The sequence below is a fragment of the Carcharodon carcharias genome, chromosome 4, assembly GCF_017639515.1.
Source record: "Carcharodon carcharias isolate sCarCar2 chromosome 4, sCarCar2.pri, whole genome shotgun sequence".
Classification (NCBI taxonomy): Eukaryota; Metazoa; Chordata; class Chondrichthyes; order Lamniformes; family Lamnidae; genus Carcharodon; species Carcharodon carcharias.
In genome coordinates, this window is record NC_054470.1 from 154,420,953 (window position 1) to 154,709,310 (window position 288,358).

The 288,358-nt window shown below is 42.3% G+C and overlaps 3 protein-coding genes across 4 annotated transcripts; 2 read left to right on the forward strand and 1 right to left on the reverse strand.

The window, feature by feature from the left end:
- Nucleotides 1–15,040: 15,040 nt before the first annotated feature.
- mrps27 (mitochondrial ribosomal protein S27) lies at nt 15,041–121,461 on the reverse strand. 2 transcript variants are annotated; one of them, XM_041186341.1, is made up of 11 exons: nt 121,341–121,461; nt 112,945–113,025; nt 104,798–104,868; nt 102,978–103,036; nt 64,988–65,102; nt 56,368–56,446; nt 53,793–53,908; nt 47,497–47,599; nt 47,222–47,364; nt 21,013–21,174; nt 15,041–15,356 (listed from the first exon to the last, which is right to left on the reverse strand). In XM_041186341.1, exons 1-11 carry the CDS (start codon nt 121,399–121,401, stop codon nt 15,117–15,119), a joined length of 1,230 nt encoding a protein of 409 aa, XP_041042275.1. In that variant the 5' UTR covers nt 121,402–121,461; the 3' UTR covers nt 15,041–15,116. The 2 variants fall into 2 exon arrangements, with proteins under 2 accessions (XP_041042275.1, XP_041042278.1); XM_041186344.1 differs by having other exon boundaries at nt 121,304–121,399.
- Nucleotides 121,462–121,611: 150 nt separating this feature from the next.
- ptcd2 (pentatricopeptide repeat domain 2) lies at nt 121,612–154,569 on the forward strand. The gene is made up of 10 exons (XM_041187049.1): nt 121,612–121,740; nt 128,778–128,870; nt 131,288–131,417; nt 136,095–136,212; nt 142,071–142,149; nt 143,499–143,590; nt 145,465–145,578; nt 147,443–147,517; nt 151,005–151,118; nt 152,405–154,569. Exons 1-10 carry the CDS (start codon nt 121,641–121,643, stop codon nt 152,627–152,629), a joined length of 1,140 nt encoding a protein of 379 aa, XP_041042983.1. The 5' UTR covers nt 121,612–121,640; the 3' UTR covers nt 152,630–154,569.
- A 17,132-nt stretch (nt 154,570–171,701) lies between these two features.
- LOC121276708 (isocitrate dehydrogenase [NADP], mitochondrial-like) lies at nt 171,702–247,918 on the forward strand. The gene is made up of 11 exons (XM_041185255.1): nt 171,702–171,825; nt 191,010–191,101; nt 193,576–193,741; nt 203,183–203,343; nt 206,453–206,596; nt 208,522–208,658; nt 224,800–224,951; nt 242,058–242,170; nt 243,925–244,022; nt 244,927–245,019; nt 247,422–247,918. Exons 1-11 carry the CDS (start codon nt 171,738–171,740, stop codon nt 247,504–247,506), a joined length of 1,329 nt encoding a protein of 442 aa, XP_041041189.1. The 5' UTR covers nt 171,702–171,737; the 3' UTR covers nt 247,507–247,918.
- Nucleotides 247,919–288,358: the final 40,440 nt, after the last annotated feature.

The following is a 288,358-nucleotide window of genomic DNA, read 5'->3' on the forward strand; positions in this document are numbered from 1 at the left end:
GAGAAGAAAACAATGCACAAAACTGTGTCTATTCAGCACATTCAAGCACCTGACGGCAGAACTCAAAAATATCAGTCCCCAGATATCATTTTTTATTATATTTCACCCCAGACATTTCATGCAGCCCTTGGATGAGGTTTTGTAAAAAATGGGCTGCCCGCCTGACTGTTTAGGCTGTGCAACAAGTGCGAAATCACACGGGCAATGTAAAATCTTGGACAATATGGTTTTTAGTGGCCTCAATTGGCTCCCGCGCGTGCCCACTGACCTCAATATTGCTCGTGTGCGCACGCCTCATGTCATTTCACGCAATTTCATGTGTTTGGGTGGGAGTGCAACGTAAAATTTGGCCATAGTGACCAAAAGTTGGAACAAATTATTCTAACCCTATTCACACTACTAGTGAGTTCATACCTGGAATTGTATGTATAATTTGAAGGTTGGGACAGTCACTTATTGTGTGCAACAGTTCTGTATTAATGGCCAGCAGTGCTCACTGTTGACCTCAAAGAAATCTACCCACAAAGATCCAGTGATCTGTCACTTTCCGATTGCCTAACGGCAGTTTAAATCTGGGACCAAGTTAAGGGGATCTCTTGGCATACAGCAGCAGTAATGTCACCAAGCAGATAAGCCGCCAATAACAGTGCAGTGTATAACAATACAGCAAACCAAAAACTTAAAAGCACTTAATATCCTTCACTTTTAAATTAAAATTTCAGATACTGAAATTATGGTTGGATTAAGATAGAAATTAAAATAAAGATCACACTTTTTAAAAATAAATTCTTAAAAATATGCAGTTTTTTTATTGTATGGAGAAATTAGCTTTTCCGGACTAATGAGGGTGCTGAGTGGAACTTCTTGTCCATTCATAAGGTTGCCCATTGCATGGAGCTCAACAGCACACCATCTGGTGAAGCATAGAGTCACTGTCAGCAACTTCTGGATTTCTACATTATTTTGCATGGTTACGGACTCCAGAAGGAGCTGTCAGTTTCAGCAGAGTAATGACAGTGAACACTGGCAGTTTTGCCATCATTGCCACTGCAAAATCAGGTATGTTTTAGCTCATTTGATAGCACTCTTGCTTCTAAGTCAGAATGTTGTAGCATCAAACTTCACTCCTAGATTTGAAGACATAATCCAGACTGACACTTCAGTGCAGGACTGAAGGGGTAGTGATTAGATGCGCCATCTTTCAGATGAAATGTTAACTCGAGGCCCAGCCTGCCTGTCCGGTGAATGTAAACAATTCCACGGAAGAAGAATGTGAAGTTGTCTTGGCTAACATCGATCAAAAATAGTTAATATTAATGTCTTGTTTGAGCGACCTTGCACACTTGTTTACACAATAGTAACTGCACTTCAAAAATAATACAAAAGCAAAATACTGGGGATGCTGGAAATCTTAAATAAAAACAAAGCATGCTGGAAATACTCAGTGGGTCAGGAAGCATCTGTGGAGTGAAACAGAATTCTGATGAAAGGTAATTTTGACCTGAAATGTTTACTCTGTTTCTCTCCACAAATGCTTGCTGATTATTTTCAGCACTTTTTGTCTTTATTTCAGAAACAATCATCGGCAATCGAGTGCTTTAGCATGTCCTTAAGATACAAGGTTTAATATTAATGTCTTTTTAAAGACACGAGGATTCAGAGATAAAAGAAAGGCCAATACATTTCAAGCATGGTCTCTGTTATAATGTAGAGGATGCAGGAGCTAATTTGTGCACAAGCTCCCACAAACAACGCTGTGATAATGACCAGATCATCTGCTTTCTTGATGTTGATTGAGGCATAAATATTGGCCAGTGAACCTGTGATAATTCCCCTGCTCTTCTCCAAACTAGTGCCATGGGACCTTTTACATCCACCTTAGATCGGGTCCCAGTTTAACATCTCATCTGAAAGATGGCACCTCCAACAGTGCAGCATTCTCTCAGTACAGCAGTGCAGATTCAACCTAATTTTTTTTGCGCTGAAGTTTCTAGAGTGGGATTCTGAACCCACAACCTTCTGAGTCAGAAGCAAGAGTGCTGCCCACTGAGCCACAGTGGAAGGAGGTTTAATGACTTTGACTTAAGAGTCTCTCCTCATAACTTACAATCGCCTTTCCTCAATGAAAGAAAACTCTGGGTTGTTAGAAATATGACCTAATTATTGAATTGCCAAGAGACCTAATGTGATGTGGAGGCAATAAGGTTATTTAACTTTGATTGCAAAGTTACAACTACAAGCCACTGGTTTAAAATTATCAAGTCTGAGCAAGATTACAAATGATTTTCCCCACACAGTAGGCGATATTATGTACAACAAATGCAGGATGAGTGGATTAAATTCTTTAAAAGGTGGAGAAATATCATTGGTATAGAACGAAATAAAGGTGTTATTTAGCGACATTAGTCGTCTCAATTTCTCTGCTCCTCTCACCCATTCTAATCTGTCTCTCTCTGAACTTACTGCACTCTGTTCTCTCAGGTCCAACCCCAACATTGTCATCAAACCTGCTGACAAGGGTGGTGCTGTTGTTGTCTGGCGCACTGACCTCTACCTCGCGGAGGCTGAGCGTCAACTCGCAGACACTTCCTCCTACTTCTCCCTAGACCATGACCCCACCACTGAACATCAAGCCATTGTTTCCAGGACTGTCACTGATCTCATCTCCTCTGGAGATCTTGCTCCCACAGCCTCCAACCTGATAGTCATCCAACCTGGGACGGCCCGCTTCTACCTCCTACTCAAAATCCACAAACAGAACTGTCCCGGGAGACCGATCGTGTCAGCTTGCTCCTGCCCCACGGAACTAATTTCTCGTTATCTTGACTCCCTTCTCTCTCCCCTTGTCCAGTCCCTTCCCACCTACATCCGTGATTCCTCTGACACCTTACATCACATCAACAATTTCCAGTTCCCTGGCCCCAACTGCTTCCTCTTCACCATGGACGTCCAATCCCTCTACACCTCCATCCCCCACCAGGATGGTCTGAGGGCCCTTAGCTTCTTCCTCGAACAGAGGCCCAAACAATCCCCATCCACCACTACTCTCCATCTGGCTGAACTTGTTCTCACACTGAACAATTTCTCCTTTAACTCCTTTCACTTCCTCCAAATAAAAGGTGTGGCTATGGGTACCTGCATGGGCCCCAGCTATGCCTGTCTCTTTATGGGGTATGTGGAACATTCCTTGTTCCAGTCCTACTCCGGCCCCCTTCCACAACTCTTTCTCAGGTACATCGATGATTACTTCGGTGCTGCTTCATGCTCTCGTCGGGACTTGGAAAAATTTATTAATTTTGCTTCCAATCTCCACCCCTCCATCATTTTCACATGGTCCATCTCTGACACTTCCTTTCCCTTCCTTGACCTCCGTCTCAATCTCTGGTGATAGACTGTCCACCAATATCCATTACAAGCCTACCAACTCCCACAGCTACCTTGACTACAGCTCCTCACACCCTGCTTCCTGTGAGGACTCCATTCCATTCTCTCAGTTCCTTCGCCTCCGTCGCATCTGTTCTGATGATGCTACCTTCAAAAACAGTTCCTCTGACATGTCCTCCTTCTTCCTTAACCGAGGTTTTCCACCCACGGTCGTTGACAAGGCCCTCAACCATGTCCGGCCCATCTCCCGCGCATCCGCCCTCATGCCTTCTCCTCCCTCCCAGAAACATGATAGGGTCCCCCTTGTCCTCACTTATCACCCCACCAGCCTCCGCATTCAAAGGATCATCCTCCACCATTTCCGCCAACTCCAGCATGATGCCACCACCAAACACATCTTCCCTTCACCCCCCTGGTGGCATGCCATAGGGATCGTTCCCTCTGGGACACCCTGGTCCACTCCTCCATCAACCCCTACTCCTCAACCCCCATCTATGGCACCTCCCCATGCCCGTGCAAAAGATGCAACACCTGCCCCTTCACTTCCTCTCTTCTCACCGTCCAAGGGCCCAAACACTCCTTTCAAGTGAAGCAGCATTTCACTTGCATTTCTCCCAACTTAGTCTACTGTATTCGTTGCTCCCAATGTGGTCTCCTCTACATTGGAGAGACCAAACGTAAACTGGGCGACCGGTCTGTCCGCAAGAATGACCCAAACCTCCCTGTCGCTTGCCATTTTAACACTCCACCCTGCTTTCTTGCCCACATCTGTCCTTGGCTTGCTGCATTGTTCCACTGAAGCCCAATGCAAACTGGAGGAACAGCACCTCATCTTCCGACTAGGCACTTTACAACCTTCCGGACTGAATATTGAATTCAACAACTTTAGATCTTGAACTCCCTCCTCCATCCCTACCCTTTCTGTTTCTTCCCCCTTCCTTTTGTTTTTTCCAATAATTTATATAGATTTTTCTTTTCCCACCTATTTCCATTATTTTTAAAACTTTTATGCCCTGCTAGGCTTTCCACCCCACCCCCACTAGAGCTATACCTTGAGTGCCCTACCATCCATTCTTAATTAGCACATTTGTTTAGATAATATCACCACCTTCAACACCTCTGTGTTCTTTTGTTCTTTTGTCTGTGACCTCTTTTGATGATCTGCTCCTATCACTGCTTGCTTGTCCCTACAACCACACCAGCCCCCCACTTCTCCAACCTCCCCCCCCAACCCCCCCCTTAAACCAGCTTATATTTCACCCCTTTCCTAAGATTCACTCTGTTCTGTTGAAGGGTCATGAGGACTCAAAATGTCAACTCTTTTCTTCTCCGCCGATGCTACCAGACCTGCTGAGTTTTTCCAGGTAATTCTGTTTTTGTTTTGGATTTCCAGCATCCGCAGTTTTTTGTTTTTATCTCTTTGTTTATCACCAGTTCGCTTCAATGTCTATACAGAAGCAATGATTAAAGGAGCATCTGAAGACACAGAATCTGGTGTTAAGACTGGGGGTTGAATGATATCAGTTAGATTTGCAGATGACAAATCACTTGTAGCAAGCACAGAAGAAGGATTACAACAACCTGTAGATAGATTAGTATTAGCAGGCATGAACTTTGGAATGAAAGTGAACATTGGCAAAACCAAAGTGATGCATATCTCAAAATCGCCATGAAATATTCATATGTTCATAGACAGAAAAGAACTAGAACAGGTTCAAGATTTCAAGTATTTAGGAAGCATAATATCTAAAGATGGAAGGTGCAATAAAGAATCAAGGATAGTGATGCGAAAGGCTGTATTTAGCAAGAGACAATTGCTAACCAGAAAGCTGAATAAACAACTCAAGAAGCACCTTGTAAGGAGCTTGATTTGTGGTGACGTTTTATATGGCTTTGAGACTTCAACCTTTTGGAAAGAGGAGACTAATTTGCTAAATAGCTTTGAAATGTGAGTTTGGAGGAGAATGGAAACGATCAGCAGGATGGAAAAAGTAATAAATGACAAAAGTGCTGGGAATGTAATCGTGAGAAAGCAGAGAGACTGAGAGTCTTAAAAGGAAATGGACTAGTAAGAGAACTTATGGAGGGAAGATTTCAAGTAAGTAGAGGAATAGGAAGAAAGAGACTATCAATGCTGGACGGCTTGAAAATTGGAGGAAGTTATTGGAAAATGAAAAGACTGACTCAGGACAGAGACATGAGCCATAGACCTGCCTTTGGGCAGAGCACACATGATGATGAGAATGAGATAAAGAAATGTGAATCAAGAGAATTTTGGAGGACAGGTTAATCAATGGAGATATGAATATGAACAATCTTGACTTTGCATGATATGGTTGGTTGTAGATTGTCTTGACGGAGTAGGTTGGATGGGCCAATTGAGGGAACTTGACAGGGTGGATGCTGAGAGGATGTTTCCCCCAGGGGGAGAGACCATTACTAGGGGACACAGCTTAAAAATAAGGGGTCTCCCATTTGAGACGAGATGAGAATTTTTTTTTTCTAGGAGATTTGTGAGTCTGTGGAACTCTCTTCTCCAGAGAGCAATAGAAGGAGGGCCATTGAATATTTTTAAGCCAAAGGTAGATAAATTCTTGGCTAACAATGGAGTCAAAGAGTATAGGGGGTAGGCAGGAAAATGGCATTGAGTCCACAATAAGATCAGCCAAGATCTTATTGAATGGTAGAGCAGGTTCGAGGAGCCGAGTGGTCTACTTCTGATCCTAACTTGTACGTGCGTATGCTATTTCTTGCTCCATAATTTGGGAATGGCCAACACAGTAGAGATATGATATTGCAAAGATTGATGACTAACTCAATGCCATCCTCAATAAGGATAGGAAGGACCCACAACAGAAACACTTAATTCAACATCAAATGATCAAATCAATTCTAACCTGGCATTTAAAAAGAAAAAAGTGGTGCTTTTACGGAAGATACGTCATTCAAGAACCTTCACTGCAACATGTAATTTCACATTAGCCCAGTGTTTATAGGCTAACCTTAACTAAATGTTTGAGGTAGCACCCTTGGTGGAATTAAATGATTTATAGTTAGAACGTTTGATTAACTATTCTATTTTAGAGGTATATCCTGTCATAATCATAGTCCTAACCATTATAACAAATTGAAGGTAAACGCTCAAGTCAAATTGAGCAATGGTGACACTTTTGCTATTTCAATTGCAATGCAATTTTGCAGCAATCACTAAGTTTCACTTACACTTCTATGCCTTGTCCATTGTGGAACCCTATAATTCTAAATCATTTACAGTAGGAAATTATTGTAATGCATTACTCTTAAAAGTAATCACAACTGCATATTTAAAAGATCAGCAATCATTTTTGTTTTGAACTTAGATCGCACTCCTTACATTAAACTAATTTTGACGACTTTAATTATGAGAGACTAATTGTGAGAGGGATAGAATTTTGTGGTTTATTTCATTTTTGACAAAAAGCACTATACAAATTGTACTGTTAATTTATATTAAAGCAATTAGAGTTTATACATGAATTTATTTGGAGAATAAGTGTTGAACTAAATTATTGAATAAATATAATTCAATAGATTCTTCTCAAATTCAAAACATTAATTGAGAAAGACAGAGGAAGTGCGTGTTTATCAATATTTCTTAGTTACCTTGTTCTGTCCCTTAACACTGTTGTGTAAAAGAAGGTTGGGAAGACAACATTTTGGAGTGGCTTTTAACTTCCACAAGGTGGGAGGCAATTCAAATATAATGTGGAGCTTACTTCATTCCAGTCCCGATCTAGCTCATTGCAATTTAAAAGAAAATTAATTGACATCATCAGGGCCCAAACTGCCATTTTAACCTGAGACTTGAGTGGGAGAGAAGTGGCTGTTTCTCCAGCAGCCCAAACCAGCCAGGGACAGAGCTAGTACCAGGCAGGGACCCGGAAGGTAAGTTTGAAACATTTTTTTTTGAGTTTCCTTGCTGGCCAAAAGAAGCAGAAGTCCTTTTCTCACAAGGAAACCTTAAGCCACGTCCTCCTCTCCTCCCCGATTGACTTCCCTCTGGAGCACTAACCTTGTGCTGAGGGCTGTTCCCCTGGGGTTCCAATGGCAGCTTCCTGTCATCTTAGTTTCCTAGTCAGATAGTCGCTTCTCGCTGACTTTCTGGCCTTTTTGGTCGGGAAGTCAGCAAGTGGTAAGTTAATGAGGCTGGCCACTAATACCAGCCAAACCTGCTCACTAAAGCCCTCTCATGCTGCTCGCTTCACTGTGTTCCTGCTGAGGAGTTAAAATCACCTCTTTGCGTAGAATTCCTCTCAGATGGCAACATGCATGTGATGCTCACAACCAAGTGTTCATATTACTATCATTAGATTAGAACCTGTTGATGTCATTTGAGAGGGAGTTTTAATGCAAAATGTCTGTCTGAAACCTGTAGCTGTAAAGAACATAACTTCATTTTACAATTATATAAAAAAATCACAATGGTTTTCATTAAAATGCCTCAGAAAAATAGAAAGGCATTGATTTAAAGCACTGCTTGATCAAGCGTGATGCAGACAATATTTTCCTTTAACAGCGCACTGTTTGCTTTATCTGCTTTAAAAATCTATTCACTATTGAAAGTCTATGAACAACTTCAAATTTAAATACACCTAGGAAATGTACTGTAATTCACTTATCTGCACTTTCAATTTTCAATCTGAATATGGTAACAGACGCACTCATTGATTTATGAAGAATTCGCATAAAATTAGCATAAAAGCACTCATGAACATATTGAGATGCCCTGAGGACGTTATAAATCACTTGTTAACGCAAGTTCTTTCCACTGCATCTTAGAATATCTCTTGCTAAATTTCAAAAAATTATTTTTTTGGATGCATGCAAGCAATCACTAGATTTTAAAAACTGCACATAATTCATTAACCTGAGTTTCACAACTCCACCAAAGTTCTCCAAGATTTGTGAACTATAGTAAAGAGAATTGGTAGGCACCAATCTGACCTGCTACTGTCGATCGGCTGCAATGTCACCCTTCATTTTCACAAGCATGATGTTTTTAAAAAAGGCAGCAGTTGGCCTCCAGAGACAACACAATGGAAACACGTCCCTACAACATCTTACTTTTTTCAGCAACATCTTCATATGCAGTTTTTTTTGCTGCCAACACTAGCACTAATGATTATAGAAGCAGCCGTGATTTAATTTAAAAACTCTAAATATTATTTTAAATTCTGCTGAGAAATTATGAGAGGATGAGGAGCAAGGTTGACACAGGTCTCTTTCTTGCTGACGTATGGTTCTTTCCTCTCAGTGTCACCCAGAGACAGGTAGAGGCTCGTTTTCACATCAAATCACTTCTGTTCCATGTTTTAAAAGTATTCTATGTGGGGAACCTAGATGGTAAACAATTGGTTTCCTTGCTGAGCACTTGTCCATCAAAGTGACAGGAGAACCCATCCTGGGGGGAATAACCTAGGGAGACATTTTCTATACTTCAATTTGAACAATGTCATTAACTACAGGGGCTGGAATTATTGTTTTACCAATCCTGCAACAAGCACTTTCTTATCTTGCTCTAAACCCCAACATTATAATTTATTCATTTGACATACATCTCATTTCATTTTCCACTTCCCCAAGGTGACCATTCTGAAAATTTTAAGAACCAAGGACTGCCCTGATGACCTAGGGAATAAATGCACCATGTGACATGGTACTGAGCAAGAATGAGCCAGTTTTGAATCCTTGGTCTGTGCTGAATTAGATAATCTGAACTAAAGTGATGGTGGAGCATAATATTTTGCCTCTATGTTAGAGTTGGAAAGAGAATAGAACAAAATTCTCACCTCTGCTCTATATTAACTTCTGCTACAAAGTTTCAAAAATGGACAGACATCATGCCAGAGTCAGACAGGGTTGTGATGCCATTTTTTGGGAAATGATTGACATCAAGATGGATATTAAATGCTTCACCTATCTCACACATATACCAATTAAAAGAAAAAAGCAACGTAAAAACTCAATTAAAGACCTATAACCTCATTTTGAATAAAGCTCCATAGTGGAAGGAAAGAAATATAATATGAAAAATATCACTAGTCATGGGGCTGTCTATAACTCAGTCCTAAGATTATGTTGTTCACCGGTATAAGACTAAATTATTTATTTTGCTATGCATACTCATATGATTTCCATGTCTTTAAGCTACAATTGTTAACACAGGAGTGAGTTGCAGGAACGTTCTAAATTCACACCATGGCTTCAATCCTAAAGCATTGCATAATGCATTAAATCTGTTACTGTAAAGTTCTCCTTTCTGAAAGAACATATCAGCAACAGCTTGCATTTTTATAGCACCTTTACCTTCGTAAAACATCCCAAGTTGCTTCATGTGAGTGTCATCAGGGTAAATTTGACACTGAGTCACATAAAGAGACATTAGGACAGGTGACCAAAAGTTTGATTAAAGAGGTAGGCTTTAAGGAGCATCTTAAAGGAAGAGAGTGAGAGATAGAGAGGCAGAGAAGTTTAGGGGGCGGTTCAAGGCCTTAGCATCTGAACAACAAGTAGAAAGAAGGGTGACAAAATGCTGTAGCTCAATTGGCAACAATTTTTGTGTACAAAACACTATACATCAAAAATAATATACTGGCTATGCAAAATACTTCAGAATGTCCTGATAACATCAAAGGTGTAATATAAACACAAATTCAAAGAAAAAACTTGCATGGAAATAGTGCCTCATCCTAAAATCACTCCATAATCAACTGCTTTTTTTTAAGAAGGTGCAATTGTTGCCATTTTGTAAGTTTCATAAATAGGAAGTAAGAAGAACATAGGAACATAGAAATTAGGAGTAGGCCATTTGGCACATGGAGCCCACTGTGCCATTCAAACAGATCATGGCAGATCATTTACCTGTACATCATTTTTCCCCACTTTTCCCATAGCCTTTGTTGTCATTAGTATCCATAAATCTATCAATTTCTGTCTTGAACATGCTCAATGATTGAGTTCCCACAACCTTCTGGGGTAGAGAATTCCAAAGATTCACCACCCTCTAAATGAAGAAATTCCTCCTCATCTCAGTCTTAAATGGCTTGCACCTTATTCTGAGACTGTATCCCCTGGTTCCAGAATCATCAGCCAGGGGAACATCCTATCAACATCTACCTTGTCACGCCCTGTAAGAATTTTGTAAGTTTCAAGGAGATCACCTCTCATTCTTTGAAACTCTTGAGAATATAGGCCCAGTTTCCTCAATCTGCCTTCATAAGACAATCTTGCCATCCCAGGGATTAGTCTGGTGAAGCTCTGTTGCACTCCCTCAATGGCAAGTACATCCTTCCTTAGAAGAATAACTAGTTAATCTGTTGTTTGAAGATATTAGTTTAAGGATAAATGTCAGTCAGGCCACTAGGCATGCTCTTTGCTCTTCTTAAGTGCCATGGGATCTTTAATTTCCAGCCAAACAAGCAAATAGGGCAGCAGTTTAGTACCCCATCTGAAAGATGACACCTTTGACAATGGAGTACTGCGTTGAAAACCAGCCTAAATTACATGCTAAAGTCCTAAAATAGAGTTTGAACTGTTGACTGGGAGGCAAATGATAGAAATATATTACAAAATAGTAAAGAAAACTTTAAGATAAAAACAAAAAAACTGCGGATGCTGGAAATCCAAAACAAAAACAGAATTACCTGGAAAAACTCAGCAGGTCTGGCAGCATCGGCGGAGAAGAAAAGAGTTGACGTTTCGAGTCCTCATGACCCTTCGACAGAAAGAGCATTAAAGCCATAGTGTACAGTGAAGGTTCACCAGGATGATATATCATAGCTTTAAATCTTGAGATGTTGGTACTACTACTTGTAACGGAGCAGAAAAGATGAAGAGGAAATTTAATATGTTTTTTTTAAATTGTGAAGAGGTTTTGATAGAATAAATAGGGAAAGACTGTTTCTTTTGGTTGGGGGTTAAGTAACAAGGGGTCATCAATTTAAAGTTATGGCCAAGAGAGTGAAAAGAGAGATTGGGAAAAATGTCTTTATCCAGTCATTAGAGAAAGGAATGCCTTGCCGCAGGGAATAATTGAGGCATTAGGGGAAGGGTATAGAAACATTATACATCCTCATGATTTTCCATTCCAGTGACTTCAGCAGAAAGGGAGATGTGTTAAGGTTTATAATGGGCAGCTGATCAATAACATCCATTTCAGAGCACCCCCCACTCCCTCAATAACTTAAATAAACTCCTGTGTTATAAACCTCTTTTTTATTGACCTATTGCCTCTGCGCTACCCAAAATTCTGTACATAATCTCAGTTAGTCTATTTTGAACTGACACCCAGTATTCAACAGGAAAGCTTTCAATAATTTGTTTTTCATTACTTTACCAGCCTGCACTCCATCTGACACATTTGCTAAGTGCTATTTCAATGCAAAGTTGTACAACCAGAAAATTCTGTTCCTACCCTCTGGGCCTTGCACCTTTAGTATGTCTCTGAGATTCTCTTGCTAAAGACAAAAGTAACTTCCATTTATATAGTTCCTCATCATGGTCACAGGATGCTCATAAACACTTCAAGTGTAGTTGCTGCTGTTGTGAGAATAAATGTAGGAGTCAATAAGTACATTGCAAGGTCCTAGAAACAGCTATGAGATAAAGGATCGAATAACTTGTCTTTGGCAGTGCTGATTGAAAGAAGAAAATTTACCAGGACAGCAGGAAATGTGTGTGATCTTTTACATCTGCCTAATAGGCAAATGGTACTTTAGCTTAACATCTTACCTGTAAAATACATTTGATAATGCAGAACTCCCTCCGTACTCGAGTTAAACATTGGCCTAGCTCATGTCCCTCAACTGAGGGGCCTTAAACCTACAATCTTCTGACTCAAGAAGAGATAATGTGAACAAACAAGCTGACTTGGCACAGATAAATTGCAATTAGATGTTTCCAACATGTATAGTACATCTATAAACTAGTTTCCCATAGACACACAGATAAGATTATTTGCACACTGAAATAAACTTGATATAACCTGCTATATTCAGTCTCCTTAATTCATTAAAATGATTAAATTAATTACATAGCAGAATAATGCCAGATTAGACCATCAATAAATGCAGCTTATGTTTTTGATTACATAGTTACTGTACTATAAAACTACTCTTCAATCTTCAGCTTTCTTGTGCTTCAGGCTTTCTGGTGCTTTCAGTTTTGTATTTCACTACACTGGCCTTTCTGTGTTCCTTGTAGCCTTGACCTTCTAAATTCGATCACGTCTTCCGGTTACTTACTTTGCTACCTCTGTATTCAAAGGTGGACAAATCACTTTTTCTTTGGTGAGAATGAGGTAATCATCAGTAGCTCAGGTGTCAGTGTGGCTGAACACAGAGACCACAGACTGTATGTCAGAAGGAAATAGTACCGTGCCAGTTACCAGAAAAGGCTCTTAAAAATCAAGGAAAACCAAACCAGTAATGCAGGAGTTGATTTTCCTTTTCCCTGTATGGGAAAACAAGTGGGTTTCTGTTTAGCATGCATGGACAGTCAAATGTTGAAATATGCATCCTGCTTTAGCACTGCAAATTGCTTTGTGTTTCATGCAGTTATAAGCTAGACTAGAGCAAATACGACCTCCCATATTTTTTTCCAATTAATTCTATTATTATGGGTATCACTAGCAAGGCCATCTGATCATCAGTCTAGTATTTCATAACAGGAGTCCACGCTACCACATCGTTCTTGGAAAAAATACAAAACTTTTTCCAAGTCATAATTAGTACCAACTTTCCTTTTTATATCCTGCAATCGATTTTGCACACTTTAAAATAGTAATTGGACAGACACCAGCAAAATTTGGATACTGAAGAACTTATGGATAAATAGTGCCATCTTATATGCCATTGACCCAAAACCAGGAAAGCATAAGATTCAATCCCAACTGTGTGATCAGTTAGTTGCTGCTACCAAGACAATAAGAATGCTATAATTGGCCTTTGTGGCCCTGGACGAGGGAAGAGAGAAATTGTCAAACCTTCACCAATTTGTCAATAAATATGGAAGCATAATCTAGTGACCCCCTCCAAAAACTGTGCATGGGTGAATTCTGGGTGCGAGTCCAACCAGGCTTAGTTGTGATATCTCCTCTTGTAATAATCCCTCATTACTTATTACTGAAATTTACTCATGAAGCATGCAACTTTTAGGAGATAGGAGAGGCGTGTTAGAGCCTGTGTATCCATGGGGACAGGAGAAAACTGGGGAGAGAAAAAAGTATACACAGCTGCAGGTATACTTCTGGTACATACACTTGAATGGGAAAAAAATGCACAAAACCAGCCAAAGCCTCAATAACATTCTGGAAGGTGGAAAAAGTCACAAAGATCAGATTCATATTCATCCAATGCTTATGTATTTGACAGTTGGAAATTTGATGATTAATGAGGTGGCTTCTTAAGTTTAGCACTCCCAAGTACTCTTCCTTCTCCATGTTAGCTCTCACACTGCAATGAAGTCAAGACTTACATTACATTCTCTCCTTGAAATCCAAAATCATGGAATTTCTTACCCCTCCAGATTTTTTTTCAGATTTTTAAAAACCCAAGTTTGGCATCAATACTTTTTGTTTTATCTCATTTTCAGTTTTATTCTTCTCAATCTAAGTGTCCTGTACTTGGGGCCCTGGCCCTTCCACCTTGGTTTCCCATTTGGAGATGGGGAGGAAACACTCTCCTCAAAAAAAAACACACACATTTCGGCTTCAATTTCTCTGAAGAAAACACTCAATGACCTTTGAAGGGGATAAGATGGTCTTGCAATGATTAGCAGAAGTGGCTTAGCTGGTTTGTTTTAAATTGATAGAGGTGATATATCAAGGTTATTGGACACACAGCTAAGTGCAAGAACATAAAATGGAGCAAGACAGAATTTTATATTGTGTGCATTATCCATGACTTCTAAAAATTGTCACATAAAAGCCATGATTTATCAGTGTTCAGTAATAAACAACTGAACACTAGCATTTTCATTTTATGACTACTGTTTGCTCGTTCTTATGTTTGATATAAACCATGTGTCAACTGATCTAAGAAATTATCTGAATCAGGCTTGAATTAGGCACAGCATTGTTTAACAGGGAATAAAATTGAAAATGCAATCCAATAAAAGGGTATTATCCAATTTTTAAGCTCATGGTATCCCCATAAAAGACAATCAATAACTAATAACTAATCATTTTCCGATAACTTATTACACTTATTACTAATAACATTTTGTTATAATAATCTGAAACTCACATTATATTGCAAGAACTTTGTAGCCCTGCAAATAACTTGAGAGAATATCACAACTGTTAAATTTCTATGAAGGTTGTACTCTCCACATGGCTTTAAAGTTAGTTCTAATCACTTTAGAAAATATCTATCCTCTTTAATATAACAGCTGATCAAATAGGGTTTTCTGCAAATGATTGGCTTTTTATTTTCAATTCATAGATGTTAATTTACGTTCACTGTGAGATTAAAGTGTTATGATCTATATACAGATGTTCAGATTGAATTAGTTTATGGAAAATGCATATTTCCACTTTGCAGATATCAATCAGCAAGACTTAACAAATTATTACTATTGCTTTATAACTTTGGAAAAGGAATGAAAAAAATGCACATAATGCAATTCATGATACAATTTAATCAACTTAGCAGGTCAACATGGTCACTTTTACAAAAGGTGGAGCATAACTAAGTTTAAGTTGCGGCTTTTGCTGTTAATCTGGCTTCTCTCTCTTGGCGAGCCTTCTCTCTCAACTCTTTTTCTCTCTGAATCAGTGCAGCACGTTCTTCTTCCCACTTTTCTAACTTCCTCTCGTAATTAAGGATCTCACCAGCTTCAGATGATGGGAGATTTTCTTTGACAAGCTTGTCTGTCAGAGTCAATAGACTTTCTGCTTCAATCTTTCCAAGAGACTCCAGCTCTGCATAAAGTTTCTATCAGAAGGAACCAAACACATATGTTACCACCTGTAGAATATAAATCTAGAAAGGAGTTTCCATTAGTCTACAATGAGGTGCACAGAAACAGAATTGGGAACCGACAAAGCATAAGAAAATTTGTGAATGCGATGAGCAAGCAATTTGTTCTTGACATCAGCACGAACCATGCACCTTCCTTTTGCCTGGTCCCTGTCAAATTAACCAAAGCAATAGTACTGAACTAAGCAGGAGAGTTTGTCTACAAGGGTAAGATAAACGGGTGCATCCATCTTGGAGGAAAGAAAGGATAGCAGAAAGAAATAGACAGACGCACACATACAGAAGGAAGTTACAAAGAATATACAGCACAAAAACAGGCCATCAGCCCAACTGGTCCATTCCAATGGAAATATACATCCAAGCTGCTCCTACTCCTCTTCAGATGGTATCAGAACAAAGGGAAGGAGAAAGGAGGAAGGAGGAAGGAGAAACACGCAGGAGAAACAGAACAGAGAGACACACAGATTGGGATAGGAACATGGCAGCTGGTTCACAATGTGGCAAAATGTGAAGTTATCGACTTTGGTAGGAAAAATAAAAAAGAATCTTTTTTGAATGGTGAGAGACTAGGAAATGTTTACATTCATAGGGACTGGGAATTCTTCGACATAAATTAGTTGGTGAGGCCACACCTAGAGCATGGTGTATAGATTTGGTCTCCTTATCTAAGGATGGACTTACTTGTGTGGGTGTAATGAAGGTTCACTAGATTGGTTCATAGAATGAGGGGATTATTGTATGGACAGAGATTGAGTAGATTAGGCCTTTATTCCCTGGAGTTCAGAAGAATGAGAGGTGATCTAATTGAAACATGTAAAATTCTTAAGGGACTTGACAAGGTAGATGCTGAGAAAATTGCCCTGGCTGGGGAATTAAGAACACGGGAGTACAGTCTCAGAATAAGGGGTTGACTGATTGGATTGAGATAAGGAGAAATTTCTTCACTCAGAGGATTATGGATCTTTGGAATCCTCTATACCAGAGATGAGTGGATCCCCAGTCATTGAGTATATTCAAGCCAGAGATAGATAGATTCATGGGTACAATAACGCTTCTATGACCAACTTTCTAAATCAGTATGGTTGTAACCCAGCAAGGAAGGAAGCAGTGCTAGGCCAAATCCTGAGGAATGACGTGGAGGCTGCTTCACTATGGCAGCATTTAGGAAACAGTAATCATAGTATTAGGATCTGAATGGTCATGGAAAAGGACAGGGAAAAATCAAATGTAATACTATTCAGTTAGAGGATGGCTAGTGAGTTGAAAAGGGATCTGGGCTCTGACGGGTTATAATCAGAGATTGGCAGGGTAAAACAGAAAATAAGCAATGGGAGGCCTTTAAAAAGAGATTGCTTGAAAACCAAACCTACACATTCTTGCAAGGGAAAAGGAAGGCATCCAAAAATAGAGCACAGTGGACGATTATAGATGTAGAGATTAAAAAGAAACAGAAAAAAGTTATGGCAAAAGCCATGATCATAACTCAGCAAGGAACTAGCTGAATACAAAAAATACAGAGGGAGAAGTGGAAAAAGGAAATAAGAGAGGCAAAGAGAAAATGTCACAATAGATTTGTAGGTAACATAAAAGGGAACCCAACATATAAATACTAAAACGGTAGTCAAAGGAAGGGTGGGGTTGATTTGGGACCAAAAAGGGGGACTTATGAAGGTAGAGAGGGAGTTACTAAATGACTACTTTGTATCTGTCTTCACTATAGTAAAGCATGCTGACAATGTTTTAGTAAAGGAGGAGATAGTAGAGAAATTGGACGGGATAAAAATGGATAAAGTGGAGACTCTTTAGAGATTGGTAGCACTCAAAATAGTAAGTCATTTGGCCTGGATGGGATGCACCCAAGGTTGCTGAGGAAAGTGGGGGTGAAAATTGCAGAGGCCTTGGCCACAATCTTCCAATCCTCTTTTGATATGGGTGTGTTGCCAGAGAACTGGAGGATTGTAAATGTTACACCCTTGTCCAAATAAAGAAGGAAATCTGGCAACTATAGGTCAGTCAGTCGAATGTTGCCGGTGGGGATATGTTTAGAGGCAATAATCCAGGGCAAAATTCCATAGCATTTGGAAAAATATGGGTGAATAAATGAAAACGAGCATGGATTTGTTAAAGGCAAATCATCTTTAACTAAACTGATTGAGTTCTTTGATGAAGTTACAGAGAGATTTAATGTGAGTAATGCAATGGAGGGGCCCCGATCCGGTTGTTGGGATGAAATGCGGATTGGGAACCTAGAAATATCGGCAGCGGGATCCCAAGGGAGATTTTTGATGAACTGTCCTTTCTGGAGCCCCAGCCAATTAAGAGCCAATCGGTGTGCCCAAGGCTCTGCACAGCAGCAGCCCACTGGGAGAAGTGGGTGCTGCTAATGTAAGTAGGAAAACAAGACCTCTGAGGACTTTAGAAAGAGTAACAATAAAATGTGGTCATAGGTGCCAGACCACCATTGTGGCGGAGGGAACAAAGTATGCAAAGGAACTTTACCAGAATCTACTAGAACTTTAGTTGTGTAGAGGAACAAGAGAAATTGGAATTGGTTCTCATCAGAGCAGAGAAAGTGCATGGGAAATTCGACAGAGGTGTTCAAAATTTTGAGTTTTGAAGGAGTACATGGGGAGAAACTGTTTCCAGTGCCAGAAGAATCAGTAGCCAGAGAAGATTTACTGGAATGGTGCCAGACATAAAGACTTTAGTTGTGTAGAGAGACGAGTGAAACTGGGCCTGTTTTCCAACAGGTAACAGGCTAAGATCCAGAGGCGAGATGAGTAGTTTTTTTTTGATTCAGTAGTTATTATGAGCTGGAATGCACTGCTTGAGAGAGTTTTGGAAGCAAATTCAGTAACGACTTTTAAGAGTGAATTGGATAGATATTGGAACTGGGAAAATCTGTAGAACTGTAGAAGAACAGGCATGTGGGGCTAATTATACAGCTCTTTTGAAGAGGCGCCACAGATATGATTGGCCAAGTGGTCTCCTTCCATGCTGTCTAATTCTATGGTTCTTACCAGCAGGAATCATTGCACATATGTAAAACTAACATTGCACAATTAGGAGCTGCTCTGCACTAAACAGGGGCACTAATTAAAAAACAAAATAAAATCCCCAGAGATTCGCACACTTTCACCACCTACTTTCCCCCTGCACCTCCACACAAACTGCATCTAATTTGGACAAACTGCCTCGCCCTCCCATTGAATGAGATAGTGCTGCTCACTTCGGTCACTGTCATGGTCACACTTTAAAATCTTCACATGCTTTAAACTTACTAACAGCCGGTCTGATCAGGAGTAAAACACTCAGCTGACAGCAGCTGAAAAAATGTTAAGCATGTTCTTTTATTAAATTATCAGAAATCAATTATTTTCCTGAATTTTTAACTAATCTTTAGAGTAACGAAACACAAACATCCACCAGTACTCTCTCGTGACATGCTGGCTCACACCTACTCTTCAACAAACAGTGGAAAATATTGTCCCTAGTGTTTAGAGGCAGCTCAGGTTTTAACTTAAGTTGGAGGCTGCTCATCACAGGAACTCCACAGGGGGGGTTCTTCAGTTCAACAGGCGGAAAGATTAAACATTTTTTTTTGTCTTGGAAAAATGGAAGTTTGTTTACCTCAGATAGTCACAGTCACAGAAAAACAAATGAAACACAGATATATTCGAACAGTCTACAGCACCATATTTAAAACCATGAACTATTCCCCCCATATGTGTGCAGCAAATAAAGTGACAGAAATTATAATGAGCCGCCTTTATGAAAAACATGAATTTCTCAGTTTAACATTATGAATGTCATCATCTTCTGAGTATTAAAGTAAATTGCTAAAATATCACATAGAAACAGGCTCAAATATAGGCAAGCCTGAGCAATGACAAAACATTGATGCAATCTCCTTTCTCGGCTACCAGCCCAAACCAACTAATCCGTCAAATACATTTCTCTGAAATACAGTATGTTGCATACCTTCTCATTCTTACACACCTTGTGATAAAATGTTATAAAATGAATGTATTTTTGTTCCCTTCATTGACTAAATCCCATTTCTCAGTCAATAATGTGTAATTACATCTTGCTTTGCAATAAAGTTTCAACACAACAGCAAATGAATAATTAACTGCAGGGTACCTTTGTGCACTACTCTGAGGTGCAGAGGGGTCTAGGTGTCCTAGTGAATGAATCACAAAAGGCTAGTATGTAGGTACGGCAAATAATTAGGATATAATAAAAATGTTATAATTTATTGCATGGGGAGTTGAACACAAAAGAGAGGTTATGATTCAGTTGTACAGGGCACTAGTGAGACCACATCTGGAGTACTGTGTACAGTATTATTTAAGGAAGGATAGAATGTATTGGAAGCAGTTCAGAGAAGGTTTACCAGTCTAATACCTGGGATGGGCAGGTTGTTTTATGAGGAAAGGTTGGACAGACTAGGTTTGTATCTGCTGGAATTTAGGAGAAGAGGCGGCTTGATTGAAACATATAAGGTCCTGAGGAGTCTTGACAGGATAGGTGTCGAGGGGATGTTTCCTCTTGTGGGGGAATCTAGAACTAGGGGTCACCATTTAAAAATAAGGGGTCACCCATTTAAAACAGAGGTGAGGTGAGATTTTTTCACTCAGAGTCGTGAGTCTTTGGAACTCTCTTCCTGAAAACGTGGTGGAAGCAGAGACTTTGAATATTTTTAAGACAGAGAAGGAAAGATTCTTGGTAGCAAGGGAGTGATAGGTTATCGGGGTAGGCAGGATGCAGCTTTCAGGTTATCAGGTCAGCCATGATCTTATTAAATGGCGGAGCAGGCTCGAGGAGCTGAATGGTCTACTCCTGCTCCTCGTTCGCATGATCGTATGAAGTTTGATCAGTTAGAAATAGTTCAATACAGCACAACATAATGGGCCTTTAAGGAGAGTTGTCATTTTTGGTGGTACAACTATGATTGACCCAAAAAATCTATAACGGCATTTGGCAGATCCCTGCAGAGTAAAAATGCATTGCCTTGGATCTTGCTTTGCTTTCAACATACTATTTCCCATTTGAATCAAAGGCTGGGCACTTTGTAATGAATACTGATGTTATTGATTTGGAAAAAAAAATATTTCCTGATCAGAGTGTCTCTCTAGACTATTTTTTAAATAAAAGCTGAGCTAATGTTATGTTTCTCTGTTAGATATAGTAGAAATCTAAGTGCTTTCATTTGTTGTCAAAGAAGATTTTAAATCAAGCATTTGAGCACAAAATACCTGAGAAAAACAGCCTTCAGTGTCAGAGACACATTTAACACTGGCAAATATTAAGGATATTGGAAGAGTTGTTTGAAAAAAAACATTAAAAGTAAAGCTACATTTTCTTCAGTTGTTACTACATAAAGACATACCTACGAAGGCCTGAGATTAAGTTCTTAAACAAAATAACACATTAAGGATACTGGAATGGAGTATTTAGTGTAACAGTGATCTCCGACTCTCCTGGGACAGTTTCCCAATGTCATTTTGTACAAATTTATCCTGATGCGGTATGATATTTTGTACTAGGAATTCACTTAACTATTTCATTGTATTCAAAATGGAAAGAACATTGTCACTTTTCGAACTACCTTAAATCTGCTCAAGTAGTCTGTAAGCTTTAATTTTTCATTATCATCGTCATCATTGTCATCAAATGCAGCATCTTGTTTTGTTTCCTGTGATTCATCTGTCACCATGGATTCGCCAGTCTCAGATGCTGCTTTCTCCAAAATGGTTGCCATGGCATCCACCTGTAGAAAATGAAGCAAAATTCTCCAGTGACTTCACCAGCTAATAAATCAGCATTTACAGCTGGTGTTTTGGCAAGTAAGCTCCAGTGCACTGATTTACTTTGATTCCTTAGTTGACTAAGACTCCTCGGACTCGTTCAACTTCACCCTAACTATATCAACAATTTTCATGGAATATGTGTGCTGTCTATTTTTCTTTTCATGTGCAACATTTAATATTTATCTGCTTTAAATTTTATCTGTTAGCATTCTGCCAATTAGATATCTTGTTCAATTCATTCTCTGACCTCCTAGTTTAGTTTCATTTGTAAACTAATTTCCTGAATCCAGACCATTTATATATATATTAGAAACAGTTGTCCTCCCAGTATTGAGGTTTGGAAACAGAAAATTTACGACACAGGAGGAGACCATTTAGCCCTTCATGTCGATCCAGCCCAATCCCACATTCCAGGTCTTGGTCTGTTGCCTTGTAGGTTACAGCATTTCAAGTGCATATTAAAACATTTTAAAAAAGCAACCAGCATATTTGCCTCAAACACTTTTAAGAAGTGAATTCCAGACCCCCACCATCCTCTTGGTGGAAAGCTTTTCCTCAACAACATTCCCAATCTTTCTACCACAAACTTTAAATCTATGCTCCTGTTTATTGGCCTCTCTATTAACAGAAATTGGTCCTTCCTATCAACTCTGTGTAGGCCCCTCATAATTAATTCCATTTCAATTAAATCTACCTTCAACTTCCTCTGTTCCAAAGAAGACAACCCCAGTCCAAAAAAACAGCATTGCTGAAATCCAAGTAGACTACATCAAATGTATTGCCCTCATCTACATACCTGGTCACCTCTTTGAAAAATTCAATCAAATTGGTCAGACATGACCTCCCCTTAACAAAACCCTGCTAACTGTCTTTGATTAATCCCTGCCTCTCCAAGTGTAGATTAATTCTCTCCCTCAGAATCACTTCCAATAGTTTCTCCACCACTGAGGTTAGACTGACTGGCCTATAGTTCCCTGGTTTATCCCTTCCTCCCTTCTTGCATAACGGTACTACATTGGCCTCCAGTCCTCTGACACGTCTCCTGTGGCCAGGGAGGTATTGAAAATTATTGCCAGCACCCCTGCTATCTCTTCCCTTGCCTCACTCAACAGCCTGGGATACATTTCATCCGGGCCTGGAGATTTATCTACTTTTAAGCCTACCAGACTACTTAGAACCTCCTCCCTTTCTATGCTAATTTCTTTAATTATATCATAGTCTTTCTGCCTGATTTCCATACCCATGTCGTCCCTCTCAGTTGTGAACACCATAACAAAGTATTCATTTAGAACCCTATCTACGTCTTCCAGCTCCACACACAATTTACCACAATGGCCCTTAATGGGCCCTACTCTTTCCCTAGTTATCCTCTTACTCTTAATGTACTTGTAAAATAACTTTGGATTTTCCTTTATTTTACCTGCCAATGTTTCTTCATGCCCCTTTTTTCCTCTCCTAATTTCCTTTTTAAGCTCCCCTCTACACATTCTATACTCCTCTAGGGCTTCCGCTGTTTTGAGCCCTCAATATCTGCCGCAAGCCTCCCTTTTTCTCTTTATTCAAACCTGTATATCCCTTGACATCCAGGGATCCCTGGATTTGCTGGTCCCACCCTTTGTCTTTACTGGAATATGTTGGCCCTGTACTCCTTCTTGAATGAGTCCCACTACTCTGACGCAGATTTACCTAAAAGTAGCTGCTCCCAGTCCACTCTGGCCAAATCATATTTGATCTTATTAAAATCAGCCTCCCCCCAATTTAGAAGTCAGATTTCTGGCCCATCCTTGTCCTTTTCCATAACAATCTTGAAACTAACAGAGTTATGATCACTATTTGCAAAATGGTCCCCCACTGATACCTCTACCACTTGCCCGGCTTCATTCCCTAAAATTAAGTCCAGGACCTCCTGTGTACTGGCTTAAAACGCTCTCCTGGATGCATTTTAAGAACTCAGCTCCCTCTAAACCTATCACACTATGACTAACCCAGTTAATGTTGGGGAAGTTGAAATCCCCTACTATTACTACCCTATTATTTTTACACTTGTCTGAAATTTGCCTACATATCTGCTCTTCTATTTCTCTCTGACTGTTTGGGGGCCTATAGTACACTCCCAGCAATGTGATTGCTCTTTTTTTGTTTTTAAGTTCTACCCATTTAGCTTCATTTGAGGAGGTTTCTAGGATGACATCCCTCTTTACTACTGTAATTGATCCCTTGATCAATATTGCGATACCCCCTCCTCTTTTAACTCCTTCCCTGTTTCGCCTGAAGACCCTATATCCTAGAATATTGAGCTGCCAATCCTGCCCCTCTCTCAACCATGTCTCTGTGACAGCAATGACATCATACTTCCATGTGTTAATTTGTGCCCTCAACTCATCTGCCTTATTCGTCAGATTCCTTGCATTAAAACAAATACCATCCAACCTTGCCGAACTCCCTTGTGCCTTATTTGGCCTATAATTTCTATGCCTTCGAGATTCAGTTGCTCTCTGTTCTAATTTTGGCTGTGCATCTGCCCCTGCTGAACCTCCTCTCAGGATCCCAACCCCCTGCCAAATTAGTTTAAACCCTCCCCAAAAACACGAGTAAGCCTCTCTGCAAGGATGTTGGACCTATTCCAGTTCAGATACAATCCGTTCGTCTTGTACAGGTCTCACCACACCCAGAAACCAATGTCCCAGAAATCTAAAGCCCTCCTTCCTGCACCATCTCTCCAGCCACATGTTCATCTGGACTAACCTCCTATTTCTATACTCACTAGTATGTGGCACTGGAGGTAATCCAGAGATTACTACCTTTGAGGCCCTGTTTTTTAATCTGCTTCCTAGCTCCCTAAATTCTGCTTGCAGGACCTCATCCCTCTTTATACCTAGGTCGTTGGTACCATTTGTACCACGATCTCTGTCTGTTTGCCCTCCCCCTTTCGAATGCCCTGAAGCCATTCAGTGACATCCTTGACCCTGGCACCAGGGAGGCAACATACCATCCTGGAGTCACGTCTACAGCCACAGAAATGCCCGTCTGTTCCCCATACTATTGAGTCTACTATCACTATTGCTCTTCCTCTCTTTTTCCTCCCCCATCTGTGCAGCTGAGCCACTCAGAGTGCCATGAGCATGGCTGTACTCTCCAGAGGAACCGTCACTCTCACCGTTTTCCAACACAGAAAAATGGTTCTCAAGCGAGATGCACCCTGGGGATTTCCTGACTACCTGTCTGATACCTTTCTTCTGACTAATGGTCACCCATTCCCTCTCTGTCTACACCCCTTGTGGGGTGACCCCATCTAAAAATGTGTTATCCGTGAAACTCTCAGCCTCGCAGACGCACCTCAGAGCCTCCAGCTGCCGCTCAAGCTCCGAAACTCGGAGCTCAAGCAGCTGCATCTGGTGGCACTTCCTGCACACGTGGTCGGTCAGAGCGCAAGGAGTGTCTAGGACTTCCCACATGTTGCAGGCGGTACATAACACGGGACTGAGCTGCCCTGCCATGCCTCTAGTTGAAAAAAAGCCCTTACTTTAAATCAAATACAGCAAAAAGAAAGTTAAATTATTTATGTACTTTAAATAAAAACTAGAATCCTTAGCTTAATTTATTTTAAACTGGAGAAAAAAACTTACCCACTACTCACCAATCAGCTCTCACCTTTGTGCTGATGTCACTTTTTGAAGCTTCCCTGCATTTGCACTGGTTCTGATCTCTCTGCCGCTCTCTCGCGCTGTCTTGTGATGTCACTAAATGCAGGGCCCACAAGCCATATTTAAATAAATATTCAAGGATCAATTTGGCTTGTTACAATGCCAATTGACCCCGATAAAATGTTTGGCATGGGCAGCCAGGCAGGAGTGGGTGGCCTGATTTTTTAAACAAATTCCTCACAGGGCGGGAAGGAAGGGGAGTTTCTAACTTTGGGGGCTGTCCTTTGCAGATTGAGGGGCAGACCCCCTAAGATAGAATCCATCCCCTTTCTTCCTACCTGCCGGCTGCCTTAAACCCACCGCCCCTCACCCTGCCCAGACCTGCCCAAACCCTCCCTGCCCATTACGCTGTACATACCTGTTTCTAGGGATCCATGGGTCGCCTTCTACTTTCCCGTTGCAGTCCCGGTAGCGCCCACTAATGTGCTCCTGGGGCCCTCAGGAGTTGCCAGCTAATCAGATTGGCTCTGAGGGCAGGACTTCCTCCTCGGTGAGGGGAGGAAGAGCCACAGGTTGCCTATTTAGCCTGTCCTACAGTGCATTATGGCTGCGGGGCAGGTTGGCATGGAGTGTGTCAGCTCCACACCAACTCTGCTCCTGGGGGTGGGGGTAGGGGAGGGGGAGGTGGCAAGCCATCTGCGCCCCCGTAATATTCCACCCAACGTTTCCAGAACAATGAGCTTCTGTCAGAAGTCATCTGGAAGCTGAGATACATCACATAGTAAGGCTCACCAGAGTGCGTTTTCAGAACAGCTGAAAAGCATAGAATGAAATACAGTAAGTTCCTATTTAACACTGCCCCATTTAACATCGCTTCCTTTTAACCATCAGTTAATGGTGCCTGTTTTCTCGTTTAGTGTCGTTAGATTTGTTTTAGTGTCACTTCCTGCAAGTCTGACATAAGGCCGTGTGACCAGGTCCGTGCCATTTGGAATGGTCTCTCCACTCACTGATTCACCATCTCGCTGCTGACCCTTCAAGCTTATGGCCTCACCTACTCCCTGACCCACCCTCTTGCCAATCCTTACTCTTGCCAACCCTGCTGCTCGACTCTCCTTCTCACCACTTCCCTCTCCTGAACTCTCGCTGTGAACCAAGGCTCTGGAACAAGCGATGAGAGGCAGAAAGAGCAGTTTCAACTTGCAGGAGATAAGTTCTCTTCGAGTGGGATTGTGATCAGCTTAACCCCACTTTGACCAGAAATCTCCCTCTCCACCCCGCCCACATTTTAAAGCCACTGGGAGCAGCTCCCATATCCATAGCATGGGAAGGAGGAATTAGCGAGACCACTGCCCAGCTGGTTTTACCACAGTGGAGAGGAGTCGAGTCCCTGCCCAATGTCCCAAAACATATTCAATCCATTGTTCAGTAAATTGTCTCACTGTCAGGATCAGGGATTTGTTACCAGAGGTGAAGCTGACCATAGACCCACTTGAAGAGAACTTGCCTCCAGCAGGTTGAAGCTGCTCCACCTGCCTCTCGTTGTTCATCTCCAGAGCCCACGCTCACAGCGAGGGTGCAGGAGAGCAAAGCAGTGAGAGCGAGATTCAGGGAGCAGGGATTTCAGCGAGAGAAAGGATCAGTGAAAGGGTGTGTCCGCGAGTGGGAGAGGGTTGGCAGTGAAAGGACGGGTTAGAGAGCCAGAGAGATTGCAATTGTGAGGATCGGCAAGAGGGTGTGCCAGGGAGTGAGGGAGAGCACAATGTGTGGCGAACAGGATCTGCAGTGAGTAGGAGATACTGTAAGTAGAAAGTAACTACGGGCAAAATTTTTACCTTGGCGGGTGGGCACATGTTCGACCCGCTCGAGTTTAAAATGACGTGAGTTGACGTTGGGCAAGCGTCCCAACATCAACACTCAGTCGCGCGATATTTCAGCTGGCTGGGGAATCGACCTGTTAAGGTCATTAAGGTCTTAATTAATTTACATTTTTTGCTGCCTGTCCAACCTTATGGTACAGGATGAGGTTTGCAAAAGCAAATTTTAAAAATATTAAAATTAAAAAATTTAATTAATAACGTCCCTGCTGATGTGACAGAGTCACACGAGGGGACATGTTTCATAACATTTTATTAGCCTTTATTTATTTTTCTGAAAGCTCATCATCTCCTTGAGGCAGCTCCGTGCCCCAGGGAGATTTGCAAGTGCGCACATGTGAAATTCGTGCTCGGACTCCTCCCCGCACAGGCAGTGCTGAGCGCTGCCGTTCGTATTTCACGCTGGGCAGGCCTTAATTGTCCTGCCAGCATGAAATCGCTGTCCGGGCCCGATTGTGGGCAGCGATCAGTTCCTGACTGCCCCCACCGAGCCTGTTCAACAGGGGCTAAATTCTGCCCTATACTTCTATTATATTTTTAAGTTTATTTTATTTTAAAGTTATTTCAATGAAATCGCGGTCTGGGCCCGATTGTGGGCAGCGATCAGTTCCTGACTGCCCCCACCGAGCCTGTTCAACAGGGGCTAAATTCTGCCCTATACTTCTATTATATTTTTAAGTTTATTTTATTTTAAAGTTATTTCATTTACCAATATAGGTATTTAGCAATGTAAGATATTTCAACTTAAAAGGTATAATTTTTTTTCTGATGAGGAAGGTCCTACAGAACCTAACTACAGCTTTTACTTTGGTTTTAATAGGAAAATGTGATTCACTTGAAGTCATTTCACTTAAAACCACAATTTTCAGCAACGCAGTTACAACTTTAAGTGAGGATTTAATGTAAAGAAGTTATCTCTGTCAGGCATTAGCAAACCAGAATACATAAGAACATGAGAAATAGGAGCAAGCAAGTACCATATGGCCCTTGAAGTCTGCTCCACCCACTCAATATGATCATGGCTGATATCCAGTTTCAACCCATTTTCCTAGCCACTCCCCATATCCCTTTGATTCCTTGACAGACCAAAAATCTGTCTACCTCAGCCTTAAATGTATTCAATAATGGACCATCACAACCCACTGGGGTAGAAATTCCAAAGATTCACAACCTTTTGAGTGAAGACGTTTCTCATCTCAGTCCTAAATGATCGTCCCCTTATCCTGAGACTGTGCCCCCATTTTTTAGATTCTACAGCTAGATGGGAAACAACCTCTCAGTGTCTACCCTGTCAAGCCTCTTCAGAATCTTGCATGATTTAATGAGATCACCTCTCATTCTTCTAAACTCAAGACAGTATAGGCCCAATTTACTCAGCTTTTCATCATAAGGCAACCCTCTCATTCCCGGGTCTAGGCCAGTGTACCGCCTCCATTGCAAGTGTATCCTTTCTTAAATATAGAAACCAAAACTGCACATGGTACTCTAGTGTGGTCTCACCAAAGTCCTGTAAAACTATATCAAGATTTCTTTTTTCTTGTATACCAATCCTTTGGTACTAAAGGCGAACATGCCTTATCCTTTCCTAATTAATTGCTGTACCTGCATGCTAAATTTGTGTTCCTTGTGGGAGTACGCCCAAGTTTCTCTGAACATCAACATTTGCAAGTTTCATGCCCTTTTAAAAATTATTTTCTATTCTAACTACCAAGTGAATAATCTCACACTTCCCCACATTACACTCCATCTGCCACCTTGCTGTTCACTCATTTACCCTGTCATATCTCTTTGCAGCCTCTTTGTGTCCTCCTCACAGCTTGCATTCCCACGTAGCTTTGTACTGTTAGCAAACTTAAGATATATTATTCTCCGTCTCTTTGGCCATGATTTTTTGTGCCCGATCGGGGCGAGTGTGTTTGGCGGCATGATCAGGAAATCTCGCAAGAATACCCTAGTCATGTTTCCTGGTGACGTAAATCCAGGGTGCGATTGTCCCCTCCCCCAAAAAATGGCAGGGTGGGAAGAAATTGGCCAGCCTCAAGATTGAGCATTCTTCCGCGGCTGAGACCATTCAGCATCAGCTCCATTGACATACTTGGAGTCTGGCTTCTGAAACAATTATGCCCACTCAAGCAACATAAATTCCTGATAGTGCCACTGATTGCTCCTGACCTTTTAATCCCTCGAGCGCAGACTGCAAAATAAAAAAAAGTTTTATGGGGCTGCAGAACAATTGGGTGACTGGGCAGGTTAAGAGGATCCCCTTGGAACATTCACTAGGGGAGGTGCTCAGAATCCATTGCTTTGTAGTTATTCTGCCTTTGAGCAGTAATCCTCATGGTCCAAGCTAACCACTCAGCCTTAGGATAATAGGTTAGGATAATACCTGTGCCTGACCTGAGAGCACAGGATGCAGTCCAGTGGCCGAAGCTGTCGCCACTCGGTCATGTGATGTGGGGCGGAGGTGGGTGGGGTTTTGGTCAGCCATCAAGCAAACTAAGCACCGGCCATTCAAGTGGTGGCCAGGACTCTCCGGCATGCGTGAAAGGGCCTTGAGACGCAGCTGGAACCAGAGGCTTAGGACACATACGCTGACCCTCACGTCTCTCTCTTTGAAACTGCAGAGAGGAGGCCATCAGGAACATGGAGCCTTGTGATCTCGCTGTCAGCCTCATGGCTTATAAGCAGGATAGAAGGAGGAGAAGAATACAAGGGAGGGCGCCTGGCTCGGCAAAGGAAGGAGCACGACCCTCAATATCAAGAGGCAGCAGGGCCTCCTCTGCAAGTAGAGGAAGGTCCACAGAGAACTGTTGTTTGTAGGTGCCTCACTACACCCAGGGTATAGACAGTGCCGGTCCTACCTGCAGATGAGCAAGAACCAGTGACGCCAAAGACTGCGATTGCCAAGGGACAATCACATATGCCACCTTCTGCAGGGTTTTTCATCTCAGGGAATCAGAGGGCATCCATTGCAGTGGCTCCTTCCAGGTGACCTGTGCAAGATCTCTCAAGCCTCCATCCACAAACGTATCCAGGAGGTCACAGACATCATCTTTGCCAAGGCACACACCTTTGTCAATTCGGACCAAGATCAGGTGAGTCAGGAAGCAAGAGCGCTGGGTTTTGCTGAGATTTGCAGTTTCCCCACAGGTGCAGGATACCATCGACTGCACTCACGTGGCTTAGATTTCCGTTGCAACAAGCAGTCCAGTATATGAACTACAAGGGCTTCCACTCGCTCAATGTTCAGCTGGTCTGCGACCATAAAAACGGATCATGCATGGTATTCAGGGTGTGTCCACGACTCATGCAGCCTCAGCAGGTCTCAGATCCCTGACATCTTCCAGGTTCCACAGAGGCTGGAGGGCTGGCTCCTCGGAGATAAGGGCTACCTACAGAGGACATGGCTGAACTGGACACAATATACCAGTCGAGGCTGAACCAACGTTTTATACAGGTTCATCAAGCAATCCTGGTGACTTATCAACTTTAAGTACAGCCAGTCGATCTAATGGCTCCTCTTTATCTATTTTAGTCCAACCAGTATCTCAACTACTTCCTCTTTCACTATGATTTGGGCAGCATCTGCTTCCTTGGTAAAGACAGATGCATTCAGTTAGTTTCTCAGCCATGCTCCTTCCTCTATGTGTAAATCCCCTGTAAGATCCCTAATCGGCCTACTCCTCATTTTACCCCCTCTTTTACCATTTGTGCGTTTATAGAAGACTATTGGATTCCATTTATATTCCTGACAGTCTCTTCTCGTCTGTCTTTGCTTCTCTTATGTGTTTTTTTTTCTTCTCCTTTGTATCTTCCACATTCAGCCTTGAATTAAGTATCAAAGTATTTTTTCTTAATCTTTTAAATTTTTGACTGCACACTTCAGACATCGACATCAAGACTTAAGCATCAAGAATAGCACACTTTACAATGTTACAGTTCATCCTGTTGGTGATGTTACAAGTTGACTGGCAAATAAATTTACATCTGACTGATGTTGACCACTAACAACTCAAACACCACCTGCCAGGACTGATCTGCCAAAATCAATGTTGAGGTCTGACAGGATCATAGGAATAGGAGTAGGTCATACAGCCCCTCAAGCCTGTTGCCCCATTCAATAAGGCCATGACTGGCCTGTATCTTAACTTTATCTACCCACCTTGGTTCCTTAACACTTGCTGTCCTTGCCTAACAAATATCTACCAATCTCCATTTTTAATTTTTTTCCACTAACCTAACCTCAAAAGCTTTTTGGAGGACAGTTCCAGATTTCCCCAACTCTGTGTGAAGAAGAATCTGCTTAGCAGAAGTGTAAGGTTTGCTCCTTGTGGTAACCATGCCAATACTACCGTTTTGAGCTTAATTGAAAGATGCCCAGAAGGAAATGGAAGAAAGAGTGAAATGACCCTTAATCTGCTCCTTGACATTATTCCCTGCAAGATGTGAGTGGTACAGAACAATCCATTTAGCTAACTTTATACAATAGGAAATAATTATCTATAGACACTTCCAAATTTGCTTAATATGAGACAGTAACTTAGAGTTTTATAAATGGCTATAAAGTAAAAACAAACTCCACTTCAAAATGGGGTGACAGCAGATAAAACAAGGGGACATTTTGTTGGCCCAAAATTAAACTGGGAAGCAATGCCTGGCAGGCACTCAGAGTGAGTCCACAAGAATGCCTCGCCAGTGCCAATCAAGGATGATAAGGGCTTTTCTTCAACAAGAGGCCACAGACTACACTGTGCAACAAAAATGTCATCATGACATTTTTGTTATGTGCTAAGCACAAGGTTCCCTACAACTAATCTAGTTGGGCTTCACTTTCAAGATATAGTAAGGGGGTGTTTAAATGAAGAGCTTTTTATCCACCTCCTTTATTAATTTAAAAGCTCAAATCATTTCTAAAAAAGGAATAGCTTCAAGCTTTGAGTCAGCTTGCCACAGGAACTGGAATTAAGATTTCAAAACTAAAACTTACAAGGTCACAATGCTTTAATTTCTGCAGTACCACGAACAGTTTTTCCAGAGATACATAAAGAATTATCCATTTGCAAAATCTATCAGCATCTTCGTTTGTTAGAAAGGGATATGGTAACATAATATTTAATTTCAACAACAATCGGCTAGATGTTGGGGCCAGCAGCAAAGGAAGGCGCTCACTGTTCACCTCAAAGAAAGCTGCCCACAAAGATCCAGCGGCGTGGCATGGTTTTACCCTTTCCTGATCCCAGCTTAAATCTGGTGTCAGGTCAGGGGGATCTCTTGACAATCACGATGTCAGCAAGCCAATCACACTGAATCATTTACACACAGCAAGCAGCAAGTTAAAAGCATTTAATATCCTTCACTTTTAATTTAAATTTTCGGGCTCCATGATCACAGAATCACAGTACAGAAGAGGCCCTTCGGCCCATTGAGTCTACACCGACATGTGAGAAGCACCTGATCTACCTACCCACCTAATCCCATTTACCAGCGCTTGACCCATAGCCTTGAATGTTATGACGTGCCAAGTGCTCATCCAGATACTTTTTAAAGGATGTGAGGCAACCCGCCTCCACCACCCTCCCAGGCAGTGCATTCCAGACCATCACCACCCTCTGGGTAAAAAAGTTTTTCCTCACCTCCCCCCTAAACGTCCTGCCCCTCACTTTGAAGTTATGTCTCCTCGTGACTGACCCTTCAACTAAGGGGAACAACTGCTCCCTATCCGCCCTGTCCATGCCCCTCATAATCTTGTACACCTCGATCAGGTTGCTCCTCAGTCTTCTCTGCTCCAACAAAAACAACCCAAGTCTATCCAACCTTTCTTCATAACTTAAAGGTTTCATCCCAGGCAACATCCTGGTGAATATCCTCTGCACCCTTTCCAGTGCAATCACATCCTTCCTACAATGTGGCGACCAGAACTACACACAGTACTCCAGCTGCGGCCTCACTAAGGTTCTATACAACTCCAACATGACCTCCCTACTTTTGTAATCTATGCCTCGATTGATAAAGGCAAGTGTCCCATTTGCCTTTTTCACCACCCCACTAACATGTTCCTCTGCCTTCAGACATCTATGGACACACATCCCTTTGTTCCTCAGAACTTCCTAGTGTCATGCTGTTCATTGAATACTTCCTTGTCAAATAACTCCTTCCAAAATGTATCACCTCACACTTTTCAGGGTTAAATTCCATCTGCCACTTATCTGCCCATTTGACCATCACGGCTATATCTTTCTGTTACCCAAGACACTCAACCTCACTATTAACCATCTGGCCAATCTTTGATCATGCTTGAATTTAGAAGCCAAAATATCAATATAAACAAGCAATTTTTTTAAAAAAACATCAAAAATGCAGTACTTTTAAATTCATAATGGAGAAATTTGACAGTGCAAATATAAAATTAGCTTTTCATGGCCAGCCAGGGTGTTTAGCAGTAAATTATGACATTAGTGCACCGGTGAATCTGCTGAGAGTGGGAATTTCATGCAGAGGAGGGGGGTGGTTCTGTTTTCTGCCCCCAGTAGATGTAATGGGTTATGTATTTTGTTCAGTGTTTTAGTGCTTAGTGTAAGTTATTGTGTAGAAACAGAAAAAAAAATCTTACAATAAACTTAAAAAGCAAATATAAATAATCTACACTAAGATACAGTACATTAGGTTGTGCATCTGGACTGTGGTACGTTGGGAGTTTGTGGACAGCAAGACTGTCCCGAACAAACACATCTGCAGGAAATGTCTCTGTCTTGACTCTCTGTAGCTCAGAGTCGTTGAGCTGGAGTGTGAGTTGGAGACACTCTGACACATAACGGAGAGGCATAAGTACCTGGACAGTTTGCTCCAGACATCAGTCACACCTCATAGAGAGGTGCAGATTCCGATCGGGATTGATGTCACTGAATGTGCTGAATAAGGGGAACACAGGTGAGATAGAGAACAAGAATCTGCAGAAACAGGTCCTATTTAACAAGTACAATGTACTTGCTGCCTGAGAGGGTAAGGATAAAGACTGCTGGAAAGAAAGCCAGAATGCAGGCCATGGCACCTCAGATCAGGAGGCTGTCCAAAGGAGGGAGAGGCAGGGGAAGTATACTGCGGCCTGTAGGGCATTCAATAATCAGGGGGACAGATAGCATCATTTGTAAGCATGATCAAGATCCCGCATGGTTTGTTATTTACATAGTGCCAGGGTAAGGGACATCTCAAACCAGCTTGACAGGGAGGAGAATATAGGGATGTGTTAAGTTATTCACTCTGGTCTTAAGAAAAGCAGAATATTTTTTCAAAGATGTGAAACGTGTAAGTGTTGATGTTCAAAGAGGCACGGATGTGCTCGAACAAAGAACACAGAAAGTTAGCAGGCAGGTGCAGCAAGCAATTAGGAAGGGAAATGGCACGTTGGCCTTTAATGCAAGGGGTTTGGTGTACAAGAATAAATAAGTCTTGTTACAGTTTTGCAGAGTTTTGGTAAGACCACATCTGGAATACTGTGGGCAGTTTGGGTCTCCACATTTAAGGAAGGATATGCTCACATTGGAGGCGGGACAGAGAAGTCTCACTAAATTGGCCCCTGGGATGAGGGGACTGTCCTATGATAACAGGCTAGGTAAACTGGACTTATACTCTCTGTAGTTTAGGGAAATGAGAGGTGATCTCAGTGAAATGTACAAGGTTCTGAAAGGGCTTGATAGGGGTAGAATAAATAGAAATAGAAAATGCTGGAAAAATTCAGCAGGCCTGACAGCATCTGTAGAGAGAGAAACAGAGTTAACATTTCAAGTCTGTATGATCCTTCTTCAGAGCTGGTCAACAGTTCTCAACCTATAGATAAAAACAAAAAAACTGCGGATGCTGGAAATCCAAAACAAAGACAGAATTACCTGGAAAAACTCAGCAGGTCTGGCAGCATCGGCGGAGAAGAGAAGGCTTGACGTTTCGAGTCCTCATGACCCTTCGACAGAACTCGAGTTCGAGTTCGAGTCCAAGAAAGAGTTGAAATATAAGCTGGTTTAAGGTGTGTGTGGGGGTGGGGGGGGAGAGATAGAGAGAGAGAGAGAGGTGGAGGGGGGGGCTGTGGTTGTATGGACAAACAAGCAGTGATAGAAGCAGATCATCAAAAGATGTCAACGACAATAGTACAATAGAACACATAGGTGTTAAAGTTAAAGTTGGTGATATTATCTAAACGAATGTGCTAATTAAGAATGGATGGTAGGGCACTCAAGGTATAGCTCTAGTGGGGGTGTTTTTTTTTATAATGGAAATAGGTGGGAAAAGGAAAATCTTTATAATTTATTGGAAAAAAAAGGAAGGGGGAAACAGAAAGGGGGTGGGGATGGGGGAGGAAGCTCACGACCTAAAGTTGTTGAATTCAATATTCAGTCCGGAAGGCTGTAAAGTGCCTAGTCGGAAGATGAGGTGTTGTTATCTCCTACCCAAAATCCACAAACAGAACTGCCCCGGTAGACCGATCGTCTCAGCTTGCTCCTGCCCCACAGAATTCATTTCTCGTTATCTTGACTCTCTTCTCTCTCCCCTTGTCCAGTCCCTTCCCACCTACATCCGTGATTCCTCTGACACCTTACGTCACATCAACAATTTCCAGTTCCCTGGCCCCAACCGCTTCCTCTTCACCATGGACGTCCAATCCCTCTACACATCCATCCCCCACCAGGATGGTCTGAGGGCCCTTAGCTTCTTCCTCGAACAGAGGCCCGAACAATCCCCATCCACCACTACTCTCCTCCGTCTGGCTGAACTTGTTCTCACGCTGAACAATTTCTCCTTCAACTCCTCTCACTTCCTCCAAATAAAAGGTGTGGCTATGGGTACCCGCATGGGCCCCAGCTATGCCTGTCTCTTTATGGGGTATGTGGAACATTCCTTGTTGCAGTCCTACTCCGGCCCCCTTCCACAACTCTATCTCAGGTACATCGATGATTACTTCGGTGCCGCTTCATGCTCTCGTCGGGACTTGGAAAAATTTATTAATTTTGCTTCCAATCTCCACCCCTCCATCATTTTCACATGGTCCATCTCTGACACTTCCCTTCCCTTCCTTGACCTCTCTGTCTCAATCTCTGGTGATAGACTGTCCACCAATATCCATTACAAACCCACCGACTCCCACAGCTATCTCGACTACAGCTCCTCACACCCCGCTTCCTGTAGGGACTCCATCCCATTCTCTCAGTTCCTTCGCCTCCGTCGCATCTGTTCCGATGATGCTACCTTCAAAAACAGTTCCTCTGACATGTCCTCCTTCTTCCTTAACCGAGGTTTTCCACCCACGGTCGTTGACAGGGCCCTCAACCGTGTCCGGCCCATCTCCCGCACATCCGCCCTCACGCCTTCTCCTCCCTCCCAGAAACATGATAGGGTCCCCCTTGTCCTCACTTATCACCCCACCAGCCTCCGCATTCAAAGGATCATCCTCCGCCATTTCCGCCAACTCCAGCATGATGCCACCACCAAACACATCTTCCCTTCACCCCCCCTTATCGGCATTCCATTGGGATCGCTCCCTCCGGGATACCCTGGTCCAATCCTCCATCACCCCCTACTCCTCAACCCCCTCCTATGGCACCACCCCATGCCCACGCAAAAGATGCAACACCTGCCCCTTCACTTCCTCTCTCCTCACCGTCCAAGGACCCAAACACTCCTTTCAAGTGAAGCAGCATTTCACTTGCATTTCTCCCAACTTAGTCTACTGCATTCTTTGCTCCCAATGTGGTCTCCTCTACATTGGAGAGACCAAACGTAAACTGGGCGACCGCTTTGCAGAACACCTGCGGTCTGTCCGCAAGAATGACCCAAACCTCCCTGTCGCTTGCCATTTTAACACTCCACCCTGCTCTCTTGCCCACATGTCTGTCCTTGGCTTGCTGCATTGTTCCAGTGAAGCCCAACGCAAACTGGAGGAACAACACCTCATCTTCCGACTAGGCACTTTACAGCCTTCCGGACGGAATATTGAATTCAACAACTTTAGGTCGTGAGCTCCCTCCCCCATCCCCACCCCCTTTCTGTTTCCCCCTTCCTTTTTTTTCCAATAAATTATAAAGATTTTCCTTTTCCCACCTATTTCCATTATATAAAAAAAAACACCCCCACTAGAGCTATACCTTAAGTGCCCTACCATCCATTCTTAATTAGCACATTCGTTTAGATAATATCACCAACTTTAACACCTATGTGTTCTATTGTACTATTGTCGTTGACATCTTTTGATGATCTGCTTCTATCACTGCTTGTTTGTCCATACAACCACACCCCCCGCCCTCCACCTCTCTGTCTCTCTATCTCTCCGCCCCCCCCCACACACACCTTAAACCAGCTTATATTTCAACTCTTTCTTGGACTCGAACTCAAGTTCTGTCGAAGGGTCATGAGGACTCGAAACGTCAACTCTTTTCTTCTCCGCCGATGCTGCCAGACCTGCTGAGTTTTTCCAGGTAATTCAGTTCTCAACCTATCACCATCCAAATAATACTCTGCCATTCTGTTTTTCCTACTGAAGTGGATAACTTCACACTTATCCATGTTATACTGTTCCTGCCATTTATATGCCTTGAAGCCTCTTAACATCCTCCTCACCACTCACACTTCAACCTAGTTTTGTGTCATCAGCAAACTTGGAAATATTACATTTGGTTCCCTCACCCAAATCATTGATATATATTGTAAATAGCTGGGACCCAAGCATTGATCCCTACAGTGCCCCACTAGTCACTGCCTGCCAGTCCGAAAAAGACCCATTTATTCCTACTCTGTTTCCTGTCTGCTAACCAATTCTCTTATCCATGCTGTTAAAGGTTCTAATGAGAACTTAGAACTTAAGAAGTTAAAAAACACAAGAGTAGAATTGGGCTGTTCCCTAGCAACAGGGGTCCAGAGAGGCAGGTCCCTCCCATAGACTAAAAGAAAAACTAAAGAAACAGCAGTTTTAAGCAGTTTGAAGCCAGGACCCCAGAGAGACTGAGCACTGGGAGAGGGAGCTTCAGGTTTCCCAAAAGAGCCAAATGGTCCCAAGGCCAAAGGAGTGAAATAGAAACAAGGGAAAGTCCAAAGAAGGCCTTCTAGTCAAAGGAAGGACAGGGACCTGGAAAAGGTCTTGTTAAGTGAAGTTAAAAATGACAGAGAGAAAGGCTTCAAGCTTTTGATTTAAAGAGACAAAAGCTGCAGAAAGCAGATTTAAAGTGGAACAGCTTGCAAAAGGCAAGAAGGTCCAAAGAGACAACTGAAGGTCTGTAGTAACTCTTTTCTATGGGCATGTGAAGCAGTGGTACTGTTGACAACTGAAAACGTGAGAGAGAGAGCGCGGAAGACAGCTTGAATGCATGTGGTGACCCAGGGAACAGAAACATTGGAAAGAGAGTTCGAAACCCTGGAGGTGAACCCTTGTGGAAGGCATCTGAGAGAAAGTGCCGGTTTGGGAGAAGATTCCAAGGCGAGGTCTTGGAGAGTGGAGATTGGAAACCCTCATGCGAAAGACGGAGTGCAGTCGGGCCGGTTGGCTCACAGTGTGACAGGGGTCTGGGAGGAGTTGAGGAGAGATCCATTGCATCTGGTGAGGTGGCATCTGTCACTTGATTTCAGAATGTGGTGTGTCTTATTGTGAACATTAATGTATAAGATGGCTTTTGTAACTTGTGTTATCCTTACAAATCTGTATATATCTGTAAAGGTATAGTTTTAGGTGAAGGAGTATTGTAATATAATTAATATTTTCTTGTTAAATAAATGTTTTACTCTTTTGTTAAAAGTTCATTAGCTGACTCCGGTGACTCTGTTCAGTGACCCCTCTTCATGTATCTAAACAAACAAATACAAGTTAGGATCTATCAAGCTGGGTTCTACTCTGGGATCAGGCTTGTCCAGGGGTAAGCTTAGATGGGACTAGCCATATAAATACAGTGGCTACAAGAGTAGGTCAGAAGCTAGGAATCCTGCGGTGAGTAACTCACCTCCTAACTCCCCAAAGCCTGTCCACCATCCACAAAGCACAAATCAGGAGTCTGATGGAATACTTCTCACTTGCCTGCATGAGTGCAGCTCCAAAAATTCAGGAAGCTTGATGCCACCCAGGACAAAGTAACCCGCTTGATTGGCATCACATCCACAAACATTCACTCCCTCCACCACCAACGTACATTAGCAGCAGTGTGTAGCATCTACAAGATGCACTGCAGGCATTCACCAAGGCTCCTTCGACAGCACCACAACCATCTAGAAGAACAAGGGCAACAGATAGATGGGAATACCACCAACAGGAAGTTCCCCTCCAACTCGCTCACCATCCTGACTTGAAAATATATCACCATTCCTTCAATGTCGCTGGGTCAAAATCATGGAACTCTCTTCCTAACAGCACTGTGAGTGTTCCTACACCACATGGATTGCAGCAGTTCAAGAAGGCAGCTCAAGACCACCTTCTCAAGGACAACTAGGAATGGGCAATAAATGCTGGCCCAGCCAGTGAAGCTCACATCCCATGAATGAATAAAGAAAACAACGATGCCAATATATTACCCCCAATCCCATGTGCTTTAATTTTACACACTAACCTCTTATGTGGGACTTTATCAAAAGATTTCTGAAAATCCAAATACGCTACATCCACTGGTTCTCCCTTATCTACTCTACTAGTTATGTCCTCAAAAAATTCCAGTAGGTTTGTCAAACATGATTTCCCTTTCATAATTTCACGTTGACTTTGTCTAATCCCGTTGATATTTCCTAACTGTCCTGTCATCGCATCCTTTATAATACTCTAGCATTTTCCCTATTACTGATGTTAGGTTAGCTGGTCCTTTTTCTCCTTTCCTCCTTTTTTAAATAGTGGCATTAAATTTGCCACTAACCAACCTGTCGAGACTGTTCCAGCATCTACAGAATTTTGGAAGATGACAAACAGCACCTCAGCTATTTCCATGGCCACTTCCTTTAGTACCCTGTGATGTAGATTATCAGGCCCTGGGGATTATCAGCTTTCAGTCCCATTTATTTCTCCAGCACTATTTTTTTTAGTAATACTAATTTCCTTCAATTCTCCCTTCTCAGTAGACCCTAGCATTTCTGGTAAGTTACTTATTGTCTTCTTCCTTGAAGACAGTACTAAAGTAGTTTCCTTGTTCTCTATTATAAATTCTCCCATTGAGGACTGTAAAGGACCTACATTTGTCTCCACAAATCTTTTTTCTTTTTACATACTTATAGAACCTTTTACAGTCTGCTTTTATGTTCCTTACAAGTTTATTCTTATACTATATATTTCCCCTCTTGATAAATTTCTTTGCCTCCTTTGTTGAATTCTAAACTGCTCCCAATACTCAGGCTTGCTACTGTTTCTATCAACTTTATATGACTCCTCTTTGGATTTAATATTATCTTAGTTTCTTTTGTTAGCCATGGTTGGGCTGCTTTTCTTGTTGTATCTTTGCGCCAGAAAGGAATGTATAACTGCTACAATGCCTGCATTTGTTCCTTAAATATTAGTTATTGCCTATCCACCATCATGCCTTTTAATGAAGTTACCTAATCTATCATAGCCAGCTCACCCCTCATACCTTCATAGTTTCCTTTGTTTAGATTTAGGACCCTATTTTTGGATTGGGCTACTTCATTTCCCATCTTAATGAAGAATTCTATCATGTTCTGGTCACTCTTCCCCAAAGGGCCCCGCAGAACAAAGATTATTACTTAATCCCTTCTCATTGCATAATACCAAATCTAGGATAGCCTGTTCCCTAATTGATTCCTCGACATACTGGTCTAAAAACCATCTCGTACACACTCCAGAAATTCATCCACCACAGTATTGTAGCACCCCTGTGACATGCATCTCTAATTTCCTGTTTAATGCCAACCCTCACCTTACCACCACTGTTTGGAGGCTTATAATCAACTCCCACCAATGTTTTCTGCCCCTTTATGCTTCTTAGCTTTACGAAGACCGATTCAACATCTAGATTTTCTGAGCCAGTATCCTTTCTCACTACTGCACTGATGTCACCCATTACCAACAATACCACCCCACTTCCTTTTCCTTTTTGCCTGTCCTTCCTAAATATCAAATATCTTTGGATACTCAGTTCCCACTCTTGGTCACCTTGCAGCCATGTCTCTGTAATCACAATCATATCATACCCGTTTACATATACTTGCGCTGTTAACTCCTCTACCTTATTGCGAATGCTCCATGCGTTCAGATACAGTGCCTTTAGGCTTGTCTTTTTAACATTTTTACACATCTTTTGTTGTACTATGGCCCTTTTTGCTGCTAGTCCTCGTTTCCTCAGCCTTTCACTTTTGCTTTTTACATTTCTATCTTTCATTTCTATCTTTTCTATCTTTGTTTCCCTCTCTTGCGTCTCCCCACTCAGGTTCCCATTCCCTTGCCACTCTAGTTTAAACCCTCCATCACATTACTAACAGTTACTCCTGCGAGGATATCGGTCCCGGTCCTGCTGGGGTCCAACACGTCCAGCTTGTACAGGTTCCATCTTCCCCAGAATTGTCCCAATGCCTCAGGAACATTGTTTACAATCTCTAGATTACTATCTGAGCCACATGCAAATTGGTGTTTGGACAAGCAGGATAGGGAGGTGAACACGTGGCTGAAGGATTGGTTGTGGGAAAGAGGGATTCCATTTCATGGCACCAGTATTGGGGCAGGAAGGAACTGCACCGTTGGGACAGACGCCATCTGAACCAGGTTGAGAAGAGGATCCTAAAGGAAAGGATAAATAGGGCAGTCATGAGGACTTTAAATCGGGCGAGGACTCATGTGGAAAAAATATTAATAGTTGTTTATTAGCAAACAAAAGGGAAAAAAAGTAGACAAACATGAAACCTTTAGGCACTACAGGTAAAAGGAAAAACTAAAAGATGTAAAATGATTAAACCAGGAGCGAGAAATAAGAAACAGGAGCAAAATTAGAAAATATTTCTACGCACTAAGGGCGGTAGGAAGTTGGAACTCCCTTGTGAAAAGCTAATTGATGCTAGATCAATTGTTAATTTTAAACCTGCGATTGATAGAATTTTGTTAACCAAATGTGTTAAGGGATATGGGACAGAGGTGGCCATTTGATGCTAGGCCAAAATCAGTCATGACCTAATTGAATGGAAGAATAGGCTGAAGTGGCAAAATGGTTTCCTCCTCCTTCTATGTTTCTAACGTGGGTAAAACATTAGAGCTGAACCAAGGTTAGGATGGCTGAAATTAAGTGTTCTTTATACAATTACACAGCACTTAAGGAACAAATTGAGTGAGCTGCAGGTGTAAATTCAGTTTGGAGGATACAGTATGTTATGGCAACCATAATTGAGACGTGGCTGCAAGATGGTGAGGTTTGGAAACTAATATGCAGGTACAGTATCCCAAATCCAGCACCCACGGCACCGAGATCATGCCAGATTTTGGATTTTCCCAGAGTTTGGAACTAACTCCTTCACACAGGCTGTCTCTGTACCATGCTTTTATCATTAATGTCAAAAAAATAACTAGATGGTAAATCACAGACGGGGAGTGATCCTCTGGGTTCAGCCCAAGGATGACCTCTTCATTCCCACACTTTCTCTATTCCTGGAGTGGTGCCCAAGAAAAAAATGCCTGGATTTTGGACAATTCCAGTCTTTGACTAGCTGGATTTGAGACACTGTACCTGTACCAGGCTATAAAGTCTACAGGAAATATAGAGAAAAATAGTAGAGGGGGAGGAGTAGCCTTAGTGAAATCATTTTGATGATGACAGGATATAATAAGAGGTAAGCAGGCAGTGGAGGCTTCATGGGTAAAATTATGAAATAGAAGAGGACTGCAGATTGAAATCGGGGTTGTGTTTAGATACCCTTTTGAAGCTGTGATGTGGTAGATTGTATAAATGCAGAGATTAGACGAACATGTAGCAAAGGCAGTGTGGTTTGAATGTTGGATTTTAACATTCATGTAGATTAAGATAGGCAGATTAGCATGTCAGAACGGTAGTGAATTTCTGGAGTATGTCCTGTTCTCTGCAACAGTATATCCTAGAGCCAACAAGGGCGTACGCCATATTAGGTTATATAATGAGTAATGAGCCCGATTTAGTTAACAATCTGGTGCATGGCCATCTAATAGCGATCATAATATGATCAAATTCAATGTAGTCTTTGAAATGGAGAAATGCAAAATAGCTACTAAGATTCTAGATTTAGGTAAGGCTAACTTCAATGTGATGAGATAGAGACTGTCTAGAGTAAACTGGGCAGATCTGTTACTGGTACATTCCCTGTGGAGACCAATAGCTTTAAAAGAAAATTTGAATTTTCAGTGACCAATTTAAAGGATCACATGGCAAGATTTCAAGCTTTAAGACTTTCACTGTAACAAACAAATTACAATCAACATTGATTAAACCTTACTTAGTAGGCAACTAATACTCTAAACTACAGAAAAGACATCCCTTATTAGCATTTTTACCCACTCGAAAACATTGCGCCGCATTGATACATTACAGCACGCTCTCTGCAGATTTGCTGTATTTACAGGAAACAACGTTAGCCCCAGCTTCCAATGAGCTCACTTCTCCCTGTTTCACCAAGTCGTAACATCCAGTGACCATTAAAAACCAATTCTCTCAGTCTGAGAAATCCTGAACCAGCTTCCAGCATTAAGGGTCACTCTGGAGATTCCTTCCACCGGCCATGCCAGAGCGAGTCTTTCAGTGTCCTTAAATTTCTATGGGTTCTGTCTCCTATTCGCATTCTGTCCGGAAACTAACAGGTAAAAACAGCCTTTTCCCACTGCTGACCAGAGCAGCTGCTGTTCCTGTTTATCTTCAGCACTGTCTCTCCCTCTCTCTGTATCTAGGGTTTTTTTTTAAATCAGACTGCCTGGCCTCTCCCTTTGTGTTCAAGTGTGAAATATGCTACTTGGGTTTCAGTAATTCTTGACCTGGGGGCCCCCCGTCTCCCTATGGTAATCACCATGGTCTACGCCTGAACTATGCCGGGACCAGTGTTCTAGCGAGCCCCATAACTAGGGAAGTAGAAAAGATTTAAACTAAATAGTGGGGGCAAGGGATCAAATTTAGGAAGATGTGGTAAACCAAAGAGTAGAGACAAGGCAAGAGAGAAAGGTATTAATATGGGAAATGATAAATAGACCGTGACAGGAAGGGACAGAGAGTACAAATCTAAGACTAAATCAGCAGATAAGACTAGATGTCACAAAAATAATAAAAGGGCAAAACTGAAGGCTCTGTATCTGAATGCACGTAGCATTTGAAACAAAACAGATGAACTGATGGTGCAAATAGAAATAAATAAGTGTGATCTGATAGCCATTACAGAGACATGGCTGCAGGATGATATATAGATTTGGACCTGAAATTAAAGGGTACATGACATTTAGGAAGGACAGGAAGCTAGGAAAAGGGGAGGGGAGGCTCTGTTAATTAATGATGGGATTCGCACAAGAGAGGGAATGACTTAAGTTCAAGAAACCAGGGTGTAGAAGTGGTTTGGGTAGAGATAAGAAATGATAAAGGTAAGAAGTCACTTGTGGGAGTGGTATACAAGCCCCCTAACAGTATCCACACAGTAGGACGGAGTATAAAGGAAGAAATAATGGGAGCTTGTCAGAAAGGTACGCCGATAATCATGAGGATTTTAATCTACATATTGACTGGAAAAATCAGATGGGCAAAGGTAGCCTATATAAGGAGTTCACAGAATATTTTCAGGATAGTTTCTTAGAACTGCATATTCTGGTAGCAACCAGAGAGGAGGCTATACTAGACCCGGTATTGTGCAACAAGATAGGATTAATTAATGACCTCATAGTGAAGGTGCCCCAGGTAGCAGCAATCATATTATGATTGAATTATACATTCAGTTTGAGGGAGAGAAGAGTGGGTCCAAGGCTAATATCTTAAAGTAAATAAGGGTAATTATGAGGGCATGAAAGCTGAGCTAGCTAAAGTAAACTGGCAAATTAGGTTAAGGAATAGGTCAATAGAGATGCAGTGGCAAACATTTAAGGGGATAATTCAGAATACACAGAACAGATACATTCAAAATAGAAAGAAAAATCCCAAGGGGAGGACCCAACATCAATGGTTAACTAAAAAAGTTAAAAATAGTATCAAACGTAAAGAAAGTAACATGCATGCCACACAAATATCAGGCAATGACCAACTCCAACAAGAAAATCAAACCATCTCCCCTTGACATTCAATGGCGTTACCATCTCTGAATCCCCCACTATCAACATCCTGGGGGATTATCATCGATCAGAAACTGAATTGGACTAGCCATATAAATACTGTGGCTACAAGAGTAGGTCAAAGGTTGGGAATTCTGCAGCAAGTAACTCATCATCTGACTCCCCAAAGCTTGTCCACCATCTATAAGGCACAAGTCAGGAGTGTGATGGAATACTCTCCGTTTGCCTGGATGAGTGTAGCTCCAACAACAATCAAGAAGCTCAACACAATCCGGGGCAAAGAAGCCTGTTTGAATGGCACCCCATGCACCACCTTCACCATTCAGTCCCTCCATCATCGACACAGTGGCAGCAGTGTGTAGCATCTACAAGATGCACTGCAGAAACTCACCAAGGCTCCTTTGACAGCACCTTCCAAATCCGTGACCTCTACCATCTAGAAGGACAAGGTTAGCAGATGCATGGGGACACCACCACCTGCAAGTCCCCCTCCAAGCCACACACCAACCTGTCTTGGAACTGTATCACTGTCATTGAGTCAAAATCCTGAAACTCCCTTCCTCACACCACTGTGGATGTGCTTACACCACATGGACTACAGAGTTTCAAGAAGGCAGCTCACCACCGCCTTCTCAAGGACAATTAGAGATGGGCAATAAGTGCTGGCCTAGCCAACGACGCCCACAACCCATGAAAGAATAAAAATAATTTCAAATCCCAGTCGCACCTCATTCAACAAGGTGTAACGTTTTCAAGGGTTCTTACAGTGACATTAACAGCACAAGAGTGAAAGTTATTGTCAATTCATACAGTTTCCTGTTGATTACTGTCACGTTGGGGGCCGCAGGGATGACTCAACAGTGTAATAAAAACGTCTTCATTCTGAGAATGTGTGCATGTGCCGACTTCAGTTTCAGCAGAGCAATGATGCTGAACGCAGGCAGCTTTGCTGTCATTGCCACCGCAAAATCCGGGCCATTCACCACAATACTATAAATTGCAGGATATTGTAGGAGTACACTGCGCCCAGCATTTGTAAATAAATAATAAAACATTTTAGCTAATGTTGACTTATCACTTGTTTAGCAAGTCATTCCATAAATCAAACACCAAATCCTAAAATAGTTAAATCTAATATTTTAGGGCACTGTATCCTATTGCCATAAACAGCAACACAATGAACACTTCTCTGAATCTGTTAAAGTATCTGAAGATGTTAACAGCAACAGACAGTTGCTGGCAATTAAATTAGATGGTCAATTGCCAGCATCATGTGGGCTACTGCTCAGCAATTACCCTAAGGCATATTGCAATTTTAGCAGTGCAGATGTGGTGTCAAAGAGGAAGAAATTCTATCCTTCACTGAAGATGCGTTTCTTGTCAAAATAGCTTTTTAAAAATGTTCAATTAATTCACCGAGTTCCTGTTTGTAGAAGCTACACAGATTAAAAATCATTAAATTCCATTAAATTATATGGCACTGCAAGTGGTCCAGCAAGAGTGGTTCCTGATTAGAGGACAAAGTTCCTGGAATGACTGCATCTCAATGAATGGGTTTTGTCAGTATTGTGACTGCTGCTGTCCAAGTTATTGCATAGGAGGAGGGCAATCCAGGTCAGGCAGGAAGAACAGCCATTGTCCACCGCTTACAGAGAATGTGTATGCTTAAGACCTTCGTACCATTCTCAAGTTGAAGGAGGAATATGGTTTGTGCGAATGAAAATGTTTGAAATGCAATTAGTTGACATTTTGATGCCCTAGACAGGACAGGCTGCAGATCAATGAATACTAAAAAGAACTTCACATATGCCACATTATTCCATTTGTACATGTGGATCAGCTCCAAGAGTCTACTTAAAACTTTTAAAAGAGAAACCAAACCAGAGTTTAAAAATTTCATATTTCACCTTTAAACTAGGTGTCTTGATATTCTGAACAGAGTCAATTGCATCATTTTCCTTTTACAGTACTGCAGTGTCTCAAAGCGCCAGGGATCAGTGGGACACCAGTTCCATTTCCTACTCCATGCTGAACACACTTATCAAGGGCTCGGCTAAATAGAAAAGGAAAGGGTCCAAATTTTCACAATCCACTCTCACTTGTCCACATTAAGGCCAATCATGAGTACCACTGACAGTGACTGTAGGATGCCTCTGCTCAGTAGAAGCGAAGCTGAGAAGCAGAGTGAATTTTAATACAACGTAGTACGCCCTTACAGCATAAGAGCTCAAATGAAAAAGAAACACCATGTATTTTATTTTTTTCTTACCGCTTCTTTACAAAGCCTTTTTCCATTTGATGCTTTCACCGTGTTCTCCATTACATTCAGAGCTCGGCCCAAGTACCCTGGGGTCCAGATCAGGGGCATTTTGGTGTAAACAGCACGGATCCCCTTAGCTAGTTCAACTTTTCCTGTTAAAGATTATCCACATTTTCAGAAAATTAAAGCTTACGTTGAATCAAAAGCAATCCAAGCATACTGTACTGTTATATACTTCTTATGTAAGATGGCACATTAGATATAAATAGCTGCAGGAAACATACCAAGCAATGCAAGGCCCAGAAGCTGAGAGCTAAAGCCAACCGTATTGTTCTGCTTCAGTCCTACCAAGAATAAAGCTGCACCCAGATTCCGCTCATCTTCCAACTGGAAAACAGCAGGTTATACAGAAAATAAGTCAAACTGATGAGAATCTTTACATTTGAGCTAGAAAATTTATACTAAGCTAACAGATAGAAATCTATCAGGTAAGGACTAACCACGGTTTTAAAATAATTCAGGTTTCACTTTTGTGATTTTCTCCTTCTTTCAACACCCTAATTTCTGCTCAGCAAAAAGTTGGTTTTCACAAGCTGAGTTTCGCTACAAACTGAGACATATGCCCTTACATTTGCTGGGAGTGGAACAGGTGACTATGCGAATACTCGTCAGTCGACTCTGATTGAAATTCCGATGAGCACTATGCTTATTTATTCTTTCACGGGATGTACGTGTCGCTGGCTGGGCCACCATTTGTTGCCCAGCCCTAATTGCCCAGAAGAGGTGATGGTGAGCTGCCTTCTTGAACTGCTGCAGTCCCTGTGGTGTAGGTGCACACACAGTGGTGTTAGGAAGGGAGTTCCAGGATTTTGACCCAGCGACAGTGATGAACCCAGGTCAGGACAGTGTGTGGCTTGGAGGGGAACTTGCACGTGGTAGTGTTCCCATGTGTCTGCTGCCCTTGAACTTCCAGGTGGTAGATGTCATGGGCTTGGGAGGCACTATCGAAGGAGTCTTGATGAGTTGCTGCAGTGCATCTTGTAGATGGTGCACATTGCTGCCACTGTACTTAGGTGATGGAGGGGGTGAATATTGCTAAGGTGGTGGATAGGGTGCCAATGAAGTGGGCTGCTTTGTCCTGGATGGTGTTGAGCTTCTTGATTGTAGTCAGAGCTGCACTCATCCAGGCAAATGGACAGTATTCCATCACACTCCTGACTTGTGTTTTGTAGATGGTGGACAGGCTTTGGAGAATCAGGAGGTGAGTTACTCACCGCAGGATTCCCATCCTCTGACATGCTCTTGTAGCCACAGTATTTATATGGCTGGTCCAGTTTAGTTTCTGGTCAATGGTAACACTCAGGATGTTGATAGCGGGGGGGGGCTTAAATGATGGTAATGCCATTGAATGTCAAGGGAAGATGATCTGATTCTCTTTTGTTGGAGATGGTCATTGCCTGGTGCTTGTGTGGTGCGAATGTCGCTTGCCAAGCCTGAATGCTATCCAGACCTTGCTGCATATGGGCACAGACTGCTTCAGTATCTCAGAAGTCACGAATGGCACAGGGCATTGTGCAATCATCAGCAAACATCCCCATTTCTGACCTTATGATGGAAGGAAGATCATTGATGAAGCAGCTGAAGATAATTGGACTTAGAACACTACCCTGAGGAGCTCCTGTGGCAATATCTTGGGACTGAGATGATTGACCAACAACCAACCATTTTCCTTTGTGCTAGGTATGACTTCAACCAGTGCAGATTTTTCTGCCTGATTCCCATTGGCTCCAGTTTTGCTAGGGCTCCTTGATGCCACACTCAGTCAAATGCTGCCTTAGCGTCTAGGGTTGTCACCCTCACCTCACCTCTTGAGCTCAGCTGTTATGTCCATGTTTGAACCAAGCCTGTAATGAAGTCAGCAGCTGAACAGCCTTTGTGGAAACCAAACTTAGTTTCAGTGAACAGGTTAATGCTATGTAATTGTTGTTTGATAGCACTGTTGATGACACTTTCCATCATTTTGGTCATGATCGAGAGTACAACAACAACAACTTTTGTGCGAGGTATGACTCCAAACAGTGCATTTTCCCTTGATTCTCATTGACTGCATTTTTGCAAGGGCTGGCAATCTGAAATAAAAACAGAAAATGCTGGAAATGCTCATCAGGTCTGGCAGCACCTTTGCAATATTCACTCCCTCCATCACTAACACACAGTAGCAGCAGTGTATACCAGCTACAAGATGTACTGCAGCAACTCGTTAAGGCTCCTTCGACAGCACATCCCAAACCCATGACCTCTACCATCTAGAAGTTCAAGGGCAGCAAATGCATGGGAATACCATCACCTGCAAGTTCCCCTCCAAGCCACACACTACCCTGACTTGGAACTATATTGCTGTTCCTTCACTGTCGCTGGGTCAAAATCCTGGAGCTCCCTTCCTGACACCACTTTGAGTGTATCTACGCCACATGGACTGCAGTGGTGGAGAAAGAAGCAGAGTTAACGCTTCAGATCTGTGGCCTTTCATCAGAACAGATGTTGTCTGACCTGCTGAGTGTGTTCAATATTTTCTATTCTTGTTTGAGGTTGCCTTCATTTTGATTAATCCTTTCAAATTTTATTTTGAAGTAGTTTTTGTACTAAAGATGATGACAAACAGAGCCACTGACACTGACCCTATTCCATCAGCCTCAATTTTGTTAACCAGCCTTTTACATAGTGCTTTGTCAAACACTTTCATAAAATCCATACAGACAACGTTGACCACATTTTCCTCATCAAGCTTCTCTGTCACTTCATCAAAAATGCAATTAGATTACAAATCCGTGCTGTGGATAAGGGATGTGCAGATGCTGTAAATTACTTTTTACAATGTTCTACCAAAATTCCTAATTAGAATGAGCTTATAAAAATTTTAAGTTTACATAAGCTGACTTTGGAATAGACAGTTCATTTCAATGGTAAGCCTCACTGAAGCTTGTTGTGGTACAGTTAAATCAATGTTCTAGTGTGGTATAACATGCTACTCCAGGGATATCTGGGCCTTTGACAGATCTGTGATCTTGGACAGAATGCAATTTCAAATGTCAACATGTGACAACAGCAAACTGTCAAGTAGCTTGTCTTTACATTAAATTATATCCAATATAATTCAGTAGTCATGATTTTCAGCTTCCCAGTGTGTGGTGGCTAAGAGGAGCTTTGTAGAGTCATTTCCCACAAAGTGGGAGAAGGGAGGTGCTGATGTAGTGGTAATGTCACTGAACCTAAGACCTCTGGGGACAAAGGTTCTAATCCCACCACGACAGCTGGTGGAATTTAAATTCAATTAATAAATCTGGAATTAAAAGCTCAGTGACCATGAAACCATAGCTGATTATCGTAAAACACATCTGGTTCACTAATACCCTTTAGGGGAGGAAGTCACAAAGGCCAGGCCCACAGCAATGTGATTAACTCTTCTTAAATACCCTCAGTCACTCAGTTGTATCAAACAGGAATGACCTACCCAGCATTAAATGTCAATGACAAACTCAAATAGCTCTCAGTTGTGTATCCCAACCCTTGCTTCGTCCCTGTTGACCCCACGGAGTCCTTCTTACTAACATCTGTGGGAGAGTTGTCCCACAGAATAGTCGAGCAACAGCCTGACATAGTCATGCTCACGGAATCATACCTTACAGACAATGTCCCAGACACCACCACCATCATCCTGTCCCACTGGCAGGACAGACCTATCAGAGGTGGTGACTCAGTGGTAAACAGCTGGTATACAGTTGGGAGGGAGTTGCACTGGGGGTCCTCAACATTGCATCAGATCAAAAGTGTACCTTTTGCCGATTACTACCTACCGCCCCCACTGCTCTGCTGATGCATCAGTACTACTCCATGTTGAACTTCACTTTAAAGAAACACTGAGGTGGCAGGAACACAGAATAACCCTGGGTAGGGGGCTATCATCACCAGGTGTGGCTCAGTAGCATCATTACTGACCAAGCTGGCTGAGTCTTAAAGGACATAGCTGCTAGACTGTCTCTTTGGCAGGCGGTGAGGGAAGCAACAAGAGAGAAAAACCTACTTGACCTCATCCTCACCAAATTACCTGTCACAGATGCATCTGTCCGTGACTCTATTGGTAGGAGTGACGGCTGCACAGCCCTTGTGGAGACCCTCACATTGAGGATACCCTCTGTCATGTGCGAAACGGATAGTTTTCTGTGGTGAGATACTGGGCTAAAGTAGAGGTTAAAAGATTCATGATCTGTGCTGAGCTAAGTGAATTAAGCTGGGGTGGTGGGAAAAGATGCTACAATTGGCCTCAGCATCCTTCAGTCAGGTCCCACTGCTAGTTAATATCCAATGAGCCTTGCTGGAAAATGTGTACGCGTGAATGTCATACAAGGGCAGGATCAGATTTGACTGCAATGCCTTCCACACTGATTGTTTAAGTTTATGCGTGAAAAATAGCTACAGCCACAAAGTTGGGATCAGTAATGAAGATGGGTCATACGGACTCGAAGCGTTAATTCTATTTTTCTCTCCTCAGGTGCCGTTAGACCTGCTGAGTTTTCCAGTGTTTTCTGTTTTTGTTTATGATCAGTAATGCCTGGTGAACCACACAAGAGTCAGCACCTTTAGGAGAGGAGGAAAAAGAATGATCTAACTTCTGCTTACAATATAGAACTAAGACAGTGAAAGGAGCTGTAATTCTACACTCCAATTGTGCCACTGCTTCATACAAATTCCTCAGTAATGCTGTGCACAGCAGAGTCTGGCATGGTACGTTCAGTCTCTGTGTTGGACCTGCATCAGTACAGCCTGACTAAGCTGCCCATTTATGATGTAAAAGTCATTCTTAGGTTTAGATACCAGATTTTCTAATTAAAAACTTGGGTGCAGAAACAGCTTTAAGGCTTGAACTTTAAACCATTACACAAAAAACAGCTTTGTTCTTGGAAAATACTTTTAAGGCAGCCTAACAGGTTATAATAGTAGAGTTGTGGAATCCTAGGTAGAAGATGCCAGTTCACAGTATGTTTTCTAATGCGACTTCTTGAGTTGAGAGTTGGGAAGCTGGGAACTGGGTGGGAACCGGCTGGATTATGGGCTTTCAAAGAATGAAAAATGAACAAATAGAAATTCAAATCAGCTTTTTCTTTAAATCTTCTGTAAAGTTTACATTAGATTTTCTCATACATACAAGGTCATAAAATGATGAATTACTAACCTGATTTACCTTATGCCACAAGACCATTGATTACTTTTTATCTTAATCAGCTATGGTTTTGATTGAAAACAAAACCCGTTATTAGACTTGCCTCGCAGAACAACTTAAAGAAGTGTAGGCTCAAAAATTATAATTTTTAGCTGCTGAGCTCTCTAGTCCATGTTCTAAAATATGATCTGACAGATCTCAGATAAATTATCTGCTGTAGTGATAATGCATTTTACATTTCTACTATCAAATACATTATATTTGATCCATAAGTAAAAGACAGGAATAAAAATCCATCACACATTTGAAAGTTTTGATTTCCTTTCATATCTTGTAAATTTGACAGGATTAATCTGTATGTGCACAAGATAAAAAAGTACAATCATGATTTTGTGAAGAGAATAAATAAAAATTCAATTCTGATTGTGGTTCTTAACAATTGCTTTCACAGCATAATGGGAAATTGAGTAATCCTCTTATTAATTCTTTGAGGGTTGCTGTACTATTCAAGCACAGTTAATGTAAAAATTAGAACCAATAAATGAGATTGTTATCTATATTTATATGAGAGCATCACGCAAAATGCTTAGAAAGCTTACAGTATTAACCTTCAAGGTTGCAATCTGATGTTTTTAAGCTTGATCAATCAAGAATTTTACCTACAACTTGTGCCTAGAAATATGCAGCTATTGGTAGCAATCAAAATGTGTAGCTATGGGGTTTGGATACATATGTAAAGGCCATCCATACAATAATTGCTAAGATTGCAGTTTCCATTTATGGAAATTTTTGCGTACTCATCTTTACACACATCAGGACTATACAATGACTTTCGGTGCATTAGAAACCAGCAAACAATTACATTGCAAGCAATTTTCTACAGATTGCAGTTCAATATAATTGTAAGATTTCCATCACCATTCTCCCTTTTGTCCTTTAGCCATTGCAATGATCTGCCAGTTGTTTGAACTGAAGAACCAAATACATGGGATGTATGGCACAGAAACAGGCCATTCGGCCCAACTGCTCTACACAAGAATCCCAGCACCCCTCTCATCTAATCCTAGCAGCATAACTTTCTAAACATTTTTCCCATGTGATTATCTAGCTTCCCCTTGAATGCATCAAATTCTCCTTAAATGCATCAATACTGAAGATCTACTGAAGGTTTAATGCTCCTTCATGCCAGCCAAAATGTGATTAACTAATGAAAGTGCAGACGCATGCAGAATTCAAATTGTCTTTCCACTGAATAAATAAATTCCTCAGCAACTTGTCACTATAATTCAACTGCCTAATCAGAATTGGAGATGCATTTCATAGCAAGGGCACTGTAGAGAAAATCCAAGTATATTTTTTTACCTTCAACTCCGGCTTACTATGTAGGTATTTGTGTAGAACATAGAGAGAAAGAAGCTGTGTGCATTGCTCATCAAATGCTTCTTGTAGCATCACTTCATTGACAACAGCTAGCGCATCTGGAAGGAGAGCAACAGTTTCATATGTCGTCCTTATAGTCAATTTAGAAATAAAATATTTTTAATTGGGGCAAAAGCTATTTATCTTAAATTCTATTTATTGTGCAAATGCCTTGTCCTTCTAAATGTGTACAAGATTATAAATCTATTGCACAGCCATCAAAAATTAAAGTAATTACAACAATGGAGTAGAAAACATTATCCTCAGTTACACACCCTGCCTTAAGCAAGGCTTCACATAGTAGTTAACACAGTTAGCTTTACAGATTTTTGTATAATTGAAACTGATTGCAGCACAAGATGGAGGTGAAGACATTGCTCAGTACCATAAACATCAGCACATCCAGAGCCACTGGGCAGAGCTTCCATCCTTCTTGTTAATTAAATGCTGAAACTGTCAGACAGCTCTCTGTTGTGTATCCTAACCCATGTTTCACCCCCAGACAAGTAACCTTAATGAACATTTAACTATCGCTCTTTGTTTGTAGATACATTTTGCGACTATATTGAATGGTCACAGTGTACAGAAGAGGCAACTAACTTTGGGGAGAAAAGATTTGTGGTTTAGATGAGCTGGAATGGGCAGATTGCTATCAGCCATACTGAATTAACTTTGAAGTAAAATTTTTTAAAAATATTTTCTCCTCCTCATGTTCTCCAATTAATGTATCAGACTTGTTTGGCCAAAACGATGTACAGTATGAATGAGTAGTCTGCGTTCAGCCTCTATATATATGAATATAGGAAAATAACGTGCAGGAAAAGACCAGTTGGTCCATAAGCCTGTTCCACATCACTAAACAACTACAGGCTAGGACACTGACAGTGAGTGAGGGTGCTTTCTCCATCTCCACTAGCAGGATGGATAAGGGTGAACGAGTGGATGTGGTGTATTTGGATTTTCAGAAGGCTTTCGATAAGGTCCCACACAGGAGGTCAGCACACGGGATTGGAGGAAATATACTCGCATGGATTGAGGATTGGTTAACAGACAGAAAACAGAGAGTAGGCATAAACGATCATTCTCAGGTTGGTAGGCGTTGACTAGTGGGGTTCAGTGCTTGGACCCCAGTTATTCACAATCTATATCAATGATTTGGATGTGAGGGCCAACTGTAATATTTCCAAGTTTGCTGATGACACAAAACTTGATGGGAATGTGAGTTGTGAGGAGGATACAAAGAGGCTTCAAGGAGATTTAGACAGACTATGTGAGTGGGCAGGAACACAGCAGATAGAATATAGTGTGGAAAAATGTAAAGTTATCTGCTTTGGTAGGAAAAACAGAAATGCAGAGTATTTCTTAAATGGAGAGAGATTGAGAAATGTTGATGTCCAAAGAGACCTGGGTGTTCTTGGTTCATAAGGAACTGAAAGCTAACATGTAGGTGCAACAAGCAATTAGGAGGCAAATGTTATGTTAGCTTTTAATGCAAGGGGATTTGAGTGTAGGAAAAAGGAAGTCCTGCTGCAGTTGTACCGAGCACTGGTGAGACCATACGTGGAGTATTCTGTGCAGTTTTGGTCTCCTTACCCAAGGAAGGATATACTAGCCATACAGGATGTGCAATGAAGATTCACCAGATTAATCCCAGGGATGGCAGGATTGTCCTATGAGGAGAGATTGAAGAGACCGGGCCTGTATTCCCTAGAGTTTAGAAGAATGAGAGGTGACCTCATTGAAGTGTACAAAATTCTTACAGGGCTCAACAGGATGAATGCAGGAAGGGTGTTCTCCCGTTGTGTGGCAGGTGGGTGATGTCAAGAGCCAGGGGACACAGTCTCAAAATAAGAGGTAGGCCATTTAGGATCGAGATGAGGAGGGATATCTTCAGTCAGAGGGTGGTAAATCTTTCGAATTCTCTGACCCAGAGGGCTGTGGAGGCTCAGTCATTGAGTATGTTCAAACCAGAGGTCGATAGATTTCTAGATACCAATGACATTAAGGGATACGGGGATAGTGCAGGAAGATGGTGTTGAGGCTGAAGGTCAGCCATGATCAATTTAAATGACAGAGCAGGCATGAGGGGCCAAATAGCCTTCTCCTGCTCTTATGTTCCTATCAGTATGGGAAAAGACCTGGGGCAGGTGTGAGGTGGTGAATGTGTAATTTTGGTCCCAACCCAAAATGCAAAATACTGGCCCAGGTCTCCACGTGGGGCCTTCAAATGATAGTGCAGCTAAGGTTAGTAAATTAGTGTGTAGGTACCTGTGGATTCTCTCACTATTTGACAGGTCTCAATGATGTTCAAATGCATTGCATTACCACCATCAACCAACATAGAGATTTTAATGACAGGGTAATTACATAAAATTAAATGTATATAAAGTGTTTAATTCTTACATCAGACTTTTGGAACTTCATACACTGGACAATTGAGATAAATGAGCATTTTCCCCTCAAATCAGACAATTTAAATATACAAACTATAATCAGTCAACTAACATTTCTCACTTACTCATAAGGTCTTCTTCCTTAATGTAAGAGTCCAACAGTAAATTAAATGTGAAGTTATCTGGAAAAGTTCCATATTGTAACTGCAAAAGAATTTGATATTTACAGATCCAAGAGAGGAAAATGAAATCACCAATATTCAATTCAAAGAAGTCTTCTAAAAAATAACTTTGCACCTCTACACAACATTTTCTTTTGATTTAACAACGAGCTGCACTGCAATACTAAATTACCCAGGCCAATGTGCCCGTCATTCAAGAACTGCCATGGCTGTTGGTCTCATTTGCAAAGCAACTCAGCTTGGTACCGCATTGGCCACCAGACGGACTTAAGGTGTCCATTCTGAAGTCTTGATCACATAAAAATGTAACATCTCTTCACCAATTTGATCCCCGCAGGGAAAATCTAAAGCTGTCAATTTGTGAGTACACCATCCAAAATGCATTAATTTTTTCTCTTAAATATACATTGAGGAAAGTACTGTGTTAGGCTGGTCCATTCAGCCCATTTCTCAAACAATGCTGGTAGCTGGATTTTTGTGAAGGAGGTATGAAGATTGAGTCAGGAAAATTGCACACTCAGCAGCCTTGCCATTAAGGAGGCCCTGCCCGCCATAATTTTGTGCCAGGGAGGCAGGGATAGGATGGAGTCAGGCCCGAGGTAGCAATGGAGGCAAAAACAAAAATAGCTGGAAAAACTCAGCCGGTCTGACAGCATCTGCGGAGAGGAATACAGTTAACATTTCGAGTCCGTATGACCCTTCAGCAGAACTAAAGAAATATAGAAATGTGGTGAAATATAAGCTGGTAGAGGGGGGTGGGACAGGTAGAGCTGGGCAGAGGGCCAGTGATAGGTGGAGGCAAAGAAGAGATTGCCAAAGATATCGTAGACTAAAGGACAAAGGTGTTGATGGTGGTGATATTATCTAAGGAATGTGCTAATGGTGACATTAAGGATAGAAAGTAGGACAAACAAGTGGCAGATGGCCCTAGTGGGGGTGGGGTAGGGATAAGGGATCGAAATGGGCTAAAAGGTGGAGATAAAACGATAGATTTAAAAATAGGTGGGAAAAGAAAAATATATTTAAAAAAAAAACTTATTGGAAAAAGGGGGATCGGAAAGGGGGTGGGGATGGAGGAGAGAGTTCATGATCTAAAATTGTTGAACTCAATGTTAAGTCCGGAAGGCTGTAGAGTGCCTGGTCAGAAGATGAGGTGCTGTTCCTCCAGTTTGCATTGAGCTTCACTGGAACATTGCAGCAGGCCAAGGTCAGACATGTGGGCTTGAGAGCAGGGTGGTGTGTTGAAATGGCAAACGACAGGGAGGTCTGGGTCATGCTTGTGGACAGACCAAAAGCGTCCCGTAAAGCGGTCACCCAGTCTGGAGGCAAGCGGTCAGTGAGGCCAGCAGGCGAGAAGGCCTGCCTCCATTTACTGGGACAACGGCTCAGTTATGGTTATGAATGTCAGGCCCTCAAATCTTCACCCCTTACCTACCCCCCCATGCTCCTGCATGCCCTTTCATACCCCCTCCATGCCCCCCATGTATCTTCCATAGCCACTCATCCAGTATCCACTATGTACAGAAGCCATGTAATAGCAAAGGGAATCGTTTGAAATTGATACTGAAAATATACACTTCCAGTTATTTAATAGAATGATAAACAATCTAATAGAGTCAGTGGGAAACACAACTACTCATTTTTTCAAAAAAATCCTGACCCAATTGAGAAAAAATTAAATCCCCTCAGGTGGTCATTTAGTTGTAAAACTCACATCAGAGACAGATGATCCTTTAATATTCTATTAAAACTGTCAATCAAACGGTGAACACAGCCTCCTGCTGAGATAGGTTGTTTTATAGCTTTTGAAACTCAGCCAAGCATTCATAATGACCTCAGCTGTCAAAGGAAACCCTTGGAAATGCGAACAATGGAGCCTACTAAAACTGCAAAAGCAGATGGTCCTGTTTTTGCCTAAGCTTGGTCCAGGAGCAGCTGTCTTTTTTTCTCGATGTGATTGCTGTAGATCCATTTTGTTTCAAACTTAAAGGACTGCGGACATTTAAATCACTTCGGATCATGACAGTAGAGTTCCCAAGCATTGCTTTCTTCAGTTTTGAATGCACAATATCACTTTTTCCAATAGGAAAGTACTCTAATGCATCTCAACACTTCTATAATGCTGATCAATGTAATGGTCAGATTACCTTTGTAGGTTACAGCCATATAAATAATCATTGCAGTAAATACATATCTCACTTTCAACACAGCATCTAACTATTCAAACTGAAAGACCATATGTTTTTTTTTCAAACCTTATCAATGAAAGAATTCCAGGAGCAGAAGGTTTTTTTTGGTTCTTCGTTTGAGACCGGGGTTCCCCTTGTTTCATGACTCTTCTGAGGTGCCATGAACCATCTATGCATACAGATTCCACAAAAATCATGGGGCAGTTTGAACTGCCCACCCAACAATGGAGCTAGCAAGGATGGGAGTGCTGCCCACAACTTTATCCCACTCCAGCAAAAATGGCCAGGAAGTGGAATCGGGGTGGGAAACCCAGAATTGGGTTCCACTCCCCATTTTTAAAGGGCTCCCGAGTCGGCACTTGGTGAAAAACCGGGCCTGGGTCTCTATCGCCAGTGATAGCTGGTTCTCAAAATTGTAGAGGCAACCGCACTGGCTTCATTGCCTGACCACGGCAATTTGAAATTCAGGCTATTGTTAGAAGTAGTGCAAAAAAATAAATGAAGCTTCAACTTCTCCAACATGCTTCAAGTTTCCAACAATCATGCAGGACAACCCTTTTAGAACATATTAAATTATCATTAGGGAAGGATGCATATTCTTTCTTAGTACCTGAGCAATGCTTTTCGAAAAGTGATCAAGTCTGGCAAGGTCAAATTCATCAGCTAAACAACAAACATCAATAGTTTTGCTAGTAAAAATATAACAAAAGAAAAGTCCAGTGATAAATATTGTAATAGAATTCAATTATCTTTCTGCAGTAGGAATCTGAACAGAAGGCAAATAATTAACCTCTAAAACAAAAGAGTGGTTATAATATTGAACTTTCCAGTTAGAAAGGATACACCAAGAATTCAAATAGCTGTTACAAATCTCTATCTCTAAGGTCTGAGCTAGGTTGGCTCTCAAGCTCACTGGTCACTTCTGTAAGCTTGCATCCTCTTCAAACAGGAGTGCACATTTTATTGCCCAATGTCCAGTTAAATCATTATTACGGAATAGACAGGGTGGATAGCTAGCTTGAAAATAAACATTGTTGAAAAATTGTCCTTTTAACTTTTCATGAGATAAGGAGCACAAAGAAATAACTATGAAAATTATTCTATTTGCTTAAGTAAATGATGCAAACTTGCTGGTTTGCAATCATGTCTCCTCTCACCACCTGCTTTTCATTTGACTTTCTATAAAGTCAGGACAGCATATGTGATGGTGTTGAAATTCTACATTCACCAGTATTTAGAATTGTTAAGGCACAGGAGACGGCCATTCATTCCATTGTGTCCATGTCACCTCTCTGGAGCAGCAACTCAGCTAGTCCCACACCCTCAACTTTTTCCCTTAGCCCTGCAATTTTTTTTCTCTTCAGATAATTATCCAATACTCTTTTGAAAGCCAAGATTGAATCCTCCTTCACCACAATCTATGATAGTGCATTCCAGATTCTGACCACTCGCTGCATAAAATATTTTTCTCATGTTGTCTTTGATTTGTTTTGCCATTCACCTTAAATCGATGTCCTCTGGTTCTTGACCCTTCCACCAATAGGATCAATTTTAAAAATAGTTTCTCCCTATCTAATTATCTAGATGCCTCGTGATTTTGAACACCTCTATCAAATCTCTTCTCAACTTTCTCTCCTCTAAGAAAAACAACCCCAGCTTCTCCAATCTATCCTCCTAACTGGAGTCTCTTATGCCTGGAATCATTTTTGGCAATCTTTTCTTCACCCTGTCTAATGCCATCACATCATAAATGTGGTGCCCAGACTTGAACACAATACTCCTACTGAGGCTGAATCATAACTTCATTGCTTTGCACTCTATGCCTCGATTTATAAAGCCCAGGACCACATATGCCTTGTTAACCATTTCCTCAATCTGCCCCTGCTACTTTCAATAATTTGTGCACACATTCCCCCAGGTCCCTCTGCTCCTGCGCCCCTTTAAAATTGTATGCTTTATTGTATATTATCTCCCCTCATTCTTCTTCCCAAAATGCATCACCTTTCACTTCTCTGCATTAAATTTCATTTGCCGTGTATCCGCCCATTTTACTGCTCTGGTCTTGTATTCTTGAAATCTATTTCTACCTCCTCATTATTCAAAATACTTCCAAGTTTTGTTTCATCTGCAAATTTTGAAGTTGTGCCCTGCATCCAAGTGAATCCCAAAATATACCTTGTTCCAGTCAGAAAAACTGTTCACCGCTACTCTGCTTCCTGTCATTCAGCCAACTTTGTGTGGGCAGATTTGCATTAATGGCAAAAATCGCAGGGTCAATAGTTTTTGGTCAAAGTGCTGCCTTCAGTACCAATGTAAAGTTTCGTATTAAAAGTCTATTGTTAAAATAATAATCTGAATGCAGGATAGCGGACTGCTATTTGTTGAGTGGCTGCTCCAGGTCTCAGTTTCCCGTTCTTTTAGTAGCAGCTGCAGTCTTTGCTTCAGCTCTTGTTTCATTGCTGTTCTGCATTTCCTCACCAGGGACTGTTTGCAATTCAAACCCCAATCTCCACACTTGTGCTTTTTATTATAAAAATTGCTACAGTTACATTTTTCATAAGACATAAATATGTGCTGGAGAATCTGGTTGGCTTGGCACAGAAATCCATTTTGAGTAGGAGGAATGAGAAGAGGAATATGAACTAAATGGTACAATTTTAAAAAAGATGCTGGAAGAGAGAGAGAACAGGGATGTTTGTACAAGGACAAGCTGAGGAGGCTGTTAAAAAGCATAAGGGGTGCTTGGCTTTATTACTAAAGGCATAGGCTACAAAAGCAAAGAAGTGATGCTAAACCTCTATAAAACACTGGTTCATCCTCACAAAGCATTGTGTTCAATTCTAAGTAGCACATTTAGGGAGAATGGAAAGCCTTAGAGAGAGATTTACCAGAATGGTACCATGGGTGAGGACCCTCAGCTATGCAGAGAAACTGGGGCTGTTCTCCTCAGAGGTGAGGAGGTTAAGAGGAGATTTGACAGAAGCATGCAAAATCATGAAAGTTAGACAGGGCAAGGAAGGAGAAACCATTCTCATGGGCAGAATTTCACCCATGTCGGGTGGGCTCGGCTGGGGGCAGTTGGGAAATCGACTGTTGACCGTGATCGGGGCCAGAAGGCGATTTCACACTGGCAGGCCAATTAAGGCCTGCCCAGCGTAAGATGTGAGCGGTAGCACTCAGCGCTGCCTGTGCAGACAGTGGCTGGGAGGTGGGGGGGGGGGGGGGGGGGGGGGTGGGGGGCGGTGGGAGTGCGAGCTGGGCAAGTGTGACCTTCACATGAGCAGGGACATGTTAATAATAAAGTTTTAAAATTTTTATTTTATTTTTATTTGCTTTAGGAAACCTCATCCCACCTGTGGATGAAGTGTCCTAAAAAGTACAAAGGCCGTTTGGCCTTTTTGCCTGACTGCCTGGAAGGTTGGACAGGCAGTGAAAAATTCAGGTGTGGCCTTAACAGGCCTTTTAATTACCGGCGGGCAGGCTGCTGACTTCGGTGAGCGCCTGCCAAATGAAATATTGCCCGAATGCATGTCGACATTGGGATGCTCGCCCAACATCAATGCGGGTCATTTTACGCTCGAGCGGGTTGGGTGCGTGCCCACCCGCCGTGCTAAAAATTTTACCCAATAAGTAAGGTCAGTCACCAGAGGACACAGATTTAAGGCGACTGGCAAAAGAACCAGAGGAGCCATGAGGTAATTCCTTTTTATTTTAAATACGAGTTGCTGCGATCTGGAATTAACTGCTTAAAAGGCTGGTGGGAGCAACTTAACAGGAATATTCAATAGGGAATTGAATAAATACTTGGAGGAAATAATTTTAGACAATTATAGAGAAAGAAAAGGGGAGCAAGATTAATTGGGTAGCTCTTTCGAAATGCAGGCACAGGCACAATGGGCCAAATAGCCTCCTTCCATTCTGTATAATTGACTGATTCTATGGATGCTGTTGAATTCCAGGGATCCTTATCATCACTGTATCATTAGCATATACTTTCAGTTCAAGAGCCGCCAAGCTGTTATAGAAACCTAGATTGCTTAAGGGTTCAAAAGATGCTAAGTCTAAGAGTTATATAACCTCCTTTTGACACCTGTCATAATAATGAAAACTAAATTTATATTTTCTTAATTAATGGATGCATAATTGTAATGGAAAACAGATTTTGGTATTGCAGTTTCTCATTGAGAATTCTCCCTTTGTTTTAAACTCTAGTTATTGGGGCAGATTTTCGTCTGGGTGTGGAGGCGCACTGCCTGAATGGCCACACTTTGATTTTTTTTGAGGGGAGATCCAATCTTGGAGGAGATCCCAACCCTGGTGCCATTTTTCTCTGCCCTTTTTGTAGGTTGGGAATTCCTAATATGCAAAACGCACACCCACTGCTGCGGAGGTCTGATTCCCCCATTTCAAATCGGGTTGAAAATCCTATTTCCCCCTACACAGCACTTTTGTCTGGCGGTGCAGAGTTTTGGAAGCCCATTTAAGAGCACACACAGGTTTAAGAGTTTGTGAAGAAAATGGAAAGTCTGCTAGGGAGTTGGGAACATTCTGAAAGGGGAGTGTAAAACGTTTTGACACATTCAAATGGGGCTGGCATGGGGAAATGAGGAGACATCAGGGAATGTGAGGAGACATGGGGTCGGCGGGGGTGGTGGTGAGGTGGGTGAGGGCTGAGGTTTAGGGGGCTTTTAAACAATGTTGGGAACTAGGTTGCTGCATTGGAGAACCAAGGCAGACTTTCTAACAAGACCACCTCTGCACCCACTCCTTACGCACTCCATCATGGCTCGCAAAGTGCACTGCAAACCCAATCAATGTGAAAAGATAAAAATCCCTCATAAAGTCACATGGGTCATGCATTTTATAAGCCCCAAAAGTGCACAGGTCGGGTTTTCCTGACCCCAGACGAAAATTCAGTGTCAGAAATTCTTTTAGTTTGGCAAACATGTTAAAGGCATTGTACCAATTTTTCAGTGCAAAAACTGTTAGCTGCAGCAATCTACCACAGTGACCTCACAACCTCACTGTGGCACTCAGGGTAATCCACTGATGTTATTGCATAGCACAGTGCATGGTAATTTGGAAAAAAAGATTAAAACTGACATAGCAAAACATCTGTTTCACATATCAGTATTATAGTTAGATCATATTTGAACTCTCTAAATGAAAACGTTGTGACCACAAAGCATGCAAGCTTTATATTCTGGTCTAAAATAAAATCTATTAGAAGATAAATTGCTTGTGTTTTTATATAAATACAAATATTAGTTCAGCGCTTCAAAGAAGTAAATTGGTACAGATTTTCTATTTTTGCAGACATAGGGTTGGGTCTCGCTAGAAAAGTAATGGTGTGTTAATGTGCAAATTAGTCAGCAAGTTCAGGGGCCTAAGAGATACTCCATGAGTTGCAGATCCCAAAAATGTGCTAGTTGATTTATGCTGTATTAGCTTCTACCCTTGGTTGCATTATTCTTTCCATTCTGGTATTCCAAGTACTGGCTGTGGGAACATAGCTCATTATGCTCTCATCAAAGAGTGGTAATCTAATCACAAAAAGGAATATCTTGGCTATGATATTTAAACTACAAGTCCCTTTTAGGATGATAGGGGGAACCTATCAGAAAATATTAGGATCTATTAATTACTAAAGGATAGTTTTTTGATGCACTGCTGCTGCCAAACTGTGAATAGCCTTATACATGGTCAAAATTCCAATCTCCTACCTGCGTATGCCCGAAAATCTTTCTGGTCATATGCCTGAGACTATAAAACTTACAACTGTAACAAAAAAGCAGCTTGAGTATTTAGATGAAGTCAAGTGTGAAAGAAAACGGCAATTGAAAGGGATCAGTTATTCTCTGCACATATACAAAAGTGTAGTACTAAGTTCTGACTCAGTTACCACATTGTATGACTCTAAATGAGGTGATGTTGCCTATGTGAGTGACAACGCAATACAGGATTGCATGCTACATGATCAGATTCTTGCTTTCAGTGGAAATCTTTTGTGTGTTACCTATCAGGATTGTTTCAGGATTGTTCTGCTAAACTCCATCTTGGGAATATGCCAGAGACTTAATTTCATGCACTCCCATTTCTGTGATGAAGTTCAAATCAGTTGCTTCCAGGAAACATGACATATATCTCTTTAGAGATTGTAACTTTAAATTAATCAGGTCAAATATGTACAAGTAAATTGTTCCTGACAAATCCTTCATTCTAATGCCAGAGACATTAATTCTGAAACAGAATTAAAAATATAATTTTCACCTGCTTTAATTAATTTCCATACTGTGATGTATCGCTCGTTAATACTCAAAAATGTTGTCCATTGCAATGTATGTTTATCCGGTTACATAGTTTACTAATTGTACCTGGTTTCTCACAGTGTGCAAGGCCTTGTCCCTAGCATCATACTTCAAACATTGTCGAATCCAGCTGTGAATAGTCCAATCTCTTAAATACCAGCAGTTTGGACTATGTCGAAACCTAAGATTTAAAAAGAGGTGACAACAAAATAAGTTTCAAAGCCACTGCCCTTTAGTATTTTTACTAAAACAATTAAACTAATGCTTCAGACTAACAGAACTTGGACTAACATTGGCTCAGATGTTAAATAAAAACCAAAGTGAGGGACATAAAGCATCTGATGTACTTCACAATCAAGCTAGCTGCATTTAGAACAGAAAGTGCTAGAAACAGATAGACACAGACGAGGATTTTTTAGGTGGTGGGGTTTCCTGCCTCGCCACCGACAATGTCAGCAGGGAAGTTGGCTGCTCTGCAGCCATTTAACGCTCTGTCAAGCAATAATTAGTTAGAGGCTAGACTTCCGCCCCTCAATCAGGAGGGAGCCCTGCCCATCTGATTGGCTGACAGCATTAGCAGGAGCAGTAACTACTGCTGGGACTACACCTAGTCCCATAAATCTAAGTGCCAGGGGCCCAGGGCAAAGGTAAGAATGGGAGGCTCACGGCAAGACAGGAGGGCAGGCCCCCAGAGTGGTGCAGGGATAAGGGGACTAGGTGCAGTGTTGGAAAGATGGTTGGGGGGAGGGGGTTGGGATGCAGAGCTTGGAAGGGGTGCCCTGATTAGGAAAGGGGTCCAGTGATGGAGGCCTTCCCACCACTACCAACCCCCTCCCACTCCCACCTCCCTTTTCCACCTGAGCCTCAAGCAGGCTAACCTACCCAGCTTCCCCCCACTCACCCTGAGCTCTTCCTGTTGGCTTTAAAATTGTGACTAAGAGGGAGCCATCCCTTAAGCGGGGGCGAGGACAGGCTGTCCACCTAAGCCTTGACCGGCCCCAGTAAAATTTCTGACAGGTTGGGGGAGGGGGGCAGTGGTGGGAAGGCCACCAGGTGAATTTTATGTGCCCCTCTTCACAAACCTGCTGCCAGGGACCCCTAAAATTCTACCCATAGTCTTTTACTGAGTCCCATGTTCCAGCAATTTCTTTATTCAGAGACTAGCCAGAGAATGTTTTACAACAGGGAGTGGCTGAGTCACAGACTAATGCACCATTTAAAGAAAAAGTGGATAAACATTTGTTGCGAGGAACTTACAATGCTATGGAGAGTAGGTAGGATTCATTTTGAATTGCTAGCAAGAGCTAGCACAGGCATACGGACGGAATAGCCACCAATTACGTGCTGTAAACTTCTGTGATTCCATCAGGAAAGGACAAATAAGTAAGCAATACACATCATAACTTGTGAATTTTAAATTACTGCATATGCAAAGTTACTTGTTGATGGCCGTGCTATATAAATCACTCGCAATGTAAAACAACCACATTTGAGTATAACCTGGGATTGAAAACATAAGCACAGTAGAACAAACCTACTCCTGGAATTTTTGTGAGGGTTCATTCAGTTTCCTGCCATAACATCTGCCCCCAACGAAGAAATGACATATGATAACTAAAAACAGCCATTTACTTACGGGAGGCAGGAAGGTGGAGGCTGGGCGCGAAGAGGGTTTTCCACCAACCTTCTGCCCAAGTTAAGGCGCGAGAGTGAGAGAACCTTGCAAAAACTCTTCCATTAGCATTTAAATGTTGGATATAAAATATTCCCCAAAAGTGAGGCAACTAATGTTTGCTGTATTTGAGTCTGAAAGAGAATTACTTATAGAGCCATTGGAACAGGACAGACCAAGTTAGCTTTCTATCACATATTTATAAAAAAAAGCAAATACAAAAGGCATGACTTCAAGTAGATGTGGCTCTGTAGCATAAATGCAGCACGAAGTTTTGCCTCAGTTTAATTCACACGCATTTCAATTATTAATTTATACTTTTTAAAAATTCATTCATGGAATGTGGGTGTCGCTGGCTGGGCCAGCATTTATTGCCCGTCCCTAGTTGCCCTTGAGAAGGTGGTGGTGAGCTGCCTTCTTGAACCACTGCAGTTCATGTGGTGTAGGTACACCCACAGTACTGTTAGGGGAGAGTTCCAGGATTTTAACCCAGTGACAGTGAAGAAGCAGCGATATATTTCCAAATCAGGATGGTATCTGCCTTGGAGGGGAACTTCCAGGCGGTGGTGTTCCCATCTATCTGCTGCCCTTGTCCTTCTAGATGGTAGCAGTCATGGGTTTGGAAGCCTTGTAGATGGTACACACTGCTGCTACTGTGCGTCAATGGTGAAGGGAGTCAATGTTTGTGGATGGGGTGCCAATCAAGCAGGCTGCTTTGTCCTGGATGGTGTCAAGCTTCTTGCGTTGTTGGAGCTGCAGTCATCCAGGCAAGTGGAGAGTATTCCATCACACTGTGCCTTGTAACTTGTGGACAGGCTTTGGAATGTCAGGAGATGAGTTACTTGTCGCAGGATTCCTAGCCTCTGACCTGTTCTTTTGGCCACAGTATTTATATGGCTAGTCCAGTTCAGTCTTGGTCAATGCTAACCCCCAGGACATTGATAGTGGGGAATTCAGTGATGGCAATGCCATTGAATGTCAAAGGATGATGGTTAGATACTCTCTTATTGGAGCTCGTCATTGCCTAAAACTTAAGTGGCGCCATTGTTACTTGCCACTTGTTGGCTCAAGCCTGGGTATTGTCCAGGTCTTGCTGTATTTGGACTGTATAATTGGTAAACATTTTCAACAGTAATTGTTTAGGGACAAGCATAAAGATTGTGCCTGCTGAGTTGTTCAGATGGAAAAACATAAGGTACACAAATAAATTATCCCTCAATTATTAATGTAACTTTACCCTGCCATTGGTATTATACATCTTTAAAAACTGACAAATTCCAACACTCATATACAACGTGGGCCATGATTTGTGTAGCAGTTTATATAGGTCTGGAATATAATAAGATATACAAGAGCAAAATGCAAATATTGGGTTGGTTAAAAAAAAATCCAAAGCATTTCAAATGGCTCATAGACATTTTAGTCGCAATTCCTGGAACAGGTGTTAATTATCTTATTAACCTTCCAAAACAGATGAGAAAGGAGATCATTGAACAGAAGATGATCTTTTAAGCTATTGAACAAATAATGCCAAATTTTGTATACGGATATTAGAATTTGTCACCTCTTAAAGACATACTTTGCAATAGTAGTGACAGTGTAATGGTAGATTAATACAAGCAATATTCAGTATTCATCATATCAACACAGCAGGCATGATATTATTTTGATCTTTATCCTGACTTTCCAACCTTCCCATGGCTTTTAAAAGCAGCAGCTTCTTTCTCAGGCACAGGAATAACATTTGCCACCAGAGGTACGGCTAATCCACAGAGGCTTGTGAAGACCACTGTGTGGCATCAAATATGCTAGCTGGTGATTTGGGACTGAAACATTTCATCAACATCTTGAGCTCTAACAGTTCTGTACAAATCTTACATCAGACAGTCATACAGGCTTCTGATCCCTTCTATCAGGCTCAAGCAATGGTCAGAAGCCTGTACTCTGTAGGAAACAGTCACTCATTGTAATTTTCCCCAGAGCGGCCAATTAATAGCCAGCAGGTGGGTTCTCAAAGCTGGAGGGCCAATCAGAGGTCTTCCAGCTTGAAAGCAGCAACAGGATGCCAAGGCAAGTAAGTGAGGGAGCGGGTGTTTCAAAATCTCTGCAACTTTATTAAAGTCGAAATAAAATATGGCTTTTGCAGATGGGCTACAACTATGGGAGTTAGAAGCCCCATTATGGGGCAGCCAGCAACTGCTGCTGCACCCAGGCAGGCAGTGTGGGCCTCTGTGCCTGCCTGGAGCGCTGGTCCCCTGGTCTGCCACCAGGAGGCCACCTCCAGGTAGTTAAACTGGCCCCCACCATCTGCGGATATCTGGAAAACCTCAGTCAAGCTCTGTTAACAGGACTTATTTGGTTCTGCCCCCCAACCCGGCTCTGGGAAAATGGCCTTTGGGACGGATGGAGGCAGAGTCTTGGCATGCAGGCCAGATGTACTATTTTTAGCATCTGCCCACTTCTGCTCCTAGCCCCAGTGGCAGGTGAAAATCATGTCCATTATTTCTATTGATGTTGAAGCATCACTATTGAGTGGAGATAGGCAGAACATGCTTAAATGTATAAATGTGAAGATATTTATCTTACCATAGCTGCGGGTGACAATCTTAGTCATGAATAGTCATGAACTAATGGAAAAGGCTGATGAAGGGAATGCAATGGATATTATCTGTATGGATTTTAAGAAAGCATTTCACAAAAGGCTGGTTAACAAAATTGAGGCTCATGGAGTAGGAGGCTCAATATCAGCTTGGATAAAAAAAAAATTGCTTAAGGACAGAAAACAGCAAGTCACCCAAACCTGTGACTTCAGCCACCTAGAAGAACAAGGGCGGCAGATGCATGGAAACACCATAATCTGCAAGTTCCTCTGGAAGTCAAACACCATCCTGACTTGGCACGATATCACCATTCTTTCACTGTCACAAGGTCAAAATCTTGAAACATCCTACCTAACAGCATTGTCGGTGTATCTACACCACGCTGACAGCAGTGGTTCAAGAAGGCAGTTCACCACCAGCTGCTCATGGGTAATAAACCCTGGCCTTGCTAGTGATGCTTACATCCTAAGAATGAATAAGAAAAAGGTTGTTTTCGGATAGTAGGATGTAGATAGGGGTGTTCCCCAAGGGTCAGCGCTATGGCCACTGCTTCCTTTTTTGCCATAAATAAATGATTTGGATATTGGAATATAGAGTAAAATTTCAAAATTTGCCAATGATGGCAAACTTAGAGTTGTGGCAGTTAGTAAGGGTGATACCAATTGACTGCAGCAGGGCATAGATAGGCTAGCAGGATGGACTAACACCTAGCTGATGGAATTCAATATAGAGAAGTATGAGGTAATGCATTTCAGCATCATAGACCTAAGGAGTGTGCAGTGACAGAGGGACCTAGGGGTTAGTGTGCACAGATCTTTGAAGGTGGCAGGACATATTGAGAGTGCAGTTAGCAAAGCACATGGGATCTTAGGTTTCATAAATAGAAGTATTGAGTGCAAAAGCAAGAAAATTGCTGAAAAGACAGACATGTTGCTGAAAGTTTTTGTCCACACCCGTCTACCTCAAATTACCGTGGAAAGGAAAAATAGCTCAAAAATTTGAACAGGTTAAACATTCCGTTTCACTCTACAGTTGCTACGTGAGTGGTATTTTCCACTAATATGATGCTGCCATCAGTACAAAAAAAACATTCTGCCTACCACACAATTAAGCAATGTCATGTATTAATTTCAGTGTCAGTGTGATGCCAAGTACGTAGGTCGTATGTCCCAGTGATTGGCTTCTTCAGTTGCTTGTAATAGGCAGGGTACAAACTGTACTCAACCAGCCTACACTTGCAAAACCCAAACAAAACATCTACTGCTAGATATGATTCCATGATTGGGCAGCACTTGCTGAAGAATCCTGAGTACGCTAATAGCTACACTAACAACCAATTTAAGATGATCAGTTGAGCTAATAACAAGGCTCATTTATGCTTGCATAACCAAAATACATTCATACACAGGGATCCGTTCTCTGCAAACAAAAGGAATATGCCTAAGCCTCGCGCCTTCTTTAAACTACCCGGAAGCTTGGGGGACCTACAGTTCGCTGTTGCTTTCTCCATGCCAACGCTGCGGTCAGACTTGCCAACCAATCCGCACCTTTTTCTCCTGTGGTATAAATTGTAATCGCTTGTGTTTGTCCTGATGAGTGCAAGATGAAAAGCTTCAGCAACATGTCTCCCTTTTCCACAATATTCAAGTTCTGTTCTACCAAGCAACTATTTGTATACAAAAGCAAGACAGTTTTGCTGAACCTTTATAAAACTCTGGTTAGGCCAAAACTAGAGGACTGCATCCAGATCTGGTTACCACACTTTGGAAAGGATGTGAAAGTCCTTGAGAAGATGGAGAGGAGATAGTTCCAGGGAGAAGGGAATTTAGCTAGAAGGTGAGGTTGGAGAATCTGGGGTTGTTCTTGGAGCAAAGGAGATTGAGGAGCGATCTTATAGAGGTATACATGAATATGACAGGTTCAGATAAGGTAGACAAAGACAAGCTGTTCCCACTAGTGATGGTCAAAGGCTAAGGGCGACAGACTTAAAGTTTTGGGCAAGTGGTACATTTTATGCCATAGTGGCCTGGCTGCTTAAGAGGGTGACATAAAAAGGAGACAATCAACTATTTCAAAAGTAAATTGGATGTGCACATGAAGGAAATAAATTTGCAGTGATACAGGGATAGAGTGGGAGAATGGGACTGATTGGACTGCTCTAGAAAACCTGCATAAACTCAATGGGCAGAATGGTCTCCTTTAATGCCGTAATGACACTGTGGGCAGGATTTTCACTTGGCCAGGGCAACTCCAGAGGCCTTTAAAAATGGGGAGCAGGACTGAGATGCGGAATCCCTGCCTCCTTTTCCAGCAGATCCCATTATTATTGGCAGAGGGTAGGAGAGAGCATGAAAGACACAGGTGGCAAATCTGAACACAGCTGGGCCATTTGAAATGAGTGCTAAGTTCAAACAAAACCTCATTTTGGGTGTTCCATGGGCCTTAACTTGTAGTCTGAGAGTCACAAATTGATGGAGAAGGTGTAAATGTTCTTGAAGGGCGGATAACATCTGTTAAGTGTCATGATCTGAAGTTATTTAAATCACCAGCCCTTTAAACATGAAAAAAAGGCTGCAGCTGTTGAGATTTAAAAAAAAACATGTGCTGCTGGACTGCATTGGTTGACAGGCCATCTGGTGTAACTTAGAAAATAGCATTGCCATCTGCTCTTAGTTTCAATAGATTTCATTGCTGACATTTCCCAATGGCTGTTATTACAGCTGAGACCATAATGAATGCTTGGGTGAGTTTCAAAAGCTCCAAAAGCACACCTCAGCAAGGGGGCTGAGTTCACATTTTGAATTGACAGTTTTAAGAGGCAATTAAAGCATTAGCTATCTTTGATGTGCTTACTGACTGGAAGTTTTTGTTTTTACAACAAATTAAACACTTGTGGGGATTTAAAATCTTTGAGTGGTTGTTTTTTATTCTTTTATGGGGTGTGAGCATCGGCTGGCAAGGCCAGCATTTGTTGCCCATCCCTAATCGCCCTTGCAATTGAGTGGCTTGCTAGGCCATTTTAGAGAGTTATTAAGATCCACATTGCTGTGGATCTGGAATCTCATGTAGACCAGACAAGGTAAGGACAGCAGATTTCCTTCCCTAAAGGACTTCAGTGAACCAGATGGGTTTTTACAACAATCAATGGTAGTTTCATGGTCACCATTATTGAGACCGGCTTTCAATTCCAGGTTAATTAAATTTAAATTCTACCATATGCCATGGTTGGATATGAATCCATGTCCCCAGAGCAATAGCCTGGGTCTCTGGATTACTTGACCAGTGATATTAGTTTTTTCAGTGAAGGATAGAGGGCCTAACAGCCTTTGAGACAACTCGGACGCAATCCCTGAGAACAGAGGTGGGTTTTCTAACCAGCCCACCTCAGCACTCACCCGCCTATGTGGTTCCCTCCAAACTGCCTCCAGAGGCAGTAGACCCAACTCAATCACGCTCCTGTCTCAACATCCCGCCCCTGCCCCCCCCAAACAAAAATTGTACGTATGGGAGTCATTCCCATGGAGATGGGTCTGCCGAGTCAGGAGATTTCCCAACTCGAGCTTCCCGTCTCCATGGCAAAGATCCCGCCCTATGACTCTTCTTTAATCACCAAATCAGAAGCATAGGTCTCTTCACCTGAGTTACCATCTAGTCAGCTTCAGATAATCTCGAATGCCCAAATGGCTAACCGGACAAGCAATGAAAAGCTTATCAGTGCTGTGTGCTGGTAGTTGCATGTGTTTAGTCAGCTATCAATATGTTGAGCAGCACTTTAGCCTAAGCCAAACTGTGTCTAAGTTCTCTGGGCTTATATGAGTTCCCATAGGGGAATGTACAATTTATGTCAGGCAAACTAAAACACAGTTTAGAGGTGATTAAGCATGTTGATTGATTTCTGCGTATGAGAGGCACCTTGCTGGCATAAATTAAAATCGGTTATTACAAGTTGAATGGCAGCACAGCAGATCGCCTGAAGTTCAAAAGTGTAGTTTAAAGCAGCAGCATGCATCGGTCTTTCATCCCTGAAAACCATGTACAAATCTAGCACAGACTGTTGGGATAAAAGGCTGGTCAGTCAGCTGGCTATAAAGGTGTGATTTAAAAATGAGCTTGGGCAGTTTTAATCCAGTTCTAGCACAAAACTGTCTTTAATTCAGCACTAATTGGCAACTTCACTCAGAAAATTTTGGTCCTAATTGGGCAGACAATAAAAAGCTTATCAGTGCTGCGTGCTAGTAGTTGTGTGGGTTTAGTCAGATATCTATATGCCTAACTGCACTTTAGGGTCCCTAAGTCAAATTGAGTCTAAATTCCCTGGGCTTAGGTGAGTCCTGTGATGACAGCTGAAGTGAGAAGTGGACAACAGTGTCACCACGAGGCTTTACCAAGGGCGCTCTGAGGCACACAGTGAGGGCAGAGTACAGGGAACTTTATTCTGCACCAGCTTGTCCTGTACCAAACACTGTGTGCCCCTATCAGCATCCTTCACTGTGATGAGCAAAAATCTGTTAAATCAAACAGTTCTCACTGCTGATTCTGATATTTTCATTTCTAGAAAGCAGTTTTACTATACACGCTCTGTGGGTCGCTGCCTTGTCGTGGTGGAGAGGCTTGTGCCCACTGACAATCCCTTGAGCAAAGCTGTGGGGAGCTCTTTGCAGTATGGCTGCTCATGGCTGCAAGGTGGTGCCAGACAAAACACAGTCGAAAAAGTCCTCAATGGGAAACAAGTACCTACTGTACTCCAGCTATGACAAAAGGTAGCCATCCACAAAAGCTACAAAGACCATTTGTTTCCAAGGCAGTGTATCAGCAATCTTTCTTTCCAAGAATAACTCCACAGCGGAACAAGCTGCCAAAGGAAATAGTCAGTCTCACCACTTGAAATCTTCAAGACCCATCTTTAAATTATCTCCATTTATAATTTTTTCATTATCATGACTGCCATATCAGCTGGTCAAATTCATAATTGTTGGCAGAATACGGATGTTAGTCTGTCATGTTTTTAGGGGAGACGGTGGCATAGTGGTAATGTTGCTGGACTAGTAATCCAGAGACCCAGGCTAATGCTGTGGGAACATGGATTTAAATCCCACCGTGGCAGCTGGTGCAATTTGAATTCAATTAATAGATCTGGAATATAAAGCTAGTGTCAGGAAGATATAATAATGTTATTGGAATTTACTGTAAAATAGTGGTATCTGTGTCTATATGTGTGTGTGTGTGTGAGACTTAATTGGATTAAAGGCAGCTGGTCTGGAGGCTTTGATGTAACAAAAGATAAAGCTAGGTTTCAAATGGTAGGTAAACATGGGGGAAGCTTAGAATGTAAGGTGTAAAAGGACATATGCATTTTTAAATAAACCAGACTAGATTGTTTTCAAAGGAGGGGTGAAATATGTCACGTAGAGGAGAGTGTAAGAGGTGGACCCTGGATCAGGTAGTCAGCTGCACCTAGAGAAGAGTGTGAGAGGAGGACCCCGAACCAGGCAGTCAGCAGCACCTATGGGAGAGTGAGAGAGGAAGACCCTGAGCCAGGCAGACAGCAGCACCTAGGGGAGAGTGTGAGAGGAGGACCCTGAATCAGGCAGTCAACAGCACCTAGGGGAGAGTGTGAGAGGAAGACCCCAAGCCAGGCAGTCAGCAGCACCTAGGGGAGAGTGTGAGAGGAGGACCCCAAGCCAGGCAGACAGCAGCACTCAGGGGAGAGTGTGAGAGGAGGACCCCGAGCCAGGCAGACAGCAGCACCCAGGGGAGAGTGTGACAGGAGGACCCCGAGCCAGGCAGTCAGCAGCACCTACAGGAGAGTGCGAGAGGAGGACCCCGAGCCAGGCAGTCAGCAACATGTAGAGGAGAGTGCGAGAGGGGGACCCTGGGACAGGTAGTCAGCACCACCTACAGCAGAGTGCGAGAGGAGGACCTGTTTCTACCTGTCAGGGCCGAAGTGTGACGTCAAAGGAAAACAGGTAGCTGATTGGTGGGCATCTCTTCCGTGTCTCTTTTGATTGGCCAAGTGGTTTAAATCAGGAGACATTATTACTGCTAAAGAGTACAGTTAAGAACTACACTTTTAAATTATTTAACATCCAAATTAATTAATTAAATAGAATGGAGATGGCTGGGCAGCCAATGTGTCGCAGCTGTAGTATGTGGGTGCAGGTGGACGTTGGTGCGATCCACGGTGACCACATCTGCAGCAACTCGAGGCTACTCGAGGAACTTTGGCTTAGAGTTGACAAGCTGGAGTCTGAGCTATGGACCCTGTGACACATCAGGGAGGGGGAGAGTTACCTGGACACTGTGTTTCAGGAGACAGTCACACCCCTTAGATTAATTACATCAAATGTGGACCGTGGTCAGGTACAGGAGGGTGTGATTGCATGTGACACAGATTTGCGGATCCAGAATTTAGCTCTGGAGGAGCCTCAGCCAGTGCCCTTGTCCAATAGATGTGAGGTTCTTGCTCCCGGTATGGACGAGGGCACAGACTGCAGGGAGGATGAATGAACTAACCATAGCACCGTGGTACAGAGCGCCATTCAAGTGGGGGAAGCAAAGAGAAATGTGGTAGAAATAGAAGATGATATAGTTAGGGGAATAGATACTGTTCTCTGCAGCAAAGACAGAGAGTCTCCAAGCCTGCATTGCTTACACTGTGCCAAGGTTAGAGACATCTCTTCTGGGCTGGAGAGGAATTTGAAGTGGGAGGGGAAAGATCCAGTTGTCATGTTCCACGTAGGTACCAATGACATAGGTAGGACCAGGAAAGTGGTTCAGCTGAGGGACTACGAGCATCGGGGCTAAATTAAAAAGCAGAACCACAAAGGTAATAATCTGCAGATTACTACCTGAGCCACAGGCAAATTGGCATAGGGTAAATAAGATTAGAGAGGTAAATGTGTGGCTCAAGGATTGGTGTGGGAGAAATGGGTTCTGATTCATGGGGCACTGGCACCAACACTAGGGAAGGAGAGAGCTGTTCTGTTAGGACAGGCTTCATTTGAACCATGCTGGGACCAGTGTCCTGGAGAATCATATAATTAGGGTTTTAGATAGGATTTTAAACTAACTAGTGGGGGTAGGGTTCAATTGAGGGAAACTTAAAAAATCAAGAAGAAATGAAAGAGCAGAGGTGCAGGTAGTGAAGAGGCGAATGATAATCAAAGTGTAACAGGAAGGGGCATAAAATGTAAGTAGAAGAGTGCAGCTGAAATCAGAACCAGAATGAGCAATAATAAAAAGTCAAAGCTTAAGGCTCTTTATCTGAATGCATGCAGCATTTGTAACAAGATAGATGAGTTGACGGCATAAATAGCAATAAATGAATGTGACTTGATAGCTATTACAGAGACTTGGTTGCAGGGTGACCAAGGCTGGGAACTCATCATTCAATGGTATTCAACATTCCAGAAAAATAGGCAAAAAGGAAAAGGAGGTGGGGTAGTTTTGTTAATAAAGGAAGGTATCACTGTGGTGGTGAGTAGTGATAAAGGTGCAATAGATCGTGATATGGAATCAGTTTGGGTGGAAATAAGGTATAGCAAGGGGAAGAAGTCACGGGCGGGAGTCATCTATGGGCCCCTGAAGAGTTGCCTCACTGTAGGACAAAGTATATATTGGAAAATAATGGAGGCATGTAAGAAGGGTGCTACAATTGTCATGGGTGATTTTAATCTGCATATTGACTGGACAAATCAGATTGGCAGGAGTAATATGGAAGATGAACTTGTAGAGTGCATCAGGGATTATTTCTTAGAGCAATATGTTGCAGAACCTACCTGGGAACAGGCTATTTTAGATCTAGTAATGTGTAATGAGGTGGGGTTAATAAGAGATATCATAGTTAAAGATCCTCAGGGGGTAGTAATCAGAACATGGTAGAATTTCAAATTCAGTTTGAGGGTATAAAGAAAGAGTTGTCTAAAGCGGGCTGCGAAAATAGGCTAAGGGGAAGGTCAGTGGATGAGCAATGGTAGACATTTAAGCAGATATCTCATAACTCTCAGCAAAGATTTATCCCAGTCAAAAAGAAGGACTCGATGAGAAGGATGAACCACCCGTGGTTAACAAAGGTGGTAAAGGAGAGTATCCAATCAAACACTAAGGCATACAAAGGGCGAAAACTAGTGGTAGACCAGAGGATTGGGAATATTTTAGGAATCAGCAGTAGATGACTAAAAAGTTAATAAAGAGGGAGAAAATTGATTATGAAAGTAAATTGACAAGAAATATAAAAACAAACAGCAAGAGCTTCTACGGGTATATAAAAAGAAAGAGAGTGGCTAAAGTAAGCGTGGGACCCTTTGAGGGTGCGACTGGAGAACTGATAATGGGGAACAGGGAAATGGCAGGTAATTTAAACCAATATTTTGCATTAGTCTTCATGGTGGAGGACATTATAAACATCCCAAAGATATCCGATAAGCAAGGAGCTAATGGAAGGAAAGATCTTGTAACAGTCTCTAACATGAGGGACAAAGTATTTGATAAACTAATGGGACTAAAAGCAAACAAGATGCCAGGACTTGAGGGCCTGCATCCAAGGGTTTTAAAGGAAGTGTCTGCAGAGATAGTGGAGACATTGGTCAAAATATTCCAGAACTCACTGGATTCTGGGAGGGTGCCAGCAAATTGAAAAACTGCTAATGTGATGCCCCTTTCAAGAAGGGAGGGAGACAAAAAGCAGGAAACTATAGGCAAGTCAGCCTAACATCTGTCGTGGGGAAAATGCTAGAGTCTATTATTAAGGAAGGAATAGCAGGACATTTAGAAAAGCTTAACACAATCAAACAGAGTCAACATGGTTTTGTGAAAGAGAAATCACATCTGACAAATTTGCTAGAGTTTTCTGAGGATATAACAAGCAGAGTTGATAAAGGGAAACCGGCAGATGTAGTACCTTTGGATTTCCAGAAGGCATTCGATAAGGTGCCACATAAAAGGTTATTGCACAAGGTAGGAGCTCACAGTATTGGGGATAATGTATTAGCATGGATTGAGGATTGGTAAACACACAGAAGACAGAGAGTCGGGAATAATGGGACTTTTTCAGGTTGGAAAGGCGTTAACTAGTGGAGTGCCACAATGCCCTCAGGCTTCAATTATTTATAGAGTCATAGAGTCATAGGGGTCTATAACACAGAAAAAGGCCCTTCGGCCAATAGAGTCTGCGCCGGTCAAACAAATTCCTAACTATTCTAATCCCATTTTCCAGCACTAGCCTTGTATGCCATGGCTTCGCAAGTGCACATCCAAATACTTCTTAAATGGTATGAGGGTTTCTGCTTCTACCACACTTTCAGGCAGTGAGTTCCAGATTCCCACCACCGTCTGGGTGAAAAAATTCTTCCTCACATCCCCTCTAAACCTCCTCCCCCTTACTTTAAACCTATGCCCCCTGGTTATTGATCCCTTCACCAAGGGGAAAAGTTCCTTCCTGTCTACCCTATCTATGTCCCTCATAATTATATACACCTCAATCATGCCCCCCCCTCAATCTCCTCTGCTCCAGGGAAAATAACCACAGCCTATCCAATCTCTCCTCATATCTAAAACTCTCCAGCTCAGGTAACATCCTGGTAAATCTCCTTTGCATTCTCTCTCTAGTGCAATCACATCCTCCCTATATTGCGGATTCCAGAACTGCACGCAATGCTCTAGCTGTGACTTAACCAGCTTTTTATACAGTTCCAGCATAACCTCCCTGCTCTTATATTCTATGCCTCGGCTAATAAAGGCAAGTATTCCATATTCCTTCTTAACCACCTTATTTACCTGACCACCTTATTTACCTTAGGGGATCGGTGGATATGCACACCAAGGTTCCTCTGATCCTTGGTACTTCCCAGGGTCCTACTATTCATCACGTATTCCCGTTGTTTTGTTTGTCCTGCCCAAGTGCTTCACCTCACACTTATCCAGATTAAATTCCGTTTGCCACTGATCAGTCCATCTGACCAGCCTGTCTATATCCTCCTGAAATCTAAGGCTATCCTCCTCACTACTTACCACCCCATCAATTTCCGTGTCATCCGCGAACTTACTGATCAAACCTCCTACATTCAAGTCTAAATCGTTTTTATATACCACAAACAGCAAGTGACCCAACACCAATCCCTGTGGAATCCCACTGGACACAGACATCCAGTCACAAAAACACCCCTCGACCATCACCCTCTGCTTCCTGCCACTCAGCCAATTCTGGATCCAATTTGCCAAATTGCCTTGGATTTACTATCTATATTAATGACTTGGAGGCAAAGTGTAAAGTATCCAAATTTGCTGTTGATACAAAAATAGGTGGAAGGGCATGTTGTGATGAGGACATAAGGAATCTTCAAGGGGATGTGGACAGGTTGAGTGAGTGGGCAAAAACTTGGCAGATGGAGTTTAATGTAGGAAAGTGTGAGGTCATGTACTTTAGTAGGAAAAACCAAAAGGCAAACTATTATTTAAATGGAGAGAGACTACAAAAATGTGCAGCACAGAGGGATCAGGGTGTTTTTATGCATGAAACATAAAAAGTCAGCATGCAGGTGCAGCAAATAATTAAGGCAGCAAATGGAATTTTGGCCTGTATTGCTAGGGGGTTGGAGTTTGGAAATAGGGAAGTCTTGTTACAACTGTACAGGGTGTTGGTGAGGCCACACTTGGAGTACTGTTTACAGTTTTGGTCCCGGTATTTAAGAAAGGATATACTGGCGTTGGAGGCAGTTCAAAAGAGATTCACTAGGCTGATTCCTGGGATGAAGGGGTTGACTTATCAAGAATGGTTAAACAGAATTCATCAGAATTTAGAATAATGAGGGGTAATCTTATGGAAACATACAAGATTCTGAGGGGGCTTGACAGGGTAGATGTTGAAAAGATGTTTCCACTAGTGGAGGAATCTCGAACTAGGGACATAGTTACAGAATGAGGGGACATTCATTTAAAACTGAGATGCGAAGGAATTTCTTCTCTCAGGGGGTAATGAATGTCTGGAATTCTCTACCCCAGAGTGTTGTGGAGGCTAGATCACTGAAAGTATTTAAAGAGGAGGTAGTTGGATTTTTGAAATATCAGGAAGTTGAGGGCTATGAGGAGCTGGCACAAAAGAGGAATTGAGGCCAGGGGCAGATCAGCCATGATCTTATTGAACAGTGGGGCAGGCTTGAGGGGCAGAATGGCTTACTCCTGCTCCTATTTCTCAAGTTCTTGTGGATGAGTCCAGCACTAGGAGACACTGTTTAAAATTAGGGGTTGCCCTTCTAGGACAGAGATAAGGAGAAACCTTTTTCTCTCAGGAGGTTGTACGACTTTGGAACTCTCTGCCTCAGAAGGCAGTGAAGGTGGGGTCATTGACTATTTTTAAGGCAGAGGTAGGCTGATTCCCTTGCCTAACAAGAATCTAAGGTTATTGGGGGCAGATGGGATTGTAGAACTCAAACCACAACAGGTCAGCCATGGTCTTATTGAATGGTGGAGCAGGCTCAAGGGGCCAAATGGCCTACTCCTGCTCCTATTTCGTATGTTTTGTAAAGGGACTTTAATGCCAGGATAAAAGCAAAATACTGCAGATGCTGGAAATCTGAAATAAAAATAGAAAATGCTGTAAAAACTCAGCAGATCTGGCAGCAAGAGAAGCAGAGTTAACTTTTCAAGCCTAATATGACTATTCATTCTGGAGCGGTTCTGCAGTTCTGATGAAGAGTCATATTAGACTCAAAGTTAATGGTTTATCTTGCCACACATGCTGCCAGACATGCTGAGTTTTTCCAGCATTTTCTATTTTCATTACTTTATTATCATGTCATGTTGGTCATGACTTCAATGATGACCAATGGTCATTGGTAATAATGGGATGGAAATGGCGTCCTCCTGCTGACAAAGTGAGCTTAGCATAGCCTCTTTATAACAAACACTTTCTACCACCAGAAGGACGAATACAAAATCACATGGAGTCATCATAGGTCAAAGCTTTGGCACCTCCTGGGTTACATCACTGTTCGGGTCAAAGATCTAAGTGATGTTTGTATCACTCGATCCATGCGGGGGGGACTGATGCCTGCTGGACAGATCATAGCCTTGTTTGATGAACATCTACCTAGTACCAAGACATCACAAGGTCCAAAAAGGAAGATGATCAATGCCTCAGCTCTAAAGCGGCTTGACCGAAGAGAGGAATTCCAAGTGCAGCTCACAACCAATCTGGAAAATCTTCACACCTCCAACTCAATTCCAGCACAGTGGGACAAATAAAGTCAGTTATGCTAGACCCGTGTCCAGACCATTGGATTTGAGTGTCTTCATCACCAGGACTGATTCCATGAAAACGATACAGAAATATGTAACCTCCTGAAAAAATATGAGCAGCCTTCATTATCTAGCAGAACAACCCAAGGTCACAAGTCAAGAAGGCAGCATTGCAACAGCTCAAGGCGAGGGCCTAAGGCAAATCCGGAAGATAAAGGACATGTGGTGGAAGAGAAAGCCAGAGAGGTCCAAAGATATGCTGACCATCATGACATGCAAAGCTTTTTTGAAGCCATCAGGGCCATCTATCGACCAAAGGTCAAACAGAAAAAATCCCCTTCACTCACAGGATGGTGTTTCTCAACTTAAGGATGACAATGCCATCTGCCAACACTGGAAAGAACATTTTCAACACTCCTCAACTGTGGTCCATAGTGGCAGGTAATACCCATGGTAGATTCCATGGGTGAACCACAATCGATGGGGGAGCTGCAACAAGCAATCAAACAGATGAAAACCACAAAGCCTGTGATCCTGATGGTATTCCAGCTGAGGTTTTCAAAGACTCCATGCAGTCATCTTGCAGATTTGGGAAAAAAAGAATTCCCCAACTTCAGGAATACAACAAATGCAATTGTCTTCAACAAAGGAGATAAATCTTGCTACAGAAACTATCGAGGTATTTCCCCCTTGAGCATAGCAAGAAATACCCTGACATGCATTTCCCTGAATCACCTACTTCCTGTGCCAGAGGAAATCCTCTCAAAGACACTGTGTGGCTTTAGACCTTCCCAAGGAACCTCTGACATGGTTTTTGTTACCAGACAAATCCAAGAAAAATATGAAGAACAACACTAGGAACTCTTCATGCATACGTCGATCTGATCAAAGCATTTGACTTAGTAAATCGCGAGGCTCTGTGGATCATGCTCCACAGATTTGGGTGTCCAGGAAGCTTCTTCACAATTCTTCAATTTCTTCATGATGATATGACTGCAATTGTCTTTAGTGGGAAATCTGAAACAAACGCCTTCAAAATCCAGACCAGGGTCAAACAAGACTGTGTGATACCACCCTGCGCCCTCCCCGGCTATTCTCCTCCCAGATCAAATGCCCTCTGGTGTACAGGTACCAGACCCCTTATCAGGTGTCACAATATTCAGGAGGACCCGAGAATAGGCGCATTTGAAGCTGGCACCCTGGGTAACAATTTAAATAAAGGCTTTTTATTCTTTATTTTTCATACATTATTTAATGCATTACAAGTACATGCTAGGCCTAGGACCCAAAATCTGTAAAATCCGGTCCCGAGCTTCCTGGATGTGGGGTCCGATACCTGTGTTAACTACCGCCTACGTGAAAAGCTCTACTTTCAGTCAACTCCATGCCAAAACTAAACTGACCACCATAGATATAAATGATTTACAGTTTACAGATGACTGCAGTGTCATTGCTCCCTCTGCACCAGATTTGCAAGTCACTCTTGGTCTCTTCAATTCTGCATACAAGAGACTTGGCATGTTTTGAATGTTGCCAAAACAAAACTCAAATATCAACCCACAACTGGTCGGACAAATATTCCACCTCCCATAAATTTGAAGGGAAGACTCTGGGATATGTTGAACACTTCCCATACCTAAGCAGCCATCTTTCTCAAAAGGCAACCATTGATAAGAAGATCTAACACCAGATTAGCTGCGTTAGCTCAATAATAGAATTATAGCTACAGCAATGAGTGTTTGACAACAAAGGCTTCCAAAAGTCAGCTAAAGTCCTTGTGTACAGAGCAGTTGTCATCACCACAGTTCAATAGTGCAGTGAGACCTGGACTGTGCATCAGCGACACATAAGTGCGCGAGAGAAATTCCACCAGCAATGCTTCGGCCGCACCCTTTGGATTCAATGGGAAGACCATTGGATAAACACTAGCGTTCTTCTTGAAGCTAGCTTTATATGCATTCAGACAAAACCTCTGCAAAATCAACTTTGATGAACTGGACACTATGTCCAGCTGGCCAAAAAGTGTCTCCCCCACCAGACACTGTTATCTCAAATTGCCAACATTCTGGGGAGGACAGAGATAATGCTTCAAAGCTTTCCTTGAAGCACAGCAGCATTGACATTAAAGACTGGGGGGAGGTTGCTACCAATCGTTCAAAACGGCGACGACTTGTCCATCAAGCTGCATCATGCTTTGAGTCACAAAGATGATGGCACCAGATAAGGAAAACAAGGAAACAAATCCTGCGCTCCAGATCCCACTACCTGCCCAACGTGACCAAAGATTTGTGGTTCGAGAATTGGCCTGTTGAGACCCATGGCAGAAATTCACGACCCTGAGTAGACGACATCCTCAAATTGAGGGACAGCCGACAATGACAAGTACTATACATGCTTGGTGCTGAGGTATAAAAAAAAGTTGCAGACTGAATCATGGCCATGCTGGTTCTCTGCAAGAGCAATCAGCTAGTCCCACTCCCATGTTAATTCTCTGTAGTCCTGTAATTTTTTTTTGTTTTCAGGTGCTTATCCAATCTCCTTTTGAAAGCTATAACTGAATAGGCCTCCAACACACATTCAGGCAGCGCATTCCAGATCCTAACAACTTAATGCACAAAAAATATCCTCATGTCACTGATGGTTCTTTTGCCAATCAACTTAAATCTGGTTCTTGACTCATCTGCCAGTGGGATCAGTTTCTCTGTACTTACTCTGTCTAGACCCACATGATGTTGGGCACCTCTGTCAAATCTCCTCTCAGCCTTCTCTTCTTGAAAGAGAACAACCCCAGCTTCTCCAATCTGCCCACATAACTGAAGTCCTTCATTCCTCAAACCATTCTTGCAAATCTGTTTTGCATCTTCCCTTAAGCCAACACATCCTTCCTGAGATATGGTGCCCAGAATTGGACACAATATTCCAGCTGAGACTGAGCCAGAGTTTGAAAAGATTCATCATACACTCCCTTGCTTTTGTACTCAACTTATAAAACCCAGGATCCCAGATGATGTGTTAACCACTTTCTCAACCTGCCCTGCCACCTTCAATGAATTTTGCACATAAACCCCAGGTGTCTCTGTTCCTACATCCCCTTGACAATGTATCCTTTATCTTACATTGCTTCTCCTCATTCTTTCCATCAAACTGCATCACTTCACAATTCTTTGCGTTATATTTCATCACATGTCCGCCCATTCCACCAGCCTGCCTATGTGTTCTGGAAGTCTATCACTAAATTGGTCACAGTTCTTCATACTTTCAAATTTTGCATCATCCGCAAATTTTGAAATTATGGTGATTTGTTTCTAAATTATTGTAATTTCTACCCAATCTCCATTACTTTTAAAATAAATAATTTTGTTGCTGATTTTATTTTGAAATAGCACTTCTGTCCTGTTCAAATATTAGTTGTCTGATAACATCCACAGGTGTTATCATTCAAAAAAATCAAAATTAGGCGGAAATTGAAAACATTGAAAACCTTAAATATGTTGGAGCATTAAATAGTGCAGCAGCTAGACATCAGTTTGGCGGTGGGGTTTGGTGGGGAGAATGCTCATAAACAAATGATGGCAACACTGTTCTCTGCGGTATGTATATTTTTTGCCACTAAAAGTGCCAGATTGTGACAAATGCAGACAGACTCCCAATTGAAACACTAATTGAGAACAGACTGGGTCACATTCTAGCAGTTGTGATGTCAAAAGCCTCGAGCGATTTTGTACCAGCAGTCAGGTTCATAACTGGTTCTTCCAAATGGATGAACACACTTTCCACCACATTTATTTAAAAGGTCATGAGCTTTTTTTTTTTGCTGCTGGCATTTCAGTATACTATGACTCTAGGCAGCTTTCAAGTTTTAAATGCGACACAAACAAGTGCAGAGTCACTTATATTTAGTATCCTTGGCATTTTGATCATCATAAGAAACTCATGACAAATCTTTGGTTTAAAAATAACATCAGCAACAACACAGCCTTTGCAACATTAGATATCCTTCTCTTATTAAGCAGTCTCTTCCACCTGATATTGATCCACTACATAATGATTCAATACTTGACATAAATTGAGGCGTGTTAAATTTCATTACTCCAAAAGAAGCTACAATCGAGTCAAAACCATATATCCACTCCTCTTAGTGCCAACAATACTGTAGGAGTTTTGTACTTGAGTCGGAAATAAAATGTAAGGTTAGAACAGTTCTGAAATGTTGTTTCAATCTTGCTGTGAATTGCAAGCTCCTACAATCCAGCTTGCACTTTTCCAATGTTCATTTCTGTATCCTCTCCCAACTCTCCTATCAATCCTACACTTTGGAATTTTCTTTCAAATGCGCTCTGCCACCTGAGTTTTGTCCAGATTCATACCCAACGCTCCTGCAACTTTCCTGCAGCTCTTCTGGAATCTCCCCAATCAGGTTTCTACACATCCCCATGGAAACAGCCTTAACAAAAGTTATAAATAACATTCTCCTTGAATGTGACTGTGATGAATTATCTTTCCTTGTGCTCCTCTAGTCTCTGACACAGTCACCCATATCTTCCTCCTTCAAGTGTTTAGCTCCATGCCTGCTTGTTCCCACTCTTTCATTTTTGACCATTCCGCAGAATCTTCAGCAATGACTTCTTTTCCAGCCTTTGCGTTATTCCCTCTGGAGTTCCTCAAGGATCTATCCATGTCCCCTTATTTTCCCTCGGTGGCACAATCCAAAGATATGGGTCAACTTCTCCACATATCATGTTGATACCTAGCTCAACCTCTCCACAGCTATCTTGGCTCCTCCAGTGCCTTTGTGTATCTGACATAGTCTTGAACGAACTGCAGTTTTCTCAGCTAAACAGTGGAAAAAACAAAGCCTTTGTCTTCCATTCTTTCCACAAAGTTGATCCCTCTCCCTGTCTCAGCTCAGACAGAACAAACTGTTCTCAGCATCCTAGTCAACAATGAACCAAGTTCCAACACTATATTCTCTCTGCCTATTTCCATCTTGATAATGTCTCTCCAGCCTCAGCCCATTTGCAACTGAAATACTCTCCATGCCTTTGTTACTTGAAAATGTGAATATTCCAACACTCTCCTCGCTGATGTTCTATACTCTAGCTTATCCATCTTAGCAACTCCTTTTTACTTCAGCATCCAATTTTTTCTAATGGCTCTACAATGTGCCTTGGAATGTTTTTCTAAGTTAATAACACTAATAAATTGCAAGTTATCGTTGTTCCATTGTCTTTTACAAGTTATAGAAAGTCAATAATTTTACATCCACTGTTCATCCTTGTGTTCAAAGCCCCCATTTCTCGTGACTACCTCCAGTCCTACAACCATCCAAGAACTCTGTTTCCCCAACTAAGCCTCTTGTGCATTCCGGATTCCTGTCGCCCAACCACTGGTAGCCGTGCCTTCAGCAATTTAAGACCTTAGCTGTGGAATCCTCTCCCTAAACGTTCTGCCTCCACTTCTCTACCCCTGCAAGACCTTCCTTAAAACATGATTTTAATCATCTCTCCTAAAATTTTCTTCTTTGGTTTTGGGTCATTTTTTTTGGTCTAAGACTTGTGCATTTTGAAAATGCTGGTTTCTCATAAGAAATAGTAGGAGACAAATCATTTTGGCCCTCGAGTCTGATCTACCATTCAATAAGATCATGGCTGATCGGATTGTGGCCTTAACTCTACTCACTCAGCTTTGAATATATACAATGACCAGCCTCTTCTCACTGGGGAAGAAAATTCCAAAGACTAACAACATTCTGAGCGAAGAAATTCCTCCTCATCTCCGTCTTAAATGGGAGACCCCTTAAATCGTGCCCCTAGTTCTAGATTCCCCCAAGAGAGGAAACATCCTCTTAGCATCTACCCTGTCAACTCCCCTCAGTTTCAATAAGATCATGTCTCATTCTTCTAAACTCCAATGCATATAAGCTCATCCTGCTCAACTTGTCATCATAAGACAAACCCCTCATCCCAGGAATATGCCTATTAAGCCTCCTCTATACTGCTCTCAATGCATGTATGTCTCTCCTTAAGTAAGATGACCAAAGCTTTACACAGTACTCCAGGTGTGGTCTCAACAAGCTGTAGTAGACTTCCCTACTTTCATACTCAAAACCCCTTGCAATAAAGGCCAACATTTGATTTGCCTTCTTAATTACTTGCATGCTAACCTTTTATGATTCATTTACAAGGACACCCAGATCTCACTGTACTTCAGCATTTTACAATCTTGCTACATTTAAGTAATATTCTGCTTTACTATTCTTCCTGCCAAGGTGGACAACTTCACATTTTCCCACATTATACTCAATCTGCCAAATTTTTCCCCACTCATTTAACATATCTATTTCCCTTTGCAGGCTTTTTGTATCCTCTTCACAACTTGCTTTCCTACTCATCTTCATATCAGCAACAAATTTGGCGACAATCAGTTGGTCTCTTTCTCCAAGTCACTAATAATATTAATGTAAATGGTTCAGGCCACAGCATTGATCCCTGTGGCGCTGTGCTAGTTACAGTTTGCCATTCTCAAAATGATCCATTTATCCTGAATCTCTGTCAGTTAGCCAGTCTTCAAACATGCTCATATATCAGCCCACACCATAAGCTCCTACCTTGGTAGTAATCTTTTATGTGGCACCTTATCAAATGTCTTTTTGAAATCCAATTATACTACATCTACTGGTTCCCCTTTATCCATCCTGTCTGTTACATCCTCAAAGAACTCTAATAAATTAGTCAAACCTGATTTCCTATTCAAAAAAATCATGCTGACTCTGCCTGATAGTATTATCATTTTCTAAATGTCTTGCTATTACCAACTTATAATGGATTCTAACATTTTCCCAATGACAAACATAAGGCTAACTGGCCTATAGCTTCCTGCTTTCTGTCTCCCTCCTTTCTTGAACAGAGGTGTTACATTTGCAGTTTTCCAATCCACTGAGACCTTTCCAGAAGCTAGGGAGTTTTGGAAGAATACAACCATTGCATCCATTATCTTTGCAGCCACTTCTTTTAAGATCTTAGGATGTAGGCAATCAGGTCCAGGGGACTTGTCAAGGCTAAGTTCCATTAGTGTTCCCATTACTTTTTCTCTAGTGACAATGATTGTTTTAAGTTCCTCCCCTTTGGCCTCATGATTTTCTACTATTCTTCGGGTTCTTTTTGTGTCTTCAAATGTGAAGTTGAATACAAAATACTTGTTCAAAGCCTCTGCTACTTCCTCATTTCTCATTATTAATTCCCCAGTCTCTAAGGAAACAATGCTCACATAGCTACTCTTTTCCTTTCTTCTACATGTAGAAGCTTTCACTGTCTGTTTTCACATTTCTTGCTAGTTTTTCTTATTCCAATTTCTCCTTCTTCATTTTTTTTTAGTCATCCTTTGCTGTTTTCTAAAGTGTTCCCAAACTTCTGGCCTACCACTAATCTTCACATTTCAATTCTTTCAATTTGATACCACCCTTCACTTCATGGTTAGGCACGGATGGTGCATCCTTCTTATAGAGTCTTTCTTCCTCAATGGAATATATCTTTGTTGAGAGTTACAAAGTATCTCCTTAGACGTCTGCTAATGCTTCTCTACCATCTTTCCTTTTAACCTATTTACCCATTCCATTTTAGCCAACTCTGTCTCCATATCCTGGTAATTGCCTTTATTTAAGTTTAAGACGCTAGTTATAGGCCCACATTTCTCATGCTCAAACTGAATATGAAATTCTAACATGTTATGATCACTTTTGCCTTTTTACTATGTCTTTTACTTAATTTTTCTTTTCGCAAATCTTCACACATTTTTTTTCCCTCTGGGGAATAGTGGGGAGGTGCTGAAAGGGTTCCAGGGCTGATTATCTGCCTGTTGAACCGCACTATGAATGCTCTTTCTGTGGCCAACAAGTTCTGGCGTGGATTTGAACCCAGAGCTTCTGGCCCAGAATTGGGATGCTACTACTGTGCTACAAGACCTCTGAGGTCTTAATTAATCCTGTCTGACTACACATACCAAAATAGCCTGTTTCTTGGTAGGTTCCAGAATGTATTGTTCTCAGTGGATCTGAGCAATTATACATTGCTTTCTCTGGCCATTAACCTGGCCATTCAATGAGAGTCTCAGAACAACAGAGGCTATAACATTTTTCAAACAGCTGCTCTGTATTTCTCTCAAGAAGAAATATAAAAACCTTGCTAATACAGCCACAAGGAACAATCCATAAAATATGTGTGCTAGCTTCAACAGTTGGTTCATGACAGTAGGAAGGTAGTTCTGGCTCTGAAGGGGGGAATACAGATTTTCAGGGATCGGGTCTCATTCCAAATACAGAGCAGAGTGCTGGGGGAGAAATAACTGAGCAACTCAATGAAGAGGATGTACTCAACCAGCATGCAAAGCAGCTATAAGGAAAAACCATACTCAATCTCATTGATCAAAAAAACCCTTCTAGATTCTTTTTAGTACAACTTTGTTTTTCAATACAATGCCCTGGCCCCGAGCCAAGCTGTTCCAGTACAGCTACAACACTGGCAAATTGTTGTCAGGTACGTACACAAAATGCAGGACGAATCCAACCCAGCCAATTACCACCCCCTCATTCTCCTCTCCATCATCAGTAAAGTGATGGAAGGAGTCATCAACAATGCAGCAATAGCAATTACCTGCTCACTGACACTCCGTTTGGATTTCGCCAGAGCCACTCAGCTCCTGACCTCATTGCAGCCTTCGTTCAAACCAAAGAACTGAACTCCAGAAGTGAGGTGAGCGTGACTGCCCTTGACAGCATGGCAGCATTTGACCGAGTGTAGCATCAAGGAGCCCTAGTAAAACTGCAGTCAATGGGAATCGGGGGAAAACTCTCCACTGGTTGGAGTCATACCTAGCACAAAAGAAGATTGTTGTGGTCATTTGCTGTCAATCATCTCAATTCCAGGACATAATTGCAGTTCCTCAGGGTGGTGTCCTAGGCCCAACCATCTTTAGCTGCTTCATCAATGACCTTCCTTTCATTATAAGGTCAGAAGTGGGGATGTTCGCTGATGATTGCACAATGTTCAGCATCATTCGTGACTCCTCAGATACTGAAGCAGTCCAGGTCCAAATACAGCAAGACCTGGACAATATCCAGGCTTGGGCTGACAACTGGCAAGTAACATTCGCACCACACAAGTGCCAGGCAATGACCCTCTCCAACAAGAGAGAATCTAACCATCACCTCTTAACATTCAATGGCATTACCATCGCTGAATCCCTCACTATAAGTATCCTGGGGTTACCACTGACCAGAAACTGAACTGGACTAGCTATATTAATACTGTGGCTACAACAGCAGGTCAGAGGGTAGGAATCCTGTGGTGAGTAACTCACCTCCTGACTCCCCAAAATCTGTCCACCATCTACAAGGCACAAGTCAGGAGTGTGATGGAATACTATCCACTTGTCTGGATGAGTGCAGCTCCAACAACACTCAAGAAGCTTGACACCATCCAGGACAAAGCAGCCTACTTGATTGGCATCCTATCCACAAACATTCATTCCCTCCTCCACTGACACACAATGGCAGCAGTGTGTATGGTAGGAACTCTTCAAGCCTCCTTAGACAGCACCTTCCAAACCCAGGACCACAACCATCTAGAAGGACAAGGGCAGCAGAAACATGGGAACACCACCACCTGGAAGTTCCCCTCCAAGTCACTCACCATCCTGACTTGGAAATATATCACCATTCCTTCACTGTTGCTGAAACAAAATCCTTAACTCCCTCCCTAACAGCAATGTGGGTGTACCTACACCACACCACAGCAGTTCAAAGAGGTAGCTCACCACCACTTTCTCAATGGCAATTAGAGATGGGTAATAAATACAGGCCTGGCCAGCAATGCCCACATCCCTTGAATGAATGAAAAAAAAAACTTTTGGAACAATATTGTAATGGGTCACAATGATTATGTTTCTCGATTGGAAATCCTGAGAGCTGGACTATTGATTCAGAGGCATGATTCACATCCCACAATGGCATTTAAATTTAGACTAACTAAGCAAATCTGGAATAAAATACTGGTATCAATAATGGTGACCATGACTACTGGATTTTCATAAAAACACATCTGGTTCACTGATGTCCTTTAAGGGCTCTGCCATCCTTACTGGTCTATATGTTGCTCCAGATTCACAGCAATGTGGTTGATTCTTAAACACCTTCTGAAATAGCGTAGCAAGCCACGCAGCGCAATTAGGGATGAACAATAAATGTTGGCCTTGCCAGTGACATCCATATGAATGAATTTTTAAAAATTGTAACAGGAAGTCATCTGTTTCTTTTTCTTCAGTGCTGCATTGCAGCAAATGATGAGACATGGGAAGGGGGAAAGGATAAGCCTGAGGAAAAACAGCAATGTAATTTTATATTAGAAGTCAGGTGTACTCTTTGAGGGGTGTGGTGGGGAGGGGGAAAGGTTTGCAGAAATAGGGACATATTTGATTAAATAGCTGCAATATGTTTTTCTCCCGAAAACTGATTTTTAATAATAGTATTTCATTCTGTGTGTAATCATTGTTATGATCCCAACGGATGTTACTACTGGACAAGCCAGATCACAGGGTGGAACCAGGCTTGATGGATCCTAACTTTTGTTTTCTGTTTAGAAACGCAGAAAGTGGCTACTGAACAGAGTCACAGAAGTCAGCTGATGAAATTTTAACAAAAGAATAAAATATTATTGAGCAAGAAAACGCCAGGGAGGTGGTGGCATAGTGGTATTGTCATTGGACTAGTAATCCAGAGTCCCAGGGTAATGCTCAGGGGACCCAGGTCCAATTTGAATTTGAATCCAATAAAAATCTGGAATTAGAAGTCTGACAATTACCAATTGTCGATTGTCAGAAAAACTAATGTCCTTTAGGGAAGGAAATCTGCCATCCTTACCTGGTCTGGCCTACATGTGACTCCAGACCCACAGCAATGTGGTTGACTCTAAAATGCCCTCTGAACAAGGGCAATTAGGGATGGGCAATAAATGCTGGCCTTGATGTCCACGTCCCATAAATGAATAAAAAAAAGATGAACTATATACAATATTCCTTCACCTACAACTACATTTTTGCAGACATATATACAGATTACAAGTTACAAAAGCTATCTTATACGCTAATGTTCCCAACAAGTACACAGTCCATGTAAACCAACAGGCGACCTGTGGTCAGGCACACCACAGTCAGAAACCAAGTGACAGATGCTATGGATTTCTCATCAATTCCCCCCAGATGCTTGTCACACTGTGAGCCAACTGGTCTCACTGAACACCGTCTTTCACACAAGGGTTTCCAATCTCCACTCTTGAAGAACTCACTTTGGAATTTTTTCCCGAAACATGCTTTCTCTCAGAAGCCTTCCATGAGGGTCTGCCTCCAGGGTTTCAAACTTGCCTTCCGATGTTCCTCTCCCCTGGGTCGCCATATGCATTCAAGCTTCCTTTCACACACTCTCTCTCAAATGCTTAGCCATGCCAACAGAACACCACTGCTTCACATGACCACTGTAAAGAGTTACAGACCTTCAACTGTCTCCTTGAATCTTCTGGCTTCTCGCAAGCCTATTTTGCTTTAATTCTGCATCATGCAGCTTTCTCCCTTTAAGCTCGGATCCTTCCTCCCTGCTTCTTACTTTTAACTTCGCTTAACAGGACATTTTCCAGATTTCTGACCTTGTCCTTTGACTTAACTGTCCTCTTGGGACTTTTCCTGTTATTCCTTTAGGGCCTGCTCCCTGCAGTTCCCACTCCCCGTAGACTGCTGACAACTTGGTATCTTCATTGAGGTCCAGAATTCACTGTTATTTTAACTTTAGAGAAACTCATCTAAGATTCTTAGACTTATTTTTCTCAACAGTCTACTAGCATGTCAACTAGAAAGAGACTTAAACCTCTCCCTTCACCTTAGAGCAGAATGACCAACTGAACTCAAAATGCTTTTCCGTTTCTCTGTCTCTCTTTGTGGGCCTCCTGTTGCTAGGCAACAGCCCAATTTTTTTCTACTTTGCTTGTTTTAACTCCCCTTCAAGAGTTGTAAAATCTCATTAAGATGCATGCATCTTTTAAAGTGAAACCAAAACTCAAGTTCCCCCTTTCTTAACACACAAATACAAATTAAACTTAAACTAAAACTCATTCTTAACACCCAGAAATACAAATATAGCTTACTTAAAACCATCTCTATTTCTTAACCATAGAACCATAGAACAGTTACAGCACAGAAGGAGGCCATTCTGCCCATCTTGTCCATGCCAGCCTGAGGACACCCAGGTGCCCTTTCTAATCCCACCTTCCTGCACCCGGCCCATAGCCCTGCAGTTTACAGAACTTAAGATACAGATCCAAGTACATCATCAGTTATATATTTCCTTCACAAATGAGTGCCACAGCTGAAATGGAGTTTTATTTTTATTTATGATGTATTCATGACTTATTGTCATCAATAAGCCAGTGACTAATATGTTAAAAATAGTTCATTATAAGGTCAAAATTAATTTTATGGCAGGGAGAGCAAGGGAAGAACTCAAAAGTATTTTTACTAAAGTGAGAGAAAGAAGGCTGAAAATGCAAATTATTGAACAAGGGAGTTAAATAGTTAAAATATACCTTACATATACCAATTCTGTACCAAATTTACAGGAAGCATTGCACATTATTGGAAGTTCTTAAGCTCATTAGCAATTTAAATACTGTAGAGAAAAAAATTTGATGTACTCCCTTTGCTCCACCCCAATCTGAAGTTATTGTCATCAAGGTTTGCAAATGGCATGAAGGATCTAAGACAAGGCTCACAACTTTATAGTATAAGACTTGAGGTAAAAGGGTGTATTTGAATAGGACACTGCTGCCAAGTGGTTTCCATAATGCGCACAACACTGATGCTGCAATACAGCACCAGATACAAGCCTGGCCCTGGAGACAACGATGCTAAGCCTGTTGGAGGAGGCAGAGTCACACTGTAAGGATTTGACATCAACCCCAGTGCAACATCAACCCTTGTCTAAACGTGCTCAGGGTGTTCCTCAGACCATGTGGGCAATTTTTAAACTCATCTGTTGTTGATTTGAGTATTGAGAGGCCTACATGTGTGCTGTAAATATACAAATTCGATCCATATGGAAGAGTTATTTGCATACAACCACAGTGCTACCTCCTAGATAGACTATTTGTGGCCAGAGTAAGGTGGCATAAACAGGCTGCAGCCGGTTGGAAGAGATGCATCAGCTGCACTTCTCAACAGCATTAACTGCAGTATAAATACTGCTGTACATTTCCCTCCAGAAGAAATGTGCCTTTTACTAATGTATTTTCTTCCCAAAATACCTTTCCCCATATATGTGGAAAGAGAGTTCCTGAGCTTATTTAGGAAGGGAAGTGCTGTCTCAGCTTCTCTGCTGCTTTAATCAAATGAATAAACAGGGTGGTACTCATAAACAGACAATGAACATGTCAGCTTTGCTGATTTAGCTGATCTCAGCCCAGGAGAGAAATAGGGCACTACTACTGGTCTCAGAATTCCTTAACTAAGGAAGGGGGTGGAGAAAAATACCAGGGATCTCACTCCTGATCACTATCCAGTGAGCTGTTTCAAAAGGTCAGTGAATATATTAAGGATAGAAGATTATGCGCCTGAAGTTCCTCGGAGTGGAGGGGGAGGATTGCACATCGGCAAGGGGTGGGGGGGGGGAGGGGGGGGGAAGATTGGGCCTCAGGGCAGTTGGGAGAAAAAGGAGGGTGGGGGGGGGTTGGTGGTGAGGGGTTGGTGCTGGTGCTTGCAGGGGGTTGGGGTGTCAGGCTTCGGAGGGTAGGGAAATGCTCGGGCCTCGGGCTGGGTCCAGTCAGGCCTTTGGGAGTGGAGTGCTGTAGGTGAGAGTCAGACCCACCAGGGGGAAGGGTCCCATGCGAGTGGAGGGGAAGGGGGGAAATCCCATGGACAGGTAAGTCAAGGTGTGAAGGGAGACAAGTGGGGTTGGGGAGGTCATTGTGGAGAGTCTCCTGGGGGCGGGGGAGATAGTCAGATGGTTGAGTGGGGGGTCAGGCGTGTGAGGGAAATCCCATGGGCGGGTTGATGTAGGTCTGTACAATAGTTACCCAGAAGCTAGAAGTGATTTTAATTCTTCTCTTTTTCTGGGTAATTATTGATGTAACACAGTCGGATCCATCTGAAGTTTACAATTTCAATTGCATTTTCAGATTTTTCCCAGTGTAGGGCAATTGCCCAGGGGATGTTTGCACTTCTGGGCAATTGCCGTGCAAACCTTATCTGGAAACTTCTGAAGAGGATTCCCCAGCGTATCTTTGGGGAACCCTGCCTCAATCTAACACTGGGGAGCTTGGAAGTAAAGTCCCTATTTTGTATTGCACGCCCTTAATATATGCAACTTCTGATTCCTGCTCAGTTTAATGGCTGAGTGCTTGGGGGGGTGGTGGGGTGTGTGTCATACCTCGGAAGGTGGGGAGGTGCTCAGGCTGAGTCCAGTCGGGCCTACACTGTATGGACTTCCGTGGTTCAAGGAGGTAGCACACCACCACCTCTCAAGGGCAATTAGGGATGGGCAATAAACGCTGGCCTTGCCAGCGATGCTAATGTCCCTTGAACAAATATTAAGAACTCTGAATTAGTCAATAGGACAATGAGAACATGGTTTCTTTCAATTTTTTAATGGCAATGTCTTTCAAGTCTTACACAAGATATGGCTCATAAGCCTCCAAATGATCCTAAAAACCTTACTTTCTGAAATATCTCAGTGCTTCACAGGATGAATTACTTTTGAAACACAGTTCTGTAGGGAAATGTAGCAGCCACATCCCACAAACAATAAATATGACGAATGAACAGATAAGCTGTGTTTTTGGCCGTAATATTCTTCTTAGAGTTGCTTAAACCTACAAGTGCAATAAAAACAGCAACAATAAACAGTCAAGTTTCCAGCACTACTTCTGGAGTACCAGCTCTGATTCAGTTAACAAATATTTGGACCCTCCTTTTGCTCAGGATTTTTTATATATGTGACTATTAGTGTCAGAAATGGGACATTTCACCAGCTCACCAGTGAGGCCATCGATAATTCTCAGGTTAGGTAAGGGATAGTTGAGAGTAAAGGCTCCCATTTCAAACTTTCCTTTGGTTGATAGGTGTAGTTGCATCAAGGTGAGCAAGAGTGTGAGGGATGGTTGGGTGGTTGGAGCAACCACTGCATGTAGATTGTGAAGTCACTGCACTTACAGAACAATTAACTTCAATTTCCTTTCAGAAGAGACTGTGGTGTTGGTTGACCAGCTCAAGACAATGCAAGGGGAGTGGAAGATGACGTCCCCCGTTTGTTATTTGCAGTGAGATTGGGAATATGTGACCAGGAGTCGGCCATTCAGCCCTTCAACTTGTTCTGTCATTTACCCGCCTTGAGATAAAGGCTACCATTCCATTAGCCTTTTAAATGATTTTTTTCACCTGTCCACTAGCTTTTAGTGATTTCTGTACATTTTGAAAATAGAAAGTAATTGAAAATATACCCCATACATGGGGGCCTAGAATTTGCAACAAATTATAACCAGAAGAAATCTAACACCACAGCTTCGATAGCAATGAGTTCAGGACCTCTATACTGAAGTAAATAAGTGTGATCAATCTCACTCGTTTTCAAGCAGGAAGAACCAAATGTATGGGACAGAAAGGGGGAGAATCTTCACACCAGCAATTTTAACCAATGAACCTTGGTCTGACAACTGATTGATGCAACAGGCCACAGCCTCTAAGCTAGGAAGAACACTATGGAGACAGGAAGCTGCCAGAAGGCAAGAATGAAGAGGAGGAACCAGGTCATGATTTTCAGATGTATCATAAAACTCCAATATAAAACTAAGACAAAATTCTTTTGTTCGGTATGTCCAGAGCTGAACATAGGAAATATTATCAAAATACTGCCTTGTAACTCATCAGCAGCCATGCAACATATATTGGAAGCCTGAAATAGTGATATTACTGGTAGCTGTAACATGGATTCTCAATCTACAGAAAGCCTAACAAATCTAATCTTGAAATATATCATAAAAAGCAGTGGATCTTAAATATTCTGTGTTGATTTTCAAAGCATATTCTGATATATTCAGATATAGATATACACACAAATATATTATACATAAAAAGGTATATGTATATATATTTGTATTGGTTCACAAGTGAAGTGTCACCTGGAATCTGAAATTATGATAGGCTAAGTACGCTGAGCAGACTGATGGGGTGAGTGGTTGCTATGGTGACTCAGTGATGAAATTTCCTCCAGCACTCTGTTAAGTGCTAAGGCAGCTTCAATGGAGTCTGATTTATATCGGCTACAAGCATCAAAACTGCTTTAATACCAACATTTCAGAAATTTCTCTATGTTCTGATAGAAGGATTATAGGTTATCAGCAAGCACAGCTTTTTGCTTCAAAATATGCCCGACTGCAGATTAAAGTATAGTACTTTAAAGATATCTACTAATCATTTCTCCTTGCCAGTTGGGAAACAGCCATGTAAAAACGAGTAAATGTTCCAACACCTCCCTTAGACCTTGCATCGCATCAGTTAAACCCTTTGTCATACTAATGCTTTATCCCAAATGTTTTACATAAAGTCACTACTGGAAGATTACCAGTGTCATTTTGCTGATTTGCTAAGGTAAACCATCCAATGGTACAACGATCAAATGCTGGAACATTTTTAGTCCTGAAGCTTTTAGTTTCTGAATCTCTTCTTAAGTCAGTCTGTGCTGCTCAATGTATTGAACAGCTACCATCTGAAATGCTAAGCCAATCTCATTTTATTTAAAATAACAGCCCTGGGACAAATAAAACTCCCTTGTCTAAAAAAAGACCCCAAAAATGTGTAGTGAAGTGTGGGATAGAGGTAGCGTTTTTAGAAAGCAATGTACAATGCAAGACACATACAGTCAGTACCATGCAAGGCAATTCATCCCTTACCTCTACTACACTTTTCAAGCCTAGAAAGAACTCAGAAATAAATACCTAGCGTAAGTTGAGACTGCACTTCCCATGTGAAAATATACAACCATTTTGCAGACTGCTCTTATGATGCTGGTAGGTCAGTCTGGCTCTGTTTCAGTGTGTTGAGTACAATGTTAAATAGCTTGTGAGCAACATACTGGCTTAATTAATTTCAATGTATCTACAACCAAGTGTTTGAAATTTGATTATTTGCTGGTATATTTTCATAATTTTAAGAGGGTCATATATCTCACTCAGTGACTGTGGGTTTCAGAACTAGTCTTTCACAATGGATGAGATTACTGAAAATGAAATCATGAAGCTGAAATAAAAGCTAGGGACATTTTTTTCCTGAACCAATGATAGTTGCAAACATAAAGCAATGGATCTCCATTTGTTACTCATGTGCTCTGAGATGCCTCTTGGTACTTGGTAAGGTCTAACAAATAAATAGTTGCTGTATGTTCCCTTATTTGTTAGAAAGTACCAATGCCTTTTAAAAAGTCCATTGATATATACAGTGCACACATTCTACAGTTTGATATATTGCAAAAGTATAGTCTTAAAAGCCTACATGGTTTTAAAGCTTCTGTAGTTTTAAAGCAATTCATTGGAACATAGAATGCTACAGCACAGGAGGCTGCTCTCCTTACCGATTTTTTGGGCTAGATTTTCACCACTGAGGCACGTAGCGCAATTCGAACAAATTCCTGGCTCGACCCGCCCACTTTGGGAGAAAGTACCTGCAAAGGCTGGAATGTCATTGCCAGGGGTTGATGCGGACTGGAGTCGGGCCAGCTGACCCGGGAAAGGGGTCAGAGGCAGCCCCAGGGGCTGCCGGGGTGCCGAGACATGCTGTTTGAAAGGTCACCTTGGTGCTGTGGGATTTCATCCCAGTTAAAATAAAAACAAAGTCCTCATTCCCCACGCCCCACCCGTGCCACCTCTTGTCCACCAACCAACCCCTTTGGCCTTTCATGCCAGGCTTTGGCATTTCCATGCCCATTATGCACTGTACAGAACCAATAAACCCATAACTTGACAACAGGACGCATTAAAGAAAGCTTTTAAAAAGTAATTCATTCATTACTTTCCACTATGTTAAAAAAAAAGTCATTTCTACTACAGGGCAATAAAAGTGTCAATCATCCAGACCCTTTAAAGTCTAGATTTCAGATTCCAGGTGACACTTCACTTGTGAACTAATACAAGTATATATATATATATACACACACATACTTTTTTATGTATAATATATTTGTGTGTATATCTATATCTGAATATATCAGAACATGCTTTGAAATCAATACAGAATATTTAAGATCCACTGCTTTTTATGATATATTTCAAGATTAGATTGTCAATAACAGAAACTGCAAGCCTCGAAACCTCTTAATCTTGGGTTATTATGTATTCTTGGCTAAAGAGCCCAGAAATCCATTACTCTTGTTGAAACACCTGAGCCCCAGAGAAAATATTGCTTGATTGACAGCTCTGGCTCTCTGATCTCTGCTGTCAATTTCACAATGTTTATTTACACAAGGTTAAAAGGTCTCATGGGCTTACAGTTTCTGTCATTGATACTTAAAGGGTCTAGATGAAATTTTACACATTTTATTGGTCTATACAGTGTATAGTGGGTGAATGGGCATGGAAGTGCTGTAGCTTGACATGGGGGCCTGAGGAGCCATGGGAGGTGGCTGAAGGAACATAACTTGACATAGGGGGCATAAAGAGTGGATGAAGTGGCATAGCTTGGCATTGGGGGCATGAGGAACCATAGGGGGTAGGTGGAGGGGCATATCTTTGCATGGGAGCATGAAGGACTATAGGGGTTGTTTGGATGGCATAACTTGGCATAATAATCTTTTGATCTTTTAAAAGGTCCCCTCACGCAGACTATGGCTCACAACTCTTGAGGGGCCGTGGACCACAACTCTTTAAAAACCTGGCCTGACTCCATGAAAATTGCAGAAGAGTAGGACATGTGTAGCTCTGCAATGGAGCTGGCCAGGTCAGGAGTGCCAGGTGCAGGCTTTTGACCCCAATGAGCCCACACCCTTAAAAGGCACTCCCGAAAACCAGACAGCAAAGGAATGGGGTCAGGAATCCTGGAATTGGGACTCGGCCATCATTTTTAAAGGGCTCCTGAGTCATTCCGACTAGGTAAAAATCCAGCCCTTCATCACTGGAAACAGTTCCCCTTATTTACCTCTCAAAACCCTTCATAATTTTGAACATCTCTCTTATATCGCCATTAAATCTTCTCTGCTCTGAGAAGAACAGTCACAGCTTCTCTAATCTCACCAAATAACTGAAGTCCTGCATCTCTGGTACATTTCTAGCAAGTCTCTTCTGTACCCTCTCCAAGATCTTGACAACCTCCCTAAAGTGTGTCATATTGAATTGGCCATATTCCACCTGGGGCATAACCAGTATTTTAAAAAGGATTAGCATAATTTCCTTTCTTTTGTACTCTATGCCTCTTTTTATAAAGCCAACGATTCCCATGTGCCTTTTTAATATCCTTCTCAACTTGTCCTGAACTCTTCGAACAATATTATATTGCTGTTAGATTAACTAACTTTCTCACAAGGTCAAAAGTTACTGGTGTATTGTAAATCAATCTTTTACCCATACATTTCAATTTTTAATTTCTAATATTGGCGCTGCATCTCCTGTCAGGATTTTGCTAGTTTTTGTGTGGTGATTGAAAATTCTAAAAACCTGTGTGTTATTAAATTCTCTGAGTCAGAGAAGAGTGACAGAAGAGTGCCACAAATCTAAAATGATTTCTGACAGTATTTACATACTCATCAGCAAAGGATCTTGCAAGGGACTTTTCAGGGTGTTGATGAGTTTCCTGGTTGAAACTATTTTTGCAAATGTAGTTGGGTTTCATTCATGTCATAAAAGCAACATTTTGAGAGTGAGCTTCTCATCATAAATTTTAGTTGGTAAATTTTTGTGCTCATCAACACAAGGAAAATTACTTTTTGCCATTTTGTCTACCAAGTATCAGCCTGAATTATTCCTAACTCTGGTACTGCATTGGCCAGAAGCAGTGATGCCAAATCACAGTAATCAGCAAAGGGACTTCAAGTTTTTCGATAAAATACAGTTGTCTGTGTTTTTAGGAGTTTTTTAAGTTTCTGATCTAATATCTGAGGCATGAGCAGCAGATATTTGAAATGGGTGACTTTCATCTCAGTGAGCTTGGCCTGACTCGGCAAAGTCTCGTCCTGATTCCTTCCTGATTGCAGTCTCTTCTGCTAAATGTCTCCAAAGTTCAAATTTATAAATGTAATTTCAGCTCTAGATTGTAAAGATAAACAACACAAGAAAATAAAGGTTTTCTATTTTTAAGCTAATTTACCTTATTCTCTACACATTCTCAACATTATGTAGAATCTACAGCACAGAACACCTATTCAGCCTAATTGGTCCATGCCAGTGTTTATGATCCACATGAACTTTCTCCGACACTCTTCATTGAACCCTAATAACCATGCTTCTATTCCTTTCTCTTCCACATGTTTTCTAGCTTTCCCATAAGCTATGCTATTTGCCTCAGCTGCTCCATGTTGTAGTGAGTTCCACATGCTTTGAGTAAAAAAGTTTCTCCCAAATTCCCTATTAGATTTACACCTTGGGAAAAGGTTACAAAAGAAAATAACAAACCACATCAACACCTGCCTGCAGCACCTTTAACATAGTAAAAACATCTCAAGGCACTTTACAGGAATGTTATGAGATAATTTTCGACACTGTGCTACAAAATGAGATATGTGGGCAGACAACCAAAAGTTTGGTCAAGAGGTAAATTTTAAGGAGTGACTACCAGTATACCATTCCAGTCACAGAGAGGCTGGACAATCACAAACAAATGACATGAGCCAAAGCTTGGTCATTCAGCACATGTTCGTTCCACCTGCAGCTGGAGGAACCTTTCCAAAAGGTAAGTTGAAGCGACTAATCATATAATTCCTGACTGACTAAGACACTGCTTGTAGCTTCTTTGAGAAATATGCAATCAGCAGTTATGTACCAGGGAACAAAGTAAGCAGACTACCCTTCCCCAATGAGTACAACACAAATCATGTAACACTGAGACGAACAGTAGAACTAACATAGGCCAATTACACAATCACTTCTGCACCTTTCACTATTAATGCAAGTCAAAAAACCAGACAGGGTAGAGAATTGCTGAGGTCCTACTGTGCTCAATATTTAGACAATACAATTTTTCCTATATTGTAAATTAGTCATTGAAAATATTTAACTGCCAACCAAGCAATTTGAAATTTTCCTCACTGTGTAGCAGATAGTTAGTGGTAAGGCTTGGTGGTGGTGGAGAAATGCAAAAGAAAACATTAAAATTATGAAGGGAAAATGAAATGAAGATTTTGATACTTCCTTTCATGACAGCTGAGGTTGATATTCCGTTACACAGAATGTGCAGCCCAGAAACAGACCGGTGCGCATGGAACAGAACAAAGTATTGCTCTCTGCAAAAAGACTTGGGAGATCAGGCAAAATGTACTTACTTGTAAAGATAGTATTCAGCCTGCTCAACTTCTTCTCTTGAAGAAATGTTGTCGATAAACTACAGGAATAAAACAAATGTGCAGAAGTATTTATATCTGGCTATAAAATCTGCAATTGTAACTGTATCACCTCAGCATGTAATGCAATACAAAAGATACATGGAGATAGTCATTTAGATCACACTAACTAATAATTCCATCAACCAAAGCTGTCATTTTTATTGCTATAAATGCTGCTGCCCAACAGATAAGGAAAATTTGAGGTAAATCAAAGCTCTTGCACAAAGCAGTAGTAGCCTTGTTGTAGAGGCTTGAAGCTATCTGACTATAATAATAACACAAAAAGTAAATGGCGAAGTAATAAAATCATTTGACATGTTCCTTTACTACCAAATCAAGCAAAATAAACCCAAGGGGGAGAAAAATTATTCTTCAAAAAAAATCTTCTGCAGAATTGAAAATGTAGACTCTGTTTATGTGCATCAGTTACCATTTTGTTAAGCTTTTTCTTTATTTCATTTATGCCTGCAGCAAAAAGCCAAAGTGGCTGTCTTGAGTGATGGCAATTTGTCTGCAATGGGCAATATCAAGAGGAAATAAAAGGATTGATTCAATATTGTTGTGCCAAGTGTATGGTAATCGGTACAGTTTTGAGACAAGTCAGTATAACATAACACACTGACCACATTGCCAATAATACTATCCAGTCTTCATTCAAATTATTTATTGCTTTGAAAAGTGTGTAAAACTCTGATATATTTAAATTACTTAGTTCAAGCAACTAACTCTTAAAGTAACAATTTTGAATTAATAGAGGTAAACAATGAGGTCTGACTTTCTGCGCAGCTACTCACTGAAAGAAGTGAGGCAGGTGGGCACTTTTCCTAGCCCTGAGATATCTCCCCAACCCTGACCAGTTTTCCAGCCCAGGACTCATTACCATACCAGAGGCAGCTCTCTGGTTTGTGTGACATCAGGGGCTTCTGGGTATGTTGTTACAGAGGTGGCCAGAGCCCTGCCTGTCTTTTTTCAAACAGTCAATCTCCCTTTTTCTTGATGGGATCCCTGCCTAGTTCTACCCAAAGAAGATTCCATTATTAAATCACTAAACCTCGCAACAAGTAAGAAATTGCTATTGAGATAAACAGCCAAAGAAAGGCAGATTAAAGGAGATTGACCTACTTTATTTCTTGACAATTCCCTTCTCTCATTAATGACTGCTATAGAGTTTTGCAACGTTGTGGACTATTTTTGGAAAGAAGCTTAGATGAGAACCAGTGCATCAATTTGTTGTGATCTATTGGATCCTGGCTGAGAGTAATAATCAGGCTAGAAAGACAACATTTAGAAGTATGGGGTTGGAATTCTTCTCTCCTCCAACTAATACAATGTCAAGCAAAAATTTCAGTTGTTTTTGGAGCTTTATAATATTATAGCAAATAAACACAATTTAATTTGGTTCTCTCTCCCTCTCTCTCACTTCACTGCCCCAATAATGGAGTATCTTTGTACTTCCCTATTTTTCCTTCGAAGTTACAAATCATGCTATTTCAGTATAAATTTGTCATCATGAGGATACATGCAAAACTCAGAAATCTGTGGGTAATACTGCATGATAGATATGAGAGTAAGTAAGGCAATGTCTTTCAACTAGCTTCCATTTTTGGATCTAAAATCAAAATCTTTAAAATAAATACATGTAGTGGAATTAGAGGGGCAAGCATCAAGCAGGCTATTTGTGGAATAGTTGTAAATCTATACGTCATAGATATTATGTATGATTATTAATAATACAGGGAGCATGCCTGTACCAGCCTTACCCGTGCTATTGTTAATGAGCTGACTGGAAGTTTCTTCTCATAAGTCATGTCCATTAGTGCAGCTAATTCCGCTGATTGAAAGAAGCAGAATCATGTTTGGTTATGTTTTTATATTAGAGATACATATACACACATCAAAATAGAAGTGAACTATTCTTGTGGAAAATAACTGAAGTGTGTTAGTCTTTTGTTCCATCAGACAACCATTTTACAGCAGCATCTCAGTTACTATTTTGTAATGTGATTACTTGCATTATATCTAATAAATGCCTTGCAAGCTATTGAAAGATCTAGCAATATGTCCAAACACTTAGCATCACTGCCCTTTTGGAAAGATCTTTAAAACATAAATGGGAGAGAATCCTTGACTTACTCGAACCTATTTAACAAAGGCCTTTGCTTCCAGTGCGTTAACCTTAGAAAAAGCCCATCAGTTCTCATTAACCAAGGCATTCCATAGATCAATATTCCAGCAAGGGTGCAAAATATGGCTCACAACATAATTTGTTCTGGAAAATCACATTTCAATTTCCTTCAAATTATAATGGGTAATTTTCACTGAAAACTGGACAGGAAACCTACCTTTTCAAAAAAAAAACCCAGAAACCACCTTAATTTTATGTTGGAATCGTGTTTTACAATTAAAATGCATGCAGGTTCAAGCAAAATGTCCTTCCATTTAATTTCATATTAAATTATATTCTGCATACTGCTGGAAATTCTTGGGCAGGGCAAAGGTGTGGTTTCCTGGTGATTACTAGGAGAACAAAATAAATAGTTATATCAACAAGCATTGCACCATACATTGGAACTTGACAATGGCCTGTGTCATAGGCATTTTTAAATAAGTGAAAATGAGATGCAATTTTAAAAATTCTCTGGGAAGAAACCCATACTGCCACCTGCTGTGTTTTTCTATTGCTCTAAAATCTCATCTAAACCATCCCCCAAATCATTCAGCTTGTTTCAATGCTTTATACACACCAATCCAGTAAAAGCTATTAAATCATTAAAGGTATCTCCCAAATTCCAGGAATATCTTCAAAATTAATATTTTGGAATGCTCATTTGTATTACTTCAATTTACTTTAAATTACCATGCAAATTATAAGAATAGAGAGTGCTATGATGAAAACTGCTACATTCTCTTTATTAAAGGCCTACAAGTAACTGATCAAATATTCAGCCCTTCTACTCTTAGTACAATGATTTATTTAACATTTTAAGTCCGATGATGTTGGTTGTGATTTTGCAGATTTTATTGTGGATTATGTTAAAAATCACAGTTTTCCGGATCAAACCTTAATGAGATTGTAACATTAATCATTTAAAAAGAACTTGTACTTAAAGTTGCAACGTTGAAATAACCCTCAAGACATACTTCAATATAATGACTCAATTGATTCACTGCAGCAATTCTGCTACAATTTCCTCATCCAGCTCTCTCTCTGCTCCAATCTGCCATTGCTGGCAAACTGTGAGAACAACACTGGTCAGGATTTTGCTCTCTGGTCAGGACACTGACATCAGGTGGTGGTTGGGGAGGGGCGGGGGGGAGTCACAATCACATGCTGTGTGGAGAACAGTCATCCAAGTATGATTTTCTTTTTAGCTAATTATTGGCCAGGGGGCAGGCTCACCATCCACTTAAAGGTGGTGGGCAGACTCTCAAGGCAGGAGGGGCAATAGGAGGCCCTACAGCACAGAAGCAGCAGGCTGCCTATTCAGGTAAGAGAGAGAGAGGGCACTTCAAGATGGAAGTGCCCTCTCTCCAACTTCGTAAACTTTTAAACAAAAAAATAGACTCAGCAGTTGAGCCACTGGTGGTCTGTGGTTCTGTAATCAGGAAGGTGGGGTGGGGGGAAGGGGGATGCTTCAAAGCCTGCCTGGACCACTGGCCCCACGGTATGTCATTGGGAGGTTGCCTCCAGGCAGCTGGCCTAGTCCCCAAATCCTCAGGGGGCTTGGAGGACAACTAAAAAAGTCCAGTCAGCCTCTGACAATAGGCCATTTGCTGGGGGGTAGCCCTGGGAAAAAGGCCCAGGGGTGAAATGATGTGGCAAATCTGCACAGCAGCCAGCAGATGCATGAGAACATCACAACCTGCTAGTTCCCTCCAACCCACACACCATCCTAACTTGAAACTACGTCACAGTTTCTTCACTGTTGCTCTCCCCTCCTAACAGCACTCTGAGTGTACCTACACCACATGGACTGTAGCGGTTCTAAAGGCAGCTCACCAGCACCTTCTCAGGGGCAATTTGGGATGGGCAATAAATGCTGGTGTTGCCAGCGATGTTCACATGCTGTGAAAGAACACTTTTTTTTAAAATTAAGAGAGTATTAATTGTCATTTAGAAAGGCACAGATCAAACAAGGACACTCAGCATGGGTTTGTTGGAGGAAGGCAGTGTCTGACTAATTTGAATGATTTTTTGGGGAGGTGACTTGGAGGGCCAATGAGGGTAGTGTGTTTGATGTAATGTACATGAATTTTAGCAAGGCTTCTGACAAAGTCCCACTTGACAGAGTGTTCAGAAAAGTAAGAACCCATGGGATCCAACAGCAAGTGAGAAGTTGGAAGCAAGGGTCAAGTGGGAGCATTGATCAATGAATGTTTTTGTGACTGGAAGGTTGTTTCCAGTGTTGTTCTGCAGGGTTCAGAACTTTTGGTGGGAAATGTCAGTAATTTAGATGCAGGGGGTATTTTAAAAAGTTTGCAGATGATACAAAAATTGGCCATGTGGTTAATATTGAGGAAGAATGCTGTAGTATGTAGGAAGACATCTAGGGAGGGCAAAAAGGGTAAAGGGATACACAATAAATGTTTGGATACTGAGAAATGTAGAGGAACAGAGGGAATGTGTTCCACAGATCCCTGAAAGCAGCAGGGCAGGTAAATAAGGTGGTAAAGAAGGCATACATGATATTTTCCTATATTAGCCAAGGCAAAGGATGTAGGAGCTCAGATATTACGCTAAAACTGTAAAAAAAAAAATACTAGTTAGTCCAAAGCTCAAGTTACGCTTACAGTTTTGGTCACTGCATTATAGGAAGGATGTGATGACACTAGAGACGATACAGTGGAGATTAATAAGGATGTTCCCAGGACTGGAGAATCTTACCTATCAGGAAAGATTGAATAAGCTGAGGCTGTTTCTTTAGAACAGAGTAGGCTGAGAGGAGATTTAATTAAGATGTATAAAATTATGACGGCCTAGATAGGTAGGGCTAATTTCCCTCAGCAAGGAGGTCAATAACCGGGGCATGAATTTAAAATAATTGGTAGAGCAATGGAGGGAGTTGGGGAGAATATTTTTTCACCCACTGGATGGTGGAGGTCTGGGATTCAGTGCTCCAAAGGGTGGTGGAGGCAGAAATCCTTGTCACATTTAAAATGTACTTGGATAAGCACTTGAGGCGCCATAGCCTACAGGGCTATGAAGCAAGTGTTGGAAAGTGGGATGAGGCTGGATAGCTCTTTTTCAGCCGCCGTGGACACAATGGCCATAGGGCTTCTTTCTGCACCATAAAATTCTATGATTCTATGTCACATGTGGAACCATACCCTCGGCAAGACCACTATATTCAGGAAGGGTAAAAGGAAGAAAAAAAATAAAGATTGAAGATCCAAAGTCTTACTATAGTAGATTTAGAGCGCTTTCCCACAACCTTTATGTATAATGTCTCCGGTGTTTAGTTCACACGTTTAGAATAATGTCCTTTTCAGAGAGCCTGTAATATTTTCTGAATCTCGAGAACTTAGTTTCAAGTTCAGCTCAGAATGATAACATAAAGCCCCACGAGCAGCTTTTGGGTTCTAAGTGAAATAGGTATGGGCAGTTTCAAACCAGTTGCCAGTGGGTTAGGTACATGATGCAAAGCTGCATTTTTCAGCTGTTATGATTTGACACAGTTTGACCATTTCAACCAGACAGCCTTCAATTCCAAAATAAATAGGGAAAATACTACACTAGTATAGGGCTGAGGTGGATTTTCTGAGGTTGAGCTGGAAGCTTGTTCTGGATTCACCTGTGGTGAATGCCCGAAGGGGGGGATTGAAGGAAAAGCCATTGCAGGGAACATGCGCTGGTTGTATTGGGACAGACTGAAGGGAGGTGAACGGGGACTTAAGGGAGGTGAGCATGGTCTTGGGAAGTAATACATTCAAGTAATTAAACAGGATGGTGGAGGTAATATTTGTGGCAGTGGTTGGAGATGACAGGTGGGCCAAAGGTTGTTTTTTTTTTGAGCAGAGGGTTCACATGGGACTGCAAGGTTAGAGTGGAGGATGAGGAAGGCTGGAACAAATTACATTTATATAACACCTTTAACTCGGCAAAATGTGCCAAGCTGCTTCACAGGAACGTTAATAGTTAAAATCTGACACAAGCTACATTACGAGATATTAGTACAGGTGACCAAAAGCTTGGTCAAGATGTAGGTTTTAGGGAGCATTTTAAAAGGATGAGAGAGCAGGATGACAAGAGGCAGCAAGGATTAGGGAAGGAACATCAGAGCTTAGGGTCTAGACAGCTAAAGGCATGGCTGCCACTACTGGAACAGTTAAAATTGGGAATGTTCAAGAGACTAGAATTGGAGAAATGCCAAGCTCTCAGAGGGTTGTAGGGTTGGAGAAGGTTAAAGAAATAGGGATGGTCGAAGCCAAGGAAAGACTTAAACACAATTTGATATTTAAGCTGTTGCTGAACTGAGGGACAGTGAGTACATGACGATCCACGGCCAGGACTTAGCAAAAGTCAAGATGTGGACAGCAGGGTTTTGGATGGCCTCAGATTTTCAGAGGATGGAAGATTGGAGACAAGCCAGGAATGAGTTGGCATAGTCAAGTCTGCATATAACAAAAGTATGAATGAGGGTTTTAGTAGCAGATGGGGAGGTAGGGATAGAAACAGGCAATGTTATGTAAGTAGAAATAGGCAGTCCTGGTGATGGAGAAGTTGTGATCGGAAACTCAGCTCAGGTGAAAATAGGAAAGTCTAATTTTGCCTCAGACAGGGAAGGGAATGAAATTAGTGGCAAGGATTAAGACAATGGGTCAGATTTTCACCATCAAGGTGGGAAGCTTGAATTGAGAAATTTCCTAATTCAGCAAATCTGTCTTCTTTAAAAGGGTCCCCCACATGCCATATTTTCATCCCGGGGCAACTGTGGTGGGATGGAGTCAGGCTCGCAGCCTCTGGAGGCTGTTAGGCCCTCTAGCTCACCCCTCACACACTCCCTGTGCCCCTTCCATGACCCCCATGTCACTTCCCTGCATCCTGATTGCCCACTTTCCCACTATGCACTATAGAACTAATGAACCATATAACGACAATGGCAAGTCTTGAAATGCATTAAAAACCCATTCAAATATCGGCTTTGAAAAAAACTGTTGCCATTACAACCCCATGAAAGTGTCAAATCAGACAAAAGCCATGGTATGAATAACAGAAGCTTTATCTCACTTGACACCTCTTAATCTTGTCCAAATAAACACTGAAAGGGCCAAGAAGAGATGCTTAGGGGACTCCTGCAGTAACAGTCGGAAATGGGAAGAGAAGACATTGCAAGTGATTCTGTGGCTCCAACTGGGATATATAAGAACAGAACCAGTGGGGATAGTCGCATTCAACTGGAGAATAAAGGGGTAGCGTCAGAGGAGATGGCATGGTCAACCATGTCGAAGGCTAAAAACAATTCAGGTAGATGAGAAAGTTTAGTTCACCATGGTCACAGAGGATTTTATTTGTGACTTTGAGGAAGATCATTTCAGTGCTCTTCTAGGAGCGGAAACCTGATTGGAGGGATCAAACATGGGGTTGTGGGAGACATGGGCACAGTTTTGGGAGATGCCAATGTTCAAGGATTTTGGAAAGAACAATGAGGTTGGGGATGCTGCAGTACTTTGTAAGGACAGGGGGGTCAAGGGTGGGATCAAGAAATGTGGCAGACCTAAGTTGAGCAATGACCTAAGAGTGTGAAGGGGGAGCAAAGGTGCAGCAGCCAAGGTGTGTATGTAAAGGAAAGAGGCATAAATGGAGAAGTGCAGCAGCAATGGGAGAGAAACTAGCCATGGGTTCCTTAAGATGAGCTTCACCATCAGATTGGTTAAAACACAGCTGAACATCTGTGCAGGTAATCTCTCTGCCATTTTCTTCCACAGAGCACAAGGTAATTCACTCAACAGAAATCCCAACATTTGAACGAAAATTATCAAAAGCTTCCCTCTGTCTTGAGCTTGAGTAGAGAATGTATATTGGAGAAAATTTGGTAAATAATCAAAGTAGAAAATAACCAATTAGAAAAGAAAAAGCCTAAATCGCTGAGGACAAGGAAACCTGACAGATGTCCATGACAGATCCTACTACAATCATGGTATTCAACACACACTCAAACACCCTTTAGATTGATATTTTGAATTGACTTTATTTACAGTGTAAGAAGCCTCTCTTTACTTTGGAACTCCAAAATTACTACTTCTGCTAACTTGCCACTCAAGCACGATTAGCTTTTCAAATACTTTCAGTAGAACGAGAGCAGTCATTTGAACAGAGAATACTCCCAAGACTTGCCTTGCCTATTGAATTGTGGAATGAATCCAGGGCTTAAAAAAATGCTCATACAAACTGAATTGTATTGGGTACCAAGGTACATGTGCCCAGTTTCTGCAACCTGATTTGTACATATTCAAAACATTCTTTGCATCACTTGAGCTGGAACAAGCAAGACTCAAGTAAATTACTTCTAATGCACAGTTGTAGAATGCAATGGAAAAGAATTGTGTTAAAAAGAAGTTTACCTCTGGCAGACTTACAGACAAATAGAACAGCATCCAAAATATTGATGGAGGGTTATTGCTTATAGAAGCAATATTAATGCAACTGCCAGAAGCAATCTTTTCACGTTTTATTTCCCATATGACAGTTCCATAATGAGCATCAACCTTACAACCCTCCAAATTCTCACAAAACAACGGATGCATCAGATTTACATAATTTACTATGTGAAATTTCTACAATATATACATATTTAAACCCCAAACAAACAGGTCTTTAAGCAAGTTTTCATTGTGATTAGTCTTTTAAAAAAACACAATCACCTGATGTCAAAGAATCCTTTTTAATAAAAAATACATATTAGCTTCTGCCATTTTCCAGTGAGGAGGAACGGCAGATACTTTTGGCTTCGGGCTAAATATGACAGCACAAATTCTAACAGTCCTTAAACAACTGGAACAAGGAAACTGAGGTACTGACAATTAAGAAAGTGAAATATCTTTATTCCTATTTGTTTACAGGGTTAAAAAATTATATATTTTATGATCCTTGTTCAAAAGGCTTCATTTCAGCAGTTTTATGAAAACTGAGACCCAGCAAAAAGTGTGTGGACAGAATGGAAAAAAAAATTCCACTTCACATGACGACGGATTTTAGGTTGTATGTAGTTGTCAGAGCGAGGAACACATAACAAAGCTTTGTACAAAGAAAATGATCAGACTGCTTTAGGGTGATGAAGGTGACATCTCATAGGATAATGGATAGTTATTTCACATATTGAAAGAAAGCAGAGAAAGACAAAAGATACCTTCCTCACTCTACACCATCAAAGTAGCCAAAATTTATGAGTATCATGAATCTTATTTTCCAAAAAATTTGGAACAGAGCAAAATGTTTTAACAATACCAGATGTTTGGGAGTGCATCTGCACCTACTTATGAAATCAGTTTCTTTCTTCACCAGGTTTATTTTCTTCTTCTCTTCACTTGTTTTCTGTTCTTTCATTCTAATTTCTGTTCCAGACTGGTTTATTCTGCCTTGCAAATGCTTCCCTAATATTGCCGTTAATTATTTTTGAGGCCTACATCACAGAAATTGAACTTGGCCACACAATTGCTTCTCATTGTTTCTGCACTAATTGGATGACATCCTTGACACAAGGATTAACTATAAAAGTAGTGTTTGATTAGAGAACACCCAATGAATGGGATTGTGAGTGATAGGATCTAAACATTATGGAACGTGATTTTAAGGGGGAGTTGTCAGGGATTTATAGACAGAGATGAACACTAACTTCCAGAGTCCCATTTCCAGAAGCAATACCCTACAAAATGCTAAAATTTGAGCTCTTAATGGTTTTTCACTTACCCAGATTTTGAGGATCTTTCTTCCTCTGGTCCCATTTCTGACTATCTAAATAAGCTGCAGAGAGCAGAGACCTTTTGGTTACTAGAAGAAAAAAGAAAAATATGTGTCAGTACATGGGCATAAGAAAAAGGACAGGGAAAGAGTAGCTGGTTCATCAAGTCAAATTGATGTGCCTTCCAATGTAGTGCAATCAACAGAGAAATCTTTAAACTTATGCCATCCTGTCAGCCCTCTTCCCCTCCACCACCAGTCATGCAATCTTCTGTAAAGAAAAAAACCTTAGGCAGTCCAGGGAAAGAATTCTGGTCAACTCCTTTCAGCTCCCAATGGCAATCGAGCAAGCTCTAGATCATCTAACTAATATCACTACCACCTAAATTCTACATCTTAAGATGCTTTCCAAGTACAGAAACGTGCCTGGCTCCCTTTTGAACATTGTAGCAAATAACGCACACTGCATTTGCGAGCATCCTATTCTAGAGGTCAGTGAGTCTGTGAATAGCACTTCATTGCATTTAGCCTAACTCTTATGTTTTCCTAAAGTACCTCCACCTTATGTAAACCATTCATGTGCACAGAATATTTTCTCTTCATTAGGCCTCAGTCATATCTTCACAAAGTCCGCACATTTCCAAAATAAAATGCCCAAGCTCTTCAAGACTGTCCTGCTGGCTATGGACCCTTAAAATAGATATCAAGTGAGTGTCCTTAGCTCTGATGATCTTATTGACCTAGTTTCAGCTGAACTCTAAATCTGGGTGAAGAAATACAAAATCAGTCTCTGTGTGCACTAAGGGCAAATTACGAAGGATTATATTTTGCATCAATCTTCCTTGTGAGATGCCATACTGTTTTAATATTTGTCTGATCACCATTCCAAATTAAGCTGCACTGTTGGGAATTTCTAAAATGACTCAATTTCAAGGCTCCAGTCCTCCAGCATGTTCCCAAGTACACACTGCAACTACCATAGACATACACAAATAACATTTGTTACATACTGCTTTTAAGTTCACATTTCTGGCCATCACCCATTGAAACGATAAATATAAAAACTTTCACAGTATTGGCTTGCATGCAATAACAAAGCATTAGTTCAGTATGCTATTCTTTGGCAGTCACAAATAATCCTTCATGAGTTCAGCTCTCAGGCTAAGCTTTGCTACCATGGTGCAACCAAGCATTTTAATAAGGAGTGAAGGTACATTTAAAAAGAAAGTTACCTCAGGACAGCTTTACAGACCTTCTAAACAATTTCAGACCAGCATTGGCAAAGCCCAACTTAACTTTCCTTTATATGTACAACAATATCTCAAGGAGCTGCACAAAAATGTTATCAGGCAAAAACTGACAATCAGCCAAAGACAGAGATATTAAAAAGGATTATTAAAAAGTTGGTCAAAGAGTTGAATTTTAAGGAGGGGTGAAGGGAGACTTGGTACAGGATAGGATAAGATCAGAAGATTTCAGGATGAGTTGAAGTTTGAGGTTGAGAGATGAGAGACAGTAAAGCAGAGTTTCAAAATAATCGTGTGAATGGATCATAGGCATGGGTGAGAATTTCAGGGCAAATGGACCAAACCAGGGGCAAGATGGATGGCATCACAGAGATAGGAGTCAGTATTTTATGTAATGATGGGGATAAGGGGTAGGAAGTTCATCTAAGGCCAATCAGATGCCAAAGTTGCAAATGCTCAGCTTTCAACTGATAAGAGTGGCTGGAAGGGGCAGAAATTAGTGGCAAGGATATGGAGTTTGTGACAGGTCACAAAGGCAATAGCTTCAGTCTTACTAATATTTAACTGGAGGAAATTGTGGTTCATCCAAGGCTGGATACTGAACAAGCAATCTGACAACAGAGGCACTTAATGGGTTACAACAGGTGGTGGGTGTCATCAGTGTACATGTGTTCAGATGATGTCACCAAAAGGCAGCATATAGAGAGAAGGAGGTAGGGGCCAAGGTTAGATAACCAGGGGTAACTTAGCTGGGGTGAGAAGAGAAGCTATTGTTGGAGATGCAATAGCTATGTATGGATCGGTAAGTAAGGGCAGTTCCAATCAGCTGGGCAATGGAGGAGAATGATGTGATTAAGTATGGCCACTGTTGCAGAGGAGTTGAAAAGGACCAGGCATTTATGACTTTAGTTAGGGCCATTCCAGTGCTTTTGCAGGAAGAAAAACTGATTGAGAGATTGAAGTATGGCATTGCAGGAAAGATAAGCACATATTTAGAAGGCAATAATGTGCCTTTGGAGTGGAAAGAGAAATTGGAGATGGACAGTATTTTCAGGGAAAGAGGGGTTGAGGGAAGATATTTGAGGAGGCAGGTGATGACACAGGTTTTGAAAAACAAGGAGAACAATAGTGCTTGATAAGGTGAAACCATTTACAGGTCAGCTAGATTTGTGGTCAGGAAGAGGTCAGGGTAGCCAATAGTTTAGTGGGAATGCAGATGATAGCCTGATATGAGTCCCATGGACAAGAAGGACACTGTGGGGGCTGGAGAAGAATTAGAAGATGCTGGGGCTGAGAAAGCTGAGTGTAAGTTTGACTTGGTTGGTATAGCAAAGGGAGTGCATCTGAGGCAGCTGAACAGGTAATCTTAATTTTCTTGATGAAAAAGTCCACAAGCTCATTGCACTTGCTATTATAGGGAAGGAGAGAGGGGGCAGGGGAGGAGTTTAAGGAGGCAGATGGTAATGAAGCAAAGGAGCATGATTATCCTTGAGTAGTAAATAGTTTTGTCAGTGGACAACAAGGCTCAATGTGGTCCAACCAAATATGGCAATGGATGGTTAAAGCAGTTGGCCGCCAGATAACTGCCTGCGTAAGTTTGAAAGAGAAAAAAAGTTGGGACATACTGGGAGAATAAACAGGCCATGATAAAAATGAATTTGTTTGGTCACAAGGGCATTGAAGTTGGAGCTGAGGGAGGTGATTGAGCACAGGCTGCAGAACAGGTATTGGCCTAAATTTTGTAGTCAGCAGCGACATCACGGCACTTGCCACTGACCCTCAAAGAAAGCTGCCTACAAAGATCTAGTTAAGCAGCTGATCACATTGAGGAATTCTCACATATAGCCAGCTAGGAAGTAACAAGTAGGTTTTATCATTTACTTATAATTTTACAGGAATCAAAATAAATCTTGGGATGTTTGATAAAGGTAGAAACAAAAATAGCAAACGAACATAAAAAAATTATCTCAGAAAACTATGGAATTGTTACCAAGTAAATGGAGACATTTGATATTCCACAAATATAAAATTATAAAATTACAGAGATTGTTCAGGAGTAATCATAAGTTAAAAATCCTGTTATGCCTCACTTAACAAGGCATTCAACACTTTCAAGAGATCTTACTGAGAATAATCACATAAAAAATGGAAGTTCATGATTTAGATAAATCATCCCAGTGGACCTCAAGAACTTCAACAGTGCAACCTGTGGAGGAGGGGGGAAACTAATCACTAACAGCACCTTCTGGATTTCCATATTTAATTGCATATATGCAGATGCCAGAAGTTGCTGTCGTTTCCTAGAATTTCATTAAGACTGCAAACTCTGGGTCACTGTGGTGAATGGAGAGCCAAAGGCTAGACACAGTTGAGTGTGTGAAGGTAAAGTTATGAATGGCTTGGGAAGCGGGCCTATGGGAGGAATCAGAAAATGTGATGAAAAGAGGTAGTGGATGGTGAAGGATATAAGGAAATGCTTGGGTAAGCCCTAATCTGTAATCCAGTCAATTGAAGTTGAGATGGTAATATAAGATGGTAAGGTCAACGGGGTGTCCATAACAATGGGTAGAGGAGTTTATAAGACATAGATACATAGAGAAATTATAGCACAGACCACTGTGTCTCTGGTTGTCAAAATGTAGCTATCAAACTTGATCCCACTTTCCAGCTCCTGTAGATGACAGCACTTCAAGTGTATTATATGGGAGGAGACCAATTACTTCTTGCTTAGGGTCAATGTGCTGGAGAAAGATGCAGCAAAGCTGAGCAATAATGTACAGTTAAAGCTTTCATCATGGTTTTAGAGGCATAGCCTTCATCAGTCCCAGATGAAGTATGGTTCCCCGGGTGTTAATGGCCCTCTGATAGCTCAAGCTAATGATCATCTTTCATGTGAAAACCGAGCCTGAGTGTCACTAATACTATTGAACAGTGGGGGGATATGGCAAATGACAGCAACTCACTTTCCTGTCCCCATCCCCCCATCACATTAAAGAAGTTATTGAATAACAATTAGGAGTAATGGTGATTAGATTTTTTTAATTCCACTTGCTAACCAGTGAGCACTGAAAACAACCACAGATCCAAACTCCTTATTGGTTACAATCAGTTAATTCAGCACAGACCAGAAGCTACAACTGGAATACAGGTTTGTATAGTTTAGTAAGCACCTACTAAGCCAGCTGGGAATTCAAAACAATGGAGCCAATCAATGTGACCTATTCCATATCAAAAGGCAGCTACAACATATCAAATGGTCAAAACTTAATTATGCTGACAAGAGTCGTGATGTTGTTGTCTGACGTACTGACCTCTAACTTGCAGAGGCTGAGTGGCAACTCTAAAACACTGCTTTCTACCTCCCCCGGACCATGACTCCACCACCGAAAATCAAACCGTTATTTCAAGGACTTTGCTGACCTCATCTCCTCTGGAGATCTTCCCTCCACAGCTTCCAACCTCATAGTCTCCCAACCTCGGACTGCCCGCTTCTAACTCCTTCCCAAATTCCACAAACAGGACTGTCCCGGTAGGCCCACCATGTCAGCCTGTCCCTGCCCTATGGAACTCATTTCTTCCTATCTTGACTCCGTTCTCTCTCCCCTTGTCTAGTCTCTTCTCACCTACATTCGTGATTCTTCTGATACCCTACATCATATCAACGATTTCCAGTTCCCTAGCCCTATCCGCCTCCTCTACACCACGGACATCCAATCCCTCTGCACCTCCATCCTCCACCAGGACGGTCTGAGGATTCTCTGCTTCTTCCTTGAACAGAGGCCCGAACAATCCCCATCTACCACCACTCTCCTCCGTCTGGCTGAACTTGGTCTCTCACTGACCAATTTCTCCTTAAACTTGTCTCATTTCCTCAAAGTAAAAAGGTGTGACTATGGGTATCCACATGGGCCCCAGTTATGCTTATCTCTTTATGGGGTATGTAGAATATTCCTTGTTCCAGTCCTACTCAGGCCCCCTCCGACAACTCTTTCTTCGGTACGTTGATGACTGTTTCGGTGCCACTTCATGCTCTCGTCTTATCTGGAAAAATTATTAAATTTTGCTTCCAATTTCCAACCCTCTATCACCTTCACATGGTCCATCTCCGACACTTCGCTTCCCTTCCTTGACCTCTCCGTCTCCATTTCTGGTGACAGATTGTCCATCAGTGTTCATTACAAGCCTACCGACTCCCACAGCTACTGGACTACAGCTCCTCATACCCTGCTTCCTGTAAGGACTCCATCCCATTCTCTCAGTTCCTTCACCTCAGTCGCATCTGTTCCGATGATGCCACCTTCCAAAGCGGTGCTTCTGACACGTCTTCCTTCTTCCTTAACTGAGGTTTCCTACCCACTGTGATTTACAGGGACCTCAATTGTGTCTGACCCATCTCCCACGCCTCTACCCTCACATCTTCCCATCTCTCCCAGAACCATGATAGGGTCCCTCTTGTCCTCAATGTTAATCCCACCAGCCTCTGCATTCAAAAGATCATCCTCCATCATTTCTGCCAGCTCCAGCATGATGCCATCACCAAACACATCTTCCCCTCACCCCTGCTGTCGGCATTCCGTAAGGATTGTTCCCTCTGGGACACCCTGGCTCACTTCTCCATCACCCCCAACACCTCATCCTCTTCCCATGGCACCTTCCCATGCAATTGCAGAAGGGGCAACATCTGCCCCTTTACCTCCTCACCGTTCAAGGGCCCAAACACTCCTTTCAGGTGCAGCAGCGCTTCACTTGCATCTCCTTCAATTTAGTCTACTGCATTCGCTGCTCCCAATGTAGTGTCCTCTACATTGGGGAGAGCAAACGCAGACTGGGTGACCGCTTCGCAAAACACCTTCACTCAGGCCTTCCTGACGCTTGCTATTTCAACACCCCATCCTGCTCTCATGCCCACGTCTGTCCTTGGCCTGCTGTTATGTTCCAGTGAAGCCCAAACTAGAAGAACAGCACCTCATCTTCCAATAAGGTACTTTACAGCTTTCCGGACTTCAAATTGAGTTCAACAACTTCAGACATGAACTCTCTGCTCTATCCTCACCCCTTTTTTAAAATTTGTTATTTTCTATTTACTTATTTTTATTTCATTTTATTCACTGCCCCTTCCCCCCCACCCCACCCCCCAAAAGGGCCATCCATTACTTGTTCCATGTTGTTCTTTCAGAGCTCTGACCCTTGTTCTGCTATTAACACATTCTGCTTTCCTAACTTTAGGCCACTATCAGCACCTTCTTTAGCCCTTACCACTGCCATTAACACTCCCTTTGTCTTTTTGTCCATATCTTTGTCAATCCCTCCTTAGTCCCCACCTATCGCTAGCTTTCTATCCAGTTTCACCTGCTCCCCCCCCCCCCCCCCCCCCCCCCCTTAAACAGTATAAATTTCATCCCGTTTCTATTTCTCTTTAGCTCTGAGGGTCATACGAACTTGAAACGTTAACTATGTTTCTCTCTCCACAGATGCTGTCAGACCTACTGAGTTTTTCCAGCTTTTTCTGTTTTTATTTCAAAGCTTAATTGCGTTTCTTCTTCAAGTTCCTTCCTCTTGCAAACGGTTGGATGCAAAGTCGTGTCATTTACTGTACACAGCATTTTTACTAATTATGGAGTACTTGTTAAGTCCAAACTTTTCCAAGGTGACTGGCCACAAGTCCACTTCATCAGGAGAGTGCCTGATTATTCTCACATCTTGCTGGTGTCAGCCTTCAGATCTATTGTCTTGTTGCTGGGGCTATCCACCTCTTCCCTGGTTCCAGATTTCATGCACTTAGAGGGGTGATGCCCCCACCCCACCCCCATTTACATCAGATGAAGCTAATAATACTCTCACTTAGTTTAGCATATCAGCCAAGGAGAGGTACCAGGATATGTCTGCTGCTGTGCATTACAAGCTACTTGGAGGCATAAAAGAACGCTGAGGACACTCTGGAATACCAATGAGCCTTACCCACATTCAAAACTTGGCAATGACTCAGAAGTGCCAGTCCAGTCACAGAAATCCCCCTAATTATAAGCTGTGTCTGAATAAGTCTACTGATTATCACCAAGTTTCACACAGCAAATCTCTTGCCTGTAGAGATAGTCTGGTCATATGATATTGCTGGGTCAGTTGGCATACAGTATGCCATCCTAATCTATTCCATCAGTTCAAGTACCCCAATAACACATTAGTAAAGATGTGGTATAAAAACAGAAAATGCTGGAAAAACTCAGCAAGTCTGACAGCAAACAACAGAGTTAACGTTTCAAGTCTGTATGACCCTTCTTCAGAGCTCTGAAGCAGGGTCATAGAGACTCGAAACATTAACTCTGTTTCTCTCGCCACAGATGCTGTCAGACCTGCTGAGTTTTTTCCAGCATTTTCTGTTATTTCAGATTTCCAGCATCTGCAGTATTTTGCTTGTATGTAGTAAAGACTGGTGTTGCTCTCCCAAGCAAGGCCATCTCCTGTACAAAGGTCTAAGGTCAACTTAGTTATCCCTAAATACAAAAGCAAAATAGTGCAGATGCTAGAAATCGAAAATAAAAAGAGAATGCTGGAAATACTTTCATAAAGCCTGATCACAGATCTGAAACGTTAACTGTTCCTCCCTCCACAGATGCTGCCTGACCTGCTGAGTAGTTCCATCTTTTCCTGTTTTAACTTATTCCTTGCGACCTGGGGTTGCTGGATATTGAACTACAGCCTGTTTACAATCTTTGCACCCGTCTGCCTCCCCCCAAAAGCCACATACATTTTTTTAATCCATCGACCTTATCACATTTGCCCCGGACTGCTCTACTCTGCCACCTAATGTTGAAATGTAGGAAACCAACAAGCAGACGCCCTGTATTATTTGTACATTTCACCCATGGGGAGAGTTTTTTTTTAAAAGTCTCCAGGGAGCAATCGTTTGCTTTTTAAAAAAACTTTCCAATGTAGCCAAGTTGCAGCAACAACCTGCCTCACGGTACAATGTGGCTGATTAAAGGGGCAGGTAGAATAACCCGATAAACCTGGGACTTCCATCGCCACATTTCCCATGAGGGTTGTTGCTGTTTGAAAGGTGAATGGACAAGCTGCAGCACAGTGTCCCTAAGCGCCACTGTCCGCCTGTTTACAGGACGCACCGGCTCAGTGTTCAGTGACGAATGGAACGCTTGGTACCTGCGAGACCGCTCACAGCTCGAGCCAGCGGCGCACTCTGCCGCAGCCAGGAGGCTGCCATCTTGGAATGAGCGAAACCAAACCTGGACAAGGAGGGGGATATCTATTAACTCAAATAAATAAACCAGGCATTTTTTAAAAAATCTTTTCCAGTTATTGAACGTGGAACATTGGAATCTGTCTCGGTTAAACTGGCGCTGCGGTTGGTTTCTCCCCGAGTGTAGGAGGTGACTTTTGGCATCCGGTGACTCGATAACCATTCCCCCCACCACCGGCGAGCAGTGGTAACGTCCGGGTGGAATGGCGGTGCTTGTGACGCGAGGACTGAGTGTTCTATTTCAGAATGTCAGAGGCTGCACGTTCCTTCATCAGAATAAAGCCCGCGACTGCTGGCGCTGCGGTGAGTGAGTGAAGTTAGTTAGTCAGGCACTGGCATCCATTGTGCTTACTTACGGGGGGGGGGGTCGGGGTGACCTTAGTGCGCATCGAGTACCAGCCAGGTGGCAAGTCCCCTTTAAAGCGAAGCAGCTGCGAGGCGTAGAGGCATAGGTCATGTTTTAAATCAATATCAACGATTGACTGTCAAAACTCTTAAAGATATGCGTATGAATGTTATAATTGCAGCTATTCCTAAGATTCTGTCCAGCAACAGCACTTATTTCAAAGTTCAGATCAAAGTTAAGGAATTTCGGGTGAAAGTAAGGGATCCTACAGAACGCTTTTTATCGTATGCACTCCTTGCAGTCATGCGGAATGGGCTACTGAAAAAAATGATTTTATGCCTAAAAAAAGACAAGAGACAAAATGCTTTATCCCATTATACAAAAACAGGGTTGCTTGCTGATCGGTTATTAGTACTAGTTATGACAAACTGATGAGCAACACTCTTCAATTGCACTGCAGGGGGTGCAGAGGTATTCTAAGCCACCTCTGATTACCAGTGGGGAAATGAGCTACATATTTTTGCCAAAGCCCCTTATCTTGAGTAAGTAATCAATGAATGAGTCTCATATACAAGAACAGAATTACCTGGAAAAACTCAGCAGATCTGGCAGCATCGGCGGAGAAGAAAAGAGTTGACGTTTCGAGTCCTCATGACCCTTCGACAGAACTTGAGTTCGAGTCCAAGAAAGAGTTGAAATATAAGCTGGTTTAAGGTGTGTGTGTGGGGGGCGGAGAGATAGAGAGGGAGAGAGAGGTGGGGGGGGGGATGTGGTTGTAGGGACAAACAAGCAGTGATAGAAGCAGATCATCAAAAGATGTCAACGACAATAGTACAATAGAACACATAGGTGTTAAAGTTAAAGTTGGTGATATTATCTAAACGAATGTGCTAATTAAGAATGGATGGTAGGGCACTCAAGGTATAGCTTTAGTGGGGTTTTTTTATATAATGGAAATAGGTGGGAAAAGGAAAATCTTGATAATTTATTGGAAAAAAAAAGAAGGGGGAAACAGAAAGGGGGTGGGGATGGGGGAGGGAGCTCACGACCTAAAGTTGTTGAATTCAATATTCAGTCCGGAAGGCTGTAAAGTGCCTAGTCGGAAGATGAGGTGTTGTTCCTCCAGTTTACGTTGGGCTTCACTGGAACAATGCAGCAAGCCAAGGACAGACATGTGGGCAAGAGAGCAGGGTGGAGTGTAATTCTGTTTTTGTTTTGGATTTCCAGCATCCGCAGTTTTTTTGTTTTTATAATGAGTCTCATATGTTGCATTTGATGTCAACATTTAGAACAAAATAAAATGGCTAGAAAAACACAAAATCTTCTGCACAGACTTTTTCCCCCCAGAAGCTGAAGGCAGATACCCATCATATAACTGACTAGGAAAATCTGGGATAAAAGCAAAATATTGCGGATGCTGGAGACGTGAAATAAAAACAGAAAATGCTGGAAAAACTCAGCAGGTCTGACAGCATCTGTGAAGAGAGGAACAGAGTTAATGTTTCAAGTCTGGCTCTGAAGAAAAGTCGCGCTGACTCAAAACATTAACTCTGTACCTCTCTCCACAGATGCTTTTAGGCCTGCTGAGTTTTCCCAGCATTTTCTGTTTTTATAGGAAAATCTGGGATTTGGTATGACAGCCTAAAATATGTTACCTCACTTGATGGCCCATGTGCTTTGGGAAAAGCCTGTACTTCTTTTTGTACCATGTCCCCTTTAAGACCAAAGTGAAATTGGGAAGTTTTCTAATGGTTGGGGGTAGGGGGGTGGGGTACTTAGTTTCCTAATTATGACATAATTATGTTCCAAGAAATGCCCATGTGACCTGAGGTTGCTATGGGTATGAAAGTTGAAGCAAAAAGTAAATAGAAATGATAAAAAACAAAAACAGAATTACCTGGAAAAACTCAGCAGGTCTGGCAGCATCGGCGGAGAAGAAAAGATTTGACGTTTCGAGTCCTCATGACCCTTCGACAGAACTTGAGTTCGAGTCCAAGAAAGAGTTGAAATATAAGCTGGTTTAAGGTGTGTGTGTGGGGGGCGGAGAGATAGAGAGACAGAGAGGTGGGGGGGTGGGGTGTGGTTGTAGGGACAAACAAGCAGTGATAGAAGCAGATCATCAAAAGATGTCAATGACAATAGTACAATAGAACACATAGGTGTTAAAGTTGGTGATATTATCTAAACGAATGTGCTAATTAAGAATGGATGGTAGGGCACTCAAGGTATAGCTCTAGTGGGGTTTTTTTTATATATAATGGAAATAGGTGGGAAAAGGAAAATCTTTATAATTTATTGGAAAAAAAAAAGGAAGGGGGAAACAGAAAGGGGGTGGGGATGGGGGAGGGAGCTCACGACCTAAAGTTGTTGAATTCAATATTCAGTCCGGAAGGCTGTAAAGTCCCTAGTCGGAAGATGAGGTGTTGTTCCTCCAGTTTGCGTTGGGCTTCACTGGAACAATGCAGCAAGCCAAGGACAGACATGTGGGCAAGAGAGCAGGGTGGAGTGTTAAAATGGCAAGCGACAGGGAGGTTTGGGTCATTCTTGCGGACAGACCGCAGGTGTTCTGCAAAGCGGTCGCCCAGTTTACGTTTGGTCTCTCCAATGTAGAGGAGACCACATTGGGAGCAATGAATGCAGTAGACTAAGTTGGGAGAAATGCAAGTGAAATGCTGCTTCACTTGAAAGGAGTGTTTGGGTCCTTGGACGGTGAGGAGAGAGGAAGTGAAGGGGCAGGTGTTGCATCTTTTGCGTGGGCATGGGGTGGTGCCATAGGAGGGGGTTGAGGAGTAGGGGGTGATGGAGGAGTGGACCAGGGTGTCCCGGAGGGAGCGATCCCTACGGAATGCCGATAAGGGGGGTGAAGGGAAGATGTGTTTGGTGGTGGCATCATGCTGGAGTTGGCGGAAATGGCGGAGGATGATCCTTTGAATGCGGAGGCTGGTGGGGTGATAAGTGAGGACAAGGGGGACCCTATCATGTTTCTGGGAGGGAGGAGAAGGCATGAGGGCGGATGCGCGGGAGATGGGCCGGACACGGTTGAGGGCCCTGTCAACGACCGTGGGTGGAAAACCTTGGTTAAGGAAGAAGGAGGACATGTCAGAGGAACTGTTTTTGAATGTAGCATCATCGGAACAGATGCGACGGAGGCGAAGGAACTGAGAGAATGGGATGGAGTCCTTACAGGAAGCAGGGTGTGAGGAGCTGTAGTCGAGATAGCTGTGGGAGTCGGTGGGTTTGTAATGGACATTGGTGGACAGTCTATCACCAGAGATTGAGACAGAGAGGTCAAGGAAGGGAAGGGAAGTGTCAGAGATGGACCACGTGAAAATGATGGAGGGGTGGAGATTGGAAGCAAAATTAATAAATTTTTCCAAGTCCCGACGAGAGCATGAAGCGGCACCGAAGTAATCATCGATGTACCGGAGAAAGAGTTGTGGAAGGGGGCCGGAGTAGGACTGCAACAAGGAATGTTCCACTTACCCCATAAAGAGACGGGCATAGCTGGGGCCCATGCGGGTACCCATAGCCACACCTTTTATTTGGAGGAAGTGAGAGGAGTTGAAGGAGAAATTGTTCAGCGTGAGAACAAGTTCAGCCAGACGGAGGAGAGTAGTGGTGGATGGGGATTGTTCGGGCCTCTGTTCGAGGAAGAAGCTAAGGGCCCTCAGACCATCCTGGTGGGGGATGGAGGTGTAGAGGGATTGGACGTCCATGGTGAAGAGGAAGCGGTTGGGGCCAGGGAACTGGAAATTGTTGATGTGACGTAAGGTGTCAGAGGAATCACGGATGTAGGTGGGAAGGGACTGGACAAGGGGAGAGAGAAGGGAGTCAAGATAACGAGAAATGAGTTCTGTGGGGCAGGAGCAAACTGAGACGATCGGTCTACCGGGGCAGTTCTGTTTGTGGATTTTGGGTAGGAGATAGAAGCGGGCCATCCGAGGTTGGGCGACTATCAGGTTGGAAGCTGTGGGAGGGAGATCCCCAGAGGAGATGAGGTCAGTGACAGTCCTGGAAACAATGGCTTGATGTTCAGTGGTGGGGTCATGGTCCAGGGAGAGGTAGGAGGAAGTGTCTGCGAGTTGACGCTCAGCCTCCGCGAGGTAGAGGTCAGTGCGCCAGACAACAACAGCACCACCCTTGTCAGCGGGTTTGATAACAATGTTAGGGTTGGACCTGATAGAAATGATGTTGGCTGTTGGGTTCCAGCCTGTCTTGTGGCAGGCAGTTTGGAACAGATCCTGGTGTTGAAGCAGGGTTCTGAGAATAGAGCAGGAACTGTGTTACTGTGTGTGTTATACAGTTGGATAGGACACAGAGCTGTTGGCAGGCGATTATAGTTCAGTCAAGACCAACTGGAGCTGTTTCAGTTTTGCCAGAGCCAGCGAGAGTGTTTCAAAGGATCAGTGAAGGGAGTATTTGGGATTCTGTGCATCAAGACTGTTGTGATCCAAGTGAGAGAGGGTTCATAGACGTGCATCTTGTTGATCTTAACAGTATCTGAGGACCTCAGGTAGAATACAGTTGCTGGTGAAAGTGACTCGAGGTCCAAATCCATTAAGTTGGAAGCGAGGGATTGTTTCTGTTGGAGGCCAAGTGGGGAAAAATGGGAGATTGCACATGATGCCACATTTGTGTAGGAAGTAATGTGAGTGCTTGTAACTCTGTGAGGCGTATTTTTGTTGTATTGACCACTTAAAGCGAAGTTTATCTTATTTGAAATATCCTTCAACCTATGTTGATTTTAGTTAGTTAGTTACAGTATAAGTTTTAAAAAGCAAAATCTTCTCTATCAGTTTTCTTTCTGTAGGTGTCATGGAGATTCCTTATTTTTCTAAAAAAAAGTTATCAGTCTCTACGGTGATTGTAATTTCTGGATTTGAGGTCACATGCTCATGTCTCTCTGCATCCCAATCAGGGTAACAAGTGCATATCTGTACTCTGGGCAGCAGGACAGTAATGTACTCACATTTTATGGTGAGCTATGCTGCCCATGAGCAACTCTGACACCAACTGTGCACTGAGTGATGGTGAAACCAAACTAGACTCCCCATCTTCCTATCTGTTCCCCTTAATATCTGGAAAACTTCAATCGGTTTACCCCTTCCCTTCTAAATTCCAAGAAATACAACCCTAGTTTGTGTAATAGCTCCTCTTGCACAACCTTGGATTTAGGCAAATATATGCTGCACTCCGTCCAAGGCCACTATATCTATCATTCCTGGCCAGAACTGCTCACAGTACAAAAGGGAAATACTGCAGATGTTAGAAATCTGAAATAAAAACAGAAAATGATGGAAATACTCAGTAGGTCAGGCAGTATCCGTGGAGAGAAACAGAGTTAATGTTTCAGGTTGATGGCCCTTCATCAGATAACAGGACAGAATGTAAAGCACAAAGGAAAATAAAGACTTGCAATTATATATCACCTTTCATGACCTAAGAGGTCCTGAATCAAAGCCAATGAAGTACTTTTTTTTTGAAGTGTGGTCACTGTCCTAACATTGGAAACACAGCAGCCAATTTGTGCACAGCAAGCTCCCGCAAACAGCAATTTTTTTGTTATTCATTCATGGGATGTGGGCTTTGCTGGCTGGGCCAGCATTTATTGCCCATCCCTAGCTGCCCTTAACATTTAACCTTGTGATATTGATTGAGGAATAAATATTGGCCAGGATACAGAGGATAATTTCCCTGCCCTTCTTTGAAATAGTGCCATGGGATCTTTTACATCCACCTGAGAGAGCAGACTCAGCCTTGATTTTACGTCTCATCTGAAAGATGGTGCAGTGCTCCCTCGGTACTGCACTGGAGTGTCAGTCTAGATTGTTGTGTTCAAGTCCTGGAGTGGGGCTTGAACCCACAACCAAGAGAGCGTGATCCTGATTGAGCTCTGGCTGGCATGCTAACCATGCAGAGGTGGTCCCATGGAGCTGGACAATGGAGAAGAGGCATTGGAAAAGGCTGGCATGGTTAACTGTGATTTTGCAAAAATCTTGAGGACAAGGAGGGATAATGCACCATGATCACAGTGACAGAGGATGTCTTTTGAGGTCATTGTGGTGCTGTGAGAAGGATGGAAGTTGAACTGGAGGAATTCCAGCAAGGAGTTCAGAGCTGGCAGAGGCCGGGAGATGTCGATACATGTGTGGAGCTTGCGGTGAAATGGGAGGTTGTATGTAGTGCAAGTAGTTAGCAAGGATGGAAGGGTTGAGGATGGGATTTTTTTCTGAGGGGGCTGACGAAGATTGTTTTCAAGGGAATGGGTGTCGTGCTTCAATTGTCAATGTTAGCTAGCATGGGAGTCAGGCAGTGGAGTTAGGTGGTCAGGAGCTACGTGGGAACAGGATCAAGAGGAGGTGGACCTTAGGGACAAAAAATTTGTAGCAGGAAATGGGGGATACATTGCAGAAAAAGGTGGAAAGAAAGAAAGTTCTCACAGGATAGAAGAGGCAACTTTGTCAATAGACGAGAGGTGGGAGCACTGAATGGACAGGAAGATAGTAGGTCTTTTAATTAAGCTCCTGTGGCTCCAATAATGCTCAATGGTTTATTAGCTGAAGGGCATTCTACAGCTAGAATCCATCCATTCATGTTTAACATGTTTGGTTCACTGGAGTGTTAAATTTTCTTATAAAGCTACTGGAGTCATGAGTATTTCACAAACTTGCCTTAACTTCAGAACATAGTACATTTGGAAAAGTAAAGAAAAGATTTTTTAAAAAGTATATATCATTGATATATTATCCTGTCTCAGGATAAGATACAAAAAGGAACATATTGGGAATGTTGAAAATTTGAAATATAAACAGCAAATGTTGAAAACACTCTGCAGCTTAGGCAGCAAGGAGGGGAATTGAGTAAGGTACATTCTGTATTGTAAAATGGTTTTCCAAAACTTAAGGGAAAGTTTGATAATATAACGTGACTTATAATGTCAAGCAGTGCATTCTGTTAGCACAAACTTAAATCTGTATTAATGTTCTATCTGTAGTGAAACGATATTTACTATCGGACCATGTGATTCGTTTGCTGGAGTTTCAACAGAAGAAGGTTGCAATTGCGAACCAAATGTATATTAGTAGAGGTAAGTTGTATCAGTCTTGTTTCTGTCATTTCCAAGTATTTTGGGAAACATAGTTTAGTCTGTTAATGAAATGCTTATTAAAAGGGGATGTTTGCTGAGTTACTGATTTATTATTCAATTTTTAAAAGAGCAGTGTACTTTGGACAAGACTTATTACCAACAATTGTTAATGATAGAGCTGTTGGTAATGTGATTTTGTCACTAACTTTCTCTAAACTCATGACTTGAACTGGATGTGCACCCTGTCCTTGCCTCTCCTTTTTCATTGTTTCTCAGTTTGTCTTTCATTACAATAGGACACAGCACCTCTCAGCTAAGAAGTGGGGGATACTAACTACTGTTTTTGCCCCTGATGGTTCCGTCACTAATCCATGTTGAAAAGTGCACAGTGTTGATGTCAGATGGATCAAGATCAGGCTGAGCATTGACTGATAGCTTCCATGGTTGGATAGCCTGTTGACCCTTGTGATGTTTGTCATTTGGTTGAGAGACAGGAGGGCTGACAGCAGCTGTGAGACATTATCCTGGTAAGAGTCAGTATCTTAAGGAGAATTAAGAAAATCTGTAGGGGGAAGCAAGGAATCAACACCGGTTTCAATTAACATACAGAAGCTTGGCTGTGACTATACTGATGGATTGAGGAATCATTCCTTCCTTTGTGTAGTCTGACCCTTTTTCCTAGGTATCACGTCCTAGAGATGGTAACATGACTTTTCTCCTTTTTGGACTATTCACATTCCTCTAGAGATTAATCAACTTGTTTTGATTTTCAGCCTTGTATACGATCTGTTGGATGGGTGGGACAGATGCTCATTGTTTCCCTCTAATTTATTGCATCTGACTGAAAGAACGGAAAGCAGTAGGACCAACATTAGGTGTTTGTGCTCTACTTAAACATTTTATGAATCAAATTTTGAAAACATGAAAACCTCAGGAGGGATGATAAAACATTAAATGGAAAAGGAAGAACTTTTTTAAATTCTTCTTGGGATATGGGCAAGGCTGGTTAGGTCAGATTTATTGCCCATCCCTAATTGCCCTTGAGAAGGTGGTGGTGAGCCGATTTCTTGAATTGCTGCAGTTCATCTTGTGTTAGGAAGGGAGTTCTAGGATTTTGACCCAATGGCAATGAAGGAGCAGCGATATAGTTCCAATTCAAGTGACTTTGTGGGGAACTTGTGGAAGGTAGTGGTATTCCCATGCCCTTGCCCTTCTCGGTGATCGAGGTTGTGGGTTTGGAAGCTGGAAAAGTTAGAATAAGAAGGATTGTTTCCTTTGTCATTAAGATGCTCTCAATAGAGAATTTTTTATATATTGATATGCTTTTTCATTCATTCATGGGATGTGGGTATCGCTGGCTAGGCAAACATGTATTGTCCATCCCTAATTGCCCTTGAGAAGGTTCCTTACAATGCCTTATACTAAAGGAGCTATAACACTCCACTTTCCTGAAACATGGCTATAAAATTCTCTTCAGATGAATAGAATGACTTCAAATTTAATAGAAGAATTCCTGAACTCAAGAGAGCAATACTCTTGAATTGCACATGACAGCATTGATGAAAAGAACTCCCCATCATTGCTGGACGCCTGAGTCATTGTGCATAAATTAACATTGTTTCTGTGGCCTTAGAGAACCTGGGCTGGATTTTACATGCCGCCGCGGGGTGTGTTTTTTGGGAGGGAGGTAAAATAGGTGCCAAACTTGGCACCCTGCCCACCATATTAAATAACCAAGGGACAATTGAGCTTGTTAACAAGCCTATCGATGTCAATAGTACATTGTCCGTACCATTATACGGTTGGCATAAGCAGTTGAGCTGGAGCGGGCAGGCTGTGATTCTCAAAAAACTTCTTAAAAAAGCGGGAATGAAGTGGTGGTACTATCTTCAGGGGGTGCCCTTTGCAAATCAGGGGACAGCCACCCTAAGATAGTACCCCTCTTCCTACCCACCTGCTGTATAAAACACGCCCCTCCCACCCTAAACTGCTCAAACCCTCCCTGCCCAAGACCCTGGACTTGCCTTACTGTGGAATCCATGAGCCTTCTTCGTGGGCCTGCTCGTAGTCCCAGCCATGCTCACTAACGTGCTCTTGGCGCTGGCCAGCAGCTCCCGAGGACGAGACTTCCTCCCCAGTGAGGTGCAGAAGTCCCACCTGCAGCATATTATGCCGAGCCATCAGCCACCTCCATGATATGCTGCCCCCTGTGTTTAGTTGCTTCAGTTATGTATTTACCTGTGAGCATAACAAAATCTGTGGTAGTTTTTTCCCCTGAATTTTAAAAATTGAGATGAAAGCTTGGGAATTTTCTGTCTTAAGTGCTAAGTATGTCTTTTTTTACGACCCATGTAAAAGTTCAAATATTTTTGATTATCAATTACTTTAAAGATTAGAACTTTCTTTTAACTTTACAGATCAATATTTCAACAACATTGAAGGGAAATTAAAGAAGAATGAGCTAATCCTCAAGGATGATTTGAAAGTATTGTTACATTTATGCCAAACACCATCAGATGTTGAAGTAGCAAAGGATATAATTTACAGGTATGTTACTTAAAAATTAGAAATATATCCAATAAATATGAATTTTTATTCCTGATCAAGGTGAATGGTTTTTATTCAGTTCTATTTATATTTCCCAGCCATGGAGACCTGCAGTGAATGCCATGTTCTTTCTTCAATTCCCCAGTATATCAATGACTTTCAGCCAATGCTGTGACGTAAAACACGCTTAAAATTAAACCTTAGTGCTGAAAATACTCAGCAGGTCAGGCAGCATCTGGAAAGAGCAAAACAGAATGAATGTTTCAGATTGATGGCAGCCTCAAACAAAAAACATCAACTTGAAACACTAAAATAAAAATAAAACACCGAGGATGTTGGAAATCTGAAGTCAAAACAGGAGGTGCTTTAAAACTCCGGGTCTGGCAGCATCTGTGGAGAAAGAAACGGTTAATGTTTCAAGTCCTTATGACTCTTTTTCAGAAACACTAACGCTGTTTCTCTATTCACAGATGTTGTCTGGCATGTTGAATATGTCCAGCATTTTCTGTTTTTATGCCAGATTTCCAGTGTTTTAGATTTTGGTAAAATTAAATTTATTTCATTTCCCCATCTATCACTTCAATATTATCATTGGATTATACCAGTTGTAATTATGTTTATTAAATAATACAATCGTAACTGTGGTAAAATATAGCTACAGCACTATCTCTGTGGTTTATATTGATTTAGCATTTCACTGACAGACTTACTGGAAGTCACTTTGAGTTCATCATTCTATAGGTCTGGCTACAACAGATGTTCATAGATTTCTCAGGGATTGGAGGTATGTTACTTATTTTCTGATGCATACAGTGCTGTTTAAATGTGTTCAGAGTATGAGATTCAGTTGACATTATTTCATGGAGGCTGTAAATGGAGATGTACTGGGGTGTAGTTTGTTGAAAATAATTTGATTACTTTTGAGGTGATGGCTTTTGTTATGGACACAATTTCAGCTATAAATCATCATGAAGCTAGAAAGAAACAATCCACTGAAGAAATGGGTTCTCCAACAGAAAGCAAGCAGTTGCCTCCAAATCCCAAGTGGCAACCACAGAAGCACACAAGCACGCTGCTCCCTCACCCTCTTCAACTAAAACCCCAACCCAACTAAGGCTTCTGGCCCAACCACAGTTTCCAGACTCCAACATAAGGACCACAGTTGTACGCCTAACAAAGCCTTCACAGTTAGCTTTCCTTGCAAGCTGGAAAGATCAGCGGACACTACAAAAGCTGACTTATTAGCTTTCAATGTTGTAAGTCAGGATATCTTGGGAAAGGATGTCTGGCTCAGGATATCTGGGAAATCTTCAGTGATATTGGCAGCAGCCTTGCTGAAGCAATAATCCTGACTGCTTTCCATGCTCCAACCCCAACCCAGACCCACAGTGAAAGAAGTGAGCACTGCTGCTGAAATCTGCTCACCCCTCAGGATCTAGACAGTGCCACAGTGACTCTCTTTTTCCTAAAGAAGCTACTGCTTCCATGGGGCTGGAAGGTGGAGTTGCTAAGCAAAGTTTCCTTTGCTTCTTCGTTTCCACCCCCTCCCAAGGTAAAAAAGGAGCAGGACTGCAACTTTACTATGACAGCTTAAAAATACCAAATGCAAAGATGGATCAAGAAATGAATTGAAATGATGGGCTATTTCACGTGTCCCTGCCAGGGTGTGTTTTGGGCAGGATTGGGGGGGGGGTGGCGGTGTGGTTGGTGCAGGGGGCATGTAAAATAGGGTAGGCAGCCTGAGTTTGTTTTACATAAAGTTCTTCAAAGGGCAGAAAGGAAGAGGTGTTCATTATTCGGGGGCTGCCCTTTGCAGATCAGAGTGCGCCCCCCCCCCCCCCCCCCCCCAAGATCAAACTCCCCCTTCCTTCCCAACCGCCTGCAGCCTTAAACCCACCCCCTCCCTCCCTGACTTACCCAAACCCTCCCTGCCCAAGACCTTGGATTTACCTGCACCAGGGATCCATGGGCCTACTTCCTTCTTTTCCAGTCCCGGCAGCAGCCAATCCAATTGTTCGGCAGCTCCAGAGCTGGGACTTCCTCCCCAGTGAGGGGCCAAAGTCCCGCTCGGCTCTCGTTTAGCCTGCCCACAGTGAGATAGGGCTGCGGGACGGGTCAGCGCAGAGCATGTCAGCTCCACGCTGACTTTGATCATTCCACTTATTGTCAATACAAGCAATTATGTGGAAGTAATTTAGTAAAGTCTGAGATTGCCTGTTGCTTAATGGGCACATGTGAAGTAGAATGATAGGATATTTGTTATATTTAAATTATACAGTCAACCAGAACTGAGCAGTAACTTGGGTTCCAGTAATGACAATGTGAGTAGATTTGAAATTCATCTAAGGACCAGCAATACAGATGATTGATGCTAATTATAGAATAGTACAGCAGAGAGGGAGGCCATCGTACCTGCATTGGTCTTTGAAAGAGCTATCCAATTAGTCACACTTCCCTGCTCGTTCCCCAAACTCCTATGATTATTTTCCCTTTCAAGTATTTATCAATTCCCTTTTGAAAGTTACCACTGAATCTACTTCCATCACGCTTTCAGGCACAGCGTTCCAGAGCATAACAACTTGCTGCATCAAAGCATGTTTCCTCATGTCACCTCTGGTTCTTTTACCAATTACCTTAAACCTGATGAAAGATCACAGACTTGAAAGGTTAACTCTCTCCAAAGATGCTGCCAGACTTGCTGAGATTTTTCAGCATTTTCGTTTCTTATGATACCTTAAATCTGTGTCCTCTAATTAAACAGCTTCTCCTTATTTACTCTGTCAAAACCATTCACAATTTTGAATACAATTTTGAAGTCAAATCTCCTGTTAACCTTCTCTAGTCTTTCTATGTAACTGATACCATTCTAGTAAATCTCCTTTGCACCCTCTCTAAACTTTAAAGAATGATTCAACTGAATTTACTTTTGTTGAAGAAAGTTGAAAAGCGACAAATTCCGATCTTTAAAGCACTGATATAACTGTGGTTATATAACCTCTTTTATGAGCAACAATGTCATGTTGAGGACAAAAATAAGAGCTAAAGCAAAGGTGGGTGGACAAGTTTAAATGTGGGAGAAGTTGATAAAGTATTGGCTCAGATTTCGTTGAAGCGGGCAGCGAGAGCTACAGGGCATCAGAGACCTTCAAGCAGTCTGTGTCCAAATGCAGCAAGACCTAGACAATATTCGGTCTTGTGCTGATAAGTGGCAGGTAACATTTGTGTCACACAAGTGCCAGGCAATGACCATCTCCAACACAAGAGAATCTAACCATCACCCTTTGATATTCAATGGCATTACCATTGCTGACTTCCCCACTATCAACATCCTGGGGGTTACCATTGACCAGAAACTGAACTGGACTAGCCATATAAATACTGTGGCTATGAGAGCAGACCAGAAGCTAGGAATCCTGTGGCGAGTAATTCACTTCCTGATTCCCCAATGCCTGTCCACCATCTACAAGGTTCGGTGTAAGGAGTACTCTCCACTTGCATGGATGAGTGCAGCTCCAACAACGCTCAAGAAGCTTGACACAATTCAAATCAAAGCAGCTTGCTTGATTGGCACCCCATCCACCACCTTCAACATTCACTCCATCCATCACCAACGCACAGTGGCAGCAGTGTGTAAGATGCACTGCAGCAACTCACCAAGGCTCCTTCGACAGCATCTTCCAAACCCACAGCTTTTACCACCTCGAAGGATAAGGGCAGCAAGTGCATGGGAACACCAGCATTTGCAAGTTCTCCTCCCAAGTCACACACTATCCTGACGTGGAACTATATCCCTGATCCTTCACTGTCACTGGGTCAAAATTCAGGAACTTCCTCCCAAACAACACTGTGGATGTTCCTACAATACATGACCCGCAGCGATTCAAGGAGGCAGCTCAGGACCACCTTCTTGAGGGCAGTTAGGTACGGGCAATAAATGCTGGCCTAGCCAGCGATGCCCACATCCCATGATTGAATTTTTAAAAAGGACCTTTGTGAAAAACAGGACAAGCAATAACCCTCTTTAACCAAGAAAAATTAAGGGATGATAAATAAACAAAGGATGAAATGAGAGAGAGGATGAATTAGATTGTGTGAATACATTGTCATATCAGATACAGAAAGAAGTGAAGAGAGGCAGAGAAAGATTTGATTAATAGACCGCATGAGAGAGAGAGAGAGAAAACAAAAGTTGAAAAATATTAATTTAAAATGTGACATTTTTAAAAATGCCTCCAGAAACAATTTGCAACTTGAAGGCATGAGAGCCCACCCTTATAATTGTTCACTTTCTGGACAAGAGGGATTGATTGACATTTAATAACAATTCTAAAATGATGAGGAAAGGTTAAATATTGTTTGGAACATAGAAGTTCCTGAGCCATCTATTCATTACTTGATATTTTTTGGGAGAGAGAAAAATAAAATATTTTCCCACACTGTTCAAAGCTGTCATCTAATGAGTCAATTCAGAAATCATTGTTATTGGTTTCCAGACAACCTTGCCATTGTGATGATAGAAGAGCAGAGAGTATAAAATTGAACAATTGAATTTTACCCTGCATTTGGCACAACAGTTGTTGAGGAATAATTAGTAATTTGATTCCGATCATGGACACTGCTGTCATTTTGTATAATTTATACTGATGTTAATGCAGTGCTTTTCTTGTTTGTCCACAGATACCATGCTGAGAACAGAAATATGGCATTTGGGGAATTTAAGTTCGGCCCTCTATTTATGAGACTGTGTTATGAGCTTGGTTTAGAAGAAACTGCAGAAAAGGTGGTGAAAGACCAGGTAAATCGTTCTGGACTGAAATCAGTAGATTTTTGTTTGATAAGGGTGTCAAGGGAATTGGAGAAAACGGAGGTAACTGATGTTGAGGTATAGCTTCCATATAGATCATAGACTCTCAGAAGTCTTCAGAGTGATTGTCAGAGCATATTTACTGGCTCAATGTTTTCATATGCATATCAAAAGAAAAACTATTCCTAAAAGTGAATTATAATATATAAATAATTTAAGTGTGTGTGTGTGTGTATGTCTGTGTGTATGTCTGTGTGTGTGTCTGTGTTTTTTCATCTACCATAAATTTGTTCAGCAGTCAAAGCCTAAAACTAATGTTTTTGCGGAGTCATGGATTAGAGCTAATGCAATCTTGATCCATCTTTGCATCTGGTATGTTTAAACTGTCATGGTAATAAATTAAAAATTTTATCCTTGGTGCATTATCAGACTGTCTGTAGAATGGGATATGGTGATGTAGTAAGTGTGTAACTAGACCAGTGCTGATCTAGTCCAGGAACAGGAGTTCAAAACCCAGCATGGTGGTTTGAGAATTTGGGGGTTTGCGAATTTAAATTCAATTTAGACAAAAAAAACTCTAGAAATGAAAAACTGGTATCAGGAAAGTGACCACAACACTGTTGATTTGTCATTAATATCCAACTGATCACTAGTGTCCTTCAGGGAAAGAAATCTGTTGTCCTTACCTGGTCTGACCACTCAGTTATAGCAAACAGCTACAATGAATTTTGGTTCAGGATAAAGGCCCATTACCACTTTCACAGGGCAAGTAGAGGTGGAAAATCAATGCTAGCCTTGCCTGTGATACCAACAGCCCAATACACATTAATGTTGTGAAACAGGTTCTTGTGTGATACTCTTAATTCATCACAACAAACTATTGCTTACTGTTTTCTATATGAAGCACTTTCAGACTCTTGAGAGATGTGATAAGCTACTATACAGATACAAGTATTTTTCTTTTTAATGCAACTAGCTTCATTCCCATTGACCAAGTTCATCAACTTGGAGCAACATGTTCCTAAAAAGATAATTCATTGCTTGCCTGGAGAGCATAAAACTGTGGGAGGAAAGGCTGTTTTTAAATATAGCAGGAACTTGAATTTATTAAGTGTCTTTAATGTCGTATAACATCCCAAGGCACTTTAGAAGGGTGTCAGTGGAGTGTTTGCATTGCCCGTTCTCGAAGTGCAGCTCTCACATTGCTGATGGCAACACTAATGTAAATCTGCCAGATTCACCAGGGCTGGTGTCCAGGGAGACCTGCCAAAAATCATTGCCTCCCTGCATGCTAATCTTGCTGAGTGCAGCAGGTTTGCCCTGGGCTTGCTGTCTGCTGCTCAAGACCTGTCCTTCAGTAATCTGCGGTGAAATTGTTCCAGTGCCATCAATATGAAAGCAAGTTCAATATAGTTTACTTTACCATCATTTGACTTCACAGAATCACATAATCTTAACGGCACAGAAGGAGGCCAATCGGCCCATCATGTCTGCACTGGCTCTCCAAATGAGCATTATGACCTAGTGCCATTGCTCTGTCTTTTCCTCATGCCCTTGCACATTGTTTCTATTCAAATAATCATCTAATGCCCTCTTGAATGTCTTGATTGAACTTGCCTCCACCACACTTCCAGGCAGTGCATTCCAGACCCGAACCACTCCTTGTGTGAAAAAGTTTTTTCTCACATCATACTTGCTTTTTTGCAAATCACTTTAAATCTGGACCCTCTCATTCTTGATCCTTTTGCGAGTGGGAACAGTTTCTCCCTATCTACTCTGTCCAGCCCCCCCATGATTTTGAACATCTCTATAAAATCTCCTCTCAGCCTTCTTCTCTCCAAGGAGAACAGTCCCAACCTCTCCAATCTATCATCATAGCTGAAGTTTCTCATCCCTGGAACCATTCTTGTAAACCTCTTCTGTACTCTCTCCAATGTGTTCATATCCTTCATATAATGTGGTGCCCAGAACTGTACACAATATTCCAGCTGAGGTCTAACGAGTGTCTTATATAAATTCAGCATAATCTGCCTGCTCTTGTACTCTATGCCCCTATTAATAAAGCCCAGGATACTATATGATTTACTAACTGCCACCTTCAATGATCTATGCACATATACACCCAAGTCCTTCTGCTCCTGTACCCCCTTCAAAATTTCACTCCTTATTTTATATTGACTGTCCATGTTCTTCCTACCAAAATGTATCACCTCACACTTCTCTGCATTAAACTTCATCTGCCACCTCTCTGCCCACTCCACCAACTTGTCTATGCCCTCTTGAAGTTCCACACCGTCCTCCTCGCAGTTCACAACACTCCCAAGCTTCGTATCATCCGCAAACTTTGAAATTGTCCCCTGCACATCAAGATATAGATCATTAATATAAATGAGGAAAAACAAGGGTCCCAATACCAGCCCCAGGGGAACTCCAATACAAACTTCTTCCAGCCTGAAAAACATCCATTGACCATTACTCTCTGCTTTTTATTTTACAGCCAATTTTGTATCCACGTTGCTACTGTCCATGAGCAATAACTTTTCTCACAAGTCTGTTGCGTGACAGTGTCAAATGCCTTTTCAAAGTCCATGTACACTACATCAACAGCATTACCCTCATCGACCTTTTCTGTTCCCTCTTCAAAAAGCTCCAGCAAGTTAGCTAAACACGATTTCCCCTTTAGAAACCCATGCTGGCTGTTCCTTATCAACCCATATTTTTCCATGTGACTACCAATTCTATCCTGAATAATTGTTTCTAGAATCTTGCCCAACACTAAAGTTAGACTGACTGGTCTGTAATTGTTGGGTTTATCCTTACAACCTTTTTTTGAACAAGGGCGTACTGCTAGCAATTCTCCAATCCTCTGACACCACCCCCGAGTTAGGGAAGACTGAAAGATTATGGCCAGTGCCCCTGAAATTTCCACTCTCACTTCCTTCAATATCCTTGGATGCATCTCATCCAGTCCCGGTGTCTTGTCAACGTTAAGTACAGTACTTGTTCAAAACAAACCAGCTCTCAGCAATTTTTAAGTAACTGCTGTTTTAATTGTTGATCAAGCATTTAAACCCGATTATTGGCATTCGGTTCAGAGCAATTCTAAATGAATGTTAATGCTTCTGCAAAAATTTGCATGGATTAAAAAGTTGTTGAGCAATCCCTTTAAATACTTTCTTTGAGATTAAACTCTATATCTGTTCATTGTGTATTAATGATCAGTGATGTTGGTTTTAATATTTTCTTTGATCAGTGGGGAATTTCCATGATTTCCTTGTCAACCAGCTTCTTCTGTGCCTCTTTTGTTTTGTTTTCCTATTGTCCTAATATATATAAACCTTAGTAAAAAGAAACTGCTAATGGGAAAGATGAAATAAAGGAATAATTAGCAGGAAGATCAGTATGTGAAATAGGAAGGTTATGTGTAACCTGTGATCTGAGCATTCTCTTTATAGATGTTGTTGGACTTGCTGCGAGTTTCCAGATATTTCTACTTGAGCTGTTTTATATTATGGGCATATTTTTGCAGAGTGTTGTCAACAGTATCATTGCAAGTTAATTGATTATTTTTTAAGATGGGAGAAAATAAAGTTACAGTAAGTGTATTTTCTGACAATAACTTCCCTGTAAATCAGTGGAACTGTAAACATTCAGGACCCCAAACTCAAACTCAAGGAACATACGAACAATATAAGGTCATTTGATCCTCTATGGTTCCTGCATCCATTGGATTGTGTTGAACAAAATGTTATTATCTGATTCCTACCTTTCAAGCCTAAGACAATTTAGATTCTCCTGTCTGTCCCTCACACCCTCTTGCAACAGAATTTTCTTGACTTTCTTACAGGTTTCCCACTAGGTGGCAGTTTAATTCATAATTGAAGCATAACCTCTAATCTTATTGTTCCAGTTTAATTCCATTCCATCCATGCTTTCCATACACTCACACTGAATATTATTAAAAATCTGAATTGTATATTCAGACAGCTTTGCCTTGACCTGTCTGACCTGCTTTGATCCAAGTGCAGGTATTCTTTGATGCTGTGTTTTGTATCCTTTCTAATGCAGCAGAGCTTTTTTTTAAAAAAAAGCCTAATGTGATGCTGTATGTGTGGTCTCCCTAGTGTACTGCATAAAGAATATTAAAAGGTAGGCTGTGAATTACCAGACAGTACGTCAGTCGAACGGTTTCTGATAATATTAAACGTGTAGGTAGTTCATAAGTATCTTAAGATATTTAATATAAACAGAATTTAATTTCTTTTCAATGTCCTTGGAACAAACATATTCAACAAGACAGAGACAGATTGGCATAGGTGAAGGTTTCAGAGAAAATAATGCAACACCACTAGCGAGGAATTTGAGTCAAGACAAAGGACACAGATTGTTACTGCAGCCTCAATAAATCTTCACAGACAGGTACTGCTTTCATCCAGCGCTAGGGGAAGGCACTCAATGGTTCTGCATCTCCGCAGAGATGAAATGATCCATTCCTTATCTTTCAGGTGACAGTAAAACATCTGTCTGTCTAGTTAGTCAGGAAATGGGCCACAAGCAAAGAATGTTATCTTTAGCTGAGCCAACTATTAGAAACCAATTATATTTTGACACAGGGTTCTACTGCATTATAAAAAAAGAAAATACATAAATTATTTTGAAATGAAATTCAAAAGATACTATTATAAACTGGCAAGAAATAAATGCCTCTGTTACTTTGTGGATAAATTTTAATTCATCGAAGTGTGGCACAAAGTCATACCTAGCACAAAGGGAGATGGTTGTGATTGTTGGAGGTCAATGATTCCACCCCCCAGGACGTTTCCACTAGAACTCCTCAGGGTAGTGTCCTAGGCCCAACCATCTTCAGCTGCTTCATCAATGACCTTCCTTCCAAATATAAAATCGGAAGTGGGGATGTATGTTTGCTGATGATTACATAGGCCCAAATTTTCATTCCTGAATCGGGAGCACAGAGTCAGGAAATTTCTTGACTCCCCAAACCTAACTTGGGAGAAATTTCCCTGAACAGCCGGATTTTTGTTCTGGGGGAGGGGGGCACAAGTGCGTGCTGGAGTCTGGTCTGCTTACCCTAGAAACAGTGCGGAGGTAGCCACGGGAGCTGCTGAGTGCAGAGTTGGGCTGATGAAAAGGCCCAAGTCTGTGCTGTGAGACTTGGTCCCAGTTATAATAAAAACAACAGAATTAATTTTTGCTTTGTGCCAACCTATTTTTTTGAAGAAATTTATTTAATCATTTTACTAATTTATGGAATAAATGGACAGACTTCTTGTGAGGTTGCAATAATATGTAGCACCAAATGCTAAGTGTGTAGACTCAGTATATTTTGTAGTAAAATGAATGGATAATTTAGCGGCCAGACAGCTTGATCTGACAATACAGGGCGGTTAACTGCAGCATTGAGCTGTTCGCTTCATGACTGCCTGCTGTCTTGTTTCATTGGATACTACGCCCCTTGTTTCTTACCCACACTAGCCCATTCAATCCATTGTGCATACTTGAGTTGATGAACATACTTTGGATTTGAGTATGATTTTCAATACAACTTGAAAGGGAATTAAATTTTTAAAAATGCAAAGCAACCTTTAAAATGCATTGATCTTCTGAGAAGTTTATCTTTTCAGAAGAATATATTTAAATCCTCCACTTGGTTACCGATTACTGCATAATTTCTTGTGAACTTGACTATAGTAGCGATCTGGATTTTCTTGCCCTAGCTTCCTGCCTCCAAAGCTGCCTCCTCAGGGCTGGGAAAATTCTGCCCATAATGTGTGGGGAGGGATTTTATTCCTCTGGTAACCTGTAAATTTCACTCCTTTTTTTTTCTATAGATTCTGAAGGGTTTCTTCTCTGATTCAACTTCATTCAACATTGTAATGGATATGCTATTTATGAAGGGAAGCTATGAGCGTAAGTGAACTTTGACAGACCAGAATACTTTACAATGTATGCTGATCAAAGCATTTTGTAATCAAATGCAAATGATTATTTCTTCCATAATAGTGGATGAACCAGGAAATTGCAAGCCTGTTTTCAGATTAGTGGGTACTGTATGCCCGTAATTTCCTAACAAACGCCAGACCCTGGATTCATCCTTGCATATCTACAATAATAATGATGCAGCCACAAATCATTAAACTCATCAAGGGCATAGTGAAGCAATTAATAACTTCCAAAACATCCAAATAATGAATCAATTATTATAGGTAAAGTCATTTGGACATTTAGCGGATTGTTAGAAACAGAAGGAGCATGTTCATGTTATTTAAATGATTGATCACTGGAACGTGACTTTACCAAGTATGATTTCCCAAACCTTCCTGTGGTACCAACATCTACCAGAAACAAATCCATACTTAAGTATTGCTGAAAAAAAGACACACGTTGAAGCTTTTCATCTTGCACTCATCAACACGTTCACTAGAATACCAACACCAAATGTCTTCACGAGTGCAAGACTCAAGTTCTGTACTACCAAATGACTGTTTACATCTATACTTGTTTATGTTCTGTCAGGTTGAATCTTGTCCCAATACCTTACTAAAAACCTCCCAAATTTCTCTAGATTACAAACATTTATAATCTATAATTTATACTATTATTTGAGAAAAAAAACCCAATAGTTGTTGCAAATCAACTAGAAAATAAGGAGGAATTTGCATTTATGAGGTATTTTTAGAATATCCATAGGTGCTTTATGGCCAATTAAGGTTTTTGATGTGTAGTCACTGTTATGTAGGCAAACATAACAACTATATTGCCCACACAAATAGTAAATAAGTTGAACGAACTTAATTGGCAGTGTTTATTGAGGGTAGAATGTTGGCCAGGGTATTGGGAGAACTCTGCACTTCCTCAAAGAGTCTCAGGATATTTAACATTTGACTGAATGAATGCAACAGAAAGGTGATACCTTGCTTTTGTACTTCATCTGAAAGACATTAATACAGCACTCCAACACTCAGTCCAAATTCTACTGAAGTGTCTGCCTAGATTACACCTGCAAAAAAGTAGATTGCACACATAACCAGATTCAGTGACCAGAATATTGTAGCGTCATAGGTAGTATCTGAGAATGAGACATATTTCGTGCCTTAGGGTAATTACTATTGATATAATACATGATTACAATGTGATGAGTTCAAATTGAAGTGCCAGTTAATTTTTATGTCCTGCCAATGTTAATTCAATAATTTCTGTCATTGCATTTTGATATAGTACTGTAATTATTTAATGTTGATTTAATGTTATTTGATTAGGTGCTTTGGGAGTCCTTCTCGAAATGAAAAATCAAGGAATAAAATTTAGTAAAGACACTTACACACTGGCATTTGCTGTCTGCTATAAAATGGTGAGTAATTTTTAAACATTTAAAGCTCTTCTAGCTTTAAATTTGTTCGACAGTTCTCCACTTATGCCAACAAACATTTATGCCATGGTCTATGCCAACTGGATCTACAGATAGGGGCACTGTAAGGAAACTACCACTCTTGAAGAATCTGAATCGAGAGAGCTTGGTTAATAAGCAGAAAGAATTCTCATACACAGCCTGTGTAAAAGCAAATCAAGAAACAACTGAAGTCTGTTAATGTCCTGACCATGTGGGAAAGTTACTGTTAAACAATGCCCGCTCATTTGTTCATCTTGGCTTTCTCTAAGCAGCCCACGAATAGTGGAGGGCCACACGGCAACCATGACCTTGTACCCTAATGATAGGCACTTCCCTGCAGGTGTATGAGGAAGAAAGTTGGGATGCGGAGAGAAAAGAGGTGGATAAAAACACCTGATAAGCACTTCTTACCAAGAGATTTGGTCATTTATATGGCAACAAATCTTACTATTGCTCTATTGGAAACATTTAAATGTGGCACAAAGAAACTAATCTATAAATCTATAACCCTAGTCTGAGCTCCACCTGTAAGCCATTTTCTATTTAGACCATATCAAAAACGTATTCTTGAGCAAATACAGAGCATATCAAAAACATATTCTTGAGCAAATACAAGTTTTTAAATTAACATTTCATTAAAAGCTATACATGGTGTATTAATTGGGTAAAGAAATGAAGACCAGTGAAATGCATTTTGATAGCTTGAATGTACCATATTACACATCATCAAACGAATTTATAATTTGTTGCCAAGAGACTTAATCTAACGTGGCAATTAAAGGAGTGATTTCATAGAATTATAGAGTGTTAGACCCCACCAAGGCTGTGCTATTATTTTTTTCCTCAAGAATTCCTCTAGCCTAACCTAGAACAGGTTGTGGCAGTTAATTCCACATTGTAACCGTCTCCTGTGTATGTAATTGTTTTCTAGCCTCCTTTCCGTTCTTTTTGTTATCATTTTAAGTTTGTGATGACTCATTACCATCCCACTGACCAGTGAAAACCACTTACTAGTATTTGAAGACCTCTTCAGATCACCTCTTCATCTTCTCTGCTACAGTGAGTCATTGCAGGCAGATATAAACAGAATTGGTAAGTGGGTAGGCAAATGATGTGTTATTTTGTAGTGAGACGACCCCATCACTGTCCTTGTCCAGAATGATTTGGCCACACACCTATTTGCTAAAGTTGCAAACTGTCTTCAGTTACAACTGTATACTTGGGCACGTTGAAGATGGAAAACGTATTTTATTTCATCAAAGAAACTGAGGGAATTTCTAGCTCCCATTTAAAACCGGGCATCTCCAATGCTGTACAAAGTTAATGCGCACCCAGTGACGGAAATATTGTAGCACTTGTTTGGCAGGCTGCAAGAAACAAAAAGCCTATTTGGGGCACAGTGTCAAAACCCCACAGACCAGTGGACTTAATCAGATGACCTCACTGTGTTGGAGGCCAGCATTTTAGAAATTGAGGAGCTAAGACATGATGCTAATCATCCGCAAAAATGTGACAAATAACATTACTAGAATTAATAATGTTTATATCTGAAACACAGCCAAATTCAATTACATGTATTTTCTTAATTTACAGTAAGTTATTTGCCTCTTCTTCTTGCAGTCCAGTCACATGAATATATACAATATTCTTTCTTGTATATATAATTTTGAACAGAGGGTTTAGTTATGACCTATAACTACATGATGGTCTGAACTGACCTGTCCTGCTGTCTTAGTAAGAGAGAACGGTCTGAGGCTTTGCTCACTAAGGTAGGTTTGCATTATCTGAACTTCACATTTGTTTCCTGGTAAAACATCTGAATGATCTTCACATAGAATACAGGTGAGGCATACAGGATTTGCAGCATGCTGCTGGAAGAATCATTGACAAGAGGAGACTTCATTCCCCGGCATGCATTCTGCTTTGCAGTAGCACTTGCAATCAAGCAGGTATGGTTTTCTACCCAGTCTAATAGTGCAGAATATGTAAGTTGCTGCTGAGAGTAATATTGTCATAATTATGCAAACAGGAAAGTTTTTCTATCTTTGTGGTTCTGTTTTCCACAGTCTTACCTGGAGGACACGTAAAAAGAGCAATAGTTTATATGGTCCATTTATTTTTCAGATTGAAAACTTATCTGCTTTCAATGTGATTTAAGGTCCTTTTTGTAACCATTGTACAGTAACCCTGCAACTTTTTCAGTGGAGTTCTGTTTACTTTTTATTATTGCTAAATAAACCTCAACATCATGTTGCATAATCCAAAATGCTTGTAACAATGCAGCAGACTCCAGCAAGAAAGAGATCCACCACATCCACTTGACATTCAACAAACATCATTAGCATCATCAAATTCCCCACTATCTACATCCTGGAGGTTACCATTGATCACAAACTTAATTTGAGCAGCCATGTAATAGACAGTGGCCTAGTAGTAATGTCACTGGACTAGTAATCCAGAGGACATGGTTTCAAATCACTGCAGCTGGTGGAATTTAAATTCAATTAATGCTATGAACTATGGGTGAAAACCCATCTGGTTCACTAATGTCCTTTAGGGAAGGAAATCTGCCATCCTTTCTGGCCTGACCTATACATAACACCAGACCCACAGCAATGTAGTTAACCCTTAACTGCCCTCTGAAATGGCCTAGTGAGCCACTCGATTCAAGGGCAATTAGGGATGGGCAAACAAATGCTTGTCTTGCCAGCATTACCACATCCTATGAAAGAATAAAGGAAAATAAATAAATACTATGGCTACAACGCAACAGCGTGTGACTCATCTCCTAACTTTCCACTATCTACAAGGCTGAATGCAGCTTCAACAACACTTGAGTAGCCCACTGGATTGGCACCCCATCCACCACCTTAAATATTCACTCCCCTCTGCACCAGTGCAGCATAGCTGCAGTGTGCACCATCTACAAAATGCACTGCAGCAACTTGCCAAGGCTTTTTCGGCAGCACCTCCCAAATCCATGACCGCATTCACATCTATACAGTGTCCGACTATATAATTATTCCTTTATCATCGCTGGGTCAAAATCCTAGAACAACAGCACTGCGGGAGTACTTTCACCACATGGATTGCAGTGGTTCAAAATGGTGGCTCCCCATCACCTTCTCAGAGACAATAGGGATGGTGATAAATGCTGGCCTTGGCAGCAGCAGCTACACCTGAGGGATGAATAGTAAACATCTTAAAAAGAATTGAAATGAATGTCATCTCTTCTCCTTCCCCACCCCCCTACCCCCACCCAAATTGTGGTAGCATGGTATTTTAGAAATCTTTCGGGGGGAGGGGCTGATGAAGAAAATCTTCTTTAATACAGCACATCCAATGCCAGGGATTGTGGGGATTCAAAAGAGTTTACTGTGGCACAAGGCCTGCAACTCAGTGAAGGCCATTTTTACAATTTCCAAGATTGTAAGTTGTATAATTTGTTTAAAGCAAATAATCAAATGTACTAAACTCTGCAAAACAGCTTACGTGGTATCCTTAGATTCCAATGGAAATAGTCTCCTAAATCTCACAGTACTTAAGTAGTGCAAGACTGTGCCAGAGATATAAATAAATTATGAATTTAATTGTTCATCCATTAGTATTGTAATTTGCTGCCTTTTGAGTAATTTATTGTCATTTGCTATTTTTAAATTTAATGGTCTGTTCAATGCAGTTCCTTTTTTTGTGGAAATAGCAAGTACATTTCTCAGTAACAGTAGATGAATTTGATGGAAACTGCATGATGCCACTTCATAATTCTGTGTTATGGAAAAAAAAAACAAATGTCTTTTTAATCTCTTATTTCAGAATGATGTTGTAAAAGCTCGGTCAATTTACTCATACATTATGCACACAGACAGCAAAATTTGTCTTAATCTTCATGTAAGTATTTCCATCACTGTTAACTAAAGAATTTAGATTCATTTAGCACCTTTGACAATCCAACTAAGAAATGCTATAACATCCTGTTGGGAAAACTGAAGTAGGGGCAAGTCATTTGTGGAACAAACCAGTAAAATAGTCCCAATTCATGCTACTGATGGCCCCAACAGTGTTGTATTTTCTATCTTTTCTTGGTAGAAATTGGCAGCAGTGATGTATTTACAAACCACCTAAAAATGTGTAACACTTCAACAAGTTAATTTGATATATGGAACAAGAAGGAGTTCAGATAAACTAAAAAAAACTGCCTATCTCCAATTAATTTCACTTCAGTCCCATGTGCCATCAAAGAGCAGGTGTTCCATCGCAGCAAAGTGAGTTGAAAGTGAGAGGTCACTGATTATGCCATCTGGAACTTGGGTTATGTGACTTTGGTACAGGTGTGCTCAATATGCATTCAGTAAGATAAACAAATTGTGGATAAAAAGGCCAGCAGAAGATATGGGAGGGCAGAGCTGGTCATCCAAATAAAAGCCCTGTACAGAAATGTACATAGTGTATGAAATGAGTTAAGAAGCACAAATTCACCGTGTAGGATATGAATTAGAGCCATTACAGAAACCTGGCTACAGGCAGGACATGATTATTACACAAACTAAGCGCTCATGGGGTTAGGGGCAGTATATTAGAATGGATAGAGGATTGGTTAATGGACAGAAAGCAGAGAGTCGGGATAAATGGAGCATTTTCAAGTTGACAGACTGTAACTATTGGAGTGCCACGAGGCTCGTTGCTGGGGCCTCAACTACTTACTATATATAAGTGACTTAGATGAAGGTAAAGAGAGTGATGTATCATAGTTTTCTGATGATTCAAACCTAGGTGGAAATGTAAGCTGTGAGGACAACACAAAGAGGCTGTGAGAGGATATAGCCAGGTTGAAGTGGCCAATGGAGTATAATGTGGGGAAATGTGAGGTTGTGCACTTTGGTGGGAAGAATCAAAAGTCAGAATATCTTTTGAATAGTGAGAACCTTTTAAATGTTGATGTTCAGAGGGCCTTGAATGTCCTCATACAAGAAGCATGGAAAGTTAGCAATCAGTTACTCCAGCAATTAGAAAGGCAAATGGTATGTTGGCCTTTATTGTAAGCATTTTGGAGTAAGAGAGTGAGGAAGTCTTGCTACAATCGTATAGGGCTTTGGAAGATAAAACGTGGAATACTGTGTATAATTTTGGTCTCTTTGTCTAACAAATGATACACTTGATGGTGCAGCCAAGGTTCACAAGATTGATTCCTGGGATTGTTCTGTGATGAGAGATTGAGAAGATTTGGCCTATACCCTCTGGAGATTAGAAGAATGAGAGGTAATCTCATTGAAACATGTAAGATTATGAGTGTGCTTGACAGGTTAGATGCTGAGAGGTGGTTTCCCTAGCTGAAAGTCTAGAACATCGGGCACAGTCTAAAAACATGGGGTCAATTATTTAAGGCTGAAATAAAAGGGAATTTTCTTCACTCAGAAGATTGTGAAAGTTTGGAGTTCTCAACTTCGGAAGGCTGCGGATGTTCAGTTATTGAGTATATTCAAGACTGAAATACATTTTTGGACAGTAAGGGAATTGAGGGATATGGGGATTGGACAGGAAAATGGAGATGCGGTGAAAAATCAGCCATGATCTTCCTGAATGACAGAGTGGGCTTGAAAGGCCATATGGCCTACTCCTGTTTGTATTTCTTATGCCGTTATGATTAGGAGCTAAACATTTTAGGATATAGGATCTTTAGAAAGAACAGGGAAATTTGGCAAGGAAAAGAACTTGGACTGTTGATAAAAGACAGTAGTATAAAGAAAGAATTTCAGTCCTACGTCCAGAAATAAACATAAAAGGCTGCAAAACAATGGTGGTCTATGGACTTCCTGTAATGGGGAATGCTTAAATATAGAGATCTGGAAAGCATGTATTAAATTACAATGTGTTTATGATGGATGATTTTCGTTTTCATGCAGGCAGGAAGAAACAGAACCAACTCCAGTAGTAAAGGCAATATATTTCCAGAATGCATTGAACAATTTTCTAGAACAAGAACCAGCAAAGGAACAACAGTCCACACTTAGATTTAGTGATGAGAAACAAACTCGAATTAGCTACTAACCCAATAGTAAGGGAACATCTGGGAGTAGTGGCCATAGAGGGAAAAGAGAGTCTCAAACCAGGGTATTAAATTTTAGCAAGACAAACTTCAAAGCCATGACTGCCATAAACTTAATTAGCTAAGTTATTGGCAGGATACAAAACCAGCACCTACCCCTAAAAGGCAAAAGCTGCGCATATGAGGCAGCTCCGTGCCTCAGGGAGATTGAAGCACTCTTTCGCGTGCATGCTGGACCTGACTCTTTCCTCCTCCCCCCACCTGCACAGGTAGCACTCAACGGCCACTGCTCGCGTATCACGTTGGGCAGGCCTTAATTGGCCTGCCCGCATAAAACGGCGGTGTGGAGCCAATCACGGTCAGCTCCGCGACTGCTCCTGCCTAGCCCGCCTGACGCGAGAAAAGTTCTGCCCAAGAACTCAACCTACCTGGAACCTACCCAATTCCGATTTTAACAGAGACGAGGTGGAGAACCTATCCATCTGCAGGTTGCAGGTCGGCCATTGAAACTTTTTTAAGGAGGCGTTTTTACAGTATTTCTACTTTTAACCCATTCTGGCTGGGTTTCCTGGGCCGTACCCCACAAAAATAAGGCGATGAGAAGGGCTGGATCCATAAGGTAAGTGCATTTACAACACAACTTCTGGGTCAGCAGGAGTATTTCCCTCAGATCCAGTAAGCTGCCCAGGAAACCCAGCCCAATCCACTCCAGCTCCAAACTATGTGCACAGATCTCTAATATCTCATGGGCATGTACCAAATAACTATCAAAAACATACAACAGAAATTTGACATTTATTTCAAGGAGTTAGGGATATAAAAGTGAGGAAGTGATGCTTCCATTTGGGTAGAGGGCAAGAATGCTCTACCCCAGAGAGCTGTGGTCTGGAGTATGTTCAAGATGGAGGTCAATAGATTTCTGGGTATTAAAGGATAGTGAAGGAAGGTAGGGTTGAGATATTTCAGCCATGATCTTGTTGAATGGTGGAGCAGACTTGAAGGGCCAAATGGCCTATTCCATCCAGCTCCTGTTTTATATACTGTGTAGGTGAACATAAACCTGGTCAAACCCCACCTAAAATACTCCATTCAATTTTGAGCATCACAGCTCAGGAAGGACATGTTGGCCTTGGAGGGATTACCATGCAGATTCACTAGAATGACACTGAAAGGGTTAAATTAAACCAACTGGTTGCATAAGTTTTTTTATTCCCATACATTCAGAAAGTTGATGTGTTTTTAAAGTAATAGATATTTACCTTCACCAGCAACTGAGAATATATTTTGTTCTTAAGGGCTATATCAAATGTAACTTGTGCAATTTTTGTTTAGCTCCTTTTATTAGCTCTGTCAGGAGCGCAACAAAATCTGCTCTCCGTTTTGGAAAAAGCAATTGTAAACAACGTCCCAGAATTTGTGAAGAAGGTGGATTTTTCACAAGAAGTGGTACGTATGCAAATAGACAAACTTGATGTCCTAACTGATTTGAAGTCTCGAGTCATTTGCCTGTACCTTCATTTTTGCTGGGTCAAAATCCTGGGAACTCCCGACCTACTCTCACGAGGGAATGCATTCATGAGAACTGCAGTGGTTCAAGAAGAAGGCCCACCCACCACTGCCTCCATGACAACTGGGGATGGGCAATAAATGCTAGCCTTGTCAGCAATGCCCATGTCCCAGAGAATTTTTTATTGTTTAAAAGAGGTCAATAATCTGTGTCTCAGTGGTTAGTGTCAATGAGTGACTGTGGGGGAGACTAACTTCTCAGCTGATGTTCTCTTCCATGGAATTCAAAACAGTCTTGAGAAAAGCAATCATGAATGGGTTTATTTTTCTCAAATCTGCCCAGAAGCACTGAAGCCAACTGTAGGACCATACTGCTACCTAGGCTCTGATCATGTAATGCCATGTAGAGCTGGGATCAAATCTGCCTTTTTTTTAATTCATTCATGGGAAGTGGGCACCACTGCCTCAGCCAACATTTATTGCCCATCCCTAACTGCCCTTGTTCAGAGGGCATCTTAGAGTCAACCACATTACTGTGGGTCTGGAGTCACATGTGGGCCAGACCAGGTAAGGATGGTAGATTTGCTCCCCAAAAGGACATTAGTGAACCAGATGGGTTTTTACAACAATCAACAATGGTTTCATAATTCCAGATTTTTATTGAATCCTGCCAGGCAGGATTCAAACCCAGGTCCCCAGAGCATTACCCTGGGTCTCTGGATTACTAGTCCAGCGACAATACCACTACACCATTGCCTTCCTTAGTCCAGTATAACACTGGACAGTTACTTAACTAATTGAGTATCAGTTGAGTTGTTCTCTGTATCTGTAGGAAAGGATACACCGCATGTTCTAACTGTTCATTATATTTTTTGGTGTATATATTATGCACCTATTATTACACATAATAAATACACCTCCTGTGGTGCAAAGCTTGGGAAGTTGTGCAGGTACTCTTCAGGGTGAATGACATAATCTACCAGGACTTTGTTCTAAGGTTTTCTCCCCTTTTGTACCCTTGAAGTAAAAACATCGTGACAGAACAATGTTTAGTCCACTGTGTTATGTTAAGTATCTTGTTACTGATAGATAGAATCCATCTATCGCTGAATTGCGTCTTGATTTTGAATCGCCATTCTATTTGCACTTGTAACAGAGATAAATTAAGAATGCATGTGATCTGACAGGACATTGCCGATATTAACTTTGATCCATTTATCATCAAGCTGGCTATAGTACGCAAAACCTTCGAGAACGACCTGGGGTTTCAAAGATGTTTTGAGGATGTGTGTGAAACGCTGAAAAGGTCTGGACAAATCACAGCACTGAGTCTCGACGACATGCTTTGCTACACACCAAGTGGAAAGAAGCCCCTTAACCGTTTGCTAAATACAAGGAAAGTTAGCCGACGGACCTTCAAACCTCTACGGTCAGCCTTACTTTCTGAGTAACTGAACTGGCCTATGCATTATTGGATAATGTAAAACAGCTGCATCTGGACATCATTCACAAATTATTGGTATCCATCCAGTCTTCTCAAAGAGCACCTTTTTTAAGATCTGGTTTTGTTGTTTCTAACAGACCTAAAGAACACACAAAGATACAAAGCAATTCTTGAAAAAAGGAATTGAAAGGGGATAAGTGTATTTTGAAGAATGTAGTTGTTACTGTAGTTTTGAAAGGCCCAAGACCAAAGCTGTGCATTTGCCATAGATAAGAAAAACCATGTTGCAATTTGGATGCTATCTTTTCTTTCACGTCTTTAGAGGGTAGAGAAGGAAAAAGCGCTCCTGACTCAATTATTCTGTTGTACATTCAGAGACCCCTCAAATAATTTAGAATAGCTCCATCACACTTAAACATCAAATGAAAAGCTATTTCATTCATCACACTTTTTGGTTCATTTTAAATCAGAATCCATACATTTGTACATTGGCCTAAAAGCACAAAGGAAATCTTTAGCAAAACATTCATTGATCACTGCCTGGACCAGTACACTATTTTAAAGCTATAAAACCTGTTGATATAGTTGTCTTTCTGATAGCATTAACAAAACTGAGCATCTTTTATCTGGATATTCAGCACTTGTAAACTGGAAAAAAGAAAGCAATAGTTACTTTTAGAAGTGATTGGTATCCTTCCATTTCCAAGAGATGATGGGAACGCAGATTTAGAATTTTGGTGCGGTCAGATGAGGTCATCTGCAATACTTCTTCTGATGGCTGAACAAGCCGATTCTGAAAAGGCAAAGCCTGCCAAAAGTGCCGCACATGAAACTGTCCCTTGCCAGTGGTGCGGATGATCTCTGCTGGTGCATGTTTGCAGGGCTGTTGTCTGTTTTGGAGCTTCAGAGACCACATATCGTGATGGTGAATTCCTGCACACAGCTAGCGTCGCCATTTGCTTCAACTGTCAGCAAGTTTCCCACTTGTTGTGATTGATATTGAGGGCTTTTTTGCCTCTGGACAGCATCCTAGAATCTGCATTTGGGTGCCCTGCTGGTCTCTTGGCATGGGCGACCTCCCCACATAGCATATTGGGGATGCAGGCATCATCTATCCTGTGCACATGCCCAGGCCAGCAAAGTGCAACTTTTTTTCCCACATTTCTTCAGTTTGGAATTCCAAACTTGCTCCAAACTTGTTTTGCCAGCTTGATGTGGTGTATTTTTATACATTCTTAAATCTGAGAAACATGCCTTGTGTTCCAGCCAACATTTTGCTAAGATTAAGCAGACAGAGAAAAATATTCCACATTTTACCTTGAATAGAGACTTATTATCTTGTAGCAAGTTGTGGTATCTTGTCAAATTTCATCTTACTACATACATGTTCAGTTCCTTCTTGCCAGCAGTTTCATTGGATACTTTAAAAGGTCCTTTACCAAATTATGTGGTTAACATAACAAGTCATAAAGTAACTTTTTCTACAGTATTTGTAAATAGTTTGCAATACAATATTACAGTATTCTCTGCACATGCAGTTATGATTTGTGTTTTGAAGGGCATGTTATTGTTCATCACAATATGAAGTGGCCCTATGTAGAATGCACACTGTATATTCTTAAAGGAATCTGGACTTGAAAATCTGAAAACGCACATTGACTAACTTATTATTTTATATTTTCAAATTTGAAAAGCATTTTCTTTTTTTCCATGATCCTTCAAACAGTCCACTCAGAACATGATGAATTATGTATCTGTAAACATTCTATATTTGAACACTAAGCTGCTCCCTTTACCATAATTATTTTATTTTAAAACATTGTTCAGTGGGTTTACTAAGGGGCTCTCTAATCAGACTTCTGAACTGCAAAGTGTATTTTCTTATATTTCTGTGTCCATTATCACTGACCTCTGGATTTAATCAATGAAAGGTAAACTACTAAGTGACTTCCTCTCATTATTCGCTCATTAATTGTCATACTAAGTAACAGCTGGTTTTGGCATTTACCACCAGATCCAGCTGAACCACACAAGTACTATGGGTCTTCCTCTAATCTGCCAAAACTGCTCACTATTCTAGGATTTCTCAACCTGTCTTTCTCTACCTGTCTGTGGCCTTGACACAGATGACCACATCATCCAACACCTGTCCACCATCATCCAACCGGGTCTGTACTCACCTAATTCCATTCTTATTGTAGCCAGAGTATCATTTGCAATAATTTCTCTTTCAGCTCCAACACCTCTGGTGTCCCCCAAGGACCTATCTTGGCTCTCTTCTATTTCTTATCTACAAGCTACTCCTTGGAACATAGGAAATATGAGGAGTAGGCCATTCAGCCCCTCGAGCCTACCCTGCTATTTAACCACATCATGACTGATCTACCTCAATGCCATTTTCCAACACTATTCCCCCCCCCCCCGCCCCATATCCCTTGATGTCTTTAATATATAGAAATCTTTCTTGAACAGACTCAATGACTGAGCTCCACACCCCTCTGGGGGAGAGAATTCCCAAGGTTCACCATCCTCTGAGTGAAGAAATTCTTCTTCATATCAGTCTTAAATTGCCTACCCTTATTCTGAGACTGTGTCCCCTGGTTGCAAACACCCCACAGCCAGGGAAACATCCAGCAACTATTCTGTCGAGCCCTGTAAGAATTTTGGGTGCTTCAATGAGACCACCTCCCATCATTCTAAACTTCAGAGATTAGAAGTCCGGTCTCCTTAGAGGACAATCCTGCCATCCCAAGAGCCTTCGTAGCACTCCCTCTGTGGCAAGTATATTCTTCCTTTGGTAAGGAGACCAAAACTGTACATAATACTCCAGGTGCGATCTCACCAAGGTTCTATACAATTGCAGCAAGACATTTTTACTCCTGTACTCAAACCCTCTTGCAATAAAGGCCAACAAACCATTTGCCTTCCTAACTATTTGCTGCATCTGCATGTTAGCTTTCAGTGACTCTGAATAAGGACACCCTTTGTACATCAACATTTTCCAATCTCTCACAATTTAAGTAATGCTCTGCATTTCTGTATTTCCTACCAAAGTGGATAACTTCACATTTTTCCACATTATATTTTATCTGCCATGTTCCTGCCCACTCACTTAGCCTGTCCAAATCCCCTTGAAGGCAGCCACACCCCTTGGAATAGGGTTTGGTCAATGGTTAGGGACAGGAGGGCGTGCTAAGGGGACCAAGAAGGTGGAAGTAGTGGAGCCTCAGCTATTGCAATTGTCCAACAGGTTTGAAGTTCTTCCAGCTTGTATGGATGAGAGCAGGGGCTGCAGGGTGCATGAGTGACCATAGCACTGTGGTACAGGAAGCTATTCAAGTGGGGAGAGTAAATAGTAGAGGACAGTATAGTCAAGGGGATAGATTGTAAGGTAATAGAGAAAGTTTAAATAAGTTATATTTGCATTTGAGGGTGTTAGGAATGAGTTTTAGCTTTAAAGTTTAAGTTTGATTTGTATTTCTGTATGCGTGTGTGAAGAAAGGTCAAATTGAGTTTTAGCTCACTTTAAAAAGGTGCTTGCATTTCTAATGAAAGTTTATGAAGAAGTTAAGCAAACACAAGGGTAGACGAATTGGGCTGTTGCATAGCAACAGGCCCAGAGAGGCAGGTCCCTTCCACAGGCACACAGAAAAGCTAGAAACAGCAGTTTGTTTTGGAAGCTCTTGGAGTCAGCAGGTTTTGAAGATAGCTGCCAGGGAAAGGTCCTGTTAATGAAGTTAAGAGTGAGGGCAAAGAGAAAGGCTCCAAACTTCAGTTTTAAAGAGACAAAAGCTTCAGAAAGCAGATTTAAGGTGAGAACAGCTTGCAAGAAGTAAGAAGGTCCAAGGAGACAACTGAAGGTCTGTAACTCTTTGGTATGGACATGTGAAGCAATGTGTACTGTTGACAGCTGAGTCGGTGAGAGTGCGTGGAAGACAGCTTGAAAGCATGTGGCGATCCAGGGAAGAGGAACATCGGAAGGAGAGTTTGAAACCCTAGAGGTGAACCCTTGTGGAAGGCATCTGACAAAGTGTTGGTTTGGGAGAAGATTGCAAGGTGGGGTCTTAGAGAGTGGAGCTTGGAAACTCTCATGTGAAAGATGGAGCTCAGTGAGCCTAATTGGCTCACGGTGTGATAAGTGTCTGGGGAGAGTTGATGAAACATCCATAGCATCTGGTTGAGGTGGTATCTGTCACTTGGCATAAAAGCGTGGTGTGTCTGATCACAGGGTGCCTATTGGTACATGGACTGTGTACCTACTGTGGACAATAGAGTATAAGATAGCTTTTGTAACTTGTATGATCCTTAAAAATCTATATATATCTGTAAGGGTATAGCTGTGGGTGAAGGAGTATTTTAATATAGTTCATCTTTTCTTGTTTAATAAATTTTTCATTCTTTTGTTAAAAGTTCATCAGCTGACTCCTCTGACTCTGTTCAGTAGCTACTCTCCACATATCTAAACACACAAATAAAAGTTAGGATCTATCAAACTGAGTTCCACTCTGGGATCAGGCTTGTCCAGGGGTAATCTCAGTGGGAATCGTAACAAGACATAGTTCTCTGCAGCTGAGAGCATGAGCCCAGAAAGCTATGTTGCTGCCCTGTGCCAGAGTTCAGGACATTTACTCTGGGTTGGAGAGGAACTTGCATTGGAAGGGGAAGGATCTAGGTGTCGTGGTCCACTTGGGTATCAACCACATAGATAAGACTAGGAAAGAGGTTCTGCTGGGGGATTATAAAGAATCAGGGGGTAAATTAAAAAGAACCTCAAAGGTAATAATCTCTGGGATATTACCTGAGCCACGAGCAAATTGGCTAAAATAAATAAGATTAGAGAGATGAATACGTGGTTCAAGGACTGGTGTGAGAGAAATGTGTTCAATTCTGGGGCACTTGCACCAGTACTGGGTAAAGTGGGAGCTGTGCCCTTTGGACAGGCTTCACCTGGACCAGTGTCCTGGCGAGTCATATAACTAGGGTGGCAGAGAGGATTTTAAACTAAATAGTAGGGGGAAGGGATCATGTGAGAGGAGATGTGGTAAATCAAAGGGAAACAACAAGACAGAGCAGGGTAATAACCAGAGTGTGACAGAAAGGGACAGAGTATTAAAAAAGTGCATCATCAGATAAGACCAGAGATTGCAAAAATGGTAAAAAGATAGAGTTAAAAGCTCTGTACATGAATGCGTGCGGTATTCCTAACAAAATGGATTGATTATTAGCACAAATATGTATGACCTGATATCCATCACAGAGACATAGCTGCAAGGTGACCAAGGCTAGGACCTGGATATTGAAGAGAATTTGACATTTCGAAAAGATTGGAAACTGGGAAAACATAGCAGGGTAGCTCTGTTAATTAAGGATGTCACTAGTACAGTAGGGAGAGATTATCTTAGCTTGAAAGAGCAAGATGTAAAATCAGTTTGAGTAGAAGTAAGAACTCACTTGTGGGAATAGTTTATAGGCCTCCTAACAGAAGTTACACTGTAGGATAGAGCAGGAAGAAATAAATTGGGTGTGTAAGAATGGTACTGTAATCATCATGGGTGACTTTAATCTACATGTGGATTGGGCGAATCAGATTGGCAAAGGTAGACTGGAATTTGAGTTTATAGAGTATTTTCCAGACAATTTCTTAGAGCAGTACATTCTAGAGTCAACCAGGGAGCAGGCTATTCTAGACCTGGTAATGAGCAATGAGACAGGATTAATCAATAATCTCATGGTAAAGGAGCATCTAGGTGACAGCAGTCATAACATGATAGAATTTCACATTCAGTTTGAAGGGAAGGAGTCTGGGTCTAAGACGAGTTAAATGTGAATAAAGGTAATTATAAGGGTATGAAAGGAGAGCTAGCTAAAGTGAACTGGGAAACTAGGTTAAAAGGTAGAACAGTAGAGATGCAGTAACAGACTTTTAAGGAGATCTTTAACAACTCTCAGCAAAGATTTATTCCAATGAGAAAGAAAGACTCTTTGAGAAGGATGCATTACCTGTGGTGAAATAAGGAAGTTAAAGATAGTATTAAATTGAAAGAAACACTGTAAAAATTTGCAAAGATTAGTGGTGGATCAGGAGATTATTCAGATTTTAAGAACCAGCAAAGAATGACTAAAAACAATAAAGGGAGAAAGTAGATTTTGAGAGAAAGCTAGCTAGTAATATATAAGCAGATAGTAAGAGTTTCTACAAGTACTTAAATAGGAAAAGAACAACTAAATCTGATATTGGTCCTCCAGAGAGTGAGTCTAGGGAATTGATAGTGGAAAAGAAGGAAATGACAGTGGCGTTGAACAGGTATTTTGCAGCTGCCTTCACTGCAGAAGTTTTAGAAAACTTCCCAAAGATACTTGAAAATCAAGAGGTGAACAGGAGGGAGGAAATTACAACAATCACCATCACTAGGAAAAGGGTACTGGGAAAACTGTTAGACCTAAAGGCTGACAAGTCACAGGACCAGATGGCCTGCATCCTAGGGTCTTAAAGAGGTGGCTACAGAGATAGTAGATGCATTGGTTATAATCTTCCAAAATTCCTTTGATTCTGGAAGGGCTGTAGTGGATTGAAAATAGCTAATGTAACACTTTTATTGATGAGAGGAGGGAGACAGAAAGCAGGAGACTATAGGGAGAAATTTCTAGAATCCATTATGAAGGAGGTTACAGCAGGTTATAGAAAATCATAATGATCAGGCAGAGTCAACATGGCTTTGCAAAAACGAAATCATGCTTCACTAATCTATGATAGCTTTTTTGGGGAAGGAAGAAGCAAGGTGGATAAAGGGGAACCTGTAGATGTGGTGCACTTGAATTTCCAAAAGGCATTTGATAAGGTGCCACATCAAAGCACATGGTGATGGTGTAGGGGTAACATATTAACATGGATAAATGATTGGTTAGCTAACAGGAAGCAGAGAAGAGAGTATGGATAAATGGGCCTTTTTGTGTTTGGCAAGCTGTAACTAGTAGAGTGCCATAGGGATCAGTCCCTTGTCCCATCCATCAGGGACTCATTCCATCTACTCTAATTTTGTTTATTAACCTCTTGTGTGGGACCTGATTAAAAGCCTTTTGGAAATCTAGCGTTTGCTGCCCTTGCTGTTTCTTAGTTCCAACCAAACTGTTTCTACATCTTGACCTAAGATCTTCTCTCACCAATGCACTGATCTCATCCATTAGAAATAGCACCACCCCACTTCCTTTTCCTTTTTTGCCTGTCCTTCCTAAATATTGAATACCCTTGAATATTCAGTTCTGAGTTTTGGTCACCCTGCAGCCACGTCTGCATAATAGCAATTAGATCATGCCCATTCACTTCTTTTTCTGCCATGAATTCATCTACCTTTTTGCGAATGCTGTGTGCATTCAGATAGAGTGCCTTTAATTTTGCTTTTTTAATATGTTTTCCATTTTTGACCCTATTTGATGCTGGCCTTTGTTTCTGCTGCTTTCCAATTTCACATTATTATTCTTCCTACCATTACTAATTTTGTTTCTCTCCTATCTGAATTCCCTCTCCCATTTCTTTACCCTGCCAAGCTAGTTTAAACCCTCCCTAACAACATTACACCCACACTGGGTGTACCTACACCACAGGGACTGCAGCAGTTCAAGAAGGCAGCTCACTACCACCTTCTCAAGGGCGATTAGGGATGAGCAATAAATGCTGGCCTAGCCAGCGACACCCACATCCAGGAAATTAATTAAAAAATGATCAAATCTCCCTGCGATGATATTGGTCCTGGTCCTGGTCTGATAACGATAAATAAGTGATAACAAGCACAGGATGAAGGATTGTTATATGTAAAATAATGATGAGTAAGTGATAACAAGCAAAAGATGAAAGATTGTTATATGTAAATAAATAAATGATAACAAGCATTGATAACTGTGTCTTTTACCCTATAAATTACCTGTGATCACTTGTATCTATGGATCATTGGCATATGTTGAATAAACCAGCTCAACTCTACTTTCTCCAGACTTTGTGTGGTGACTGAGATATCCCACAGCAGGTGTAACCCGTTCTCCTTGTACAGGTCCCACCTTCCCCGGATTCAGTCCAAATGCCTCAGAAATCTAAAGCTCTCCCTCCTGCACCATCTCTCCAGTCACGTGCTCATTTGCTCTATCTTCCTATTTTTGTACTCACTAACACGTGGACTGGAAGTAATCCTGAGATTACTGCCTTTGAAGTCATGGGGCAGAATTTTTCAGTCTACGTGTGGGGGCGGGCCCAACATGCCGAAGTATAAAATGACGTGTGATGATGTTGAGCGTGCGTTCAGACATCATCGCACTGAGTAGCAATGTTTTGTTCGGCGGGCACGTGCTGGAGTCGCCTGCGCACCCGCCGCTATGTAAATGGCCTATTAAGGCTGTTAAGGATCTAATTAAAGTTATTCTAAATGCTGCAAGTCCAACTTTAAGGTTGGCCGGCAGGTGAAAAAGCCAAACGGCTTTCGCGTTTTTTAGGAAACCTCATCCATGAACAGGATGAGGTTTCCTAAAGCGTTTACTAAATAAATTTAAAAATTTTCATTAATATAAAAACATGTCCCTATAAACCTTTAATTTTTTGAACATTGCTTCAATCGCCCTGAGGCAGCTCCGTGCAATGAATATTACCAGCATTCATTGCATGTTTTACAACTGTTTCATTGAACTGAATCAATATGACAGATTGACAAATTGTTCAGTAGTGGACCAAGAACTTAAAGGAAATAACTTATTAGTTTCAAAGTTTGACCCGTGTTTTACTTGCAGAGTATTTTCAAGAGCATATTGAATCAGTTATGTTTGTAGTACAGATGCAATGGGTTGAATAACCTCCTTATGTGCAATAAATTTCCATGTGTTTCCAGGTGAGAGGGAGATCCTGCCCTCTCCTTATAGACCCTTCGCGGAGTGGGAAAAGAAGACATGGAGCCTTCTAAGTGAAACCTCCCATAAAACATTCCCCCCCCCACCCCCACCACCCGCCCCAGCTGTGAGGGGGACCATCATGAAGGGAAGAGACTGACCCTTCCAAGACAGAACCTCAGTAGTGGGTGCAGGCCTGATGGTTCTGCATCCCAGTTTCCTTGGAGTCCTATTGTCAGACATGAGGTCACTCATTAGCCCAATAAAGAGCCAAACACCTATCCTAGGAAACCTCTCTGGATTCCATCCTGGACCTGCCTCAATCTTCGATCGGACGTTTTTCAGCTGGCTTTGGGGCACAGGACACTGGTAAATAAGAAATAGGAACAGGAGTAGACCATTTGGCCCCTCGAGCCTGCTCTGCCATTCAATAAGATCATGGCTGATCTGCTTGTGTTTCGATTTCCACATTCCCATCTAACCCCAATAACCTTTGATTCCCTTACCTAACATGAATCTATCTACTTCTGCCTTAAAAATATTCAATGACCACTTCTCCACCACCTTCCAAGGCAAAGAGTTTCAAAGCCGTACAACCCTCAGAGAGAAAAAAATTCTCCTCGTCCTAAAAGGGCAACCCCTAATTTTAAAACAGTGCCCCCTAGTTCTTGACTCACCCACAAGTGGAAACATCCTTTCTATGTTTACCTTGTCAAGGCCATCCAGGGTCTTGTATTCTTCAATCAAATCACCCCTCACTCTTCTAAATTCAAGTGGAAACAAGCCTAGCCTGTCCAATGTTTCCTCATAAGACAACCCACTCATTCCAAGTATCAATCTAGTAAACCTCGTTTGAACCACCTCCAATGCATTTATATCCTTCCTTAAATGAGGTGACCAAAACTGCACACAGTATTTGAGGTGCGGTCTCACCAATGCCCTGTATAACTGAAGCATAACATCCTTACTTTTATGTTCAGTCCCTCTCGTAATAAAGGATAGCATTTCATTAGCCTTCTTAATTACTTGCTGTGCCTGCATACTAACTTTTTGTGACTCATACTAGACACCAAATCCCTCTGCACCTCAGAATTACGCAGCCGTTCTCTGTTTAAGTAATACTCTGCTTTTTTGTTCTTCCTGCCAATGTGAACAACTTCACATTTTCCCACATTAAACTCCATTTTCCGGATCTTTGTCCACTCATTCAACCTATCTATATCCATCTGCAACCTCCTCATGTCCTCTTCACAACACATTTTTCTACCTATCTTTGTGCAATCTGCAAATTTAGCTACCATGTCTTCACTCCCCTCATCTAAGTCATTGATGTGAATCGTAAAATGTTGAGGTACCAGTACAGACCCCTGTGGGACTTCACTCGTCACATCCTGCCAATCAGAAAAAGATCCATTTATGCATATTCTCTGCTTCCTGCCAGCCAGCCAATCTTCTATGCATGCTAATATGTTAACCCCTTATACCATGCGCTTTTATTTTCTGGAAAAATTTTTGATGTGGCACCTTATCAAAATGCCTTCTGGAAATCCAACTACAGTACATCTACAGGCTCCCCTTTATCCAATGCATGTTACTCCTTCAAAAAACTGCAATAAATAGGTTAAACAATTCCTTTCACAAAACCATGCTAGCTCTTCTAAGTGCCCAGCTATTACCTCCTTAATGATCGATTCTAGTAACTTCCCCAAGACAGACATCAAGCTAACTGGCCTATGGTTTCCTGCTTTCTGCCTCCCTCCCTTCTTGTATAGAGGGTTTATATTTGCTACTTTCCATTCTGATGGAACCATTCCAGAATCTTGCGAATTTTGGAAAATTATCTCCAACGCATCAACTACCTCATCAGCCACCTCTTTTAAGACCGTGGGATGTAGTCCATTGGGACCCGGAAACTTGCCAGCCCGCAGTTCCATCAATTTGCTCAGTACCATTTCCCTAGTGATTTCAATTTCACCAAGTTCCTTTCTCCAGTTCACCCCCTGATTTGCAGCTATTACTGGAATTTTTTTAACTGGAATTCATCCTCTAAAATGAACACAGAAGCAAAATATTTGTTCATTTCTTCCTCCATTTCCTCATTATCTACTATTAACTCTCCACTGTCATTCTCCGGAGGACTAACACTCACTTTACTTACTCTTTTCCTTTTTAAGTACCTGTAGAAACTCTTGCTATCTGTTTTTATATTTCTAGCTAGCTTCCTCTCATATTCTAATTTCCTTCTCCTGATTAACCTTTTAGCCATTATCTGCTGTTCTTTATATTCTGTCCAATCATCTGTCCTGCCACGAATCTTTGCAGAGTTGTATGCTTTTTCCTTAAGTTTGATGTTTTCCTTAACTTCTTTAGTTAACCATGGATGGTGGGTCCTCCCTTTAGAATTTTTCTTTATAGTAGGAATGTACTTATTCTGAATACTCTGAAATATCCCCTTAAATGTCTGCCACTGCTTCTCTATTGGTCTATCTCTAGCCTAGTTTCCCAGTTCACTTTGCTAGCTCAGCTTTCATCCCCATATAGTTCTCCTTACTTATGTTTAAGATACTAGTCTTAGACCCACTCTTCTCCCTTTCAAACTGGATGTAAAACTCAATCATATTGTTGTCGCTGCTACGTAGTGGTGCCTTTACTCTGAGGTCATTAATTAATCCTGTCAGGTTACACAATACCAAGTCTAATATAACCTGCTCTCTGGTTGGTTCCAGAACATGCTGCTCTAAGAAACTACCTCAAAAGCATTCTAAGAACTCCTCATCCAGGCTACTACTGCCAATCTGATTTTTCCAGTTTATGTGTAGATTAAAATCACCACTAATTATTGCCATCCCTTTATCACAAGCACACAATATTTTCTTTTAAATACTTTGTCCTACACTGTGGCTACTGTTAGGGGGCCTGTAGACCACTCCCACTAATGACTTTTCCCCCTACTATTCCTCATCTCCGCCCAAACTGATTCTACATCTTGATCTCCTGAACCGAGGTCATCTCTAACTATTGCATCAATGCCCTCTTTGATTAACAGTGCTACTCCTACTTTACCTAGCTTCCTATTCTTCTTGAACATCATGTAGCCTTCAATATTAAGGACCCAATCATTGTTGTCCTGCAGCCATATCACTGTGATTGCTATCAGATCATATTCATTTACTTCAATGTGGGTCATCAATTCATTGATTTTGTTATGAATGCTACGTGCATTCAGATAGAGAGTCTTCAGTATTCTCTTTTTGTGACCTGTGTAACATCTAGTCTTGACTGTTGATGTACTCTTAGGTTTTTTCTTTCTGTCCCTTCCTGCCATTCTCTGATCCTCATTTCTCATATTACTATTTTGCTGTCCTGTCTTGACTCTACACCTTGAATTGCTACCTCTACCCAAGCCTGATTCCTCATCCCTCTTGTTTAATTTAAAGCCCTCTCTACTTCCCTAGTTATGCGATTTGCAAGGACACTTGTCCCAGCATGGTTCAGGTGTAAACTGTCACAACGGTACAGCCCCCACTTTCCCCAGTAGTGATGCCAGTGCCCCACAAATCGGAACCCACTTCTCCCACTCCAGTCTTTGAGCCACAAATTTGTCTTTCTAATCTTATTTGCTCCATGCCAGTTTGCACATGGTTCAGATGATAATCCAGAGATTATTACCTTTGAGGTTCTGCTTCCTAATTTGGTACCTAGCTCCTCATTCTGACTTTGCAAAACCTCTTTCCTAGTTCTACCTATGTCATTGGTCCCTTCGTGGACCACAACAACTGGATCCTTCCCCTCCCACTGCAAGTTCCTCTCCAGCCTGAGCAGATGTCCAAAACCCTGGCGCCGGGCAGGCAACAAAGCCGCCTGGACTCTCGCTCTTTGCTGCTGAGAGCAGTGTCAATCCCCCTTACTATATTGTCCCCTACTACCACTACATTCCTTTTTGCTCACACTGCTTGAATGGCTTCCTGTACCACAGTGCCATAGCCAGCCAGCTCCTCCACCTTGCAGACTTCGCTTTCATCCACACTGGTTGTGGGCACCTCAAACCGGTTTGATAATTGCAAAGTCAGTGGCCCCTCCACTATTGTCTGTTTGGTCCCATTACCTGCCTCACTGATAGTCACATCCTCCTGATCTTCACTGCTGACCAAAATAGATGACCCTCTTCTAAGAGGTGTGACTGTCTTCTGGAACAAAGCGTCCAGATATTTCTCCCCCTCCCTTATGTTGTGCAATGTCTGCATTTTGGCTTCCAGATCAATCATCCTGACCCAGAATTCCTCAAGCTGCTTACACTTCCTGCAGACGTGTTTGTCATGGATCGCCTTGGCGTCCAAAAGCTCCCACATCTCACAGCTGCAACATAACACCTGTCCCGCCATTCTAACTTATGTTATTTAGTTAATTTACTTTAATTACTTTCTTCCTATGTATGATACAATTTACTGTGTTTATTGAATGCTAGTATCACTGACAACCAAAGATTATATGCTTCTTAACTACAAGGTATGTGTTTTAGATGTTTGTTTAAATTACTTTATTTTTATTGCTTTTTTAATCTTTATTGTTTTATTTTAATTTTAAAGTTTTCAAATTTTGCTTTATTAACTTTAAGTTTTAGTTTTTTTTATTTATAGGTCTACCTGAACTCGCCTGTCCTAAGCTGGTTTCTCACACACTGTCCCTCAGACTGAGCACTTACCGGCCAATCAACTCACTAGCTTCCTGTGACATCACAGTTGCTTTTTTCTCCTTTTTCCCCAGACTGCAGCCTCACAGCAGATGAAACAGTGAAACAGTGAGACAGTGCGCTCCTCAGCTCCACTCCTCACTCAAATTCCTGATCTGTATTTATAGGTGCTCCTCAGCTCCGCTTCAACTCCCAGCAAGGTAGGCTGCTCTGCAATCCCAGATCTGTAGTTATAGGTGCTGCTCAGCTCCACTCCTCACTCAAATTCCTGATCTGTATTTATAGGTGCTCCTCAGCTCTGCTTCAACTCCCAGCAAGGTAGGCTGCTTTGCAATCCCAGATCTGTAGTTATAGGTGCTGCTCAGCTCCACTCCTCACTCAAATCCTAGGTCCATATTTATAGGCACCCGGCAGCTCTCAATTGTCTCCCGCAGATGTGCTGCGCTCCGACACCCAGCAAGGCCTCTTTCAATACACTCAAATAAGCCAGTAATATAATTTTTGTAGAGAGCTCTGAATTATTAGAGTTTAAATAAGCTACTAGTGAGTTTTAGAAACCAACAGTCAATCTATCTTAGTTTATGTTTGTAAAAAAGAAAGCAACTTGATTTCTATTGCAAACCTCTTGCCTTTTAAGATGTTGTCTCCTGATTTACGAGATGGTGGCATTGGCATGACCGTAGCTATAGCCCACACCTTCTGACCTCTGGATAGTTGGAGACCAGACCTTCCACCCAAGATGCACTACGGGACCCCTCGGAAATCCCAACACAATGACTCCATGGGAATTGCCCAGGATGTATGAACTTCTGATGAGCAGTTCCCCTGATTCCCAGGAGCTTCTGAAAAAGTCTCCAACTCTGTGTTAAGAGTTGGAGAGACTTCAGACAGTTCTGGCTTACTTACTGAATAGCTACCCATGAAATTGTTAGATAGATTAAAACCTAGTCTAATACCTGGGTAATGACAGAACTAACCTCCCAATCACTCACAATGACCCTCCGACTACCCCATCCGATTCCCCCCGATCCCTACTCTGACCTACCCAACCCCCCCAATCTACTGACTCCCCCACAAAGATCCGACCACCTCCTGACCCCCCAACCCAACATGACTAGCCCCTGCCATCTGACTCCCTTCTGATTCCAAATGACCTCACCACCCTACCCACCCACCACCCTACCCAGCTGCCACTCTTACCCTACCCTCTTAACTTACCCACATAAATAAGCCCCACCCACCCAACCCCTTACCTTACCCACCCTACCCCCTCACTCACCTTACCCACCCCACCCCCTTATCTTCTCTCGATAGCTTTTCAAAGAGGCTTTGGGGCATTTAAATTCTTAATTTTCCAGAGTATGGCAGTTATTGCCGTAAAGAAGGGTCCGTCATTTCTGCATGGATTCTCTCCACTGCTCCTGTGCTGGCTGAATTCTGCAGGATCCTCCATCAGCAGATTGCCCTGAAAAGTCAGGGGAAGGTAAGTGTGTTTTTTTTTGTCTGATCAGGGTTAGATATAGGGTTTCAAACCCTGAACAGAAGATTTGGGCCAAGGATAATTAAATGAGTTTGGAAGTACAATCGTTTCTTTATACAGTACATGGTCTGGTTGCATCTAGAATACTCAGTCGAGTTTGGGTGGGGATGTTGAAGCCCCAGAAAGGTTCAGAGAAGGACTACTTAATTGATATGTGGTTAAGGGTCTTTTGTTATCAGAACAGGCACAGAGAACTGGGACTTTTACTTTTGGGGAAAGTGTAGAATAAGGTTTAATGAACGAGTTCATCAAGGCTGAATCAGGTTATATCAGTGCAAGTTACAAAAGTAAGGTTAAATGCTAGATAGTAAGTTGTTCACAATATTGGGGACTTCAGGGATGGGTTGCCACTATGTGTATTGAGGGTGGGTTTTTTCCAGTTCAAAAGGGAGTGGATGGGTTCCTGTAGGTGGAAGACATCTCAAAATATAGAAGTTAGATGAGTTAACAAGGAATTGCAATATCAGTCACTGATGTCCCATGGAGCTTGTTTGAATACTAGGAGAAGGCTTGGAGAGGAATTGGCTGAAAACTATTTTTCTTGATTTTTGTCACTCAGGAATTTGTGTATCTGGGATAGATGTGAACATATGAACAAACATACGAACAAGGAGCAGGAGTAGGCCATTCAGCCCATTGATCATGGCTGATCTGATAGTAACTGAAATTTGCATCCCACCTAACCCTGATAACCTATCACCCCTCTGCTTACCAAGAATCTATCCACCTCTGCCTTAAAAATATTCAAAGACTCTGCTTCCACCACCTTTTCAGGAAGAGAGTTCCAAAGATTCACGAACCCCTGAATGAAAAAATTTCTCCTCATCTCTGTTTTCAATGGGCGACCCCTTATTTTTAAACAGTGACCCCTAGTTCCAGGTTCTCCCACAAGGAGAAACATCCTCTCCACATCCACCCTGTCAAGACCCCTCAGGATCTTATATTTTCAATCAAGTCACCTTTTACTGTTCTAAACTTCAGCGAATACAAGTCTAGTCTGTCCAATCATTCCTCATAAGACAACGCATGCATTCCAGGTAATAGTTTGGTAAACCTTCACTGAACTGCTTCCAATGCATTTATGTGTGAGAGATGGAAATAGTGAGATGCCCTCTACAACGCATCTGGGACCTGCGTGAACTGGGTAAGCAACTGTGCGTCTCCTTAAAAAATAAGACTGAAGAAATTAAATGTTGAGTCTGAACCAGGGAGTGTAAATTAGAAAAGTGAAGTCAATGTCAAATCAAGTACAGAAAGAACAAAAAAGGGAAAGATTAGATTAAGAAAAAGAAAAGTTTTTTTAAAAAATTGTTCTTATTACATCTCCTATAATGAAAAGCTGAAGCAGTAAGACTCTACACTTGAAATAGTTAATTTTCCGTATCAGAGAAGGAGTTTGGCAGTTATTAGCACTGATCACACCTAGTTGGTATTTGGAGAGATTTGGTATCCCTCTACATGCATCACAAAAAATTAACATGCAGGTTCTACAAAAGCAAATGGTATGGCAGCCTTTATTATAGGGGGTTAAAATATTTGGTAAGGAAGGCTTGCTGCAATTATGTAGGGTGTGATCACACCCAGACTGTGTACAGTTTTGGTCTCCTTACCAAAGCAAGGATATACTTGCCTTAGAGGGGGTGCAATGAAGATTCACTAGCTTGATTTCTCCAATTAGAGGATTGTCCTATGATGAGAGGTTGAGTAGGATGGGCCTATACTCTCTGAAATTTAGAAGCATGTAAGGAGATTGCATTGAAACATATAAAATTCATAGAGGACTTGACAGGATAGATGCTAAGAGGCTGTTTTCCCTGGCTAGAGAGACTAGAACTAAGGTTGGCCATTTAGGACTGAGATGAGGTCAAATTTCTTCGTTCTGAGGATTGTGAATCTTTGGAATTCTCTACCTGAGATCTGGATGCTCAGTTGTTGAAACTGGAGTTTGTAGGTTTTTGGACACGAATGGAATCAGGGAATGTGAGATATGATGAGAAATTGGAATTGAGCTAAAGATCAGTCATGATCTTATTGAATTTTGAGTAGGCTCCAGGGGCCATATGCTGTGCTCTTGATGTTCTTATATTCCTTTATTAAAAGCATTCTTGGTTTGAAATGGACAAGCCCTTCCTTTGGCAAGTTTACCATGCAAGTACAGGAAATTCACATTGTTTAATAGATTTGACTGGTGAGTCAAACAATGCAATGCCATTTTTCAGAAAGCAACTTTCAGATTCTCATGTTTAACCTTGCTTCTCACCACAACCACCCACACGTCTAAAGTTGCTGTGCAATTTGTGCATAAATAAGAGTGAATGCTGTTACCCTCAATACAATTGGAAATTAGCAAAAATAACAGCCAGCTAATATTATACTAATATTAATCGTTAGCTAGCAGATGCACTTTGTAGATATATTCAATCATCATTCTAATTTGTGGTGGAAGCTGCCAGATTCACTAAATTGAAAATCAAATGTTGCAGTGCAAACTAGTATCTGTCAGGAAGTTTTTGCATTGACAGCAAATTTATCAGATAAAACTGGAGCAGGGACACTTAGTTAGGAGTGAAGAATAACTTCATAAACTGTTCAGCAAATGATAACTTGGTTGGGCTGTTGAATATGGATATACCAAAATATCTGATTTCCTATACATTTTAATTAAAATTCTGTCACTTACTAAATAAGTGTTCTAAAACTAGCTAAATTTCTCAAACTTTATAATAAAATATTATGGGTGTATGTTCCAAACAAAACTCTTGTGAAAAATACACAGGAGTTGGGCAGTATTTGTAATAACTCTGCATTGGCTACATTGGAGCCTTGTTGTCAGTGGTCACAGCTATCCTTCGATTTGAGGATAACGTCTACTCAGGGTCATGAGTTTCTGCCATGGGCCTTCACGTGATGAAACAGGCCAATTCTCAGCCCGCGGCTTTTTTGGGCACATGGGGCAGGCTGTCCCATGAGGTAATGGGATCCAGATTGCAGGATTCGCTTCCTTTTCTTTTCTTCTCTGCCACTGTTCTGCCGCATCATTAAGATGTTGTGACTCAAAGCGTGTTGCAGCTTGATGGAAAAGTTGTCAACATTTTGAATGATTCGTCACAAGCTCCTCCCAGTCAAAATGTCAATGCTTCTAGGACAGCTTCAGAACATTTTTGAAGGATTTTCTTTGTCCTTCCTTGGAAAGTTGGCCACTTGAGAGAAAACAGGACTTGACGAGGGAGACATGTTTTGGCCATCCCGCAAAGCTAATTTTGCAGGAGTTTTCCTGAATGCTTGTGGACCTGGCTTCAAGAAGGGCACTTGTCTTCAGTCAACTGCCCTCCAATTGAATCCAGAGGACACTGACCATAGCATACATAGCTTTTTTGAAACCACCAGGGCCATCTATCAACCAAGGTCAAATGAACAAAATCTCCTTCACTCATATTTTCCTGAATCGCCTACTTCCTGTGCCTGAGGAAATTCTTCCAGAGAGGACTTGTTTTACGCTTTAGCAACCTCTGGTATAGAGCCTAGTATTGAGAATGGAAACGTTTGGAAGGTTTCTTGGCAAGTGTCCTGCGCACTTGTTTGAAACATTGTCTCAGTTTATGCAAGTGTTTATCAATGATAAAGCCATAGGGGCAGAAGATACAATTTAGCGAAGGAAACCCCACTTATTGGCAGGCAGTCTCTGTGAAGAAATGTAACTTTTTCTCTCTCGCTGTTCAAAAGAAGTGGCCATTCACTTCAATGTGTTTTTGAATCAAGGTTTCAATCCTCGCTCGCCGCAAACAACCCCTCAGGATCTGGTTTTGGGCAATAAGCTTTCGGACAAAGCTCTGAGCGTTGGAAGGTGTAGGCGTTCCATTGCCGGCTGAATGAGATTCGCGCTTTGATTATGTTACACAAAGCGCCTTTCAAATCCAATGGGAGCACGTTATCGGCCGCCTCCACGCAATTTGCGTGCTGGTTCCTTCCTGCTCCCTCATCGGAGCCTCTTGTGGAGCCAGAGAGAGAGAGAAAGAGATGGCGAGCTTATTAAAGATTGTGTCTTCTTTAGTAAGGAGTGGGTCCCGGACCCTCCCCAGCGTCTGCACCGTGCAGCGAAGAGACTGTGAGTCAGCCTAGAATCTCTTTTAAGCATAATCTTCTGTCTGAAAAAAAGGCAGAATTAACCCAGAAACTTTAGTCCCGCTTTTGCTATTAATTTGCGACGTGACGGCTTGCACATAAAGGTCTGCCTTGAGCTGGGTTGCCGGCGTTGTTATTTGCAGATTTATTATTGTTATTTGGGGTCAGATTGAATGCTACCAGGCTCCACACGCCGCCTTTCTGTTACTTGCACTGGCTCTAGGATCTTGCAAAATTATCTCACTTTCCCACTCTTGCCAATTCCACGGTGAATCACTGAGAACCAGCCAAACTCAGTCATAAAAGATGCTTCTTCCAGAAATCTTGTAAGGATGCCAGCAGTAGCTAAAGACTCTACTAGGAACCAATCCAGCTTTAGCAACTTGTAGTAATGGTCCATTATGGTTCAATGTAAAACTGAGCCAAAGCAGATAAAAGCAAAACATTGTAGATAAAAAGGGGTGAGGATGGAGGGGTGGGTTCATGGTCTGAAGTTGTTGAACTCAGTGTTAAATCTGGAAGGCTGTAAAGTGCCTAATCAGAAGATGAGGTGCTGTTCCTCCAGTTTGCGTTGGGCTTCACTAGAACATTGCAGCAGGCCAAGGACGGACATGTGGGCATGAGAGCAGGATGGTGTGTTGAAATGGCAAGCGACAGGGAGGTCTGGGTCATGCTTGTGGACGGACCGAAGGTGTTTCACAAAGTGGTCACCCAGTCTGCGTTTGGTCTCCCCAATGTAGAGGAGACAGCATTGGGAGCAGTGAATGCAGTAGACCAAATTGAAGGAGGTGCAAGTGAAGTGCTGCTTCATCTAAAAGGAGTGTTTGGGCCCTTCGACGGTGAGGAGGAAGGAGGTAAAGGGACAGATGTTGCACCTTTTGCGATTGCATGGGAAGGTGCCATGGGAGGGAGATGAGGTTTGGAGATGATGGTGGAGTGGACCAGGGTGTTCTGGAGGGAACGTCCCTACAGAATGTTAACGGGGGAGGGGGGGTGAAGGGAAGATCTGTTTGGTGGTGGCATCTTGCAGGAGTTGGCAGAAATGGCGGAGGATGATCCTTTGAATGCAGAGGCTGGTGGGGTGAAAAGTGAGGACAAGGGGGACCCTATCATGGTTCTGGGAGGGAGGAGAAGGTGTGAGGGCAGAAGCACGGGAGATGGGTTGGACACGGAAAGCAAAGCAGATTTGTTGAAGAATGCCTCTTTTTAAAAAAATCTTAGCCCGTTGGCACTTTGCACTGTGTTTTTGTCAACGCTTTTGTGAATCAGGTTTTTTCCATTCCAAATTCCTACATCTACATTTCTAATATCATTCACCGATATAAACTTGTAATTTACGATTTGGCCACTGGGTTCTTTGTATATCAATGAATAGGATTGTTAACTGTGCAATGAAACCTCCTGGAATACAACTAGATTTCACCTTCCCGTCATTAGTTGCCCATTAGGAAATAGCAAAAGTTTAAGTAAGTCATATTTGTCTTTGTGAGTGTTAGGAATGAATTTTAGCTTTAAAGTTTATGTTTGATTTGTATTTCTCTCTGTATCTGTGTGTTAAGAAAGTTCAAATGGAGTTTTAGTTTCACTTTGGAAAGGAGCTTGCATTTCTAATGAGTTTTATAGTTTCTATAAAGTAAAAGTAAAAATACAAAGGTAGAAGGATTGGACTGTTACCTAGCAACAGGGGCCCAGAGAGGCAAGTCCCTCCCATAGATGCGCACACACAAGAAGAGAAACAGCAGTTGTTTTGGAAGCTGTTTGAGTGCAGTTGGTTTTGAAAGTTGCTGTCAGGAGAAACTGGAGCAAAGCGGGCAGATAGCCAGTCCCAAGCTAAAGAAAAACCCCAAATATCCAGGGGAGTGGAAGAGGGGAAAGTTCAAAGAAGACCTTCTAGTCAAAAGAAGGACAGGAACCTGGGAAAATGTCCTGTTAATGAAGTTAAGAGTGAGGGGCAGAGAGAAGGGCTCCATGCCTCAGACTTAGAGAGACAAAAGCTATAAAAGCAGATTTAAATCGAGAACAGCTTGCAAGAGGCAAGAAGGTCCAAAGAGACAACTGAAGGTCTGTAACTCTTTGCTATGGGCATGTGAAGGAGTGGTGTACTGTTAATACTGAGTTGGTGACAGAGAGTGCATGGAAGACAGCATGAATGCATGTGATGACCCAGGGAAAAGGAAAATCGGAAGGAGAGTTTGAAACCCTGCAGATGAACACTTGTGGAAGGCACCTGAGAGAAGGCTTTGGTTTGGGAGAAGATTCCAAGATGGGGTCTTGGAGAGTGGAGATTGGAAATCCGAATGTGAAAGATGGAGTGCAGTCAGACTGGTTGGCTCTGGGGGAGTTGAGGAGAGATCCACAGCATCTGTTTGAGGTGGCATCTGTCACGTGATTTCAGAATGTGGTGTGTCTGACCACAGGGTGCCATAGGTTTACATGGACTGTGTACTTACGGTGGACATTAGAGTATAAGATAGTTTTTGTAGCTTATGTTATCCTTACAAACCTGTATTTATCTGTAAAGGTGTAATTGTGGGTGAAGGAGTATTACAATATAGTTCATCTTTTCTTATTGAATAAATGTTTCGTCCTTTTGTTAAAAGTTCATCAACTGACTTCTGTGCCTCTGTTCAGTAGCTACCCTCCACATATTGAAACAAACAAATAAAAGTTAAGCTCTATCAAGCTGGGTTTCACTCTGGGATCAGGCTTGTCCAGGGGTAACCTCAGCTGGGATCATAACATTGTCTAAAAGGTCCAGCCTTGCATCAATTGGAGAGTGGGAAAAAAAACTCTTCCATTACCCAATCAGATGATTCTTGACTGTCAAACAGCTGTTTTCCGATCTCTAATACTTTTACAACTAATAAACAGGAGTGTTCAATCAAGGCTATCATTTCAGTGCAGTACTGAGAGCGTGCTGCATTGTTAGAGGTGCTGTCTTTTGGATGAGATGTCAAACCAAGATTCAATCAGCCCCCTCAAGTGAATGTCAACAATTCCAAGGGTTATATGAAGAAGAACAGGGGAGTTCGCTCTGGTGCCCTGGTCAATATTTATCCCTCAACATCCCCAAAGAGGATTTTTTGGTCATGTGTATTACTGTTTGTGAAAGTTTGCTGTGTGCAAATTGGCTGCCATGTTTCTGAAATTTCAACATGACTTAACTTCAAGAAAACTACATCATTGGCTATAGAGCACTTTGGGACACTCCGAGGGCAGTGGGGGATTTACAGTTAGTAGGGCCCCGTGCTCAGCTTCATTTATGGCCCCCTCCTTGGGACCTGAAGGCCAGAGCCAAGAAATTAACAAATTGACCAGTGGTTCTTCACTTGTGAAAACATGCCTGTATACAGTAATCGTGAAATAGTCCTACCACCACAGTAGGACACTCTTGGCTTGTCTATACTGAAATCCTGTTCCACTACTGTGGCATCGGGTCCCCAGTTTACTTTCTGCATGTTTTATATCAACCTGGGCAATTAATATTGCATTAAACATCTTGAACATTTTCAAAACGAGCAATATAATGTGCACGATGAGCCTATTCCCATCAAAAACTGACCATCTGCTTGGAATTGCTAAAAGCAGTTGCTCCCTAACAACATCTTCCAAAAACTCTGCAGACCCAAGATGCCCTGTGGAAAAAGAGGGCTGGTGGCACTGCAGAACACTTTTTTGGAAAAACAAAAACAAAAATACCTGGAAAAACTCAGCAGGTCTGGCAGCATCCGTGGATGGGAGCACAGTTAACGTTTCAAGTCCGCATGACTCTTCAACAGAACTAAGGAAAAACGGAAAAGGGGTGAAATATAAGCTGGTTTAAGGTGGGGGGTTTTGGGACAAGAGAGCTGGATAGAGGGCCAGTGATTTTTTGGAAAATATTGCCTGGTAATCCAGCAGTAAGATAACACTTAGTGATGCGCTAGAGCACTTTAGATATTGGTTGGTGGAATGATAGTCTTTATTCCCTGTGAATATTTGTGTCTCTTTTACTTAATCCCCTTTCATTCTGCACACACATTGATTTATTAATCTGAATATATATTTAAAGGCGTTGTAGGGTAAAATAAATCTAAAAATTGGACATCATTTTTATTAAGGACAATTCATTTGGATTCAGTTTGAACCTGTCCTTTTGCTTCTCTCACATACTTAGTTTCACAAATACAGAACATCAAATAAAATGAGTAGAGCTACTGAAACATTGCTAAGTATAATTGCAAAGTAATTTGTTGGAACACTTGTTAATAGATCACACTGTGGAAAGCAATTAAACTTTTCTAACATATATAATGACTGAGCTGTATGCAAACACATACAGCTCCTTCTTATCTATACCACCATTCTTACTATCAGATCCACAACATGCTTTGTAAATGTTATTTTTAGTTTTAATTCAACCACCAAATGAGTCAACCACACAGCAACAATGAGTGTCAAAAGCAGTGAATTAAGGAGTCTGACAGTAAACAAGTCCAATGGGGAATCTACAGGGTACAATAATTTTAAAGCAAAATTCATTTTTGGGAAGCAATTGCTGCCTTGGCGCTGGTGCAAACTGAGGGCAGGTGATGGCTAACTTCGATAACTTCGAGGAACTTGCCGGGCTCGATCACAACTGACAAAAGGGTTTGCAGAAGGAAGGGATTTCGGTACAGTTTCACCTGAAGTGTTCCTGCAAATCCAGTTTCAACCTGTTGAAGCAGGCACTGGGATAAGCATTTAGAATGTGGAAGAGTTCCAAACATTGAATAAATGAAATTATTTTTGGTTTGTAGAAAGAATGATGTGGGAGCTGATAGAAACTATGCCATTACTACTAACATATCAACTATAAAATTCACCATACTCAACACATAGTCCTTTACAAATAATACTCAATCTAAAAAATAATTGCAGTCTAAATATTATGTGCGATATTCCCAAAGCTGTAGCCGCCACTTTAAAAAGAGAAACTGTTTCTTTATAGGTTAAAGCATGTTTACAATATGCACCTATATATATTCCTAGAGACATAATGAACTTTAGTTGGAGGAATGTTTGAAAATTGTATAACTCAGTATCCCACGCAATATCTTGGACATTTAATGTTTATTATCTTTGAAGAGCTGGGGAAACTGTTAAGAGACATTTGCTTCTGTGGGGTTTTATATATAGCTTATACCTGTTTGCTACAGTGTGTTATCACTGGCAGCCTACCTTGTGATCAGGGGGCTGTTGAAAAAATGTTGCGAACTGTCCAAATCTTGAATGACGACGAGAGTTACAATTTCCCCCTATTCGCTAATTATTCAGCCAAAATTCAGTGCTGGACGATTTGTAACCAGAATGAATCATTTCACAAGCCCAATAATTCTGTGGTATTTTTCTTGTCATTACAGGTCACCATTACTGCTCACGCAATGGCATCTCTAACCCCAGTACTACCTCAACACCTTAACCCAGGCTTGTCCAACCTTTTTCTTGGTAGTAGGGTGTGTGTGTGTGTGTGTGTGTGTGTGTGTGTGTGTGTGTGTGTGTGTGTGTGTGTGTGTGTGTGGGGTGGGGAGGGGGGGGTCATATTTCCAGTTTTTTTCGCACACAAAGGGTTGAAGGGCAAATTTTGGAAAGATAAAGTTTGGCACAATATTAGACCGAATTTAAAAAAAAATTGTGATGTTAAGAAACAATTGCTAAGCAAAAATAAAGCAATGTCAAAGCAATAAATTATTAAGCTGAAAAAAGAGTAATTAATAAAAATGACCAGAGTGTGAGAGGGTCAGGGTGTGTGTCCAATTCACTCCCATCCTCAGGGTGCGCACTCAATCACCCTCACCCACTATGTGAGCGGGTGTGAGTATATGTTGATGTGTGTGGTGGTGAGAATGAGTGAGAAACCTGAGACTGGGGGTAAGACAGACATTCACACTTACACACACTCTCACTCCACACACGCTTACTCCTATACACACACACACACACACACACACACACACTGTCACTCCCACACACACACACACACACACACACACACACACACACACTCTCAATCCCACATTCCCACACACTCATTTGCAGGCACACTCACTCCCACACACCCACACACATGCACCCACACCCACACACACACACTTTCACTCCCACATTCCCACACACTCACTCGCAGACACACTCTCACTCCCACACACCCACACACACAATCTCTCACTTCCACACATCCACACACACACACACACACACACACACTCTTATTCTCACTCCCACACGCCCGCCCAAACACATTCTCACTCCCACATTCCCATCATACCCTCACTCACAGAAACACACACACACACACACACACACACTTCCACACATCCACACACACATACACACTCTCACTCCCACTCACACACTCGCACTTAATCTCTCAAACGCTACCCATCTTCATCCCCATCCCCTGTTCCAATCCTGGGTACCGCAGCATCTCACTCATGTGGTCCGTGGCAGACAGCTTCTCCTCCCTGCGGCTCATGGCAGACAGCCTCTGCTCCCCATGGCACTCCCTCTCCTCTTCCCTGCTGAAAGAAAATCTCTTTCTCCCCAGCAAACTGGTGCCTCTGTTGTTCACTGCTCTAGTGAGCCTATTAGCAGCAAACGTGAGAGGAGAAACCTGTGATTGGAAGAGAGGCTCCGAGGACAATCTTCCACTCTAACTTACCTGTTTGACAGGCATTTTGAAAATTCAATTGAGGGGGCCACATAGGGGGGGCTTCGGGGGCCAGATGTGGGTCACGGGTTGGAGAAGCTTGCCTTAATCAGCCCCCCACTTCATACACTTTGAAGCTCATTCATTTTGGGTCCCCCGTTATTGGGGGCACCGTGCCATGGCACAGTGTGTTTCATTGTAAATCCGCCTCTGCCTGAGGGAGTGTAAGGTGCTCTTTAAATACAAGTCCTTCTACTTTAGAGTTGGTTACCTAACCTGTTCCACAGAGTTCTTCTCTGAAATATTACGGCATGTCTATCTGCCTTGTTTTTCCTTTTGAGGTTAATTTTTTTTCTCCAAGATTGTACTTCTTTGCAGTTTTTGTCACCCTTTTGATTTTTTCCCTCCTCTTTGCCCTCTACCCTGCCCATCACCTCCACTTCTTTCCCTTCACATGGAGTGCTGGTTAGGAAATTGCAGAATTGTTTGTCTGTTTTCCTTTTCCAACTGGGATTCCCAGCAAATGCTGCACTGTGCCTAGAGTGCCCATTTACAGAATTAGCCAGAGTATATTGGTTAAAGCAGCCTAAAAATTAACTGCCAGGCATAAGTCATTTTGGTCTTTGGAGCCCTGGTCTTACAGGTGCTGTCTGGGTGGTATAGTATATGCACGCTAATAAAACAGTGTATATTCTGAATAGTGTCATAGGTGATTCCTTTGTTAGAAATAAAAGAAAATAATTAAGGAAAGCCAGCATGGATTTGTTAAGGGCAAATCGTGTTTAACTAATTTCCTTGAGTTTTTTGATAAAGGAATAGAGAGGGTTGATGAGGGTACATGAACTTCTAAAAGACATTTAATAAAGTGCCACACAACAGACTTGTCAACAAAGTTCGAGCTCATGGAATAAAAGAGACAGTAGCAGCGTGGATATGAAATGGGCTGTTTTTAAAAAATTTGTTTGTGGGATATTGTCTTTGAGCAGGTGGTGTTGTACCATCTACAAGTGAAGGTTGTACAGTTAGCCCAGACTGGGTGAGGTTGGGAGATTTCCTCCCGGGAAGGGCATTAGTAAACCAGATGGGATTTTACAGCAACCTAATAGCTTCATGATTACTGTTAATGAGACCAGCATTTTATTCCAGATTTATTAATTAATTGAATGTAAATTTCTCCAGCTGCCATGTTGTGATTTGAACTGATGCCTCCAGGGTATTAGTCCAATAACATTACCACAGGCTACCATCCCCCAAGTAACGGGGAACAGAGGATAGTGGTGAACAGTCGATTTCCGAACTGGAGGAAGGTATAGTGGGGTACCCCAGGGGTCTGTGTTAGGACCCCTGCTTTTCTCGTTTCGTTAAACATTAATGACCTAAGACGGTCAGCTACTGGACTTCAGGACACATTTCAAAATTTGCAGATTACCCAAAACTTGGAAGTATTGTGAACTGTGAGGGGGATAGTGATAAACTTCAAGAGGACATAGATAGGCTAGTGGAATGGGTGAGCAGGTGGCAGATGAAATTTAATGCAGAGATATATGAAATGACTCATTTTGGTAGGAAAAACGAGGAGAGGCAATATAAAATAAAGCATGAAATTCCAAAGTGAAATGCAGGAGCAGCGAGATCATCATTGAAGGTGGCAAGTCAGGTTGAAAAAGTGGTTAATAAGGCGTTTGGGATCCTGGGCTTTATAATTAGGGACATAGAATACATAAAAACAAGGAAATTGTTGATTAACTTGTATATAATGCTGATTTGGCCTCAGCTGGAGTTTTTTATTCTTCCACGGGATGTAGGCATCACTGGCATGGCCAGCATTTATTCCACATCCCTAATTGTCCTTGAGAAAGTGGCGGTGAGCTGCCTTCTTGAACTGCTTCAGTCCATCTGGTGCAGGTACACCCACAGTGCTGTTAGGGAGGGAGTTCCAGATTTTGACCCAGTGACGGTGAAGGAACAGTGATACATTTCCAAGTCAGGATGGTTAGTGACTTGGAGAGAAACTTGCAGTTGGTGGTGTTCTGCTGCCCTTGTCCTTCTAGGTAGTAGAGGTCACAGGTTTGAAAGGTGCTGTTGAAGGAACCTCGGTTAGTTACCGCAGTGCATCTTGTAAATGGTACACAATGCTACTGTGCATTGGTGGTGGAGGGAGTGAATGTCTAAGTTGGTGGATGGTGTGCTGATTAAGCAGGTTGCTTTGTCCTTGAAGGTGTCGAGCTTCTTGAGTGTTGGAACTGCACTCACCTATGCAAGTGGAGAGTGTTCCGTCACACTCCTGACTTGTACCTTGTAGATGGTGGACAGACTTTGGGGAGTCAGGAGTTGAGTTATTCACGTCAGAATTCCCAGTCTTTGACCTGCTGTTGTAGCCACAGTATTTATCTGGCTTGTCCAGTTCAGTTTCTGGTCAATGGTAACCCCCAGGATGTTGGTAGTGGGGGATTAATTGATGGCAATGCCATTGAATGTCATGGGGAGATGGTCAGATTCTCTTGTTGGAGTTGAAATTGTGTCCAGTTCTGGCCACCACAAGGATGTGACTGTATTAGAGAGAGTGCAAAGATGATTCACAAAAATGGTTCCTGGAATAAGGAACTTCTGCTATGTGGATAGATTGGAGAAGCTGGGTTCCCCATTGGAGGAGATTTGATAGAGGTGTTCAAAATTATGAGAGGGTTGCACAGATAGGGCAAAACTGTTAAAAAGAAGCAATGGCGACATAAGGAAAATCTTATGTAGCAAGTGATTAGGATCTGGAATGCACTGCCTGAGAGTTTGGTGGAGGCAGATTCAATCGAGGTCTTCTAAAGAGAATTGGATAATTTCTGAAGGGAAAATAATTTGTAGGGTTACAGGGAGAAGGCAGGGAAGTGGGGTTAGGTGAGTTGTTTTTGCAGAGAGCCAGCATGAACCTGATGAATTGAACAGCCTCCTTACAGGGCCATGTGGACCATGCTGGGAAGTGGAGGTACCAAACATAGGGTGGGATGGTGGGTGGGTGGCATATCTGCAGCATTTTACCAGCAGCAGGGTAGGTAGTTGGCATCCCTCCTGCCGTGGGGGCAATTGTCTTTTGAAAGTCGCTATTAAATCTCCCACCATCCTTTCAGGCATTACATTCCAGATGGTAACAACTCACTGCATTTAAAAAAAATCCTCATTTCCTCCGTGGATTTTTTTCCCTCAATTATCTTGAATCTCCAACCTCAGGTTACTGACCCTGTGACCAGTAAAAGCATATTCTGTTCACTAAAGAAGCTCAGCAGCATCCAGGCCAAAGCATTTTGATTGATTGACATCCTGTTTTTGAGCATGATATCCACCCTGTTCACTACCAATGTGTTGTGGCTGCAGAATGTACTTCCCTTCAGTGCGTACTGCAGTAACTTGCCAAACTCCCTTCACCAGCACTTTCCAGCCCAGGAAAAATGAGAGCAGCAATGTTGGACCATCACCACCAAAGCATACATCATCCTGACTTAGACACATCCCACCGTTCCTCCATTGCCACTGCATCAAAATCCATGAGTTCCCTGCCAAACACCATCATGGAAGCACCAACAGCGCAATGCTTCAGAGAGAAGACAAACCACCACAACCTCAGGTTAGGCTGAGCAATAAATGTAGCCATGCCAGCATCGCTGACACCGTGAGAATAAATGATTAAATAAAAGACTGTTCTACTGAGTTTTACGCATGAAGCATTCTCCGCAGAGAAAGTGAACATTGTCCTGGATGCTGGTTTTGCAAACACCATTGAATGTGACATGCCCTTGAAAGTGGACAATGGTAGATTTCTCGGAGACCTCAAAAGCAGAAGTAATATCTGCTGTCACTGCAGAAAGGTTTGAAGGTGAAAAAGAACAGAATGATGACAGTTTGCATGAATACTCAGACAAGGCACTGCCAATGGTGAACAAATTGCCCAGATTTTCTTACATCAAATGTTGATGCCATTCTGCTAGCAAGCTCAACAGACCAGAAACTGTGCAATCATTGAATAAAAAAGAGAGTGCCCGAAGGCAAGTAAAGATAATTGACATTTTTGATTACCTAGGATAATAAAATGCGTTGTAAATATTTAAACCAATTTTTAATAAATAACTTTATATTGTTAAAATGCTGCTTAAATCAGCTTGGGTAAAGCAGTTGCTGTTTGTTTACTGCACAGTACTGACTTACTGTACACATAATCTGGTTTATTTTGTTATAAACAGTATAGTGAGATTTTATGACAAAATACAGTATCTGGCTTTTGGTAACATGAAAAACATGCATACAATATGGGACAAATGTTCCTAAGAAAGTCTCCAAGGCTTAAAAATTCTAAATTGAAGATTTTTAATAGGTCAATGATCTAATGTAGTGATAATATTCCCCCAGTGCCTTCAAATTCATTATATGGAAACTGTACTGCATCAACCTGGTGTTCTCGGCACAGGGCAAACATCAATGACACTAGAAGTGTGCTGCAGAGACAGATGTTGGAATTCCTGTCAACAACATGTCCTTTCTATAACACAGGCTTTGTTCTATTATCTTCCTAATGAGGATGCCTAAAATGTCTGCAGTGACAGTTGAGGCTCTTCACTAGAGTGCTGAACTCTTGGAAACTGCCATTGATCCATTTCATATGAACATTCTGAATGTTGACTGTCTTGAGACCTTGCATTCCAGCACAGGTTACGCTATCGGAAGGAGAGCGCTGAGGGCGCCATCATGGATTCATGCTCACAGTAGGAAAAGTACATGGTTTGTACAAGGAGAGGCCATCACATGTATGAAGTAACTCTTTCGAGTACAAACACATTTCCATCTGTTCCTATTCAGATGAAGTTACATTGTTTTATAGTGTGCCATTGTGAGATTTGAACTCTTGATCTTGGGGGTTCCAAACCCAGTAGCATAACCACTTGGCTATTTAGGCCAAGCAAAACACGTTTCCATCTGTTTTCAGATGAAGTTACATTGTTTCATAGTTTGCCATTGTGAGATTTGAACTCTTGATCTTGGGGTTACAAGCCCAGTACCATAACCACTTGGCTATTTAGGCCAAGCTTCACATGTATGAAGTAGGAGCATATCTCACTCATGGGGCATAACGTTATGCTCTCTGATTGGTTGGCTGCCTCTTCCACTCTTCTGTAAAACCGGGCATCATGGCGTCAGATCTGATTCCCTGATGTCAAGGTGCCAGTCTGCAATTATAGGGAAGGCAAGCATGGCACAATTTTGGAAAGCCAGTTGTCCTTGTTGAGGCAATTAACTTGCTAATGCACCTAGACTTTTTGTTGTCTGTGTAATTTTACATTGTTCACACCAGCTGCATGTTGGGGTGGGGTGGGGTTGGGGGGGAGGGGTGGGGGGCGTGGAGGGGGGGCAAGCAGGGTGGTATTTCTGGCAGGGTTGGCACAGCAGCACACAGGTGGGATATATGGGCTAATGAGGAGCTCTGCATGAAGAATTGGAGGCTGCAGCTAAGACAGCATGAGAGGAGAAGGGAATTGTCTGGTAACTTTGGGCATACTTCTGAAGGGGAGCCACTGAAGGCATCACCTGGAAGGAAGTCTGAGTGAAGGGAGTCTGCAGTCAAGGAAGGACCCATACAGGGAAAGCTGATACAGAGGAAGGTGGGAATGGTGCACTCCGATGGAGGCTCATCAAATGAGGAGGAGAGAAAGATAAAGGGGGAGAGGAGTGCTGCTGGCCAGGACAGCAAGAACCTGCTGTCCAGCCACTTGCGGTGCGTGGTGAAGTGGAAAAGGCAGAAGGCTTCAGAAAGTAAAAGCAAAATAGTGTGGATGCTGGAGAACTGAAAGAAAATCAGAAAGTGCTGGAAAAACTCAGCTGGTCTGGCAGCATCTGTGGAGAGAGAAACAGTGTTAACATTTCGAATCTGATATGACTCTTAGGATCCTGAAGGAGCGTCACACTGGACTCTCAATGTTAACTCTGTTTCCCTCCACAGATGCTGCCAGGCTTCAGAATACTGTGTGCAGGCTGCCCCAGCGGAAGAGCTTACTGGAAGGCAGGGTGTACAAGCAGGGCGCAAACTACCTTCATGTTTCAGTGTCAGTCACTTAGACAGCTACACCTCTCCAGTGAGGCAGTCACATTTATTTGTGAGATGCTTGCAGGGGCAAGCATCTATGATGCCTATGGCTCTGAAGGTCACTGTGGCCTTGAATTTGTATGCCTTGGGATCATTTTAAAGATCAGCAGGAGATCACTATGTTGTTCCCCAGTTAGCAGCACGTCAAGCCTATCACAGATGCAGTGTTCAGGAGAGTGGAGAACTACATCAGCTTTAGTACTGATAGGCACAGCCATACCAAGAGAGCCAGAGAATTTGGGGTCATCTCTGGACTCCCGAGAGTGCAAAGGGCGATTGTATGTATGTGGTTATCGAGGCACCCATAGGCTTGCCAGGGGCATTTGACAACTGAAAGGGATTTTTTTCCTTTAATGTGTTAATTGTATGAGACCACTTCCTGTGCATCCTGCAGGTGTGTGCATGTTACCCTGGGAGTATCCACGATTCATACAACCTCAGGCCCTCCCAGTTGCCACAGCTTTTTGCGCCACTAGCATAACTGGATGGTTAGATACTTGGAGATGAGGGTTACCAGTTAAAGAGATGGCTCATGACGCTGGTCAGGAACCCCTGGGTGGCTCCCAGTAGTTCTGGTGCTTCTCCACGTTACGGCGCTCTTCCCTTGCCATTCAACTTTTTCCACTGTCACATCCCAGTCCCCCACTGAGAGTCAGGCAGGGTGCTGAGGCTCCTTGAGTTGGCATTCTGGCTCCGCGGGTTCCTTACGTCCATGTCCCTGGATAACACCTCCCATGCACAATACATGCAGATCCTCCTATAGAGGAGGGTGTCTCCACATCAGGAAGGCATGCAGGGAGTCATCATCAAACTGTGAGGGTACCTGAGATCCTACCCCTGCCATCGCTCTAGGCAGGCAGTGGTATTACCATTTCTCAATCAGTACCAATAGGGGGAAACCTGGATAAACAGTCAATAGTTATGTTGAGTGCTTCAGAGGTTGGGATTGGTAAAGATAGCGGCAAACCCTCTGTTTGCAGCTGATTTTTAATGATTAGCCTGCTGACCTCCAGATGTAGCCTCTCCGTTGTCCTGATGCACGCTGTCAGTGGCCCTTTAACCCACCTGATGGCAGCTGCTCCTTGGTGAGTGCCCGCTCTTTCGCTGCCTGACTTCCCGCCATCCTCAGTTTGTTTTACAGCAATCCCACCAGTCGGCCACTAATTGGCTGGCCGGTGCTTAATCTCAGAGTGGTGATGGGACTGGGTGGGAGCTAGCATGCCGAGTGCTTCTACCACTGTCCAATGACCATCCAATGACCATCATCTCAGGCATCGTCCATCAGTATGATTTATCATGCCTCCACCCCAGCTATTTACATGAAATCTGAATTGTATTCTCCCTTTCTCCCTCTCGCCCTCACTACTCTTTTATTTATGCTTATTGTGCTTTCCACCTTCTCGGTTCCCTCTAATTTTCTTTTATTTCTTCCTTCTGTCCCATGTTTCATACCCTTCCAAGCTACTGTCTAATTGTATTGATTCATTATTTTTTGCCTTTCCTTTTTCCTCCCCCTCCTTTTCATTCCCTGTGTCCTTCCTGTTTCTGTTGTATTTTTGTCTCATTCCTTTCCCCACAAGTTACCAACAGTAGCTCTTTATTTTAGGATCCTAAATCTTCTAAAGATATTGTCATGTGATTTATTTTCTGCTGCACAGGTTGATCCCAGTAATGGTATGAGCTTCTGGCAGCAGCCACACTATCAGTTGCAGTTTGTTCCTTTGCCTGGTACCAGGCTAGTGATTGTTAAAGAGCTCGATATGTACTTTAATCACCTTCACTCCTTGTTAAGCATCTAATGACTATCACAAACATTCACAGAAGTTGTTCAGCTAATAGCTGCATGAAGTTTATATATCCAAAAAAAACTCCATTATGAAAAGAAAGGCTTTCTTTTTTTAAAGAAGCAAACAGGAGTTTAGGATTCCTGTGTTTTGAAGATGGCATCTGTGCCATGTTAATCTTTTGTGATTAATTCGGTAGCACAGCCAGATCAAACTGGAAGCAAGTCTCTTCTGTTGCAGTTATGTTATGTTGAGTCTTCTGTAAGAGACTGAGCACTGGGATAGGGCAGCTAAACAAAGCTTCCAAACAGCTGCAGTCCTGCCATAGAAGAGCCATGTGTGACTTATTGGCCCTAAAATTGAAATGTCTCAACATGTGTAAATGTTTCCTATGTGTGCTGTGTTGCATAGAAAGCAAAATACTGCTGAAGCTGAAAACCCGAATTAAAAACAGAAAATGCTAGAATCACTCAGCAAAACTATTCTGTGAATCAAGGAGGGTAGTGTTGCCAGTTCAGGCTGATAGTGCAGTTTTTTTTATATATTCGTTCATGGGGTATGGGTGTCACAGGCAGGGCCAGCATTTGTTGCCCATCTCTAACTGACCTTGAGAAGGTGGTAGTGAGCTTCCTCTTGAACCACTGCAGTCTATGTGGTGTAGGTACACCCATACTGTTAGGTAGCGAGTTACAAGTTTTTGACCCAGCAACAGTGAAGGAATAATGATGATGTGCTGTTTGGACTGGTACTTGCAAGTGGTGGTGTTCCCATGCATCTGCTGCCCAAGTCCTTCAAGGTGGTCGAGGTTGTGGTTTTGGAAGATGCTGCCGAAGGAGCTGTGATACTGGGCTGGCAAAGTAGAGATCATCTGTTTCAGCCCATTGCTTTTCTGCCCCTGAATAAAGATAAAACCGGAACATTAATACAGGTATAAATCTCCAGCTGAACAGATTCTCTTCATCTCCATACACCTAGCATTTATAGGACAAGCTGGATGGACCAGTGATTCTTTTCCTGTCATACCTTTGTATTTGCTTCAATTCAGAATACATCCTGGGCATTTCTGCAAACTGCACATGGCACATGTTGGGAAATTCTGCAAAATATTTTTGCTCTGAATGCTCAAATATAATTGCCAATTCCCTTCAGCTATCCAGGGGCTGAGTATATAGTCAAGGGCTATGCTGAATCTTTGAACGAATCTTTAATGAAGGTATTGAATGGCAATTCAGTAAATAAATGCAAACTTTATTGTGAAATAAGCATTTTTGACAATCTCTGTTGGGCATGAGAAATTTCAGCTATTAGAGAAAAAGTCAAGATGTTTCGAGCGATCCACCACCACTTTCATAAAATAGATTTTTGTTATTGATGTTTTCTTTTGACTGGTCACTCAGGATTAGTCAGTTTTAACTGCTGAGTCAGATCGCACTACCAATTTTCTAGTTTCTTTTCCTCACTTTTGATTTGCCCATTTTCAACATCTTCTCTTCAGATTTGCTCTGGGTAAACCAATCAGCAAAGTGTTAAAGCAAAAGTGTGACAACCGTAATCAAGTTCCCATAACAGGCTGTATACACTAGGCACAAAACTTCAGATATTGGCCTGGATTTTGCAGTCAACGTTGAAGCAAGGGTCCTTACCGTTAACCTCAAAGAAAGCCTCGTTGAGAGACCTTGTGATCTCTGTGATGAGAATTTCAACCCTTTCAACATGTAATTGATTGTAGCATAGTTTAATGGGGATTCCAAGCTGCTGTGATGTTAACAAGCTGTTGAAGCAGGCAATCACATCAAAGAATTCTCACAGGCAGCCAACCAGGAAATGAAAAGCACTAAAATCAAATCACTTTTTAAAATTTTACTTAGAGTGAAATAAAGATACAAATGAGGTGGAGACAGAATTTGAAATATCATGGTAATTTTCTTTTTAAATATAGCTATTTAAAAAAAAAACTTCCAGTGATTCATCATAATGGAAACATTCAGCAACGTTCTACATATTTTTTAAGGGCCAAATCAGCTGTCCACCCCTAGTTATTATCTGGTTGCTGTAAAAACCCAGTTAGACCTTATTGAACAAAGCTTAATTTTCAGTGGGGTTTCTAACAGTGATATGAGAGCAGAAATGGGGAAGTTCTGGTCAGACCAATTGATTTCACCGATTGCTGGCTCTGAGCGGGTTGGGAACATGGGACCACCATGGAGCCTATGGTGGAGCAGTGAATGATGGACCATAGTTTCAGGATATCTGTGTTCTTCTATGCTTGCGCCAAATCTGAAATTCCTGTCAGATTCAGAGGCGTAACAAGAGCAAACGCTAATCACATTAAAGAATTTTGCCATAAAAAGGCTGCAAATTCCATGTCATTATAAATTCAACTTGATCTTGGTGTGTTAATGCAAACAAGGCAGCCAAGCCAGTTGTCTTCAGATGATGAGATTAGAGGGCACGGAATAATTGGGCTGTGCAGGCAGACATAATTCGGTCCCTGTTTTATAGTCACACATTCTCATCTTATTTTCATACAATGTTTGATAACATAGTAATTTTGAAAGCCGAGAAGCAGAATTGGTTCTTTGCAGTACAGGCTGATGAGCTGGGAGATGTAAAAGCTATGATTGCAACGTGACAAGTTTACACAGGCATTCTCTATCATAAATGTGGTCATAGCACCTTTTAAATTAAAAAGTTGACCGGAATTTGTCAGACGTATTAGTTTTTAATATGGTACAGATAAATGGAATTACAACTGAAATAATACTTTTAATGCAAAATGTAGAATTTGTCATGCCAAAAAGGCGTGAAGGAAAAAAAATCTAAAATAAGTTTTTTTTTCTCTTCCATATTCTCTTGTTTAAATTTTTTTTATTTAAATGGACAGTTACTGGGTTGATAAAATGGCCATAGCTAGTCACAAGCTGATAGTTCTGTAAAATTCTGAGCAGTTCCAATGGACAAAGGCAAACTCATCAACCTCCTGGAATCTGACTCGTATGAATATTCCAGCCAAGCCAACATAAAGGACTAGCAGATGAGACGTCTACCCCAGCCAACACTGGACAAAGGCAGAGATTTTTGGGAGTCCTCATCTCCAATGTTGTGCTAATAGCTCTACAGTTAACTGCTCAAAATAGAATGGGTTTTAATGAGCAGGCCTCAAAATACACCATTAGCTGAGTAACTTAACCCAAAACCATCCTGTCACATGACTGTGACTTGAGCTGTTTGAATTGCTTTTAATTTTACAACCTTCAGATTCCAATTTTTGTCACTGTTTAACCCCAGAAGAAAACTGGATTCTAGGATAGCAGCCTGCCTCTGTCTGCTATCTTCCATCAACCAAGCAGCAGCAGAACCAGAGCTCTATCCAGGTTTAAATTGCCTGGCGCTGTTCTACACTGTTTCTACTGGGATGTCTGAACTTCTCTACCAGTGCCTACTACAAGACTAATTCATCTCTACGCGTGCTTCCTATTGTTGAATTCAGCGCCACTGGAAAAGTAGACTACCCTACATCAGCTTCAGCCTGCTAACCTCGCTGAAAGGAATACACCATTGGACTTTTGATTCTGGATTCACGTGAAACAATAATTCTTATTTTGTTTGTGGTCTTTGTCCTGTGCATCTTTCTTTCCCTTATCCCTCTTTTATTGTGTGAATGTACTGGGGTTACATTGCGACACCCATTCCCCGCATTTTGAGTGTGTGTAAAATAAACTCATCCTCTGATTCTACCCTATCTTGAGTTTGCTGTAAGTTTATTAATAAGAGGATTGGATCACCCCAAAACTGAGGGGCTGGGGAAAATATGCCACCAGTTATAAAAGGGGAAATCAAATATCAAAAAAACCCTGAAACAAAAACAGAAAATGCTGGAAAAACTCAGCAGATCTGACAGCATCTGTGGAGAGAGAAACAGAGTTGATGTTTTGAGTCCGTATGACCCTTACTCAGAAGAAGGTCTCCACAGATGCTGTCAGACCTGCTGAATTTTTCCAGCATTTTCTGTTTTTTTTTCAGGTTTCCAGCATCCGCAGTATTTTGCTTTTATCAAAAAAAAACCTTTCTGTTTACAGGCAGGTGGTGAGAGGAGAAATCAGGGCTGTTTAACTTAAACCTCCCTCCTGTCCGTAACAAATTGGATGGAGTAACTTTAGAATAAAAAGCTTTCCTTATTGTGGCTGTTTCATTGGGCTGGATTTTATTGGGAAAGTCTTTCATCTTAAGTCCATAACCTTGGTTTGTAAAGTTATGTATTTAACCTCACTCTGCTAGCCTTGTGTGACAAATCTTCTTAAGATGACAGCAAAGGATTGAAACTCTGGCTCTTGAACGAGCTGATTCTAACATTCTGAATGGCCAATACCTTCCTAATTATAGGGCTGTGAAATAGATCGCTGTGCCATTCATTCATATACTCTTCTGTTCCCCTCGCCCCACCAAATGTGTGCACATGATTCTATATATACACATCCAAGCGTTCCAGTCTGCATGTGTATATATATTTATATATATATACACAGGTTTTCCTTCCTTTGATATTAAAGATTTCTGTAGATGATTGAAAGATGTCTCTTTTTATTTCCCTGCAGATGACAAAAAACGAATCAAAGCAGAAAATCCTATAGTAGAAATGGATGGAGATGAAATGACCAGAGTGATATGGACCTTCATTAAAGAAAAGGTCTTTTATGTTCTGTGGCATGCTCCTTCTCAATAAGATGATTTGTTTCTGATTTCAAAAAGCACTTAATATTGCATCTGATTATTTCTGGAAGTTTAAAAAAAATTGCTGAGAATCAATAATTATAATAAAATAAAGTAGGAAATCAGCAGGAACTCTGCTACTAAAATAACAATGCTTTTTCAACACTAAATCATTTCTTTTTAGTGTAGTTGATGGGCATTGTAATGAACCTACATATCCAATCAGTGCCTCTCTCTGTTAAAGTGCCCAGTTAACCAGCTGTTGACTCGGTGATTTCTCTACCCAGGACTAATGTTGTCAACCATTTGCTAATCTGATGTTGCTCAAATTATCAAAGTAAACTCAAGTCTTTTTTAAAAGAACACCAAAAGCAAGTAATGGCACATGTTACAATGTCTGAGCATACAGAGATTTGTTATTATTTCACAATACATATATTCACAAACATGACATAAAGAATATCCTCAATGGTTTGAAGCATAATGGTACTAAACCATACAGACCTGAAATTCTAGGGGAAAAAAACCCAGAAAATGTTAGAAATACTCAGCATGTCTGGTAGCATCTGTGGCGAGAGAAGTAGGGTCAACTTTTGAGGTCAAGGGCCTTTCTTCAGAACTGGGAGTCTTGGGTTTGATTACTGGTCCAGCCTGAATTAACCGTTGTGTGCTACAATTTGCCTAATTGTCTCCTGGATTAGGGAGGCGGGGAATCATTCAAAATGTTGATCTTCCAAAGTTAATGAAAGCTTTAAAGTACAGGGTGTCAGCTTTTAGCGGTGTTACATTTTGTATCAATTTTAATTGTCTTTGTGCAAATATCTAATCTGTGAACAATGGCATGTACCTTTCTTTACTGACAGTAACACACAAGCAGGACAGTGAATCATTGTAGTATTGACTCTACTCTGACCCTATTAAAGAAAGTATATTTGAGTTTTTAATTTAAGAATCTGAACTTCCATTTTTTTCTACTCTATTCCTCTTCATCTCCTGAGGGAGTACAGACTCTTGCAAAAGGAAGCAAGAGCAGGGAAGGGGAGAGGGCAACCTGCTCTCAAAGCTCTATTTTAGACTAGTAATTCCAAATAGTTTCTCATCTTGACCTAGTTACCAGAGGCTAGCACTGAGGTAGTCAACTTAGAATTCTTCCGTTTTGTGCTGGGCTATCCCATCGTAGAATGAAGAGAAAAAAATTGCAGGGCTACCGGAAAAAGAGGGGTGTGTGAGATTAGCCTACTTGCTCTTCCCGAGAGCTGACACGGACATGATGGGCTGACTAGTCTCTTTCTGTGCTGTAACAATTCTATGATTCTATAAAATGAGTGAAATCGGTCATTTCACAAGGCACCGGGAGAAACTTTCATTCCATCTGCTTGGTCCTAGAAATTGGCTGAGTTCTGGGTGTGAATGAGTAGACTTCGCTGCTCATCTCAGGGCCATCCAGGACAAGGAGACTGCATATGATCAGGTTGATCATGAGCTAGCCTTCAGGAGGATCATTGATTTTGGGTGCTAAGAAGTGTTTCTGACAATGGCTGACAACATGCCTTTGATCTTGTCAGTATTGAGCTGTGGCAGGTTGCCCATCCCTAATTGCCCTTGAGCTGAGTGGCGTGCTAGGCCATTTTAGAGGACAGGCAGTTAAGTGTCAGCCACATTGCTGTGTATCTGGAGTCACATGCAGGCCAGACCAGGTCAGGATGGCAGATTTTCTTCCCTAAAGGAAACTTTAGGACGCTAGTGAATCAGATGGGTTTTTATGATAATCAATGATAGCCTTATGGTCACCACTACTGAAACTAGCTTTTATAGTCCTGATTTATTAATTGAATTTAAATTCCACCAACTGCTGACTCTGTGTCCCTGGGGCATTAGTTTGGGCCTCTGGATTACTAGTCCAGTGACATTACCACCACACCACCTGCAATAATGGGCAGAATCTTTTGTTTGGCATGCGGGACGCTGACATGTAAAATGAAGTGCGGTGACGTCAGGAGAGCGCAGGCCCTGACTCTCCCTCCTCCCCCCACCTGCACAGGCAGCGCTGAGTGCATGTCACGCTGGGCGGGCCTTAATTGGCTCGCCCACGTAAAATGATGGCACACAGCCGATAGTGGGTGGCGAGCCTGCCCCTGCCCGCTCCTGCTAAGCACACACCCCACACCCCCCCACCCCCCCGCCACGACAGGGAGAAAATTCTCCCCAATGTAGTTCTTTCAGAGAAACAGCTGGCAGATGGCATTTTTAATATAAGGCTTATTTTAATCATCGGATATTACATCAAACAAAGCAATATATATATTCTTGTGTGTCAGAGTAATGACAGCACTATTTTCTTTGAAAACCTGTTCTGTGTATCATTACCAAGGCATATGTAGCAGCCAGTGTGGCTTGTGGACATGCCTCTTGTCACAGTGTACTGATGTTGATCTGTTGTTTATCTTGCAGCTTATTCTACCCAATGTTGATATAGAGTTGAAATATTTTGATCTTGGTCTTCCAAATCGAGATAAAACAGCTGACCGGGTGACCATTGAGTCTGCATTAGCAACACAAAAATATGGAGTTGCAGTGAAATGTGCCACCATTACACCAGATGAAGCCCGTGTCAAAGGTATATGACTGAAGCAAATTCATTTCAAAAATAATTGCTATCCAGGTGGTTACACAGCCAGAATTAATAGCCCACCAAAGTGTTTACTGTCAAAATTCAAAGAAGCACGTTCAGTCTTTCTGTTTTAATGTCAGAGCTCATTTCCCCGTTTGTGTGAAATCGATAAATAGCAGCTGTGTGAGTGCTTGTCTTTCCAATCACAGGTGCCCTGTTGTGCATGTTTTTATCTCGTGAAGGGGTGCTTGCATGTATTTGTGTGCATGCATAGATGTGTCTGTTTTGGTGCCCCATGAATGCAGTAGCTGATGGTGTAACCAACTGGTTTGCTGTTGCACAAGTTACTGTCGAAACTTTGGTTTCAGATTTTGTGCACTAATGAAAGGATTTGGTATTTATACTATGCAGCACTGAGTTCCATGTCTCTGAACAATTGCTGGGCAAGGGGAAGACGTATACATTATGCAGAATGTGCATATTTATTGTAATCTAGTTTGAATTGATTTGACAAAAAGGTATTTTTTTCATGAGCAGTTATTTATTTTGACATTCCAAGGGAAGAAATATTTGTCTTTGATCCAGGTTACAAGCAGAATCTAAAATCTGATGGGTTCCTGTGATGGCTCAGTGATTAGCTGAACCTGAAGCATACAGCCGAAGAAAGCCTGGGTTCCCATTCTCCCTTTAAACTGAGTTAGCGGATCTGGTTGCGAAAGCAGCAGGAGCTCTGGGATTGATCTCCTCATTTGCGGGCCTGGCCAGTCAAAATTAATGTGGGTACCTACTACTCATCACTATCCAATGAGCACTGCTGGAATGTGCATGTATGCTGAGGTGAGATCAAGCTTAGTATTGATGTCCTTGAGGGGAAATAACTTGCTGTCACTCACATAAATAATGAGCACTTGGGTGATGTCTCAGAGGGTGGCTGATGCTTGTAGACCCAAAACCCAGTAAGAGTCAGACCTTCAGGAATGGAGGGAATCAAGACCCTTTTTAATTTTCTTAGTGAGTTTTGACTTCAGTTAAGGAGCATTTATGAGGAAAGTTACCATTTTGACTAAAGATGTTTTATCAATACATAAGAGTAGGAAGATAACTAAGGAAAGAGTAGGTACCATAAAAGATCAAAAAAGGAACCTATATGTGGTGGCGGAGGTTGTGGGTATGGTTCTATATGAATATTTTGCATCTATATTCACAAAACAGGGGGCAATGCAGATATTGTAGTTAAGGAGGAGGAGCGTGAAGTATTGGATGTGATAAACATTGGGAGAGAGGAAGTATTAAGGGGATTAGCATCCTTGAAAGTGAATACATCACCAAGGCTGGATGACGTGTATCCCAGGTTGTTAAAAGAAGTCAGGGAGGAATCTGCAGAGGGTCTGACCATCACTTTCCAATCCTTACTGGATGCAGGTGAGGCGCCAGAGAATTGGAGGTCTGCTAACATTTTACCTTGGTTTAAAAAGGTAGTGAGCGATCGACCGACCGAATAACTACAGGCCAGTCTGTCTGACCTCGGTAATGGGCAAATTATTGGAATCAATTTAGAAGGGCACTTAGAAGGGCATGGATTAATCAAGGACAGTCAGCATAGATTTGTTAAGGGAAGGCTGAATCTGACTAATTTAATTGAATTTTTTGAGGAAGTAACAAGGAGCATTGAAGAGGGTAGTGCAGTTGATGTGGTCTACATGGATTTTAGCAAGGCTTTTCACATGTTCCCACATGTCAGGCTGGTTAAAAAAATTAAAGTTCCTGGGATCCAAGGGAATGTAGCAAGCTGGACATGAAATTGGCACAGTGGCAGAGAACAAAGGGTAATTGATGATGGGTGTTTTTGTGACTTGAAAGCTGTTTCCTGCGGGGCTCCACAGGGTTTATTACTAGGTCCCCTGCTTTTTGTGGTATATATTAATGATTTGGATATAAATGTAAGGGGAATGACCAAGAAGTTCGCGGATGACACAGAAATTGGCCACATGGTTGATAGCGAGGAGGATTGCAGTAGACTGCAGGAAAATATCAATGCACTGGTCAAGTGAGCAGAAATGTGGCCAATGGAATTCAACCCAGAGAAGTGTCAGGTGATGGATTTGGTGAGCTCAAACATGGCAAAGGATTACACAATAAATGGGAGGATACTGAGGGATGTAGAGGAATTGTGGGACTTTGGAGTGTGTCCACGGATCCCTGAAGATAGCAGGACAGATTGATAAGGTAGTTAAGAAGGCATCCTTTCATTTATTAGTTGAAGCATAGAATATAAGAACAGGGAGATTATGCTGAAACAGTGGTTGGGATTTTCCCATCTGCGCTCTAAGTGTGGTGATAGGCAGGAAAGTGGCAATTTCCCGCCAGGCGAATTAGCGGGGTCTCATGCCATATTGACTGCTTCCTGCCTCATTGATTATGCAACAGTAGGAAACACATTGGATCGTGGGCAGGCGGTCTCTGATTTGCCAACCCTGCCATGACCTCAGCTGTTCTGTGCTTCGGGTGTCATCCAGCTGCATTTTCTCCTCAAGAAGTCAGCCAGAGGCCCTTGGGCACCCATGGGGTGGGGATTGGGATCAGCTGGACACCCTGGGGTCATCCATCCAGGTGAGTCTAGGATTGTTCAGTTGATCCAAATCCCCCCTTCTTGTGACCCCATCAATTCTAGCTCCACAGGCCGAGGAGGGTTCACCTGCCCCACAGCAGGAGACTCAAAGCAGGCAGGGGCTCTCAAAGTCTCAGCCCTTCAGAGGACACCCACCAAAGTCATCATGGACAACAGGGCGAAGCAGTCAGCAGGCTTCTCCCACCTCTGTTGTGGATGTCAGGATACACCAAGACATAGCGACAGGGTTAGGAAAATGATTAACTAATAGGAGCACGACGGTGGCACAATTGTGAACCACATGTACATAATTTTCACCAATATAAATAGAATCGTATCCATTTCACATCTCCTCTTGTGTATACCTCCTCTTTATGATGAGCTGTGTTGTTGTCCACCATGGTCTCTCACCCCACTTATTGCACATGTCACTATAATGTGCCTCTGGTCGATGTTGTCAACTTCCATATCCCCACAGTGTGAGTCTGCTCTCAGATCATTTCGAACATCATGGATGCCTCATCCTTAATGTCAAGCCTGCTTGTGTAAGGAACCTTGTTCAAATGTTTGGCTAGGTCATGTCATGTTCATTCTTGGCTACTTAAGATTGAGGCTGAGGTGTTTAGCCATCACATCTGCATTATTGAAAGGTGAAGGTCTCATGTCCACAGAGAGATGTGTAAATGCATGGAGAAGGGTCACATATCCTAGAACTCCATTCACTGACTGTCATCCAGCAGGATCTCCAATCTCTGAGCCCTTACTCCGAGCTCATGTGCGCTCCTGTCTGCCTTGCACATTGCCGACTCTCCAAGTATACATCTACTAAGCTCAGCAATAAGTGTGAGCACCTACCCATCTTAAAATGTTGGAACTCTGCCCCTTGAAGCCACATTATTGTGCTGCTGCTACACACTACAACCTCGAGCCTTTCTTACCTTCTAGTTGTCTGTGTTGCAGCCACAAGACTCGCGTCACAATGTAAGGATGCAGCGCTATGCCGTATGTTCTGCATAGCAGGCCTTCGCTGAGATCAGTGATGATAAATCCAAATGGCAATGTGTTGCGGTCAATGGAAGCTTTGAGCATGGTTTGGAAGCGCATAAGGTAGCTTTAGACAATGTTAAGGGCAGCAGTGGAATAGGAGCGAGGATGTAGTGAAGCTGAAGAATGCTCTTTATTATCAAAGAAGTGTTAGCTTGAGGGCTTCATGGTATCTTCACATTTTACAGTTGGCAAGGGCCAGGGCTGGCAATGAGGGCAGGCTGTCTGTTTGAACTTTGTGATCCTCAGGTGGTCCAAATCCATGGAAAGGTCAGGATGAATGCACACCGGCATTCCTAATTCCGAGTTCCAGATGTCAATGTGATAGAGGAGAAGGTGACACGGAGGAATAGGTGATGTCAAAATGAGAGTTAGACCTGTGTAACATCTTCGAGTGCCTTGGCCCAAGTTTGACCTTTTAGTTTCACTATCGAGGTGACACAGAATGCGTTGTATTGTTGGTGCAAATGGATCTCCATGAGGAGCTTTGTCAGATAGAAGGCAGACAGCTGCGAGTCCACTGAGGATTGCGGAACAGCTCCTGCCTCTACTAGGCTGCCGTGGCAACTGGGATGCTGCAGAGATGCTAGAAGAGGCTGTGCTTTCTGATGTATGGTGCTGGAACACCCTTCTCCAGGTTGGAACTCATCTCAACAAGGGCACGTTTCTGAGGCTTCATCATCCTTTGAAGGATCAAGACAATGGTTAGCCAAATGTGTAAGTGCTCACTGTCAGATTGAAGTGCATGGTTGAAATGAGAGGAAGAGGAATGCTGGTGTTTGTGTGGGCCCGTGAGAGAAGGCACTTGTCCAGGAGAATGCTCACTACAACTCGTCATCCTCCTCATGGAATCTGGTGGCTATGACAGCCTCATGTGTGCATCTACCTCACCTGGCCCATGCTATGGCCTCTTCCCCTGCAGCCTTGGCTCCCTCAAACTCATCGCCCTCACCCCCTTGGACGTTCTCCTCATCGGAGGAGGGGTGCAGTTCCTCCATGTTGGTGTTTTTTTACATTAATTCATCAGATATGGCTAAGCCAGCATTTATTGCTCATCCCTAATTGCCCTTGAGAAGCTAGTGGTGAGCTGTCTTCTTAAACTACTGCAGTCTACATGGTGTAAGCATCTGGCAAGTCCTCCCCCATTTGCATCGCCAGGTTGCGCAGTATACAGCAAGCCATGATGATCCACAAGACTCTCTGGGGAATGTACTGAAGTGCCCCACCAGACCTGACAGGGCATTGGAATTGCATCTTCAAGATGCCAATGCTCTGCTCCACCAATGTTCGGATAGCGATATGAGCATCGTTGTGCCTTCTCACAGCAGGATTATGTGGTCGCTGCATGGGCGTCATCAGCCACATCCTTTGTCACCGAGGAGCCAACCCTGGATTCTGTATGGTCCATCGAAGGTGTCAGGGATCTCCAGTCTACTCAAGATGTATGATATGTGGCGGCTTCCTGGGTAACTCGCGCAAACCTGCATGGTTTGTTTCTTGTGGTCACTGACCAGCTGCACATTGAGTGAGTAGAAGCCTTTTCCTGTTGGTGTATTGGAGTGCCTGTTGCCAAGGAGCTTTTATAGCCACATCAGTGCAGTCAATAGCACCCTACACCTGTGGGAACCCAGGATCGCAGCAAAGCCTGGCGCTCTGGCGTGCTAGCTCTCCTGATCTCTGGTGAAGTGCACGTAATTGTGGGCCTTGGCAAATAGGGCGTCTGTCACCTCATGTATGCAATTGTGCATCGAAGCTTGAGAGATCCCGCAGAGATCCCCAGTAGAGCCCTGGAAAGAGCCACTCACGTAGATGTTAAAAAGCAGGCTGACTTTCAGAGCCACTGGCAGTGGATGTCCTCCCAGTCCCCGTGGCGTCTTCTGGAGAGTGTGGCAAATATGAGTCACCAGGTCCCTGGACTTGCGGAGGCGTTGGCGACACTGTCTCTTGCCGCTGTCTCTTGTCTGTTGATAAGACATGTATATTCCGGACACCCCCGGTCTTGAGAGCTGCCTAGGCTCGACGTTTCTTTTAGCCTCATCCTTTGCCTCAGGAGGACGGGCCCTGCTGCCCCTTGCTAATGAGGGTGTAGCTGCTCCTTTTGGCGAGCCTGGCACTGCCGTCACAATCTTCTCCACCTTCTCTCCTGCCTGTATGTGATTGTATAGGCAGCAGTAAACCCAGCCTCTGTCTTCCTGAATTTCTCCTTTCTGCAGCATCAGTGAGAAAAAAAATGAGTCAGCATGAGTCTTCAAAGGTCCTATTTCTGATTTCTGTAGGTTACTTGTGTGTGACTGTGATTCAAGGAGGTGACCTATTTGCCACTGAAATCCTGGCTAGCACAAGGAATGTTTCAAGCTGCACCTTCCCCACCACTACTCTCAATGCCCCCTGCCCCGTCTCCACATCCTTTACATGACTGACTGCTATGAGATTGCTTTGGCCAAGTACTGGGATCCTCAATCACTGCACTGTTACACTACACTCTTTGTAATATTCATGAGGCCTAATGTTCATTGAGGAACTGAGATTATTTGAGATTGGTGGGGGGTGTGGGAGCTGAGACTTCTCATCTGTGAGCCTGCCAGTGCCAAGACCGTGAGCTCCTTCTTTAAAGACACATCTGCAGTTTGTTTAGCCACCAAAATGCATTAGACCTTGTTATCACTATGGGCAATTGGCACGCTTGGCACAAGGAGTTAAAGCAAGGAGCTCGATTAGTGCCATAACTTGTCATTAATCTTGCATGAATGTGCCTCATTGCTTTACTCTCCTGATTCCCTACATCGTCATTGAAAAGTTCCTAACATGTCTCAGCTGTGCATCTCTCCTCATTTGGGAATACACAGTTCAGTTGGGTGCCTGTAGTAATATGTTCTGGGAGGCTTCTTAGTCAAACAAAACACATTTTATTTATACGAGAGCTTCTGTGGCTGCTTGTATACAGCCAGCCCCTCATACAGCCGTCTTTTTCCTAGGAAACTCCTCCCTAGAATTTATCTCCCTGTGCTAGCCACACATTGATTGAATAAATCACATGACCCCTACTCAGTTGAACTGGTGTTAAAGTGACAGTCATCACAGTGCCCCTTTTTAATCAGCCCCCCAGTGTAGAGCACCAGTCCTCCAAATGGCCCTCTGAGCCCTCAGCAGTTCAGTTATTCTCAGTTTAATTTTGTACTGCACTATTGCTTCAGATTGCAAGATGGTAGTGCTGAGGGCTCACTCCCAGACTAGCTTGGACGTTTCCTTGTGTGACTGTGGTAATCCCACCCATTGTGCTGGAGGATTATAATGTTCAGATTCCCTCTCTCTCCAATAATTCTCAGGCCTACCCCTCCAATGTTTCATGCCATTTTGATTGCGGAGGATATCTCTGTGCATCCCCCCGAATTGTTTGAGGTAGATGTGCCTATGCCCCATTTGAGCATTACCTTTTTCCATCTTGAGGCATATCGATCAGTGAGATACTGAACCACACCACCAACCACCCCCCCCCACGCCCATGAAACCCTCAAATGGCCCTACACTATCTTTTAACCTCCTACAACCTTCGCTGACTGTGAGTGTGCCGTCTGCGGCCCATTATTAAGTCAGAAACCCACCAAACCAAAGTGCACAATATGCTGGCCATGACTGACACTGTTCTAAGACAAGGACAATGTTTACAAGGTCAGCAATGTAAACTGAAGTGCTTCTTCATTCTGCCATCCTCCCATGCTGGCCTCAACTCACTCATGTCCCTCTCTAAGACACTTCCCCATTTTGGCTTTGACGACACTTCCAACTCACACCCCCCCTCCTAATCATGTGTCAGAGTGTGACCTTCGCCACTCTTTCCCTCCCCCAGTTGAGGCCTTGTCCTGCGGCCCCTTCCCTTGCCTCTGTCCACTTTCACCCCTCCCCCGTTCGAGGCCTTAGCCTGCAGCACATTACAAGCCACCCCACCTTACCGCTGGTCTGGTAGGTAGGGCCTTGCCTGTCAAAACCCCCTAAAAGTGATGTGGTGCTGCCTGCAAAGCCTGGTGCAGAGTACAAGGTGCCACGAACGCTGTGCGATGCAAGGTATATGAACAAACTTCAAAGTCATGAGCGAAGTGCACGTTGCTTATATCAAGTTGTGAAACACACCAGTCTGATTGGGTGCTGATCTGCTCTTTTGATCCAGTGTGGGGGTTGATTCTGGCAAGCAGCCTTTATGATAAGTATGCATGATATTTAAATATATTAAAATTAGGTTCCCAACATGGCGTGGTGGAAAATGCACACCTTCATTGAAGTCAGGGGTAGATGATTGCAGCCTGTTTTCCTGCCAACATAAAACCAAATTTTTTTTGCTCTCGTGATATTTTACACCCCCGCCTGCCATGACACCCGCCGGAGACCAGAGTGGAAAATCCCGGCCTGTATAAGACATTAGTTAGGCCACAACTTGAGTACAGCATTCAGTCCTGGTCACATCATTACAGAAAGGATATAATTGCATTAGAGAGGGTACAGAGATTTACAACGATGTTGTCAGGGCTGGAAGATTTCAGCCATGAGGAAAGATTGGATAGGCTGGGTTTGTTCTCCTTGGAACAAGGAGGCTGGGCGAGATTTGACTGAGATGTACATAAATATGTGGGGCCTGGATAGAGTGCATGGGAAGGGCCTATTTATTTTAGCAGAGAAGTCAGTGACTAGGGGGCGTAGATTTAATGTGATAATAGAAAGATTAGAGGGCAGGTGAGGTAAAAATATTGCCTAAAAGGATAGTAGAGGCAGAAACCCTCAACTCATTTAAAAGATACCTGGACATGCACCTCAGGCGGCGTAAATGTTTAAATGTAAGTATTTTCGTACATTGTGATTTGTTTTGTGCCAAAGATCTTTCTTCAAAAGCAATTTAAACAGATGGCAAATGGAGATTGATGCAAGCGAGTAATCAATGGGACAAAATTAGGGGGAGATGAGCAATGAGAGAACAAAAAGTCAGATATTGAGAGAACATAAAGGTAACAATTGGAGCCAAAAAGAATTGGAGCAGCTGATATGTGAAGACAAGATTTTTAAAAAATAATTTGGTTAAGCTGACTGTAATGGGGCTCATCTGTTCTCACAAGTCTGTATGTGGATGGACTATCATTTTGGATTAGATATTCTGTCTGTCTGTGATGTTTAAATTTAAACTGTCAGTAGAATAACAGACAACTCCAAGCACTTCCCACGGTACATATGATCAGCATTGCTGCAAGAGGATTTTTAAAATATTAAGAATCTATTTGTAAGTGGTATAATGTGATCAGTTTCACTTTAGAACTAAATTACTTTAAATTGGCGATTCAGTTTTTGACTGTCTTTGAAGATTTTCTATAATGTGATCCAGTTTACTAGTGATTCTTGCCAACAGTGATCAGTGTATAAAGGGAATACTAGTCAGTTCATTTCAAGTTGGTAGAAAGTACCTGACATTAGTACCAATCATTTAAAAAGAATGATAGCAGCTTCACTGCTTTAAAATGGTTGAAAAATATCTATTCTTTCATTATATGCTGTAAAACTAATGTGCTGCATCCTCCGTGACAGTAATCTTAAATTATTTTCTATATCAAACTGCCACCTGGTGGTGCTGGTGAACTTACTGTTAACTAGTGCATGTGAAGGTCCGACTGATCCAGGAGCAGGGAATCTACCGTCTGTGAATGTTTGACTCTTTCTAATAATAATTGCTCTCCTAACACAGTCTTAGCAGAACATTCGATCTAGTTTATTGCAAAGTAAACGCTGACAAAAGCCCCATTGATCATTTTTTTCAGAATTTGGGCTGAAAAAGATGTGGAAAAGCCCAAATGGAACTATCCGAAATATTTTAGGTGGCACTGTTTTTCGAGATCCAATTATTTGCAAAAACATCCCACGACTTGTTCCTGGTTGGGTGAAACCAATTACAATAGGACGACATGCATATGGAGATCAGGTATTGATAAGATTTAGTGCCTTATTGTAAAGAAGTTGTTTTACAGTTGAAGATCAGTTTGTGTACTGTTTATAGTTAAAGCAACTCAGTGCATTCAACATTTGTCTTTGCACGAGTCTAGCCACCATGGTTTATACTGCAGAGCAGTTTCATAAGCCAGACGGTAAAATAAGGCTGATACTTCAGTGTAGTACAGAGGGAGTGCTGTATTGTTGGAGTTGTTCCCTTTTGGATAAGACATAAAATAAAGGCCCTAGCTGCCGACTAGGCAGAGGCATGGTCGCAGAAAAGAGCAGGGGAGTTCTCCAACCATCTCTTCAATATCTATCCCTCAACTAGCTCCACCAAGAGAGAGTAACTGCTAATTCACCTCATTTGTTGTTTGTAGGATCTTACTGTGTGCAGATTAGCAATTATATTTACTAAAGAACAACATGACTACACTTCAGAAGTGATACGTTGGCTTTGAAGAGCTTTGAAATGTCCTGAGGATGTTAAATATGCTGCATAAATGCAACAACTGTTTGTTTATAATAAATACATTCAGCTTATAATAGATAATTTTGGAAATCAAAGCTGGTGTAACTAAAGCTGGTGAGGCTACTGGATTGCCGTAAAAACCCAACTATTTCACTAGTGATTTATAGGGAAGGAAACTGGTCATCCTTAATAAAAACAGAAAAGCAACATACTGCGTATGCTGGAATTCTGAAATTAAAACATAAAATGCTGGAAATAACCTATCACTCGGGCTGCATCTGTGGAGAGAGAAACAGTTAACATTTTTGGTCAGTGGTCTTTGGGGTGAGGCCCTGAGGCCTAGCAGTTATGATACAGCTGGGCCGATGTCCCAGTAAACAGAGACGGATCTTTCCGTCTGCCAGCCTCACCATCCACCCACCTCCATTGCTGCCTCGGGCCTGCCGATGCAAAACCAGGGCAGCAGGGCCTCCTTAATGGAGATGGGTTTGTAGGGGGCGGGAACTTTCCTTTACTCCCTATACTAGTCTCCTTGACACAAATCCGGCCATTGTCAAGAAAAAGCAGTAGTGATTGATGTGGGATGGGATATGAGCAGCAGGGGTTTGGTGAACTAAAAATTGCAAAGGTTTCAGGAAAGGAGCCTGACAAGGAGAGCAATGAAATAATTGTGTCTGATCATGAAAAAGCAAGGAAAGCTGGCTTCAGGAGCAGGTGCTTTCAGCTCAGAGAGAGGCAGGGACGGGCAGATAAGAGGTGCGGATAAGCAGCCTTTGCAATGGAAAGGATATGGAATTAAAGATTTTCAACCAAAAAGGTCGATTTTTGAAAGGATGTGAGCAGAAACCGAAAATTGGATCCCATTTTTCACTATAAACAAAAAGTTGGATGTTTTAACACAAGATAATATTGCTATCTCTAGCATTTCTTAATTTAACAACATATAGATTTTCATGGTTGAGGTGAGTAGCAGGAGTTGGGAAAATTCCCAGCTCAGCCTGCCCTACTTGGGAGAAAGTGCCAGGAAATATGGGATTTTCACTGGAGGGGGTGGGGTGGAGGGATGTGCAGGGGTGGGAGGGGGGGTGGGGCGGGGTAGGGGGCTGGTGTGGGCTGCAGTTGGGTCAATCAAAAGAGTTTGGAGGCAGCAACAGGGGCTGCTAGGTACTGAAGTGGGATGTTTAAAAGGCCTGCCTCTGCTGTGGGACTTTGTCCCAGTTATAATTAAACAAGTAAGACCATCTAGCACTCACCTCTCACCCTCCCTCCACTCCCCCTATGGTGTCTTATGCCCACATGCCAAGCTATGGCACTTACATACCCATTTACCCACTATGTACTGTATGGAAGCAATGAATCATATAGTGACAATCATATGTGTAACAAAAGCTTTAAAATAACAGTCATTCATTGATACCTTTCCACTTTCCTTTTTACCCCAGGGCAATAGAAGTGTCAATCATCCAGGCCCTTGTGTAAATAAACATTGTGCAATTGACAGAAGAGATCAAAGAGCCAGACCTATTAAGCAATGTTTTCCCTGGGGCTCAGGTGTTTCAACAGTCTAACGGATTTCTAGACTGTCAGCCAAGAATGCATAATTAGGCTTGGCTGAGAGCCCAGACACCCATTAGAGTTAAAGGGTCTGGATGATTGACTCTTCTATTGGCTGGCAGTAAAAAGGAGCTTTTTTTAAAGAAATTTAAAGTTATCAATGACTGGTTTATTTTATAAAGTCTTTCTTACACTTCCTGTTGTCACTATAGGGTTCTATGTAGTGTACAGAGCGTGAATGAGCATGGAAATGCCATAGCTTGGCATGGGAGACAGGAGGGTCTGAAGAGGGTGGGGCACACCTTGGCATGTGGGACATGAGAGACCACAGGGGCAGGTGGGGGACATACCGTGGCATGGGGGGTGGGGTGGGCATGAGGAGGACCTTTTGAACTTATTTTTTTAAAGGTTCCCTCAGGCAGACTATGGCTCCCGACACCTCTCCGAGGTACTGTGACTCTTTAAAATGCTGGCCTGGGCCCATGAAAATTGCTCGCAATGGAGCTGGCCAAGTTAGGAATGCAGGGTGCAAGGCTGGCAACCCAAACCAATGCGCACCCTTAAAAGGCATTCCTGAAAATTGTAAACCCTGGGAATAGGGTCAGGAATCCCAAAATCCAGTCCTGGCCGCCGTTTTCACCCTTCCATGGAGCCTCCATGAAAATTCAGCCCTGTGTGTTGCTCCATATGAGTTTGATTAAAGGGATTTTGTTGTCTACAAAGAACATTGCATTTTATAACAAAAATGAGCCTATTTTGTTCTCATTTAAAAACATAATACACAAGGTGCTATATTGGACCTGAATTTCCCTATTACTCTGGGGTTTTCTGTTCAGAAACAAAACTGGTCAACCATCAGTTTATAAGCAACACCAGATAGTAGTAGAGAATCCCACCAATTAGACACAGCAACAATGAATAACTGAGGAAACCAAGGACTTGTATATGCGTTTAAATTAATCTGAGTTGGGTCAAAAAGGAGTCAAGAATAGAACATTAAATTGAAATGTCTTTTTTGCTTTGTCGTCTATTTACTTTGTGAATCTCTAATGCGTAACAACTACTTGCATTCCAGTATCGAGCCATAGATTTTGTCATGGACCAACCGGGTAATTTTAAACTTGTCTTCGTACCCAAGGATGGGAGTAAGTCCCTGGAATGGAATGTGTTTGATTTCCCTGGTGGAGGGGTGGGAATGGGAATGTTCAACACAGATGAGGTAAGACACCTGTGGCTGCCTTAATTTAGTTTTGTTTAGGTTTATCCATCCACCCTGGGCTCAACAGTAACATTTTGTTGAGTATTTATTGATATTTGAGAACATTTACCAAACCTGCGCGCTGTAATTTCTGTGTTTTACCATACATGTTCAAAGTATTTTCCTTTAGTTTGTGTTGTGTAGTATAATCTTGTTGTAATCACAAAACTAGGATATATTTTTGCTCTTCTCGATGTTGTCAGCCATGGAAATGGTACATTTTACTCTTGTTCTCCCAGTTAAATATTGAAGAAAGCTTTTTTGAAGTACCACTACGCTGTTGTTAACAGTATAATCAACAATCTGCACATAAAATACTATTACATATATATTTTTGATTTTACAAGAATGTACGGCTAGTTGGCGCAATGGGTTATCCCGTATCCTTCCTTTACTTCTTGAATTTGGGATCACATCCAGTCCAATGAAATGGAAATAAAGTCTCCTCCCCCAAACAGCAGCACAGTTTCCATGAGGAATAGGATCTGTACTGTCTTTAGCTACTCTAAGAACCCAATTACAAGCCCCCTGCACAGGGCTACTCATAATTTGACGCATATTACTCCAGAAGGATGATGGTGTGGAAAATAAGCCTGTTCACATCAGTGAAATAGTGGGTGTTTCTCTGAGGCAAGCAATTAGACATCATTGGAGGGGAGTAGAGGGAGCATTACTTTGTACCTGGGTCACGGTTTATATGACACAGGAATGCCTGATGCTGATGCGGGATGCCACAATTTAACTGCATTGATATCCCCATCAAGGTGAGCACAAAAACTCATCTAAAAAATAAGTAAATGACCTTTCTACACTTCTGCATTCTTCACATTTTGAATGTGAGAGGTCTGAGCAAACGGGACTGGCTCAAATGGACTTTGTTTCCTATAAAGCACATAACACGCTGAACATTGTAACATATTCACTGTCATGTCACTAAGACTGGGCTTTTAATACAGTAGGGTGAGGCTCAAATCAGTTGGTTAGGAGTGCAATTGCATAATTACACTTACTAGTGTAGCATATGCTACACTTCATTAAGATTTTTAAATGCCATTTGACCTCTTTATTCATTACGGTGAAACATCAAGGGTGGAATTTAATGCTTTCCCAGAGGCTGGCTGACAAATGGGGGAGCCCACATTATCAGGCGGGAAGGAGCAGCTAAAGACCACACCGCCTTCCAGACTCTTCTCAATTAAATTCAGGGAGGAAAGAGTCTAGGATAGCCTACCTGCAGGTCAATTGCATCCCTTAAATGGCACTTAAGGGACTCATCTCTGTCGCAGGTATTCTACCACTGACAGGTGAGGGTGATGCCATGTAGGCAATCTGCCAGGTAAACCCTGGTGAAGCCCGTACCCATTGGAGATACCCACCGGCAGCAATGCTGAACCTCCCCTACTCTTTAACCTGAACCCCTCCCTGACTGGCGTTGTCAATCTCACCTCACTGACCTTCACTCCAGGCCCCAGTGCCGATCCTGCAGCCTTGGCTTCCTGCAATGCTGGCAGTGGCAACTGCTCCCAGTGGTGCTGCTGGCATTGGAGAGCTGCTGGCCTCTGATTGGGATATCTGCTGTCTGCCCTGAGCATGACAAGGACCCCGGACTGATTGGTGCTAAATCGAGGTGGGTGGGGGGTGGGGTGGGAGCCGGGCTAGGGAAGTGGTCTGGAATAGCCACAGCACGGTTGCCATCAGCTTTCTAGCCAGTGGATGGGCCCACTGTTGTGACCATTAAATTCCACCCCCAGTATTAGTTTGAAGCCCATGGGAGACTCAACGTGGAACATTGGACCACTATTACTGACCTTGTATATTTTTTTCCAGAAGATTTTAATGATCTCACACTGAATAGTTTTTGACCTGTTCTTTTTTCTAATACATAGTCTATTACAGGATTTGCACACAGCTGCTTCCAGTATGCCCTAGCTAAGAAATGGCCCCTTTATATGAGTACCAAAAACACCATTATGAAGGCTTATGATGGACGGTTTAAGGACATATTCCAGGATATTTTTGAGCTGTAAGTTTTCCTTTTTCATCATGATGAATTAAAACTTGTGCTGCAATCTAGCTAGTTAAATGCAAGTTGTTGGACATAGTTTAGACTAGCTATGGAAAAGAGCAAGGAGCAATCCAGAGGCTCGCTTGAATTTGAACAAAAAGCTTGGCAGTTAACTGTTTCCTGCAACAATCCTCATGGCAACGCCTTTACCAATCAGTCCACTTTCCAACCAATCAGCACTCTGTTCCCTTTACTGTTGGTATTTTTTTGTGAGTTGTCCTGATGAGTTCAAGACAAAAAGCTTCGACAGTGTGTCTCTCTTTTCAGCAATACTCAAGTTCTGTACTACCAAACAACTAAATGTGGATTAATTAAGAAAACTAGCATGGATCTGTAAAAGGCAAATTATCTTTAACTAACTTAATTGAGTTTTTGATGATCTAACAGTGGGGTTGATGAGGGTAATGCAGTTCGTGTGTATATGAACTTCCAAAAAGCATTTGATAGAGCACTATGTAACAGGCTTGCCAGCAAAGTTGAAGCCCATGGAATGAAAAGGATAGTAGCAACATGGGTGTAAGATGCTGTCAGACCTGCTGAGTTTTTCCAGGTATTTTTATTTTTGTTTTGGGTGTAAAGTTGGCTGAGTGACAGGAAACAGGGAGTAGCAGTAAACAGTTATAAAAACAAAAAAACTGCGGATGCTGGAAATCCAAAACAAAAACAGAATTACCTGGAAAAACTCAGCAAGTCTGGCAGCATCGGCGGAGAAGAAAAGAGTTGACGTTTCGAGTCCTCATGACCCTTTGACAGAACTTGAGTGAGTCCAAGAAAGAGTTGAAATATAAGCTGGTTTAAGGTGTGTGGAGGGGGAGAGAGAGAGAGAGAGAGAAGTGGAGGGGGTTGGTGTGGTTGTAGGGACAAACAAGCAGTGATAGAAGCAGATCATCAAAAGATGTCACAAACGACAGAACAAAAGAACACATAGGTGTTAAAGTTGGTGATATTATCTAAACGACGGTGCTAATTAAGAATGGATGGTAAGGGCACTCAAGGGATAGCTCTAGTGGGGGTGGGGGAGTATAAAAGATTTTAAAATATTTAAAAATAATGGAAATAGGTGGGAAAAGAAAAATCTATATAATTTATTGGAAAAAAACAAAAGGAAGGGGGAAACAGAAAGGGGGTGGGGATGGGGGAGGGAGCTCAAGACCTAAAGTTGTTGAATTCAATATTCAGTCTGGAAGGCTGTAAAGTGCCTAGTCGGAAGATGAGGTGTTGTTCCTCCAGTTTGCGTTGGGCTTCACTGGAACAATGCAGCAAGCCAAGGACAGACATGTGGGCAAGAGAGCAGGGTGGAGTATTAAAATGGCAAGCGACAGGGAGATTTGGGTCATTCTTGCGGACAGACCGCAGGTGTTCTGCAAAGCGGTCGCCCAGTTTACGTTTGGTCTCTCCAATGTAGAGCAGACCACATTGGGAGCAACGAATGCAGTAGACTAAGTTGGGGGAAATGCAAGTGAAATGCTGCTTCACTTGAAAGGAGTGTTTGGGTCCTTGGACGGTGAGGAGAGAGGAAGTGAAGGGGCAGGTGTTGCATCTTTTGCGTGGGCATGGGATGGTGCCATAGGAGGGGTTTGAGGAGCAGGGGGTGATGGAGGAGTGGACCAGGGTGTCCCGAAGGGAACGATCCCTACGGAATGCCGACAGGGGGGTGAAGGGAAGATATGTTTGGTGGTGGCATCATGCTGGAGTTGGCGGAAATGGCGGAGGATGATCCTTTGAATGCGGAGGCTGGTGGGGTGATAAGTGAGGACAAGGGGGACCATATCATGTTTCTGGGAGGGAGGAGAAGGCGTGAGGGCGGATGCGCGGGAGATGGGCCGGACACGGTTGAAGGCCCTGTCAACGACCGTGGGTGGAAAACCTCGGTTAAGGAAGAAGGAGGACATGTCAGAGGAACTGTTTTTGAAGGTAGCATCATTGTTTGTCCCTACAACCACACCAACCCCCTCCACTTCTCTCTCTCTCTCTCTCTCTCTCTCTCTCTCTCTCCCCCCCACACACACACACACAGCTTAAACCAGCTTATATTTCAACTCTTTCTTGGACTCACTCAAGTTCTGTCGAAGGGTCATGAGGACTCGAAACATCAACTCTTTTCTTCTCCACCGATGCTGCCAGACCTGCTGAGTTTTTCCAGGTAATTCTGTTTTTGTTTTAGCAGTAAACAGTTGTTTTTCAGACTGGAGGAAGGTATACAGTGGGGTTCCCCAGAGGTCAGAGAGAACTACTGCTTTTCTTGATCTATATTAATGACCGAGACTTGATGTGCAGGGCACAATTTCAAAATTTGGGGATGGCACAGAACTTGCAAGTATTGTGAACTCTGAGGAGGATAATGATAGACTTCATTAGGACATAGTCAGGCTGCTGGTATGGGCGAATGCGTAGTGAATGCAGAGAACTGTGAAGTGATACATTGTTGGTACGAAGAGCAAGGAGAGTGCACAGATCATTGAAGATGCAAGGGCAGGCTGAGGAAGTGATTGATAATGTATGCGGTATCCTAGACTTTATAATTAGAGGTATAGAATACAAAAACAAGGAAGTTATGGTGGACCTTTAGACAACGCTGGTTGAGCCTCAACTGGAGTATTGTGGTCCAATTTTGGACAACGCTTTAGGAAGGATATGAAGGTATTTAAGCAGGTGCAGAAAACATTTATGAGAGTGGTTCCAGGAGTGAGGGACTTCAGTTAGGTGGATAGATTGGAAAGCTGGAGCTGTTCTCCTTGGGGGAGGAAAGGTTGAGAGAAGATTTGAAAGAGGTGACCAAAAATCATGAGGGTCTGGATAGATTAGATAGAAAGAAATTGTCCTCATTGGTGATAGGGTTGAAAACCAGAAGACATCGATTTAAGGTGAATGGCAAGAATCAAAGGTGACATGAGGAAAGCTTTTTTACACAGCGGGAAGTTGGGATCTTGAGTGACGTAGGGAGATTTAATCATGGCTTTCAAAAGGGAATTGGATAATTATCTGAAGAGAAACAAAAAGTAGGTCTGTGGAGAAAGGATGGAGGAATGGGGACTCAGTGAGTTTCTCTTACAGAGAACCAGCACGAACATGATAGTCAAAAGGCCCTTTTCTGTGCTGTTACCATTTTATGATCTATGATGTAGCCAGAGTGGACCTGAACAACAGGTTTCCTTCCTCAGTGGACGTTATTGAACAAGTTGGATTTTAAGGCAAATCCAGCAGCTTCATGGTCACTTTTACTGATAACAGCTTTTTATTTTAAGATTTATTTTGTTCAAAAATGAAGTCAAATTTGCAGAATGCTGTAGGATTTTAAGGTTTTGTTTTTATTCTTTCACAGGACACGGGCATCACTGGCTAGGCCAACATTTATTCCCCATCCCTAATTGTTGTTGAGCAGCCTTCATGAACAGCTGAAGTCCACCAGCTATAGATACACTCATAGGACTGTTAGGAAGGGAGTTCCAGGATTTTGACCCAGTGACAGTGGAGAAAAGGCGATATAGTCCCAAGTCAGGAAGGTCCATGGCTTGAAGGGGAACTTGCAGTTGATGGTGTTCCCATGCATCTGCTGCCCTTGTCTTTCTAGGTGCTAAAGCTTATGGGTTTGGAAAGTGCTATCAAAGGAGCCTTGGTGATTTGCTGCAGTGCATCTCGTAGATGCTGCATACTGCTGCCACTGTGGTGGAGGGAGTGAATGTTTAATTATTGGGTGTCAATCAAGCAAGCTGTTTTGTCCAGGATTTTGCCAAGTTTCTTGACTGTTGTTGGGGCTACACTCATCCAGGCAAGTGGAGAGTATTCCTTCACACACCTGACTTGTGCCTTATAGATGGTGGATATGCTTTGTGGAGTCAGAAGGAATTCTGCAGAATTCCCAGCCTCTGACCTCTTGTAGTCATAGTATATGGCTAGTCCAGTTAAATTCCTGGGCAGTCACTCTCACCTCACCTCGGTAGTTCAGCTCTTTTGTCCATGTTTGGAACAAGACTGTAATGAGGTCAGGAGCTGAGTGGCCCTGGTGGAACCCAAACTGAGCAACAGTGTGCAGAGCTATTTCTTTATAAATTGTTTTTTTATTCATTCATGGGTTGTGGGCTTCGCTGGCTGGACCAGTATTTATTGCCCATCCCTAGTTGCCCTTGAGAAAGTGGTGGTGAGCTGCCTTAATTGCACTGTCATCAACACCTTCCATCACTTAGGAGTAGACTGATGGGGTGGCAATTGGCTGGATTGGATTTGTCTTGCTTTTTGTGGACACGGCATAGCTGGACAATTTTCCATATTGTTGGGTAGATGGCAGTGTTGCAGTTGTACTGGTACAGCTTGGCTAGAGGCGCGGTTAGTTCTGGAGTATTACTCTTCAGTGCTACTGTTGGAATTTTGTCAGGGTTCGTAACCTTTGCTATATTTGCGTTCTCATAGATCATCAACACAGTAACAAAAGCACCAAAACCAGCATGCCCTTGGCATATCCCTGGCAAAGGTGGCACCACAGCCAAAGGCTGTAAGTCGATTCAAGAATTTTTATCTATTTTCTAAATATATTAATTCCTCCCTCCCTTGTATTTCTTACCGTTACAGCCAATTCAGTTAATGCATTGCACATTGTATTATTATACTGTGGTTTTACTCTCCAAATCATTTAGGTAATCCCTGTTTGTGCTTCAATAAACATACAGAGATTATTTTGAAATTCATCCTTCAGTGTTGTTCGTGAACTCTATACAGTGCCCTGTTCCTCCATTTGTTCTGACAGCAGTTCTGAATTGTACAAGCTTCATTAGTTTCTGTCTGGCAGACACCCCTCCACACCTATTATTCTGTTTAATTTCTCTATTACTATTTTGTCTCTCTTTATTTATCTTTCTTTTTCTCCTCTTTCTTTTTCTTTCTTGTACAGTCTTGATCTCCTCTCACCACTTCCTCCCTTACCAGCATCTGTCATTGAGACCCAATCATCACCAGGATTCATCAGTGCCAAGACTCCAGACTCCTGATTCCAAATTGATAGGAGTTTACTCAGCTGACTTTGGGAAAACAACATATTCATAGAAAAAGGAAACAGATTGGAGGATTTGGCAGATGAATCGCAAATGGCATTTGGTGTTGATCAGAAGATATATCTGTTATTAAAATTGATAAAATGGATTGCAGAATGAGAGAGGCATTAAACTCATTGCCAGAATAACCCGGGTGAATATGAATATGGAGATAAAAACAGAAAATGCTGCCAATACTCAGCAGGTCCTGTGGAGAGAGAAACTAAAGGCCTGTAGGGTCACAATCCCAGTGTCTGGATCGGGAACCCAGAAATGGCTGTGGCAGGTCATCACCGGCAATCTTCCCAAAGGCAGCCAATTAAGAAGCCGCCTCCGGGTGCTCCGTCCAATTAAGGACGGCAGGCAAACCAAAGAAGTTGGAAGCCCAATCAGAGGCCCCACAGTGATGTCCGGCCAGGAGAGATGGGCACCACGAGGGCCCCTCAAAATTGAGTTACCTGCCAGCACCAACCTCTGCTGTCAGGAAGATCCTGACAGGGCCATCAACTTTCCCCCAGTTGGCTCATTAATGAGCCTATTGGATAACTGCCACTGCCACATGGGTAGCCTTGCCACGTTGACCCTGCATCCAGCAAGATTGCTTAGACTTTGTATGCATCTGTTTTTAATTTCTCTGATGGCAAGCCAAGTTCAGTGGGGCAAGGCTTATTTGGAATTGCTAAAATGCTTTAGTCTACAGGAGCCTTATGTACAAAGCTAAGTTTTAACCAGATTTGTTTTGTTCAATTGATATATCATCCCTTTATATTAATATTAAAATGATTAAGATGGTACACTACTCCATTTCAGTTTTCTTGACTGAGAATCATAGACATACAGATGAGAACTATTCAGCCCATCGTGCCTGTGCTGACTCTGAAAGAGCTATCCACTCCCTTGCGCTTTCCCAAGGCATTTTTTCCTTTTCAAGTATTTAACCTTATGAAAGCTCCTATTGAATTTGCTTCCACCATGCTTGTGCATTCCAGATCATTACTCATTGCTTCAAAAAAATCTCATCTCCCCTCTGGATTTTTTCCAATTACCTTCAATCTCTGTCTTCCAGTTACCAACTCTCCTCCCAGGGGAAATAGTTTCTCCCCATATACTATTTCAAACCTCCTATTAACCTTCCCCTTAATTCTCTAAGGAAAAGAATCCCAGCTTCTATAGTCTTTCCATATAACGCCAGTACCTCATTCCATCAGAAACACACTTGGGAATTTTCAGATGACACTAAGTTGTGGCGGCAATAGTCAGTACTGAGGAGAACTACAACAAATTACAAGAATAAATCACCCCAATCTTGCAGAATAGGCATTTGATTGACAAATGAATTTCAACACAGGTAAGTGTGAGATTTTACCTTTCGGTAAGAAAACTAAGAGAGGCACATATTATTTGGAAAATAAAACCTAAATGGGGTATTTTAGCAAATTGTACAATAACTGAAATCACTAAAAGTAGCAATGCAGGTTAAAAAGCAAATTAAGCACTAGGTTTTATTTCTAGAGGGATCAACTTAAAAAGCAGAGAAGTTATGCTAAACCTATATTGAACCTTGGTTAGACACATTTAGAGGACAGTGTGCACTTCCGCTGGCCATATTGTACAAAGGACATGGAGGCACTGGAGAGGGTGCAAAAAATTTACAAGGGTGATACCAGAACTGTGAGATAATACCCATCAGGAAAGGATGAACAAGCTTGGGTCTTTTCTCTTGAAAAGAGAAGGTAGATGGGTGACCTAATAGAGTTCTTAAATTTATGAAAGGTTTTGATAGATGCAGAGGGTGGGTGGAATTTAATGCCATCCCTCGTGGTGTTGGGGAGGGCATTTAATGAGGCCGAGGGTGTAGGGTGGGGACCCAGCCATCTTCCCATGCCCCCTTGATTAAGTCTGTGGTAGGAAGGCCATCATCCCATTGCCACTGGTATAAACCCAGGAGCGGGTGGGGGCTCGCCAAGCGGGGAGCACAAGGAAACCTCTACCGTGTTGCTTGCCTGCATTCGTGGGGGGGAGAGTGGTGTATATATTATTCAAAGGCACTCAGTGCCTGATCGAGGGCCCTGGCTTCAGGAAAGGGTGCCTGCTGAGAGCCATCCCACTTCTTCTGTTGCTGCCATCCTAACTCTTCCTCCCCTGAAACCCCCACACCTTGAATCCGCTCCCACCATCACTTACCTGTGTGGCCTGGGTCTATCCATGATCCTAGGCTTCTGTAGGTATCATTCTGGCAGCAGCAACCGCCTCCATGGTAGCGCTTCTGTTCAGTAAAACTGCAGGCCTCTGATTGGCCCACAGTTCTCGGCGGCTGGGACTTCTGTCCACGGGGTCTTTGAATCTCGCCTCTGGCCTGTTAAATATCTGAATGACACCTAATTCAGCGGGCCTTCCCCAAAAGAGGCAACACGGGGCTGTTGCTCACTCTCCAGCCTTTAAATGTCACCCAGTGTTTCTACTCAAAGGATCATAGTTGTGGGGAAGAGCAAAACTGGAGGCCATCAATATAAGATCGTCACCGAGTAATTAAATAGGGAATTCCAAAAGCAACTTCTTTGCCCAGATAGTGGTGAGAATATGGAACTCACTGTCACAGAGAGTGGTTGAGTCGAATAGTATAGATGCATTTAGGTGGAAACTATATAAGCATATGAGGGAGGAGGGGAAAGAGGGATGTGCTAATAGGGTTGGTAAAGGAGGGGAGGAGGCTCTTCTAAACACAGGGTGACCAACTGTTCCATATTTTAAGGGATTGTCCCATATTTTGAATGTCTCATATTTCTAGGACAGCCTGTAGCTGACTGATTCTGGGAGCACCCTAGGTGAGATTGAGTGATTTCAGCAGGATTACAAGTGAGTGAGTCACCCAGCGGAGAGATGATAATGTTATGATTCAATGAGATAAATTATGAGTTTTACTAGATTGTGCCCCCACCCCGACTATTATGGTGTGGAGACCCCCTCTCCCCATCATGGTCACCAGGAACCCAGCACCCGAGTCCCATGGTCAAAATGCCCTTTGTTATTTCAAGTGTTGGTCACCCTGCAAAAATGCCACCTTGGATTTGGTCGCGCCAAAAAACCTATTTACATGTTGTATATTCAATGTAATCTCCAGTGCCATTCTGGCAAATCTCTTCTGCACCCTCTCTAAGGCCTTGATATCCTTCCTAAAGTGCAGTGCCTAGGATCAGACACAATGGACTGAATTGTATGGGCCATCCATGAGCGGGAAAACAGGCAGGTGGCCCCATAAATATGCCATCAACTTGTCCATCCCTACCCCAGCCATGATTTTACGTGCAACTTGTGGCCTCGTCCTCCCACCACACCGATTTAACAGGTGGCCAGAGAGGCCTGCACCCAGCATGTAGCCTGGCAATTTTAACCCTGTGGACTGCTGGGCAGTGAAAAGAAGGGTGCCTCCTGTGCCAATCAAAAGCCTCACCTTCACAGTTTTCCCTCACCAACTGCCCTGTCCAACATGCGGCCACCCCTCCACCACCCCTCTCGCAGGGGCCTGCTTATCTGACACTGGGGGCATCCATGGTTCCTTTAAGTCCCGGGCTTCCTGCCATATTGGCAGTGGCCACTGATCCTAGTGTGATGCAGAACTGCTGGCCTCGGACTAACCAGCTCTATGTGGCAGACTTCCTCCTGGAGATGGATGTAAGTCCTGCCTCATACTTATTAAAGGGCCATCGTCTGAAAAATTAAAGCAGGGTGAGCTGGTCAAGCAGAGGCTGACCCGACCCCAAAATTTATGCTGGAGTGCCGGGAGCCCACCCTCAGCGCATAATCCAGCCTAGTACTCCAGATGAAACCTAACCGGTAATTTATTAAGTACTATCATTAGTTTCTTGCTATAATACTCCATACAGCTATTTACGAAATCAAGGATTCTATATACTTTTTAACATCCTTATCAGCTTGCCCTGCCACCTGTAAAGATTTGTGTATGTGAACCCCAGGTCTCTCTCATGAAGCACCCACTTATAACTGTATCACTTCGGTTATATTGCCTTTCCTCATTCTTTCTTTCCAAATACACTACTCTACATTAAATTTCACCTGCCATGTGTGTGTCCAATTCACCAATCTGACTATTTATTTCTGAAGTCTACTTTTATCATCTTGTTATTTACTTATTTCCCAATTGTTGTGTCATCTGCACACTTTGAAATTATGTACCTTACACTCAAGTTCAGGTCTTCAATATTTATCAAAAAAAGCAGTGGTTTTGACATTAAGTCCTGGTGATGCACTGTATACTTCAATCTGAAAAACAGCTAATCTGCTTTCTATCTCTTGGCCAATTCTGCATTAACCCTGCCACTGCCCCTTTAATTCCATGGGCTTTAATTTTACTAACATGTCTGTTTTGTGACACTTTATCAGATTCCTTTTGAAAGTCCATACACATGACATCAACTGTGACAAACAATTTTATCCTGAAGTTTCTCCAAAACCAACATTAGGCTAACTGGGGGAAAAGCAAAATACTGCAGATGCTGGAAATCTGAAACAAAAATAGAAAATGCTGGAAAAACTCAGCTGGTCTGACAGCATCTGTGGAGAGGGAAAAACAAAGTTAACGTTTTGAGTCTGTATGACTCTTTCAGAGCTGAAGGGAAGTAGAATGTGATGAAATTTATACTGTTTGAGGGGGGTGGGGCAGGTGGAGCTGGGTAAAAGGCCAGCGATAAGTGGGGACAAAGGAGAGATTGACAATGATGTCATGAACTAAAGGACAAAGATTGTTAATGATAGTGGTTAGTGCTAAAGAAGGTGCTAATAGTGGCATAAAGGTAAGAAAGTAAAATGTGATTATAGCAGAACAAGGGTAACATTGTGTGAAAGAACACCATCGGTCTGTCTGCAAGCATGACCTAGACCTTCTGGTTGCTTGCCATTTCAACACACCACCCTACTCTCATGCCCACATGTTCGTCCTTGGCCTGCTGCAGTGTTCCAGTAAAGCCCACCTTTGCCTCCACCTATCGCTGGCCTTTTATCCAGCCCCACCCCACCCTCCCACCCCCTTAAACAGTATAAATTTGATCACATTTCCATTTCTCTTCAGCTCTGAAGAAGGGTCATAAGGACTCGAAATGTTAACTTTGTTTTTCTCTCTCCACAGATGCTGTCAGATCTGCTGAGTTTTTCCAGCATTTTCTGTTTTTTGATTAAGCTGACTGGTCTGTGGTTGCTAGGTTTACCATCTCCCCTTTTTCTTATAAATAGTGGTATAACATTTGCAGTCCTCCAAGTTAGAAATGAAGGTAGAAGAGTCAATTAACCCCTTCAGCCCCCTGACTCAATTGGTAGCACTCTTGCCTCTGAATCACAAGGTTTTGCATTCAAGTCCCAACCAGGGCTTGAGTACAAAAATCAAGGCTGAAACTCCAGTGCAGTATTGAGGGACTGTTGCGCTGTTGGAGGTGACATTTTTAATGAGACATTCAAACCGAAGCCCTATCTGCCTGCATGTTTGGATGTAAAAGATCCATGGGAGGGAGACAGGAAACAGCCTAACACCTGTCATAGCGAAAATGTTAGAAGCTATTACTAAATATGTTATAGCAGGGCACTTAGAAAAAAATCAAGCTGTGTCAGCATGGTTTTGTAAAAGGGAAATCATGTTTAACCAATTTATTGGAGTTCTTTGAAGGAGCCACGTGTGCTATGGATAACGGGGATGTACTATGCTTAGATTTCCAGAAGGCATTTGATAAAATGCAACATCAAAGGTTATTGCAGAAAATAAAAGCTCATGGTGTAGGAGGTAACACATTGACATGGATAGAAGATTGGCTAGCTAACAGGAAGCAGAGATTTGGCATAAATGGTTCTTTTTCTGGTTGGCAGGATGTGACGAATGGTATGCCACAGGGATCAGTGCTGGGGCCTCAACTTTTTATGATTTATATAAATAACTTGGATGGAGGGACCGAAGGAATGGTAGCTAAATTTGCTGACAACACAAAGATAGGTAGGAAAGTAAATTGTGAAGAGGACGTAAGGAGGCCATAAAGTGACTTAGATAGGTTAAGTGAGTGGGCAAAGATCTGGCAAATGGAGTATATTGCGGGTAAATATTAAATCGTCCATTTTGGCAGGAAGAATAAAAAAGAAAAGCTTATTATCTAAATGGTGAGAGATTGCAGAGCTCTGAGATTCAGAGGGGTCTTGACATGGTGGACGTGGAGAGGATGTTTCCTTTTGTGGAAGAATCTAGAACTAGGGATCATTGTTAAAAAATAAGGGGTTGCTCATTTAAGACAGAGATGAGAAGAAATTTTTTCTATCAGAGGGTTGAGTGCCTTTGGAATTCCCTTCCTTAAAAGGCGACGGAAGCAAAGTCCTTGAATATTTCTAAGGCACAGCTTGATAGATTCTCGATCAACAAGGGGGTGAAAGGTTATTGGGGGTAGGCAGGAATGTGGAGTTGAGGTTACATTCAGATCAGCCATGATCTTATTGAATGGGCAAGCAGGCTCGAGAGGCCGAGGGGCCTATTCATGCTCCTAATTCGTATGTTCATATGCACTATTTTGAAGAAGAGCAGGGCCATTATCACTGGTGTCCTCCCTAATATTTATCCCTCAATCAACTTCACTAAAAGCAGATTATCTGGTCATTATCACATTGCTGTTGTGGGAGTTTGCTGCGTTCATATTGGCTGCTGTGTATCCTACATTACAACAGTGACTACCCATCAACAGTACTTCAGTACTTAATTGGCTATAAGGTGCTTTGAGACATCCAGTAGTTGTGAAAAACGCTACTTAAATGCAAGTCTGTCTGTCTTTCTCGCTTTCTTTCTTTAACCTCTTTTCCAAAATTCTGAAATGATTTGAAGTAATAACCCTTATTGGTGATGATGGTTATATTTTATTCAGTATGATCAAGACTTGATCTGTGCTAAAATCTGAGCAGTAATACCAAAGTGCAGCAACATTACCAATATGCTCCAAGTAGAAGTGTGATCTCCATGTAATCACTCCCTGGATGCTCTGCTAGCCTGTTCTTCTTTGAGACTCATCTGCAGGATGGCCCCACACTTCCTCTGGCTGAATATCTCTTTCTCCCTGCCCAGGGAATCCCTTTTCATGCTTTCTTTTCACAGGTGTGTGTTTGTGTGTGTGTGGGTGAGATTTAATTGAATTGGGAACAGCTGGTCTTGAGGCTTTGATTCATCAAAAGAAGCTAGGTTTGAAATGCTAAATACGTAAACAAGGCTGAAGTCTTAAAATGTAAGGGAGGAGAATTTGCATTTTTAGGTAAATCAGGGCAGTTTGAATTTCAAAGAGATGGTAGGATGTTTACACCTGTTCAGAGAAGCTAGGTCAAACAGTGTGTTTATTTTTCCCAAAGGTTACTGACAATATTAGCACCATGAAAGGATTTATGTATGAGAAAGGTAAAGTTCCAAAGACATATGGGAACAATGGAGTCTGCATTAAAAGCATGTATAAAGGAGAATGAGGCTTTGTCTCAGAGGTATTGTAAGATCTAACAGTAACGTGAGAAGCCTCCAGTATTTGTGCATTAAGCCTGTTGTCTATAGAAACCGAAGCTGGAAAAAGCCACTTTGAATTCTACTGTCAAGGGCATTGTGTTGACTTGCCTGGATTTATTTTAAATTTTTTAAACTGTTGCCTTAATGGGGATGTAACTGGAAGCCAGAGTGATTAGGTGTTTTAGGAGTTATTATAGTAGTAATTTGTAGACCTATGTATGTGCTTGAAATCTTTTCTATTGTTAATAAATGTTTAATTTAATTTTTTTAAAAATCTCTGACGTCGTGGTGGACTTATTACTTCTGAATTTAGGGCAAGTATCTCGAAATAAATGCAAATTGCAAAACCATTGTGATAGTGTGATCAAGTTTCCATTGTGGACTGATCCGCCTGGTGCACATCATCTGTCCATAGACACAACAAAGTCTATGGAGATCGATTTAACCCAATCATTTCCTCGCTATTATTTGAACGGCCCAATTACGAAAAACAGCATTGAATCATCTGCCTGTCCAAGCCAGGTCAAACTCTCAAGATCTTCTGCTTTCCGTGCCCCGACACCTGTCAGCTCATAAACATTCCAATGCCAGTGCCTGGCCAAATTGTGGCCTTGAGCTCTAGTTGCATCTGGGCCTCTGGGAATGCCTATCTTAGTTTCCACACAGCAAGCTGTTTGTTTTCACACACTACTAGATTTCTGCTGAAGTTTGCCTTTTAATATTTGTCCCCTTTTGCACATTTCAGATCAGTAAAACATTTGATCAATGAAGACCCAAACCACAATGTCCCACCATGTTACCTCTCAACTGCTTTTACCCAAAGTATATCACGAACAGGATTAAAAATATAGTTCGGTATAAGATTCAGTATGACAATGGCAATCATTCATCATATTTAAGTTAGTTTTCGTTCATTAGTAAGAAAACCTGATGTTGTGATTTTCCACGATTCCTTTGGCACTGCGCTTGTGTCTGAGAAGGATTGACTAGGGCCTCCACTATTTCTACCCTTACTTCACTCAACAATCCATGATGCAATCCTTCCAGACCTGGTGATTCTTCTGTTTTGTGTGCTGCCAACCTTTTAAGCACTTCTCTGTTTTTATTCTATCCAATTTCTCTCCTCCTCCTTTACTATGACATTAGCAGAATTACATTTTATGGAAACAGATGGAAAGTGCTAGTTTAGTACCTTAGCCAAGATAAGATTTCCTTTTCAGTCCCTAATTGACCTCACCCTTCCTTTGAATATTATTTTGACTTTTACTCTTATAAAAGACTTTAGTGTTTGTTATTAAGCTACCTTCTCATTTACAGTCTTTGCCTCTCACATTTCCTTTTTCCATTCTCTGTACTTTCTTCATTCTGCTTGACTTAAGCAAATTAGCTTCTCTATATTCTGATTTTTTGAGCTTTCCTTTTCTTAGGTCATTTTGTCCCCACAACTCATTTCTTGCAAAAGCTACATTGCTTTTTAGATGTATTTTTATTCATTCATGGGATGTGGGCTTTTATTGGCTTGGCTAGCATTTATTGCTCATCCCTAGTTGCCTTTGAGAAGGTGGTGGTGAGCTTCCTTCTTGAACCACTGCAGTCCATGTGGCATAGATACACCCACAGTGCTGTCAAGCAGGGAGTTCCTGGATTTTGACCCAGCAACAGTGAAGGAACAGTGATATGTTTCCAAGTCAGGATGGTGAGTGACTTGGAGGGGAACTTCTAGGTGGTGGTGTTCCCATTTATTTACTGCCCTTGTCCTTCCAGATGGCAGTTGTCATGGATTTAGAAGGTGCTGTCGAAGGAGCCTTGGTGAATTCCTGCAGTGCATCTTGTAGACGGTACACACTGCTGCTACTGTCTTGTTACTCTATTTAATTCCTGGCTGCTGAGTCAGAAAAGAAACCTTATAATATAATGTTTATCAGTTACAGAGGGAAGCTACTAATTTGCTCTCTATTTACCATGCAAAAAGAAGCAAAATCGAAGCCAGATCATAAGCATCCTAAATCTCTACTATCTCACTCAATTCGAGCAAACAAATGAAAGTGGTAAGCCCACTTAACAGTTGAAAGTAGATCCACTAAACATTTAATCTTTTCACTGATTTCCTTCCTGATTGTGTTACTGGTGTCTGGTATCACAGCAACTAGTACTTCAGCCAAAAGTAGCTTTTATTCATGTGAGCCTTAAGTGTAAGTGTTGGCAGGGCTATCACATCATGAAGAGGATAGTAGAAGTTTGGAACACTTCTTTAACCAGCAGTTGATGCTGGGTCAATTGTTAATTTTTAATTTGAAATTGATTCTTTTTTGTTAACCAAATTTGTTCAGGGATATGGGATAAAGGTTAATATATGGGGTTAAGTCACAGTTCAACTATGATTTCATTGACGAAACAGGCTTGAGGGCTAAATGGCCTACTCCTCTTAAATTATATGGAGATGTTTGAATGTAATCAACAAGTCAGTAGTCATTGAAGAGCTGCATTACCCCGAATCAATTTTGTTCTTTAATACTTAATCCAAAGATGGTGAAGACAACAAAAGGTCCCAATCAATAGCTAAATAACTCTGTTTCCATATGGCAACTCAGCAGAAATCGATGAAGGAGGGGACATAAATTAATCATAAAAGGCTTGTTTTGTAATTCTATTCTTTTTCTCTTACTTTTCAGCAAAGGATATTTCATTTTTGAAAATGTGCGGATTAGTGCTTCTCCCTTTAGCAATCTGATGAGCGTTTGTACCGTGTTGACAGTTTAACTGTGCAGGCACAAAGTCTCCAGCAGGGGTCGTGCTAGGCAACCATGTGTGAAAATCTAAAACAAAAACAGAATTACCTGGAAAAACTCAGCAGGTCTGGCAGCATCGGCGGAGAAGAAAAGAGTTGACGTTTCGAGTCCTCATGACCCTTCGACAGAACAGTTCTGTCGAAGGGTCATGAGGACTCGAAACATCAACTCTTTTCTTCTCTGCCGATGCTGCCAGACCTGCTGAGTTTTTCCAGGTAATTCTGTTTTTGTTTTGGATTTCCAGCATCCGCAGTTTTTTTGTTTTTATCATGTGTGAAAATCTTACTGTTCTGAAACCAATAATTTAACATTAGCTCATAGCTGTCTGTAGCTTTTACTATTGAATAAGAAATGCAAATTTTGTTTTCAGCTGGATATATGATTGTAATCAGATACTGAGATTTAACTACAGAAACCTCACTGTTAAGTGCTTGGGTGATACATATATGTGGCTACCACAGTATAGAGAAGCCATATCAAACGTTAGCAGAACTGCCTTAAGTATGGATCCCAAAGATAGGTATTAAACTGAGCCAGCTTTATTTTACTGGGTCACTACGGTGAAATTCTGTTCCTTTCTCAGCATAGGCTGATGTAATAGCATTTTACTGAACTGTGGATAGCTTAGACTTTTAGGATAAAGAAACTGTACTGGAATTTGGCTGTCATTTATTACATAGTAAAAAGCCTGCAGTTAATAATAATTGATACCTGCATCTCATTGTTCATTGGCTTTTGCCTGATTGTTTTTGCTCCTACAGAAATTACAAAGCAGCGTTTGACAAGCTGGGCATCTGGTATGAGCATCGTTTAATCGACGACATGGTGGCTCAGATGCTGAAGTCCTCAGGAGGTTTTGTTTGGGCTTGTAAGAACTATGACGGAGATGTTCAATCTGATATCCTGGCACAAGGTAACTCTCATTTAAAGAGAGGCAACTGATATTTGCCTTAACTTCTTAAAGTATCTGCTGTGTATCAGCTGATCAGCTTACTCCTTATTCACAAAGCTTTTGCCAAAATACTTTTTTTTGCAATTGTCTACAATATAAATAAAAACATCTGCAGAAAATTGCAATAATTTATTTAAAGAAAAGATTTTGTGAAATGCATTGTGAATAGTGAATATGCTGATAAGTGGATAGTGTTTGTGGTTTTATGTATAAAACTATAAATGGAGGTGTAGATACTTTCTTAGTTCTAGTGGCGTCAGTTGTTGCTGTAAATAGTCTGAGTACTTTATTATTTCTATGGGACTTGTTTCACGCTATCTGCATCTTTTACCCCTCTCCTTCTTTAAGATACTCCTTAAAAGCTACCTATAAGACCAAGCTCTCCTAGTATCTGCTTGGGTTACTTGGTGTCAGATTTTGTTTGATACACTCTTGTGAAGTGCCTTGATACGCTTTGCTACATCAAAGACGTTATATAAATGCAATTTGTTGTTGTAAGGGAGGATAATCTGGAGATTAACAGAAATTCCCTATTGTGACCTGAACTAGATTTATGTATCTCTCAATCACTCTATAGAGGAGCCAAGCAAATACTTGGTGAGAAAATGCTTCTGTGCCTTATTTAACATCACATGAACATAGTTAAAATGCAAAGTCATTAATTCCTTTCAGCTTCACCTTGTTTCCTATAAATAAAGAAAATAATGAACTTGACACACTGAATCTCATATTCTTACTTGTATTTTCAGAATTAGCTTACTTCTGCACAGCTATCATCTCTAAGGATCTGAACTGCTGCATTTTTGCCCTAAGCTCCGGGCAGAATCTTCTCTCCCTGCAGTCTGCTATTATATCTCCAGTTTACCTGAATCCTGTGTCAGAATTTAGTCAAACTATCACCCCTTCTCTAGCCAAGAGCAAAAATCACCAACCTAACTTGGCAGTGACTCCTTCTGAGTTCAAATATAAATAGAGTTAGAGTTTTTATAGCAGGAATATTAGAAACAAAGAAACTAGGAGCAGGAGTAGGCCAGTTGGCCCTTTGAGCCTGCTCTGCCATTCATTATGATCATGGCTGATCATCCAACTCAATAGCTTGCTCCCGTTTTCTCCCCATATCCTTTGATCCCTTTCACCCCAAGAGCTATATCTAACTCCTTCTTGAAAACATACAATGTTTTGGCCTCAATTACTTTCTGTGGTAGCGAATTCCACAGGCTCACCACTCTCTGGATGAAGAAATTTCTCCTCATATCAGTCCAAAATGGTGCACTCCATATCCTCAGACTGTGACCCCTGGTTCTGGACACCCCCACCATCGGGAACATCCTTCCTGCATCTACCCTGTCTAGTTCTGTTAGAATTTTATAGGTTTCTATGAGATCCCCCCCTCATTCTTCTGAACTCCAGCGAATATAATCCTAACCGACTCAATCTCTCCTCATATGTCAGTCCTGCCATCCCAGAAATCAATCTGGTAAACCTTCACTGCACTCCCTCTATAGCAAGAACATACTTCCTCAGATAAGGAGACCAAAACTGCACACAATATTCCAGGTGTGGTCTCACCAAGGCCCTGTATAATTGCAGCAAGCCATCCCTGCTCCTGCACTTGAATCCTCTCATAGTGAAGGCCAACACACCATTTGTCGCCTGCTGCACCTGCATGCTTACCTTCAGCAACTGGTGTATGAGGACATCCAGGTTTTGTTGCACATTCCCCTCTCTCAATTTATAGCCATTCAGATAATAATTTGCCTTCCTGTTTTTACTACCAAAGTGGATAACCTCACATTTATCCACATTATATCGCATCTGCCATGCATTTGCCCACTCACTCAGCTTGTCTAAATCACACTGAAGCATCTCTGCATCCTCCTCACAGCACACTTTCCCAGTTTGTGTCACCTGCAAATTTGGAGATATTAAATTTAGTTCCCTCATCCAAATCATTAATATATATTGTGAATAGCTGGGGTCTCAGCACCGATCCCTGCGGTACCCACTAGATTCTGCCTGCCATTCGGAAAAAGACCCGTTTATTCCAACTCTTTGTTTCCTGTCTGCCAAAGTCCAAATAAACCACATCCACTGGCTCCCCCTCATCAACTCCATTAGTTACATTCTCGAAAAATTCCAGTAGATTTGTCAAGCATGATTTCCCTTTCGTAAATCCATGCTGACTCTGTCCTGTTCTGCAATTGTTTTCCAAGTGCTCAGCTATCAAATCTTTTATAATGGACTCTAGAATTTTCCCCACGACTGACGTCAGGCTGACTGGTCTATAATTCCCTGTTTTCTCCCTACCTCCCTTTTCAAATAGCTGCCCTCCAGTCTGTAGGAACTGTTCCAGAGTCTATAGAATCTCGGAAGATGACCACCAATGCATCCACTATTTCTAGGGCTACTTCCTTAAGTACTCTGGAATGTAAATTATCAGGCCCTGGAGATTTATCGCCTTTCAATCCCATCAATTTCTCCAACACCATTTCCCTACTAATACTGATTTCTTTCAGTTCCTCCCTCTCACTAAACCCTGTGTTCCCCAACATTTCTGGTATGTTATGTGTGTCCTCCTTTGTGAAGACAGAACCAAAGTATGTATTCAATTGGTCAGCCATTTCTTTGTTCCCCATTATAAATTCCCCTGTTTCTGAATGTAAGGGACTACATTTGTCTTCATCAATTTTTTTCTCTTCACATACCTATAAAAACTTTTACAGTCAGCTTTTATGTTCCCAGCAAGCTTACTCTTGTACTCTATTTTCCCCTTCTTAATCAATCCCTTGGTCCTCTTTTGCTGAATTCTAAAGTGCTCCCAATCCTCAGGTCTATTGTTTTTTCTGGCCAATTTGTATGCCTCTTGCTTGGATCTAATACTATCTATAAATTCCCTTGAAAGCCATGGTTTGACCATCTTTCCTATTTTACTTTTGCGCCAGACAGGAATAAACAATTGTTGCAGTTCACCCATGCGCTCTTTGAACGTTTGCCATTGCCTATTCCCCGTCGTCCCTTTAAGTAACGTTTCCCAATTCATCATAGCCAGCTCGCGCCTCATAACATCGTAGTTTCCTTTATTAAGATTCAGGACCCTAGCCTCAGAGTCAACTACGCCACCCTCCATCTTGATGAAGAAGTCTATCATATTATGGTCGCTTATCCCCAAGGGGCCTCGCACAGCTAGATTGCCAATTATTCCTTTCTCATTACACAATACCCAGTCGAGGATGTTCTCTAGTTGGTTCCTCAATGTATTGGTCCATAAAACTATCCCAGATACACTCCAGGAATTCCTCCTCTACAGTATTGTTACTAATTTGATTTGCCCAATCTATATGCAGAGTAAAGTCACCCATAATTATAGATGTCCCTTTATTGCATGTGTCTCTAATTTCCTGTTTAATGCCATTCCCCACATCACCACTACAGTTTGGGGGTCTATATACAACCCCCACTAATGTTTTTTGCCCCTTAGTGTTTCTCAGCTCTACCCATACAGGTTCCACATTGTCGGAGCTAATATCTTTCCTCACTATTGCTTTAATTTCCTCTTTAACCAGCAATGCAACTCCACCACCTTTTGCTTTCTGTCTGTCCTTCCTAAATACTGAATACCCCTGGATGTTCAGTTCCCATCCCAGATCACCCTGCAGCCATGTCTCCGTAATCCCAACTATATCATACCTGTTTACATCTATTTGCGCGATTAATTCATCCTCTTTATTGCAAATGCTCCTCGCGTTAAGGCACAAAGCCTGAAGGCTTGTTTTTTTAACATTACTTGTCCCGTTCCCACTATTTTTCACTGAGGCCCTCTTTGATTCTTGCCCTTGATTTCTCTGCCTATCGCTTTTCATATTATCCTTCCTGTCTTCTGTTCTTGTCCTTGATTCCCCCTCCTCTGACTCCTTGCCATCCCCCTGCCATTTTAGTTTAAACCCTCCCCAACCACTCTAGAAAATATTCCCCCTAGGACATCAGTCCCGGTCCTGCCCAGGTATAACCCATCCAGTTTGTATTGGTCCCACCTCCCCCAGAACCAGTCCCAATGCCCCAGGAATCTGAAACCCTCCCCCTCACAACATCTCTTCAGCCAGGTATTCATCCAATATATCCTGCTGTTTCTACTCTAACCAGCATGTGGCACTGGTAGTAAGTCTGAGATCACTACCTTTGAGGTCTTACTTTTCAACTTAGTTCCTAACTCCCTATATTCTGCTTTTAGGACCTCATCCTTTTTTTTTACCTATGTCATTTGTACCAATGTGTACCACAGCCACTGGCTGTTCACCCTCCCCCTTCAGAATGTCCTGTAGCCGCTCTGAGACATCCTTGACCCTAGCACCAGGAGGCAACATGCCATCCTGGAGTCTCGTTTGTGGCCACAGAAACGCCTATCTATTCCCCTTACAATTGAATCCCCTCTAACTATTGCATTCCCACACTTTTTACTCCTCCCCTGTGCAGCAGAGCCAACCATGCAAAGAACTTGGCTGTTGCTGCTTTCCCCGAGAGGCCATTACCCCCAACAGTATCCAAAGCAGTATATCTGTTTTGCAGGGGAATAGCCACAGGAGATTCCTGCACTGATTGCCTAGTCCTCTTGCTTTGCCTGGTGGTCACCCATTCCCTTCCTGCCTGTGGTGTGACCACCTCTCTATGTGTGCTATCCATGATACTCTCCGCCTCACAGATGCTCCAGTGTCCCTGACTGCCGCTCTAGCTCTGAAACCCGGGCTTCCAGGAGCTGCAGCTGGAGACACTTCCTGTACACATACTGGCCCTGGATACTGGAAATGTTCCTGGCTTCCCACATAGAGCAGGAGGAGCACACCACGGCTTTGAGCTTTCCTGCCATGACTCACCCCTTTAAATTAAATTAAACCTTTTGGAAGATACTTAATATCAAATAATATCAATTACTCTAGGGCCCTTCTTCCCTGCCCCTCGTTGTTACAGAATATAGCCCTTACAAATGATGAACCACAAAATATGACCTTGAAAACTATAAGTGATAAAAGTAGCAAATACCCAACCGTATTCACGATACTCAAAGGATCACCTCATTCCCTCCTCACCAATCTGCCTTAGTCACCAAACCCCAACTTAAGCACTCTACTGCAGCCCATAGCAGCACTCCAGTGCAAAGTCGACACTGTAAGATGGCCTGTTTTTATACTCTCTGAATCTAGCCTCTGAAAACCTGTTTAAGCCAGTCATCTAATTAACTAGCTGTAGCTGCAAATAGAGCCTGGATAAACCCTGTTTTAAAGCTGGCCTAAAATTCACCTTCTTCCAACCCAAACAGCAACTTTAATTGTGAGTGAGCAATCGAATGTCAAACTTTATTTAGTTATCTATAACACATTTGTTCGTGCAGATAACCTGCCACCTCGATGCACCTGATGGTCTCCCCATGTGGTTGGAGCCCATTCTGATTCCGGTAAAATGCTGGCGAGGTCGTAAAACGGCTGTCAATTGGCATGTTAATTGGATTAATTGGCTGCGTGCCTCAAGTCAGTGGGCAGCCAAGCCTCTGCCATTCGTGCCTTTGGGAATATCCCGCGATGGCGGGAAGACATTGAGCTTCCCTCCTCATACCTTCCGCTGCCATTTTACCAGCCCTTCCGCACCTCCAGAGGGCTGGTAAAATCCCAGCCAATGTTTCAATCCTGCATCACAGCTCCTGACCCAAGGGCAGAATTTTTACCTCATCGGGCAGGCAGGCCCAGGAGCGACCGTGCAATGGACTGCCATCCGTGATCAGGCCCCGACCTGATTTTAGGCTGGCTGGCCAATTAACGGCCAGCCAGCAGGAAACGTGCGCTGATAACCTCAGCGCTGCCGGGGTGGGGGTTGGGGGGGGGTGGTCAGCAGGGACTCAGCCCATGCACACAGGTGCGCTCAGTGAAAGCTCCCTGAAGGCACGAAGCTGCCTCAGGGAGCTGAAGGTTTTTCTGATTAAAAATTACGTTTTCAAAGAAAAGGAAAACATGTCCCCTCATGTGACTCTGACACATGAGCAGGGACATGTTCAAAATGAGTTCTAAAAATGTTTATTTTATTTTTAATTAACATCGGGAATCCCATCCAGCCAGTGGATGAGGCTTTCTCAGAAACCCAAAGGCTGCTTGGCCTAATTGCCAAGGATGGGCAGAGAAAAATTCTATTTAATTAATAAATCAATGAGCTTAACAACCCTCTTAATTGTCAGCAGGCGTGCTGTTGACTCCCACTTGGGCCCACTGACCGAAATATCGCGCAAGTGCACGATGATGTCGGGACGCTCGCCTATTTCACGCTTGTACATGCCGGGCGCGTGTCTTCAAGCTGAGCTGAAAATACTGGCCAAGCTTTCCATTAACTTGTCGTTTCATTTGTTAGCAAGCTCTGACTTGTGTTATCCGTGTTTCATGTTGTTTGGCATCTTTCTGTATTAATTATAATTAAATTTAATTGATGACCATATTCAGTTGTTCAAAATTTTATTGTCCCATTTTATCAAAATTGCCCTAACTAAAGTCACCAATGACTTTGTCCATTGTTATTTTACCTGTTCACCTCTCTCTTTCCACAGCATTTGATGTGGTGTCTCATGCCATTCACCTCAAAGGCCTCTCATCATTGTGTTTAACTTTATGGCACTGCTCTGGCAGGATTCTATTCCTATTTGTCCAAACACAATCAATGTATCCACAGCAATGGCCTTTCATCCCTTCTCCACACCTTCTGAGCTGTTGAGTCCCTCATGGCACTCCCCATTTTATCAACGTGCTGTTCCATTGGTGACAATATCCGTTGGCCCAAGGGGCTGATGATACTTTACAGTAGCTTCCTATCACTTGTCTCATACACTCAATTGCCTCCATGTGGTCCAACTGCTTAATTGACATCAAGTGCTGGAGGGGTCACATCTTCCTCCAGCTCATCATCAGGAAGGCCAAATTTATCACCTTCAGCCTTTGCCACAAACTTCAGTACATTACCACTGGTTCCACCTCTGTCTAGCAACACTCTTGGATTGAACCAGATCATTCACAATCATGCCATTGTGCTTGAGCTTGAGGTGAGATTTAAACTGCACATCTTATCCATCATCAAGCTTTCTTATTTAAATCTCTACAACATTGTTCATCCCTGCCCTTACCTCAGCCCCTTTGCACTGAAACTCTTATGCATGTCTTTATAGCTGCCAGGCAAGAACTTTTAAGCTCTTCTTCACCCCATAAGACACAACCTGTATAAACTCTGCCTGTTCCTTGTCAAATTCCATTTATGTATCGCTCTTGTCAGACCTGCTGAGTTTTTTCAGGTATTTTTGTTTTTGTTCTATGTATCGCTCTTGTTGCCCGACTATCATTTCTTAACATCTCAACCCAGTGCATTCGATTTGAAAATCCTTGTACTTCTTTATAAGTCTGAATGGCCTAACCCCAACCCATGCCTACAATCTCCTCCAGCCTTACAACCTCTCCTGAACACACCACTCTTTTGACACTGACCTTCTTGTATCATTCCTTCCCTCTGGTGGCAGAGTCTTCAGCCACATCAATCCTGAAATTTTAAAATTGATTCCTAAACCTCTTCACCTCTGCACTTCGTGCTCCAACTTTCAAAGCCCATCACTTTGGTTTATCATCACTTCTAATCACTTATGACTCAGCGTCTGTCTTCATGTGCCTTGAAATTTTTGCTTATGTTAAAGGCTCTTATATAAATGCAAGTTGTTCTGGTTAATGCTGCATTCATCTCCCAGTTGGTTTCAAAACCACATGGCTGTAGGTGTCCTCTGTTAACCTACTTCTAATTCATCAACAGGGACTAGCAAGTGGGGTTTCATTCCTTCACTTGAAAGGAAGTTACTTTCATGAAGAAGAAGTGAAAATATTATTAAGGTCCCTTAAACTAAAATAGTGTTACTTCTGTATGTGTGGATATCAACAGGAAACTTAGTTTTGAGAAGCTGTTGACACTAAATACAGTTTGTGATAAGGAATTAGATCAAACTGAGATTCGTCTTCCCACTACTCACAACCGATATTTATGCAACTACGTGGTAGTCTCTTTTATTATGAACTTACAAGTTTATGATCTTAACTACTGTTCTCAGCAAATGTCACCAATATCTGCCTTATAAAGGTTTCCATTTGGCCAAGCCCGGGCTCTTGCTATAAGTGGAAACCTAGGCTTTGAAGAGGATGTGAATGTGATTGGCAGCCAGTCACTTTTGAGTCCTTGTTGCTGAGCATGCTTTCCTAATGGAGATTGAAGGGAGTGAGGTGGAGGGAAGACAGAGAAGAGGGGGAAAGTGGAAATTTGTGGAGATTTTATTTTTAGCAGTTAAAAAGGCAAACAAAAGTCTATAAGTTGTCAGAATCCATAAGTAAATATGTTACTACAGAAAGCATGGGGATTTTTCTTTCATTCATTAAGATTAGGGTAACAGGTAATGATAGTATCTGGCAACTGATTCTGTACCTTTAGCTAAGATATTCAGCTGATTAACACCTTTAGGACCCAGGTTCAAACCTAACTTAGACTGATTTGACTCATAAACGCTTACAACACAGAAGGAGGCCATGTGGCCCATCGTGTCTGCACTGGTCAAGATCTGACTACACTAATCCCATTTTCCAGCATTTGGCCCATAGCCCTGGAATATCTAAATACTTATTAAATGTTACAAGAGTTCCTGACTCGACCACCCTTTCAGGCAGTGAGTTCCAGACTCCCATCACCCTCTGGGTGAAAAAAGTTCTCCTCAACTCCCCTCTTAGCCTTCTACCTCTTACCTTAAATCTATGCCCACTGGTTATTGACCCCTCTACCAATGGGAAAAGTGCCTTTCTATCCACCCTATCTATGTCCCTTATAATCTTACACACCCCTCTCAGCTCCCCTCTCAATATTCACTGCTCCAAGGAAAACAACCCTAGCCTATCCAACCTTTCCCCATAGCTCAGACCCACTTGATGTATCTCTTCTGCACCCTCTCCAGTGCAATCACATCTTTTCTATAATGTGACCAGAATTGCACGCGATACTCCAGTTGTGGCCTAACCAGCGTTTTATATAGTTCCAGCATAATCTCCCTGCTCCAGTATTCTATGCCTCAGCTAATAAAGGCAAGTATCCCATATGCCTTCTTAACCATCTTATCTACCTGCCCTGCTACCTTCAGGGATCTGTGGATATGCGCACCAGGATCCCTCTGATCTTCAGTACTTTCCAAGGTCCTATCATTCATAGTGTAATCCCTTGCCTTATTAGCCCTCTCCAAGTGCATTATTTCACACTCTTCCATGTTGAATTCCATTTGCCATTGCTTTGCCCACCTGACATGGGGTGGAAGTATTATTCGTCCAGCCCCAGTCTAATTATCTGGTTATGTCCCCAAATTCTGCATCAATTGACTATCTCCTGAAAGCCACAGGGTGATTGGTAAAGGAAGTGGAAAATTTTGACGTGTATGATATGAGGAGCTTTTCTTGAGCCAAACACAGCTTGGTGGAGCAGAGAGAATATTGCATTGTATTTATAGAGTTATAGGGCTGGATTTTCTGGGGGAATGTATTCCTTGCCTCACCCTGACTGAAAAGTCTGTCATCTGCCAGTCTACCTGAAACCCAGCTGCCTTGCAGCAATAGTACGTTGACTGGCAGCCCTGTAGTCCCAGCAGCATCAGAAACGAGTATTGGCCACTGCTGGGATGACAGGCAGTCCCCAAGCAAGACGTTTCATGGATCACGGGCTTCAGATACGTTTGGGATTTGGGACAGGCCTGTGTGGCAGACCCCAGCAAATGGGAAGGAGGTTGGGGGCACCAGGTTTTAGAGGCCGAGGGGGAAGCTTAAAGGGTAGGATCTTGTGGTGCAAATGGGAGTGCCTCTGATGGGCACAGGTACACCCCCCTCGCACAGTCTTGCCTCCACCTTCTCCTGTCACACGTAATGTAGTGGCCAAGGCAGAATGAGGTCCCGGGCATTAATTGGCCACTTAAGGGCCTCAATAGACCCTAGGGCAGGCTGCCTGACACCTTTCTCACCCACTGTAATATGGAAGACAGTTCAGGGTAGTCGGGAAGGTGGCGGGCAGGGCACCTGCTTTATTTTATGAGCCTCCTCATCTTCAAATACGCTGACAGGGGCCGTAAAATCCAGCCTATAGAGTCAGTACGGCATAGAAGGAGACCATTCAGCCCATCGAGTGCATGTCAGACTCGAGTAATATTAAACCAAGAAGTGCTTAATGCTGATTTTAAAGATTGTGCAGCTCCGCTGGTTCTGAGGGGTTTTTGCTGGTATCGGATGTGGAGCATAAAATTGTAGCTGGTTCCTTGCACTCCCTTCTGCAATGTACAAGCTTGGGGGCTGAAGAGGGAACACTGCAAGCATGTATGCTTGAGGCTACTTTAAATAGTTATTAAAATTAGGTCCTGCACCAAATCCCCTGCTGTTACATGCAGGTGGACACATAAGCGGGAATTTTAATGGGCAAGGGGATGTGAGCACAGGTGTGGGCTCGGGTGAAGTCTCTAAGAAGTGGCATTGGGTTGGGAACTTGCCATCATCCTGTCAACTTCTGGGTTTCAGTTGGGCAGATTCAGAGACAAGCAGGAAATTCCTCTCCAGCTGACAGGAAACTAATATAATTAACAATATAATATAAACTAATATATAAAATATTCAAAGACCCAATTAGCTGAGTCTTTAGCCCTTTGTTCTGGCTTTAGCAGTCAGTGCACGGGTTCCATGCCCAGTGCACGGGTTCCATGCCCTCTCTGAATCTCACTCGGATGCAAGAATTGAGAGCAGGGCAGAGAGTGATTGCCTACAGAAATTGACATGCTGGGAAGGCTTCAAAGACTGAAAACCACAAGCTTGTGGTCAGCCACAATGAAAGCCTTGTGCTTATAGGATCACTTGTGTCAGCCTGAAATCACTACTTTGAGAGTCAAGTGCAAATTTTTGAGTTACTTTCAAGTGGCTTGGAGTTTCCTTGTGTGCATCTTTGTCATCTGCCTTCACTGGGTAAAGAGCCTGGACTTCTTGAGGAGGAGGTATCATGTGCCCATGGCACCTGCAGTATCAGACTGGGCTGCCAGAGAAGCCCCCAATAGACTCATCCGCGCACGCTTCACTTTGTATGTGTGCAGGCAGCCATCTGAGAGTTCTATCAGAAACTCTGTGCCCCCATCCCCACCTCCGAAGCCCCCTTAACACATTTAATTCCATCAGTCAATCAGACAGCCATCACACCCATACTCTCTTCCTCCTCCTCCTAAAGGCTGATCAGACCATTCACCTGAAGGCCACTGTCCAGGCTGAATGGGGATTTAACAGGAGAATGAGAAGTTCACAAAGTTATCCATTCATTGAAATAAAGGATAATTATTACTACATTAACATTGCTGTAAATGCCCAAGCGAATCCCCTTGTTTTCTTCCTCCACTTTCAATCACTACCCTTGTGGCTTGAGTTGAGCTGGAGACAGGCTGTTCATATCCTTGCTCTGACACACATTCTGTGTTTTGGAACCTGTGATGTCCCTGCCAAAGGCTGTCTCACTGCACCTATGCAGGGCAGGCTCAGTCACCTGGGTGGAAGTACCACATGGGCTTCTGTCTGGTAGGGGTGGGGAAGGGCATCTTAAGAAGAATCCCCACAGCCATCTGTCCTTTCTCAATCTTCCCTCTCTGGGCCCACCTGCATTTTCTGGCTAGATGAGAATGGTGGTGAAGTTTCTGGATTTGTAATCCAGAGATCAGCACAAATGCTCTGGATACGTAAGTTCAAATCCCACCACTGTAGCTGGAGAAATTTAAATTCAATAAATTAATAAATCTGGACCACCTGGCATTGAACTAGGCACCAGAAATGACAAAAGCACATTCTGCCCAGTCGACCCTGTATAGTTCCTGACATAGTCATACTCACTGAATCATACCTTACAACCAATGTCTCAGACTCCTCTGTCCCTGGGTATATCCTGTCCCACTGGCAGGACAGACCCACCAGAGGTGGCGAAGGTGGTATACAGTTAAGAGGGAGTGTCCCTGAGAGTCCTCGATATTGATTTTGGGCCCCATAAAGTCTCAGGTCAAAACTGGGCAAGGAAACCTCCTATTGATTACCACATACCCCCCTCCCTCAGCTGATAAATCAGTACACCTCCATATTGGACACTACTTGGAGGAAGCACTGAGGGTAGCAAAGGCATAAAATATACTCTGAGTGGAGGACTTCAACGTTCATCACCCAAGAGTGGTTCAGTAGCACCACTACTGACTGAGCTGACTGAGTTCAGAAAGACATAGCTGCTAGACTGGACCTGCAGCAGACGGTGAGAGAACCAACAGGAGTGAAAAACCTATCTGACCTCGCTGTCACCAATCTACCTGTCGCAGATGTATCTGTCCATGACAGTGTTAATAGGAGCGATTACTGCACGGTCCTTGTGGAGGTGAAGTCCTTTCTTCACACTGATGATACCCTCCGTAATGTTGTCTGGCACTTCCACAATGCTAAATGGTTTAGATTTAAAACAGTTCTAGCACCTCAAATCTGGACATCCGCGAGGCTCTGTGGGCCATAAGCAGCAGAATTGTGTTCAACTGCAATCTGGAGCCTCATGTTCCTGCATATTCCTCAAACTATCAGTACCATCAAGCCATGGGACCAACCCTGGTTCAATGAAGAGTGCAGTAGGGTGTGCCAGGAGCAGCACCCCAGGCATATCTAAAAATGAGGCATTGACCTGGTGAAGCTACAACACAGGACTACCTGCATGCTAAACAGCAGAAGCAGCATGTGATTGACAGAGCTAAGCAATCCACAACCAACGGATCAGATCAAAGCTCTGAAGTCCTGCCATATCCAATTATGAATGGTGGTGGACAATTAAACAACTAAATAGACGAGGAGGCACCACAAACATCCCCACGCTCAATAATGGAAGAGCCCAGCATGTAATGTAAGAGATAAGGTTGAATCATTTATAACCATCTTGAACCAGAAGTGCTGAGTGGGTGATTCGACTTGGCCTCCTCCTGAGCCAATTTGATTCAATTCATGTAAAATCAAAAAATGGTTGAAGGCATTGGGCACAGCAAAGGCTATGGGCCCCAATAGCATCCTGGCACTAGTGCTTAAGACTTTAGTTCCAGAACTAACCGTACCCCTAGCCAAGCTGTTCCAGTACAACTACGACACTGGCAACAACCCAACAATGTGCACAATTGCCCAGGTATGACCTATCCACAAAAGGCAAGACAAATTCAATCTAGCCAATTGCTACCTGATCAGCCTACTCTCGATCATCAGTAAAATGATGAAAAGTGTCATTGATAGTGCTATGGAGCAACACTTACACAGCAGTTTACCTATTCACATGCTCAGTTTGTTTCTGCTAGGACCACTCGGCTCCAGATCTCATTACAGTCTTGGTCCAAACATGGGTAAATAAACTGAATTCAAGCAGTGTGCTGAGAGTGACTGCCCTTGACATCAAGGCAGCATTTGGCTGAATGTTTGCATCAGGAGTCTACCAAAATTAAAGTCAGTGGAAATCAGGGAGAAAACTCTCCACTAGCTGGAATCATATCTAGCACAAGGGAAGATGATTGTGGTTGTTGGAGGTCATTCATCTCATCCCCAAACACATTGCTGCAGGGAGTTCCTCAGGGTAGTGTCCTAGGCCCAAATATCTTCAGTTGCTTCACTAATGAGCTTCCCTTCATCCTAAGGTCAGAAGTGGGGATATTCGCTGATGATTATACAGTGTTCAATATCATTCACGACTCCTCGGATATTGAAGCAACCCATATCCATGCAAAACAAGAACTGGTCAACATTCAGACTTGGGTTGATAAGTGGCAAGTAACATCCGCACTATACAAGAGGCTGGCAATGTTAATTTTCGAGAAGAGACAACCTAACCATCTCTCCTCGATATTCATCAGGACTACCATCACTGAACCCTCCGCCATCAATATCCTGAGCTTAACCATTGACCAGAAACTTAGCTGGACTGGCCATATAATTTCTGTGGCTATAAGAGCAGATCAGAGGCTGTAAGTTCTGCCATGAGTAATTCACCTTCTGACTCCCCAAGCCTACCACCATCTATGAGGCACATCAGGAGTGTGATGGAATACTCCTCACTTGCCTGGATGAGTGCAGCTACCACAACACTCAGGAAGCTTGTCACCATCCAGGATAAAACAGCCTGCTTGATTGGTACCCCATCCACCACTTTAAACATTTACTCCCTCCACCACTGATGTGTAGTGGCATCAATGTGTACCATCTACATAATGCACTTCAACTCTCCAAGGTTCCTTTGACAGCACCTTGCAAACTTGTGACCTCTACCACCTAGAAGGACGAGGGCAGCAGTTGCATGGGAATGCCACCACCTGCAAGTTCCTCTCCAAGCCACTCACCATCCTGACTTAAGACAGTATCGTCATTCCTTCAGTGTCGTTGGGTCAAAATCCTGGAACTCCCTCCGTAACAGCACTATGGGTGTAGCAACAACAGATGGACTACAGCAGTGGTTCAAGGAGGTGGCCGACACCATCTTCTCAATTAGGGTTGTGCAACGAGTACTGGTCTAGCCAGTGATGCACACATCTTGTGAACGAATATAAAATAATGTTTGCTCCTCACCAAGTGCCATCCTATCTAACTGAGAGGCTGACCCACCGAGATGTGTATATCTGCACAAGTATCATGTGACAGTGCACCCTTAGAGTGCTGGGTCCTCATCTGAGGATGCTTGGGTATATCCCTCATTAGCTTCATCGTTACCTCTGAAGAACCTATGGGAAAGACATGCAGACATTGAAACTCAGCATATCATGACATTTCTGTTACAAGTCACATCTATCCAAAATGAGTGGCTGTTAAGTGCCAAATGTCAGTGCATCATCTAATTGCTGTCATCAGGCCTCTGAGCCATCCCCACCTCTCCATCATTGGCACCCAGTGTATGTGCCACCTTGCTAATTTTCAGGGGGTCATCCTCCATGGCTTAGGTCCACCCGTGGTTTGCTGCCTCTCCCTGAAGTTTTGGGCTCTCTCCTGTAATGAGAAAAGACAGAGAGCTATGAATGTGAGAAGTGGAATGAGTGTTGAGGATGGAATTAAAACATTTGAGAAGTGTATCTGTGAGGGATTGGTGTGAGAAGGTAATAGGATACGGGGGAGTTTGAATGTTGTGTCTTGAGATGGAGATTTGAAGAAGAGGCTGGAGAGAAAGGATTGTGTGTGACAGCAAGCTATGTCTTTCAGAGAAGTGATGAGAGTGATCTCTGTCACCTAAGAATGTAATGGTACACATCTTGCCAGTCCTAATGAGGTCACTAAACATTTTATGGCATTAAAAACAGGTCCTTGGCACCACAATCTGCTGCTCACCACCTCTGCTACCTCCAGGCATGCCTGCTTCATTAGGCAGACTGGCTGTCCTCCTCCATCCATCAGAGTCATGGCTGTGACTCCATTTTTTAAATTCTTTCATGGGATATGGGCATCACCGGCAAGGCCAGCATTTGTTGCCCATCCCTGGTTGATTGCTCGGCTATTTCAGTTAAGAGTCAGCCACATTGATGTGGGTCTGGAGTCACATGTAGGCCAGACCAGGGAAGGACGGCAGATTTCCTCCCTTAAAGGACATTAGCGAACCAGATGAGTTTTTACAGCAATCGATGATAGCTGTCATGGTCACCATTACTGAGACTAGCTTTATATTCCAGATTATTAATTGAATTCAAGTTCCACCAGCTGCCATGGTAGTGTTTGAACTGATGTTGCCAGAGCATTAACCTGGGCCTCTAGGTTACTTGTCCAGTGACATTACCACTACAGCAGCTTCCCCCCACCATAACCTCAAGGGAAGTGTCTGAGAATCGGTAGGGACAATGTATCCCATTAGGCATCTTTTTGCTTCCTTCCCCAACAAAATTTCCTGAAGCCATTCAGAGCTCTTTTTAAAAAAATGCGTTCATAGGATTTGGATGTTGCTGGCTAGGCCAGCATTATAATTGCCCTTGAGAAGGTGGTGGTGAGCTGCCTTCATGAACTGCTGCAGTCCATGTGGTGTAGGTACACCCACAGTGCTGTTAGGAAGGGAGTTCCAGGATTTTGACCCAGCGACAGCGAAGGAACGGCGATATATTTCCAAGTCAGGATGGTGGGTGACTTAGAGGGGAACTTCCAGGTGGTGATGTTCCCATGTGTCTGCTGCCCTTGCCTTTCTAGATGGTAGCGGTCATGGGTTTGGAAGGTGCTGCCTAAGGAGCCTTGGTATCTTTAAATAAAGAACCTTCATTCCACCTGACCTCTCTGACAGGCCAGGAAACCTGGATGCGGGATACAAATGCTGTGGCTCAGATAAACAACCACAGCAAAACTCAGCCCTGACCTGACCTGCTGTTGGTCTCACTGTTTGGCCAGGGAACTAACAGTTTAAAATTCCGCCCATAGAGTGCGAGGACTTTCAATAGGCTTAAAGGGAGATTACAGATTGAGTTGCGGATGAAAGTGTTGTTTGTTTGTTTTGAATTCTGATTTACATTTAATTGCAATTTTGCTCAATGCGTTATTTACTGGGCAACATACCATTTTTGCATAGTTTTCAAGCCACTGGTTTCTGTTGCCATTTAAATAGCAACATTAGAAAAGTGGTGAGGATTTGAATTCCCTGGGATTTCTGAGAGCGCTCCATAGTTTAAATCAGGATGCCAATTTCATGAGGGTCCAACTAATTATAGGCAGAATAACCACCATCTCCAGTGCCTGAAGTAGTAAGATTCATTGTTGAACATGAAACTGTACAAAAATAAATTAATAAATTAATAGAAACCGAAATAATATAAATTCTCGAGTTGATTGGATGTTTTTGTTAAAGCAAAGGTTTGGCTGAGTGCATGAAAATATTTGAGTTTATTTTATGTTGACAGTAATGTATTTTGAGGCTGTTTTGGGGAGATGCCCACTCACATTTGGCTATGTAGACTAATGCTCTGTCTCATTTTGTCACACTGACATTGTTTATCTGCAGGTTTTGGTTCTCTTGGACTGATGACATCAGTGCTGATTTGTCCAGATGGGAAAACAATCGAAGCTGAGGCAGCTCATGGAACAGTAACTCGCCATTTCAGAGAGCACCAGAAGGTCAGTGCCCCTGCGTATTGGAGCTGGGTGATAATACAGTACGGGATGTCTTATCCATTTGTCTTCCCTGACAGTGGAACTTGGCATCTGACTTAGATATAGCATAGAGGAAAACCTGACTGAGGCATCAGCACCTCATGATGTTTGCTTTTGTTTTAACTTCTAAATTCTGTTATTTTTAAAATACTCATATCTTACGTAAACTGAGACTCGAGGATAAGAGCTTATGCTGGTTTAATCTTTTAACTGGAGCTAACAGTAATTAAAATTAAAAAGAGTGTCAGTGAATATCAACCAATGTTCCCTCTTAGTTCTGTTTGCTGTGACCTGCGACTTGTTGTGCTGTGCAGCTGCTTTAATCTTGACGCGTGGCAGCACATACAACATTGCTTGCGCCCTGTTTGTGAGCTGTTTGTTCCCTCAGCACCCCACAGCCTAGAGGGAACATCGATATGGACTATGCCATAAGTTACTGTATAATTGTTATGTTATATAATATAAAGCTTTGAGATATATACAAAGCCATTGAAATCACGTCTGTTTGATTACTTTGTTTTTTTTTTGTCATGGAAATTGAAAGTTCTTCCCTCTGTAAATGTTCCACCTGATGTGATTCTTCTGTATTTGTAAAAGCAGACACACAGCCCACTTCCAGTACTGCTGGTACCCCCATAGGTGGCCATTTCTTGAGATTCATAGCATTTCATTCCTTGGTGTGTCTCAGATTGGGAGTTAAACTGAGCTGGGCTGAGCCTCAATCGCTACCCATTCTGCAGCTATATCATTGTCCCGCTCCACTTGTGTTACAATCTCCTATACAAAATACATGTGTGAAAGACAGTCCTATATACAGCACCTGTAATGTCGGAATGTGTTTAATATTTTCCAGAATTCTACTTAAACAAGAGCTGGTACTTATATATCACCTTGAACATTGTAATAAATCTTTAAGGCGTTTCACAGAAGTGTTATCAAACAAAATTTTAACAAAACCACAAATGGCAAGATAATGGGAACTTGTCAGCCTGTAATTTTGCTCTGCTTCCAGTAGGGTTGCTGCTGAACCATCATTGGTAGGATAAGTTTACATGGACAGCATCCATTATAGATGTGGATGTAGACATTTATAATGGAATATATGAAAATAAAGATAGACTGTATTACTGTAAAATGGGACTTGAATTATATCTGTTCTCCCTATTATAATATATTCAATTACCCTTGCCTGTAGCTCTGCTTTACTTTGATCTTGACCCCATGTGCAATGCACAAGTCATGTGTGTCAGTGCTTCCCAAACTTTTACCCACTGTGACCCCATTTAAGATTTGAAAATTGCCATGACCCCAGAGTGAGGGCCAAGTGGCGAGGGTTGGGGGAAGCTGGATGGGTGGTTGGTTTTGTGAGAGTGAAATATTGAGGGAGATTTGTGATAGTGAAATTTTTAAACTGCAGGGTTTTTATAAAAACAACTACCTTTACATAGAATTTTTTTTAAAATGGGGATTTAAAGGGGCCTCGCAGCTGTTAGCATTCAGTCCCGGCAGCCATTGCTGCTTTGGTGCTCACGACTCCAAATCTAGTCTTGCGACCCATAGTTTGTCACGACTCACAGTTTGGGAAGCCCTGATATATGTATGAATTGTGCATAAATATTTGGTGAATCACAGTTTAGTTTTGAAGTACCAACCCCAACTATACTCAGCACTCCAAACTGTGACTTTAAGCTGTCATTTTTTTCTTGTTCTAACACCAGGGCAAAGCCACTAGCACAAACCCAATCGCCAGTATCTTTGCCTGGACTCGAGGGCTGGAGCACAGAGCAAAACTGGATGGCAGTAAGCAACTTAAACAGTGAGTCTTTTCTGTTTTTCAAAGCAATATATTGAGAATTCCCAGAAGTTTATAGAGAGATCATGACTTCACATAATATTACACTGACAAAACCTGAATGTTTCACCTAGTGAGTGATAATGGTTAAATTCTGCCCCAGTATTCAACACTAAGCAACCTTCATTTAGCATCAAATTTCAGAAATGTAGATTTTGTGCTTATGGTAATTCCAAGTGCTCGTTCCAGTTTTTTAAAAAATGGATGAAAGTAAGACCTTTGGGAAAGGCACTTTATCATTCAGGGCTATGGTTCTGGTTTCTGATCACCCAGTGATCCATTCTGGAAATTGCATGTGTATAGACATCATGTGACGGTGGATTAGGACTCAGATGTGATGTATCCTCAGATTTGTCAAACTTGCTGTCTAGGTTCACAGCTGTATCAGGTGCCCTGTGCAAGTTGAACTGCTTGCCCTTCAGAGATCAATACCTTCATGATTTCATCTATTTTAAAAGTACTGGATCTACTATAATATAATATTTCTTTGTCCAAATGCACTCCTTCCTAATTACACCATCAAGTGCCTCCCTTCATTAATTACTGGGATTTTGTGTTTCATTAAACTGCATTCGATCACTTCAGACTCAGTGACAAGTTCTGTCCAAGTTGGCAAAGCGTTTGCTGGAGTAGCAACTCAGAGGAACTGTCCAGTGTGATTGCCTCACCATTTACTCTTCCTCTATGCAAGAAAGCATGTGGACTGCTACATTGCATTTCCCCGAGTCCATTGCTGAGACTGGATTTTCTAACTGAGAGCCTTGGCCACAAACTCATCCCATTCTGTGACATGGTGCATTGGAGAATTATGCTGCTATTGCATTGTGACACAACTTTCTGTTATTTATACTGTATTACCTTCTCCAAGGTTTGCTGATATTCTGGAGGTGGTGTGTATAGAAACTGTGGAGAGTGGCATCATGACAAAGGACTTGGCAGCTTGTATTCATGGGCTGCAGAAGTAAGTTAGGGTTTTTTTTATAACATAAAAATGCAGTCAATTCTAAATCCACAAACCAATTTAAAAAGCCCCTAGCTAAACTAACAGCAGAGGAATCAAAAGTAAGGTATGAAACTAGGTAAGAGATTGGTTTAGAAGTGGAACAAGGGAAGACTCATGAGAAGTTTATAAGGGTCCATTAGATCAATATTGAACCCTCATTAATTCTAGCCCGGGAATGACTATGAATGTTTTCATGTAGATTCCTGAAGACATTTGATAAGGTCCCTGCAAAGAGACAGCTAGCTGAAATTGGAGCTCATGGAATTGCAGACAAATTATTGACCTGGTTAAACTGGCTGATTAGAAGGGAGACAGAGAGTAGGGATAATGGTCAGGCACTCCAGTTGGCAGGATGTGACACATGGTGTCCCACAAAGATCGGTGTTGGGGCCTCAACAATTCATTATATTCAGTAACACTTAGGTGGTGGATAGAAAGCCATATGTTTAACTTTGTAGTTGACACAAAGTTTGGCAGATTCAGCAGTACAGGTTTTCCCCACCCCGTGTTTTGGCGATGCAGCATGCACCTGATCTTCGTGTCAGGAACTGATGACATATCTGTAAAAAGGAGTGGATAGGGTCTGAGAGTAATGGCAGCTACACCATTTTCAACTCTGAGACAATGCAATAAAACAATTTTAGAGAAACGAATAGATTGCTAGGCAATTTAGCTTAAAAGTAAAATTTTAGACATTAAGTAATGTTTTACAATGCATTGGTCAGAAAACAATTAAAATAATGTCATTTTGGGCACTGCACTACAAAGTGATAGATTAGCGTTAGAAAGAGTTCAGAAAAAGGAAAGAGAAATGAGGAAAGGAAAGAATCTTGAGATACGGAAAATATAGATTATTATCTCAAAGTACACTAAGCTTCAGGATTGGAGAATGCAAATGGAAATTATTGAAATGTAAATGTACTATCAGGAGAAGCTTCTTTTGATTGATAAATGTTTGGGTGATCTGCTTGAGTACAGTAAAGCATTAGGGTTGTTTAAAATACAATTTGCTATGATGCTGGGAGAATCAATATACCAAAGAGTTAATCTGAATGACCTCTTCCCATCTTCATTTTTTGAGTGTACTATTGTTACAAAGTTCTTGAGGACTTTGATTAAGTTGTATATTGTGCCATGTATTGATCTTCTTTGGCGGGATATGTTACATTATGGAGACTATTGTGAGTATTGCTCTGAAATTGAAGGCCAGTGGGCTTTGTTACACTGCTGTATGATTAGATGTTGGGCAGTGTGGGCATATTCCTAAATGCAAGTTGCTGAGACCATTTCTAGAAGTGACTAGCACCACTGTACCCAAGGTTGTATTGATGTCTAGATCTGTAACACCTATATTTCTATAATAATTTTCCCATATTTTCTGCAGCTTACTCACTTGAGGATAAATCTAGTTAATTAAATGTTTTGCATATGGTGCAAATCCATAGTTCTATGTTTTTCAAAGATATCACACTCGGCAGAATGGCTTCCTGAGTGCTGCACTGCAAAACATAATGTATCGGTGGGGCAAAAGATCTTAAATAACTATCAATAATCATGTCAAAGTTTTTCATCTTGCACTTATCAGGACACTGTCAGTCACCATCAATTGGTGCATTCTCCATGGCAATACCTCTACCAATCAGAGTCCACTTGTCAACCAATCAGCAGTTACTTCTCATATAGTATAAATTATTGTTTTCCCCTTTTACTGGTATTCTTGTGAAGTGTCTTGATGAGTGCAAGATGAAAAGCTTTGACATGTCTCTTTTTTCAGCAATACTCAAGTTCTGCACTACCAAACGACTGTTATCAGTAATCAATTAAATATCAGTTGCCTAAATGTAAGCAAATCAGAAGTAGCAAAAAATAGCAATGAAGAATGAGCAATGAGGAAAGTTAGTTACAAAATCCATCTGCATCCACAGTATCAAAGAAGTCAGGCATAAATAGCAAAGGAGTCAGACAAAAATAAACAAAAAAATGAATATTTCTTTTTAAAAAAATCTTACTCTGGTAAACAGTTTGGCTTGTGCTCAAAAATAATGTAACACATGCAAGGCAGTGACAAACCAGTATTGTGTGTATATTTTTCTTTTTTGAGGAATTACCTAATTAGGCTCAAATGCAATTTGCTCCCCCACCCCCAATTCATTTTGGTCCCTTGCTTTAAAATTGCTCGAATACTCATGCCTGCTGCAGGGAGTAGTTAGTTGAAATAGTTATGCTACAGAGCAATGAGCACCAGTTCAAACTGGGGATGGTTGTCATAGTCAAAATCTGTTGCTTGTGCCTGAGTCAAAAAGGAACTAAATGCTCAAAACCTGTTTCCACTAACATTCTGTCATTTCCTCCACTGCTAGTGTAAAACCAGGGCAGCACTATGTGTACACTGAAGAATTTCTTGATGTCATCAAGGAAAACTTAGGCAAGAAGTTGAGTCGTTAAAAATGACCAAGAACAATGAAGAACCTTCAGGATTCATTGCAGGATGCTCGTCAGCCAATGTTATTTTGTGATGCAGATTCAAGGCACGAAGGCATTAGTTTACTCAAGCATTAGGACTTGCTTTGATTTGTGATGAAGTCTTGTTTGTCATCACTGTTATATGTTTATTTGATTGTGGGCTTTCATTTTAAATTTAAAAATATTCAGTTTCAACTGCCCATAATTCCTTCTTTTGCAGCAGGAGTATTGATGCAAAACAACTAATTGTTTCATGCAGCATCAGAGCCTGTTACCTGTAACGCAGAAGTGAGCCAATTGCAACTTCTCTTTATGCCAATAGAAACTGCTCAGTAACCATTGAAACTTTGTACTTTGCTCCTTTTGATTAAAAAAAATCTATATGTTTTTAAAATGAAAGTACTTTTTTAAAAAAAAAAGTGTTGCTCTAGTACCATTTTAATGCTTCCCAGTTCAGATAAGCTAGAGTTACAGACCAGAATATCCATGAAAGAGGTTCAAGTGGGTGAGAACCTGCTCTCTGTGTGGTCCACCTATATTTAAAATGACAGCCTTGATAGTTAAAATGCTGGCAATTAATTTTAAACATCATATTGACACTTTTTGTTTGTGGATGTGAAAGTAAAATGGACTTATGGTAATTATGCTACAGTCTTCAGTCCCTTAGTATTGTTATCATGATTCATTACAAAAACAAAGTGAAAGTTAAAATTAAACTACTCCCAACATGTTATTGTGGTAATAGAAAATGACGGATGCAGGGCAAAGATATCGAGTAGAACTGATGCTCCCTGCTGAAATACTAGGATGATTAGTGGGTTGGGAAAGTGTTGGAATCTCCAGCAGGTTTTGCTGAGGCTCTTTGATGGATACATGGCATTAGCATCTTGTCCCCAGGCAACTGGAGGTGGGGCGGGGGGTAGGGATGGTGTGCTGATGGGCCGATTCTATCAAAGGAAGAATTTCCAACTAAAGGGATTGTGACATGTTTAAAAGGCTCAACTGAACATGGATTTTTGAGGCTGCAGCAACCACAGGAATAGGGAGGGAATGTGCAAAAGCTGCTCCCTAGGGATCTCACTCTTACTTGGCGGCCCTGCTGCAGGTTCTGAGTGATCTGAGGAAGAAGAGGATGACCTCGCTAACCAAACAGGACCTTCCCTCCTGGAGACAGAGCACCAGGAGGATCCAGGAGCTCAGGAGGGTGGGTAAGTTGAGTGGCAGAGCAATTTCAGGTGGCGAACTCCACACTCTGACTTTTCTAGTATTCTCCTGCACAGATTTCCTCAGAACAACATATTTTGCAGCTCTAGTCATTTCCCTTTCCAGTTAGCTCACGTCCCCATGTGAGCAGCAAACACAAATTGACTCACAGCCTATTGCCCTCTCACACACATGCCTCGTATTCACCCATCACAAATGATGTCCTTCCCTGCTATCCATACTAACCAGTATTAATACCCAATAACTGTCTGCTTTCTTCCCTTGCAGGAGAAGACAGCATGCAACCTTGGGGAGAGACAGGGACCTGAAGAGTGGCCCGGCAGTGACCGTTACCTTATCGACCATCAGTAATCTGTCGCCACCTACCCCGCTGGGAAGGAGGTCTTGCTCCAGGAGGTACAGCGACCTGCTGTGAAAATCTGAGCCTGAGCTGAGGCACTGGTGTCAGACATGTTGAGAGAGCTGATCCTCTGCATGTTGGAGACCTCGCCTCCTTCCAGCTGGATCTTGGTGTCCATCCCCTTTGCCGTGTGGAGCAGCATGCAGCTGAGGAGAAGGCAGCTGCCGCTGTTGTTGCTACTCCTGCTGCTGGTCTGGTTGCTGTTGGTGTTGCTGCTCCTCTTGCTTTTCATTAGAGGTACAAGGTGAAGATGTACGAACTCCTCCCATGCTGTGGCAAAGACTGGCAACAGGAAGGTGCAGCTAAAAGTGCGTGAAATGCAAAACAGGTGAAGCACCATGCAAGAAGTTGGCAATCACCTGTCAAGCATTGAAAGCACTCTCTGATAAAGAGCATGTGAGCAGTAACCTCTCACCTGACCTTCACTTTCACTGATCAAAGGCTTCCCAACCTGTCAGTTTCACTGAAGAAGTATTTCTTGCTATGCCCTTGCCTAGGGCCGCTGGAGAGTTGCTGACAGTTTGGGAAATAGGTCTGCTGGCTGTTAAGGGCTGGATTCTTGGTTAAAACAGAATTTAATGACCCATTTGAATATTTACATGCCTTACCTGGCAGCTGCTTGGGAGTTCCCCACCCACCTTCCAAACTGCTCGGATGAAACCCGAAAGATAGTGGGATTCTGTCTGGATTCTGACCAGATGTCACTTTTTGCAAATTTAACTCCCCACATGCACCCAAACCTTCCTCCCCTTGCTTGTGAAAATTCCTCCCCCTTCCCATCAAGGTTGTTATCTCAATTACTGCTACTCTGTTCTTCTTCAATACGATAGACCTATCAGTCTCTCTGGCCAAACCTATCTCTATATAGGGCAGTTCTACTTTCAAAGTCAGGAAAAGCTGCTGGGCGTACTCTCACCTACCTTACAGTTAAAAATTAGTTAATTCTGTATAACAAGAATAGACTGATTTTACACTGTAGCGGAATTTGGGATAACTTTTCCTCCCACTAGCATTCCCTGACTCCAGCTATGACCTAAAAGAAACTTTATGGAAGCATGGTAGAAATGACAGACAGGCAGATCAGGTTGAAAGAATGTAAAAACAGATTGCACCAGCTGGCCAAGCAGCACTGGGACAGACCTACATGGGAACTTACACGTATTGGCTAAGAAAGAGGAAGTTAGATGTAGATAAACTGAACCAAGTGGAATTATCTTCAGTTGAAGCAGTGAGAAAATGTAAAACTGAAGAGCTAAGGGGTGAGATGCACAGAGAAGGGGCAGGAGAGAGCAACATGAGAAACAAACCAGTGTAAAACAATGAATAAATAACAATGGGAAATGACAAGATTTGAGAATGGCAAACAATTAGGGGGTGGCATTGTATTTTATCAAAGGGGGAGGGAGTGATAAAAAAATTCAACTGACAAATCATTAGCCCAATTTAATAAGATTCTTGTTTCATACTCATGCTCATTTTTCTCACTAAAGTTGTCAACTACAGTGAACACATGCCATGAAAGCTATGGAGCACCTTTTTCTCCCAATTTTTTGGCATACTCACAATTGAGGAAATAGAAAATGCAGAAGATTGAAAGGTGTGATCTAATCAAGGTATGGACGCATTTGCTGAATCTTTTGATCAGATTATGACCCGTACATTATCCATCTGGCAATCCATTGTTTCCTTTTCCATTTATCAAATATGGGAGGATTACAATTTTCAATGTTGTCAATAATGCTAATTAAGAAATCTGGAATAAATGCCTTTTGTTATTTTATTATTTGGAGATGGAGAATAAAATCAGGTCAGATGTAAAGCATTTTATGTTAAAGTACTAAAGTAGGTGGCTGCAATGAATATGAAACTGGCCCTCAAGGGGTTCTAACTTCAAGGCAGCTGCTGGCTACAAAATTGTTCTGAGTGTCTTCCCCATAACAGCCATTCAGAAGCACATCTCCATCCGTTCACCTACTTCCAGAAAAAAAGTTAAAACACCTGAAAAGGAAGCTCACAGTTTAGATGCACTTTGAGTCTTCTTTCTAACTTATTGAATAACTGAACAAAGAAACTTCCAGTTATTCAAACAACCCCCTATCTTGCCTATTTCCTCAAATTTAATTAAAAGTTAAAATTATCAAACAAGAAAGGGAACCCACACCAACTACATGGTTATGATTCATTGATGCATGAGTCCTGTAGTAAGTGTTCCATCCAAACCAGCTACTTCTAACCAATTTGCAGTAGCATCATAACCTGCCCAGAAACAGCATATGGAATCATATTAAAACTCTAATCAATCTTTACCTCGCTTTGTCTTCCCTCCTTACGATTTTCGGGTTTTTAAATCCAAAACCTGGAGTTATATCATCATTATTAGATTGCAACATTTTTTTCTGATGCTTCTCTTGGTGGTTTTTTGCTTTGGTTTCTCAGCAATAAAAAGATCCTGGGAGTGATGGAGAGAGACATTGTATGCAGTGCTTTGCTGTCCATTAATCTAGCCGCATGAAAGTTATTGGGTAGGCCACATGGAAGGCATGTTTGGGAAATTTCCCTTTTGTTCTCTGGTCTGATCATTTCTCTTCTGGTTGGTGACAGGGGCTAAATTTTTGGGAAAAAGCCACAAATGTGGTCTGTGCAAGGTCTCAGATCATAAGTGGACTAAATAATTAATAGGAACAGAACTACACCATTCAGCCACTTCAGCCTGTTCTGCCATTCAATAATATCTGTACTTCAACTCTATTTATTTACCTTTGATCTACTTGACACCCTTACCACAAATATGTCGACCTGAGTCTTGAAATCTCAATTGACCCAGCATTCACAGCCTTTCTACTACCTTTACTGTGAAAAAGTGCTCCCCGATTTCATTTGTATTTAGCCTAGCTCAAATTTTAAAATTGTGCTACTGTATTCTGGTTTTCAAGTTTATGCCCTCATACCTATCTTTTTAAACCCATTCTGGTGTAGCTGCGTTTTATGCCCCTCCGAGGTAAATATATCCTTCCTGAAGTGCAGTAACCATACTCCAGATGGGGTCTGATCAAGGTTCTGTACAACTGAAGCATAACTTCGTCTGCTTTGTACTCCAAGTCCCCTTGAGATAAAGGCTAATATCCCATCAGCACTTTAGACATTTTTAGTACCTGTGCTCTACTGTTCTCTGTACATGGGCACACAAATCCCTTTGCTGCTTCATGGTTTCTAGTCTCTTGCCAAGAAAAAATATTTCGATGATATTCTTGGATTCAAAATGGATGATCTCACACTTACCAACATTAAACCCCATCTGCCATAGTTTTGTCTACTCACTTAGTCTATGTCCCTTTGTAATTTCCAGTTTTCATCTACACAACTTACTAGCCTCCTTTTCAGCAAATTTGGATATACAGCTTTCTATTCCTTAATCCAAGTCTTTGATATACATGGTGAATAACTGATGATCCTGAACAGATCCTTGACGAACACCACTTGCTCCATCCCACCAACTAGAGTAAATTTCCTTTATTCCTACACTGCATCTTCAACTTCCAATGAATCAACAACCCATGTCAAAAGGTGACTTCCAATTCTTTTATTTTTGCTAATCTTCTCTGCAGAGGAAGCTTATCATCTGAAGGTTCATACAGACAATAATCAAAGGCACCTCCCTGACCACAATATTAGTGACCATCTCAAAAAATTCTAGCAGCATTATTTTGACATAGTTAGATTTTGACTGTTAAACTGCCACAGCAAACCAAGTTTTAAAGGGACCTGATTTTTGTGATATTAGATATCAGCTATGATATAAGCAAAATGCAAGGAAGGATGAGATTAGAACGGACAGTTGTAAGAAGCAGTAGGAGGTGGAATACAAGTTTCCTATTAAGGAAAATAAAACAAAAAATGTGATATAAGCTTTTATTTCAATGGAAAAATAGGCAGTAAAAACAACATGGAGAAAATTAAGGTATGTTGAAGAAACACATTGTTCTTTTCGAAACTCTGCTACCAGAGAAAATGGACTGGGGTTCATATTCCTGATTGCTACCCAGTGTGTCCTGTGCTAGAAGTATATTTGAGAGAGAAGACATTGGGTGAGTGTAAGATCATTCTCAACTTCACTAAAATTGCTAGCACTCACTGTCACAGAATCACACAGTGCAGAAGAGGCCCTTCGGCTCATCGACTCTGCACCGACATATGAGAAACACCTGACCTACCTACCTAATCCCATTTACCAGCACTTGGTCCATAGCCTTGAATGTTATGATGTGCCAAGAGCTCATCCAGGTACTTTTTAAAGATGTGAGGCAACCCGCCTCCACCCGCCTCTGAATGCAGAAACAAAAATGATCATTCAGATAGGGAGCCACATGCAACTGGCATTGAAAACCGAATCCCACTGTGAAACCGTTAGGAGAGGAAGAGGAAAGGAGAAAATAAATTAATGTAAATGGTCCCTTTTAATGCTTAGAATTTCTTTATCAACTGCATCAATGAGTTCAGTTAGATTTTCCATAGTGTATTAGTATTTGAAATGTTTGCTGCATAAAAATAGACCTCAAAAAAATAAAGTGAAGTTTAATCCATTTCATTTTCAGACCACATAGGAACAAGTGCTGTAAAGGAATGTGAAAGGGGATGTGCTCCCTGAAACAATTGAGTACGAGTATATGCCCTTAAAACGGAACTGTTTGGAACCCAGAAGAGTTGAGGTGAAACTTTCTATATGATTAAGAGAGCACCTAATTCCATGTCACAGGAGACAGTTCATTTAACAACCTTGTTATGTGTCATCAGTTTAATTTGCTTGCAGTGTTAGCTCTGTGTCCTCCTGAACAGAGTGAAGCAACAGTTCTTATTTCACTTAACTTGTGACACCCAAGTTATGCCACCTGAACACTCTGGGCACTGTCATCCTTGGAATTCAAAATACCACAAAACAGAAAGATAAGTATCTGCTGCAGTCAGAAGGGCTTGGCTCATCATGTTCTAAAACCTGTAATCCACACTGACTTCAGTGTAGCACCTTGGGAATGGTACAGGGTTAGAGATGTCAACTTTCAAATAAGACAGTAAACCAAGTTCCTACCTGCCTGCTCGGGTGGATGTAAAAGGTACCATGACACTATTCAAAGCAGAATTTGGTTTCACTTGTCCTAGCCAACATTCCTCCCATAAACAGTGTCATTGAAACAGAGCAACAGGTTATTCATTTGTTGTTTGTAGCACCTTTCTGTGCAGAAACTAACTGTTGGTATCTAACAACAATGACTGTGCTTCCAAGATAAACCATTGATGGTTGTAAAGTATTTTGGGACAATTGAAGACCTTGATAAGGTCTGTATAATTATCTAACTGCAAGTGTGTCCATTTTCTATAAACAAAAATGCTCTCCACAAAATCTATATTCAGAAATCGGCACACACGAGGACCTCCTGCAAACATTTTCCCATTCCAAGCGACTTCCTGAAAATACTGACAAATTTCTAGGGTCCCTCTAGGATAACCACCAAAAGATACTAATCTGTATTTCCTACAGGAGTTCTGATGATTTCCCACCATAGCCTCAGCAGCAGATTAGTAAAACCCACCATAAATGCACATGTCTAAGTTATTGCAGAAACATTTTTTAATTAGTATATAGCAACGGAAATAACTTGCTAGTAAGTAAAAAATGCAAAAGTATGTAACAATCTGTTATGTTGCATGACAATCTCACAAGCGCACTAAGTTAAAGAAAGATATTAAGGGATAAAGAACTAAGGGAGGTAAATGAAGTCAAGATATAGTTCTGCCATGACCTAACTGAATAATACAACAGGCCTGAGGACTGATTGGCCTATTTCTATTCAGATGTACCTATACCATAGAACCATGGAAAAGTTACAGTGCAGAAAGAGGCCATTCAGCCCATTGTGTCTGCACCAGCCAAAAAGAGAAAAAAGAAACTAGCCGCTCATTTTAATCTCACTTTCCAGACCTGGTCCGGGGCCTTGCAGGCTACAGCACTTCAGATGCAGATCCAGATGTCTTTTAAATGAGTTGAGCATTTCAGCCTCAACCACCAAGCTAGGCAGTGAATTCCAGACGCCCACCACCCTCTGGGTGAAAAAGGTTTTCCTCATGTCCCCTCTAATCCTTCCACCAATCACCTTAAATCTATGCCCCCTGGTAATTGACCCCTCAGCTAGGGGAAACAAGTCTTTCCAGTCTACCCTATCTAGGCCTCTCATAATTTTGTACACCTCACTTTGGTTACCCCTTAGTCTCTTCTGTTCAAAGAAAACAAACCTAGCCTATCCAATCTCTCCTCATAGCTGCAATTTTCAAGCCCTTGTTTAATACCAAGTTCTTGTACATTTCCTTTGCACTCTCCCCAGAGCAATTATGCCCTACCTGTAATGTGGTGACCAGAACTGTACACAAAATTCTAGCTGTGGCCTAACTAGTGTTTTATACAGTTCCACCATTACATTCCTGCTTTTGTTTTCGGTACCTCGCTCAGTAAAGGAAAGCATTCCATATGCTTTCTTAACCACCTTGTCCACCTGTCCTGCCACCTTCAAGGACCTGTGGACATGCACTCCAAGGTCTCACACTTCCTCAACCCCTCTCAATAACTTCCCATTTATCGAGTATCTCTTTGCTTTGTTTGCCCTCCCCAAATGCATTACCTCACACTTTTCTGGATTGAATTCCATTTACCACTTTCCTGCTCACTCAGCCAAACCATTGATATAATTCTGGAGTTAACAGCTATCCTCTTCACTATCAACTACATGGCCAATTTTTGTCATCTGCAAATTTCCCAATCATGCCTGCCACATTTAAACCAGTAATATATACAACAAACAACAAAAGCCCCAACACCAAGCCCTGTGAAACATCACTGGAAACAGTTTTACATTATCAAAAACATCCATCAATCATTATTTGCTTTCTGTCACTGAGCCAATTTTGGATCCAACCTCCCACCTCCTACTCCCCCCCCGGCCAATATCCCATGAGATCTCACTTTCCTGACCAGTCTCCCAAGAGGGATCTTGTCAAATGCCTTACTAAAATCCATGTAGATAACATCCACTGTACCCATCATGGGCCCTCTAAGCTCCAAAGATTCCAGTTTGATAATTAACAGATAGCACACTACAAGGTAATTATGTACTTAAACTGTGAGGCTATGCATTTTGGCAGGAAGAATAGAGGAGCTGAATATTATTTAAATGGAGAAAGACTGCAGAAAGCTGCAGCACAGAGGGATTTGGGACTCCTCGTGCATGAATCCCAAAAAGCTAACATACAAGTTCAGCAGGTAACAGGGAAGGCAAATGGAATGTTGGCCTTTATTTCAAAGGGAATGGAGTATGAAAATAGGGAAGTCTTGCTAAAACTATACAAGGCACTAGTTAGACCACACTTAGAATACTGTGAGCAGTTTTGGTCCCCTTATCTAAGAAAAGATGTACTGGCATTGGAGGCAGTCCAGAAAAGGTTCACTAGGTTGATCCCGGGTATGGAGGGATTTTCTTATGAGGAGAGGTTGAGTAGGTTGGGCCTGTACTCGTTGGGAGTTTAAAAGAATGAGAGGCCACCTTATTGAAACATGAGATTCTTGGGAGGCTTGACAGGGTAGATGCTGAGAGGTTGTTTCCCCCTGTGGGAGAGTCTGGGACCAGACATCATCCCGGAGTAAGGGGCATCCATTGAAACAGAGATGAGGAGGAACTTTTTCTCTCAGACCGTAGTTAATCTGTGGAATTCTTTACCAGAGAGGGCTGTAGAAGCTGGGTTGTTAAGTATATTCAAGACAGAAATAGACAGATTTTTAATCAGTAAGGGAATCAAAGGTGATGGGGAAAAGGCAGGAATCTGGAGCTGAGGATTCAGATCAGCCATGATCTCATTGAATGGCAGAGCAGACTTGATGGGCTGAGTGGCCTACTTCTGCTCCTATGTCTTATAGCCTAAAAAGGCCATATGGCCCATGTACACTTGTCCCATTTCTTACTGGACTCATCCCCGTACCTGCATCCTTTCTTCCTTTCCCGATTAGCTATTAGTAGAGGCAAACAAATCAAGACCTGTAGCTAATTCCTCACTGCATAATTTAGTATCATCAGCATGTTTAATAACCCTAATAAACAAGATGGGATCCATCACCAACCCCACTAATGCACTCCACTAATGACTGAACCCCAGTGAGAAACCACTTAGAAATAAGTACTATGGAGCCCAGCATGACAGGGCACTGCTTTGACATAATACTTAGCTCAGGCAATTTTGAGAGTGAGGAAACTTGGTGCAGGGAGGACAGAGGTGTTGTTCTGATATTTTACAAAACAAGGAACAGCCTGAGTGAGAAAATGGTAGACAGTGAGACCTGAGAACTGAAATTTGGAGGCATTAATTTGGTGAGTAGAAAGATGTTTATCTCTATGACAGAGAGACTAACTGGCAGCAGAAGTGCCAGTGGACCTGATGGAGACTGAATGCAGTGACTGAGGAGTTAAAGCAGGGCAGAGAGCCCCGAGGAAAATCTTTGACAACAAAAGCAACATCTGCAAAACAGTGATGTCCCAACCAGGAAAGGATCTGACTGGTGAGCAGTTGGTAAGTGTTTCTAGATAAGTGTCTAGAAAGTAGAGCTGGCAGAGAACCTCAGCCCTGTGGAATGCACGTCTCTGTCATCTGGGAAATACTGGATGCTTCCTGTGGCCTGGACAACCATGTGCAGGGAGTGTTGCCTTCTCGAGCAACTCGAGCTCGGAGTATCAGAGTTTGACTTGCAGTTTGACTTGCAGCTGAAGTCACTACGGGACATCCCATGAGGCTAAGAACTTCGTGGATAGTACCTTACTGGAGGTAGTCACCCTGCAGTTTAAAATGTGCATGCAGAGGGGGAATGGGTGGCCCACAGAGGGACAAGGAGGATCATACAGGCAGGCTAGACATCCTGTAAGTGCATCTTCCTGTCCAACCATTATTAAGTTCTGAATACTGGTGAGGGTGATGATTCCTAAGGGGAGTGCAGGCACAGCCAAGACCACAGCACCGTGCCTGACTCAACTACATTGTGGGGGGGGGGGGGGGGGGGGGGGGGAGGGACCGGGGGGGGAAGAAGGCTGGAAGACCAATAGTGATAGGGGATTGATAGTGAGGGTAACTGACAGGCATTTCTACATCCATAGATGTGACTCTAGGATAATATATTGCCTCCCTGCTGCCAGGGTCAAAGCTGAACAACTGTAGGACGTTTTAAGGTGGGAGGGTTAACATCCAGAGGTCCATATTGGAACCAATGACAGAAGCAAAAAGAATGATGGGGTTCTGAAGCACAGCTGGAAGAGAGATTGAAAAGCAGGACCTCAAAAGTAGTAATCTCTGGATTACTCCTGGCATCGTGTTAGTGTTTACAGAAACAGGAAGATAGAATTGCTGAATATGTGGCTGAGAGCTGGTGCAGGAGGGAGAGCTTTGGATTCCAGAGGCATTGAAACTGCTTCTGGGGTTGGTGGGAGCTGTACTAGCTGAGTAGGTTGCACATCAACAAGACTTCAACAGGACCAGGACCTGCTGGCTGACGCTGGTTGAATTCTACCAGGGCCACTCGGCTTCTGACCTCATTACAGCCTTGATCCAAACATGGATAAAAGAGCTGAACTCAAGCGGTGAGGTGAGAGTGACTGCCCTTGACATCAAATCTGCATTTACCTGAGTGTGACACCAAGGAGCAAAATTTAAGTAACTGGGAATCGGGGGAGAAACTCTTCACTGGCTGGAGTCATACTTAGCACAAAGGAAGATGGTTGTGGATGTTGGAGGTCAATCATCTCAGTTCCAGGACATCACTGCAGGAGTTCCTCAGGGTAGTGCCCTAGGCCCAACCATCTTCAGCTGCTTCATTAATGACTTTCCCTTCATCATAAGTTCAGAAGTGGGGATGTTCATTGATGATTGCACAATGTTCTGTATCCTTTGCAACTCCTCAGATACTGAAGCAGTCCGCATCTATATGCAGCAAGACTTGGACAATATTCAGCTGTGGGCTGATAAATAGCACGTAGCATTCATACCACACACGTGCCAGGCAATGACCATCACCAATAAGAATCTAACCATTTCCCCTTGACATTCAATGGTATTACCATCGCTCAGGCCCCCACTATCAACATCCTTGGGTTACCATTGACCAGAAACTGAACTGGACCAGTCATTTAGCTATTGTGGCTGAACAAGCAGGTCAGAGGCTGGGAATTTTGCTGAGAGTAACTTGCCTCCTGACTCCCCAAAGCCTGTCCACAATAAGGCACAAGTCAGGAGTGTGCTGGAATACTCTCCACTTGCCTGGATGAGTGAAGCTCCTCCAACATTCAAGAAGCTTGGCACCATCTAGGACAAAGCAGCCCTCTTGATTGGCACCCCATCCACCCCTTAAACATTCACTCCCTCCAACACTGATGCAAATGGCAGCATTGTGTACTATATACAAGATGCACTGCAGCAACTCATCAAGCCTCCTTTGACAGTACCTTCCAAACCCATGATCTTAACTGCTTAGAAGGACAAGGGCAGTAAATGCATGGAACACCACCACTTGCAAGTTCTATCCAATCCACACACCATTCTGACTTAGAGCTATATCGCTGTTCCTTCACTGCCACTGGGTCAAAATCCTAGAAATCCCTTCCTAACACATTATGGGTGTATCTACACCATATGGACTGCAGCAGTTCAAGAAGGTGGCTTATCACCACCTTTGCAAAGGCAATTAGGGATGAGGAATAAATGCTGACCTAGCTGGCGATGCCACATCCTGTGAAAGAACTTTAAAAAGTCCTTGCAGGATGTTTTGCTTATGCTGTTGGGAAGAGTTTAAATTAGCTTGGCAGTGGTTGGGAACTTGACAGTACATTCAGAAAGGAGAGAAGAGTCGGAAATGGAAGGCAGAAAAATAGTAAACGTTTTTGGAAGGCAGAGGAAACAAAAGTTAGAAAATAAAGAAGAAGTGAGTTTGGCACTGCTAAATGGTATCTTTCATTACAAGAAATCTACAGAATAAGGCAGATGAACTGAGAGCACAGATAGCCATGTGAGACTATAATATAGCTATAACTGAGACATGGCTGAAAGAAGAGAAAGAATGGCAGCTCAACATTCCTGGTTACATGGTTTTCAGAAGAGATAGGGAGGAAGATAGGTTGTAATAATGAGTGAAAAAGAAATTATAGCTGTGAGGAAATTTGGTATGGCAGAAGGATCATAAGCCTTATGGGTTGAACTGAAGAACAAAAAAGGGGCAATCATTTAATTGGGAGTGTATTATAGACCTCCAAACAATAGAGGGAGATAGAGGAACATATATGTACGCAAGTCTTTGAGAACTGTAAAACAATAGGACAGTAATAGTGGCAAATTTCAACTACCCTAATATTAACTGGGTAGAACTAGTGTGGAAGGCACAGAGGGAGCAGAACTCTTAAAATTAATTCAGGAGAACTTTTTTAGCCACTATGTAGTAAACCCAACAATAAAGGTGCAGTTCTATTCTGTTTCAGGGAAGAAAGCTGGACAAGTGGGATGGGTGGCAGGTTGAGAATTGATCATAATTCAATTAAATTTAGAGCAGTTATGGAAAAGGCCAAAAATAGTCTAGGAATAAAAGTTTTCAACCGGAGTAAAGCTCATTTTATTAAGAGATGTGATTTAGCTAAAGTGGACTGGAAACAGATACTTGAAAGTAAAACAGTACCAGATCAGAGACATTCAAGGAAGAGATAGTGAGGGTTTACAGCAAGTAAAAGAAAAAGAGTGAGACTGACAAATCCATGATGTCAAGTATTTTAAAGTAGAGGATTAACAAAAAGCAAAACTTTAGTCAGATACAGAAGAGCCAATACTGCAGAAAACCTAGAGCTCTATATAATTTAAAAGGAAATCAGGAAAGCAATGAGATGGGATGAAAATATATTGGCAAGTAAAATTAAGGAAGCCCAAAATGTTTTTTATAAATATGAAAAGAACCAGAGGATAACCAAAGAAAGTGTAGGGCCTAATGGAGACCATAAGGGTAACCTGTGTGTGAAAATGGAGGACATGAATACGATTCTAAATGGATACTTTGCACCTGTTTTCACAAAAGGGAGGGACAATACAAACATTGCAATCGGAGGAGGAGTGTGAAATATTAGATGTGAATAACCTTTATGAGAGAGGAGTATAAAGGGGTTTAACATCTTTGAAAGTGGAAAATCTCCAGGCCAAGACAAAATTTATCCTCATCTGTTATGGGAAGCAAGAAAAGAAATAACGGAGCTCTAACCATCATTTTCCAATCTCTCTGGCATGGTACCAGAGGACTGGAGGACAGCTAATGTTGTACCATTATTTAAAAAAGGTCAAAAGGAATAGACTGAGAATTTCAGGCCAGTCAACCGAATCTTGGTGGTGGGAAAATTATTGGAAAAGATTTTGAGAGACAGGATAAATCTTTATTTAGAAAAACACAGATTCATTGAAGTCAGTCAGCACAGTTTAAGGGAAGGTCATGTCTGACAATATGATTGAATTTTTTGATGTCATCTATATAGATTTTAGCAAGGCTTTTGATAAGGTTGCAAATGGCACGAAAGTAAAAATTCATGGGATCCAAGACAAAGTGGCAAGTTGGATCCAAAATTGGTTCAGAGGTAGGGAGAAAAGGATAATGGTGAATGGATGTTTTTTGTGAGTGCTTTCAGTGGGGTTCTGCAGGACTTCGGATTGAATGCAATATGATTCAGCGGTTTGTAGACAATACAAAAATTGGCTGTGTGACAGATAATGAAGAAGAAAGCTGTAAACTGGAAGAAGATATTAATGGACTAGTCAGGTGGCAAGTGGAACAGTGGCAAGTAGAGCTCAATTTGGAGAAGCGGGAGGCAATACGTTTGGGGAAGGCTAACAAGGCAAGTGAATACACACTAATTGGTATGATACTGAGAAGCGTAGAAGAATGGACTCTTGGAGTCAATGCGCACAGAGCCCTGAAGGTGGCTGGACAGATAGATAAAGTGGTCAAGAAGGCCTTTATTAGCTGAGGCATAGAATATAAAAGCTGGGAGGTTCTAGAACTGTATTAAACACTAGTTAAGTCACAGCCAGAGTGCTACGTGCTGTTCTGGTCATAGGAAAGATGTGATTGTACTCGAGAGGGTACAAAGGTGATTTATGAGGATATTATCAAGACAGAGAATTTTAGTTTTGATAAAAGATTGGATAAGCTAGGGTTGTTTTCTTTGGAACAGAGGAGAGTGACAGGAGATCTAGTTGAAGTGTATAAAATGCTGCGGGGTGAAGATAGAATGGATTGGAAGGTCCTTTTCCCCTTGGTTGAAAGATTCATAACTTGGGGCATAGATTTAGGATAGGAGATAGGAGGTTTAGAGGAGATTCAAGGGAAATCTTTTCACTCAGAGAGTGGTGGGGATCTGGAACTCTGCCAAAAAGGCTGGTAGAATACTTGGATATGCACTTGAAGTGCCCTAACTTACAAGGCTTCAGACCAAAAACTGCAAAGTAGAATTTGGCTGGGTGGCTACTTGTTGGCCAGTGTGAACACAATGGGCCAAATGTGTCCTATCGTACTGTAAATTTCTATGACAACCAAATCCAATCCTGTCCTCACCCAATATCCACTGGATAGTGATCAGGAACAGAAATCATGGCAGATTTTTTCACTCCTCTAATTCAAGGGTGCCAAGGCCAAAAGCAAAATTCTTACTCTCAGTCCAGCTGAGATCAGCTAATTCAGCACAGGAATAGGAACATGATTTATTTCTGCTCTTTGTGGTTCACATCTTTTGTGTGTTATACTAAAAGCATGTTCCAAGGTGAATATTTGTGCACATTCTTTACTAATGAGCGTTAATAGGATGTGGTTTATTAGAGAGCCTCATAAAGATGGCGAATGCTGGAATAAAAGGCATCATTATTCTTTGCTGGAGAATATTGATTACTTATTGTTGGATAATAAATAACAATGAAGTACAGACAATTTTCACACACAGGAATGAAGAGGATGTGAGTATCTCACAATTTTCTGGTTTCAGTCTCATGTCTCTATCTGCACAAAGTGGGAGAAACAGAAAGAAGTTGTGGGAATTCAGAAAATATTCTTTGACCAGATTTACAGTAATATTGTATACAATCTGAGAACATTCACATGAGAAACAGCTAACCGTATGCTTAAGGAATAGAAATTAATCACTTGCAAAACCCTTCAAAGTGGCGTGTGGTTTGACGCTTCCAATTTGCACAGTAAATATTCCCTTTATGACAACAGTACTTAAAATAAATTATTTATTGAAATCATTATTTACTGAATACATTATGATCTATGCTTTAAAGATTCGGCTGCAATTATCAAAAACTATTTGATAAATGTTTTTGTATTTGGAGAGGGAGGATATGTAGAAGTTCTATAGAACAACTTTTACTCAGTGACATTGAACATTGATTGGATTACATATTTTGATGATGCTTACTTTATACCATGTGATTACAATGACTGATAAAAACTTTTAGCGCCATTAGTGAAGACAGAGCCCTTATAATGTTTCCTCCACTTGTGGTAATCGCTGTTGGAGCCTTGATTTTAACTTCTTGCTGCTTCAGGGAATGCAAAGTGTAACATTTCCTAAAGCGATCCACTCCTTAGATCCTCACCCACCACAGGCCATAGTTCTGTAGAGTAAAGGATTACATCAGCCAACTTCTGGCCAGCCAGGGAGGGCCTCATGTCAGCCAGGTGAGGGTTTCATTGAAATTTAAAAATTGGGGTCTGTTGATGTCATTTTAACCTGGGAAACCACATTCCATGCCCAGTACCGATTTTGCCAGGAGCACTGGATGCAAAGCAGCACCAGCAGCAGCAGGCCTAGGAGAGGATTGAAAAGATAACTAAAACTTTTTTTTGAACTTTCTTTGTGGACCAGGAGGAGCACAAGTGAAGCTCCCATCACCACTGCCGCTGCACTCCAACGGCCAGGGATCATTCTGCAGCCTCTTGCTCCATTCACCTGCTCCCACCCACTGACTACACTCTTGGAGCTGGGTTCAGGTGGAAATCCAGGCTAACCTTTTAAAGTTAAACCTCACCAACCCCACACCAATACCACCTGATAATTACCCTTTCCCCTCAGTTGCATTCAGAAATTAGAAGTCTGCAAAAATAAGTATTTACAGATATTACCTCATCTAAAATACATTCCTTTCAAGCATTCCCAAATACATATTTAACCAAAAACATGATTATCAAAAGTCTCTTTATTTATAATACTTGGAAAAACAGGCATGAAAGTTACAGTTTCCCTTTCCCTTTGCCTTTTGTGGGCCTGGATTGAAATTTGGAGTAAAAACAGGCTATTACCCTTGTTTGAATTTTGCAATGATTTCATTTCCTTTTAGCCTGCTTAAACTTGAGCATTTATACTGAATTTGGTCTCCCAGTATTTATATTAGACTTCTGTACAATCAGGGGAGCCGACAGGAATATGGGTTTAAATCAGTCTGTTTTGGCCATGAAATGTTCTTGAAATACATCCATTTGATAACCTTAGTAACATTGTCTGGATACTTATAGCAATGATTAGCAACAAAAGTTGAATCCCTTTCATCAAACAATGCATTTATTTAAATTGAAACAAATTTATCATTCTATCATATATCATTTATAAATAATGAATATCCAGGACCAAGACCAGACAAAACAGTAGAAAGGTTGCATCTCACTCAAACTCCCCAGGTTGATTTACTGTCGGTACCATATTCATATGTGAAATAAAAGATTAAAAGCCATTAATCACCCTTCATGGTGTGATGAGGGGGGCCTATGATGCTTATGAATTGATCTTCTGTCATCTTCACTCCAAAAGCAGTTGAGAGCTTCCACTGCATCCTCTCCTTTCCTTCTCCTTGAGTAATTACTTAGGTCACTAAAGGAAGAATGATAGATTTTTTTCTCATAATCTTGAATAAGGGGAGGCGATGGTGCAGTGGTATTATTGCTGGATTAGTAATCCAGAGATCCAGGGTATTGCTTCAGGGACCTGGGTTCAAATCCCACTGAGGATTGAATTCAATAAGAATCTGGAATTAAGTCTGATGATGACCGTGGAATCATTATGGTGGGTTTTTACAACAGTCCGTTTAGGGAAGGAAATCTGCTGTCCTTCCTGGTCTTGCCTACATGTGACTCCAGACACCGCAGCAATGTGGTTGATTCTTAAATGCCCCTGAACAAGGGCAGTTAGGATGAACAATAACTGCTGGCCCAGCCAGTGACACTCGTATCCCATGAATGAATAAAAAAAAATGTTCTGCAACATCAAGTCTGCTTAATTTGTAAAAATGTGCCAAATAGTTGAATTTTTCATTTGATGAGAATTTGTATTGAATCCAATATAATATTCTGTCAATAAAATTATTCCATCCCCTGATGAGCTCCATAATTCCATCCATGTAAGTTCTTCTAGATGGGCTGATATGTGGCAAGTAACATTTGCACCACACAAATGCCAAGCAAAGATAATCTCCAACATGAGAATCTAACTACATCCCCTTGACATTCAATGGCATTACCATTGCTGAATCCCCCACAATTAACATCCTGGGTTACCATTGACCAGAAACTGAACAGGACCAACCATATAAATACTGTGGCTACAAGGGCATGTCAGAGGCTCAGAATTCTGTGGAGAATGACTCTCCTCCTGACTCCCCAAAGCCTGTCCACCACCTAAAAGGCACAAATCAGGAGTGTGATGGAATACTCTTCACTTGCCTAGATGGGTGCAGCTCCAACAACACCAAATATGCTGGACACCAAACAGGACAAAGCAGCTCATTTGATTGGCACCCCACCTACCACCTTAAACATTCACTCCCTCCACCATTGACACACAGTAGCAGCAGTGTGAACCATCTACAAGGTGCACTGCAGCAACTCACCAAGGCTCCTTTGACAGCACCTTCAAAACTCATGACCTTTACTAGTGAGAAAGGACAAGGGCAGCAGATGAATGGGAACACCACCACATACAAGTTCCCATCCAAGACACACAGCACCCTTACTTGGAACTATATCACTATTCCTTAACTGTCACTGGGTCAAAATCCTGGAACTCCCTTCCTAACAGCACTGTGGGTGTGCTACACCACTTGCACTGCAGCGGTTCAAAAAGGTGGCTCACCAGCACCCTCTGAAGGACAATTAGGGATGGGCAATAAATGCTGGCTTAGCCAACAGTGTCCACATCCTGTAAACAAATAGATTAAAAAAGGCACTGATCTGTCAAAATAGTCCTTTGCTGTACAACAGTGATACCTAAAAAGGAAGAATGTGCAGGGTTATGGTGAGAAGGCAGGGAAATGGCACTAGCTGCATTGCGCATTTGGAGAGCCAACATAGACATGATGGGCTGAATGGCCTCCTGTGTGTGTGTGGTAGGGATGGAGGGGGGTGGCGGGAGAGGAGCTGAAATCCTCAGTAGAAGGTTTACCTGACTTGCTGCACATTAAAATCAATGATGTCAAGATGGCTGTTGAGGAATCTTGGATTGATTTCACCATCAGTCAGGAATGTTGAATACAGTTGTGAACATCGATGGCATCTGTTGCTTCCTGGCCAAGGTCCATGAGCTGGAGAAGCTCAGATGAAGCAATGAGCTGGTTTGTGCATAAGATAATATTTTTACAAAGTACTTTAGAAATAGATTTTCATATTTATGCTGATCTGTAATATGGGAGCTTTAATAATGATGTACTGAGCGTTACTGTGCTGATTTATTGCGGGTTTGTTTTGTTGGAGTTGGGGTGGGGATGTTTCGGAGAGGAATTGAAAAAGCAAATAAGGGAAGCAAAGAGAGGGTATGAGAAGAGACTGGCAGCTAACATAAAAGGCAATCCAAAAGTCTCCCATAGGCATATAAATAGCAAATAGTAAAACTGTGGTAATATGTGAACATGGTTTGATTAAAGAGCGAAAAGAGGACTTACGCATGGAGGCAATGGGAATAACTGAGGTATTAAATGAGTACTTTGTATCTGTCTTTACCAAAGGAAAAGATGCTGCGCAGGCCCTGGTGGAAGAGAAGGCAGTTCAGACACTTGGAGTGTTTAAAATTGATAAGGAGGAGGTATTGGATAGGCTGTCTCTATTTACATATATAAAATAAAAATAAAAACAAAAAAACTGCGGATGCTGGAAATCCAAAACAAAAACAGAATTACCTGGAAAAACTCAGCAGGTCTGGCAGCGTCGGCGGAGAAGAAAAGAGTCGACGTTTCGAGTCCTCATGACCCTTCGACAGAACTTGAGTTCGAGTCCAAGAAAGAGTTGAAATATAAGCTGGTTTAAGGTGTGTGTGTGTCTCAGTTGAGAAGGCACCAGGACCGGATGACATGTATGCAAGGATACTAAGGGAAGCAAGAGTAGAATTGCAGAGGCACATCCGTGGCTGACTGAGGAAGTTAAGAGTAGTATTACATTAAAAGAAGAAGTTTACAATGTTGCAAGAAACGGTGGCAAGCCTGAGGATTGGGAGTGTTTCAAAAACTAGCAAAGGACCACCAAAAGGAAGAAAATAGAACATGAGAGGTGTATATGAGATGAAATTTTCCCATTTCTATGCATCCGACCTGAGAGTAAAAATCTGGGACTGTGTCTGTAAAGGGTTGGTCTGAGTGTTATTGCTTGGCTGGTGGATATCCCCTAGATTAGTACAACCAGATTTGCCACTATCAGCAGCTTGAGATGTATGCAAATTAATAGCAACATTAATTCAACTCTGTATAAAGTCCAAGCAGTCACACCTTATGGTCCACAAAGAGAATAAAAAGCTTTGACCTTCTTGGTATAGAGGCATCCAGGCTGTTTAAATTAGATTGTTTACACAGAACCAATGGGTCCAAATGCAAAATGAATAAGGCTGCAACGACATGAGAGACTGTGGAAGATTTTTTTGCCAGAATAATGGATGTATACAACAGACTAGCAGTTAATAGGATATTTACCAAATCACAGAATCACAGTGCAGTAGAGGCCCTTTGGCCCATCGAGTCTGCACCAACACCTGATCTACCTACCTAATCCCATTTACCAGCACTTGGCCCATAGCCTTGAACATTATGATGTGCCAAGCGCTCATCCAGGTACTCTTTAAAGTGAGGCAACCTGCCTCCACCACCCTCCCAGGCAGCGCATTCCAGACTGTCACCACCCTCTGGGTAAAAGGTTTTTCCTCACATGCCCCCTAAACCTCCTGCCCTCACGTTGAACTTATGCCCCCTTGTGACTGACCCTTCAACTAAGGGGAACAGCTACTCCCTATCCACCCTGTCCATGCCCCTCATAATCTTGTACACCTCGATCAGGTCGCCCCTCAGCCTTCTCTGCTCCAATGAAAACAACCCAACTCTATCTAACCTCTCTTCATAATTAAATGTTTCATCCCAGGTAACATCCTGGTGAATCTCCTCTGCAACCCCTCCAGTGCAATCACATCCTTCCTACAATGTGGCGACCAGAACTGCACACAGTACTCCAGCTGTGGTCTCACCAAGGTTCAATATAACTCCAACATGACCTCCCTACTTTTGTAATCTATGCCTCGATTGATAAAGGCAAGTCTCCCAGATACCTTTTTCACCACCCCGCTAACATACCCCTCTGCCTTCAGAGATCTATGGACACACACGCCAAGGTCCCTTTGTTCCTCAGAACTTTCTAGTGTCTTGCCGTTCATTGAATACTTCCTTGTCAAATTACTCCTTCCAAAGTGTAACACCTCACACTTTTCAGGGTTAAATTCCATCTGCCACTTGTCTGCCCATTTAACCGTCGTCTATATCTTCCTGTAGCCCAAGACACTCAACCTCACTGTTAACCACCCAGCCAATCTTTGTGTCATCTGCAAACTTACTAATCCTACCCCCCACATAGTCACCTATGTGGTTTATATAAATGACAAATGATAGGGGACCCAGCACAGATCTCTATGGTACGCCACTGGACACTGGCTTCCAGTCACTAAAGCATCCTTCTGTCATCACCCTCTGCCTCCTACAGCTAAGCCAATTTTGAATCCACCTTATCAAATTACCCTGTATCCCATGTGCCTTTGCCTTCTTTATGAGTCTCCCATGTGGGGCCTTGTTAAAGGCTTTGCTGAAATCCATATAAACTACATCAACCGCACTACCCTCATCTACACACCTGGTCACCTCCTCAAAAAATTCAATCAAATTTGTTGGCATGACCTCCCTCTGACAAAGCCATGCTGACTATCCCTGATCAAATCTTGCCTCTCCAAGTGGAGATAGATACTCTCCTTCAGAATTTTCTCCAACAGTTTCTCTACCACTGATGTGAGACTCACTGGCCTGTAGTTCCCTCGCTTATCTCTACAACCCTTCTTAAATAGCGGAACCACATTAGCTGTTCTCTAGTCCTCTGGCAATTCCCCTGTGGCCAGGGAGGAATTAAAAATTTGGGTCAGAGCCCCTGCGATCTCCTCCCTTGCCTCCCTCAGCAGTCCTCCCTTATGGGACCTACTCTTTCCCTGGTTATCCTCTTCCCATTGATATACTTATAGAATATCTTGGGATTTTCCCTACTTTTACCAGCCAAAGCTTTCTCATATCCCCTCTTTGCTCTCCTAATTGCTTTCTTAAGCTCCACCCTGCACTGTCTGTACTCCATTAATGCCTCTGCTGATTTGCTTCCCTTGTACCTGCTAAAAGCCTCTCTTTTCCTTCTCATCATAACCTGAATATCTCTGGTCATCCATGGTTCTCTGGGCTTGTTACTCCTTCCTATCACCCTAGAGGGAACATGTTGAGCCTGTACCCTCCCTATTTCTTTTATGAACACTCCCCACTGTTCCTCTGTAGATTTCCCCACAAGTAACTGTTCCCAGTCTACCTTGGCCAGATCCTGCCTTATTTTACTAAAATAAACTCTCCCCCAATGTTGGTTAACTTTTTAAAAAAGGAATTGGACAAATATCTGGTTAGAACAAAGTTAAAGGTTATATGAATAAGTCAAGTCCAACTGAACACTCCATAAAAGGTGGTTTGACCAGAGAAGTGGTATCAGTGAAAAACAGCTGGGTAGGATTGAATAATGGAGATTGTAAGGTTCATTAAATATTTTTGAGTTTCATCTTTGCAGTATTTGCAATCGAGGGCAAATTTATTTCAGAACAATTCTTTCATGAGGTTAATTAAGTTTGGTAGGGTTTATGATTGGGTCAGTAATAGCTTGCTCACAGAGGGAATGGATTTAATGGGCTAAATGATCTTTCCTTAATACATATTTTTATTTTCTTATGAATTGCCTTCCAAGAATCTAGGTTTTGGTACTGACTGATTTACAGCAAATGTCGTCATAAACTAGCTTTGCTTAACCACTTTGTCTATCACTCAGTCTAGTTTCTGAGTCAGCCTCAAGCCCTTACTCCTAAGAACTGATAATTTGCTTCCCTTGTTGTCCATTCCCAGGGGAAATTATAAAAGCAACTTAGGTCAGAACGTCAACATGAGAAATTCTAATTTTTCACCATGCCTTTACTTTTAAAAAAGGAAAACTGTCCCTCCAAACTACTTGGACTGCCTCTGGCATTGAATCGCATCTCTGTCCATATTCAGTGCTGACAATAAAATAAATAATCACCGGAACAGCATCTTCTTTGCATTGTTTCATTTCAGCTCCCTGTACTTTCACAAGCAGTTTTATAGATATTATATATGTTAGAAGATTACCTCTCAGATACCTCATTTCCTATCTGAAAAGCCCAAGGGGACAACATTCATTGTGCTGTAAAACTGATGGTTTTGAACCAGTCATCCATTATGCAAGCCGCACGATTTTACTTTCTGTTGAAATCTATAAGGACAAAGGGTTTTGGGTAAATAAGAGCCGCCACGAGGGTGTAAGCACTGGGCTAAGTTTCAGGTCCATTTGTATTCTAATTGCCGGCATCATCTAAGTACTATCATTCCACTTCCCACATGATAACTGATAAACAATGGGCAGGATTTTTCAGATGGCAGGGTTTCCCACCCTGGCACCAAAAAGGTCAGCAGGGACACATCCCTACCCATCAGGCAGCTCGTGGCCACTCAACGCTCCATGGGGCATTAATTGGCAGGAAGCAGGACTTTCATCCCTCACTTGGGCAGAAGTCCCACCTCAGAGAGCTGCCTGTCAATCTAATTGTCCAGCAGCTCTGTAGTCCCAGCAGCGATACCTCAAAATTGAGGCTAGGTGGGAAGTGGTTTTTAAGTGGCCAAGAATTGGCCTCAATTGGGATGAGGGTGGATAGGCCGCCCTAGGCCTCACCCCTGTAAAATTGCAAACCCACCAGCAGTGGGGTGGGGTAATAAAATCCTGCCCAACTTTTATTTATGAAGTGCCTTTAGCATAATAAAATGTCCTAAGGCGTTTGACACCACTTCCGCCATCCTCATAAGCAGCAAATTCCGTGTCGTTACCACTCACTGCATAAAAGAGCTTTTCCTCACGTCCCTCCTGCACATCTTGCCTAAAACCTTAAATCTGTCTCGTTTAGTTCTTGTACCATCAGCTAAGGGGAACAGCTTTTGTCTACCTTATCTAAACCTATCATAATCTTGCACACCTCAATCAAATCTCCCCTCAATCTCCTTTGCTCCAAAGGGAACAACCCTAGTCACAATACTCAAGTTGTGAACAGAGCTTTATTAAGGTTCAGCATAACTTCCCTGCTTTTGTACTCAGTACTACTATTTACAAAACCCAAGATCCCATACACTTTGCTGACTATTCTCTCAATATGTCTGGCCACCTTCAAAGATCTATGCTCCTGCTCCCTCTGTCCATGCACATCCTTTGCTTTGTTGTGCAGCAGGGGCTTAGATGAGGTTTGGGAATTGCTCGGTCTCCCAACGTTTGCTGCTCAAGTCTTTTTTAATCAGAACTATTTACACATTTGGATATCCACATGAGGGAAGACCTTCTGCTCTTTTGAAGATCTCTCTTACTCCTCAGTCATGTGACCTGACATCATTATTACATCAGCATCATGTGTGCTTCTGATGTGAACCCTTCACAACCTTTAGAACTGTGCCACTATTCTACATTGCCTCTCCCTATAGGGTGACCAAATTTTCAAAGGTCAAAACCAGGACACATTGAAAAGCATTTAGAAGGTGGGGATCTGTAATGATGCACATGTTGGACAATGACAGGAGACTGGGGAAGGGGCAGTTGAAGGTAGGAGGTCATGGGGGGACATCCTCCAGAATATGCCCAGCCTGATTTGGCAACCTTATTCAGACACCCAATTATTGAAGACAGCAGTTATCTTTTGTTTCAATGATATTTGTGCCTCATTTTCTTAAAAAAACTGATCCAGGGCTTAGTTCATCACAAGATCTCAGAATCCACTATTCCACTCTAAATTTACTGTGCAATGAGCAATGGTAAGACCAATCATCATTTAAAAGCCTTGTTTATTTTCATTTGCACACTGTGTTCCAGCATTTTCAGTCAGAAGCTGGATTTTAAACTAGTGAGTGTACCAATGGCAGGAGACTGGGGAAGGGGCAGTTGAAGGTAGGAGGTTATGTATTTTGTTTGCACCCACTGCCTCAAGCAAGAAAGCACACAAACTTCCAATGAGAAGCTTGGTTGAACATGCCACAGTTCAACCAAACTTGCCTGCACTTCCTCAGTGCTGATTGGTGGTTTACCGATCGATGCCGTTCCATTACCTCTTTAAGTGCAGCTTGTGGTTGGCGGACACCATTTTCATTCTGTCCTCACCCAGAGGCTGATTCCCTCCAGGCTCCCAAGTGGTCATGGGGTTAATTTATAGGCCATGGAGGTAAATTAATCCCAGAGCCTCCTGTAAGTTAACCCCTGTGCCCCCTATAAACCAGTACCTTCCCCACTGACTTCTGGCTCTCCAGCACTAGCCTCTGGTTCTCCAGCACTAGCCTCTGGCTCTCCGGCACTGACCTGTGGCTCTCCTGCTCTTGCCTCTGGCTCTCCTGCTCCTGCCTCTGGCTCTCCCGCTCTGGCCTCTGGCTCTCTCTCACTGGCCTCTGGCTCTCCCACACTGGCCTCTGGCTGTCCCACACTGGCCTCTAGCTGTCATCCGCTGACCTCTGTCTCTCCCCTACTGACCTCCAGCTCTCTTCTATTGGCCTCTTCCATGAAATTCCTGGTTGGCCAATTGGAGTGTTCGGACAGAATGGCCAATCAGTGCACTGAAAGGCGAATCCACCAGGACAGCAAAAAACTGCCCCGTTAGAAACCAGTCCATTTTGGCAGAAAGAAAATCTCCTCTGCCACCGGCTCTGGAAGCTGGGGTGGGGGGAAGGATTTCTTTGCATGCAGGAGTGTACCGGCACAGCCGCTTAATGGTCAGTGGGTGACCAGCATTCCGATTCACAGGGTGCAGCTGAGAGGGTTTTTTGGGTTTGCCAACAGTGAACTTACTATGAGGCAGAGGGGAGGACATGAGGAGAAGAGGCATATGCTGTGCGATACGGTGAAGTGCTGGCAGGAATCTCTGGTATGATTCATGTAAAAGGGGAAGAGCTACAGACAAGTTGCCTGGACACTGGGATGTTTAATGAAAAACCGGGATGTCTGGTCACCTGGATTTTTTGGTAATGAGGGGGCATAGCTAGCCCACCACCTCCCCACCCAACCCTGACTCAGTCCCCATAATACAGGGAGTGGATAAGCGTTCATTGCAGCACCTGTCCTTAGGTCTATTGAGACTCTTGAGTGGCCAATTATTGCCCACTTAGGGCCCTCAATCTGTCTCCACTACCATAATATGTTGGGCAGTGGCAGGCAAACAAGAGTGAGAACTCAATTTTTTTAACAAAAGGCAGGAAGGATGGGGGATTTGTCCTTCAGGGTGTGGGGGGGAGGTGGTGGGTTCCCTGTGTACATCGGAGGTACGCCCCCTCCTTCCCAACATGATACCCCTCTGCTTTGTGCCTTCCTGTCTGGCCACAAAAGCCACTCCCCTCAAACACCTCCCTAGAGTGCCTGATCCCTTCCCACCCTAAAACTTAATCCAGTGGCCATCACTCTTCATCATGGAGACGCTTGCAACCCCAGCAGCGCCTATTACTGAGTTCTGGTGCTGTTGGGACTGCCACAGCTGCCGGCCAACCTGATTGACTGGCAGTTCTCGAGGGCAGGACTTCCTTCAATCGAGAGGCACAAGTCCAACCCTTACCTCATTAAGGCTGCCTGGAAGGTGTATGGCTGCAGGGCAGCCTTGTTTGAAGTTGATTAATTTGGCACTGACTTTTCTTCTGAAGGGATGAGCAGTATGCACCCTTCCTATAAGATTCACCCCATATCTCTCTATCCCTTATTGCAAAATGTATCTCCTCCCATGTCTGTGTATTAAATCCCAACCGTCACTTGTCTACCCATTCTATCCATGTCCTGTTGCCATTGATTGCCATCTACAGTGCCTGTCACTCCTCCAAGTTTGGTATCATTAGCAAGTTTTGAATTTTACTCTGTATTCCAATATATATCAAAAAACTGATCCCAGCCTTGGGAAACACCACTGTCTACCATCCTCCAGTCTGAAGAACACCATTTACCACAGCTTGCTGTTTTCCGCCCTTAAACCAATTATTTTTATCCAAGCTGACACTGACCCTTCTACTCCATGAGCCTCAATTTTCTAACCAGCCTTTTATGTGGTAGTTTGTCAAACGCTTTCTTAAAATCGATTTAGACAACAATCATTGCTCTCCTTTCATCAACCTCTCTGTTACTTCATCAAAAATACAATTAGATTAGTCAAACATGATCTAGCTTCTACAAAGCTGTGCTGGCTTTCTTTAACTAACTCAAACTTTTCCAGGTGCCTGTTAATTTTTTCCCTGATGATTATTTCTAAAACCTTGCTCACCACTGATGTTTAACTGACTGACCTATGGTTACTAGGAATGTCCTTACACCCTTCCTTGAATAAAAGTGTCAGATTTGTCACTCTCTAATCTTCTGGCACATTCCCCATATCCAGGGAAGATTGGAAAATTATGGCAAGCCCTTCCATTAACCTTTACTCCCACTTACTTTAGTCACCTGTGATTAGAGCCATCCAGACCAGGCAATTTATCCACTCCTAGCATAGCCAGCCTTTCCAGTACATCCTTCCTATCAATTTTTTACCCCACCCATTAGGCGGAATTGCCCTGTCCAATTGGTGGCAAGAGTCATGGCAGGTGTGAGCGAACAATATGGTGAGAAGGCCAAAAATCGGTTTTACCCTGTTGTGAAACCAGTTTGCGATCATCCGCTCCACCCGCCAATGGTGGGCTGTGTTTTCTGCCGCCGCACATCAGGAACCTAATTTCAATATTTTAGCACCTCATTATAAGCCCAAGTCACCAGAATCATCGCCTCCACGCTGGATCATCAGGGCACGCCAACGTGTTTCCCAACTGTATGTAAGCGACGTGCACCTGGCAAGCTGCACTTTGTTCGGCAGCACACATGGTCATCAGCACCAGGCTTCGCAGGCAGCACCACATCACTCTTAGAGGGGGCTCACAGGCAGGTCTCTACCTACAAGACCAGCCACAATGAGTGAGCAGCTTTTCAATGGCTGCAGGGCTAAGGTTTGCTTGGGGAAGGGGGAGAAGTGGCCTCAGGCAAGGGAAGTGGCTGCAGGATGAGGGCTGTACTGGGGAAGTGGGTGTATCCCAGAGTGTGTGTGGGGGCACATGTTGATCTGTGTAAGTGGCCTCAAGATGGTTAGGGCTGAGGAAGCAGTCTGCAGAGGAGATGAGGCCAGATGGAGATGTGACGGTGTGTGTGAGAGAGTGAACGGTAATGTCCCTTGAGCTGGCAGTGAGTGAGGTGCCAGTGAATGTGTGATACGCTTACGAGTGGGTGAGTTGAGATTAATGAAATTGTTGACCTACCCTGGCGGCATGGGTGAGATCACTCATCCATTTTCTGTATTGGATGGCTGACCTCTTGTGTGCAGCGTTGGCACTGATCACCTCTGCCAATGCCCCCCACCCCCCGCAAGCGAGAGTGGTGAGACTGATGAGCCTCCTGCGGCCGGAGTGGGGTAGAGGGCTTCGCGGCATCCAGAAGGCATCGCAGGGATATGTCATTGCATTGGGATCTGCAATCTTCTTGTCTTTCAGGACCATGCCTTCACTGGAGTAGTCCTGGGCTGCAAGCATTGACAACTGTGTGCATAGCTGCAATTTAAATTTGGCGCCAAGAATGAGGAAGTGGTGAGAAAACGCTGTACGCTAATGATCATGTGTGTTTCCCATGGCTGCATAATTTGAGGTGGGAAGGGGACGATATGGTATGAAAACCCATCATTGCGGCCGGTGGGTAAAATGTCTTTTTTCATGCCCACTACCGCACTTAGCGCAAATCTGAGTTGCTTCCACCCATTAACTCTACGATCTCTCTCTGCTTCTACCGATACTTTGCTAGTATCCTCTTTCTTAGTAAACACTGATACAAAGAACTCATTGGGCAGGATTTTGAGGTCGTCGGGCGGGCGCGGTAGGTGGGTCCAGGAGCAGCCATGAAACGGCCCGCTGCCCGCGATCGGCCCCTGGCCACGATTTCATGCCAACGAGCCAATTAAGGCCCGTCCAGCATGAAATGCAGCTCATTTCTGGTCGGGAAGGGTCAACCAGTGGGGGCGGGTTGGAGTTGAGTGCAGCTGGAGACACCAGGCAGGAGGGCAGGTTGGGTGGGCACTTGGGCCTCTGCTTTTCGAATGAGTGCCTTGCCGTCCTGCTGGTGGAGATGGCTCTTTCCCCAGAGATGGGAAGAGGAAGCCACCACATCACACCAAGAGGGTATGGGAGGAGGTGGCAGCACTGGTGAGCGGCCATGACGTGGTGTGGCATGCATGGGTGCAGTGCCGGAAGCGGTTCAATGACCTGCTACACTCAGGAAGGGCGAGTAGCGTGTTGACATGAGTCAGTGTGCAGAAGTGTTAAGGCGTGGCCTTCCCCGTATGGACCTCAGGGATGCTAGAGTCTGAGTGCTAACTGTAAATGATGCCGGAGGTGGCCAAGGGGGTGAGCCCTCGCTGCTTGGATTGAGTGCCTTGCAGCTCAATGGTCACAACTCAGATGTGCCCTGCAAGGTGTTCCTCAGGTGGGGTTGGCCAGGCTGCAATGGCGCTGCAGGTGATAATCAATGTTCCTTTGTCCTTTCAGGAGAAGAGGAGCCTTAACCAAGCAGAGAGGGCACGTACAGGCAGACCCCCGCCCAACCTCCTGCTGCTCAGCAGGTTCGAGCAGGACACCCTCGAGCTCAAGAGCCGGCAAGCTCCCTGTGCAACCGGATGCGGAAAGGGAGGGGTGCCAGATGAAGGTAAGACCACAGTGCACAGAGGTGAGAGTTTCAGATTGTACAATCTTTTTAGTGTAGTGTCTTCATTGATGGGATCCTCAAACCTGGAGTCCACATTGATCATTGAAAGACGATGGCATCATGATGCAGATCTCCATTGCCTCACCAGGGTGCCAGGCATTCACAGTGACAGAGTGGTGACTTTAACTAATAACATGTCCTAGTTCTCCCTTTTAGGCTCACCAGCAGGCATTCACCCTATGGACACCGAACGGCCATCCCAGCACCGGAGGACCACCGGGCTTCATTTGCACCCGTGTCACACCTGGTCTCTGAGGCAGGCACTAGCGCAGATACTAGCACCTCGGTGGGCATTGGATCAGCGGCTAGAATGTCAGTGCACATTGGTGAGCTGACCCACTGGTGCCTTGATGGCCACATGTGTGCAGGCGATTGCATCCTGGATGCAGGGGGAAGCCAGCAATTGCTGCTCTGGCTCGCTCAGCCTGCCTGGCCTCATCCATATGGTAAAGAATAAATGTCAGTACCTGCCTGAACAGAGCTTCTGTCAACAGATTGACACAACTTTGGACAGCTGATTGGGAGACTCCACACAGATCCCTCACTGACCCCTGGAAAGAGCCAGAGGCATAGAAGTTGAGGGCCGCTGTGACCTTCAGAGCCACTGGCATGGGGTGTCCACCCACACAGTTCGCAGAGATCTCAGGCCCAATTATTTGACAAATGGAAATCACTGTCTCCCTTGAGAGACAGAGCCTCCTTCGGCATTGCAACCTAGACATATTGAGGTAGATGCATTGCCGCCTGTAAACCCTGGCAGCAGGATAGTGGCATATTCTGCAACCCCTTCTACCTTGGACTCGCTGCTGGCCCTGCGCTACATGTGCCTGCGCCTCTGCTCCCACAGGTCACTCCCCTGGAACCTGCATTGGGATACCTGGCCTCCTCCCTCTTCTGCCCCTTGCCCGAACTTCTAAATATTTTTCACCCTCTTTGTCCCTAAGAGGCTCCACTCCACCTCTTTCTATCCGTTTGCTATTTATAGGCTGGTTAACTGTCATTTTATTCTCATATTCTTTCTTTGTCAGTCTTATTTTCCTCTTCACTTCCTCTCTCAATTTATTGTATTTGGCCTGGTTCTCACTTGAAGAATTCACCTGACATGCATCAAACACCCTCTTCTCTTGTTTCGTCATATTCTCCATCTGCCTCGCCATCCAAGGAATCCTAGATTTGGTTCCCTTATCTTCCACCCATGTTGGAATGTACCTAGCCTGTACAGCTTGAAGCATCTCTTCCTTAAAGATCACACATTGTTCCATTACAGTTTTTTTTCTTGTTGATCTTTGGTTTCATTTCAGCCTGGCTAGTTAGCCCTCTTTCAATTTAGAAGCACTACTTTTGTTTGTTCCTTGCTCCTCTCCATAGCTAATCTAAACCTTATGATCGCTCTTAACCAAGTGTTCCCCCTTAGACTCTTGATCCACTTGGCTCACCTCATTACCCAGCACCAGATCCAGCAATGCATCCTTCCTACTTGGACTAAGGATACACTGGTCAAGGGAGGACTTTTGAACACATTTCATGTAGTACCTTATTGAAGGTCTTTTGAACATATTCAGCTTGATCCTCTACTAAATTACGAACTTGACATTGATCAGAAATTTCCTGCTTCTGTTACATTTTTAGCTCCTGAAGAATGGATAAGCACTTGAAGGAAATAGCTTTGCAGGGCTATGGGGAAAGCATATGAGGGTGGGACTAGCTACATTGCTCTTGCAGAGAACAGGCATGGATTAGACAGGATGAATGACCTCTTTCTGTGCTGTAACTCTCTATGATTCCATAATAATCTCTATATCTTTAGCCATCCAGAATATTCTAGCTTGGGACGCCTGGCCTTTCCCCCTCATTGGAACATGTCTAGTCTATACCCAAACTATCTACTCTTTGAAGGATTCCCATTGCTCATTTACGGTTTTACCTACAAATCTTTGGTTCCAGTCCACCTGGACCAGATTGCTTTATGACTCATTAAAATTACCCCCTGCCCATCGCCCGTCCGTTGACTATCTTCACATTTATTTTTCTTGTCTTCCTCCATAACTGTTGTAAGCCTAATGTTATTGTGATCACTGTTTTCTAAATGGTCTCCCACTGAAACCTACTTCACTTGTCCCAATTCATTCCCCATGAAGTGTGTTTCTTGTGTAATTGTCCTCCACATACACCATACTTTACACACCTCTGCATTGGACTTAATCTGCCATCGCTTGGTCCACTGTTTAATTCATTCAGTAATTTCTGGCCTGTCTCCTTTGATTACACTGCTCCTCTTAGTTTAATATCATCAGCTAATTTAACCAATTTACACTGACTTTGAGAACCAAACAAACCCATTTAGAGGTATGGAAAAAGTTAGTCTGGAATATTACTTTAAACTTTGGGAGTAGGGCAAGGAGGCACAGGCTCAAACTTTAGGACAGATATTAAGATGTTCTTTTTCACACAAATAGCAATCAATCCTTGAAATGGACTTCAGGGGAGAATGATAGAGGAAAAAACCCTGGAATCATTTAAGAAGTAACTTGTTGCAACAATTGGGAGAGATTGGATTTTTTTTATTCTTTCCTGGCATGTTCGCATTTATTGCCCATCCTTAATTGCCTTGAGGAGATTTTGGTGAGCCATCATCTTGAACTCCTGCAGTCCAACTGGTGTAGGCCCACCCACAGTACTGTTAGGAAAGTTCGTTCCACATTTTTGACCCAGTGACAGTGAAGGAACTGTGATAGAGTTCAAGGGCAGTGTGGTGTGTGACTCGGAGGGGAACTTGCAGGTGGTGGTGTTCCCAGGCTTGTGCTGCCCTTGTCCTTCTAGGTGGTAGAGGTCGTGAGTTTGGAAAGAGATAAAAACAAAAAACTGCGGATGTTGGAAATCCAAAACAAAAACAGAATTACCTGGAAAAACTCAGCAGGTCTGGCAGCATCGGCGGAGAAGAAAAGAGTTGACGTTTCGAGTCCTCATGACCCTTCAGCAGAACTGAAGGGTCATGAGGACTCGAAACGTCAACTCTTTTCTTCTCCGCCGATGCTGCCAGACCTGCTGAGTTTTTCCAGGTAATTCTATTTTTGTTGTGAGTTTGGAAAGAACTGTTCAAGGAGCCTTGGTGAGCTTTTACAGTGCATCTTGTGGATGGTACACACTGCTGCCACTGCACCAGCGGTGGGCCAAGTGAATGTTAAAGTTGGCGGATGGGCTTCCAAGCAAAGAAGCAGCTTCATCCATGATGGCGTTGAATTTCTTGAGTTGGAGCTGCACTCATCCAGGCAAGAGGCTAATATTCCATCACACTCCTGACTTCTGCCATGAACATGTACCGAAAATTATCATAAGTTCTAATGCAACACTCTATATCTTGAGAATTAGAATACAGTGAGATAGAAGTTATGTTACAGCTATACAAAGCCCTGGTGAGACCACAGCTGGTGTACGCTGAGCAGTTTTGGACACCACGCCTTAAGAAGGATATAGTGACCTCGGACGAAGTGCAGCGTAGATTTATGAGAATGAGACACAGAGTCCAAGGGTTAAGTTATCACGAAAGACTACATCAAATAGGTTGTATGCCTGGAATTTAAAAGATTATGGGGTGACTTTATTCAAGATATCAAGAGGAACCGATGGGGTAGATAGAGAGAAATTATTTACATTGCTGGAGAGAGCCTAGGATTAGGTGGTATAGTCGAAAAATTAGAGCCAGACCTTTCAGATGCAAAGTAGAAACAATTCTTCATGCAAAGTAGAAGTTTGGAATTATCTTCTGTAAAAGGCAGTTGATGCTCATTTGTTAATTCTAAATTTGAGATGAATAGGTTTTTGCTATTTACAGGTTTTAAAGAATATGGGGCAAAATTGGGGTGTATAAGGTAAGTCACAGATCAGCCATGATCTCATTGAATGCAGGAGGAAGCTTGATGGGCTAAATGGGCTAATCCTGGTCTAATGTACTTATATTCCCATGCCCACCAATCATTTCTTATCTGAAAAATGAGCAGCGGCTGTTGAAAAACAATGGGATGCTTTGTCCATTCCTTGGACACCTGGGCCCAGTGTTCCACAGAATTGTTGGGACTCCAAAATGACACCGAGACCTCAGATCTGGAAGTCCTACCCCCATTTTGCCGGCAGGGGATTGGGATGGTATGTGACTCACACATGGAGGGAGCCCAAACCTAGCAGTGCTAAGTTCAAACAGATCTCATTTTCACTGGAGCTAGTGTAACCACAGTGTGTGACTTATGATTTTTAGAGGAGATGGAATGTTCATAAATGTAGATAAGGTCTGTGAAACTGTCAAGATGTCAAGTTATTTAAATCCCATGTCCTATAAATTTTGGGAAAAAAATAGCCTGTCATATCTCTGAGTTGAAAAAAATGGTGCTTGAGTTTCAATAGATGTTTGATGACATTACCCTAAAGCGCATTATTGTTAGTATTGTTTCTTGACTGCTTTCACAACCTATCATTTTCACAATGGAGGGCTGTAAATTCATAAGATAAAAGCAAAATACTGGGGATGCTGGAAATCTTGAAACAAAAACAAAAATAGCTGGAAAAACTCAGCAGGTCTGACAGCATCTGTGGAGAGGAATACAAAGTTAACGTTTCGAGTCCGGTGACTCTTCATCAGAACTAAAGAAAAATAGAAATGTGGTGAAATATAAGCTGTTTAAGAGGGGGTGGGACAGGTGGAGCTGGATAAAGGGCCAGTGATAGGTGGAGGCATAGGAGAGGTTGCCAAAGATGTCATAAACAAAAGGACAAAAGGGTGTTGGTGGTGGTGATATTAGCTAAAGGATGTGCTAATGGTGACATTAAGGGTAGAAAGTAGGATGAGCAAGAGCCAGATGACCCTAGTGGGGGTGGGGTGGGGGGAATGAACTGAAATAGGCTAAAAGGTAGAGATAAAACAATGGATGGAAATCAATTTAAAAATAATAATAGAAATAGGTTGGAAAAGAAAAATATATTTTTAAAAATATATTAATTATTAGATAAAAGGGGATTGGAAAGGGCGTGGGGATGGAGGAGAGAGTTCATGATCTGAAGTTGTTGAACTCAAGGTTAAGTCCGGAAGGCTGTAAAGTGCCTAGTCGGAAGATGAGGTGCTGCTTCTCCAGTTTGCATTGAGCTTCACTGGAACATTGCAGCAGGCCAAGGACGGACATGTGGGCATGAGAGCAGGATGGAGTGTTGAAATGGCAAGCGACAGGGAGGTCTGGGTCATGCTTGCGGACAGACCGAAGGTGTTCCGCATAGCAGTCACCCAGTCTGCGTTTTATCTCTCCAATGTAGAGGAGGCTGCATTGGGAGCAGCGAATGCAGTAGACTAAATTGAGGGAAGTGCAAGTGAAGTGCTGCTTCACTTGAAAGGAGTGTTTTGGGCCCTTGGGTGGTGAGGAGAGGGGAAGTAAAGGGGCAGGTGTTGCACCTTCTGCAGTTGCATGGGAAGATGCTGTGTGATGAGGTTGAGGTGTAGGGGGTGATGGAGGAGTGGACTAGGGTGTCTTGGAGGGAACAGTCCCTATGGAATGCCGCCGGGGGGGTAAAGAGAAAATGCGTTTGGTGGTGGCATCAAGCTGGAGTTGGCGGAGATGGCGGAGGATAATCCTTTGAAGGTGGAGGCTGGTGGGGTGATAAATTCATAGTTTGATTGACAGCTCCAAGAGGTTATTAAGGGACCAGCTGTCTTTGATGTGGGGTTATGAATGCAATTGTTTAATTCTAAACAGGATTAAGTACTTGAAGAGATTTAAATGTACTGTATGGGCTTTGATCAATGAGAAGTTTATCTTACATATAGTAAAGCCTCTAATAAATACTTAGAAATTAATTTTATTTCATCTCAGCATGGCTCTTGAGGTCTGCCCATGGCAGTTACTGGGTGAGTTGTCATGGAGCATGCAAAGTCAAATGGTGATGGGTGGGGGCATGGGCTGGAATGAGTTGCACTTAGTTGATGTGGGGGCCTTGAGGGTGAGTGATGGGTCATGTGTTGGCATGAGTTGGCACTAATTTGGCATAGGGACCATAAAGGATGAGTGGGGACATGGGTTGGCATGGAGGGTATAAGGGATAGTGAGGAGCATAGAGGGACATGGGTTGGCATGGCAGATATAAAGGGCCATGGGGCATGGATTAGCATGGAGAGTATGAGGGGCCATGGGGATGGGTAGAGGTGCATGGGTTGGTATAGAGGATATGAGGGTCCCTGGGGGTGGGTTGGCATGAGTTGGCATGGATGTGGTGTAGCGAGTGGGCATGGATGTGGGGTGGGGTGGAAGGGCTAGGCGGCCTAATATATAACCACACAGCTTGGATGAAATCCTAGAGCACTGAGGTTGGCCTTTTAACCAGCCCACCTCAACACTCAGCAGCCCTATGGCTGCCTCTGAACTGCCTCTGGCGGCAGTGACCTATGAAGATCCTCTTATTTAGGGCACTTTTTCCAGATTCTGCGCATGCACCTTGCGAGCAAAAATCCGGGCCCCAAAGGTGCAATCTTTGGGCAGGCATGTAAAGAATGGCTCCATAAATATACTGGAGTCTGCTGTCAGCCCATTCTTACCTGTCACTGGGATCGGTTTTGTCCTCACTCCCAGACCTGACCGGGTCTCCCCCCCCCCCCGACCACCTCACAGCCCCAAGTTTGGGCTCAGTCCCCTCCCCCATCTCAGATCTGGCCTGGCCCCTACCCAGCCGCCTCTTAAGTCCAGCCTGGCTCCTTACCTGCGCCCCCCCCCCCCCCCCCCCCCCTGCCACCGGCCCCTCCTCTCAGACTTGGCTCCCTCCCAGGCCCAGTCCAGTGTCAAAGCGCGATGATTTTTCACTCTCCCATAAATGGTGAGTGGCCCAGGAACTCAAGTGGCTGTGCAGCTCTTAGGCTACATTCAAAAGAGGCACATAGTTCAAGCTCTTTGATACCAGTTTTAGCGAAAAACATGGCTGTTTTAAACTAAAGCTGTATATGCCTCCCATTCATCTGCAGAATCTTTAAAAAAAAAAACTCTGGAGTTGAAATTGTGCTGTTATACTAGCAACAAATCCCTGTGTCCACTATTTGGCTTGAGATGTCAAAATAAATTGTAATTTGAAATAAACCAGCTAGCATCCTTTTTAAATTGGAATTTGATGCAAACACATGAACATATCTGTATGGATCTGTGAACATAAGTGTGTGTATCAGCAAATGTGTCTGCATTTAGATGGGCATCCACAAAGAACACACCTTGCAACCTTGTGTCCAGCTTCCCTCAGGGCAGGCAGTGATCCTCGAGATAAGCCCATTTTCTGCTTTCGGGACATTGAGCCAGGGATCAGCTGGAGGATTTGATTATTGTTTTTTGGACAGCAGCCAGAATCCACGGTTGCTGCAGCACTGGCTGAGTTTTTCCTCCCTGCTTCCAAGTACATGTCCTTCCAGGGAATGGGCTTACACCAGAGGTATGATCAAACCATTCAAATTATTGGGTTCACCAAATTTATCCATGCTCAGGTTTGAACAGGCAAATTGACCACATATTTTGTGTGTGTGTTTATATTTGTATGTTTGTGAGTGAATGTGTGTTTGAGTGTATGTAGATTTGTGTTTATGTGGGTGTGAGTTTGCGTGTGTATCTGGGTTTGGGTGTGCATGTGGGTGTGGGCTTGCACATGTGAGTGTGTATATGCATGAGTGAGTGTGTGTTTATGTGGGGGTTTACTGCGTGTGGATGTGTAAGTAGGTGCAGATGTGGTTGTGGGTTTGCTCATGTGAGTGTATAAATGTGTGTTTGTGGGTGTGGATTTGTGTGTGGGTTTGTACGTGTGAGTTTTGTGTGTGTGTATGTATTTGTGTGGATGGGAGTGTCTGTGTGTGTATGTGGGTATGTGTATGTACATGGGTTTGTGTGTGTGAGTTTGTGTGGGATTGCATTTCCGTGTATGTGCGGGTATGTGTGTTTGAGTGTGTGTGTATTTGGGTTTATGTGGGTGCGGGTTTGTACGTGTGAGTGTGTGTGTGGGTTTGGGTGTATGGGTGTGTGCATGTGGGCGTATGAGAATGTGGGTATGAGTTTGTGCATGTGAGTGTATGGGTGTATGTGTGGGGGTGTATCTGTGTGGGTATGTATGGGCATGTGTGTGCGTCATTTGTGCATGAATGTTGATTCTGGAAATGTTTAATTAAAATTTCAGCTTGTACACAAACTTTCTGTGAGCAGGTCAGCAGAACTGAAACATCTCATTTTTGCAGCTTGTATCTGTGATTTGAGCAATTGCTGTGCCATGTCCCATTGTATTCTTATAATCCCTCTTTTTCCATGTCGGTCATTCTTGTGTGAACTCAGTCCCTCGGGGAAACGAGGGTAGAGTTTTCAATTCCGCTTCCTTTCCTTTGTTTGAAGAAATAAGGGAACTCAGCTGCAAGTTGCACAGAGAAAAAGGAATTTAAAAAGTCCAGAAAATGGTCAATCTCCTTGTTTCACATTGTGCATGTAGCAAAGAGGAAATAGTGAGGAGTGCTGATACAGAGCCTCGTGGGATTGAATCCGGTCACTCCCAGTTAACAAAGAGGCGTATCTTCCTCCTCACATGCTCCAATCTTCTCTTTGTCAGATTACAAACACTGCTATGTCTATTATTTGTTGATGAATCTGGTTCTTCTATTTTTTCAACAGCAGTGATTCTTTTATAAAAATAAAAATACCTGGAAAAACTCAGCAGGTCTGACAGCATCTGCGGAGGGGAACACAGTTAACATTTTGAGTCCGTATGACTCTTCATCAGAACTAAGGAAAAATAGAAATGAGGTGAAATATAGGCTGGTTTAAGAGGGGGGTGGTGGGACAGGTAGAGCAGGATAGAGGGCCAGTGATAGGTGGAGATAGCCAAAAGATGTCATAGACAAAAGGACAAAGAGGTGTTGAAGGTGGTGATATTATCTAAGGAATGTGATAATAGGTGACATTAAGTGTAGAAAGCAGGATGAGCAAGGTACAGATAGCCTTAGTGGGGGTGGGGTGGGGGGAAGGGATCGAAATAGGCTAAAATGTTGAGATAAAACAATGGATGGAAATACATTTAAAAATAAGGGAAATAGGTGGGAAAAGAGAAATCTATATAAATTATTGGAAAAAAAGGGGATCAGAAAGGGGGTGAGGATGGAGGAGAGAGTTCATGATCTAAAATTGTTGAACTCAATATTCAGTCCGGAAGGCTGTAAAGTGCCTAGTCGGAAGATGAGGTGCTGTTCCTCCAGTTTGTGCTGAGCTTCACTGGAACAATGCAGCAGGCCAAGGACGGACATGTGGGCATGAGAGCAGGGTGGAGTGTTGAATTGGCAAGCGACAGGGAGGTCTGGTCATTGGGAGCAGCGAATGCAGTAGACTAAATTGAGGGAAGTACAAGTGAAGTGCTGCTTCACTTGAAAGGAGTGTTTGGGCCCTTGGACAGTGAGGAGAGGGGAAGAAAAGGGGCAGGTGTTGCACCTTCTGCGGTTGCATGGGAAGGTGCTGTGGGAGGGGGTTGAGGTGTAGGGGGTGATTGAGGAGTGGACCAAAGTGTCCCAGAGGGAACGATCCCTGCGGAATGCCACCGGGGGGGTGTGAAGAGAAGGTGTGATTGGTGGTGTCATCATGCTGGAGTTGGTGGAAATGGCGGAGGATGATCCTTTGAATGCGGAGGCTGGTGGGGTGATAAGTGAAGATAAGGGGGACCCTATCATGTTTCTGGGAGGGAGAGAAAGGTGTGAAGGCGGATGCGCGGGAGATGGGCCGGACACGGTTGAGGGCCCTGTCAACAACCGTGAATGGAAAACCTCGGTTAAGGAAGAAGGAAGACATGTCAGAGGAACTGTTTTTGAAGGTAGCATCATCAGAACAGATGCGACGGAGGCGAAGGAACTGAGAGAATGGGATGGAGTCCTTACAGGAAGCGGGTGTCAGACCTGCTGAGTTTTTCCAGGTATTTTTGTTTTTGTTTTGGATTTCCAGCATCTGCAGTTTTTTGCTTTTATCTTAGTGATTCTTCAATATTGTTGTCAGCTTTACAATGCTGCAATAGAAATAGTTTTGTCAGCAGCAAGTATTAATAAATGACCCCTTAGAAAGAATGATAATTAATGGGAAAGGTCTGAAACAGAAATAGGTGGCCATTTTGGATCTGACCTTGCCTTAGCTGCTGACATGCAGAGAGCATCCTAACTTCCTTTCAGATACGAATCAGCCAGCTGTTTGTTTTTAGTTCATGTTTTCATATTCATGTCTTTCCTTTATATTTCTGTATGCAAAGGAGATTTGTGCTGAGATAACTTGCTGTGTATAGTTGGCTCTGCTTATAATGATGTACAATTACACTTAATGAACTAAATCTAGAAATCAAAATCACTGCCTATTGTTTTAGGGTTAAAACAGGCAAATTCTTAAGTGGAAGCAACTGCAGTCAGCACGATTGCACCTCTTTACACCTCCAGCTGTTCTCTCAGGATCTCACTGCTCCTTTTCCCCACAACTCTTCTTCCTCGTGATGGTGTCAATACAGTTAAAGGTGTTAATTATTAACTTATTACTCTCTCTTATGCTTTAACTTGATTGCTCGAAGCAACCTTAGCCATTGTGTGTAAAATTCCTCAGCAGCTTCTTACAAAATTCTAATTCAGTGACAACAGCCGTGATATTTATTAGAGTGGGAGTTCTAATTGGGAAGCAGGGCTCAGATGTGATGGAGTGGGGGGAGGTGAAAGAGTTTCTGTTCAC

Coding starts and splice junctions, on each gene's coding strand:
- mrps27 (XM_041186341.1), bottom strand. CDS start 121,401: ATGGCAGCCTCCTGGCTGCGGCAGAGTGCGCCGCTGGCTCGAGCTGTG. Junction 104,869..112,944: donor GAAAGATCCTCAAAATCTGG/GTAAGTGAAAAA, acceptor TCTTTCAATCAG/CGGAATTAGCTGCACTAATG. Junction 47,600..53,792: donor ATAGTAAGCCGGAGTTGAAG/GTAAAAAAATAT, acceptor GCTGTTTTCCAG/TTGGAAGATGAGCGGAATCT.
- ptcd2 (XM_041187049.1), top strand. CDS start 121,641: ATGGCGGTGCTTGTGACGCGAGGACTGAGTGTTCTATTTCAGAATGTC. Junction 131,418..136,094: donor GCAAAGGATATAATTTACAG/GTATGTTACTTA, acceptor GTTTGTCCACAG/ATACCATGCTGAGAACAGAA. Junction 143,591..145,464: donor TTGCTGTCTGCTATAAAATG/GTGAGTAATTTT, acceptor ATCTTCACATAG/AATACAGGTGAGGCATACAG.
- LOC121276708 (XM_041185255.1), top strand. CDS start 171,738: ATGGCGAGCTTATTAAAGATTGTGTCTTCTTTAGTAAGGAGTGGGTCC. Junction 242,171..243,924: donor ATTTCAGAGAGCACCAGAAG/GTCAGTGCCCCT, acceptor TTCTAACACCAG/GGCAAAGCCACTAGCACAAA. Junction 245,020..247,421: donor TGTATTCATGGGCTGCAGAA/GTAAGTTAGGGT, acceptor CTCCACTGCTAG/TGTAAAACCAGGGCAGCACT.